Raw genomic sequence first — 217500 nt, 5'->3', positions numbered from 1 at the left:
TTTAACGTGTCATAGACGCCAAAATGTGTCATACATGTAGTGGTGGTTACCAACAAGAGGAAACCAACAAATATGTCATTAGGACCAAATTTGTGTTTCAATGTATATATATGGATGGATGGAGTGATGGGTGGATGATTGATGGACGAACAGACAGATGGATGGACAGATGAGAAAGATAGATAGATAGATAGATAGATAGATAGATAGATAGATAGATAGATAGATAGATAGATAGATAGATAGATAGATAGATAGATAGATAGATAGATAGATAGATAGATAGATAGATAGATAGATAGATAGATAGATAGATAGATGGACAGATAGATAGATCCCAGACAGCCGGGGTTGATGGACATATGTTGCACAGATCACGTCTGGTGTCTGTGTTCTTTTTTGGTCGTCTGCAGGAAACTCAGACGACCTGAACACACTCCCCCATCATCTGCACTCTGATCTTCTGAACGCTCTAATCCTCTGTCTGGTAAACTGGATATCAATATTTCAACAGGTGGATGACAGGCTGAACGCAGCCTGCGACTCCCATGTGTTCCCTTCAGTCAAGCACCTTCTGGTGAACACCCACAGGAAGTCATCATCAGAGCCGTCGGACTTTAATCTGGAGGTAAAGTGTTGGGGAGCGGAGCAGGTTTTTTTGGGCTGGGGGGTGTTCGGGTGTGACTCATGCCTTCAGCCAGTGAAACTCCTGGTGGGTGGCCACCGCGAGGAGCGAGTGTGAGAGAAAGTCGTGGAGAACAAAGGCCGTTATTTAGCTTTCATCTCAGCTTGAGGTAATTATTTGGTCTGAGGTTGACCCAGTCACACTTTGAAAGTGACCCGGTGGCCTTGTAAAACAGTGAGTTTTCCACTGTTTTGACATTTCGTATGATGAAGAGCATACAGGACCAGAGTGGCAGCCGAGATTAGAGAAAGGAAAACCTGCCGCCATGTGACAGAAGTCACGAGTAGCACGAGAAGTTCATGGTTTGTGCCCAGAGACTGAGTCAGAAGCCTTTGATATGGCTCTGATCTCTCGGCATGACGTGGAGATATGTGGAAATGTGAGACGGAAAACAACATTGGTTACACAAATTTGTCGAACGTGCACACACACACACACACACACAACCACACTCCCAATGCACACAAACTGCTAATCACTCATCTTTACTCACTAATTCGATAACAAGCCTAAACAGTTGAAACATGTTTTAGCGTTTGACTTTTGGCCTCAAGTGAAAAAAAGAAAGCGAGAGAACGAAACGAGGCTCCCGTCAGTATCTGTGCAGCCTTGGGAGAGAGCTGCCCCCCCCATCCCGCCGCAGTGAGGGGTTGCTGGTCCTCTGACCCCGGTAATGACGGCGGGTCAGGAGTCAGGTTGTGTGAAGCAACCGTCTACGTCTGCGGAGCGCGTGAGGAGTGCCTGGGAACCAGAGCTGGCTGTGTGATCCTGTGAAATTGATCTCTGCAGGACCAGTGGTGTGTGTTTATGTGTGTGGCGGTTGTCTGTGTGTAGGAGTGGAGCGACCGCGACAGGAGACACACCAGCGGAAATGGTAGATCCCAGTGGTCGGGCCCGACGTGCCGTGACCAGGGCGCCCTGTCTGCCTGTCTGTCTGCAGTGGGGATGCTGGTGGAGGGAAAGATCCAGCTGAGACGACTTTACGCTGCACTGTCTCCTGAGGAAGAAAGAAAAGCATATGTAAACCCCAGATTAACAGTTCTCATACTCTAAATAGCTTAACGCAGCACAAGTATAGCTCTTGTACTTTACATTTCAGTGGGAACTGATCTTTTCAAGAGCAAAAAAGTTTGTTTGACAACCAAACAATTGAAGCAGATGTGTCTGGTCCGTAAAAGCAACTTTCAGCATCTGCTGCTCGAAGGTCATGTGTTTTTATTTAACCTTTCCAAAACCAAAAACACAAATTAAAAAGAGGGGAAATGTGCTTATCTGCCGTAAACTAACATGTCGGCACGTTTCGCTGTTTAATCAAGAATAACTTTGAATGAAAAAAAGGGGCAACAACATAGTCCGTTTTTTTTTCTACTTTTATTGGTGTAACTTAAAAGTGTGTGTCTAGTAATGCAGTCCATGTACACATCCACTATATGTGGCAACGTGTATTGTCGTCTTCATACTGTAAAGATTTAAATGCTTTGCCTAAAAAAGTCAAATTTAATCAAATTTCCAATGAATCTAAACAGGGAAGAGTGTACGTTTAAGAGAACAAGAATCGGTAGGTTTACACCTACAAGGAATTTGTTCTGTTTATTGGTGCTAACAATGAACATAGAAACATAAAACGCAATAAATACAACATACATAAGAAAAGCAATAAAAAATCGAAAACCAGTATATATTTACTCACTGTTTACCTCTTATTTACTCACTTTTTTCCAATATTTATACAAAGTAGCATTTATTTTGACATAAACATTTCTGAATAAAAATATATCAAAGATAAAAGATAAAAAGTAAAAAGTGAAATGCAAAATGCAAAACAGTAAACAGTGTACGATTGCAATATGCAATGTAATACAGTATAATATAATATGAGATAAAGTGTTAATTTAACACATCCTTGAGGTGTGGGGGTGGAATAGAAGTCAGAGTCAGGTGGGGGTCCCGGGCACATGAGAGGAGGTTGTGTGTGTTTGTGTGCGTGTGTGTGTGTGCGTGGGTGTGTGTGTGTGTGTGTGTGTGAGAGAGAGAGAGAGACAGACCCCTCCAGTGAAGGTCTGGCCGCTCTTTCATCTCAAGCATCTGCTATTCTTCTTAAATCGCTATTCTCTCTCTCTCTCTCTCTCTCTCTCTCTCTCTCTCTCTCTCTCTCTCTCTCTCTCTCTCTCTCTCTCTCTCCTCTCTTTGCGGGCCGCTGTCTGTCTGCTGCTCGACCACTTCAGTCATATCTGCAGGCTCGTTATGGCAGCTACAAAACCGATCCCTCCTTGTGCTTATTCAATCACAGAGGGATCTCGGGAGCTTTCTCGTCTGTCTCTTCCCTCCCAGAGGCTTTGTGCAGACATTTTCAGAACAATCAGATGAATTACAGTCGTTGGGACGTTGTGATGTCTGATCCCTTCACTGTGCATGGGGCCTGCTTGGCAATGCGGCACACCCCGCTCGGAAATTCTTTGAGGTCTGCTTTAAAAAAAATCAAAAAGAATCCAGTCAAATATGTACAAAAGCTTTTAAAGTAATGACAAGAGGAATACATGTGTGCTGCATTGTGATGTGAAGGTTAGTGATGGGAACGGAAGGTTTCCCATCAAAAAGACCACAAAGGAAACATTTGCACATTGCTTCTACAATAATCAATGAAATGTACAATGTTGTTCTATACAATAAAATATACTGTACACAAAGTGTCATACTGTACAAAACAGTAACATGCAAAGGGGCTCAACAATACTGTGACATTAATTATAATTTTATTGTGTTGACATAACTCTACAGAGTGCCACTCTCTTTATGGTTTTACTGATGTATGTCTTAATGTTTCCTAGTCAGCAGCACAGGATGACAGAATTGTCATTTCCCTGATTTATAAGGTGAACTGTGAAATTCTCACATCAGTAATAACGCTGTAATACACTGTCAATCACCTCCAGATATTCAAATTCATTGCCTCATGAAACAATGTAACACAACCGAAAAAAAACTGTGTGTGTTTACACAACACAACGTCACGTATGAAAGAGTGAAAGCTTTGCAGATGAGACGTTTGTGCTTCGGGCTTCAAATCCAGGTTTGTGAGAAGTCACACACTCGTGCGTGACTTACGTGTTGTCATGACATCACTCGGAGGCCTGATTCAAAACATTAATTAGACAGACTTCCCCGGCTTGTTTGCTTTTGGACTTGTGAGTGACGTGTGTGTGCATTTGTGAGCATGCATGTGTGTGGATCGGTGCGAGCATACACACACACATGCATGCTGCTCCTCTGTGCTTTGTGTGAGGCTGCATGTGATTCAAGTTTTGGTTCACTCAATAAGCCGTGGGTGTGGGCGTGTGTGTGTGTGTGTGTGTGAGTGTGTGTGTGTGTGTGTGTGAGTGGTTAGTGCAGCACTGATTGCTGTTTATTTGGTCTGTGGGTCGACACAGAGCCGAGCAGTCAGGAGTCCCACACTGACAGCTCTGTTTTTATTGGGTCCCCGTGGCCGTACCAGTACTAACAGTGGGGTCGCGCTCTTCCCTCTGTCCCCCGCACCCCGACTCTCCCACACCCAGCTTCCTGTCTGACCAAGGCGGAGAAATACAGAGGGAAATTAAAGTACACAAGATTGAATCACCTCACAGTAACACATGCGAGGTGCGAGGACAGAATGTGTCAGTGCTTTCTTAGAAAAATAACTCATCGACCTGCAATAGATGAAAACTCCACATTAATAAAGTCCACACTTCACCTCCTCTGTGCGTCTGTATGGAACTGGATGGAAGGATGTGGTGCGAGTCAGGGAGGAACCCATTCCTTTTCAGAAATGTTACCGATTTCTCAGAGAAGAGTTTATGGATCCTGATGAATTAAATACACATTTAAAAAACTGTTTTTTCTGAGGGTGTGAAAGGTAAACGTTTCGGGGATGATGCTCTAAATGTGTCTTTTAAAAGTGTGTAGATTTAGCAGGGCAGCATCCTGAACTCACCTCCTAATATCTGACTGAGGTTAGTGATGAGATTGCATGAAATCTTTACTTACACAGAGGACAGATTCTGGTTCTAGTCACACACTGCAAATCAATAATACAGCTAAACATTCGATTTTAAAAGGAGAGAAGCTACATGACAACCAACTTATAAATTACAAATTTATAACTTCCATTTAACTGGAAGATTTGTTTTGACTGTTTTGTGCAACTTCTCTGCACAGTCTGAATTGAACGAATCAATTCCTTGATTATTCCTGCTAAACCGTCTGTCTGCACTGAAACATTTTTTTCTCATGACTTGTCACAGTTCAGCCCCTACACATAGATGTAAGATAAACACACAAACAGACACACACCCACCCACACACTGACACGCTCAAGACGGTCTATGGTACATGAACACTTAGTCAACCATGAAATGTGCCCCCGTCTCAGCCAACACACACAGCACTGGTAAAGAGGTCACTGCTACCGCTTCACCGTCTGGTGGTGGTCAGGCCCCCCCCCCCCCTCTCTCTCTCTGTCCCTCACACACACACACACACACACACACACACACACACACACACACACACACACACACACACATACACACAAACACACTCGCACACACACAAGGGCACACATCACTATAATGATATAATAACCTGTATTGTCTGTAACACTCTAACCACATAATGAGAAACAGTTTCTGTCCCTTCACCTATCCTAACCAGACACACACGCACACACACACACACACACACACACACACACACACACACATACACACACACACAAACACACACACAGCTGACGTCTTCCTTTTACTGAGAAGAAGAAAGTGATTAGAGCATTGGGGGAAGAAGGACAGGGTGGGGTGGGATGCTCAGATTGGACGGCTACGTGTGTGTGTTGTTTGTGTGTCCCTGCTGTAACGGCTGCTCCCGGCCGTCCACACAGCTGTCTGCGAGACACACTCACACACACAAGCGCACACACACTGAGCGGCTGTGAGACATCCCCCCCACGACTGCTTCCCAGGCCTGCGACTGAGAGAGAGAGAGAGAGAGGAAAGGAGGGGAAACGGCTGGAATGGATTACACACAAACAAAAACACGCACACACACAAACACGCACACACACGCAAACACGCACACTAACTCTGTACTCCACCTGTATCTCTATGATCATGTGGGGAAAAGTTAGATGTTAAACCCAATCAGCTACAGTATAGCCACATCTTCTATTCACATGACTTGATTATTAAGAAGATTCTCAGATTTGACATGAATATATTTTAATGTCTTTGTCCTCTCCGCTTGAAACAACAACATTCTACATATACTTTTTGGCAGTGATTGTATCAGTTGTCTTATCATGGTACTGACAAAAGTACCCTGAGATCTGGGAACACGGTGACATTGATAAGAGCTTTTAACGGCGCAAGAAAAACCAGCAGTCAGAAAATCAGGCTGGTTATAAACACAACAGCGGAGCCTCATTATCTAAACCACCTGAGGTGCAAAGTTAACGTGAGCGCACATGAAGTGTACTAATCCCCCCCCCACGCAGGAAAACTGCTGTCAACACCCCTGCTGGTATCGTAGCTGCGACTTGAACCCTGAAGTGAGTGTGTAAACTGTGATGGATGTTTAGTTTGGGTAATAATCGAACTGTTTGCCTTCGTTTTCTCTTCCAAATAAAGCTGGACAACCTCGGGGGTGACCTCATTAGACAGATTGTGTTTCCTGATTTTCTCAGATCTCAGGCGACTACAGTGTTTTTATTACAGGGAAGGTTCTGCAACACCGAAACGAAAGTAAGAGTAGTTTCAAAGTCCAACTTCAGTAGATCTAATTTTGATCTCCGACGAGAAGCTTTTGTTTTTCGCTCCAGTTGTAAACAAAAATGATTCAATTTCTATGAGGATCATCTGGAGGAGGATTTGTTCCCGACTGTTAGAACATTTTCATTGGTTCCCCAAGGAATGGATCATGGATCTTGATGAAACTAATCAGGTACATACAGGGGCCTGATATTAATGAGTCTATATAATCCAGTGCAGCTTGAGTAATTCAAAGTGACTGTTGGTCCTTGGCAAAGGTACACATATCCATTCTACTTTCCTAGGAAATTGGCAAAAAATGTGAAAGTGATAAAAGAAATGTGCCAACATCTGATTACTTCTTTCTTGGCCCATGTTCTATACTTCCACCAAGTATCGTGGAAATCCGTTCAGGAGTTTTCACACAATCCTCCCAATAAACAACTAAACAAACCAACAGACAGAGGCAAAAACATAACCTCTTTGGTGATGACAATGATCCAACCTCATGTGGAAAATCATCCTCTGTCAAATAATTAACAGAAGAGATTGTTTATTATCATATTTATCTTCAATAACAAAAGTGGAAGCAGTGAGAGGATTTTATATATTGTGCAAAAGCCTTCTGAAGGAGGAAGAGGAGGATGAAGAGGAAGAAGAGGATGTCCGGGTGCTACATGTAGCACAGGTCACGCAGATCTCAATTTATCCACAAAATGTCTGAGCACAGTGACAAAAACACACATCCTTTGTTTAGTTATGAGGAAATAATGGTGTTGAAATCTTTTCTGCTTCGATCAAACGCTCAAAAAGGAAACATGCCACAATCCTTCAGTAACACTGCAATAATCTACAGAATCTGTAGATTTCTGTCACCAGGAAGTTGTCCATGGCGAACAGGAAACTGGAGCTCAGACTCAACAGGAAGCAATGAGCAGCCACTTTGGCGAGAGCGAACCTCGTGGCGAGCAGGTAAACGTTTACAGAGGACGTGTCGATTTAACACATCTTCAATCCAGCGAATATAGAAACACGTCGAATGTCGACATCATGTTGTGTTAACCTGTAGAGTTGTTCACAAGTGTGTGTTGTCCTTGTGAACACAAACAGCTTCGGATACGTCCTTCCCAGGAGTGAAAAGTTTTGCTTCTGGAAATGTTTTGATTGCAGAAAACGTCTATTTTAGTTATTTGTCGAGGGCCTCGTGGTATTCTGGACATGCCGTATGAAAACACACTGTTTACGTTCGCGTCGGGCACTTTACGCTGTGTTTGTTGACCCTGCAGATGGAAATAGACAAGAGGCTGGAGTTTCACAGGCACAGGAAAAAGCTTTGTTGGCAACCGCAAGCGCTCGGAGCTGTCAGTGCGGGCGTCAGGATCTGGAAATCTGCAGTGATATACCGAGGCCCTCGATCGCGATCAGCTTCGGTGAGGAGGGATTCTTCAGGTTTTAATGAGAGACTACTGTAAGAAACAAAAGGGCCAAAGACAGAGGGAAGGAATCAAAGTCATTTGACAGAATGAGGCTCCATGAAAATCAAAGTTGTGACATCCAGACCTCAGATTTTAATGTCCGCCGCTCACCACACATATTTGCTTTGTAGCTTTTCAGTGATTCTCATGAATATTTGGGAGCATGTTTGGGCGACAGCGGGTTCCTCATCGTGTATGTTTGCATGTGTGTGGCGTGTGTGTGTGTGTGTGTGTGTGTGTGTGTGTGTGTGTGTGTGTGAGAGGGAGAGAGCACTGTTGCGGTTATCGATGCATATTTTGTACGAGGCACGGCATTATGAGCTGGGCAGAAGTTGAGAGGGTGGTGGTGTGTTTGTTGTGTGTGTGAGAGTGTGGGAGCGAGACAGAGAGGAGAGACACGAAGACACAGAGACGAGGGGGGTGAAGGGGGGGGGGGGGGCAATAAAGCCAGAGATATACTTCAAGCAGAGTTGAAGGGGAAAACACAGAAACATAAAGAGAGGGGCACTGATGGCAAAGCATAACGTTTGCATGGGTTTGATTTAGATTTAGAAGAGAGAAGGACATGATGTGTGTGAGGAGAGGGGGAAAAAACAAGAAAGAGTGGTAGTGTGTGTGTGTGTGTGTTTGTGTGTGTGTGCGTGTGTGTGTGTGTGATACAGGGGCAACCTGATCCAGTGCGAACATGAGCCATTACAAAACAACAGAAATCCCTGAGCACACACACACAAACGCACACACACGCACACACACACACACACACACACACACACACACACACACACACACATTGAATAAAGATGCATCTATACACATGCAGATATACTGTACAGGATCATTACATGGTATAACGGGTTCTGTCACCTCAACCGTTCACCGCAAGAAGGTTTCAGGTTCGAATCCTGCCTTCGCCAGGGTCTATGTGTCTGGGGGGGGGTTGTCTGTGCAGTCCAGCTTCCTCCCACAGTCCAAACACATGGACATTGGGGTTAGCTTAATTGAAGGGATGTGAGACGGAACGTTTGTTGGTCTCTGTTCATATTGTTCATACTGTCTGCCCAATGTTGACCCTCAGAGGGATGCAGTGGTAGAGATAAGCGGTGGATGGATATAATCCTGCCTGAATGACATTTTTTATTAACAGATGAGGAATTATGCTACGAAAAATTAAAAAAGGTTGGTAAAGTTAATTTTCAAGGTAACTTAGGCTAAGTTATCTCTTAAGTTTAGAAAAACCTTAACCAGAGTTTTGTCAACTCATTATCTTTTGATCTGTTCATTTATCTTTCATGATGATGAAACATGTAGATGTGAAATTTGACTCTCACCAATTACCATTGCCAAACAGAACCTTTTGGACATTTTAGAATAAACAAGGAATAAACAAACTATAGAATCTGACACCGCCCTGTTCTCCCATTGGGGATGAAACAAACACAACAATCCCATACTCTTCCTGACCACAAACAACCATTTGAATCACTGGAAGATATACTTAGAATTAATTTAAAACTTTTGTTAAATTCGTTATTTTAAGACAGAGGAAAGTGTCGAAGTTTAATTTGGATCTCATGCTGGGTTGCAGTAATTGCAGTGTGTGTGTGTGTCGGTGTGTGTATGTGTGTGTGTGTTCTTGGGTGTGGGATCTGCTGCAGCAGCTGTTGGATTATACAGAGTCGATGTGTCCCTCATGTTCTTCGGAAGCTGTCGTCATGCTTCCTGTGTTTTGGCCTGTAGTGCATGATGTCACTTCCTGCGCTGGGATGGCCTATGTGTCTGTTGTGTGTTTCTGAGGGTGTGGACCGCACAGGATCCAGCTGCAATGGGCTCCCTGATGTCTGATGCACGTGAATGTAACTAACACACTCCCACAAGGACAAACGACAGGGCAGGCTGGAGATCGCAGCAGGTAGATTATATTGTGTCTGTTCAGTCTGCACATACTGAGTCACAGTCTCTCCAGCTTCTCCTTGGAGATAAGTGCAATCACTGGTGCTGACCGATATGCTTCCTGTCTCTAATATATTTAGCCTGTGACAGAAGGTGGAGGATGAAAGTTAATGGAGCCTCATTAGTGATCAGGCTTTTTCTCACATCAGTTGTTTCACATCCTAAATGGAAGACTTGTTCCGGGCTTATATTTGATTTGGCCTTTTCAGGAACTCTTTTCTGACAGCTCTGTATAGTGTATATGTATTTTCTCCATATGTTCCATGTACCTATTTATATTATAATCATGACGACCGGTAGATGTTCATCGGCAGCTGGTGAAGGTCACTAAACATGAAAAATGTGGAGTCATTCTGTTTTACAGTTCAGGGCGTTTTCACATTCTATTCAAAATTTGAATTTCAAACAAAGTTGTGAAAATGATGTAAAAAGTCCAGTCATTCACAAAGTGTAATTGTTTCTGGATCTTTATCACCAACTGTCCATCCATCCATTCAACAAATTCATTCCCTCAATCCACCTCTCTATCAGGTCTTCCATCTGTCCATCCCTCCATCTCCCTGATCACTCCCCTCATTCATCTTCCCTCCACTTCTCCACCTCGTCTATTCGTTCTTGTTAGCGTGACCCCGTTTCAGAGTGTATGGTTGGCAGCCGCGCTGCCGGGACACGTGGTTCATAGACTGGGGAGGTCTGGCATCACACTCTGTCTTTCCTCTCACACCATTTATTATCTGGACTGAGAGACTCCCAGGACCCAGAGGCCTGTGCTCACATGAACAAGTGATACACACATGCACACAAACACACGTACACATGCTGCCTGAGACACGCAACAGGCAGGATCACGCACATCACACAAAGGAATATAAGCAGCACTCTTCCTCTCAGTGTGAGAACATCAGCGAGGTCTCTTCACCGGAGTCACACAGATGTTCCTCTTGGCACCTCAGCAGGTTGTGGTGTGGCGGCTCAGGGGGCCTTTCTGGAGTCTGGGGGGCCACATAGGGCCAAACAGGGCCCCAGAGCCTGGATGAGAGCTTCCTTTGTGGGACACAAAGCATTGTCTGTGCTGGGAAAGGCCATGGCGATGGGAACACCGCCCAGAGCCGGACACTGAGTAGGGGTTCTAGCCTTCCGTGTGTGGGTGTGTGTGTGTTTGTGTGTGTTGTAAAACTGTGAGACTAGGAGAGTGGGTCCGAGTGTGGGAGAGAGAAAGTGTGTCCTCTCTTATGACACAGATAGATGGGTGATACAGTGGTATGCACGTCTGTGTGAGTGCGAGCCAGCATGTGTGTGTGTGTGTGTGTGTGTGTGTGTGTGTGTGTGTGTGTGTGTGTGTTTGTGTGTGTGTGTGTGTGTGTGTGTGTGTGTGTGTGTGAGATGAGCAGGGAAGTTGTGTGAAAATCCGTGTGTGAGAGTGTGAGAGAGCAGCTGGAAGGACAACGTCAGAGCAGCCCACTGGTTCTCTCTTCGGTCTCATCAGTGTGAGCTCAGTGTTGGAGCCGGGTCACACCTGACAGTGCTGCAGCCCGGTTCATACGATGTGTGAACCTGTATGACACCAGTACCACGGCAGATCAATGACGTTCACTCAAGAGACATGGACGAATTATAGGCACAATTTTCCAAATAAAAAAAGGCATCGGCGTCAAATGAAGCCTGTGATAAAGCAGTTACCATAGAGTCAGACCAGCACCGCACCCAGCTTCTCTGTTGAATATGATAAGATACGATGCTGAGGAGGGACCAGGAAGCACGGCGGCTATTTTAAGACTTTGGGAACTGTCGCTTGCGAAGCTCTAAGGAGCTGGCATGAGCCAGAGGAGCGAGCTTGCATGTGTGCATGAGCGTGAGTAACAGGGTGGAGTGGGGGTTTCTGGGACGGTGGGAATGGACGAGGAATGTCAGAAAGCCAAAGAAGGGGAAAGAATGAAAACAAAAAAGCAAAGAAGTGGTTTATGCCCACAGAACAAAGATGGAGAGAGTTTTTTTTTTTTATAATTGGCCTTTTCCTTCGGGTCCCAGACTTACTGGCTGAGAGGAGGAGACGGGGGGACAGAGGAGAGTATGTAGTCTCCCTCCAACACACACGTATACAAACACACAAACACACACATGCTCACAAACCACATAGACAGTCCAAACTCCAGGGAGATATTAGAAGAGCTTAAAACTGAGGTGATGTGGGAAGTCGACAAACCACCACCATCTAATTCCTCTTGCCACAACTCCTTTACTGGCCAAGCACACACACACACACACACACACACACACACACACACACACACACACACACACACACTCTAGCCATTACAAAGAACTTGTGAAAACACGCATACCACACTTTACTCCAGCACATGTGAACATCAGAGCAGGCCCTGAAGTCCTCTGTGGCCTCTGTGTTTTACATAAGGCAAGCGTGACCCTAATGCACCATTGGAGAATCTGTGTGTGTGTGTGTGTGAGTGCATGTGTACGTGCGTGTGTGTGTGTCTACTCTTCAAACCACCCTGGAAAGCCCCGCTCCTTAAAAGCCATGTGGGTCTACAAACCCTGCAGAGCTGCCGTCTCATAGTTTATTCAGCTATTCCTGGGAGCCGCGGTGGTTTCGGCGGCGTTTGAGAAAGGAAGAAAGCTGAGAGCGTTTCTGTCAGAGGTCTGCTCTCTCCCTGGGAGGTTCAGGGAAAATTGGATGTTGGTGTTTTTATGGTATTGTTCTTCGAATTGTTGTCGGAGACATGTCATATACAGCCAAGATTTAAGAGAGACAGAGAGAGAGAAGGCCTCCATTATTTATTTTATGATGTATTTACAGACATCTGAGTACTTTCATCCACCATACTGATGATTGAACGTACGTTAATTTAGAGATTGTTAGTGGTTTCGTGCTACTTGTCCAAGACATTTGCATCATACTAACTTTCTGTAATTTAAACAAGACAACACACCCGACCACTCTCTGTCTCTCAGTCCTCATTCTGCAGGTATCTCTGACTCCGGATCTGACACCATGTGACTATTATGATTATGATTATTGTAATTGGTAGTAGTAGCAGTAGTATTAGTATTATAAAAATGGTGGTGTTGGATTTCTCTATAATTTTCAAAGGTCTCAACCCTGCTATGTGTCAGCCTTGAGATAACGTGTTTTGTGATTCTATACAAATAAAATGGAGTAGAAATGAAAATCTAATCTATATGATCAATAGATTTGCTGCTCCAGTGAACACAGACGCGAACTCGATGTTTAGGATATTTGAGCAGGACTCAGATGAAACTACAGTGGCCATGTTCATCACAATGAAGAAACTTGTCACTCGAGGCCATGAGCACAGAGAAGTGAGCTGCAGGCCCTTCTCACAGCAGACGTTATGTCATGTCATTGTGTGGAGAAGCACAGGTGCCGTACTGATAACAGCAACAATGGCCCTGTTTGGGAAAAGGCCCGTGAGACTTTGAATAATGCTTGTTGGTAGCTGGTATTTTGTTTGGTGTTGCAAAGTATTGTTTTACACTATCAAGAGTAAAAAATACAAATTGAAGTTTCTCTGCTGATTTGATTTCCCTGCAACACAAATAAATACAGAGTGCATTTTGCATTGACTTCCATTCATTGAGAACTCAAACCTTAACCTAAGCACATCTCCACTTTGGTCCCTATGAGGTCTACTGATCCTCAAGAGGTAACAAAATACACACACACACACACACACACACACACCAGACACACAGTAGCAGACACACAGTGGATGTTGTCAGTGAGCCGGCTGCAGGAGCTCCGGTTGCGGGTTGCGGTGTCTCGTTTCCACACGATGAGAGTGTAATCCTTGCAGGTTCCTGCCTGCTACTTTGTTTCCCTCACTGTCTGACTCATCCCTCCAACCTGTGGGAAGGAGGGAGAGATGGACTGTGTCACTGTCATAACATGGGATTACTGTCTACAATACACTTTCTCACAGGGATGGGAAAGATGCCCTGGAGTTTCATGTCTTCCCCTCTGTTATTGTCCTCTCAGTTTTCTCAGATTGCACTTGTTTTGTTTATCGGCCATTATCTGCTTTCCCTTTTCTCCTTCCTCTGTCTCCTCTTGTCTCTTCCAGAGCTTCCCCATTTGGATTCATATTTTCAATTCCTCTGAGAATAATGGCTTCAAAATCGTTCAGCTTTTATTCTAATAGCCTTTGAGGGAAGCCTTTCAGTGCATCCAGTTTCAGCAATTTTTTCATGCGTAATCACAACAACGAGTACTTTCAACGAGTGCCGATTATCACATCCTCGAATGAGAGATCATATCTCTACATTCTTTGTGGTGTGTTTGAGTGAGTAAGAGACTCGAGTCTGTATGAATATTCTGAGCTGTGTTTATAAATGTAGCCGGTTTCACACATTGACTTTCCTGGATCTCACTCCGACTCTGCTTTGGGTTTCTGCCTCCAGGGCAGTTTCTGTCAGGACCTTTAGCCTTTTGAGGAAATCAGATAACAAGGCTCCCACTGAAGAAAGTTCCTGGAAGCTGACCATCATTTTCACGAGCAATATAAATACAGTTATACAAACAGTATTTTCATTATCAAAATTAAGTTTATTTAAAAGGAAAATGAATTGCAACTGTATTATGTTTTTCATGGCCTCTAATGAGGAAATCCTGTTGATGAGAGGTTGCAAATACATATCGTTTAAATGTATCAATAAAATGTTACACGATCAATACTGTGTCGACTCTGGCTCCATGTAACATCACAAGCGTAACTTGACAGGTCGTCCATCTTTATCTTTATTTCATTTCTAATACAGGGGAAAGCTTGTTTGCATTTAACCATCTTTCATCAACCTCAACCAAGTCTTAATGCTTCCCTCACCACGGACAGGACCCTAGATGGTTAATAAATATATTGCTTTACTCTTTCATTGAAGACATTTTGCTGTTAAACATATTTAACCGGCAGTTATATGGCTACCACAATGTAACTGAGAAAAATAGTTTGGTAGTATTTTATTAGAGACAGTCTGAGCAGCAAAAGCCAATCGGACGTAAATAGAACATCTGCCATGTTCTTCATCCCTCTTAAAAAATATCTATCATAATCTTCTTTTTTTATATAGAAAAAAACGTTTTGGTGAAATCCCTAATGTTTCCAACAACATAAAAAATGCTCGTTTGGATCTTATCTCTCCAAGTGAGCATCTGTACAAAGTTTTGCTCACTCGGACCGGCCTGTTCTCTCTGCCCCTCTCCTTCATTCTCATCCTCCGTGTGAATCCCATTTCTTATCAGCCGGCACCTGCGCCGCTGCTCAGCTTCAGCAGACTAAATCCAGCCGGATCAGAGCTAAACACTGTGGGATTACAACCCAGTTTAACACAGAGGCATTGAGACTCAGCCTGAATGTCTTTCTGCAGCCGCCTTCCAACACACGAACAATCAACCTGTTTTGCAGCCGTCCCGTTTGACGTGCCGTGTGGTGGAGCTGCCGAAAGCCACCTGTCCCTCAACGTCAGCTTTCGATATCGTGATGAACCAACACCCACATTTTATCAAAGGGCGCTCCATCTGAGGGTAATAAAGCATATTAAGTTTAATGATCCTAATGCCGCCTGCAGCCACACATACGTGTTCATTAGAGCCCTGGCTCAAGTTTCAAGGTATTGGCACTTCCGAGAGAACAATTTCAACCGGATTCAAGCTCCTACATGCAGTCCACAGTGGGGTTGAGGTGAGGGAGCTTCAGGTCTTAATGGTTTTGCCCTTTGGGTGGATGGCAACATCAAAAGCTCCGCACGCACACTGCTCTCCTAGGTGCCAAAAGAGCTTTACAAGTTACACAGAATAGTGAACAACTTGTCCAATATACTGCATCAACACGCTGCCATCCACCTGGCAGGAAACCCAGAGCCAATAAACCTGCACCTGCACCTGCGCTGACTGTCCGCCCTCCATGTTTGTTTCCAAATCTTCCCTCGGCAGGACGGAAGGAGAAGTGAAAAGAGTTCAAGTGCTTCATGTCAAGACCGAGGCTGACGTGTGTTTTGAACTGTGGGGTCTGAAATTGTTTTGTCGCCCCGGGACTGGAGATGTGGCCGGCTAAACACGGCTGGTAAGGAAAACAAATAGTGCTTGACGTATTTTGATGTAGAAGAAAAGGAGGAAGCTTTGGATTCTGAATGCCAACGGTTCAAAGGGCTGCAATGAGGGCACGCACACACACACACACACACACACACATACACATGCATACATATACACACAGTAAGTCATTCAATTTAAACAAACAGGAGGCCTCCAGGACCCTCACAAGGCCATGCTCATGGTAACTGGGGTTACCATTTGCCTTACACACACACACACAGGCACACACATACATGTTCGAACAAAAATAAGAGGCCATTGCGAGGCCTGGTTTCAGCAAGTCATTGTTGTGTTACGTTCACACACGCAGACACACACACACATAAGCCCCCCATTGCCTATCCTGTTTCAACTCCACGCAACCACTAATGCGTACAGCCACACAGGAGAGGCCTTGTGTGCGAGGGGTCGTAACAACTGCGGCAGTAGCTGTGACGTGACCTTTCACCCCTGACAGCATGGGAAAGTGGGGACACTCAGCTGTCAGGACCCCGGTGGGCTGGTTACCCCCATCGGTAATGGTTAAACGATGATTAGACATCAGTGGGAAGACACCCACAACGCTCGGCAAGGAATGTGGAAAATGCATGCAAATGGACAAAGTTTACACAAACACACATAAAAGGGAAATCTGAGCAGTACACACACACACATACACGCACACACACGCACACACACATCATAAGATCACTGTCCTGGCCTCTGCAGTAATGATGAGCAACTACATTGTGCAATCATAGCTCGGCAACCGCAATCGTCAGAAGGTGGCGTTAGTTAGTGAGTCTGATGAGTCTCAGGCTCGACCTCAAGACTAAAAATACAAGACGTCTTGTCACCATTACCTCTTTGAAAAACAGTTTGACACTGAAGCTCGATGATTCCTGGGGTAGTTTGGGCCAAAATGGATCCATCCTCTGGAGCCTTTGTTTCTCTGGGATGAAAGATCGCATTTGTCAGCCAAATCTGGAGAGGCCTTCGAAATGGGACAGCCTAGTCACGCCGCTGTGCTGCAGTCAATTTCTTCTAATCGACCCTCCGGAGGATGCGACCCCTGAATTGAGACACAGCTATTGCTTTTGAACATCTCGCAGAGCTAGCTTAAGCTTGATTAGCTATCTCGCTATAGCTGTGTATAGAAATTCGTAGTTTTGTGTATTCCACAAAGGGTATTCAGCAAATCTGCCCTATGTGGAGCGCAGAATGTGCTGTGCAAGCAGAGAAAGTGTGACAGGTGCAACAGTTAGCAGGCAGGTCAGGATCTTTGACACATGAACACATGCATGTGCACACGCTAGACTGTGTGCAAAAAGACACACACGCATGCCAGCAGTCAGCTGAATGCTTGTGGAAAAGTTCACACAACCGTAGTGCTACACAAAAACTGTCAAACATACACTCACCATATGTAAATGTGTGCGCGAACAGATATAAAGTCAGCATGTACACCCCCCCCACACACACACAGACACACACACACACATTGTTTTATTCTGCCCTTTAAGACCTACGAATATTTCTGCCCGTGTCGTTTGGTTCTCACAGTCCTCAGTCAGTGAAGGAATGCCAAGTATCCAGGAACCCCCCACCCGCTGAGCAGACCAGTGGTTAGGCCCGTGATTTGAAACAGCCCTGGTTGTTCCCATGTCACACGTTGTGACAGGGGGCATGTGGAGGTACAATATGTGCCAAAGCTCCCGGCAGTCAACTCTCCAAGTGGCTTCGCAGACTCCAGTCTTTTCCTTTTTTGAGGTGGAGCAGAGCCGTTCACAGAGCAGCTCAACACCACTTCACACAAAGATCATAACGTCGTGTTTCATGTTTTAGCCCATTAACTACAAACTGTGAACATTACTGCTCATAAGTTTCTAAATCACAGTCTAGGTTTTTGAGGTTTTTCCTGCTTTCCTGGCAGCCGCAGACTCCAGTTCATGTCGGAACTATTTTAAAACCATATTTCAGGAGTTTCCAACTTGAGATAACGCAGCTGAAAACCACCAATTCCATTATTTATGTATGAAAGCTAAGTTAACCGCAGCTCAAACCTATTGTCAGAGAAGAACTTGTGCATGTGCATTATGTTCAGTAAAATCATTCAATACTAACAAAATATGCACATGACGACTACATTATACATAAAGATAGAAGAAGTTGGCAATTGAAAAATATCTAAATTCAAGGAAATATCATGGATGCACTTTATTTCTTTACAGGATGACCTGGTGAGTGAGGTTATCTATACACACATCCACCATCATGACCTCCACACCCTTGAGTTGAACTTTGGTTAAGTTTGCTACCAATATGTATTACTTTAAAATCTTAGTGTCTTTGAAGGCAAAAACACACAAAACCTGTTGTGTTTGGAAAACATAATCCGTATTGACTGGTATGTCAGCAGTGCTTTGTAACAGTGAAGAGGTAATTGTGTATTTACTCTCATCGGGTTTCTTATAATGGGTCAATGAACGCACTGCCCTCACGGATCATCCTTCAATTGTCATAATCCCTCAGACAGCTGGGACCCTCAGAGCCACAGATGCCCAGGCGAGAGGGACCAAGACAGAGTTCAGGCCAATAAAGAATGGGGGGGGGGGGGGGGGGCAGAGTGTGTATGCAAGTGTGTTTGTGTGTGTGTGGTGATAACCTGTTACTTATATGCATGTGAACGTGTACATGTCTGTGGGACGCAGGTTCATGTGTGTGGCGTGGAAGGTTTTGTGCTCTGCCTCCTTTCCTTGTCAGGTCGGCAGCTGACTCTGATTAATATTTCACAGCTAACAAATGGAGAGCAGAGGCAGGCTTATGTGTGTGTGTGTGTGTGTGTGTGTGTGTGTATGTGTGTTTGTGTGTATTTGTGTGTGTGTGAGTGTGTCTGTGACCTTGCCATGACAGCATTATAATTGACATAATTACCCGCTCTCTTTAAACTTTAAACATCACACACACCCTTTCACACACAGACACACACAAACACACAAACACACACACACACACACACACACACACACATGCATACACACCTTTCACTGTGTAGGTTCACATGTCTAAATTGATATATGTTCAACAGTCACATGTAGAGGAGTGACTAAATTATCATGCTGCAGTGCCCAGACCAAACACACACAGACACACACACACACACACACACACACACACACACACACGTTTGATCATCTAGTCTTATTAGGACTCTGCATTGACTTCCATTCATTGTGGACAGCCTAACCAAAAAGTTAATCCTGACTTTAACCAGGAGCTCAGAAATGACATTTTGCCTCATTAGGACCAGATTTCGGTCCCCATGAGGTCTGCTGGTCCTGACAAGGTCAGTGTTTACACCAGAGAGGGTCCTACACACACACAGAGACTTGTTTTCATATGTCACCTATGGGTGACATTCACTTCCTGAAGATTTAACCTAACCCTAATCACTAATTCTAAATAATCTGCGTTTTCCCAGTTAGGCACACAAGGCGTTCCCAACCGACAGGCTTTTAGTCTGAAATGTTTATCCGCTCTATGAATAATAAATTGAACAACTGTAATTAACTGGGAACATTGGTGGCATGCTGTATGTTATTGACATTTCTCTCTATTTCACGTGCTCTCACTTTTTCTGAGTTGGATGTCTTGGTTTTGAACTTGTTGCCATGCAGTTTTTATAAACACACATTCTTGTCTCCATCAGGCTTAATTCTAATTACTTCCCTGGCTGATTAACTTTTCTTCTGTGGATATCAGAACGTCAAAGATTTAATTAATTTCATAACTGGATTTATGACTAAATATATGCAAAACAAACAACGCTGCTTAATGTTTTCCAAATCAAATAAAAATACTGTCATCAATTTAGCTAAATTGCAATTTATAAAGTATTCAAATGTGATCAAGTACAAGTAAACAAGTCTGTAATATCACAGGTATAATTGGTTATTCTATGGTCTGTTATACATACACATTTCTGTTGGTATCTAAAAGCACTAAGGAACTGACACAAGACAGCACTATGAATACATAATGAAATTCTTCACTTAAAGTGGATAACACAAGGTTTTCTACAGCTAATCTCACATTAAATAGTTATTAAGGTGACTATACATACTTTGCAAAGTAAAAAAAAAAACCCTCAGTCTACTTCTATCGGCTTTTGACCTTAAGGTTAACTCTCAGCTCTCTTTCTTCTTGCGTGAGTAATCTCTTTACAGGGGCCGGGGCGTCACATGCTTCAAACAGCAGATAACTCATTTTGGAATGAAAATGAATGTTAAAGTTAAAACAGATATCTTTGTTGTTTGCTGTTTTTGTCAGTGAAAACATCAAAATAGAAATCTTTATCTCATGTGAAAGTTCTCCCCGATGAGGCCGCTTTGATGAGGCCTTTGATGTGGAGGAGTCATGGTAATACCGGCGATGATGGTAATTGATAACGGTGAGCCGAACAGTAAATGGCTGTTCATCAGGGATAGGAAGGGCTGAATGGAAGCCAGACTGGATGCTGCCGAGCCTCGGGCTGTGTGATAATAAAAGGGAGGGGTTGTCCTGGCAATGATAAGAAAAAAAAAAAATGGAAATCTTGTGGTTGTGTGTGCGTGGAGCTGTCACCATGTCTACGTGAGAGAGTGTGTGTCTGCGTATGGCCAGAGAAGTGTGTGTGTGTGTGTGTTTTGTGCACGTGGTGTGTGCTGGTGGGTGTGCAGGCCTTGTTGGGGTTGTAAAGGTCAGAGAGTGTGTGTGTGTGCAGCAGGTGGCGGAGTGGCAGGAAACCAACAAACACTGTCACTCCAATTAGGGGGGAAAGTGGGGAGACAGAAATTAGGCTGAGAAGAGAAGAAGCGAGTGGGAGAGAGGAATCAAGGGCGCCCGGTTGGACAAGAGACGTTAGACTGTTCGGATGCCACAGAAACACACACGGTGCAGCTTTTTCTGATCGACAACATCGTCTCTCGGCCGTCACAAAATCTGTGTCGTGCTGTGAAAACTCTATGAATGAGGTTTGGTGAAGGTTTGGCACAAAAATCAACTTTTCTGTAAGAGAAACGTTGTCGCTGTAATGGTTGTGGAGGCTTTTTCTTCCTTCTTACAACGTTACAGTCTTCAGAATGTTTGTATATACAGAAAGCCTATCCATCTAAAATCGATCATTTTATCAATGAGCTGATTTCACCTGACGTGACTTATCTTTACGCTGGTGAGATTGTGAAGGAGGGGGAGGAATGAGAGGCATTGAGCGGAGGGATTCCAAACATTCATATTTATAAATGTCCTTTTATCGGTTAAATTGGTATTTTCAATAAAAAAAATGTTGTGACGACGAACAAAGACAAATTTGATTCAGTCTGAAAACAAAAAAGGAGAAGAAGCATGACGAATAGGAGGAGAGCACGTCCTGTCTGGCCAGCTTTTATCTCACCCTGTGTGTGTGTGTGTGTGTGTCTGCGACTGTGCTGTAAACTAATGGAGCTGGCAGGGCGGAATCAATTACTGACCAGCAAGGATTTTCCCACAAGCTTGAGCTGGTGGGAAAACAGGAGCTCCATGCATCTGTACGTGTGTGTGTGTGTGTGTGTGTCTGTGTGTGAGTATGTGAAGGTGTTTGTGGACAGGCATGAGCGCGTAATCATCTTGGCTGTTATCAGTGCTTATCTGTATATGCAAATTTATAGGTGTGTTAATGTTTACTTCTGTGTGTGTGTGTGTGTGTGTGTGTGTGTGTTTGTGTGTTTGCAGACAGCTGGCACAGAGCAGACACTGGGAAAAGAGCCCACAGGCCTCCGGTGGAGAAACGTGTTGACTTACAGGGGAGTGACTCAGTTAGCACAAACCGAGTTTGTCTGGTTTTCTCGCTCTTCTGTCGCTCCCAGGAAAAAAGGAAAGAGAAAAAGAATTTCTATCACACGTGGCTTCTGATTTCACCACAAAGATTTTTCTCCATAAATCCTCCCGTCGGTTTTAATAGTCCGGCAAACTGAAACACGTGAAGCTGCAGATGCGCGTCGGGCGGTTCTGTCCAAAACGGCACGTACCATGTCAACATAAATGGGTGGATTGTGTGAGAAAACAGGGATCACACTTCAGCAGACGGTTCCCCTTGAAGACTGCCCTTGTGAAGTGATCACTGCCCTGGGGGGGGGACCCAGTGACGTCACACCTCCAGCTGCCTGACCGGAGTTTACTTTCAAACACGGAAGATGTTTGTGTCTTAGCCCTTGCCACAGGTTTTTTGTTAATAGTCTCTTTTCAGGAGCTGAAATCCTGAACTGATTCCCAGAAATGTGTCTTCCCTCAACACGACCACAGCTGACGTGTGAAGATTTTTGTCCGGCGCTCGTCTATTCAAGACCAGATCACACACAGCTCTGCACATGGCTTATTTAATACCGTACACTGTGTTCAACATGTTTCATCTGTGTTCGGGTTACTTTGTCCTGAAATTCCCTTAATTTTGACCACAGACTGAAAAAAGATGGATGACACATCGCCACCTCCTCCCACTTTGAACCTACCTAAAATGACCATCTTTAAGAAATATAAATTTGATGTATAAGTATTTGAATTTTCAGTCCATGTCCCATCCACTAACATAGTGGAGGCGGGGTTTCATGTTTATGTTGTTCCTTCAAAGCTGAATCAGGACTCTCAGACAAACAACAATAGCTGTCATGTTGTTTGTACTTGCTTTGCATCTCTTTGTAGTTGTTGTGTGTCTCCTTGTGGTCATTTGGCATCTTTGTGGTAACGTTGTGACTGTGTTTTTCAGTAATCATCACGTGTCTATCAGAGTAGAGAGCTGGTTCTTTCTGGGCTTGCTCAGAGAAAGAGGGTTGGAGCAAAAGTTTCACATTATTGTTTATGCATGCTTCTCAAGTGTGTGTGTGTCTGTGTCTGTGTTTGTGTGTGTGTGTGTGTGTGTGTGCGTCAGCCCTGTGCGTGCTTGCTGCCGGCCTTTCATGTCTGTGATTGTTCTGTTCAATGATCGACTCTGTATTGAGTCTCTGCCACTCTATAGTGAACAACTGCAGCAGGAAGTGGTGCCATGCAGGATAACATTGGCCTGAATATAGGGCTTGGTGACCTTGGGGATACTGAGACCGGTGACTCAAACACACACACAAACACACACGCACACACACAGTTGGAAGCCAATGGAGCTGGGCAACAGTCCCTTGGGTGGGTCTTTTAAAAACCAATCAAGCAGACATCTTGGCTCTTGTCATTGTTAGGTGCTACAGTGAGGCCGGCCCAGTGACCATACACAACAGCCTCTGAGACAGATCGTAAAACAAGTTACAGAGAAATACAGAAAAACATCTCATGACAGCAAATTATTTATTTCCGCATGAAAGGAAAGTGTGGTCGCAGTCGGAATGAATGAAACACAAACATGGCTGTGACGCGTTGAAGCCGATGGGGAATGCAAGGCGGACGTGGGCTGAATGAAAATCTCGAGCATCATCATTTCACAAACACAGCAAGAGACGGACAGTTTGCTCTTCAGGCTACTTTTTTTATTCTTAAACACCGCACGCGTGATAGCAAACATAAACTCAACAAAACTCAAGGACACATAACCTTCTCAGGTCTCTCGGCTCTGTCTCTTATGAGTCTCTTGTGTGTCTCTTGTTTTCCTCCATGTGTCCCTCAGTGTCTTTCCCAAGCTAAAGGCCCTCGGCTGCTCGGATGAATCCTCTGGTACAGGTGGAGCTGCTCTCTGAGCCTCTGTGCCAACATCCCTTCATCCCTTTACATCTACAGCAAGCAAATAATGATCATACACACAAATGATATTCATGTTGGTGCAAAGGGAGCTTTTCTTTGATAACATTTCTATTCAGCATTTTCTCTTGTTGTAGAGAAAACGATCTTGTGAGAAAACTTCCTTGGGAATGATTAGGAACCTGTGTCCCACATAATTTGTGGTGTTTTTGTGAAACTTTGAGGATTGTTTTAGAGGAATTGGAATTTAGAGTATTTGTTTCCAAGAAGCTTTAACCAGGAAGGAAAGTGAAGGTGAGGCCAGCAGGGCAAAGTCTGACTGTTTGATGTCACAGTTCACTGATCTGTGAGAGTGTGTAAATGTGTCAGCAGGCATCGCTTGTAAGAAATGTAACCTTGTGTGTTTGCGTGTGTGTGTGTGTGAGAACAAGATGATCACACAAACAGACACACACTCACACACACACAGTCGACGAGCATTCCTCCTGCCAGGTCTACCACATGCTGTTCAGTCAGTAAATAATAAACACACACTTTCATGAATACAACAATAACAAAGTGCAGATCGCACACCAGCGACTGATCAAACACTCAAACATGAAAACTTAACGGGCACCAGAATTTGCATGAACAATTGTGTGCACACACACACACACACACACACACACACAGACACACAGACGTTTATTTTCACACAAACATGCTCTCGACCGCTCTCACCAGCCTTCCCTGCCTGCCTGATCCCTCATGATGTTATTTTTTTTTCTGTCCTCCCAACGCACACAAACACACACACACTAACACACAGCGCTCCCACACTCACTCACATCTGTTTGGATTTGTTTTTGTCTGCAGCCGCCACCCCCCCCCTCCATTCTTCGCGCTCTCCTTGCCTCCTCACGTCCTCTCCTCTGTAGCCACAGCAGGCCGAGGGAAACATTAGACGAGCCTCTCTCCCTCTGCTGTTGGGCAGCGGGCACAGTTCCATCCTGTTTCACCGTCTCTCCTGCATCTTACTGCACCATACACGTGTACATAAAGATGGACGGCATGACAGGTCCCCAAAAGTGAAGCCGAAGCGTCTCAATCGCCACCTGGTGGCTGGCTGTAGAACATGATAGTGGAAATCACACGTCCAATATTTGTCAAAGATGGTTCCTGCCATTTTAAGAAGTTCTGAGCTTGATGTTTGTTAAAGTTAAAGTTGTTAAGTTTGGTTTTAATTATTATTTGAGGCCATAAAAAGTGGGTTAAATGTCATGATTGACAGCTCACACTGACTCGTGATTGGTCGAGCATAAGATGGCAAGCGAAACCTTCCTATAGCTTGGTGGTTGGAGTAAAGGAATTCAAAATGTTTGGTGTCAACAGAATGTGACGCGTGACTTGATTGCAAGTTATTACCATTCACAAATAATGTATAACTAGGACTTGTCGATATAAAGTCAAATATTCTTTACAAAACATTGGTTGATTATTAATACATTTAAAGTTTATACATCTAAAAATCACATTCCTCTGTCTCATCAATATTCAATAAGAATAATATATCATATCTGGCTGTGGTCTATTGATTTTGTGTCACGTCTCTTCCCCTCCAGAAAAACCACACACACGCATTCACACTCAATCAAACAAACACACACCACCAGTGTCCCATAACCTCCCACATGGCTGAATGGCAGGTATAGGGTGTCCGGGTTGTATATACGTGTGTTTGTGTGTGTGTGTGTGTGTGTGTGCGTGCGTGTGGGTGTGTGTACGTAAATGTGGCTGCTGTCGTCAAGCTCCTGCCGTTGACACAGTAAACTGATCCTAAGGGGTCTGAGAGGGGAAATGTCTCCCTGCCACACACATAAAACACACACATGCAAACACACACACACACACACCTACACATTCACACACACGTATATAAACTCGTACACACACTCCAGTGGGAGAGGAGAGCAGTGGAGGAGCGGCACTCACACGGAGATTGAGTTACAGCTGAATTAGATCTGAGCTGTGGGAACCAGCACCTTCCCTTAGACACACACACACACACACACACAGGCATGCACACACACTCATGCACACAAACGTGCTGTGTGTGTGCATATACACATCTGCGGTGTCACTTCTTGACACCGTAGATGTGCTGGGACACACGCTGAGATGATATGGTATGTGTGCACATTCTCACACACACAGGCTCTCTCACACACGCACCGACAGATGCATATAAACAAACACACGGTCATGAACAGATGCAGGCCGACCCTCAGGAACACACACACACACACACAGACACACAAGGAAGTATGTCATCAAAGAAAAACTGAGATCCTAGAAATAAAAAGTAAGAAAATTACAGTGTGTGTGTGTGTGTGTGTGTGTTGTCTGTGTGTGTTTGTTTGTGCGTGTGCGTGTGTGTATGTTGACAGACATAATCATAAACACTCATCTGTAAACACAGGATTAAAAATACACACACACATTCCTGTCACCCTTGGACACGAGAGAGATGCCTCAGGCGGGAAGTTTTATTTCCAGCACACACACACACACACACACACACAAACACATACACACACACACACACACACACACACACACACACACACACACTCCCATATTGTGTGTGTGTGTTTGTGTGTTGGCCCTTACTTTGACATGGTGGTTCTAAATAACGAAAAGCAGAAAATAAAAGCACAGAAGAAGAGGCCACCACCACAAGCCGGTAAACTCTTTACATTTTAATTGCCCTTTCGTTTTCATATGGTAATGCCTGTGAGTGTGTATGTGTGAGTGCGTGGGTGCATACATATGCACACACACACAAACACACTTGGTGAAAGCCCGTCAGCCGAACAGTGTGTGGGTCTCAACCTGCAGTAAACACCCCCCCACCCACCCGGAGCTCTGTACATTGAACACAGAGTCGGAAGAAAGGACGTTTGAAACACTTCCGCCCACACATCCACCTGTTTCATTCCTTCAACCAGTGTTTCCAGTCTGCCTCGGCTCAGCCCATCACTCATGCTGCTGAAAGTCCCTGTTTCCTCCACTGATGAAGAATATCTGTCACACAGCCTGATAGTTTGATTGATGAACTGTAGAAGAGCAACGGTCAACTGCACTTTTACTTTTGATACCAAGACATGGGTTGCTTTTACTTTTAAAATAGAAAAAATACTGATGTTAATTTTTCAACCACTCTAAAAACATTCCTTACACATCCAGTGTTTTTACTTCTGTCATTTTCCTCAGTGATTTCTTCCCTTTCTTATTTTCTTATTTAATACATACTATCCCAAGTCATGTGTACAGAAAAAATTGAATCCTACGAAAGTTGAAAAACTTTAATACACAATTTTTTGTCATATTCAATAGGTTAAATACTGTTTGTGTTGAACTGCAATACTTTCCACAGGCTAACTGTCCTCAACATAACATTGATGAAGAGGAAAACTTGTCAGAAAGACGTGAATATGTAAAGTTTAGTTTCCTTTAATGAGTTTACTTAGTAAAGTTTTGCAGAATTTAGTGTTTTTAGTATTATTACAAGGGGCATGGTGGCCAAGTGGTAAGGCATTGGTCTTGTAAACCAAAAATCATGGGTTCAACCCCCATCCATGCCTTAATGTTCTTGATCTTTTTTTGTGATTTCTTCTTTGTAAATTATATTCAAGTAAGTACTTAACAATTTAGAGGTCCTTGAACAATAATATTTCCAAATAGCTTTTTTTCTGCTACCTCTCAATCCTGTGTACTCATTATGATGGCTGTTTGTTTTGATTTTATAAGGGCATGGTGGCCAAGTGGTAAGGCGTTGGTCTCGTAAACCAAAAATCATGGGTTCAATCCCCATCCATGCCTCAATCATCTTCAAATTCACACACCAACAGAACTGAAGTTTGGAATTTCACAAATTCATATAGAAAATATTATGAGCCACTTTTTCACACAAACAGTCAAACTGTCCACGACATGACATGAATGGAATTGGCCTCTAAAGGTGGAAGCATGAGTAAGATGAGTGTGAAAGACGTAAATGTGGGAAGCTCTGTCGTCGATCAATGACAGAGCAGTTGTCTTATTGAACTGCTGCAGCATCACAACATGGGGTGTCAGCTTTAAAGCAGCCGTGTAAACGCAGGCCTTGTGCTGCCGGTTATTAAGCCTTCCTGCTGGGATCACTTTGCACATGGGAACAAGATTTGTCTCAGCACCAGTGCCGGGTCACGGCAGGTCACATGGGAGATAATAGCGATCAGAGAATAATCTTCTCCATTAATGTTTCACCGCTCTTTGACCTCGGGGCGCCTCGCTGTGCAGCATCTTACAAACGACAGGAACAGTACTCTGTGAAGGTCAGCATCACATACACTCACACACACACACACACACACACACACACTTCATACCCTAACAGTTGGGGACACTGGGGTTCTCCTCTCAGCAGCTGCGACTACATGACTACCTGTTTTTCTTAAATTTAACACACACACACTCACAAACACTCACACACACACACACAGATAAACTTCCCCTCACCACAGTCCACACACTTGCATGGTGCCGCCATCCGCTTAGCCCGGTCCCTGAGGAACCGAGTTCTAGCAGCGAGCACCAAGGGAGAGAAAGGGGAGTGCAAACAAACTCTCCCCAGGTCCGGGGCTCCGGTTTCAGCCTTCCGTCCGCTGCGGCCGGGGGGCCATGGGAACACCAAGTGCCAGGGGCCCTGTGTCAATAAGGAGCAGTGGTTCAACACAATGGGGGCCTGCCTGCAGACAACACCGCTGACAGACACCCACACAAAAGGCCCTGTGAATGGGAAGGAGGCTTGTGCACACACACATGTACGTCAACACACACACACATACACACACACACACACGTTGAGAAAAGAATAGAGCAGTGTGTGGCTGCCCACAAGGCCAGTGTTTGATGACTGCTTCTGTGTGTGTACAAATACACTCCAACACCCGGCAGCGCTCAGGCCCACGAAGACATAAACACACAATAATAAGCAGTTACAGTACAACGTGTACCATAGATAATCGGTGTGACAAACACATGTCAGTGGAGTGTACTTTTACTGCATTCTTCATTTGCGTCACGCTGTTTTTCTGTCTAAGAGCCAAACTGGATTACACTTGATAAAAGAAGAAAACTGTAGCATCAGTTCATCTGACGCACGTGTGGTGAGACCCACACTTTTAATTCTGCTCACCGTGCAAATATAAAATATAAAAAGAGAATTTACACTATATGCATGGAATGTTGCGTACATATCAAAATGCAACATACAAATGAAACAACACAATAAATATGTAAACTAAATCCTGCAGTCTACATCACCCATTCATCAGCCAAAAGGTTTTAACCTACATTTATGCGTGAGGCATCTGATATCGAAGCATTGACGTCATTTAGCACTTGTTGCTGTGAGTATATGTGCAGCACAGCCACTGCACCGCTGCAGGCAAGAGCAGTTACTGTGCATTTTACTGGTGAAAACCTGCAACCTCAGTGTTAGACCCATAATGCATCAGTGCGTCAATCAATTTCAATCCATCACTGGCCTCGCTGAGTATCTGGGGCAGTGCAGGAGCCGAGCGGACTGTGAGTGTGCCGCGAGGACATGTGAAGAGATCTACTGCCACCTGGTGTCCGCTGAGAGAAAAAACAGACGATGGGTTAGGATAGGTTCCAACAGCAGGTGGCAGCACTGCGGCTTTTAAAGAGGGAGAGGATCAGTTCATGATTCAAAACTTCTCATTGGATTATAACAGAATTTAAAAAACAATCTTTTCTGCCTTGACTTGAAGGTTCGATGCTTCTCAGTGAAGCTCTGATAATCTCAGTTCCTCACCAGACCTGTGACTCCCTGCTGCACGTCACCCTGCTGCTGCTGTGTCCGCCCGACCACAGGTGTGTCCCTAGGGAAATGTTTTGAGCAGGAGGGTTGAGCTCCAGAGTGAATGTGTGGGTTCAGCAGACATGTTGGTGGTTGGGAGACTCTGCCCGGCGTCATCATGGGAAATGTAAATGTGAGCGTATCTGAAGCTGCAGTTCTTTCATCCTCTACTTCAGTATTAACCATCATTCTTTTAATAATTTGCTTTGCGAGTTTTCTTATGGAGAAAGGTAATGAAGTATATGGACTACAGTGATGTACAGTTAAAGTTCTGAGGAACTTGAATATTTGCATTTTCTGCCATATTTTTTTTTAAACATATTTACATAATGAAGTTCACATTGTTTCCATCTCACACTGATCCATCAGTAACTAGGATGTCATGAAATAATAAATCCTTCATAGGATAACTAATATTCTTATTCTTGGTACTTCAGTCACATTTCATTAATGTAATTTGACTAAAATTTCATTTATTTTTGACATGCTGTATATCTTCAATTAAAGTGCTGGAATGACCCAGCTACAGTATATGTGGGTACTATGCACCTGCCACCAAAGAGATGAATACAATCCAATAGCATCCCTTTAACTGGATCAATAAAGTTATCCAGATAATTAACAAGTGTATGATAGTAATTAAAAGCAATTGTTTTCAGAGAATGTGGAATAGGTCAAGAAAGCTCCACCTCTGGTGAAACTAAAACTACTGTAGTTATATACTATATATACATGTAGTCTAAGATCTTTGGAAATACACATATTTACATTTATGTATTTAACTGCATCAATCTTTTCGGGACATTGTTTGGGGCTCTGGGTTTTGAAAGGATTCATCTTGAAACCATTATTCACAAACATAAATAAGTTTGCTTCTGTATAAACATATAAGAAGAACTGTATCAACACAGTAGATTGAGTGGACAAAAAGGTTAAAGCAATATCAAAGTTTTATTCGTAAAATGTAGTAGAGAGAGGAACAGTAGTACAATTCAGAGAGGAAAGAGGAAAATGTAATTCCATCTTTGAAAACCTTTGATAAAAACGTAAAAAGAGTAACCTGAATTTGCTTTGTGTTCAGAGGGCACTGAGGCGCGGCCCGAGTTTGCATCACTGTTAAAGTTCGAGAAATTGAAAAATACAACCCTTTGCAACAGCGTAAAAAAATACAGCTGGGGAAAAAAAACCTCTGCTTTACATCTGTAGTGTTTTTGCTTTGTTTTTCGTGTTTTTTTTTTGTCCATATAACAAATACAGCATTAAATCTAAAATGATACATCATAGTTTTTGAGTTTCATTCATTACAGTAAAATCAGTAGGATGGTAAATAGTATAAAAAGAACAAACAAGACAACAGGATGGCGTGATGAACAAGCACACAGCGTGAACAGAGAGAGAGAAAGCGGAAGGTTTAAGTTCATGGAAATAAACCACCACATCAGGAGGTTTGTGGCTGACTGTCAAGGTGTTCCATTAAGTAAATCCACTAGTTAAATAATATTTTCTTCATATATATATATATTTATCTCATATATCTCCACATATATATATATATATGTATATATATATATCCATAATATAACCCCTCCCACAGTGATTTGAAGGTAAAAGTGACACCAAGAGGATGAACATCTCTATGACTTAAAATAGCTCTTCTTCCACTAAGAGTAAAGGGAAGTTACACATTGTCTGTATCATTAGCACTTCAGTACATAACTGTATAATAATCCACTGCATATGAACAGATACTGCTGTTCCAAGGTTTTAACCCGCAAACAATCCATGTTTCGTTAGAAAATATGTGCTTAATGAAAAAAACAATTGAGAAGGAAACGTCGTTGGAAAGAACAAATCAAAACAAAATATGTATCTAGGGTAAAGTGAATGATTCTGTCGCATATAAACATTTAAAAATCTCAACAATTACAGACACGAGCAAGGATTTTCTACACTAAGCAAGTTTTCACCTGGCTTTTCTTATACAATATATTTCAACAATAATTAAAAAAAACAATTTTGGTTGGACAAATAGAAATTAACAGTCTTGATTGCATTTTGGAGTCAATATATAATATTAAATAACAAAACAAAATGTCTAATAAAAAAAGTTGCGCATTGGAAGAAAGACACAACAGTTGTTTTTTTATATATATAGTTCCATTCAGACCCGCTTTTTGGGGAAGCAAGAAAACAAAGACAAAAAGAAAAATTATTCTCATGAACGCAAAAGTAAGTGCATGTCTATGAGGTGCCATAGAGCTTCACTTTTTGTGGAACAAAGTGTTTTTCTACCTGGCAGACCTAAGAAATAAAAACAAACTTACATCAAATTAAACAGATGACATCTGGTATGCCTTTTACACATGAAAAATGGAGTTAAAACATCACACATCATGACTTTCTGCACATTTCTCCCTCACAGCCAACGTTCAAGTGATTCAAAATATATATATATTTATATATTGTATTTATTATATAACTCAGTACCAAATATAAACAAACGTATAAAGGTATCGATGTCCACTTAGGTCCTCAGAACGTCAATTACAAGTACTGCCGGTAGTTCTACAAAATGGCATGTGTGTGTGTTTGCATTAAATAAAATACAAAGCTTAAAAATAATGGCAAAGCATTACCTGATAGTCGCCGTAGCACAACAGTGTTCTATAGTTTAAGCTGATTACATATGTATAACTGAGTCAGTTTAAGCTTTATGATTATAAACATCATATATAGCCTGTAGGTCCAGTATTCTGCAACAAGCATTACAGCACCAAACGTTTCGTCATTTGGCAAAATTCAAGCTTTAAGTGAAAGTCAAATGCTTTTAATAAAGTGTTACTGTGACGCCGTGATTTGTATAAAGCTAGCAATAACATTTCCCCTTGTACTTTCGCTTCTTTTCTATTTTTTTTTTTTTTAAATTAATCGCTTTTTCCCGCTTTACAAAAAAACCTTCTCGTCTTTCTTTTTTTTAGCGTATTCAGTAGTTTTTGTATCCTGCTAAATCTTGGTGTGCGGTCTGTTTGGCATCATATCACAGCCCTCTTAAATTAATCATAAATATGGCTGTCATACATTAGAGTCACAAAACAGATTTTTTGGTTCCAAGATCTCTGCAGGGAAAGAAAGAACAAAAGAAAGAGAAATAATAATATAATATTCAGCGCATCTAAACAAGATCTACAGAGCAAGTTAAAAATCTTCCTGTCGGCAATAATGCTCTTCTGCCGAGTACTTCTACAAGCACCAAGCAATATACTCTCAGATTGAGACGAAAGCAGCAGCCATGACTGTGCCTCGGCTGCAGACAAAAACAACAGAAATAAAAATTAGAGCTTTTGATAAGACAATAATAACCTCTCTTCATAAATTAAATAATTAACAGTTCTTTTTTTTCTACGTTTTTTTAGATGATTGGCCTACCCACCCATCCCCCACCCCCCAACACAAAATCTACATCATCACCCTGCCCAACTCTCCCCCGAAATAACAGGAAATAAAAGTACACCACCAAAAACCTGATTTATCATATTATTAGTCGTTAGAATCTTTCTCTTGCGGGCTCTGGGCCCAGAGTTGGACACATTTTAACAATAATAAAATCTGTACATCTTGGAGTTCCCACTCTACCAAAGCTTTTTCTTAACCCATCTCTTCGTCATATACTTGCACAATTAAGTAACCTCAAGGTTTGATAGCACTTTGGAGTTGATTGTTTACCAGCTAGATTTTGAATACATATATATTAAACATCAACTTTTTATTTTGTTTCTCAAGCTTGTTTTTGAAAATTCTTAGTCCTTTTCCTGGGCAGCACCAGCGTTGCCCTCACCCCAATTTGATTGGTCATTGTCGGTAGGCTCGTCCCCCTCCAGGTCGTCCCCTTCCTCGCCTTCGAAGTCTTCGTCGCGAGGGAACTCCATGCCCTCCAGGCCCTCCTGAGTGGCCTGGTGCGAGTCAGCGCAGTCGGCGCACACACCGTAACGCCGTGAACCATGGCGGATTCCAACGCTGGCTGCAAGCATGAAGATCTTCTTGCACACCATGCACTTGTACTTTTTGTCCTTCTTGTGCACCTGAGAGAGAGAGACGGAGAGAGGAGAACAGGAAAGTCAAGGGGATGGAAAAAGTCAGATTAGTCATTTGAAGTTCTGAATTCACCAGTTATTTTTCAATAGGACATTTACAGGTACAGTTTGGGCAAGTTAAAGCTTAGTTCCCGCTACACTATTTTCAGCCCTATTTGCCAATTGAAGACGAGTTTTGCAAGTCGCAGACAAAAGCCTCTGATCTGTGCTCAACCTGCTGTCAGCGGTCTATGTGTGAACTCCTCAACCACAGAGGCTCGCTGGCGCACCACTGTCGCAGACTCTGATCAGATTTCTAAACCTGCTGGAAATCTAGTCTGAGCTTTTACTCCCTTTAGCTCCAGACCATCAGAGTGCAGATGAAGGTGCACGGAGTAGTGAGGTGCCCCCTGACTTTTTACACTGCAAATACCTGTAATTGAGGAAATCAGGCAGCAAGGCTTAAGCCAACTGGCTGCTAGCAGTGGCTTCATCTTTACCTACCTATATACATGCATATTTCAATATCACTCTCTTCCAGCAAAAAAGATAATAAGCACAGTTTTCTCAACGTTGAACTATTCCCTCAAACATAAACGGGGATCATATTTACTTTAGTTCTTTTAACTCCACAGGGAACATGAGCATAAAATACAATTTAGCTGATTCTAACAGTCAATTGACTTTTGCTCTATTTGGTTTGTTTGTGTCAAAATGTGCTGCCAGTAATATTCTACTTATCCTTTATATTAAACATAAGGGATGAAGGACAGTCTCAAATCCATTCATTTTGAACCACTTTGCAAGAGACCCTATGTGCTCCCTGCATTAGATGAGATGTTAAAAATATCTCGTTTCACTCACACGATGAAGATAAATCTGTCATACAAACACGATGAAGGTGAAACAATATAAAAAGTGACCGTGACACAGTAGTGTTTACTAGAAAAAGTTGAATGGATCTTAAAGGTGTTCTGAGAGAAGAGTATATTGTATATAGTGAGTGTACATGTGCGGACTCACCAGGGAATGTCTCTTTACGTGCTCACGGCGGGTGAACAGCTTGCCGCAGATGTCGCAGCTGAATGAGCGAACGCCTGAGTGGATGATCAGGTGCCTCTTGAGCGTGCGCCGGTGCTTGGCGATGTAGTTACAGTGGGGGCACTTGAGCTTATTGAGGGCTAGGTGTGAGGACTCACCTGGGAGCAGAGAGAAAAACAGAAATATAGAAATGCAGCCAGAGGTCAGGTCAGGAATTAGATTTAGCAGCACCAGGATCAGATCTTTACATCTTTGAGTGAAGTTGTAATTTGACTGGATGCGCTCTCAACTAATGAGCTCTAGACGGAGCCAGGCAATTATCATAAAAGCTGCAGCCATCAAATCCGATGAGATGGTGGCGGGTGTGTCAGGAACCAATATCCTGTCTGGATCAAATCACGGAGTCGAGATGCCGTGACCATTAGAGAGAACACAAACCATTGAGTTTAAAGCATCCCAGTCGAAGCTGTGGAAGTTTGTTAAACTGCAGAAATGCAGGTGATTGCCGTGGCGACCGTGTTCCCTTCACAGTCCAGCTCTGTCACTGTTGCTAAGTAACTGGCGCTTGTCTGCAGTTCAATTTAAATGATGCTGGAGGTCTCACCATGGTGATGTTAAGAGAGGATACAGGCTCATAAGCAGAGCATGTAAAGCATAAACATGGATCTGTTGTTATACGACATTTAATAATCATGCAGTTTCAATTATAATGTAAATTGTGGAAATTACGAGTGGAATAGCTTCAATTACAATAGAAATAGTAGAGTAACAACTAATAATCTCATGATTAATAAAAACATCTTGAGGGCATATGGATATATTATGTTCCAATCAAAAGATCTTGGCAACACACAAGCTAAAACATGAATGAGCACAACACTACTATGTTTCATTGATTTTTATACTTATGTTTTATTTATGTACTATGATTGCACTCAGCGTCTCAATTCGATGGAGTAAATGTTCTTAATTTTACTTCTGTCTGTAAAATAAAGACATCAAGACTTCCTCATACAAGCACTTTCTTTCATTATCCCTCCAGGGACAGTTATGCTAACAAGCATCTGAGGAGAGCAGGGCTTAAAAATAAATAAGCAAAGTATTGATTTTGAATAGGCTCCAAACTGAGTATTAGTCTTCACTGGAGAGAGAGAGAGAGAGAGAGAGAGAGAGAGTGCGAGAGAGAGAGAGGTAGAGTGAGCGAGAGAGAGAGTGGGGTAACAGGGTCGGGCCTTTTGTTTGAGACAAGGACTAACAACAGAGGAGTTGTCAGGGGGGGTTGCTAGGGGGAGGAGGGTTGATAAGAAGCAGGTCACCTGTGTATTCACTCTGCATTCATATATGTGTGTGTGCGTGTGTGTGTGTGTGTGTGTGTGTGAGTGTGAGTGTGAGTGTGAGTGTGTGTGAGAGTGTGTGGCAAGGACACTACTTGTCAAAGTGTAATAAGCTGGTAACGTAGGTATTAGAGGCTCAGGACTCACTTTTCACTGTCATTTACACACATGAAGCTGTGAGTAGGTATAAACTGAAATCATAAAGTAAACATGAGCTCCTCTTTTCTCTTTTTGGACAAATAGACTTGTACATATTGCAGGTGAATGGCTATGACCCCATGTCATCTGGTACATCAGGCTCATAATAGAACAATGGAGGTCAGCTCCTCTCAATCGAGATCTACCCCCAAGTTGGTCATTGTGTCGGAGAAAAAAAAGATGAGGTGACATGGAAACAGCATCCATTCATTTTCTATACCCACTTTATGCATGGTCTTTAAGGAACTAATTTAATGTTGGATAATAACAATAGAATTAAATAACTACTAGTCGTGAGCTGCTGTCAATAGCAAGATAGATGTGTAATGCTATAGTTTCGTTTCATCTGGTTTTATTCCAGCTGCTTTATCACCATCCACAATGACTGAACGTATAAAATGAAGCATACTGAATGGACAACCCACACCCACTCAGTCTGCTCTGCAGTTGGTTGCTTGGTTACAGAAATACTATGAACAAGCAATGAAGAAAAGTAAGGGTTGGGATTTTTTCCTTTGACCGACGACAACATATAACGGATACTGAATATAAACTGGTAATCAAGTAGTGACCAATGAGACCCAGTTAGGCAGCAAACGTGGTTTCTATCACAGGATTCGTTAAAGTCTCTGTATCTCTGTGTCTGTGCAGACTGGAACGCGACCCCCAAGTTGAAAAGGGCCAGCGTCCAAAAGGAGTTTTTGGACCTTGAAAACCGCGGTAGTGTGGACGTAGCAACAGTTATTTGATTTAAAACTCAAAACACAGTAGTGTGGACGAATCCTGAATCAAGGTTTTAGTCGTAGTCTTGAGAGTGCGGCATCTTACCATTCTCCCAGGACTCGCCTTGCTGTAAGTCTTGGATGATGCTATACTGGATCTGATTGGCCAGCTCTGGGAAAGGGGAAGGGGGGGCAAGGGAAGTGAGAGGGAGAAAGAGAGATGAGAGGTGGTTGATAGTGTGGGGGGTGCACATACACCTCACAATGCCTTGTGTACAAAACTAACCACCTCCCACCTGGAACAATGGGAGTTTCAGTTAACAACACGGGCAAAGGCAAAGACACACACACACACACACACACACACACACACACTCACACCACACACACACAAACGTCCCTACTATATGTAAAGCAGCGTGAACCTCAGGCCAGAGCAGCAAACTAGTGCTGTAACCAGGGCTCCAGTGGAGAGGGAGGGGGTTAATTAGAGAACGACAGAGTCGAGCCCTCACACCGGCTCAGCTTACACTCAGCTTTTGTGAGCACTTGTGTGAGCACCTGTGTTTGTGTGTGCGTGTCTGGTTCCTCCAGCATCAGCGCTCTGAATCCATTAAAGACACGCCCCTGTGAGAGTGTGTGTATGTCTATTCTCCCTGGGTCAATATTTGGAATAGTGAGGACAACCCCAGGGCATTAGAGTGGATTAGAGAGGGTAGGGAACTGCCCCTGGCAGCTTTGCACCTCACAGGGGATTGGGGGAGGGGTTACTGTGTGTGGGTGTGTGTTTGTGTGCACGCTCCTGCAGAGACTGGTGTGTATGCAAATGCGTTTCACCTGTTCTGTGTGCAGCACCCACCCTTTAAACAATCCAACTGAGCTGTTTGGAGAACACTCAAGAATTTATGGGCCACGAGTGAGTGCTGGCTGCGGGTTCAGTGTTCAGTGTGTAAGTGCAGACAACGATGGCAAAGTACTTAGACATGAAACCACCCTTCACTTTCAACTTTATTTCAACAACTCATTTTCCACAACACTCGCCCTCCCATGACTCTGTAAGTCTCTGGCTGGCTGTGAAGTTGTGTTTGTCACCATTTTTCTTTTCTGGTAAATCATTACCAGAAGTTTTTCAGTCTAACACCAGTTAACACCACTTGGGGGAAGAAAAGGGTGATTGGCTATTGTAAGAGTTGGTTGCATTTTACTGCTAAACTACTTGATCTGCAGCCAAGATATGTTCCACTAAAACGCCAAATATATAACTGTTGCACGTTTGAATATAAAAATTCTAAACTGCTTTTCTAAGAGATGTGGACTGATGGTTGGATAAAAAAAACGTTGCTGTTAATTGGTTGGAGGAAATGAAACATGAAGATGTCACATTGGAATGCAGGGAATAGTGACAGGCTGTTTCCTGGTATTTTAAAGACCAGATTAAAAAGGTTCAGTGTGTAGGACTTAGTAGAATCTAGCAGTGAGGTTGCACATTGCAACCAACTGAATACCCCTCCTATCCACCCATTACTTTCTATTTACCTGGGATTGGCGGTCAGTTAAAATAAAATGAAACGTTTAGTTCTTGGCTGCTGTAGAAACATGTCAGTACATGATGACAGACACTGTGGAAGATGACCTGCTCCAAACTATGAATATTATATTCCATTTTTGCTAATAGATCCCCCAAATCCTACACACCGCTCCTTAAAATCAAGAAAGAAATTTGCAGATCGATTCATAAAAACTAACAGTGAAAGCAGTCTGAGATGTTCAACAACCTCCTAAAGAGAAAAAAAGGACCATAAAAGTGACAATACAAAGAAAGCAACAGGAAGAGCAGCTCCATTTTGGCGACCATGTTTCCGCCGTTGGGGCATGACCACACAGATCAAACAGACGCAAAATGAAAGTCAAGCGTGTGTATTCACAGAGGGAAATTGGGCCAGCCAGTATTCAAACTTAAATATGCAACGACTGAGGGTACAAGAGGGTTGGGTCCAGTTTCAGAGCGCATCTCATCTCAACTTATGATACCTAGTATAAAGCCAAGAGGAAAATGGAAAGCCCCCTTAGTCTCTTCTACATGACTGAATCTCTCTATACCTATATTAAAAGCTTTATTGGATAATTTAATAACCCACAGAAGACATGACTAATAAATACGCAGTCTCATTTTTGCTTTGGATTGTAATATATAGTAAAGCGTAAACTTCATGTGACACACATCCAGAGCAAGTCCCAACAATTGAGCACTGTATGTGATACAAGAATGATCAAGTGTGGACGGCAGGGAGGGATTGTGGGAAACGCCGTCACAAGCTGAAATCTTCTGCAATAATCTGTTCATAATCTGTACTGGACTATCATTATATGCACTGTACACAAATATTGTTCTGTGAGTGCTCTGACTACATTACTACAACTAAACCTAAATAAATGCAAAAGTACAAATGCAGAATATTGCATACACCAAGGTAAACATAAGATCAGCTCAAACCTCAAATGAATTCATTAGCTAGTCCACAGTATTTTTATGGCATTAGTGATACACCTAGATCAACTTCAATTTTGCATGACCTGAGGATTAGCATCTACATAAGGGAACTGAGAAAATGTTAAGAAAACCATCCTTTTACAGCAGGAAGTGAAAAACGCTGCGTTCGTCACATGTGAAAGGCAAACTTTCTTGAAACGGTCATTTACAGCTTATTCAAAGCTTTATTTGAAAGAAATAGTATGAAGCAGAGACATCGGGCTTAACAACCGCACACAAAAGAGGAAAAGGCTGTAGAGTCCGCAGCACACATGAAGATAAACTCAGTCTCTAAGTGAGGGTCTGCCCAGGCTACTACAACACCCAGATCCACTTTGTGCACACATTAAAAAGAACCCTAGGAGGAGTCAGAGGCACTAAGAGCATTGAAGTGCATTTAGGGAGGCCTGGGGGAAGAAATCTTTCCCCTGCATTCTTCATTATCCTGCATTAGGGAGGGCTTCTCGTTCTCTCACACACAGACAAAATTCTCTCCCTTTTGCCACACACACTTTCAGCCCCTCACTTCGCCTCCACAAAGTCCATACCACTCCCCTCGATACGTGATATCATTATAGTTACAGTGCCATGCTTAATGCGGCCGACAGAAGGAGCAGGCTTGAGCTCAGAGAAGAGATTATTGCAAGCAGTACCCTGTACGTGGACAGGAAGGATGGAGCGATGGATGGATTAAGAGATATAGAGCAGAAGGTGTCAAAGGGTAAACGGACCGAGAGAGAAAATGGAAAGGAGAGCAAAAGTAAGAATGAGAGAATGCCACTTAAAAAGGTCGAAGGGATCAGTCTTTTTTTCAAACCACGACATACAGTTATGATTTAAATGAATGCAGGACAAATTATGCTTTTAACCATCTCCACCTCTTTAAATATTTACTATGGAACATGACAATCTAAATCACCCTTTGTTTCAAAATGTCTTATCTGATCCTTGAAACGAGTCTCAGCAGTGATGTGGCAACATGTTCCTGTGCTGAAACACCCCCCCACCCCCACTGGAGTGATTAGTGGAGCTCACGGCTGGGAGTGAGTAACTGGTGAAAAGCTTGACAACCAAATGTCCACATTGTTCGTTGCAACAGCGGGACGTTGATTGAAGGCTTGAAAATCCATTATTTTCGTGCAGTCATCAATAATTTGATTGGTCACATCAGTGTCATCCCCTGCAGGCAGTCCGCTGTTTACCTTATTGGTGCCTGTGACACGATTAGATAGGTCACAAAATAGTGACAGCTAATTCATATAAATGAGTCAATATTTCACAAGTAAAAAACTAATTTTAGAGGCAGATCGTACCTTTATTTTAGATGCTAGTCCATCATTACAAAGACAATAAATGTGACATTTATGGGGGATATGCATCACATTCTGTAAATCATTCTATAATACTTTAACTTGACGTAATAGGGCAGACTTAAAACTTGGCATCATTTTAGGGTGACAGTACTTTTTTCAGACTATACTGAAGCCAATGATTGAGTTGATTGGACATAGTGCAGACAGAGCTAATGCTGCCTGCTTGTTTACTCTGTCTCCTACTAGCAGCAGTTTTATGCCAAGTTTCAGACAGTGAGCAGGGGAAACCACAGACCCTTAGATGCACTCATAATGCTACTTTTCAGACAAAGGGGCCACCGATATGGTGAGCTAAGAATCTATGCCACTGTACTTCTTTCTCAGCATTTCCTCTATTCCTTTCTCAACTCTTTGCTTAACAAGGTTTGGAAGGATTGGTTATCACAGAGAGTTACCACCACCACCTCCTATAATGATACTGCTCTTTGACCCTGGCCAAGTCGTTAAGCTTTATGCTCTATAGGCTACTTAAACCATGTTAAGCTGAACGTTAACTGAATGTTCTACATGGTGTATAAGATGCAGGCCAGAGATGTAAACTATTAAGACTATTTTGTCTTAGTTTTCCAGTAGGAAAAATGTGTATTTTTAGACTGTACAAGCAGAACTTAAAGTCAAGTCTTGTGTGTAGACCTCCGCACTGTAAAAAGGAGCCTCTACATTTCACTTTGATAGAGTGTGTTATGAATGTAATAGGAATAAGAAATTCATGAGTTAACTACGAAGCTAAACATGCAATATTTTACAGGGGAAGGGACTGGGAGTGGAGTGTGTGTGAGGGGTGTGGTTAAAGTGCAAAGGAGCCTCTTACCAGCATTTTCAGAGAGGGAGGAGAAGTCCTCTCTGGGGTAGGAGGCCGAAGGCTGGATGAACATCCCCTCATCGAATCCCTCTTCAGGCTCTGGTGGGAAGTTGTAGACAAAACGGCGTGTGGTGGTCTGTTTTTTCCTCCGCCCGCTTCCGGCCGCCGCATCTGGTGCCTCACGTTTCATTCTTGCAGGTGTTGCTGCAGCGCCACCTGTGGCAGGCTCGTTCCAGACGAAGACCTGGTCACTCGCCGACTGTGTGTCATTGGTCTCTGCTGAATCAGAAGAGTTTTCATTTTGGTGGGTCCAGTTACCAGAGGCTCCATGGGTCACCAGGGCACAGCCCTCATTTCCGATCACTGTCACCTCTATGTCGCTGGTCTCTTCCTTCACCCTGCCATTGTCATCTTCTTCTTCCAATGTATCTTTTACTTGGTTGTTGCTGGCCTTGATTGACAGCTTTGATAGGATGCTTGTGGCCCAGAAGTTGCTCGGCTTCCGGTCCAGCTTTCTCTGTCCCTCTTTGGAAACCATCTGCCGCTTATTGTAATCCACCACCACTGAATCTGGAGCCTCCTGCTTGATGCTGATATTCAGGGCATCCTTTATAAAAGCCCTACACGACTGTACAACTTCTGTCATCTGGAGGTAACTAGCAACAGACATCACCTCAATGGCATTTTGGCTTGTAAGCAGCAGGTTCCCGGAATAGAGAAAGTCGAGGAGAACTGAGAAGCCCTGCAGAGCAGCAACATCCAGGTGCGTGACCGTGGCCTGGTCCTGGTCTTCGCTCTTGGTCAGACAGTAGAGGGTTTTGAAGTAGCGGCTGCCAGCCACCAGGATGTTTTTATGTGCGCGGAATACCTGGCCCGAGACAACAATGTTGACGTCACAGAGTATGCCACTTTTGCGTTGCTTGTCCAGCTCCTGGAGAAGCTGGTAACAGTAGGAGTTCTCATTGGTCTTGCTGCGGTAGTCTTCCTCTGAGCAGTTAGTGGAAGGACTGGCGTTGTCTGAGGGCCTTGCCGTCTCCTTTTAGGTGAAAGAGAGGTAGAGAGAAACACTATTAGAGAAGCCTTTGAATGCTCGAGAAAGTTATTTGCAAAAGCAAGCATAAATACATGTATAACCTGTCTGTAACTCTGTCTATACAAAGACACACGGGGTTCCCTGCATGAAACCAAAGCACCTGCCGTAGGGGTCAAACAAGTTTGACAGGCTTCTGCTATGTGAGGGTAAGAAAGAGGTGTATGTGGAGTAGTGAAAGGTGTAGTTTTACACAGAACTATGATCAAATTGTTTTCTTCATCCAACTTGCAGTACACAACAACTAGACAAACAAGTATCATAGAATTACAAATAAAGTAGACCACTTTATTCAGTGTTTTTTTATTAATTTACCTTAAAATCTCTGATCAGGTGTAACTCTAGTCAGAGAGGGCACAGCCCTAGTTATCTTAGGAAAAACATTTACGATCAATTGAGTTTTTTAAATAACCTGTAATTGGGAAGACAACTGGGGCTGCGAAATTTGCATCACTGGCTATTTGATCGACTCTCGTTTGTATGATAAAAACGACACTGAAAGAAACTTTTACTCGCTGTGGCTGGCAGGAAAATGTTATGATAACTGCGTTGGTTATAAACTAATATAATGAAATATTCTATCTATTTATGCTGGAGAAGTATTAAGCTTCAAATCTTTGGTAACTCAAGCTCAACCAAAATTTCAAGTTTCAAGTTTGGTAATTACCTCCAAAGCTGAATTTGAAAGTAGTTTTTCAAGATTTTAAACCCATTTAGCGTCTGTAATGTCAAATGTCCCATCCCTTTAACTTATTGAGTAGATGTAAAACAGGCCAAAATGAGGCCTGGAGGAGGGCGGACGAGTTTCCAAAACAGGGTACAACCTGACTGTAGGATGGGAGGGGAACTGGCAGTAGTAAAGAGCTACCCTGTAACAGCCCCATTCTTCCTCCCCTGCTCCACCTTGCCAGGGCAAAGGGCCAGCCTGGTACAAAGCAGATGAGAGGGGAGTATACACATATGTGCATGTATAAGCTTGCACAGCACATATAACCCACATAGTTCGGGTTGAGGTAAATGTATACATGCTTTCAGACAAAATACACCGCCCAGTAAAATGTTTAAAACCAAAATGCATATAAACCAAGAAATGCGAAGTGGTCTATATTGTAGTGTTTCCAGAAATGGCACAAATGCAGTGGCATACATCTCCGGCTCATTTTAAAATTGCACAGCAGATGTCCTAATCCAGAATAATTCACATTGCTCGAGCCCTGCATTTTTACCCCACATGCATGTGCAACACACACACACACAGAGAAACCAAGCTGCCTACACACACACACACACACACACACACACACAGCTGGGGTTTCAGCTCGAGTAATTCAGATTAAATCCATTTCTCTGAGGTCCCCACCCAGCCCCCACCCATATTCCCTCCACACTGCAGCTCTTGTCCAGGGCAGCCTGGGCACACAGTGTAGTATAGGGGGGCTTATCATCCTCTGCCACAGCTGGAGGGGGAGAGATGGGATGAAATGAAAGGCCGAATGAGGGAGAGATAGAGATAGATGGGATGAAATGAAAGGCAGAATGAGGGAGAGGGCAGAAGTGGGAGTGCTTTGCAGGCTAAGAGAACTAAAAGGAGGATAGAAAGACAGAAACTGGAAGAGAGCTGAAGTGCAGAGTTATGATGGATAAACTAAAAACAGAGCTGATAAAATGAAGTGTGAAAAGATGTGAAATAGTTGGAGCATAAAAGGAGAAAAGCTTGATAAGACATGCACAAAGAAATGATTGAGAGCATGAGGCAGAGAGTGAGACCTTGAGCCTCGAGAAAAAGGGCGGAGAAGAAAATGTGGAGCAGAGGGGGCACGAAAAGCAAGTGCTGCGGAGAGAAGGAGATGGGTCACCCCATTTTAGCCTTCACAATGGCCCATGTTCTCCCTGAGGCTCATTGTCCACTCACTGTGGGCCTTTGTGAAAGGGCTCAGCACTCACTCTCTTATTACACAGCAGCTCCCACTCGCAAGCATAGAAAGGAGCCAGGGTACATGTGGGTGAGGCGGAGAGGATGAGGAGTGGGAGGAAAAAAATTATTCCATGATATACACATCAAAGGTTCTGGAGAGGCATGGTCATCGTGTTGAGTACACTGGTGGAATATATTGGTGTGGTGAAGGGCATGAGTGCTATCGCGACAAAACTAATAAGATGCGCTTTCAGTTTTTCCTGTTTTGCCTTCGTCCGCTACGGATAATTTTACACCGAATAAGCTTTAAACAATGCAGTGCTAATGGAAGATGAATAACATTTAGCTTACTAAAACAATAGCTTCAATCACACATTTATAGTCGGAAGAAAGTGTGGGTTAAACTGAATAAAAACAGCCAACACATTTGAAAAACCTTGAGTATTCATAGACTTCTTCACCGGAGAATTTGAACATCCTTTTATCATTTCAACTCGCCATCCCACCCCCAAACCCCATGACTCCCCACAGCTTTTATCCATTACGCACATAGCAAGGCAACAGGCCAGAGAGGTAAGACTTTGCCTGGCAGTTCTGATATGACTTTTTCGTGCGAGTGTGTTGTATGTACACACTTATTGGAGTCAAGCTAGGACAGCCTGGTACTGGATAAGTTGCTCCATACTGGCCTCATCAGCAGCAGCAGCATCCTTTCTCCAGATGTGCCACGTGTGAGCTTTAAGGAACCAGCACACCAACCCTGCACAACAGATGCTGGAGGCAAAACCAGCCTGAGCCAACAGGGAATGTGGGGACAATATCAACCTCCCCCAGTTATGACGTTGCTGGTTTTCTTTATTTGAGCCGGAGTTGTAAGGCTGGAAGACTGACGGACAGCAAGGGAATCCAAGAGGAAAAGAGGAGAGGAAGAATCTGAATAAAACATGGATGCTATAGGGAACCAGCAATCACAATTGATTTACAGGTGGATTAACCAGGACATAGATTCAAGCCTTCTGGTCGACGGACTAAAGGGTCAAGTCATGCTGCCAATTAGAGAATAGTGCCCTTCAACAGAACTTAACCACAAACCCAAACAAACCACAAAGCCCAAAGGCCAACAGATCCATGACAAACACTCAGACACACCTCTACCAGATCATGTGATACAGCACTGTACCCATGCAACATAATGACCCACTGGAGCCAGTTTTTGTTTACCTTTTACACACACATTTGCCTCCATCCCTTCCCTCGTCTATCCCCACCCAGCATCAATCCAGTCTCATGGCCAACCCAGCCCCGAGGCCGACTCCACAAGTCTTTCCAAAACTCCCTATATCTACTGTACCTCCCTCCCCCCTCCTCACCCAACCCGTCTGTCCCAAGATGATAGAACAATACCGCAGTGTGCGTTTGGCCCAAGGTGTGGGAGGGCTGCACCGAGTGTCTCCCGGCCTCCTAACAATGCCTCAACAGAAGAGGCAGGGTTAGGGGAAAAAACTGGGGAGGGTAGAGTCACTGATGGATTCAACAAGAAGAATTCTCCCTCTGGCTCCACCCCACCCCATTCCCCTGACCTGTGGCCCCCAATAAACATCCCATCTCTCTGGCAGACACCAGGCTGCAATGGGTGGATCCCCTTCCCTACGCGGGGAGACTTACTGTTAACAATGGGTGTGGTGTTTGTCTTAACTGGAATCACGGGGTGAAAATATCTCAATAGCCCCCTCGTATTTGAATTTCTCATAAGGGGTGTTATCTTATCATTAAGCCCATTTAGATTAATACTGTGATGCAGATGAAACATTTTTGGTTCTTAAACCACATGGGTCTATGCCAATTATCAAACCTGACTACACAATCCTTCTCCTGTCCTGGGTTGAACGTACATACTATACTGCTGGACTGTCATGAGCAGGTGTCTCTGTTAGGAGATGGGAATTTTATTTGCTGTAGATGCTCAAACAAAGAACAAAAAGAGAGAGAAAAGAGAACACAGGAGTGGGTGAGACAAAGAGAGAGTGTATGAAGAGGAAAGCTGTGGAGAGCTCAAATGAAACTAGCTTAATGCAATAATTATGCAGTGTAGCTCTGTGTCATGATGTGTGTGGAACTACAGTTGTAGAATAGTCTCTCTGTACATTGTGATGAAAAGGAATTAGTCTGAGGCAACGAATGTGGGTGTACCATGTTTTTCCCTCCATGTCATCAACCGATCCTCTGAATTACATAGAAACTGGGAATCCTACTCTAATCTCATCATTCCTGTTAACTCATTTTTGAACATAAGGAAAAAAATGTCTCTAGAGAATGAACTGATGTGCAGGTTCCAGATATGTGGTCTGATCTCATATCTAACTGCAGAGACACAATGGTCTGATTTTGCCTCATCTTAACCTTTAACCAGAGAGCATAAGGAACAATCTGAGCACAAGACAGTTTCTAGAGAATTAAGGACAACGGCCCCCTTCTCCAAAGAGACCCACATTTACCACAGCTGCCCTGGTGTGCTAAGGCTAATCGAGTTAGCTTTAACGAATGCAGCAGAGGCCTGACTAACGTCAGGAATGGGTGAATAGGACAAGACGTTGCCTCGTTCCACCATAATTCCCCTTTAATGTACTGCTCACAATGCAGCCTAGCTTAACATACAGTGCTGCTCATTATTTCCACAAGACTCCATTTATGAAAAGGATTACAGTTTTATTCAAAAGGCTTACAAAATAAACTGATGAATTTTCAAATAAGAATACCAAAACAGCAAGAAATGATTTAATAGAAATTGTTTTCAGTTACGCAGCAATGGGACGTTATCTCTCCAGCTCTATCCTCCATGACACAATGCCCTGGATAACCTCTGAGTACAGTGTACGGGGTCCTTGTTGCTAGGGAAAAACCACACCAAGCTCCTAATCCACTCCTACTGCTCTCCTCTCCAATTAGAGATGTGTACAAGTTAGCAGATCACTTTAAGTCATTCTGATTAGTGATTGCGTGTACAAAGGAAGGAAACTAAATGTAGTAGTGCAATCCTCTTCCCTCACAAATTAGAGTCAAATAGCACCGAGCCCCTAATTCCCCTGACAGCTCAGAACACTGTTAGGATATGAAGCTGGATGTGGCAATGTACAAATAACACTGAGTAACCGTATTCCTTTTTTCTAATATAGGACTGATGGGAGAAATGTTCGACACTCTCTGGTTTTTATGAGGGTATTGAAAAATAGTAAATAATTGTTGCTGACACTGCAATAAAAATAAGGAACCAATAAAAACCACCGCATGCACATCAATAAAGACAGAGTTCACCAAATATAAAGCTGGCCTAGTTGCTTTCGATTAAAAGCAGTCAATCAAAAAACACTTAATAAACCAACCATCGATGATTTCACCTCAAGAGCAGGCTTGACATGTTGTCTTTATGTGCCAATCAAATAAATGAGGAATAAATTCCAATTAGTGAGACATAAGACTCCAATCTTGAGTATGCAAGATGGGGCCCTAATCATAAGATCTGCCCCAATGGTACAACACTGGAGCCCATTAATCCCAAAATATGTGGATGGCAGGGTCAGGTGATGCCATGTCAATATATTAACTGGCATCAATTCCCCTCATTTAAGGCCATTCATAAGGTTTCACAGCCTATGGGCCAGGCAAGCTGTCAGCCTCTGGGCGACATGATTTACTCTGCTCCTCTTGTCCGGCCCTGCAAGTGACACCATCTATGGATTTTGGGGGGTCATTCTAGCACAATGCCTCTAATTTAGCTCCCCGAAGGGAGGAGAAGAAGGAGGAGGAGGAAGAAGAAATGCGCCAGAGGTCACCCGGGACCTGGAGCCAGCAGAACTGAATGAGAGGCCAAAGGCAAGGGGGGGTTGGGGTAGGGGTGCGGTTCCCCAAAGGCTTTTAGGGTCGAGCCCTTGCCATTGTGTGACCTTTAGCGAGCTAGCAATCAAGACAGCTGCTGACACAACAAAAGGCTCTGTACAGTGAGCATGTACAATAAAAAGTGCTCCAGACCACCGATGGGAGATGCTAACCCCGTGTAGGAGGCTGACATGACTCACAGTTATCCGTGACATGCAGTCCATTCCTCGGTATGAGAGGCAGCCTCCGGTGTGACAGCGGCTAGCAGGTGTCACACTGGGGCAGGTTGGTGCGTCTTCCACAACTGATGTGGGGACAAGACACTCGAAGCAGAGGTTGCACATCTCTCACGCTGAGAAGTGGCCGCGTGTGTGTTTTTATTTTTGCCATTCATAACCCAGTTAGTCGACATTAGCCTCACTAGGGGCTTTCCACAGACCTCTACCTCCGACAAGACAGCCAGAGCTGCAGGCAGCTAGTGCGTTAAGCTAGTTGCTAGCTCGGGTTAGCAGGTAGATGCTAGCTAATTAGCCGCGAGACGGGATTGGGAATCTTCGGCAACAGCCTTGTTTCGGCTTCCGCGTGTTTTAGAAGTTGTTAAAATGGTCATTACGAGTGTCAAACAAAACAGACAGTGACATGTGTAGAGAGACAAGTGTGTGTCAGGTTTTTAATGCGACGCAGGTAACTAAGCGAAAGCGTCATGGACGTGCACTAACGTTACCTGTTTGGTGGGGTCATTCCTCCCGTGCTCCGAAGACAGGTGATGTCTCAGCAACAAGGCCCGCTTGTAGTTGCGACTCCCCTTCACCAGCTCGTCGCTGTTTTTAGTGGCAATGTTGTGACACCAGGAGCAGGACATGAGTCCCGTCTTCTGGCTAAATTTGAGCCATGGAAATTCTTGCAGCCACGGAGCGTGGAACACGGAGTGTTTCTGAAGCAGCGTCTGCGGTCTCATCTCTACCCCAGATTTCCTGGATCCCGTCTCGCCTCCCGTCGCGCCGCTTCCCGACTCCTGGCTTTCGGCGTTGTTGGGACCGTTCCCCGCTGTCCAGCTGCTCCCCTCCCTGGACCCGTTCTCCGCTTCCACCGAGCCGACACGATCGTCGCCGTCCGCGGCTGTCCAGCTGCCCCCTTCCGGGTCCTCTTCTTCCTCCGCCTCGGGTTCCGTGCTATCGCTGACAGACCCAGCGCCCTCCACACTCTCCTGCGATGGTCCTTTCGCCCCCAGATCCCTGTCCTCCTCTTGATCTGGCCTGTTCCCGTTAAAATGTCGGTCTTGACAGGCCAGGGCCTCCCAGCTGTTACAGTTCCCCCCTCCGATACCGCTGGAACCCGTTAACCCGGCCAGTCCACCCCCTCGGAAAGCCAGCGACCTGCGGTTTCTCTCACCGGACATTTTTTTTCCTAATATGTATTAGAATCTTCACTTTCTCAACAGTATCCACCTCCGACGAAAAAACAACGTCTGTGCATACGATGTGTTTCCCGAAAGAGATGAACCGTCGTCGTTGCTTTTCTCCGCCGCTGGCCCTCCCGGTGAGAGTATGTAGGTTATGCGGAAATAAATAGAGGTTTTGAAGGCATAATGAATTTCAGGGTTCTCACTGCGTCCGCGCAGGCCCCGCAGAGGTCGAATGGCAACGGCTTTCCTCCCCACAATGCACCTCGAGCAGAGAAGGGGGGCTGGAGAGGGAGGGGACGGCTTTAAAGGAAGATGGGGGTGCTGTTGATCGGCCTGCACCCATCTTCCGCATGTTTCTGCTCCTTTGGCTCCACTGCTCCTCTCAGATCCACAAATACTGACAAGTGCTCCCCCCCCGACACGCTTCTGGTCCCAGGGGATATAATATAGTCCTTATTTCACTCTTACCAGAACACTATAGCAACTTGTAAATAACATGTCTCTTTTAAAGAAACATGTTTAAAGTGATGAGATTATTATTCATTTGTTAAATTATATTCACAAACATATATATAAAACTGCTTCTGTACAATATAACCTAAAAATATGTGGATATGTGAATTTATTATTTAAGGAATTCAATCAAAACTTAAATTGCATGAATTTTACATCAGTATATGTCACCATTATGACATACTTAAAAGTATATTTGTCCTATATATCAAGGATTTTAGTAAATAAACGACAATAGATAATACAGGTTTTCTGAGATTAAACTTAAAAAAAAAGCCATATGAGTTTAACAAAGTCACGTGGTTTGGGATCATTCAGCTGTTAAACTGGAATCCTCCACAGACCAGTGACATGTTAGTAGCCCAGAGTAAAGTATTCTAACGTATCACCATGTATCACTGGTCTGTATCTGTTCCTTAAGACCAGCAGGTGGCACTCTTTCATGTGAACTCCTCCCTCTCTCTCTCTCCCTCTCTCTTCCTCTCTCTCCCTCTCTCTTTATCCCTCTCTCTATGTGTGTGTGTGGTGTATGTGTGTGCATGTGTGTGAAGCCTGACATAGTTAGGTGTATAGTTTCAATGCTGTCCAATTAAGGGCTTTGCACTCAGCTTGTGAACAGGAAGGTTTTGATTACTACGAGGTGGGGGGGTCACATGTCCCCACTGTAATGGTTAAATTCCCTGGAGGGCAATAAGGTATACCATGAATGATTAGTTCATCTATTTATTGCTCCGGCTTATAGAGGCATTTGCTTCCAACTTGACATTAGACACCAACTGTGTTTGGCAAATTTAATTTCCCAGTTGCTGAATGATGTATATCAAACTGTTCTGTCAGGTATGAAATAAACAAGTGTGCATTGCACTCACTGTGATTGAAAATATTTTCAAACCTTAACTTGTTTGAATATCTGGTGTAGATTTCTCAATAGTTCACCTCATATGAACCTTCCAGCTGTTTTTCAAGTTCCACTGTTTTGATTGTGAAATTGTTAAAACATTTTTCAGATATTTTATTGGCAACTCTCAAAGGGGAAAATAGCATAGAACAGAAACAGATTTGAGAAGCAAGTATGGAGATGTGAAATGAGCAGAATAATGCATCAAGAACAACCACTCATCTGATGCTATTTTTAATTGTATTAAAACTTCGTTCTAAACGTTCTTTATGCTTTTACTGAATCTTTTGCCCACAATTACATACACCATTATTTTCATTTTAGAAATTTCCTCTTTTGATTATGATAGGAAACCTTTTTCTTCATGTGATGTGTTAACTCAGAATCTAACTTAACAAGGATCTTTGGAGTTAATCACACTATCCCCCTTAATCGCTTAATTTGAATTATTACATTCTAATGTAATAATTACATGAAGCACTGGAAGATCAGATCTATAAATTACAGTATCTCCTAAGATAGTTAAAATCACAAGACTAGTATATACATGCATTTACAATGTTAATGTCAAACATGACTCCAAAATTATTTAAAATCATCAATCATTCATCAAAATGCATAGATCCTACATAAATTGAAAACAACAGAATGAGGGGAGCTACAATAAAAAGTGTAGTTTATGTAAATATTTTGTGTAGATCAAGTATGTGCTAATATTTATTTTATCTTGTGCTACAATATAGTATTTCATTTAAATTTGTACTACAGTGCTATATTTTATTGTTGGTTCGTGCCACAGTATTTTATTAAATTTAGTTTGTGATTTTTATCTTTACTTTACTTTACTTTACTTTACTTTACTTTACTTTACTTCACTTTACTTTACTTTCTTTATCTAGTAACGTGGAGCGGTTGCCCGGCAGCTACAGTGTTGACGGCTCCAAACTCGATCCACGTGCTCGCCTCTGTTTACACTGCTACGCGCTGACGTCACCGCGGAGCCCCACCCCTCACGGCGAGCTGCCTGGCAACATGAGCGAGGGAACAGGAAGAGCCGCAGCAGCCGAGTGAGGAACCTGCGCCGCCTGGACCCCAAACCACCAGCAACTACACCCAGCCGCACCATGGAGGAGGCAGCCAAAGGTAAACCACTCACTGGGACGTGTCACTGGGGCGCTGTGGGAACCCGAGAGTGTGTGTGAAACCCTACTTTAGTGTCACATGAAAGTTAGGCATCTAAGCTAACTGACACAAGTTTGGAAACATATGCTAGTTTTCCAACTCTTGAAAATAGCTGCGTTCTTTTTTATGATGGATGCGTCAACGAGATTTCTTGTTGGTAGAAAAAAAATGGTTGAAGACATCAATTGATTTTGACGTACATATATTAAAAAACAAAATAACACGGAAGTACATTGCTGTACAGCTTTTTGTCCCAACATGTTGAGACCCGAGGAGCTGCTGGTCACACATAAACGAGGAAGTCGTCAGTTAAGTTTTAAACGTGGGCTAAAAAACACACTCTGAGGTAACTGTGATACATGTGGTGTGTGTGATGTGTTTGAACACGATCTGATGAGCTGTTTTTGATGCTGTTTATAGATTTAGCTTTAAAAAATGTTTAGTAACCGAAGCTGCACAAACAGGTTCCACCCATTTGACAGCTCACTACGTGTTCTGTCAATGTTGATCTGTGCTCGTCAGGCCACACTGTCTACATCACCTGCCTCTTTTTCCATCAGAGCAATGAGTCAACAAGTTGAGTGTAGCACAGTCCTCCTCTTCGTCAGCCCCTGTTGGACGGCTCTCAGGCCAAACAGGCCCGAGCACATGTGTGGCACCTCAGAGCAGTTTAATGTAAAGTACATGTAGAGGAGGTGAGACTTCCTTGACATTTCCATTTCTGCCAGTCAGCCATCTGCTCTCTCACGCCTCCACACCACTGTCTACGTGCACTTGCCTTAAGTGGGAGCTGCCCCTCAGTGAAGTGCATGTGTTTTGCAAGAAAACTGGACATTTGCATCGAGATTCAAAGCTTGTATGTTCGACTCCGTTCAGTTGATTACAAACACGGGGATTTATTTGTTCACCTTAAAGGGAAGTCAGGGGAAAAGTGCTCAGCTCTGACCTCAATTCCAGGCTTCACCCTCCTGGTTTGAGAAATATCATTTCCTGATGTCTGCACGCTAAGCCCCAAGGTAGAACATTTTTTTTTTGGAAGAACCAGCATATTTTGTATATTGACACAGGGTCAAAATATGTGACCTGTTACTGGTTGATAATTCATGCCTACAGGTGTCAGTCCAAATGAAGTAGTCGGACAGTTCTGTCTGTCTCTATGTATGTGCCCGGGGGCAGACACAATAATAGAAATACCTAACACAGTTGTCTTGCAAAAAATGCAAAGTTGGTGAAGCTCTGTCTGCAGAAGTAACTCAAAGTCAAAATAAGTGTATATCCTTTATTGTGTCCATTTAAATGTCATCATAGGAGTAGTTCAGTTCTCTTTTTCTTTTTTACTGGTCCTGTGTCATGACATGACAGGGAAGTTGTCATTACAAGACATTTCTGTGTCACACTTTGATGCAGGTAGCTGTGTGTCTTGCCCCCCCCCCACCTGCCTCCTTCTTAATCTTTGTCCCTGTCACTCTCAGCAGTTGAGCTTCAGCCTGCACAGTCACCAGTATTTGAAACAGAAAAGTTACTTCACTCAGAATTAAGGGGTTTCTCCGCAATAATCTTTCAATATTTCTGGTGAAACTTCACCCATAAAAAGATAGAGAGGAGCTTGGTTTTAGCGGGAGGGCGTCAGCGTACACACTGAGTGTTTCGACTCCCTCAGGCAGCTGTCAGAGGAGTACGTTCTCCTCTGGTTGTGTCTGTGTGTAGACAACCTTTGTAATAATAAACATTTATTTCTGTGCACTTGATTTCCCCTGCATTTGAATGGATATCCCAGTAACCACATTAAATCATATGGGTCCCTATGGGAATTTGTTTCACCTCAGCAGCTGTGGAGATTTTATCTGTATTCAGAGAAGATACAATGTTCTATTATAATACTTTACTTACCATTCAAATGTCTGAATGTACCGTGTTTTTGCAAGTTCCCCTAAACTTCTCAAGAATGTCTCAAATAAGTTACAAAAAGAAAGTCAAGCCTATTCTGTAACTTTTTTTGTTTCTGGAACTCTCTGATCCCCTGATAGAAGTTTGTGCTGTTGGCCGAAATCAGATTTTTGGAAATGTGACAGTCTGGCTGACCAGTCCATCTTGTTTTTCAAACTAGGCCGTCTAATGAGATTGATCATGAGTCGTTGCCAACATTTTTTGGCTTATTAGATTTAAATGAGACACAACCAGACGCTTTCTGCTGTCACGGGCAACTTTCCCAAGCCCTGAATTTACAGCCGACTGGTTCAAGTCTGAAATTTGTTGTACTAGAACAAGATGAGACTTGTGATCCAAAGTATCTTGATATCAGAATATTATCTCTAATACAGTTGAATAAGTGAGTTATCATGTAGCCCTGTTTAAGGTTTATAAATAGTGCAATATTTGGTTACTATTGTACCTGTGATGTGGTTTGCTTCACATTGTTAAATCTTCTTGCATTAAAATAAACAAAAGCACAATTATGTAAATGTAGGTTCGATGTAAAGTACAGCGCCAGCCATGCACATACTTGTGTGTCCTGATTTGTCACACATGTTAGATCACATCAGTATTATACACACACAGCAATGGTCTTTGTCTTGTGTAAATGTTGGTGGGAGGGGAGTTCACCTAGAAACACATGTTTGTTAGCAGTCATAGCCGTCACAAGTCATTGTGAAAGGAGCTCTACATAGACGGTTAACAGTTCGATATGGACCATTACTGAGCTGAAAACACAAGAATCTTAAGCCTTTCTGGAAAAGGCCGGCCTCCTACAGACAGTGGCTGCAGACAATTGCATTTTCTATCACAATACAATCCCCCCACGGTCTTTGTTACTAAACGTTTGAGTCTAAAGAAACTGCAGTATATTTCCGTTGCCGTTTAATCCTTCTGGTTTCAGTACTTCGTTTTTGGAGAATTCTGCATTAACCTGTGAGATTTGGCCAAGCTGAGTTCTCACCTGTCTGGGAGCTCTGGCATCACACACGCACACACACACAAGCATGTTTGCACAGCTATCCTTATTAGGACTTTGCACTGACTTCCATTCATTTTGCACAGCCTAACCGAAACCATATCCCTGACCTTAACCAGGACCAGTAAATGCCTAACCCTAACAACAATTCACATCTTATGCCTAACCTTAACCAGAAATTACATTTTGACCCATTAGGAACAGGCTTTCGTCCCGATGAAGACTACTGGTCCTAACAAGGTCGGTGTATATGCTGAAAAAAAAATGAATAGACACACATGCACAGTATCCTCATGACACTGTAGAGAGAAACCTTGGGCGTCAGTGTCAAATGGAAATCACTTCTTTTTTTTCCGTAGATGCACTAGATGTTGATAAATGAGTCACACAAGTATTGTTTATTGTGTCAGATATGACTCATATGCATATAGATAATAATGTATGTAACAGTATGTCGTTTTATATTTATGAGCCAATACAAAAGATCCTTGCATCAATTTCTATCTTTAACTGAGAGAAAACCATGTGCTCCCACATGGTGTGACAGTAGGAGGACTGTGCATGATTGTAAATCGGAAAAGGAAATTGATATCACCAGGAAACAGTCTGCTTCTTTTGGGGTAAGACTGCAGATGTCAAACCTTTTGTCTGGAGTTTATCTTTAACCTAAGATTAGTTAACCGACATTTTGTCTATTGAGACATTGAAAAATTATGAATCCTCTCATTTAACCGTCAACAATGAAACCAAATAGTATATTTGTAACTTTTACTTTGATGTAATTACTATTACAGCTTTTACTCGTCCATAAGGGATCAGAAAACTGAGGTGGAGAAGTAACATGAGGACACGTCTTTGGTTTTGCTCCATCTGAGGTGAAGCCGCTCTATGCCCTTCGCCTCACAGTTTTCCCATGATGCACGTCTAATGGCAACTTTGTGGGCACGCTCACTGCATTCACAGTCAGCCACATCTCATGACTCTTGTTTCAGGCTAATCATGTGACAGGGTATGTAATGAATAGTAAGATAATTGATCTCATGCTGTGCAGCATTAACCACTTGGAAATTTCTTGTTTGTTCCTGTTGATGGGGCCACGATGACTTGGTTTTGGTGTCTGCTATGTTTTATAAATCAAATGCATGAAACTATTCAAGTCATAGAGCACACTCTAATTTGAGTCAGTGATTATTTTAAAAGGAAATTGTGAGATTTAAGGATTTTATCATTGAAGCTTACGAGCCATTTTTATAAGGGTCACATGAATCCAGTTTCTGATGAATCAGGAGCCCCTGTTGTTCAGAGTGTTCAAGGAGGAAATGTCATGCCTATTTTCCACCTCACAGTTCTGGAACACCCGGAACAGGAGGTGGGGTGGAGGCATTATTGTGGCAGAGGTGGTAACAGAGCCTTTTTCCACAGCTTTGTAGAAGAAAGAGCCAGCTTGGCAGGACAGGACGCAGATGCTGTTAGAAGAAAGTAGTGGCCTGATTGTTCAGGACTACAGCAGAGTAAAATACCTCTTATACACCAAACTAGCCGCGAAACGCAGGTTTTTTTAAAGGTAAAAACGGCTCATTTCCACTTAGCAGTAGAGGAGTGTGGCCCTCTGTTTTTTCCCCTCCTACACAGAAACCAATGCTGACCCATTTACATTGCAGACAATAGCCAGAAGTTAGTGGGTGTTAATTCAGCAGAAAGTGACATACATACAGTCACTCATTGCAAATAATCACGTACCGACTTACAAAACAACAGGCTTAAATCGGGAGCCAATAATAGTGGGTGTTAATGGGTTTTTGACAAGTGGAAAAGGATCTTAAGCTTCTATAGTCCAGTTTAGAGAAGTAACCAGCTTTAACTCGCATGTGACAAACACCCTCCAAATGAATATTTGGCCACCATATTATTCTATCCTTGAATCGCTGAATCTGAAGAGAAGAATAGATTTAGCATGTGAAGAAACCCTCACGCAAATGGGGTATGATGAAATAATATTGGAGGGGTGTGGATTATTGGCTCCCGATTTAAGCCTGTTGTTTTGTAAGTCGGTACGTGATTGTTTGCAATGAGTGACTGTATGTGTGTCTCTTTCTGCTGAATGACAACACAGTGCAGTCCAGCCTGACTTTACAGATCAGGGCATAATGCAGTGACATCAGGGGCTGCTGTGGCTGAGGGGTAGAGTGGTCGTCCTCCAACCTGAAGGTCGGCGGTTCGATCCCCAGTCTTACCCATCTGCATGCCGAAGTGTCCTTGGGCAAGATGCTGAACCCTGAATGGCCCCCCCATAGAATAACAAAGTGCTGCGATTAAATGCACTGTATGAATGTGTGTTTGAATGGGTGAATTTAAAACTGTACTGTAAAGCGCTTTGAGTGGTCATCAAGACTAGAAAAGCGTTATATAAATACAAAACCATTTACTATTTACCATCACTTGACATGCACCATCCAACTTTTATAGGACTGTAACACACATAGTAGGGCTTAGCATAATCATCATTAATCCTCTGTCTGTCACTACCATCATAATGTCACTGATATTATATAAATATATATATATATATATATTTATATAACATAATATCAGTGAAAAGCTGCACAATAGCTTTATTGAATGCTGTGTTGATGTATTAAGTGAACTTTCATTCTGCAGAAAATAATGATTAACTGATTAGCATATATTTTAAAGCACACGTTGCTACAGCAGAAAGTTGAAAAACTCCATTCTTTTCACTTTAACATGGTAGATTGTGGAATTTGTCCTCCAGTGCTTCATTGCCTCAGGGATCGTGTCCCGTCTGTCTCTCTTGGTGAGAGGTATTTCCTAGAGAAGATCACATAAACAAGCTCTTCTGGATCCTAACAACAGAGGAATGTGGCAAGGAGGCCTGAACATAGCCTGTCTGCGATTGTCTGCAGTTGTATGTACTGATGTGTACTAGTCTACTCATTTGTTATCATTAATCAAGCTTTTTGAAAGCATCTAGTCATGAAAATTACTGCAGGAATGTCGCCAGGCTGGACTGCAGCCTTTAGTGATGCTACTATCTATAGTCACTGATTGTGCATGACTTATTCTAACAGTCATCCTCTGACTCTGTGCCTCGTATCTCCTGTGACATGACATAAGGCTGAGTGACATTAACTATTTCAAACTTTTACCTCGATTATGATCAATGAACCATTATTTATGCCATCTTTGATTTTTCAGTTAAATGCCCAGTCCTTGCAACATGGCATGAATATCACTTTCAAGATTTAAAGAAAAAGATATTTGATTACTTGATATAGATCACACATGCCCCTACTACATCTAAGTGAAGGTCTATGCAGACCAAGTATGTGTTTTGAGTTGAAAGAAATAATCTGTCATCCATTAAAAGTAAAAGTCAGAAACCTTGCACATTGAGTCCGATGCGCTGAGATAAAATGGAGATGAGCAGTGTGGAGGATTTTGTGATGCTATCAGTCCCTGAAAGGAAAATCTTGGCTCCATCCAATCTTGAGAAGCCGTCAGGGTCGAGGAGACAAGTCCAGAGATCGCATTTTCAAAACAAGGAAACACATTTTTGTGACCTATTCGATCACACAATTCTCTGGAACACCTCTTGACATACGTGAAAAAGCAGCAAATTAAACCAAACTTCTATGGCGGCGTAAAGTCGGTGTTGGGGTTTGATACAAAGTTAGGTCACTGTTATTTTTAAATATGGGACAATTTCAGATAAAAAATATGGACTTTCTGTGTAAAATCCTTAAATCTGTGTTCTTTTATACAAGAGATGATGTCAATACTATTCATAGAGGTGAGGTTATAGGTGGAAATCCAAAACCAACTCTTTACTCATAATATAATCATTCGTTGCAGCCTCTGTATGAGTACACAGTTGAACGACTACATGTTCTCTTCACCACATAGACAACGGCCCCTCATCTACACAATACCTAGTTTAGCCTCTGGCATCCTGTCCACTCCGTTCTAGCCCACTAGCATTACTGCTGCTCCAAGATGGAAAGGCTGCCCTGGATTAGCGCTTGGCTGTAATCTGGGACACAGCAGATTATGCTTTTCATCACATGCCCCTCCACCACACTCACTCGCACCACGTGACCAGCCCACACAAATGGGACCTCTATTCTTTCCTCCTTGGATGACAGGAAAGTGAGGGATGGATAGATGGAGGGAGGGGACTGACGGAGAGACCTTGGAGTTTTTAAAATGGAGTGTCAGGCAATGTCCCTGCGCTGCTACCAGGGGCTAGCTCCTGGAAACCGCACAGAATGGACGCAAATGGATGTTTGAAGGATGGACTGAGATTTTTGGGATAATAGTAGAGAAGAAGAGGGTGTGTGTGCGATTGCAGAGAAAGAGTGTGTGTCTGCCGCAACAGCTGACTGAAGAGACGGGTAACTTCTTATCACTAGGACAGAAACCGAGGGTTCACAGCTCTTCTGCCTGAAACAAATGGAAAATTGGAAACCATCTCCGCTGTACTCTCACTCTGACCTACTGAACACCTGAAAGACAACACAAAACCTCCTCCCTCACACACACTTGGACGCAGAGTGTGTGTCTGAGTCCAGGATGCTGTAAACAAGGAGACACATAGACAGCCAGCACGCGCCCGGATCACATGCAGACAATCAGCGCTTGGCTTATTTTGCTTAGGTATTGGTGGTGGCAGGGAGGCGTTAGTCGCTCCGACCTGCTGCACAACACGAGCTGTGAACATGGAGCCTCTGGAGGAATACCACTCTCCATTTGACTTTGAGCAGGGAGTCAACACCAGGTACCTCTACCTCTCCCCGACCTGCGGTGACACGCCGCCGAGCTCGCCTGCTGTCAGAACCAGAGGTATCACATGGAGGAAAGGGAAAGCTGGGTAGAGGGTGTGTGCGTGTGTGTGCGTGTGTGTGTTGGTTCTTTGGATGGGAAGAATTTGAGGGGGACACAAACTGTAAGGGGGAGGGGACAAGTGATAATTAGTAGCAGTGTGTGTGTGACGGCAACTTTTGCTGATTAGCGATTCACTTACATTTCTCAATCTTTTTATTGATGCAGAATATGATGATACTTCAACTCATTTTGCCATGGTTATTATTTCTTTATTACTTAATCAGATGTTCCAGCTGTTTTGCCGTGATTCTGATTTCCAAGTTCCAGGTTCTGTTTGATTCAGGTGAAGATAGTTTACCAATAATAACAGTGTTGTCTGGAGATTCTCAAGTCCTCATAGTGATTATTTTTATTTGCTGACACAGACATTCACTGATGTCACGGTTGCTGCTCTCCGACACAACAACTTTCATGGAATTACTTCCTCTTAGGCAAATTGTCCAAAAATACCAGTTAAATACATTAGTCACATTTGTATATAAACCACACATCTGAGCAGCAAAAAGACTAATTCAGTTTCATTTTATAAAATTATTAACTATTCAATCAATCAATGCAAAAAACAGAATCTGGTCGAGCATAGGCCACAGTTACAGTTTCAGGAAGAAAGCTGCTGCCAGGATTATTAGGCACATTACCACATTGACAAGATCCTTATTGTCCTCATAGTGTTTAAATACAACCAGGAGGTGATCATTTGAACCGTAATGTGATCGTATTCACACAACTTCTGCAAGCTTACAGACTAAAAAAAGGGATATGTCAGTTCCACTTTTCTTTCTTCTGCTTCTAGATAATAAAACTGGCCCGGTCACAATATCAGAGCAGTGAATATAATACAGTTACTAAATAATTAGGCTACATGAGTTCAGTGGACCTTAACAGAGGCAGAAAGAGGCATACAGTACATTCCCTCCTGCAGAGCTGCCTCCACACTCAGACACACAGCTCTCGTATCACTGCCTGCAGAAATTCATTACAGAATGTTACATCGCAGATAACTGAGCCGAGGAGCCCACCTACAAAACCTGTTCTCCTCGACTCGCGGTGGTGCCGGACGTTGACTGTTTTTTTTTAAGCAAATCAAATAGAAACTTGGTTCCCTGAGCAGAAGATCATTAAAATGAGAGTATCGGGCTCTCTTATAAGAGAAGAATTGTCTTGTTTGTGAGACACGAGTGTCACGAAGGGAAGTATCCATTACACAATTCAGTCTCTGTAAGCAGGTGTGTATATACCCTTCCTGTGTGTGTGTCAGTCATTGCTGTGTCACCAGTAATGGGTAGAGGAGAGGTCAATGTAATACAAGAAAGGGGGGGGGGGGGACTTATGGAGGGCAGATGAAGTGCGATGCTTCAGATGAACATTGTGGTGGTTTCAGGGCAGTGGCATGAAAATAGAATTTCCGCTGTATTACTTCTCGTCTAATTTCTGCAACACCACCCACATCTATTTCCTCTGTATTTCTCTATTGGATAAGTTACTGTAGCGGCTGCCTCTATTTCCTCTGAAAAACGTTATCACTGATTTCCAGTTGGATGGCCTGCTCCACATTTTTTCCCCAGCATATTTTGACACTTACGTATTCTCCCTTGAGGAGCATCCACACTGCTTATTCCTTTGGCATTAATTCAATCTAAAAAAACAGTATTGTCTCAAAGCAGATTATAAAAAAAAAATGTTTGATGGGAAGGCTGAGAAATGTTATTTTACCAGTAGCTCTTTGGTGTCTCTGTCCTCAGCAAACATCCGTCCCTGTCTCAGATCAAATGTTTTAAGGGTTTGGGGAGTATTGGTGTGTGACGAGAAAGAGAGGAATGCTGTGTGGAATGAGGTGGGAGGAGATGATTTGGGGTTTGTTGAGTGGAAACAAGATATTCAAGGGAAGCAGCTCATACTAGTAAGTCAAAATAGATGTGAGTTGAAATCATAAAAAAACAACTGCATACAGTTACTTTTGAAATAATACAAGTCTCTTTTAAGAACATCTTAACACCCGCAGTGATGTAGAAGTGCATCCCTGGGCGTGTCAGTACACTGTGACCACTGATTGGTGTGGTTACAAGTGCATTGTTAAGTTACTTTTCCATTATTGTAAATCTGATCGAAATATCGATTAATTAATAACTAGTCAATAGATAAAGTTTGGAAACTCCTGTTTCACATTTGAAGCTAAGCTAAGCTAACCCTCTTTCTGTGTCTTTTGTAATAGACAAATAGTCCTTTAAGCCATTTTATTTAGTAACCTACAGGGGGCACTGTGCCAGACTGACCCAACTCTCTGACTCGCACTATGACGGGAGTGGGCAAGGGAGTAGGTTTGATTTGGACATTGGTGGGGTCCGTGGGATATGAAAGTGCTTCCTAAAGTTGATAGGTTTTTTTTGTATTCGCAATGATAATTGAAAAAAAAATCAATAAATCGGCTTAATTAACATGTTTATAATGCATATCTGAATATCAAAAGAGAATATGCATTCTGTAATGTTATAGGTTAAAGCAACTAATGAAAGAAAATGAGTCAACTTAGAAGAGTTTTCAACTTTACTCTGGTGCAACTGTAAACAACATCAACAACATTGTAAATAAATATTTTTGAAATAATACAACAACAGGTGTATCACTAAATGTACAGGTCAGTATAATTTCCTGCTGGGCATTTCTTCCTCCAGTGCCCATGAGCCAGCTGCAGGGTCATCAGCCAGGAATCACTAATACTAACATATACACAGATTAGTGTCCATTGTGCTCTTCCTATTTGAAAGAACCAAACACATGCCTACGTCTTTCTGTAACAGAAATGAACTGCTGATAGATTTCTTTAAGGTCAATGTTGTCCAGTGTCTCCTGATGGACATGGCACACTGCAAGATTGTTCAATCTGACTTGAGTCATGGTGGTTCTCAGCCATGTTTTAAGCCTCCTGAGAGCACTGAAACTTCTTTCAGCCTCAGCTGATGCAACTGGTATAACTAAAAGCAGCCTGATAAGGGACTCAACCTGATCAAACAGACCTCTCACTTCAACTGTCAATCCTCTCATTATTTCTGCCACTTCAACACTAGATTTGACAGTGTATTTGGACCTAAACATGGCTAGTTGGACCTTTAGTATGTCCCTGTTCAGCTCTGGGTACTGATTTACAATGTCATTCACTTCTCCAGTAAGGAGAGTTTCCTCCAGCTTTTGCAAGACATTTAGATCTGGTTGGTTGAACCTCTCCTCAAACTGAATGTGCACACTATCAAGCATTTTATAGAACTCTGTTCTATAATGCTCCTCTGCTGACTTGGGGATGTGCTGGCTTGCTTCACTCGTGAATCGTTTTGGTGGCTTTCTTTGGTGAGGAATCTGAATGGGCTCAATCCCAAGGGAGTCAACCATAGCCACTGCTTTCTCAAAAACCTCATGAAAGCTCTCCTTATTTCTTTTGGCATGTACAGTAGATTTCACACACTGTATGGCACTTCTCATACCTGCAACAGTTTCAGTCCTTTTTTGAAGGGATGTGTTCAGACACTCCAGCTCCTCTATCACTTCTAATGCCAGACAAAGACCAAGTACCGTTTTCCCTTTCTCAAACCTCTCACGCAGACCATTTGCTCTCATGCCTGTGTTTGACCCACTTGATGCCATCTCCTCCAAGCTAGACAAAACACGTTCATACTGAGACAGCACCGCTCTGATAGCTTTGCCCCGCACTGTCCACCTGGTTGGACAAAGTGGTCTGAGTGATTTTAATGGTACCTCTGAACTTATGGCTTTGGAAAATATGTTCTTGAATTTTCCTGATTGCTTGTTTAATGTGCCAAGCTCATGCACCCACTGTAAGGAATCATTGATCAAGGGACTGGCTCTGCATGCAGACTGCGTAATCAGGTTAAGACAGTGTGCCCCACAATGCACATACAACGCTAACGGTTGCTGTCTCTTCAGTTCTGCTTGTGCTCCAGAATATTTGCCTGACATATTAGCAGCACCATCATATGTCTGGCCTCTTAACCCGGAAATGGGAATATTGAGCCTCAAGAGGACATCCTCAGCCATTCTTGCAATCTCCACTCCAGTATTACCAGGGACCTCATACAAACCAATGAAAACCTCCCGTGGTACCAGGTCATGGTCCACATATCTAAAACAAATAGCCTCTTGTTCTGTTCCTGTGACATCTTGTGTGCCATCAATGATGAGTGAATACTGCAAAACTGGTAGCATCTGGATGGATTGTGCAATACTCCTGACAATACAGTTTCCTAGCATCTGCAAAACCTCGTTTTGCACTTGAGGAGAGGTATAGTCATGACAGCGATCTAACCAAGTACTGAGACGTACATCATCCTCTTGTTGCTGTGCCCATGCACTTGAGAGCTGCGAATCTATTGGGCTTCCCTCTTGAGCACTAACTGTCATGGCATGATGGTGGGATTTGGTATTTTGATGCCGCTGAAAACTGGCAAGTGCATTCTTCCAATTATTAAATCCCTTTGACGAAAAGGCAGGGTCTACCTTTTTATATAGTGTGCTTTTCTTTATAGTGTATGTTTTCACACAGTGAAAACAGAGAACCCCTTTGATGGAGGGGCTATAGTGCAGCCATGGATACTGCTTGAACCAACTCTCTTGAAAATGGAGGAGCTTGTGTGGCAGCTGTTGAACTGGAATGTAATTTGGGTGAGGTTGGTTTGGTTTGTCCAGAATATCTTCTTGAATGCTGACACTCTCCCTGACCCTATCCTTGGCACTCTCCCTGCTGCTCTCTCCATTTGGATCAGTTTCCTAACAAATCACAGTATACATTTGACCACGCTGTAGCAACTACTGCAAACACACTATTAATATAGGCCTATTGTTATTCAGGTCATAATCAGACTATTATTTGACACAATGCTGAATCTCATGACTAACATATTAATCATTATTGAACCTCACCTGTGATTTTCCAGCCTCTCTTCCATCTCCTCCAGCCTCTCCTTCTCTAGCCTCTCCTTCATCTTCTACAGCATCTCCTCCTCTGTCTCCTTCTCTATCCTCTCCTCCAGTCTCTCCTTCTCTATCCTCTCCTCTATCCTCTCCTCCTCTATCTCCTCCAGTCTCTCCTCCTCTATCTCCTCCAGTCTCTCCACTGTCTGTCACCTGACAGAAGTATGTTGATGCATGACATATGAACAGATATATTAGGGTACATACATGGGTAGACAAAATGTTCACACAATTATTATGTTTTATTCCCCCAAAATATATATGTATAAAATCACATGAGCATCTGCAATGTGCTTGTTGTACTGTAAATGAGAGGGAAACCTTGAAGGAAAATAAAGGTTATTAAATTTAATTGTTTATTTATCCCACACAAATAAAACATGAAAATAATGATAGGCCTATACCTTAAAATGCGGATCTCTTTGGCATTATAGCCAAATGCTGACTAATAATCAATATCAGTATTGTTATGGCTCTAAAATATATTGTGGCAAGACAAGGAAAGGCAGAGACGCAGGTACTGTTTACTGTCGTTTATTCAGTAGCAAGTAAGAACTAGCACATGTTCCCCATACGGGAAGTATATATAGCTACTGCCTCTAACATTACCCATCAACCCACTGGGTGAGAGGACACACCCATGAGTGCACGCCACAATATAAACTTTTAATTCACTTACACGTTGACTTCTAAAGAAGTCTCTTATGTCCAGTTTTCGTTTCTTCGACATCCTACACACACACACACACGCACACATGCACGCACAGCGCGCGCACGCACAAGCATAAAACACACACAAATATAAGTGTTACTGCAAATGACATCACTGATATTAAAATCCGTCTCGCTGACGTGACCGAAGGCAGAACTTACACTCGCAGATGCAGATATTAGCTATGCACTGAGGCGTCCTGTTGCTCCTCCTGTCTGGGACTAGCAAGTTGCCGGAAGCTTTTTTTTTTTTTAACAAGCAGATGGAGTGACAGCGGGGACGGCCAATCAGGTTGAATATAGGTTTGCTACAGCCAATCAAAGCGCGATAGTTGTTTAGAGGCGGGACTTCTATCAGAGACTGATTTTTAACCCTTTGTGTACTATAATTATTGCCTAAACAATACGGACAGCGGGTGTATTATTGGTAGTGACTACACAGTAGAGGCTGGATTTTGGTAGGGTCGGGACCCTACCGTCCCTATATAATCCTACGCCCTTGGGAGTGGGGTCAGAATATAAATCACCTTTACAAAGATCAATCATGGAATCTACTCTCAGGTCTAGTTTGTCTCTGCTCAATTTAAATCACAGTTCTGGCTCCTGCTGAGATGACAGTGTACATCACAAATTTATTCCCCACCAGTTTCTGTTACCTCCCCCCTCACACTGTATCATTCAGCTCTTGGGTTTTTCTTTTTTTATGAAACAGTAGGAGAGAATAGATAAAAATAAAATCAACCTCAGAGACGGTTCGGGGTTCCAGATTCCCTCTCAGTTCTGGCTCAGAACATCCTCACCCGCTGTCGTCCTTTTGGCTGACGGATCCTGACAACCCCCCCTGCTCCTGTGTTCTCTCATGCTGTCTGAGCCCAGGACGTCTCCATCTAGAAAGTTCTTTGTATTATTGATGCACTGCTGCTCTTGCTGGGCACAGCTCTGTCAGAGACTGCAACATCAAAGCTGAGTGTGTACAGTGTACACTGTAAATGTGTGTTGAGGGAAAATATGACGTGGGTTTGTGAGAGAGAGGGTTGTTCTGCTGCTGTACAGTCACAACCCTTCCTAACGTACCTCAGGCAAAAGGACAGAGCCAATAACATTGTCCAATCATACCACGAGTGGTGAAGCATAAAGCGGGAACATGAGAGGATCACTTCTTATTTTATGCCGCTTCTAACTTCATCCTCTGTTAATGTGTTAAATCATTCAGCTAGCACCTATCTACCATCCATCCATTGTCTATAAAGCTTCGCCTTAAAAAGCCAATCCTATCTGACATTGGTCAAGAGGCGGGCAGACTTTGGACAACATAAGACAAACAACCATTCAGACACAGAAAGCCCACGCATGCATGACGGGGAGATCATGCAAACTCCACACAGATTCAAACCAAGAACCTTGCTGTGAGACGGGTCCTAGCTGCTTCCCCACCTCTCGCTGGCACGCCCACATCCATCATCAAAGGGCATCCTACATATTTATTTTCCAACTCTCTGATATCTTTAACTCATTCGTCCTTTCCTCTCCTCGTCCTCCAGAGGAACAGCTTGAGTTTGACAACCAACATCAGGCTCCCCTCTCATGTCACATGTTCGCTGTCACAAAGCAAACACAGACTCACACATGTGAACATATCTTAAAAAACGATCATACACATGAAATGCAAATTAAGAAGCTTTGATTAAAATAGATTTTTCTTATTTGCCTCACAGGTATCCAGCAGCATCCGGACTCGGTCCCAGAGCTGGGAGAAGATGCGGTGACGTCTGTCGGGCCCGCCCCTCCTCCGCCCGCCATTACAGAGGAGGAGCGACAGGAGCTGCAGGAAGAGTTGTTCAAGGTCAGGGATTAAAGAGGCCTCGATTCAAAGAGCCATGACCTGCTGCACTTAAGCAAAGCTGGACATGCTAATGGTGGAAAATGGCTAGAATTATTTCTACAGTGTGTATAAACCAGTCTGTAGTTTTTCTGCCTGGCTGTAACTTGCCATATATACTTTGAACAGGCCATAGTGCTTTTATTTTAATGTGGTGAATTACTGCTGAGACTGACTCACGATTGGTCGACACCTTGTGTCAGCGGCACAACGATCACTACTTCACAGTCTCTAGCTACTTATGATGTTATCAGTTCAAGATGGCCGCACTTGAATCTGTGATATTTTGGCTTCATATCACAGAGATGCGTCGTCCGTTTTCTATACGGCCCATGATTTATCCTTTAACTGAAAAAAGAAAGTGCTTGATGTTCACATGGCTAATGTCTGTGTCTGTGTCCAGGTGGAGGATGAGATCCTGACCCTGTCCCAGGTCCTTGCAGCCAAGGAGAGGCAGTTGGCCGACCTGAAGAGAAAGCTGGGCATCACACCTCTGAATGAGCTGAAACAGAACATCACCAAAACCTGGCAGGATGTCACCACCTCCAACGCGTAAGTACTCTACCTCTTTCTGGGTCTGAGATACACAATAATTAGTTCCGTATGCCGCTACTTAAATCTAAATACATCCTTTATGTCGCTTGCCCTTTTGAAGGAAAAAAAAAAGGGAACCCTCGTGACTAACAGCTTCCATATCCAACAACATATGCATCATTGTTCTCTGCTTGTCTGATCATGAGAGCTTTCTCTGTATCTGAATGCCCTGAAAGCCTGGTTTACTGCCAGCACCTTCGCATCGGAGCGAGGAAGAAGATGTCTGTGGCGCTGACAGCTCGTCTGTGGTCTGAGTGAAACGGTTTGGTTACTCGTTTGACGCCACAGGAAATGAGCAGCATTCTGATGCTCGCTGGCTTTTTAAAATGAAAAAGTCCCAGAGGTTTAGTTCTGACCTTTTTGCCTCCCTGCGTTCTGTGATCTCTCTGTCTCGTTTCATCACACTCATATCCTCCCTTTTTTCTGCCCATCATTCCTCCCCCTCCCCCCCTCTCTCCACCTCCCCTACTTTATTCCAGCTATCGGAGGACGTCTGAAACGCTCTCCCAGGCGAGTCTGAAGGCCGGAGCAGCTATCTCCAACGTGGGCTCAGTCTTTAGCCGGAAACTGGAGGATGTCAGGTGAGACTGAGAGGAGACATCGGAGGGAGGGGCCATAAATTCAGCAACATTAAAGTTGTCTTTTTTTGTTGAAGCACCAGGTCCATGAGAAAGAAAAGTATCTGTTGTTCATGTGTTCTCTGATTTATTCCTAAGGAATCTTTCAAAGAGGGATCTTTCCGTTTTAGCTTCCGTCGGCCATGTCTCTAGCATAACATTACATTATGTTACATATTACCAATTTGGGACAAAGAAGTTTTCAAACTGGAACCACAGCTTTATACAGTGTATTGCTCAACATCCGGTTTATTTGATTTTCTACTGGGTCTTGGTTCACACCACAGGCTCAGCAAGGTGTGTGTGCGTGTCCGTGTGTGCTCCAGGTATTACGAATTTTGTGGGGACCTAAATGTGTTTACACAGTTACATTATGGGAACTTCCTCATGGTGTCCTATTAATGTAAATCATTAAAAGGTACAAATATGTTTTAAGGTTAGGGGGAGAGTTCGGGTTGGCAAGTAGTAATTAGTCTCTGAAGTTGTGTGTGTGTGTGTGTGTGTGTTAAAGAACTATAAACCTATTTCTTTTTTGAGGGGAAATTAAAATAATTTTTCTGTAAAGCCTGTCCTTATAACAGTTCATGTCTCTCGCCTTTATCTTTTCCTTTCTAATAAAAGCACACACTGTATGTTGGCAGCCACGTTTCTACTGAATCGATGCCAGATGTCCTGGAATTATGCTTCAAAGTACCAAAGACCATGCGACGGCACATCACTGTTCATAATTCCCGGTCGATTGAGGCTTAAAACCCAACAGCTGATTGTTCCATTTGAGATATTGCTCCTGTTGAGCCCCGCCACCTCCCTCCCCCCTCCCCGAGCGGATCCTAATCTGTCTTCTCTCCTGTCATCCTTCTTCTCTCTGGATTACTGAGCTGCAAACACGATTATTAGGCCCTTCAAAGCCGCAGTGTGCTGAGAATTGCAGCCTCACGGTTGAGCTACCACACTGAGGCAGTTTTGACGGGTGGAGGGGGGGGGGGGGGGGGTGTCGCTGGTAGTGAAGAGCAACCTGACAGGGGTCAAAGGGGCAGGGTGTGCTTAAGTGTATGCAGTTGTTTTGCATATGTGCGTGTGTGTGCGTGTGCTCGGTGACAAGATCTCCCCCCTTAATACACAGGATTAGCACCTACCCACTGTGTTAATACACAATAGATCTTAATAGGATAGAACAGGATTTATAGGATTTATCCACTCGCTCTTTGAAGGTATAGTGGAATAATTGAGGGTTTGTTCTCTATGGTTTGTTTGCATACGTGTGCCTTGTTCTGTCTTTGTGAATCTGTCTTTACTCCTCTGAGACCCCCACTAACGCCTCCTCTCTTCTCTAATGCTGTCGGATAGCGCGCGCTCTTTACAACACTCGGCTAGTATGCCTGTCATGAGGTAAGGGGGGGGGACTGTAGGTAGTTCACTTACCCTAACTCTAACCCTGTACTGCACAATGTTTGTTTTCTACTCGTAGGAAGGAAGAACCTGGATTCTACAACAAGCATTGCATGAAAAAGAGCGTGTGCAGGTCGAGGACTGCTGAGGGCCACGTTATCAGACAATCAGTGAAGCTGCAGCTTTATTATTCTTACACAGCCAGACCTTAGTTTGCATCAGAGGTCCAGAAAAATCTAAGTCAGAGTTTGGAAACACCCACGTCCAGATACAAGTCTAAATAAGTTCTTGGGTTCAACAGGTTATTTTCTTAATTTCTAGAACCACTGAATTGGGAGTTATTTTTTATATCCATCAGTGTTTCTCGGTAACTAAAAGTTGTTTTACTTCTTTGTAAATCGATCTTTTGAAGAAACGTGTCGACTGTTTTCTCGTCTCATTGGTTTTTCCTGCTGCGTTTGCTAGATTCTGTTTTCATTAAATCAACACCTCTCAGCACCTTTTCACTAGAAAATAATAGACCGGGGTCAGATTAGAAAGTGCTGTGTTGTCCGTGCTGAGTGTCAGATAACCTGGCCCCTATTAAAGATGTGATCCCTGTGGATGTCCTGCTCCTCCTCCTTTTTGAGGAGGAGACTTGTTGTCTGCATGTTCAATTTACAAACAGTCAGTGTGAGCGTGTGAGTATGACGGAATTTTTTTTTCCTTGCCTTTCACAGGAATGCACCAACTTTCAAGTCATTTGAGGGGAAAGTGGATAATTTGAAGGTAACAGATTCAAACAGTGCGACAGCTCTGTGGTTAGACCTTTGCCATTAAACCTATAGTAAATGTGGTATTTACTTCCATAGTATTTGTGTAATAGTGTGAATTACTCTGATGTTGCCTTTTATTTTTTGAGCATTAATTTAATTCAATAATAAGCATGTTTCCAGTTTTGTAATTCCAATCACTTTGTTGTTATTTAAAACTAGATTCTACTCTTATCGAATTTTCATCAACACATAAATGAGACTTTAAAAGTTCTTTTGAGTGGCGACCCCTGTGGCCCCAAGCAGCCATTACAGGTCATAGACTGTATATAAAGATGGATGACATGTCAGCTCCAAAAAGAGAAGCCAAACCTTCTCAATCGCCCCCTGGCTGATGGCTGTGGTATTTAAAGGTTTTTGCAGGTGTTCATTTTTCTTTTAACTTTGTTTTTGACGACTGATGCTGTAAACAACGGGCTGAGACATCGTGATTGACAGCTTAGGCACAGTTGGTCGAGAACATGTATCGGCAGGACCTCACCTCAGTCGCTGTCATGATATTCTTTTGTATTTCTAAGTTGCTTTTTTTTAACTGTTTTGGTGAATGACCTAATGGTCCTGATCGAAGCGTCTCCCGGGTCGTCGTGTCCCCCCCCCAATCTAAAGGATCTACTGTTTGCTAACATTTGCCACAATTAGCTACTGATCACACCAGACCTCATTAGGCTGTTGCAGCAGAGTTCCTCAGGATACTCATTGGAGGGATGCTGTGTTAACTTATAATCACAAGAGGAAGATTATATTAATTTCTCTTGGAAAAGTTAATTTTATAAAAGCTATATTTAAATAGATCCCATTATAAGCTGAAGGCTGAAGACTTATCATGCTGCTCTTTTAATTGACATGTTATTTCCTGGCTCCAGAAAAAACAACAACTGATGTTTAACTTTAGAATAAAAAAAGGTTGACTTAAATATCTTTAATTTGTATTTTCTGTCCGGTTTGCTCCTTCCTCCGCTTCAGACTAAAATGACTCCATCAGCATCCGCCACTGACCCCAGTGACCCCGGCGACCAGGAGAGCAGCGGGCCGACCTCCGGGACTTTCCTCAATCAGCCGGGGGGCCCACCCACTCCGGAGCCACTGATGCAATGAGACCCCGGTTAACTCCCCCCTCCCTGATCCCCATCCACCCTCTCCCTCCCTCCCTCCCTCCTCACTTGACTCCCTAACCCCTGGACCCTCACACTCGCCCCTTCAACTCCTTGTGCCAGTCTTCTTTTGTTGAAAACAAATGACCTGCCCCGGCCGTCGTTTGTGTTCTAATCGTCTGTTCTTTTTGTCTGACACGTGCGCTTCCTAGTTCACTAGTGTGGAAACTGAGAGCTAAGAGGGGAGTGTGTGTGTAAGTGTGCGGGCGGGTGGGCAGACGGGTTGTGTGTGTGTGTGTGGGGGTGTGTGCAGGCATGTGGTCTTGTGTCAGTCGCATGTTCTTGAGTCTGTTCTCGACTCGCTGTGGGAGAGATCCTGTCACTTTCCTTCTTCTGCTCTCCTCGCTTTCTGCCTCTGCCTAACCAGAAAAGCTGTGATGCCAAATGTGTTCCTGCCTTTTTCTTTGAGTGACAGTTTTTCACAGTTTATGTTCATTTGCATGAAGTAAAACCTCAAAAAAATTGAAACATTTACACTTAAGCGCTTGATTAGAGAAGAGTTTACACTTAAGAACTTGCTGTGTCAACCAGACAGTTGTCGGCTTACTGCTTCTGCACGGCCCTTTTTATTATATGCTGGATTGACTATTAGCCACCGTTTGGGGCTTTTCTGGGTTTACTCTGTTTCTGGATTCTGTTTGAATTCAGTTTCCTGTTCACTGTATTAATTGACACCTTGCAATCATAAAGTAGTCTAACACTGTTCAGTGATTTTGTGCCTCTTTTGTCACATAGGACCAAGGGTTTGTTTAAAGTAACCCACAGTACTGATCTGCTCTGAGCTACCAGCGCTGGAATTTCAAGCAACATTCAAGAATAAATAGAATTAGATCATTAAGAGGGAAACGAGATCATGAGAACACAGGCCGAGCAAACACACAGGGACGGTTCAGCCTTGACCCGACGTGGGAGTGAAATAAATGAGCCTGTATCAATATTTAAACACTTGTCCATTGTTTATGTCAGTGAGGTAACACCCAGTCTCCCCCAAAACCAACACAGTCCTCCACTTTATACACGGACACAGGATAATAATATACTAGAGGTGTTGAGGCCTGAAGTTGACCAATCAAGTATTTTCACTTTTCCCAGCTGTTTATTGGTTGGGGAAGTATCTGTAAAAGTGCTTAAAATGATAAAAAAAAACGCTCCTCTTCAGAGAAAAGGAAAATGTGCAGGATAACATACGGTGTTTGCTAAATAAAAATAAAAAAAGCTTTTGTTAACACAAAACATATTTTTTAAATGTTTTATATATGAATTAAATGTTCTACAGGTTCTAAAGTTTTATCTCGGCCAAGGACCCTCTGTACGTTGAGGCTCAGTTATGTTGGATTAATGTGTAAAAAGAGATGCATTAAAATGTTCAGCCATTGTTGAAATTGCTACATTGATCTTATTTGAGGTATTAGGCTGAACTACATTTTTCAAGTTGACCTGTATTCAATAAAACTAAACAAACAGAGGACACCTCCCCTCTGCTGTGGCCCCATCGGACAAGTCTTCCCCTGCTGGTGGACAACACGGATCAGCTCTCCCCAACAGCGGTCTTAAACCTGAGTGATTTAAATCGCCACACACTGACTGTGGATCAGTGCTGCCGGGTGAAAGTCACATAAGAAGACAGACAGAGGGGATCACAGCCTTGCCAGAAGTTGGAGTTTAACTGTATCATGTTCCCATGTTCCCCAACAAATGTTTACATCTCAGTTGAAAGAATTACATTTTTAATAAATCATTCATACATGATTGAAATTAATATTTAACAATGACTTGTTTGGTTCTTAATTGAAATAGTAAATTAAATAAATATACTTTAAATTAAAAGAAACTCTGTGAAGTAATAGGACACATTATCAGTCTTTATGTTTGAGTGAGGAGGTGAAATCGCTTTTTACTGCAAGAGGAGTTTCCTCAGGTGCATAGACCGTATGTGTGGCTCATTATGTAGCAGGATGTGTCGTTTTTAACACGTCAGTGTGTGAAACATGGGAAAATATATATTTGTGTTTCCCTTCAGGGGTTCAAGACGTGATACACGTGCTGTTAAAACTAAACCTCACTCTACTGCATGTTCTTATATGAACACAAGAGGGCAGCCAAGATCAGAAGCTGCACATGATGACTATTAGTCTCTGAATCAAAAGTGAACAGACTGAGTTATGAGCTGGTGGCTGCTCTGTTATATTTAGAAGATTCCTCTAGAAGGCGACTACTACTATTACTAAAGAGGAACTCAGAGTTAAGTCCAGTTAGAGTCCAACATAAACACAGCTTCTTCCAGAGTTCAGACAGTTAGGGTTATTTCACATGAGGAATTTCTCTATGTGTGTGCGTTTGTGTTTGTGTGTCTGTGTGCTATCTCTGTGTGGACTCTCTGAAGTGGGCAGGAGAAAAGCGACATGTCATGTTTCCGTGCTCTAATCAGGATTTAAATCTGGACCTGATGATTGTTTGTGCGGCTTCTTATCACGTGTGATCTCACCACACCCAAACCGAGCGGATGAAGCACATTAACTGAGGTTTGTTTACTCTGTTTGTTGCTCATTTAATCATGAACAATCCATGTCAACAACAGACAAACACACTATAAAAGAAGAGGGTGTGGAGGCAGCATGTTTCAGTTTAGATTCACTGTGTTTGGGTGGGAAGAATTGGATTTGTTGATCTAGCATGAGAAAAATACGTTTTTGAAATAAAGAGGGGCGGGACTGAAGGCCTTTGACCCATAACTACATGTGAGAAGCTTTTTAATGTTCCCATGAATTACATCCTTATTAGGACCACACTCTACTGTTTAACTCAAACTGGTTTTCCTTCATCTTTAATATAGAACAGACTGAGTTGGCGAGAGCATTCAAATTAGAAATACTATATTTAGAGTAAAATACTCTACAACTTAAGGTCTTGCAATAAAAATATGTAAGACATATTTAGTTAAGTTTGATCAGGATACATAGCTCTGAGCTCCAAGTGATATATTCATAAATGTTATGTTATTCGTTTATTATTAATTATGCATTAGTGCGTCAACAGCGTTTAAACGCTTAAGTTTACTTTAGATTTAGAGTCTCATTTGTAATATTAAATTTAATGTAAAGTCTGAATTTGAAAAGTTATGCTCATGTTGATGTAGTGCATTAAATACGCCGAGGTGACGAGGTACAACATAGATAATAAAGTAAAAGTCAAATTTGTCCTCCAGTACTTGAGTAAATGTATTTGTTCTCATTTACACAATTTTCCTTTCAGTATTTGTTTCGTTCTTCGGCCTCATCAGAGATTAAAAAGAAAAAAGACACATTGACAGCATCTAACAAACAGCTGCCAAAAAAATCTTTATTCAACCAGTTGCTCCAGTGGCACAGATCACTGGGGAGCCGGTCTGAACCGTAACACACCGAGTCAAACAACAACAGCACCAGGACGCAGTTTGTCAGAAAACACCTTTTACAACAGGAACGATGGCAGCTTCTACACACAGAGACCGGTTCAGAAAAGAAACTGGAGTTAACAGTCAGTGGGCATCGATTTTTCCTCCTGGAGAAAAATCCTCATATATTTATAGAATTCATTTGATAATACTGTGAACAACTTCATTGGTGCAGTAGTTTACAGTGACAGAGCAGATACATGTTGCAGGTGCTTTTTGTGGTGTGTCGAGATAAAAGATACAAGAGGCCTGTACAGGATATAAACTCTGCTCTGTTAGGATGAAGCAGGTTTTAAATGTGCAGAGAAAGAACATTCAGTTCAAAGATGGCTTCATAGGTGTGAGAGCAGGTGGTTAAAGAAAAAAAGAAAAAACTTCAAGGAAATGTCCCAAACCTGATTGACCATCCTCCTTTTCATGTTTTAAATAAACTATTGACAGTTTGGGAAAAACGCTCATGGCTTTTATTTTGTTCGCGTTTGTATGTTGAAAATGTGAAGCTGCTTACAAAAAGCATCCTGTTAGCTTAGCTTAGCATAAAAACAATGGAGAAACTGTTAGCTCTGTCCTAATAAGTCCCAATAAAACACGGTAAATCAGTATAAAAAGTGTAAAAACATGCTGTAGATTCACGGGGAGACTATTTATTGGCTGGTTACAGCAACTTCCTGTCTTTTTGCTAAGCCAAACTAAGCTAAGTTGACTTGTTTGTATTGGTGTCAATCTCAAAAGCAGAAGAGAGATTTGTGAACTTTGAACAGTATTTTGGCTTTCTCTAAGCCGACCAAAATCTCTCTGTCCGGAGTAAGAATCCATTTTACTGATATAGAGCTGATCCATACGAGCCCCTTTCCTCCCTCCCCTCCCCACCCCCCTCACTTTGAACCTCCGGCGCCCTCACAGCGAGGGGAAGCTGCTGATTTCATTGCCCTGAAAACGATGGTTATCAAGCGAGGTCACCGATGGAGCCTGAGCACATACGCTGTTCCTGATCGGCCTCATCAATTATTCAGGGACCGGGACACGTCCGTGCACATAAACGGCTCCGTGCGCTCCGCTGAGATGCCATACATCTTCCTGTGAGTTTGACTCACCGGAGCCTCGAATCATCGGCAGCTCAACTCGACTGCTCGACCACGTGTCCACGGCCTGGAGGTCGTCAGCGGGCCTACGCCACCTGTAACGTGACCTCGTGTTTAGCATCGTGAACGTTTGAAATCCCTTCACTTAACGTTTCATTTGGTTGAAGCGATGGAGAACGACGCTCCACAGGTTCCAGTGTTTATGATAATGAAGCAGGCAGGAGGCGGCACAGGGAGATTTATTATGGTATGTCAATTAACTAGCTGGTAATGTTCAAGGTATGACAGCTGGATCATTGTAAGGTGTGCAGGAATGACTTGAGAGGCTTTGTAGGGAGTAGAGGAGCAAATGCACACACACACACTAACAAACACACATACACACACTTTGTGCTAAGACTTCTCTCACACAAACAGACAACCAGGAGGTGTACATGCTACATGGAGCAGATGGGACATACCTTGGGTGGTCAGTGGAAACACACACTCTACGGTCTCATATTGTGCACTAACACACACACACACACACGCACACACACATATGCTCACATTTGGTGTGAACAACTCCTTGGCGGAGCTGTCCATTAGCACCAGCGGCCTGGCGAGATGCGAGCGGCTTCCACCGGAAAACTTGTTGCATCATCGCAAGATGAGACCGGAAGCCGCGGGGACATATGTCGAGCAGCACTGAGCAACACAACATCCCGATGAGAGGATTTTCTTCCACTCATACTGTGTGTGCGTGTGTGTGTGTTGTGTGTGTTGTGTAATATCAGCTCCTGCCCAAAAGGTACAGATGAAAGATTAAAACAAATGTTTTCAGCCGAGATTTTTTGTTGCATATTCAACTGCTTTCCTAATAAATTCCACTTGATAAATGATGCAGACTGATATAAATGTTGCAGCCGCTTTTGCTTAAAGGTGGACTGGAAAAAAATAGCCTGGTGGAGTGTTTTTTGTGTGTGTGTGTGGGGGGGGGGGGGGGGGGGGGCGCTTTCCAATTTAGAAATAGCTTGCTCCTCCCAAAAGTGTCTGACCTAATTTCATTTCCTCCATCAGCCGTATCCTATCCTCCATCCTTTCAGTACAGAGGGATAAACGTCATCTCATTCGTCCCCGGGCCACGAAAACATTTCCGTTACTCCCGATGACCCAGAGGAAGGAAGCCTGCGGGACTCGTGCTGGAGCTCATGGCGCGTTTTTTAAAGCCCCACGCAGACGTATCTTCTCCGCGTTAATATGAAACAGGCGGCGCGTTTCATGGAGAGGCTCGGGGAGACAAGGCTCCCTATTGGAGCTGACAGTGTTTGAGATGAATAATTCCTCAACCTTCCGCGGACTGAGACGCTCTCCTCTGCAGGGATGATGTTTGTGGATCAGCACTGTGATGTAAACGATGCTGATTGAAGGAGACAATTCATTTCAGGGGATTATGGAACTGTTTTGGAATATTAGGTTTGGCCTTAGTGAGGAAACGGAGAACATCTGTTTGTCATCCCTACTGTCAAGAAAAGGGATTTGACTGACATTTGACGAACTTTCTGATTTATTCTGATCCGACATGTGTAATGATGTAATTTGAACAGCTCAAAAGAGACATGTGATGCTTTTTTAAATTTATGTCGGTCTTTTTGTGCATGTAAAAGTTCTTAAAAGTTAAGAAGCCTAAAGTCTGGGTGAAACACTCTGCTGCTGAAATGACCCATCAGTCGTCCGGCCCATTGTGACCTCACAGTGCCCCCAATTTACATAATGCACGGCTAGCGCCTACTCTGGTTCCTCTTCTAACGAAGTGGTAAGCTAATGGTCACAATAGAGTGGTCAAGTGGGCCAATCGGGAGCAGATGGGAGTTTATCGGGAGGTGGGGCCTTGTAGAGACAAAAAAAAAAAAAAAGTGTTTCCGAAAGAGGCTGAAAAGAGGAGCTACAGCAATGGATTGAGTTAGGAAATGTATGCTTTCTGAACATTTGAGAATATAAATAGCCCAAATTTAAAAATATTCAACCATAATATGAGCAAATCCTGAAAAGAAAGCAAGAGCATCTTTCCCAAAATGCCAGAGTATTCCTTGAACACACGAATGGATGAATTGACCCTGTTCATGAAATTAACCTCAGGAGAGCGACAGTAACCCCCCCGCCCTGCCCCTGAAATCATCATCCCTCTTCAAGACATTTCACAACCCAGCTGTGTCTCCGATCTGAGCAGATCTTACAATTTAGTTCACAGTCTGGAATTAAAAACACACAAGACACATTTACATTTAGAGGCTTCAAGAGATAGAAAACTTAAAATACCGTGGGGCCCACACGACTCATCCGGGTGGAGAGCAGCCACAGCCGAGGAAAAGAAGCAAATGCTGCCAATTGATTTAAATGTGTTTTTAGGAATAATCACTTATGTTTGACTAGAGCTACGTGAATCCAACTTCCTCCAATCACCTCTCAGAATGTCTTCAGTAGAGCTATCACGGGGTCATTGATGCAGGAGGAGGGAGAATAAATCCCACTTTACACTCCTTCAGACTTCTCCCTATCTCCCGCTAGGCACCGCTCGCTGGGAAGCGCACAGCCTCTAATGATCCGTCTTCCACAGGCCCAGCGCCAGACTCTCCCAGGACCAGCGAACTGCTCACACACACACAACAAGGAGTGAGAGAGCGCCACTCGACAATGTGACAGATTGGTGTGTGGCAGCGGGGAGTCACAGGTACTTTGAAACCTCTTGTGCAGCGCTGGAAAACAAGAGAGACCAGGATTTCTTCTCTGGCACCAATCTTAAGTTTCGAACAGCACAATGTCCTGAGTAGCTGCTCTGACTCCTCGATGTCTCACAGATCCTTTGTCCTCATACGACCCTGCTCGCACTCGAGATCCTCAGGCAGGAAACCTTTAACGGCTCCAGATTCTTAATTGAAGACTAACGTCTGGATCCTGCTGGCAGATTGCTTGAATAAATTCTCGTCTCCCACGTATGTTGTACTTGTATCGTTGCAAAATGCAGAAACAAACTGCACAACAGGGTCAGTAACACTTGTATTTGATTATCCACGTTGTGCTCTGCACTGGTACCCAAGGCTGATGCTGGTAATTTACCACTGGAAGAGGATGATGTGATAGGAGCCTGAATCAGCGAGGGCTAAGTCACGTCCGAAAAGAACCAATCAGCGGGCGGTTGTGTTTGAATCAAAGCCTATTCTAGTTTTATTTATTTATGTTGTTTTTTCGTGTGTTTTGTATTTGAGAATGTAACTTTGAGAAGTGATATTATTATAAGTTTGAGCGTTTGAAGGAAACTAAATAGAGGCCGATCCCGGCTGCTGTCAACCCCCCCCCCCACCCCCACCCGTCGTGGCCCCCACAGCACAAATAGAGCACATTTATATAAAGTCATGTATTCCATCATTTCCTTATTTGCATGCACATGCAGTATTACAAAATACAGTTAGACCAGAGCATATAGTTTAGTACTGTGTATATATACCGTTTGAAAGAAGTGTAAAAATCCAGTGCGACAGTCATTGAGTTCTTGAGGTCTATATGATTGTAATCACATTATAAAACAGCCAATGAGATGATCCAGTTCAGAGAGAGGGCGGGTCAACGCTCTCTCTCTCTGTTGCATATTCAAGTTAAACTGAAGGAACCGCGGGAAACCAACACCCTGAAATAATAATTTCCTCTTAATGGTTTAGTTAATGATCAAATCCAATAATAGAATTCAGGCATACAAGAGTGTTTTTCTTCTTCTCTCCCTCCGCCTATTGACACATTCTTATTCTTATTGTTATTATCACACAGAAAGCGGGTGATGCCTTTTTCAGGTTCCCAGTTGGTGGCTCCGCACTAAAAAAAAAGAGGATCGTCTCACCGACTGTTTCACATGCGGTGAACTGAACGAGGCCTTCTTGATTTCCCAAACATTTCTAGACAAAGGGGATTTCTTCACATGGACGTTCATTTATTTACAAGCCCTTGTACAGAAGGGAGAGAGGAGCCATGTTTGGGAAAACAAAGAAGCGACAGAAAACAAAAAAGAACACAGAGACACAGTATCTTCATGAGTTTGGCTCAACAATAAAGGTTTACAGCAAAGGGTGGAAAAGTCACCCTTGATATAAACAACATCTGTAGAACCAAGACAAGGGCCAAAGGGGCCAAAGGGGCCTCGGAGCACAGAGCACAGGACATGTCTTTGCATCGCCCGTCTTTGAAATGAATAAAAAAGCTGAACTCAGACTAGCCAGCACCAGAGACATTCATCCATGGTCGCTGTGGCCCTACACGTCACAGCAACACACCTCCACACAGCAGAGTGAGGTCCACTCCAGAAACTCTCATAAAGGCACATTCACGACTCCTGCTTCCTCCAGAGAAAAACCACAACGGGGGCGAAGCGGATCCTGGAAACACGGACTGAGGACGTCACCTCAGAGGCCATTTCACCCCGCTCTCCCCCTCTTTCACATTCCTGAATGAATTGACAACTGCTCCCCCCCTTGCAGCGGATTGGAGCAGAGACCCATAAACCTGCCCTTCAGCCCGGTTGCCACGGGAACTGGCTCCACGGTTGGCTGGGACCTGGACATTTCACAGACACACTGATAACACGGTGACACTCACGGTCATGCAAGGCAATGCTATGATTAATCTGGTTGTACTCGACGGTGCACGGTTGTTTATTATTTTTGCACGATTTGAAATATGTCTAATTACATGTCTGGCTCTGCAGAGCGCCCCCTGCTGTCAGCCCCGTGTCACTGCAGAGCCCAGGAAGGGGGCTACAGGTCAGCGGGGAGGAAAACAACCCTGTGGTTATCTGCTCACATGTTTCCTCGCCTCTGAGAAGAAGTGTGAGGGCCTCCTGACTAAAGGCACAACCCGTCACTTTAACTTCCCCCCCCTGGAGTTGACAGAGCGGAGCGAAGAGGGAAATAAGAAGGGATTCTGAGAATATTAAAGTGAGGGACGTCACATGGATAAACTGATACACTGGAACCATAGCTTGGATACACTGTACTGCAGCTTAATCTGAACATACTGTAGCATATATGGAGCTCTACTCAGATGATCTAAGGGTGGATATAATGAGCCTCTTGTCACAAACAAGACTTGTCATGTGTGAGATATTGATTTCGGCGAGGATCGGGGACATAAAGCAGAAAGCCATCACTGCTCGGTAGCTGCGTTGGACAAGCGTGCACGGGCATAAAATGTGTGTGTGTGTGTGTGTGTGTGTGTGTTTGTGTCAGGAGGTACATGTCAAGGATCCCTCATAACTCACTTTTATGCCATCCGTAAGCAGAACAATGCTATCTCTTATTTTATTCCACTTATAAATCACGGCTGAACGCTTGGCCCTCTAATAGGAGGCAGCGGTTGGGGGGGGGGGGGTCAACACACCAGGGAACAGAAGCCCCACCAGTTACTGCTCCTCCATCTGAAAACAAAACAGGCCTCGCGCACTAAATATTCATATCAGCCTCAGTGGAGCAACAAGGCCGCCTGTTGTGATTCTTTGATGCCAGTTTTAATTCTGGGGCGCGAACATGTTCATCACGCCAGCCCGTTTTCCGCGTTCGTGTTTAGCTGCTGGCTCCCTGCAGGTTTCAGCTCGGCTCAGATATGAATAAGTTATAGACAATCAGATCTTGCAGGGGGATACCATATGGCATGTTTGGGTAATTTGGGAGAAATGATTTTGAAAGTGTCGTGATCCGTCTTTAGCTGCCAGTTCGGGGCTGAATAAACCAACACTTCTGGAGGGTTCATCTGCTGGTTGAAGTTTAAGACCTGCAGGACTCTGGGACATTGATTTAACGACCTAATGTTTAATCTCTGGAAACTTTTGAGGACAACCAACTAAAACTAAAACTTTACTAAAATACTAAGTGTATAAAATAATGTGGATTTAAGTCGACAAAAGAAAGCTCAGGACCCATTTATCACTTGTTTCCTTTGGAGCTTTCGACTGAACTACATTCTTCATCACCAAAAGTCTCACACAGGTTTTGAGTGTTTCCATTTAACACAAATTTCTGTTTGTCATCCAATACATTTGGCAGGTTGCTTCTCAGGAAGTGAAAATTAAATCCAGGTTTACTAGTTCATGTGCAAACTATGATAACTAGAATCTGGTAATAATCCAGTTAATCCAATACAGTGACATTTGTTGCTCTGCAGAACAAGTCCTGTAGCTTTAGGTCTATTTTGCTAATACTTGAGTAGATTAAATCTGCTCGGTTGCTATTACCTGACACTCCTCCATAGAAAGCTCATCATCTTAAATTGGATGACAACTGATAAACTCAATCTACCGATGAAGACTGTGTAAAACGGTCAAAAGCTGCAGGACAAGCAGATAAAACCACTCGACCAATGATTCTCAATTCATGAATGATCTGTCGTTGTGTGGGATTTTTGAATTTCTAAATAAAAAATCTGCAGATCATGATTATCTACAGATGTGAACCCTACATGAGGAAAGAGTGCAACAAGTCACCGAAACAAAAACCATGAGAACAGATGAGGAAGCAGGAGAAAGGACAGAGGGGGCTCGGGGCGATTGCCCTGAACTAACTCGTGCCGGGACAGCAGGTTTTAGGCAGGGTGTTTTTTATTTTCATGTTCTACAGCATAACATATAATGTGTACAAAATGGAGTTAGTATGATCAGACGACACACGGGGAGAAACAGCACTGCATGGGACTATAGCACCTCCATTTCTCCCCCCTGCCGAGGCCGCAGCACCAGTGTGTACAAGAACAGGGACGGAGCCGGGTGGAGCGTCTCTGAAAGCACCGTCATGCTAAGGCCATCTTTGTGCCACTGGCAGTGAATGTTTTCAGTACAACAACAGCAACCAGGCGGGGTCACCGTCCACGAACAAATCCAAGAGCTCCTCACCGATCTATGAGGACATGGACGGGGTTTAAGGAAAATGGCAGCGAATGTCCCTTTGAGGTAATTTGGATTCATCTCATGTCAAAGTGGAAGTTGAGCTTATTTTGGTCACATTTTATTTGATCGACGCGACAATGAGCTTTTGAATTTAGCTGCCTGAACCTCTGGACGGTCGGTGACTTGTTCCTGGACAGAACCCCCCGGCAGGATCTGATTGGCTGCCCCGATGTTCCCAAGCACCAATGGAGGAGATGGTCTGAACACAGACATGGAGCAGTGGGAAGTGCATGGAGAAACAAAGAAAAAAGAAATCAAACATGAGCTGCATGTGGCCGCTGAGGCCTCTACCCACAATAACATCCTTGAGCTCGTAAGCGTTGGTTTGCCGGGAGCGTCGTGGTGGACTCGACCTGCCACACACCCAGACAGGGAAAGTGCCACCGGCCAGTTGATAAAGGTGTGTAACTCGGTGGGAGGAGAGCACCGGGGCTCAGTGGCAGCCCGCGTGCTTCGCCCTGAGGCTCCTGCACGTTCACAACTCGTGTGTGAGCTCTCACACACACGTGGGCGCGAAAAACAAAACCACACACCGAGGTGTCAATCCAACTAATTCTCCGACTCCAGGTGGGAGCACACTCGCTGAAAAGAGCACAACAAGCTCGCTCTGAAAACATGTCCCTCCAAAAGTCAGCAGAACATGAGAAATAAAAATGAATAAACTGTTTATATATTCATATATATATGGAAAAATAATAATAAAAACAACCAAATCAACCTCTTTTTTTTGCTTTGAGTTAAATTCCAACATGTTATTTTCTTATATATATATAGATTTGTCTTTTCTTAAACAATAATACGGTCACATAATACAATGGGAAATTCGTTTTTGAGATCATCTAAATATTTCTTACCGAAACATCAATGCAAGGACAAAGAAGAAGCACAATAATTTGTTTTGACTTTAAGGCCTATCCCTTCCCTCAGGTTGAACGGTACATTATTGAACCTGTATTGTTCGTAAAGAAATGACCGAGGTACTGGAGCGTAGAGAGAACACACATATATATATATATATATACACACACACGGACAGACTACAAAGAAAAATAGACAAAAACAGAACGAGTTGAGCAAACGTAACAGAGCTACGATTCTCAGGTGCAGAATCACTGTAGGTGAAAACGGGCGAAAACGTGTGTGGGTGAGTTTATTAGCTGGTGTTGGTTTGGAATAATTCTGGTGTAAAATGATTGCGTGTGACAGAAATCCTGATAACGAGATCAGTGTGCGCTCAAACTCATTTCACGTAATGCGAGAACATAAAAAAAGTCACCACGGTCCTGTTGCTGGGTCCGTTTCAGGCTCACGTTCACTGCGTTGTATTAAGTATAGAGCGGCTCCCGGTGATAAGAGATGGTCCGTCTATCGCTGCAAAGTGAATATCTGTAAACTAATCGGCTTCGTGGGTTCATTTCCCGCCATTTAGCCAGAAATCAAATGAACAGATTCAAATGAAAAACATTCTGATGACGACCATTTCTTTCCACCAATCCCATCTCGTGACCTCTTCCAGTAACAGGTTACCAGGACTCGGACGCCAAGCGCAGGAGAAAAGGTGCAGTGCACATTACACAACATATAATCAAGTGCTTATAACTTTTCTTTCTGCAAAGAATTGTTCAAGAAAGGGGGAGAAGCCATATTGGCCTCTTTTCTTTTTTTTTGCCGTGACATCCTTGTACAAGCGGTCACTTTAGAAATAGAGAGTCCAGTGGAAGATATCTGAACTCTCTAAAAGTAACCACGGGTTTTAAGCAAAGATACCAAGTGCTCCGTTATGCACGTACAGTGCAAATGCCTCACTTTTGGTTTGCAGCCCTCCCCCCTCTGGTTAACAGAAGATCAGAGCGCCCCTCTGTGGTGAAATGTAAACACAAGAGTTATTTTGTTCCCTTTTTGGGAAGGTGTCAAAGTTTGGGCAAGGAGGAGGAGGAGGAGGAGGAGGAGGGCACTGCGTCTTTCTGGATCTGGTGAGAGATGCTGATCTTTTCCTTTCGCCTCCGATTTCTTTTTGCTTCCACTGATCTCAGGAAAGTCCTTTAACTCCGCCAGCTGGTAGGTCAACAGTCTCGGTTAGAAAAAATGAAAAAAAAAAAAAAACGACATCGACAATAGTAAACATGGCACCGTATCAGGACTCAAAAAACAGGATGAAGAGTTTTTGGTTGTAAAGTTGTGATGAAGGAGAGGAGCTGTTTACAGTAGAAACCCCAAGTTGTAGCTGCTGGATTTTGGCTTTCTTTAGAATCACGTCCCTGATAACAACAAAGAAAACGAATCAATCCGGGTAAAAAAGTGACGTAAAAAACAATTTCCGTCTTGTTTTTGTGTGTGTGTGTGAGTCTGCTGCGGATCATGTCGTAAATCATTTGCATCGATATCTCAATATCCCTGTCTCTCCACCTGTTGATCAGGCCCCCCCCCCCAGTGTTCTGCTGTGAATTCCCCTCCAGGGCCTTGTCAGGAGAGCGGGCGTCAGGGAGAAAAAATGTCCCCCCCCCCCTGAAATATTACGCCGGAAATGAAACAAGAGATGAACACGTTAAGGAAGAACAAAAAAACGGCGAGCTTCACCTCCACGCTGTTTCGTTTCAAGGATTTTTCCAAAAACTGTAGCAAAGAGACTCATTCTTCTTTTGGATAAAAAACGTTTTTCTTTCTTTCAACGAAACACACCAAAAAAGCTCTCGGCCGTTATTCTGGACCTCTGACAAGTCTTTCCAGTTACAAACCAGAATTTTACAAAACATAGAAAGATGCAACACTGAACCCGACAAAAACAAAAAAATCTTTAGATACATTTTTTTCTTTACACTGTTTAGCTGCACTGGGGTTTTCCCCCCAAACTGGGAGCGATGGAAATGGCGAGGCAGTGCTGGGAATCATGGACGGCAATGTGAAAGTTTGACTCCTGCGCCGTCCTGCGGTTGCTTCCCCAGCTGGGATGGACAGGTGGAGCTGAGTGGGAGAGGGGGGGGGGGGGGTCGAGTACAGGGGCGGGGCCGGTGTGCTGACGGACGGTTGAGATCTGAAGAAAAACCAAATGCATGCAAGATGACGCCCCCACTCCCCCCCCCAACGTTTTCTCTGGCGAAAGGCAGCAGTGCCCGGTGGCGTGGCGGCGGCTGGGCTACGCTCAGTCGGTGAATCTCTGGCAGGCCTTTTTCCAGCGGCAGGCGGTGCACCACATGTCGCGGTTCTCCATCCCGTACACCTTGCGGCACTTCTTCCCCTCGCCGCGCACCTTCCGACTGCCGAGAGGAGACACGGAGAACAACGGCTGTTTGTAAAAATCAACTAAAACATATTTCCCAAAATGTTGTACTATTCCTTTAATGGGCCTATATTTTTTATTTCTAATTTTAAACAACTATCAGTAGAGAACAATGCACTGACGCTCTGGTTGACTTTAGCTCTGATAGGGTCAAACGTGGTCATTTGTGTCGTGACGTATTAAATAAGACACAAAACATAAATCATACAATTTGAAAAAACGTATAAAGTGGATTAAGTAAATCAGAGGTTCAGGCTCAGCTTCCTAATCAGGACTTCTTTTTATAATTAGAATCAATGACCTAATTTGTAAGATTCAATATTTACATTTGACCTCTTTTACCCAATAGGACGTTTTAATATCTCGTGGTCTGATCATAGCAACGTATCATATTAGCTGCTTGAGCTCTTTGACTTATTGTTTCTTTTGTTATTAACTAAGCTCCAGTACCTGAGGGCGGTGGTGGCTCTGGGAGGGGAGGAGAGGACGGCGATGGTCTGGGAGCGCTGTTCACCAAACACCTGGCTTTTACTGGGAGACACCTGCAGAGTGGGACAGATCACGATGATCATGAGAATCTCGACACAGAAACATGGATGTCATCTTTAATGGGCTGGAATACATCCTGTGGCCTCGCAGTTGCATTCAAGATTCCTCACCATGTTCCCGGTGAAAGTGACGGGCGGTGACTGCCAGGAGATGCTGAAGCTGGAGCTGTTGGTGGGGGTGAAGCTGGTGGAGCCCAAGCCGGCCGAGTTACTGTTGCTGGACGGGATGGACACTGGAGCGGTGGCCTGGAGGCAAAGGTCAAAGGTCAAAATGGACTTATTTTCAGCTTCTGGTGGCAAATGCTCACTAGCGTCTGAATTTGTGTGAAAGCCTTTCATTTATAAGAATGAACAATTATTAGTATTTGTCTTTAACTGAACATGAGTCAAGTCCCAAACGAATTCAAAAATAAATGTACTCTTTAAATCATCAGATTTTCAAGAGCAGTCCTTAGATTAGTTAACAATGTGAAAAAAACCTCTTCAGATCTGCACTACACGACAACAGAACAGTGTGTTGCAGGTTACGACACCTGTTGTCAGGCTATTATCAGACTCACTGATGGATCGTGTCCTCATTCCACCTGCGATAACTTGTTCCAACCTGTTGCTGTGTGTTGTTAAACCACATCTGTCAGCACAGCTTCTAACAGCAACCAGGGACCACAAATAATCAGGATAATCAGGAACCTGGCAGAAGTGTGTGAGAGACAATATGTGCCATTTGTGTGTAGACGAGTGAGCTGCGGTGCGTGTACTGATCCACGGCGCATTCATTTCTTCCCTTCGGTTGTGCACTGACCATAATACGTGCAAAGTGTGTTTTACGTGTGCCCACGCTCACCTGGTAGGCGTGGTCCGTGTGGATGAGGTAGAGAGCGCTGGGCGCCGAGCGGCTGAGCGGGGTGGTGCCGCCTGCGTGAGGCTCCTTGGTGTCAGTGGGCTGCTGGGGCCAGTGGGCGTCGGGCGGCTGGCCGATGGGAGGGAGAGGAGACGGGGGAGGAGGAGGAGGGGGACAGAGGACGGAGGGCGACACCGGGGACAGGCTGCTGAGCCCGTCGGCCACCGAGTCCGTGTTGAGCTTGATCTCCGTGTAGTAGAAGTCCTCCTCGCCATCGCTGCAGTCCGAGTCACAGCTGCGTCTGGAGACAGAGGAAACGGGTTGGGTTTTCCTGGGGATTTGAGTGGATGGTGTGTGTGTGTGTGTGTGTGTGTGTGTGTGTCTGTTGGTGTCTCACCCCAGGTGGATGGTGCGGATGTGTCTCTGGATCCCGGCGGCAGTGCTCAGCACCTTGCCACAGTTCTTCCACAGGCACTTGAACATCACCTTCATTGAGTTCTGAAAGGAAAAAACCACAGCAGCTCACAGATGTGTCTTTGTTGACAGAAAGAGGAAATCAAGGAAATCCGCCCAGTCTTTGTTTGTTTTAACTTACATACAAACAAACAAACAAACAAACAAACAAACAAACAGAAAGGACTAAGTCATGGCGTCCTTGGCGGGGTTAATAAGTACAATGGAGTGACATTGATTAAAGTGGTCAATCTTCTACTGATAAATATTGATAATGTCACATGGTCAATGTCAGTTGTGTCAAACTCCATCACTTCCGTACAGAATTTATTCATGGTCACAGTTTTGTTGCTGATTTCGATGCACGTTGACAACAACTCAAAGAACTTCCCACTGTATCCTCACACTTCCAGCTTTTAGATTGAATGTGACTAATGAATCCACTTTTCTTTACTGTATAATGTATCTATGGAGCCATGTACTTTTAATTACAAGGCCACAGTGAGTCTCTTTGTGGTTGTGAGCCGGCGATGCTCTTGTGTCTTTTATCTCTCGCCTGTAATTACACCATCGGCCTCCTAGTGAGATTATACATTGTTTTTCATGGAGCGACAACAAGCTCCGTGTCCCCTCTCCTGCTCCGAGCCGTCAGACGCGGGGGGGGGGGGGGGGGGGGGCCCGTCTGTCAAACTATTGTTGAGGGGGCTGGTTTCGTTTTGACAAGATATTTTTTTGAATTTTCAGAAACGCACACACACAGAACAATCATCTGTCCCCTGTGTGTTGTTTTGTCTTTGGGTAACAAAAGCATATTTTGTGTGAGAGAAGCACGAGTGGGGCATACAGATCATGTGAGACCTTGGCATTGCTGTGTGTGTGTGCCTGTGTGTAGGCAAGACAACAACACTGTAATCAAAGCATTTATAGAAACTTTTTAGTCTCCGTCCACATTTCATTCTCTATTTTCTCTTGTTTGTTTCCGTAATTCCTGCTAGTCCCTCTTTTTATTCTTCATCCACATCCCTCAATTTCTCTTTGCCTAACAATGTCTCCTTTTCCCTTTGTGATAACTCCCCAATTAACACAGATACAGAGTGCTGAAGCGCAGCTCACCCAAGAGTCTTTATTGATTTTTGTTTTAGAGGAGCCATGGAGCCACGGCCAGATCTTTATGTTTGCTGTAGCGGGTATTAAAATCATTACGGCAGTTGTGCAGCGGGTGCATGTGGAGGATGAGGAGTAATTATGAAGGGCAAACATCTGGGGACACACACACACACACACACACACAGACACACACACACACACACACACACGAGAGCGAGGGGGAGGAAAACACAGGAGAGTGCTGGAAAAATAAAATAGGCGCGAGAGATGGATGATACTGACAGCGAAACCACAAACTAGTGTGATAAAGAGACAGGGAGACAAAGAAGGAGAGCAAAGCAATATACATGTGAAAAAATTATGAGTGACACTGCGCAGTGGATGTGATGAGCTGTCAGTGGCGTGTAGAAATGAGACCAGGCAGAGCGATGAGTGGGGAGAGTCGAGTGAGTCTTCATGTGTGTGCTTATAACGTCTGGAAGACAGAAGCACGAGAGGCTGCGTGTCCCTTCCTGTCCCATTTTCATCTCTGCCTCTCACCCGGTCAGAGTCGAAACTACCTCTATAACTTCTCGGGTTAATCGAGCAGCCCTGTGTGCATCTGACAGCGTCTCAAACACGTGCTCCTCATCTCTCTCTCATCCACAGAATCGCCTGCTATCAGGAGAACTGCTGCCACTCTCCTTTAAACCCCTCTTTAACATGTGACTCTGGACAGCTCCGCACTCACAAAATTAAATTCCTGCCCCCCTGCTGCAACTATTTCAAGGGTACGTGTGGTCAACAACAATTTAGATTTCCTAGAAACTGCGAGATTGGACGTGGTAACTGGGCAATTTCACAGGAACTTGCAGCCCGAGGGGAAAATAGCTTTTTAAAATAACTCCTCAGAGGTTTATTATTCTTGAGAGCTGCTCAGACTTTGTCCATAAAAACCTGGTTGAATGTGTTTTCTCCACTTTGGCCCTCCGATCCACACGGAGCAATTATTCCCAGAGCATTTTATAGATCTAAAATCTAATCTCTTCCCAACCAAGGCAAAGTGAAGTAACTATGAAAACTGAGAAAGATGTTTTTACAATTTCCAGCCAAATGTGCTAAAGGTAGATGAGTGGTAATGCACTCATGTTACATCTGCATAGGAAAACAGTTTTATAGAGAACTCGGACCGTTGATTTGAACAGATAAAGAAAGTCAATTTTGACCAAATATGTAGTTGTTACTGCACTTTGCATAAATGTCAGCTCCAAATTTTAATACAGAAAATTGTAATTCTGGTTGATTATAACATCAACTCTGAACAGAGTTGATGTTATAATCAAATTTGTATTACACATTTGTGTAGCTCATTAATTAAAGAATTTAGGAAAAACTCAAGCATGACTGTATAGTTGTATTACAAATGCAACACACATGAGCTTTGAGAGGAATGACTGTTTAACCAGGGGTCTGCACATGAGCGATTGAGGGAGTGTTGTCCGTTCCCCTCTGTGCCAGGTAACGGCTGTCATGAAATGTTTTTACAGTTCTTCAGAGGATGAAGAAGTGATTGTTTCTGTTTTCTTATCGTTTTGTGTTTCAGTTTGGATGGAGTCATTATCTCCGCCCAGGAGGTTACGTTTTCTGTCAGTTGGTTTGTTTGTTGAACTTTCAAGAAACTTGTTGGAAGGACACAAAATGGGCAACGAAAGAAGCAACTGGGCAAAAGGGGCCGATCCAGGAGTTCTTTCACTTTCTTTAGCATTTTGAGAGAAGGCGTTTATTGACTTTTTCACTGGCTTGAATCTCAGGGGAGAGTTGGACCTCGTGCAAATTACAGTAATGAATGTTTCTGAGTACCTATTTATTTTTCAATCACAGACATTCCTTCATCTGCTGATTCACCATGGTTTGTTTTCAGCGAATCATTTAAGCTATCTGGCTCACAGATGCTCTAAAGTATTCACCTTGCGCTTGCGAGGGATGGGCTCATCGAAGAGCAGACTGCTGCCGTCCTGGTCATCCAGGCTCGGGTCTTCGGGTCCTGCGGGGCCGGGCCCCACGCCGCCTAGGCTGGGTACTCTGAAGGGCTTGAAGCTGTCGGCAGAGAGCGGCGGGGAAGGTGTGGAAGGGTTGGACTGGTCACTGGGGGCAGACCAGCTCCAGTAGCCCCCTGAAGAGCTGTTGCTTGACGGGGTAAAAGGTCCCACTGAGCCGTTGTCCTTCCACGAACCACTTAGACCGTCTGAGAGGATGAAGGCAAACAGAGAAGACAGGAATGGGAACAGAGGGGAGGCAGATTATAAGAAAACTGTATTTAACTGGGTAAATTCCATGGTTTCAGACAGAATAAAAAACGTCAAATACACAAATTAAAGAAGTGAGGAGGAAGAACACTGAGTCACAATCACCCGCGACGAAACATGTGGGCGTTCCTCTGTCAATGACGGGAGATCAAGACTTTCAATTAAGATCACACAGCTTTATTTGCACCTCACACAGAAGAGCCTCGCAGCTCGACTGTTGACTGTGACACAAGAAAAGAAAGGTTACTTCCTTGTTCTGTGATTCCTCCGAGACGTTTCCAAGGCCTTGTTTTTCCTTTTTTCAGATCAAAGAAATACTTCTTTTGAAAATCAGCTACAAAAGCTATTTCACCTCGCAAAGCGGGAGGCTGGGGAAAACTTTAGGCTGAGTGTGTGTGTGTAAAAGAGTGTGTGACAGTGTGTGTGAGTCAGGGGGAGTGAGGAGCAGATGCAGTTTGTTTGGTTTAACGGGACTCCATCTTGGCGGGGTGTCTCTCGTCTCAGACTTGCTTCTTTCTTTCCTTCAGCAGGGTTTTACATAAAAGAACAAAAAGGAAACATCTCATATGCAATTGATTCTGTGGCATAGAAAAGTAAATAATTTTTTTTACAGCGTCCTTAGATCTGTGTCGTTGAGGAGGAACTGCAGCCACACAGAGACATTACATAACTATTCATGCCAACCAACATTTCTCTAAGAAAATGAGAGATGTAGCATTGAATGTACGCTAACATTAGTACGATGCATCTGAATGCATTTAAGACCTAGTATGTAATATCTGAACATGTTGTCATCTCTTTACGACCCTGTAGAAACCCTAATACACTATTCAATTTAATTAAAATGTAATATGGTCTCAGAAAGCAATCAACCATGACACTGAGCTTGGCTTCCAACTGTGTGCATTGCGCTTGAGAACCTACTGTGTCCACTCATGTTAATGCACATTGTATGATCTCCGACAACTGCACGTGGGTGTGACATCTGTATGACTGCATTAAAATGAAACCGTCGGTATTTAAAATCTACTCTGTGCATGTGTGCATGATGTATGTGACGTTCATTTAACATATGACCGGCTGTGAGAGCCTGTGCATGGTGGTTGGAGAGTTGGCTACACGTCTGCTCGGTTGAATGGACAGCCGGTTGGTTGGGGCGCAGGCTATCAAAGCAGTTGCATGTGATTGCAGCTACAGCGCCACCGTGAGAGGGTGAAATTCAGACTTTGTGCTTTGAGCAGAATCCTAAAGCACAGCAGGTGGTGGCAATTTTTCAACCTCAGCTTCCACACTCATTCACAAGATAACAGGCATGAGGGAATGAGAAGCTTGTGTGCAGCAAAACACACTAACGACAGGCTTCGGCTCAGATTAGCTTTTTTTGTCTGGTGATGGAGATGGAAATGAAAGAATACATCAAAGGCAAAGATTCATTTTAATCTGTGGAATTCAGAGTATGTGGTTTGGGGCTATTTCTCATTCAGCAGATGTGTCACTCACCGCTGACTTTGACAGGTGGACTCCTGACCAGTGGGCTGGTGGAGAGGCTGGTCAGCACCATGGCGGCTGTCACCTTGTCCATGTCCGCTTCCTCCGCCGGCCGCCTGTAAAGACAAACACACAGAAGAAAATGTTGAGAACTGCAGTCATATACAGAGAAAGACTAAAACCCATCATGACAGTAGCGAATTTTCTAATGTAGCACCTGTACAATACAGAGAGTTTGAAATAGAGCCACTTGTTCCAGTGGGCTATGAGGGGTTGTGTACTTGCTTGTATGTGAGGTCATTGATATTCTACTTGGATCCCTAAGCGAGCCGAGCAGGAAAGATCAAACAGAGACTATACAGCTTGATACATGTCCTAAATCAAACCCTCAGTGGAATTTGTATGCAACACCTCACACACCCGTTTAAGTGATGAGCTGCAGGACAAGTGATCGTTTTCAGAGATGGCAACAGATGCTATGAAACTATCAAACTCTGTGTACAAAGAAGAAGGTGTGTGTAATGTGAGTGGGCCCGAGAACACAATGGGTCTTCACCTTGCCAGATGTTTTCAGAGAGAAGCCCGAGCTTGTGAGTTTAAACCCTCTCAGCTTTACATACTGCTGCACAGTCTACAACATAAGCTGCTAATTACACTGAAGTTAAAGCGTTTGGTGTTTTCTTGGTCCTTTGTGGGAAACTGGTGCGATCAACCAGACACTACAGCGGAAATGCTTCTGTCTGAAAAACGTCAGACCAAATTAGACTGATGTGGGTATTTTATCTGCAGTGCAGCTGCACAGTACACACGCTGGCTGATCCATACGACAGACTGTAACTACACACACACACACACACACGCATGTATTTGTCTCTCCTAATTGGCGCAGATAAAAAGCACAGAGGAAGACAGGCATCCTAATCCCCTCACATGTATTCCTCAGAGAGAAGCAAACCCTGTGATCACAGGGATGTCAATAGCTTCACTACTGACAGTACCTACTGAACATGCTCACTATTAACACAACAAGCAATGTGTGTGTGCTTTGTTCCTGAGTGCCCCAGACTTTGATGGTGTGTGCGGCTTCTAATACAATGATGAAATCTCCTGCTACCTTGAAAAAAATTCATGACATCCGCCATCACCAGGTTTCCCAGTCACTGAGACCTAATGGTAAGTTATACTGCATCTTAATCTTAAACAAACAGTGCAGGCAGCAAACTTCACTTTCCTTGATAGTAGTGAGACAGCAAAAGGACAGAGGGACTTTCTGTATGCATCTGTGCGAGTGTGGTGAAGGAAGTGGCTACATGCTTTCACCATGTCAACAATTTAAACTCCAACAGGACACGACTCAAAACACACAACACAAACACACTACACAACTAAAACCAACAGTGGAGAGGCTTCAGAACAGCGGAGGGAAACTCTCTGAGTGGCCCAGGCGAAGCCCAGATGTGACTCCCCATATTTATTTTTCAAATGGCTTTCAGGCGTAGATGCTCCACATCCAAGAGGACTGGCTCGAGCTGTTTGCTACACTTGCGGGTTGGTGTTGCACGCTGACAACTAAAACTAAACAACAAAGAACAAACATAAGTAGAAAAAAATTCACTTTGTAATAAAAAATGTTTTCAGTGAAGTTGTTCATTGTTTGAACTGAGATGTGATGAGGAGTTGAAATGTTCAGCCAGCATCCTGTCAGGAAATGAACTTACTAAAAGGTTAGGGGATAATCTGACTTTGCTCTGGGCTGATCAGTCTTATAAAGCTGACTAAGGTTACAGGGTTAAATATGATTACTTTGATAAAGAGACGTAAATCCCCCCCCCCCACCACCACCACCCCCCCCGTTTGACCTTTTTAGTTAAATTTGTTAACTTGAGTATTTATATAGAAGCCGTTACAACTGATCACGGGACACGCTGTATTAAAAAACATATATATTCAAGTTAATATCATTTTACATGATTTTGACCTAATCTGAAGCAGAACATTCATTGGGGAGTACAAGGGAATATTATCTTTTCACTACAGTTAAAATTGTAGACGGACTCTTGTGCTTCAGCGATTGTTTCTAAAAATGAATGTGGAAGCCATTAAAAGTTGAGAGTAGAGAAGCGAGCGTTAGCTAACAAAGAGCCTCGTCCTCCATTAGCTGATGTCTAATTTATTAGCCTTTCCACTGTTGAATATGATGTCATTAGGACCTCCACATTAATCAAGCAATGAAGCCGCGCACACACACACACATCTGACACTAATAACACCCCCCCCCCCCCCATCTTTCGTTGCCGTAAAAACGACTTCCTGGTCACCTTGGGATGCCATCATGTGACTGTAGATATTATTTCCGTGGCAACAGTGGCAGACAATAATTACCAGGAGCTTTGTCTGTCTTGAAATATGAGAAAGTAAATCTGAGTGGTTGTGTTGGGATGGTTCATGGATTGGTAAGTGAAATCTAATGAATTAGCTTCATATGTATGTATGTATGTGTGTGTGTGTGTGTGTGTGTGTGTGTTTGTGGTATACGCAACAGAGTGTGTTTGTGTTTTAATATTCTTACTTCACTAACTGGCGATACAAATATTTCCCCGTATCTGACCCCTGAGGCGTCTTAAAGCAAAACATTATCGTGGACGTATTACCTCATCAGCAGCGAGCCGGAGGGAAAGTGAAGAGCTTGTTTACTAATGCAGATTGCATATAATGGATTCACATAATTTCATCTCGCTGGTGGCTTTTCATAAATAGAAAATGAGTTTATCTCAAGGGTTCAAACAAACATATTACTGTGGTTCTTTATGATATTTATTCTTGTTTAGGTAGCATCACCATACACAATTTTCAAACATGGACTCACTTGCATATTTAAATATTGTTATTGGTAATTAGGGAAAAGGGTTTTTAACTACAAACAGAAAGACAAATACAAGAGATGAGATACTTGTGACTAACAATTATTTTGATTGCTGATTATGGTGTCTAATCCTGCCTCCACATGCAGCTTTGGCTAACAGCAGACTATACATTTCCTTCAGGTGGGAAAGTGAGTGTGAATGGTTGTCTCTGAATGTCGGCCCTGTGATGGACTGGCGACCTGTCAGGGTCTCCTGATGGATTGGCTCCAGTTCCCTCAAGACCCTCAAAGATTAAGCTGATATAGATGATGGATGAATGGATGAATGGGTGAATGGATGGATTTATATTCCCTATACACCCACAGATGTTTTCACAGATTCTGGGTGATTAGACCTCTACTCAAATTAGGCCTGGGCAACGTTATCTTAAAATTATTATTGGGTACAAAAAAAGGATACATTAGATTAGCTAATAGTGCACGCTTAGGTTGGTGACATTAACCTGAGGGCAGCAAAACACGGCAGGTATTGAGCAAGAAGAAAGAAAAAAATATTTGTATTTGATTATTTCTCATTTGTTATTCAATTATTCGTGAGCTACCTGATTTCCCAAAGATAAAACAAAGAAACAAAGACATGTAAATCCTCAGCAATGAAGAAAATCATGAGAACATCTTGAAAATGACAAAGAATGACAAACTATGAGAGTCAAAATTAGAAGCAGCGATTTGGAATTCACCACATGAGAGTTTGGAGAGAAACAATAAGCCCCGGTTCAGGGGTTTCAATGAGTTTGGTAGTGATATGGCTGTTTGCCAATCTGCCAGCAGGCTGTGTGTGCGTGCATGCACATGTGTGTGTGTGTGTGTGTGTGTGTGTGTGTGTGCGCGTGCGTGCTTACGTGTGTGTGTGTGTGTGTGGCATTTGCTGAAACTTGTTGGACTTCCCTGGACAGATGTGCCAACTCATTTATTTTAGGAATCTCAGGTGAATTGAACAAAACAAAGGGCCTGCATGGGAAAAAGAAAGGGGCTTCAGAATGTGTGTGTGTGTGTGTGTGTGTGTGTGTGCATCAGGCCAAGTAGCCATCATTGTGGAGAACAGGCGGTGTCCAATTTCTAGCAAAACACTGGCCAGGGAGAGAGCGACAATAACAGTGGTTAAGGTTACTGTGGCCCATCTTTGTTTGACAGGTAGATAGGAACTGCTGAAGCGTGAGCCTGGCTTTTGAAAAAATATATAGAAGGTAAATTAATCTTTTCTTCATTGTTTATTCCGTAAAAGAAGAGCTTTCACATCAGTGAATATCAACAATAATAAACAAATGCCTGATATGTCTGTGAAAGATTAAGCCTGGCAGATTTTCAGTGGCCAATCGATAAACGTGTCTGGCTCTAAAAATGACCCTCATTCACAACAGTCATGACGTCACTGTGGCTGCTGACACAACTGAACATCTGTCCACATAAAGCCAGTGAGAGAAACTTCTGTTCTGAGTCGACTAAATTAATTCTGGTCATGTTCTACTTTCCACATGCAGCCACAGTGCAATCCACTACTCAACACCTGTTAACTTGTTTTGAACAAACTGGGCCAAGGTCGGTCTTCACACACACACAAACAGGCACAAACCTCTGGTAGATTCTACATGTGTGTCACAGATAAAAACGATCCATCAGTTCTCCTCAAGGCAGCTGGAAGGTGTGGAGGCTAACAGGAATTCCCCTGAAACGCAGGCCAGCGCTTCCAAACACACGCCCCTCACTCCCACACTCCCACACTCCTCTGTCCTCTCTCTCCTCTTCCTCCCTTCACCCCTGCTGGACTCACTCACGGAACTCTCTCCGCCGCTCTCTCCCTGTCTCGCTCTACCCTCCCACACTCACGGCCTCTTCGATGTTTGCAGCTGCATATCACACTGTGAGCAAAGCGAGTGGGTAAGAAAGACGGCAAGAAGTTGTTGGTGTGTGTGTGTGTGTGTGTTCGGGTTGGCCTGTCTCTTTGATGCTGGGCGGTGCAGCACGGTCTTCTCGTTTATTACAGCCACTGGACTATGACGCCCATTTCCTCCTCAATAAGCTCCTATAAATCAGAAAGCTCCTCTTCAGCCATATCTGATCTATGTCCCACACACACACACACACACACACACACACACACACACACACACACACACACACACACACACACACACACACACACACACACACACACACACACACACACACACACACACACACACACACACACACACACACACACACACACACACACACACACACACACACACACACACACACACACACACACACACACACACATACACACATACACACAAACATACACAAATTTACTTTGACATGCTCTTGTGCATCCTTCAGGCTCTGGAGACATTATAGATAACAGTCCTTTGTTGGAAAACACACGTCCTCAAAAAACGGCATTTATATAAATCCTGACACATACAAAGGAGCATGTATTGTGCTGCCCATTCAATTTCCTGTGCAGAGAGCTGCTGTACATTCGGAGTGTGTACGTGTGAAGTGCGGTGCTACAAATATGACACACATGAAGGGTAGATGTGAGGCTTGGACAGGTGCTGCCAACAGCTGCACGCTCGGCTTATTGTAAAAAAAAAGCCAATCACATGGTTTATGGGAAGGATCCGTTTTTTATGGATTGCAGTCGGTCTTTTACGGCACAACGAGGGGACGTTCAAAATACATAATCCGGCTTCGGTGTCGCCCGCTGCTTGTATAACCTTAGAATCAAGATCGTCTCTTCATCTGGTGCAAGGTTTCAAAACTGACTCCAGGATACAGTTACAGTGAATCTAACTAACAGCTTCATTTCAGCAGAGCAACCTTCGTCAGGCTTCATCTGCACAGTGCAGATGTCAACAAATATTTATCTACAACCAAACACTGGCACTGTCTATGTTGGATTGGACGCGGTGAAATGGCTCCAACATTTTTACGGGTTTGTTGATGGATCCCAGATGATGCTCTCTGAAGACTTTGATCCACCAGCCTTTCCCTTCAGCTTCAAACGGATTTGTGTTGATACAAAACTTTGGTTTATGAGTAATGGAAATCATATCCTTGATGATGTTATTCTGTGTGTTTTGCTATTTTAATTTTATTTTAAAGTCTGGTTAGCTACGAGTCTGTTAAATAAACTGTAGAATTTCCGATGGAACAGGTATTTATATCCTGATCTGTTCACACAATCGAGAGTGCTGTCTCTATTTCTCACATCTGCTCTGGAAGCAACACACACACACACATACACACACAATCCAGGGACCAGGCCATCTTCCTAGCCATAACAACATATGCACTGGTCTGGCAGCCAGCGCCTTGAAATAGGAGCCACGGGCATCTTTCCCTTAACACAGCCCCTGCTTCATCTCTCATAAGCAGCGGAGCCAAACCAACTTCTTATTCACTGTAAGTCGAGCTTTCCCAAGAACTGTAGCCTCCACTGCAGAAAACTCTCCCTCATTTCTCAGAAAATAATCTAAGACACCTGTGGGAACTAAAAGATTGAGCGTTCTCTTACCAGAAAACAAAGTTATCCATCGCGTGGAGAATCGATTTTACAATAATTTAATAACAGTCTTGTTTCTAAAAATGGAGACACATGATGATAATGAAAAGCGATTGTCAGACACAACTGGTACAGGATTAGTTTTCTTTTAGGTGGAAATTGCCCTTTAAAGATTCAGCATCGTGGAAAGTGAGATTTGTGATCGAGAAGCAAGTTTAGGTGCCATATAAATACTGGGAGAGTATCTAAGCACTCAATGCCCACAGCCTTTATTCAGAAACTCTCTTGAAATAGCTGTCAGGACATTTGTAGCTTTGTGATGTCACAACAAAACAGTTACTGGCCTAGGGCATGACCCCAGCGTGACCCCAGCGTGACCCCTCCTGACCCAGCGTTCAACCTTGAAGGATTTATGTTCTCTTCTCTTCCTGTTAAGCTGAAGTCTGCTATGTAATGACCTCTCCAGTGATCTTTTTTGCCTTTTAATCTTTTCCACTGATTGTTGGATTACATTTATCTTGGTTTTAACCGTTTTTTCAAGAGTTTATCTTGGACTGAAATCAACTACTATCATTATAGCTGTGTGTTTGTGTGGACTGCAAACTTAAGCTGCTGAAAGTTTTGTCTCTGTAGCAGCTGCCGGAACAAAGTGTATTTCCAACTCAACTTTTCCCCCTGCCTCCACGCTGCTGCTGATAGATATTCTGCCTTAACGTTCCCACCAGTGTGTCGTCTGCAGTCCCATTCAAACCTCGACATTTTCCAGCAGCGAGTGAACGGTGAACTGCTCTTTCTCCTCCAGTGAATCCACTCATAATATTCCAGTCTCGCTGTCCCAGCTGCCTGATGGTCGTGCATTCTGCAGACGCTCACTGTCGTGGCTGGCACACTACCACGCTACTGGTCCGGCTGAGGAGAGTGAGCTGGAGGTCGGGGCAGTGGGCTCTGCCACTCATGCATTAACTCTGAATGCTGAAACAAGGTTGAAGGTCACCCGCTAGATAACAGGGCCTTGAACTAGAAAAACTAGAACATTTAATGAGCTGGATTCTTTGTCGCTTTAGTGCTTTAGAAAAAGAAAGACAGCTTAATCGAGCCTCAAGGGGCAGAGAAAACTGTAGTTTTTATATTCAACAGGGTTTGGGGGCCTTTTCTGAACCGATTTGTTATACCTGTTAAATCTACCTGTGACCCCCCTCACCCCTACCCCCACTAATCAATATGTCTTTAAATGCCATTAAAATCCCACACTCAATCTACTTTAAAGCACTCGGCAGAAAATGATTAATCATATGTATAAGGTTAGTCACGTATAGATTAAAGTAGATGATGAAGTCATTAAGACTCAACACTATTAGTGCTTAGAGCCACACCGTGTCTAATCATCAGCATTTGCTTGCAGCTAATTAGCTGATTAGGTATTAGCTCGCTGCCTCTCTCGCTGTCTCTCTCTGTCATCCAAACATAAACACAGAAAAAATAGAGACACACCCACACACAGAAAGTATTTGGCTCCAAGCCTGGATAATGTGCACCACACCCTGTTTTCCTCTAACAGAGCATGATCACCACTTTGTGTGTGTGTGTGTGTGTGTTGTTTAAAAAAGGGGGAACTACCAATCTGTGTGTGTCTGTTTCCATGTGCACGTACTGTCACTTACTCATGTGTAAAAGGTTCCTGTATTAAGCTATGCATTCTTTGTGTGTGTTAGTGTGTGTCCGCAGACAGCTGTGCAGTGTGTGCACTGTGATATTTGCCTATCAGCAGAGGATGTTTTTATATTACACATCCATCCATTTTTTTGCTTTGACTTTTATCCTTTCTTCCTCTTATGCACTAAGAGTCCAAGAGATATGTTCTACGCCGTAAATGGATAAATAAGTCGACACTAACCTGAGGACAAGCACACACTCTCTTGCTGTTTATTTTGTTTTTTACTACATAAAACATCACATATTATCATCAGGACTAAACTGTCTATGGGAGCTGCACTGAAATAAATACACATAAGCCTTTGTCATGAAATCGGTGGGGCTTAAAAAAGGATGGATGTTCATTTAAAAAAAACTGTAAAAATTGCTAAAAATGCTAAGCAACAGGCAAAAGTATTTGTCTCTCATGAATCGTCATTTCAGGTGAAGCACCCATTTGTCTGAAATAGTAATTACTCTTTCTAAATTCACTCTGGACTATTCCGATCATCTAAAACTAGAATTAGACTTGTGTCCAATGCACAATAAAAAAAAGATTTAAAACCTGTTTCTTAACTATATCTATTAACCCAGGTGGCCTAAAATGAAATATTTTTGCTTTCCAGGTACAAAACAAAGAATATAATACATGTTTCAAGGTTGATTCACTCTGAATAAATTAACCAAAGATGTATGTGATCAACTGTTGATTTGGATTTGAAAAGATATTCACACCTTGAAAAAAGGGGTTAAAATCCTTTTATGGGGAGTCAGGAAGTACTGGACTTTGAGTCCTTGAGGAGTCGGAAAACACCTTCAGAAAAGCCTTTTGGGTTTTTAAAGCATTACTGGGTATTTATTCTTCCGAGGAAATGATATTTACCTCCGTAACAAAATGTACTGGTAGCACATTAGAGACAAAGACTCAGGTTAGGCAGCAGAATGTCTTTAATGAATTCATGCTTGTGAACAATGACCAAAGTGCCATAAAATCCGTCAATATTTCTTTTCTAATAAAAATGAAGGGCATGAATAGACGAATGCACCACTGTATTGTGTCTATTTTGTGTGAATGGATGACCTTTGAACTTGAAGGTAAACACGTCAGAACAAAAGCAAGCCAGACAGAGCATAAACGTCTCTGATGCAGCCATGTTGAGGTGCAGTCTTCAGGTAGCGTCTGTGTATGTGTTCATATAGGAGAAGTGCCACAGGCAAGAGAACCAGGTCTTCAATACGTGTGTGTGTCAGATTGATGTATACATGTCCTGATTTCTTCACATTTCACATCCACAAAGACAGAGTTAACCCCTTGGGGGACAGAGTTAAGGGTAAATAATCATCAACTCTCTCTGCTACGACTACCTTTTTATGTGCCTTTTGATTGACACACACGCCCACACCCACCCGCACATGCTTCAGTAGCATGCCCTACATTTGCACTATAGGTTTCGGTTCTCGCATATATAGTATGCTACTCTATTGGCTTGGGATGAACACAAACATACACACACACACACTTAGTTGCTGTGCCCTAGATTGGTGCTATTGGTTGGAGGTCCAACTGACGTACCAGACTCTAGGCCATGTATACACACGCACACACATACACACACACACACCACTAACAGGGTTCCCCTTTATCAAATATTGCTTCAGCAGATGTGGAGAACAGCGAGGGGTGAGCAGACTTGAGGGGCTGCTAAACAAAAACATCTCCCAGCGTGATTGATGCAGAGGCGTGATGGGCAGTGAGGTAGGCGAGGGAGAGAGGGTTTAACAAATTTCATTACAATTTCATTACCTCCAATTTTAAACTGTCAGTATGAATTGTTTTTGGTATATTTCTCCATCCCTCCCAGTGCTGAGGCCAGTGTCAACTGTACCTCAACAAAACACGCCCTATGTTTGCCACACTTACACATGTATTTTAATATCTACAGGCATGATCTCTGTTTGCAGGTAAGACAGAGGCCCTGTTGTTTTTGCATTTTTTGTATTTACCTATTGTTGATGCAGTGAACTAATCCCATGTGACGGCCCCATCGATGCATATCTTTGACAAGGAATTAAGAGGATTCTGTGAGAAATGAACATTAAAAACAGCCTTGCCTCCTCTTTCAAGACATAACTGTACAACATAAATGTACATCTGTGGCTTTAAGAGGCAGTGATTTGGATCCATTCTATTTGAACTTTAGCACTTATGTAAATCATGCAAACTGTGGTCAGATAAGAGCACACAATATGGTTTTAATTACCAACCATCTGCTAAAGTGTCCCACTGATCTCCTGTCTCCTTGATCAGGGCACCATAACACACAAGATGACAAACTAAAGAAACCAACCCAACTCCTGATACCAAGGGTTTAAACATGTTGACAATGTCACCAATGTTACAAAAATAAGATTAATGGTCAAAACCCTTAGGAACTCTAAAAAAATAGGCCGGTATGTTCTAAAAATGGGGACAATGAAATGAATGACAGATGTAATGATGGAGACACATTTAAAATGCAAAGCATGATGATGATGGTGATCGAAGAAGAAAGAGGGGTAGGATGTGGAAGCAGGGATAACCCTGCTTGACACACACACACACACACACACACACACACACACACACACACACACACACACACACACACACACACACACACACACACACACACACACACACACACACACACACACACACACACACACACACACACACACACACACACACACACACACACACACACACACACACACACACACACACACACACACACACACACACACACACACACACACACAATGATGGGTTTTCCCTGAATTGATGTCGCTGTATGCCCTAATGAGCAGAGGGAATACACAGGATCTCGCTGCTCCAAGCAACTCATTTGGCTTTATACGTGCGCGTGACTTCCAGTGTGTGTGTGTTTGTGTGTGTGTGTGTGTGTGTGGGTAAATGTGTCACTTTCTGTGAGATGTTTATGTTTATGCTTGCAAGTACCTGCATGGATGCCTGGACGCATGCCAGTATATATTGCAGAGGAGTTATGAATGTTTGTGTATGTGTGTGAGAGAGAGGGAGAGAGACAGAGAGAGAGAGAGTTTGTGTAGTGAGGGGGTCAACCACTGACGTGAACAAAGGCAGCAGCCATGAGAGTCATGACGACCTTTTGAGCGACTAGCTGGTAAATATTCTCTCTTTCGCTCTCCCCCACCCATCCTTTAATATCTTCATCTTTCTTCTTCCCTACATCCCTTCACCCCTCATCTCTTTGACCTGTCTCTCTCCTTATCCCCTATACCTCCTTTTCCCTCTCTCAGGCTATCTCCGAGCTGTCCATCCATATAATGCGCCGTCGGAGTAAACAAACGGAAGGGGCACTATGAATGAAGTATCTGCGCTTTGTGTCAGTAATGGAGTAAATGGAAAGCATGTAAGTGTGTAGCTGGGAAAGACGATGCCTTTCTGTCTCTTTGTTCTGCTCTTTTTCGGGCGTGGTGTAGTATTATGTAGCATCACAGGCTTAATGCAGGATCTCATTCCTGCATCATAGTTCTGAGTCTGAGTGCTTACTGACCTCGGTCACAAAAGTATGAGACAGGTGTGGTTCAAATGGAACTAGAGATTTAAAGAAAACTAAGTAAACCTGAATTTGTAATTTTGTTTTAAATGGTATTAAATAATCTCTAAGCTCTATCAATGGATATTCACAATGCATACTTATTGCATCATGGGATTTAATAAACCACTGGTGCCCTGGTATCTTAATTGATTAAACTAATAGTTTATGATGCATAATAGATAGATGATAGGACCAGGTTAGCTTAGCTTAGCAGAAAGACAGTAAACAGTAAACAGCTAGAGTGTCTCTGTCCAAAGGTAAATCATCCAACTAGCACCTCTCACCTTTGGGTCCATTTCTGGATAGTGAGAGGAAGTGGAGACATGGTGTCCATCTTGATGTAGAGTCTATGGTGTTACATTTTATATTCTAAGCAGTTGTAATGAACTTTACTCTTGGTAAAATGTTCCTGTATGTTATGAATGAATCTTCTAACTGAATGCAGGATCATAAAACGCCACCAGGCCTGAGTTGGAGTGACTGACCCTAATCAAAGTTCTCCTCCCCCTTTATCAGTTCATCCTTCAAGGGTCGGGAGAACCTGCTCCCCCAGCTACCTTTCACCTCACCAGACCAGAGTGTGTGTTGGTTCGTCACAGTGTTTAGTGGCGAGTGCAGTTGTGATAATTGAGGTCGTAAGAGCAGCGTGATACCCCCCGGATGATCCTTTCTCCCCACCTGCCCTCTAGACACACATACACAACCTGCCAATAAGTGCCATAAACAACAAAGACATAAACACACACACATGCACCTTTTTATTACAGCTGAGCTTGATTATAAACACCTACGGTGGCTGTAACCACAGTAGATGATGGCACACGGACACCGACAGACACACAATCCCATACACACCTAGAGCCCCTCAGCTCCCCGGAGAGCGATACACACGCACACTGGAGGAGGGGGGCCTCTTTCCCAATTACACCTCCAAGGAGGGGGTGGCTGTGTGTGTCAGCGTGCATGTGTGTGTGTGTGTCAGCGTGCATGTGTGTGTGTGTGTTTGCTGAAGGTGCTCATAAATGCCCTGGAGATTGAGCTGATGGAGGGCATAATAAAAGGCCTATCAGCTGGTCCAATCGCCTCACACAGCCTCCAGGCAGGACAAAGGATCTGTCCGCCACTTCAACATTTACCTAAAGGCCTTTTACTCATACCCCTCCCCCTTTATTCTCTCCCCCTCTCTCCCCTTCTGAGTCTCCGTCCCTCGCTCCCCCGTTTCCTCACTAGTTGTGCCTTGTTAACCTTTACTTACCCAGGAAACGCTACCTGACATGTTGTTTTTGCCATTCTCGCCCTTGTTGACATCTTCACACCTTCAGTAACAGTCTTCAAATGTTGTTGTCACCGTATCTCTCGCTCTCCAGAAGCAGAAAAACTGTCTTGCCCATTAGCAACTTAATAGTTGTCGGTAAAAGGACAGAAAAAAATCCCTCATTAGTCGTCAAATAATCAATATGATAAGTCACAAACGTGTGTGGATGACCTTTCTGTTGAGTCTTGGAAATGGTGTTTGAGAGGGAGGAAGACAGACAGAGAGGGGAAGGGAACATTTTTGTTGATGTTTTCCTTAATGGGGGGGTGGGGGGGGATTCTCCATCAGGCGAGAATCATTTCTGATTAATTTTCTGCTGTGTGGTATGAGGACGTGACACCAAGCGTAGAAGAGACAGCCATGATAAAAAAAAGAGCACCCACAGAGCCCGCCCCTTTCCTCTCAACCATGTCAACAAGTCCACACAAAGAATCCTCAGCTCCGTTATCCCACATAGATGCAGCCATAGGAGACAAATGCTCGTATTTATAATGACAACCATCTAAAAGCAATTCCTCTACAGTAATATGAACTTTAAAAGTAAATCAAGCTCTATAATTATCCTTTCGTATTACGAAATAACAAACCGCTGTTATACTTACGACCACTGTAATCCTAGTCCTGCTAAACATTCAGTCTAGTGTCATGGAATGAAACAGGCAGATGTTGGTGTATCTATCATTTGAATTATAAGAAAAGCATTTGAATTAATCACACAGAAGAAATACAGTCACTGTCTTTAACTGTCTAAGCTTTTGTTTGTCAGGACTCTAACAAGTCTCATATGAAGCAAGCCTTGTACAGATTTGTCTGCCTACACGCTGCCTAGCAGGATGTACAGCATCAAATGTGAAACTAAGGGCAAAGAGAAACAAAGCCCCACGCTGCTTTTCGTGTTTTTGTTTTTTCTCAAACATTCATTTTTTTCAACTTCAGCATGTGGTAGTGAAACCAAGTCAAGCATTTCACTCTAGCTGTTAATGTAGGTGGGCAAACTGTTAGTCTAAGTCTGAATCTGCAGTGGAAATAACCCAGATTTTCATAAAAGTGTTGGGCTGCTAAAGAAAGAGAAAAAATGCACCATCTTGTAAAAAATATATTTATATATACACACACACACACACACAAACGTGTGATGAAATATATTGAAACACAAAATAATAGAGGCACTGGATGCTGACAGAAACAGCAGGTATTGTAGGAATCAATAAGCCCCTCAAACAAATACAAATGCATCACATTATAGTTGCATTATTGATTATTCCTTCTCATGGAGGACATCAGCATGTGCAACAGTATAGCATGCGCCTTGGTGTGCAGAGTGATCTTAAACCCACAAAAGGATTTTCTAAATGTGTCTCCAATTAATGAACACAGCAACAAAACAGGAAACTACACAGAGTCAAACCCTCAAGCAACACAAATGAGTCTGGACTCCTGAGTTGCACTCTCGCCACCTGTGTGTGTGTGGGTATGTGTGTCAGTATGTCGTGCACGTCTCCACTGAGCAGCAACAAATGAGGCAACAAAGTGATGGGACACTTTCAGCCTCCCAACTGCCGATTGTCACTCTGCGTTAGGGTCAGTGCCGCGGGCTTTTCATTTGCTGCCTGCAATCCAAGGTAAACAAAAACAAAACAAACTGACAAAATAAAACATCAACATAACAACATGAAACTCAAGCGAGTCAAGGATGGCTCTTTGCTGTCCATCAGCCTGTGATATCATAATCAGGGACTGTGACTGTGCACCAATCATTAATCATTAACCCTTCCTGTGGGGGTTAACTGCAAATGATTGGCACATTTGCATACATAATTAGAAATGTGCATATAGGGGTGTTTTTGTTGGTAGCTAATCCGTATGGATTTTTTATATAAATAACAGTTCCCTTGTGCAAACAGCCAACTGGAAGCAATTAGATAGTAGTGAAATTTGTGGAGTGGAGAGGCAGATTTCCAATTCGGTAAAAGCCTCTGTGTCAAATTAGGACAGCAAACACTCAAACAAACAACTTCGCACCGCTGTGGTTGTTGCTATAGATTTCACATGCTGGAGTAACATAACCACTGTGGCTTTTCTACAACGCCAGCACACAGCTCAGCAGTGGGCTAACATCTCTCTCTGTCAGTCAGAGGAAAAACATAGTCGCACACACACATGCACAGGGCAGCCAGTGCAGAGAGGAGACAAAGGAAGAGAGGGAGGGCTAGAGTGTGCGAGGGCAGGAGAAATATGGGGGAACGGAGGGGGAAATGAGCGGGAAAGCAGAGATGGAGAAGGGGAGTTGGGATTGAGCGAGTCAGGAGGGGTGATGGCAGGAGGAGGAGAGAGGGGGAGACAGAGGAGCAACAATGGAAATGTCATCCAGCCATCCGGGTAAAAGGGTGCGATGAAAGAGAGACAGAGGGAATAAAAAAGAAAGTGTGAGAGATGCACAGTTAGAGGGGAAAGTGCACTGTACAAGGGATAAACTGAGATAATAGGGAGAGGAAAGAAAGGGGAGAGGGAGAAAGAGGAGGGGGGGGGGTACAGTTAGTTCTTTGTTTTGGTAACATTCAGTAGAATTGTTCTCTTGCACCAGCAAGGCACAGTTTACCACTAATCCAACATAGCACTGTGTCTAACGTGTGTGTTTTTGTGTCTGTGCGTGTGTGTGTGTGTGTGTGTAGTTGAGTAAAGGAGTATTTTACTCAACTCGCTCACAAAGACCCACTACAGAGGAGCTGAGGGAAGCACCCATGTTTACATAGATGTTAAAGGGAGGTCATGAATTATGCACGCTATATTTAGGAGTATTGCTGTGTAACATGGTTTGTGTTTGTGTGTGTGTGTGTGTTTGGGTGTGTGGGTGTGTTTGTGTGTGTGTGTGTGTGTGTGCATTTAATGTTTGCAGACCTAAACTCCAGAAAGTGCTTTGTGCGTGAGAGTGTGTGTGAGTGTGGTTGTGCGTCTAATGAGCTGTTATGTTTCCCTCCATCAAGGCTGTGAGCCTCAAACGTTTGCAAGAGAGGAAAATGAGAGGGATCTTTAAGAGAGTGAGAGAGCGAGAGAGGGAGGGAGGGAGAGAGAAGCCCCTGGTAAACACATCCATTTCCAGCTCGCAGTGAGGTAATGCTGCCAAAGCCAACACAATTCACATTCACATACAAATACACACTCAGGCACACATGCAAACACACACACAAGTTCTGCAGGCGTCCCTCTAGTTTGGCAGAACATCGGAGTCCCACCCGCCGCTAACCACTAAAACAATTGCACATACACACACACACACACACGCACACACACTTATACACATACACACGGGAGTAGAGTTCAGCATGTGGAACCCAAATCAAAACAATAACAACCTCCTCTGCAGATGCTGGTGGGTCATGTGACCACAGCCACTGGATCCCATTGTTTACAGGGAGGGACGGGAGGGAGGAAGGGAGGGCGGGAGGTGATGAGTCTGGACTTTTGAGGCCAAACTGCTGCCTTGTTCATATCAAGTGCTTTATGATGGTGGGGGTGGAGTGTGTATGTTGAGGAAAACAGGAGATGGTCTGAACAACATCTCTCAATGGGGGTTGGGGGTGCACCAGCTGTCTTTTGAATTCCAACGGCACTCTGGATGTGATCACTCACATACACCCACTCACTGTATTAACCCCAAAGCTAAAAGTGCCGCTGATGACCATTTAGTCCCTCACAAGCTGTTCTGAGCAATGACAGGGGACCACCTGAAGATAGGCAGAGCAGTGAAAAACAAACCTTTACCTTTAGGGGGTTGTGTGTGTGTGCATTTGTGTGTGTGTGTGTGTGTGTGTGTGCGTAATCTAACCATACCACTGCCTGCCAGCTTGCAGGTGAAGCTAGTGAAGCTACTGACGAATGTCTTTGAAGAACAAAGACTGGCAGAGAGAGAGAGCAAGAGACAAAGAGAGAGTGAGTGTTGGTCAAAGCCAGAGAGAGAGAGAGCACATTACAGAGAACCCCTACAGAGAAAAGATACAATAACTGAGGCTTTATCATATTTGAAAGGTTGGGTGGATGAGTGGCAAGGACCAATTATGATCTGGAACGTGTGTGAAGCAGCTGGGGCCCAACATTTAAAGTTGGCAGATTTTTGCACAACAAAAGGAGGTGGTGTTATATTCCGAGGCTTTCAATGTTGATTTTTGAGGAAAGGTCAAAGGGATCAATGCAACAATAATGGAGAATAAATGCAAAGTTGATTACAGTATGCAGGAAACTGGAAAAATGCAAAAAAGAGAAGTTTTGGGATGAAGAGGATAATGCAGGAAAAAGTTTAAAACATAAAAGGTATTTATGTACGAAAAGAGATACATCCATTTCAAACGATGTAACCATCAATCCCAACATACCTCTGTGCTTCCTTTACGTTTACATAGTGGTTAAGTAATACATCCACCAGGGGGAAGCCCAGACTGGAGAGATTCGGACAACAACAATCATGGCAACTAGAGGAGGATGTTTTGATGTACTTCTTAAAAAAAGAGGCCAAATTGGACTGTTGTACAGCTCTGTTTCATCCATATTGGAAAGCTTTGAGAAAACATGTGTCTTCTGCCTTTTGCAGGTATAAAATCTTATTAGAAACAGCCAAAACCAGGGAGGCCCCTTAATGGATTATGAAGTAAAAGGATATTCTACTGTTGTCGCATTCTGGAATAATTTCCGTACATCGGCCGTAGCAGATGGACGTCAGATGTTGGACTAAGAAATGGATAACTTTCAATTAACTTCATCGCTCTCTCCTGCTATAACATAAGGTCTCTCTCTTTGTTGAAGAAGATATCTGTGGGATGGCTTTGAATTGTCTGGCTAATTCAACTATGTATTTTGATTCAATGCTGTTGAGCCGGATTCAAAGGAGGCCAACTGCCGAGATGCTGCAAATGATTTGCAGATGATGATTGATAGAAGTTGATTAAAGATGATTCCGCTATAAATCAAGCCAGTCTGTGAGGAAATTCGACATAACATTTGTACATTTGCTTATGTGAAAGTGCTTATCTATTTGCTAATATAGAGGTGGAATTACATGCCACCACGCTGAGAACATTACAGCTCCTCCCATGGTGTTAATATCTTCTTTACATCTGTTAGTCCAGAAGGTGGATCCATACTACATCTGGGAATTAACAGCGCAGGCATAGTCTTCATTCAGTATAAATCATATAAAGGCACAGTCTTGTGTACAAATATATTACAGCAACGCTTTGTAGCCTGGCTAGGATCCGGATTAACGTTTTTTGTTGACTTTCAACATGTGTTCTTTTAATCACATTGAAAGGCACTTTGAGGATTCAAGGTCAGTTAACTGTCAGGATGGTGTTATGTCTTGTCCTTTCTAACTGCTAATTAGTAGGTAATTGGTGTCTTATCATTGTAGATGACTCGCCTGCGACTGCACTTGGAACAGACACTATTGATGGTATTGACAGATTGTGGTGGTCAAGACATTGCCTTGGTGACTTAAAGGACACGTGGCAAGATGTGAGATTAATCTCATCATTTGTTAGGAAAGGAGAGAACACCTGTGTCCTGAACTGATATGACTCAGAGGGTGTTCAAGGGAGATGCCACTTGTGAGTAATGTGGCACAGCTGACAGATTAATCCATTCTGCAGGCGTGCCAACATCTCTACGGTTGCATGAGAGTCAAACTGTGGTATTGTAAAGGAACCGTAATAAACAGATGAACAGAGCAGTAAAAAAGCCATACTGTTTGGCATTCACTGTGCTTCACTGCATTTTTCCACATTTAATTCCAAGTCCAAAAAGATAGCATCTCATCTGGCGGTCCAGTGGGAGGAATAATATTGTTCCCTTTTAAAAAGTGGGTCTGCATGAGACTAAGGCAAGTTACTGACGCACATAAAACCTGTTCTTCATTTCACTCCCTAGCTAATCTCCTGCATATCAATCGATTAAACAAACATTTAGGAAATCCACATTTTAAAACAGCAGATATGCTTTGTTGTTGGATGGGCCTGGCAAAGAATAAATAATGTTCTCATGCAAAATGTCACAAACAATGAAAGGAAGTCATAACATCTGGTCTTAACAGCAGACGGCGCTGACAATCTGGAAAGTGGTAAGTGGAGTGGTATATACAGTATGATATATGATGTCTAGCTCACAGGCATATATTCAAAAACATGCGCACTAACACCATAACTTTGGTCACCCCTCTATCATGCCGCACCCACTCCGCTAAACTGCAATACAAATTGATAATCAACACTCAAATTAAACACGGCTACAATCATGACACCACTGTGCCATGCTCTTAATTAATACATCTCAATTAATAAAGCCTGTCAGCATGACTGATATCAATAATTGACAACAGACAGGTCAGTGGAGCGTCGAAATAGATGGTCATAATTAGAAATAACGCAGAGAGGGGGTTCTTCTGTGTGGCTGGGTTTGTTTTTAATAGGTTACACTTGAGAAACATGTCGCCTCCCTGTTGTGTCACAATGTCTTTGCCCCAAACCAAAACTCTGCCAGGGTCAGTCCAGTATTATTAATACAACTAATATGAGGGAGTGCACAATAATTTAACTCGTTATCCCTTGACTGTTCCTTTCTTACTCATTATTTTTCAGATGTAGTTTTGTTTCATTTGTTATTCTTAATATTTATTGTGCAAGAAAAAAGGTACACCTCGTAATCTTACAAAATGTGTTGTTAGGTAACAAATACAAAGAACAGCTTTTTACCTGCTCGTAACAAAATGGTTAGTATGTTGCTGGTTTATCAAATAACAAGTTAAAAGACTTGACAGCATTAGCTTTTGATGTGCGAGATAAAAGTTTGAGACTGCACCTATAAAAAGTAAATGTACCTGCTTTAAATTGGGCCGTCTTCCACTTCAAAGTATCCACTTTTTTCAGCAATACACTAGACAGCACTCCTACAACACTAGAAATGCTCCCTGGAAGTCCTGCTCTGTAAGCAGGTCACCGCTACAATCCCATCCATTGTTGAGATTGCAACTCTGAAGTTTGATTTTCATTTGGAGAATGACTAAGTCACACAGGGCGCCGATCCACAATTTTGTTGGCACGGCAAAAAACCTTCAGCAAGTTCTTCAGCACTAGTAGTACATTGTCATTATGAAGTGCCACAGTTCAGCTAATTTGAGACAAATGTCCTCACCAAGACACCCTGGAACCATGCACAAGTGCTTGATGTTGATAGTCTGACCATGGGGAATTCACAATGCATAACCCAGTGAATGTTGAAGAAAACAATGAGCATACCCCTGACCTAACATGCTTTTTAATGTGGCCCATTCCACGGGGAAGACTGCTGTGTGACCTAAAGGTCAAAGACATATACCATGCATGTCTGCTAATGATCCAGGAAATAAGGAGATCCTGGAGGACTTCAACTTATTTGAAAATGTACTATTGTTGTGGATTTTTTGTACGAATTAGGAACTGACATTTACAGAGTAAGCATATACTGAACTGCCCAGAGAGTGAGGTTCACTCAGTTTACCTGCTAATTAGGGCCTCTGATTGGACACTTGACACATCTGTCAATTAGTACCACCATATATACCTTAGATAACCATAATGCACATTTGTCAATAGAATCAATTGGAGCCTTTCTCTCTTCTCCAGCACTCTGGGCCATCAATCCATTCAAACTGGGGACTATGGATTATTCTGAAGCCACAGAGCCTTCTGTCACAAAAACACTGGATTTGAGGCCCTGCACTATGTATTATGGATAGTAGGCAGGAAATGATTGAACACAATTCTACCTTGCAGATAAAATAACTACGATGTTGGACAAATTAGCATATTAGTGACTACTTCTAGGACACCTTCGATTGAATCAGGCCAGCACATTTAGTCGCTCCCTTGACAGCTATAAAGGGTGTTCAAACTCAGAAGAAACTTTATTATGTTTATTTACGACATCAATAAATGCAAATAGATCTTAGCTGATGGCTTCAAAATGAATGTTACACATGATGTATTATTTTCACTAATGGCATCAAAGTGAGCATAGGACTTTCATTTAAACCGCAGATAGTAAACAATGGCAAAAATTTAATTATTTCCTTTCAAAGGGTTAGGGGTTAGCTTGACAACCCTTGACAACTGCTGTTGTAATTAGCATGTCAGATGTACGTCAATGAACTTAAAGCTACTTGAGCAAGTAGCTCTGAAGTCTTTCACTGTTCAAGTGATTGTAAAGCCTGGACTGAGATCACAACAACACACACATTGCCTTCACATGTTTGCCATGGCCCAGTGCTTTGGCAAAAGATCACAGTGAATTAGGCTACCAATCTACTAATCCGTGGTTAGCCATTCCTCCACTCACACTCACTGATATTCAGCGCGCTTAATTAAAGAGCCAATTTGCATATACATTTAAACTCAGAATTCAACTCCCGTGGCATCACAGGTGGTAATGTTCTCAGGAGCCAGAAACCTGTCCAACGAGCCAGTGGAGACCAACTCAATGTGGCCCCCGCTAGTCTGCCATTGGATTTGACAGAGTGACAAGAGTGAGAGCTTTGCCTTTGAGTAGTCTATATGCAATCTAATGCTGAGGGAACAACTGAGGTGGTTTTCAAGCCTTGAACAAAGAAAACTCCAGTGATCCTGTGAGTCTATATCTACAAGGCACTTGTCATTGGTTCTTGCTTGAGAGATAAAACGATCCAATAAACACTGATATGATATTCAGTAATCCATGTAGGCCGTTGTTTAATAAGATTTGTTCCTTCAAGAAAATCCCTCATGCTAGAAAATCTCAGTAATGACCTAAGGCCACAAGGTGCTTTTGTCTTATCTCCTGTGCGTTTATTCTTTTCCAAAGTGTAACATCTCATGTTGTCCTATTAAACAAAGTTATATTACGCAGAGACAGTAAAGATGGAAAGTAGGATGTTACAGAATCAATCGGATATTACAACAGGTGCACATCATGGTTTATGTGTAATCCAGACACAGATTAGATCATATCTACTATTTGCCCTGGTTAGCTGATACTGTCAGAATTGATTTTAAGATTTGGCTGATCCCTTGAAAACATGAATGCACCTGGTACCAAGATATAATCACAGAGCTTTTAACCCCCATGTGAGCAGCACTTGGGACCTTGGGCGGGTCCCAACAGGATTTTATAAAGCCAAGACTAAAAATATCACATCGACTGAACCATAACAAAAATAATGGTTTTGATGAGCTCATGCTGGCTACAATTCTAATACATTTTTTATTTAATGTATTTCTGAAATCTACTCTAAGAAATGTACATAGCATGTTAGTTTTAAAATGTTATTGCTTAATTTATCTACTATTCTGGGAAGCGTTTTGTAGAATTATTTCAATACATTTACACAGTATCTGGTCATTATTGTTTTTTTTTCACTCTATACCACAAATGGCCTTTTTATAAGGCCCAATTATTACAAAATGAATCTAACCCACAAACAACGCAGCCAAATGTTGTATTTCCATATTATGATGTTTGACATTTTGGGGGCTATTATCATAACTCAAAAGCAAGAACCCTCTGTTGGTCAATGACCTTTTATATAAATACAAGCAAATTTCTGTTTGATATTTTTAGCTGTGTGTAGTTCGGTGTTTCTGATAAAGTTAAACAGATTACATAACCCAACACACTTGGTTGTTCAATTAAATTGTTGCGGGAAACCTCAACTGTCAATCAGATAACAAGTACATGGAGACTGGGAGATCGAGGCACAGAACTGAAAGGAGAGCGAGAGGACAACAGAGATTATGAGTTCTGTCATTTCATATGGTTATCACATGCTTTCTGAACTCCACCGGCATTTATACCAGGGAAACAGTTTTATTTGGCAAATGCAGACTATCTTTCTATGTCACTCTCTCATTGGAAAACCAACCCTGCTCTTGTGCGCACACTTAGTCCTCCCCTCCTTTCTCTTGTTTCGAAACGCAAACACCCGCTTTCACCACAAACATAAACATGTTGTGCAAAAGGAGTACGAGCAGTGACAGTTCTCCAAAAAGGTAAGAAGGAAAAAAAATAAACAAAGCCATGAGCAGAGAGAAAAGAGACTGTTTTGCAGAGCCATGCCACTTTATCAAAAGAGTTGTCTGATGCTCCGGGCTCAGTGTGGAACACATGATTTGCTCAGCAATGTAACAAAGACATTACTTTTCATCAACAGAATGCACAAAATTAACCACTCACTCCACCAGCCTCCTAGTTAACAAAGACAAGAAATTGAGATCAGTTAAATTTTCAACATCAATGAGGGCCAGCAGTGGATCCTGTTATTTTCAGAAACGTGAGTAAACTTGGTTAACACTACAAAGGGAGGGATAACTGTTGGCGGTCAGAGGAGAAAAAGGTTTGAAGCCCCCAGACATGTTGTTTTGGGGTTTTGCAATAATAAGCAGAGCTCTCTACTGATTTCCCCTTCAACTAAGATTATACTTCACTTCCCCTGATAGCAATTAGTCTCCAGAACACTATTTGTCAAAAGCCAAGCCTTTCGTCTCCACTGGTCTGCCCCCGCGAGCTCTTGTTACAATTGACTGTTTCCTGCATAGAAAAAAAAACATAAGCCCTTGGAAGAAGGAGCGGACCCAGCAGCCTGACAGTGTGTAGAGATGTCTGACCATTAAGTAAAGACCGAATCAGACTATAAGTATGGTATCAACTAATCTGGAAAATCTGCCACAGCGACCAATTCCTGCCTCTAAATCTTTAGCGACAGCACATTTAAGAAACTTTCATAAAAAGGAACCATTTGGGAAAATAGGTCAATCATCGAATGACACCTATTGATTTTTGGCGCAAGATCTCAGAAAATGCAGGAGTAGAAAATGTGCTGTAAACAAATACAATGAGCAAAGCTACTCAATAAAGTAATGGGAGGTGGGCTGCCCGACAGACCCGTGATATGTAGCCACACAAAATCCCCCGAGGTCTAGCATCTATACGTCACACTGTCATTTTCCCTCTATTTTCCAAATGATTGCAGAGGCATTAGGGTACTTCAGCGTCTCCGGGTGAGGTGAGAAACCTATTGTATCTGGGTTACAAGGGAGCCGGAGAGCCATCAAACAGTCAGACATTTTCCTGGCAGATCACCTGCAGAGAGGGAACTTTTCAAGAGTGCAATTAACCACCTCAAGGTCAGACTTCTCCGGAGAGTTATCTGAAAAAAGAATCCTCAGGCATTCTCTCTCCCTCCTCTCTCTTTAGCTGTTATCTACACTCTTACAAATGCGCTCTCCATCTCCTTTACCCTCCTGCCCATCTCTACATTTCCTTCACTCCAGGTTACTCCCCTGTCCCCTTTTTCACCATCCCTTCAAGCATCCTTCCTCCCTCCTTCCCTCCCCCTTGTCGCCATTAAAGATAAACGTTACTATGTGGTCGGGGGGGGTGACACCATTTCTTCTCTGGTGCCGGAGCTGGGCTGAAAATCGGTCACAGGTGTGCAGAGGATAAGAGCCATGGATCTTAATCTTGAGGCAATATCGGGCTGTGCTCTGAAGAGGTCACTGTGGGGATATCTGAAAAAAAGGCCTTTGCTTCTTTCATGCTCCTGAACTGTGGCAAGAATGAACTTTCCATGATTTTTTTTTCTGAAGTCCGGTTCTGCAGAGAGTTTGATGTAGCACTTGACGTCGCACAATAGATCTTTGGATTTTGAGGACCAAACTTTGAAGTGTTCTATATATGGAGAGGCAGTGGTCTAGTGGCAGAAACTTGGACTATGGGAAGAGAAGGTCTCTGGTTCGTCTCTGGTTGGACTCCACGGAGAGACAACAAAAAGACGAACCTGGATTGATCTGTCCAAAAATCCAAGAGTCTCCCTACCCTGTCTAGTGCCCCTGAGCAAGGCACCTTACTCCCCCAACATCTGTTCCCCGAGCGCCGTACATGGTTGCTCACTGCTCTGTGTGTCCTGCACCAGATGGGTCAAAAGCAGAGATTACATTTCCCTACCTGCATGAGTGTGCCTTTGCATGTATGTGTCTGGGATTAATAAATGCATCTTAATCTCTTAATCTTAAATTTACACAAAGTAAGAAGATGTCAAGTCTTTGCCGTTGACAAAGAATTTGGATTTTTATTAAAAACAACAAAAAAAAACAACTCATGTGACATAAAGAAGGGGTGACTAAATGGACTCTGACTATAAAGATATTTCAAAGTAGGACATGTGTAAGACCAGGATTTGAATCCTGGTGCTTGCGTTTGAGGTGCTAAGATGAATTTGTATAGTTTCCTCCTTTTATTTAAAATGCTCTGTGGTACTATTTTCATAAAGGCTTTCGGTTCTCTATAATTTGTCCCTGATGATCCGCTCCACAGGCATCATTTCTCCATACGCCAGTCTTGGCAAGTTTTTAGTCGAAGATAAAAACCTGTTGCTCCACCCACACATGCTGCTGCCATTCCATGTGTTTCTGTTATTGATTATAGTCTTATTCTATCTCTCTTCAAGCTTGACATCAGAACCTGTGGCAGCTTTTACTGCTGCCATTAGCAGTCCACAAGGAATCATCTCTTGAATCTAGGAAAACAAGTGTCATGAGAATTTTGGCACCAACCAAAGTATTGTGGCATCGTTATAGTCGATGGGCGTTTTAATACTTAATGGTTTAGGCGTAACCTACGTACAGTAACTCCTAAATCAAAGGATAGATTCCAACGATGGGACATTTGTTGCACGTCATACCCTTCTCCTTCTGTTAAAGAGGGGCAAAAACTTAAATGAGACTAGTTTTAATAAAAAAATAATAATGAACGCTGTAAGATTTGCTGACATTACACAGAGCACAATACCTAAAACACACACGCACGCACACGCACACACACACACACAAAGGGTATGCAAAGCGTTTTCTTCACTTACCTGGCAGTAGACAACAAAATTACTGAGGTAGAGTTACACCCATGCAGTAACAACCAATAAAACTTTAAATACCAAACTGGAAAATACCAGTAGCATCTTAGAAATAGTAAATTAAACTTCTATTTTTAGTTTTTCTACTTATGGGAGGACAAATAGAACCTGGGTATTGGGATTTTGGCGACAGACACATCATGACACATTTTGTGTGGTTATAACAATAATTGGAAACATGTGAAGCTTTTAATAATGAAATGTAAATTCTAATTTATAAAAGGCATTTGAGACAAGTGGTCGTGCCTGAGCCGAGGCAACAAGCTGAACTTGTGGAAGGCCAGTGATAATCAATAAGCTATTCCACAATAACCATATAAATATCAATATGATTGCATTCCCTATGCAAAGAGGTAATTATAGTCGGGCAATAGTAAAACTTCTGTCTAATCCATGTGATAGATTCAATTTAAAGGGAGTTTTTACCTCTTAATGGACGACAAAAGAGAAACTAATCTATATTTCATCAGCAATAACTATTATGTTTACAGCACGGCTCAGGATGCAGTGATAAAGCTGCTCGATTGGGAGACTTTTACTGTACTTTTCAGCAAGTTGCCATCGATTGGATTAATCCATCAGTAAAGGGGAGTGATGTTCGATAACAGTGCCGTGCTTTAAGACCCATTAGTGTTCGCATTTGAAAGTAAGCGTAAGTTGTTTCTTTATTAAACTGCTCTTCACCGCTGCCTATTACAGTGTAATTGACCTGTTGCAGACGAGCTTCAGTTTGTGATTGTGTTGACTTTCTTAAAATAATATTTGCCTGTGTGCGGGTGTTCCTGTAGTTATATATTTCTGAGGACCGTTTAAAGCATAGAATAGATGATACAGAGTGAGGACATTTTAACTCACTTTTTTAATGCGCTGTGTCAGAGTTATGACTTGGTTTTAGGGTAAGAGTTAGAATTAGGTCTAGGTAGGTTGGGCATTAAGTTTGGATGGTTACGTTCAGAGTAAGGGGCTAGGGAAAGTATATGTAAAGTAGTGTCCTCACTAAGACAGAAATACAAATGTGTGCGTGTCTCTGTGTGTGTATATAATTACCGGTGTGTGTGTGTGTGTGTGTATTTTTGTCTATGTGCATGCGGGTGTGTCTGTTTTCATACGTATATGGTTGCCTGTAAGTATGGGTTAGGGTTAGTATGTGTGTCCCAGGCTTTTGTCAGTGAGAGACTGATTCCTGTCCTCGAGGAGTTTGGCCTGAGTTCATACATGCAGAGGTCATTGCAGGTTAGTGACACTGATGTTTCATCTCATAAAGACGAGTGACTTTATGTTGGCTCACATCCTTGAAGCCATTTTTGAAGCTGCCGACTGGAAACAATGTAATTTGACTGGAATCCACTTTTACTCCATTACACATAGACTGATTTTATCATCTGCCATCAATACATTTTTAATCCCATGCCAAAGTGTAGCTGGTGTAATAGTGTATTCATGTCCTGAATATTGAAGGATTGCTGCAAAATGTCACTTTTGGATGAATCCCATGTTATTGCTAAAACTTTCTCGAGCAATTAGGTTTAAATGACATGCCTCTGGTGGTTTCCAAATTTGTGGTGCAACAAGGACTCAAGGCCATGAGAGTCAATTAATATAGTAAATTGCATCAGTAACCCTCTTGTATGTGTTTCCTGCTCCATAGCAAAGATAAAACAGACAATAACTGTTGCCTTAAAGCCAAGAAACACATAAATATGCTTTTTGTGGAAGTACAGCTGTCGCTTTTGTTTTTGTATGTAACACAAATGCTGTTGAGATTGAGCTGATCCCTCACACAGTCAGTGACTCTTTACCACACGTGCATACGCTGCCTTACCTGGCGTGAGGCACATCGATGCTGGAGGAGACCACTTTGCGTTTCTGCTCTAGCAGAGACACTGATCGGGTGTCAGGGTCCCGGCCAACGCGCTTGCTGTCAGCCAACCGATGATCCTCCACGGCCTCTGGGCTGAGGGAGCCGCCGTTCATCTTGTGGCCCTCTGGAACTCCATTGCTGGAGCTCTGCTGGAGAGTGATACAATAAGACATAATTAAATGCTTGGTGAGAAGAACACATACATGAGTTCTCGATAATAATGAATAATGATGGAAAGTTGTGCAGTACACTGCTTAATAAAATATAGTGCTAGGAAAGCTCTAGGAAACAATAACCGAAAAAGTTTTTCAACATAGCATCAGTTAGAGTCTGTGAGTCTGTGCTGCGGCCATCATATCACCCAAATTTAATATTTTTATGTCTGAATTACAAATGAAGGAGTAAATGTTCCAATATGGTTTCAGAAAAATAAAACTAGCCCCTTGCAGTTTCTAAAGCCGATGGATTAAAAAATGCACAATGGTTATAAAAAAGTTTATTTTTCTTAGTTCCTCTAGAAATGTTGTTTTTTAAGCTGAAAAACAAAACTTGTGCTTCTGTAATGTAGCTTCTTAATGGAAGTTCTAAAAAAAGCAATAAACTGAGGCCACGCTAGACAGATGTTTTAGAACAAACATGATCCCCATCCAAATGACAATGTTAGTCCCATGTCAGTATTAATATCCATTCATACAAACAAACCTAAAAAGCGTGTATATCCCTTGACCATTCCTGTTCACTGGTCACACACATGCCAGTCTAAACAGAACCATGTTGTGTACTCTGCAGTTGGTTTCTTATTGCAGAAAATACAATGAAAGAGGAATAGCAATTTAGAAAAGTAAGAGCAGGGGTTTCTTTGCTTGGGCTGACTGTCCGGTAAATGTCAGAGTAGACCCTAGTGAGAACACTGCAGAGTCCCAAACGGACACAAAGCTGGAAACAAAGGGAATACAAATATATCTCGATGAAAGAGTTGTGCAATAACAGAGAAGTTGATAGGTGTTGGTGATAAATAATAATAAATAATCATTTCCACACATTTGTGGAAGGCAAAGTTTGGAAAATGTCTGCACCAATTTCCAAATGTTTATGTCAGAAAACAGCTCATGTTCAAATGTTTGAGCCGTTCATATAAACGTCTCTAGTGACACAATTGATCCACAAAACACAGATGTCTCTGCTGTCCTGAAAATCCCACGCAACAGCGCACACAAATAAAGACTTTCCATACAGCAAGACTGTTGTAAACAGGACAACATATTCCTGCACCACACACCCTAAACAACGTAAACTATTCACTGACACAAAAGAAAAGTATGTTTCCCACAAAAATGCTCTGAGAACGCCTACCTGTAGCAATGTCAAAAAAAAGCAGCCCAACTTCATCTCTTCTCTTACACAACAGAAAAGATGTTACACATGAATACCTGTGTGCACCTACGCATACACCAACACACACACATACACACACACACACACATCTCTGTAGGTAACTAAAGCCATCAGGCTCTTTAGAAACACACTGAGACAGAGTGACACACACGGCTGCCCATGCCACCGCAGCGTTGACAAGTATGACATGCAGGCTGGTGGGTGTTTCACTGAGTGTGTGTGTGTGTGATATAGATCATTATCTCAAAGCCCTGTAACATGATTAGGCTTGACTGTGGAAAAGGCAAAGGCACCAGAGTCAATAACTTACGCACACGTGCACACAGACGTGCACAGATGTTCAAACACACACACACACACAGAACAATTCACTTAGATTAATGAGGTAAAAAACACAAGAAATTGGTATCGAGTATCGCTCATGAGAGAGGCTGGTCGCACGGACGCCCAGTGGTGCGCCAAAAACGCTCTGTGAAAACACAGACTGGAGTAAAATAACAAGATGGATTGCACCAGCTCCGGGTAGATTAGGTGTGTACTCCTCTGATAAAACCAACGGCAATTCCTTCCTTTCACCGGCCTTATGAATGATGGCATTTCACGCAGCCAGGAAATTGTGAAGCATACCGAATCAGTTGTGAAATGTGAGTTGCATGCATCAAAGCTGGTGTAAATGTGTGTGTGTGTGCGTGCACTCATGAACAGCACAAATATAAGTGTCTGATACCCCCTCCCTCCCTCTTTATCTCTCATTTTCACACACGCACACGCACACACACACACACACACCCCTCATAATCTACTTGCTTTGGGCATTGGTTTGTCAAGCGTAAAGATTCTCATACCTTTATGGGTCAAAGGTCACAATAAAGCAAAGCTGGCACGGACCACAGATTGAATTCCATGGACCCAATGTCGTTAAATCCCAACAGACTTCACCTTTCAGCTCGAATGGAGCTGGGTGGATTTCTATTGGAGCATCGAATGGATGTGATCACGATTGGAGATATTCAGGACGCAAACTGCAATCTTTAATAAGATGGTAACTTTTTTTTTAATCACTCGGATACATAAACTGCAGAACACGGAATAAGGGCTTAAACTGCAGTCTTGGATGAGTTGATTTGTAAACACTGCATCAATACAGGGTAACACAACAATTTCCAGAATAAAATGTGATTTGATTTAAAATAAAAAAATGCAAACTGAGTGCCACTTTCAAATTGTGAGAGAGTAAATAAATATCTAAATAACAGTAATTCCTTGAATAACCCAAACTGACTTAAACTCATGTCGCCGTGTTTCAATAACACTGAGATATCTCATGTTTAATGTTGATGTTATATCTTAATTAATGTGAGCTCAATTGATCGAGATGTTTACAAAAAATTGCTAATATATATTTTTGAATAAAAAAACTTTGACAGACATCAACACCAAGCAGCACAGTAACATTTTATCCAATCTGTTTGTCATGAAAAATAAGATAAATTTGGAATCATGCTAATTACAAATATTTCTAATTCAAACCTCTGCCCAGGCCTGGAGGTTAGTGTCAGGAATTATGATTAAAATTGTAAGAGCAATCCTGGATCACAACTTAATGTTTTCCCCCAAATCGGTCAGCCGGAACATTCTCTCTTCTTGTTGTAATAAAGGACGTAGTTCTGCAGAAGCAAATTACTTTTTGACACATATGCAATAAGAAAAGGGGATTCAAATTTTGAGTGTGTCAAACTGTGATATATTTTTATAACACACATAACACATAGAGGAGACAGACACATCAGCCATAGAAAATTACTCGTATCAATGCAGGGCCAGCAGCACTCAGACTTGACCCCGTGCTCACCGCGCTTCACGCTGATGCTGCTCACTGGACCAATGAGGACGGCCGGCCCCTGCCTGGGACCAACACTCCAGAACAAAGAGTCACACAGCTCCTGTCAACAAGCTTGCCTCATGGACTCCCACGATCAACAGACGACAACAACAAAAGCCCCAGCAAGACAAAACAAGTAATGGCTCTTTGTTAGCAGTGAGAAATCGGTGCAACACGGCTCACAGCACACACATCAACAAGTCAACAAGTGGCATCGTGGCGACCCCCCCTCTCTCTCGCCGCCCCAAAATGGGAGGCATTCGTTAGCCATACCAGGCAATGAGCCAAGCATCCAGCTTCTCAGGAGAACGCCACCCGTTGCCAACCTGGGGGAGCCGGCTTTGTTGGCCGGGCAGCTGCAACTCAAATGGGGCAGTATGCCCTCCGAACAACCCCCTCCACTCCAAAGATTTAAGTAGTCAGCTCTAACTCGTTAAAACGTACAAATGTGCATGTGGGGGAAGGCACATCCAAGATATCACACACTCCAGCAATGCACATGTGAATCCACATACACACAAACACACGCACTCACACACACAACAGACCCCTCCTCCTCATTTTATTGCTTGTTTTCGTCCTCAATCGGAATTGAGTCGTGGCTGAAAGAGACTTGACCATTGTGGTGACAGGACTGCGCCCTCAGCCTCAGCTGCACCACTCCAGCGTGCACCGCAGGCTGCAACAATACTGTGCAACAGCTTTTGTGAGCGCGCTGGTGCATAGACGTGCAAATGAAAAACAAGAGAGGCAAAGTTTACTCTGCATTCCCCATCACACAAAGCTCTGACAAATCTCCATGCAGAGACGCTGCATTCCTCCAGGTTGAGATCTGGCATGTTTGCGTGAAAGTTTTAAATAAACAGTTTACAACTTTATTTAAGATTTACAAGCTTTCCAGGCCAGGGGGTGGAGTTTGGGTGGTGCTGCTGTATCTGCGAATTCACACTGATCTCACGTCTACATTTGCATAAAAGGAAATGTGAGCAGTCCTGCATGACAAACAGCGGCCAAACATTTCCCCTTTTGGTTATGAAAGTAATACTTTGGCAATTACAGCCCTGTTAAGCTACTTCATCAGAAATGTATCAAAGCACAATACACACACATGCACATGCACACACACACACACATGCAAGGGGGAGCAAACCACACCAATCAAAATAAATCAAGGACTGTAAACAAGTCTCTTTTTTTCAGTCTCAGGCATTCCTCAGTCACTCCCACACTATAAAAAAAGGACGCACACACACACACAGACACACAAACACACTGTGCCAGAAAATGTGCTTTTATCCAAGGGCTGGATTGACCTCTTGTCCTCACATGGTCTTTAACTGAGGCCATGCACAAGGTGGACGTGAAGACAATTTATCCGGTGCTAATTAGGCCCACATCAGTCAATTCATTTGGACATGATTGAAACTTTATATTCTGCCTGTGATGCCAGGAGAAAAACCACCTCACCAGCTCCTTTAACCCTGGTTAACCTTGTTGTGCATGACAACAGAAACAGTGTGTGGCAAGCTTGCATCACCTTTGAATGAAAATGTGCAAAAAATAGCCCCTCTGTGCAAATGTGCAACTCCAGGCAGGATGCACAAAATGACATGTGACAAATGTGATGCAAAAAAAATTGAAAATACAAATCATAATTTAGACAATGTGCAAAATGCCGGGGGAGCGAGATCTCTCCATATCCGAAAAAAAACAAAACGCTGCAGTCCCAGTGTGTTTGTTTGCCTCGGCTTACCCACCCACTAGCCCACGTAAACATTGCGCAGGCCCCGTCAAGCCCTTTGTCCCGTTTATCTGATTGTCGCCAAATGTCATGACAGCTCGCGATTTCATGCAATATGCAACCGAATCGGTGCTGCAGCTATTCTGGGCGACGCAGGGTTTGTCCCCGCCGGTTAGATCTGTTGTCATCAGCCGCAGAAGCTGCAGCAGCGGCGGCGGCGGTCGCACCGTTAAACCCGCTCTGCGCAGGAAGCGGTTAAACGTGGCAAAACACCGCACGACACAAACAGTGAAGCTCTGCCGGGCGGCCGGAGCTCTGCCCGCGCTCTAACCCACCTTCAGGCTGGATCGGAGCGGTGCCTTGGCCGCCGTGTGGTTGATCCCGGCCGCCAGCTCCTCCTCGGAGAACTCCTTGAGGCTGCCGTCCTGCATGAGCACCGTGTAGACGCTGCGCCGGAGTCCCGCGGCCGACACGTCCCGGTTTTCCTGCTTGACAGCCTGGACCACTCCTGTCACCGGAGCCCCGTCCCCGGTCGGACTCGGCGCATAAACGCGGCTGCCGAGGATCGACCGCTTGACCAAGCGCCTCGTGTGCATGTCGAGAGGAGGTAAATAACAAAAAGGGACAAGCGTCTCGCTGAATTCAGAGCGGGGTCCGAACCATTCACCGTCGAATTATAGCCGGTAAACAACGTCGAGAAAAACACAAAACCGCAGCGGGTAGACTACGCGCCCCGACAGCCCTGACAGAATGTTAGGAAGCGGCAACATGCTCGGAGCAGCGCCGCGTTCAGAAGCACCGGAGCACCGCCGTGGAGCTGGGACTGAGCACCGGACAGAAGCCTTTCGCCGCCAAAACAATTCATTCGCCGCTAGAGAAGCTCCACGACCAGCCGGTTACCTCTCCTGCTCCGTCCGACCTGTTTGTTTTCCCCACTGCTCCCTTCGAGCCGAGGGGGAGGCGGCAAAACACGGAGCGCCTGACACCTCCGGGAGCCGAAGTGACATTTGTACACGATTTGACAAAATGGCGGTTTGTGTGCCAGAAAACCAGCCGGATTTGGAGGAATCAAAACAAACACGTCGAGTACTTTCACTTGACTGGACCCGTTCTGTCGCGATCCCTCTCTAGGGGCTGGAAACGCAATAAACCGCGACAGTGCAGGGGACTCCAGCTCCGGCTTCTGCGGCGTCCAGTCCGGGTGCGGCTCCCACCGAGCAGGGGCTCTACCGGCGGAATGCTGCCTGTAAACATGTGCGGTCCGGCGGCGTCGGCGGCCCGCGATTGGTCGTGGAAGCACACGCCTCCACAAGCCCCCCCCTGCTCCCCCTTCTCCTCCGACTGAAGGTAATGCAAGTCGGGAGGATGCTCCATTCAAAACAATGACGCAAGGATGGAGAGCCAGCCAGCGGGAGGGGGAATTCAGGTTAAGGGAGAGGAAAAGTTCGACCAGACACTCAGGCTTTATGCTTGTAACCCACTTCCAGGTGTCATTGGACTCCTAGTTCCCTATGATCCAGGTGTAAAGTGAAAGTGAAGTTCTGCAGTGGTGTGATTGTGAGAATGTAAACGCAACATCATATTTGGATTTCATGCAAGGTGTTTTTCATTACTTATCAGGCGTATTGTATCACATGGGAGTTTCATGCAACCTGCAGCAGTGAGACCGTACAACCAGCTCTGCTCCCATTAGAAATGCATGCAACATCATGGACTGCACTTTAACATATAACAAATTAACAATATGGTCGAAGAATAACAAATTAAGACAAAGAATTCCAGAGAGGAGAATCATGTGCAAATACTATATGTATACTAAAAATGCTAGTTTACATTCATCAACCTATAGGTCATCCTTGTCAGAAATGCATTGATATATTTATTGAATGTCACATGGCAATTACAAGGATAGCAGTAGAGCGAAAACCTTTCTTTAAGGACAGACAGAAAATGGTGAAGTTATAGAAAAATCGTGAAGAAAGTGAAAAAATAACAAAAAATCCTGGTTCTGCCCCCTGATCCAGATCCACAACCAAATTGAACACGTTCTCCTGCAACCCACATTCTAACAATCCGCCGAGTTTTGAAGAAATCTGTTCAGTTGTTTGTGTAATCTCGCTTCCAAACAATCATAAAAACCAACCAACAAACAAAGGGACAGGGGAGAAAACATAAGCCTCCTGGCAGAGGTAATAACAGTGTCATGCTCTTTTCTCTGCAAGCACTGCACTCACAGGTGGCTGAGCTACACCCTGTGCTAAATAAGAAACCTGAAGTGTGATCGCACAATGTGACTGAAGCTGTGAAGGTACCCGATAAAGACTTTCACTTGATTAAAACCTTCAACAAATGAAATTTACCAGCGGTCTAATTCATTCATCGTGATTATCGCCGCAGCTTGGCAGATTGAATCTAGAAAAATAATGTGATCGCAGTAACAAATGGCCTAATTCATGTCAGATGTAATCTTTTTGGGAAAATCAGGTGCGGCCAGAAATTTATGTGACAGTCCCCCCAGTGAATTAAAACAAAAATAATTCAATGACACAATTTATTATATATATATTTTAATAGAACAATTCATGTCATAAAATATTTACATGCTGAGAATGGAAACTGGACAGAGCGGGAGTGACAGATGTGGCCATAACTGCCAGAACAGGCTTTGCCCTGTGATCAAAGACGGGTGTCACCATAGAGTTGTCTCCTTGTTGTAGGCCGGAACAAATGGTCTCATTAAGGGACTGGTGGAGCCGAGAGGAGACGCGGCGGAGGAGCATCTCAGGCGACACCCCCACCCCCCGAAGGGAGAGGACATGTGTGTGTGTGTGTTTTTATGACCGAAACAGACAGCTCGACAGAATAAGTGATTTTAGGTAAGTATCTATTAACAATGTGTATGCGCTGTCCTGATTAGATTTGGCACTAAAGCATCCCCCCCCCCCCCCTTTTGGTAGATCATTTCCTTAAAGGTCATACATAGCGATCTGTGAACACCATTATATCTAAATGATGCCAGTACCCTGACACACAACCATGACACTTGGCTTAGGAACCATTTGCTCAAAGGGGTTGTGTTCTTTGGGAGGGAAATAACACTGATAATTACCCCTCTGCAGAAATGAATGTGATATTTCTGAGGGTTTCGCTTATACTTAAAAAATATACTGGTATTGGATTGCATCCTCAATAGTCTCTGGCCTGTAGGATTGCTGGGCTATGTGACTGCATTTCCAATGTCTGATATCATTTATGAATCTAATACCAGGCGGCGGGGGCCGTCTTTGTTTTTCTGAAGCGCGGACAAGCTCCTGCATGCCTGGTGGAACACGAACGGGTGCCGGAGATGCTGTTATGTTTTGATGTGGTGGAAGTAGACGCCAACAACAATTCTGCTAAAGTGGGGAAAATACTGTTCGAGGGAAAAGACATATTTACAGCAACGAAAAAACAAACAACATTGGCCTTTCGAAAAGAAACACCAAACAACAGTATTCAGACAATAATTCAGTTATTTTAAATAATAGTACCACAATTAATGTTTCTGCAAATGTACGTACCAAAAACACTGTACCATATTCCCGACCTGTGACTGGTTACTACTTCTCAAAAAAGCAACTCTGAGTTACGTTACAAGGCAAAAGGCGTCGGACACGAGGGCTTCAGGTTTACTTCAAAAACAAGTCAGACATATTATCAGTGCTCTTATTCTAAAAAAAAATCATATCACTCTGAACATTGTACAAACGAGTAAAAGCTTACATAAAACTTCCAGCGAGTTACAGTCAGAATAGTGCTCCTACTACTGTATATACAAGCCTCGGTTGGCATGTCGTCATCACAAGCTACAAACAGACAGATATGTGTTGTTGTTTTTTTCTAACAAGTCAACAAACATTGGCTATTTAAATTGTGCAGAGGTGTAACTGATCTGTAATAATGACCTGTGTATAAATGCAGTACCGTTGTAGTATAATAAACCTTGTGCTTAGAAATAATCCACGATGCCAACGGAAGATGATACGGTACCAAGAGTCGGCTCGAAGAAGCATGATAACAACAACAACAAAATATATTTCATCGATAACATTTGCATTCGTAATACAAGGCTGCGTCATTTCATCACATTACAAGTCTTTTTTCTGAATTTGTTTTGATCCCTGTGCAATATGACAAAAAAGGAAAATATGGTGTCATCACATGTATTCTTCTTTCTAAACAAAGTGGAGGCAGTGCGTACCCTTACAACTGCCTCACAACTCACTTTCTTCTAGTATGTATCTCGATCAAAATGCTAGAAACGTCTATAAAACCCGACTTGCTTTCCTCTCATAGACACATTTCACAATTTTGTAATAATATGCATCCTAAAATAAATACGAATTTCAATACAAAATGCTGACAGGGGCTGAAAAACATGTAAAAAATACATTTTTAGATGCATTGTGAAATGGCAAGCTCATGTGACGCTGACCTCCTTCCTCAAGCTCTGGCTTCCATTTTGGTTCCTGCGGATGACTAGTTTCATTTCCCCCCTGACCTGTAACGACTTTGACCTAAAGTTTGAGAGTCCACATTTACATTTGATGGCGTATAATCTATCAGATGTTGATTTCGGTCAGGGATAAGACAGGCGTTTTCCTCCCAATGCCCATATCTCATTCACTGGGATTTCACGCAGAGGATGCACAGTGGAGGAATAACCTAGAATCACACCTCAATAAAACATGATGAAGAGTCACCTGGAGGAAGCTAGAAAGCAACTAGCAGCTGTCCATGTGGAGTAAAAATAACATGGTGTTCGGTAAGGAACAGTAAGTGCATGAATTCCATGAGTGTATGGCACTGAAACCTTTTTTTTCTTCTTCTTTTTTTTTTTTTTACGTTGCAGGAACAGATCGTGTCCTCAGCCAACCCCTTCAAATGCTGCATGTGTGTTGTGTGTGTTTCTTTTCGTTCAACACAACCCAGCGTTCATGATATGCACTGTCAGCAGAGACGAGCTATTCAATTGCAATCCAAAGTGCAATCTTCCGAAAGATGAAATGCCCAGTGACTGAGGTACAGTCATTGACTACCAGGCCTACGAGTACCGATGACGCTGACCCCGTGTGATAAATTAAAAGTTCCGATGTGATTAACCGTACCCGAGCTGCAAAGAGGACACTCGTGTGTTGATACCGGATGCGTTGTGGTGAGCCGTGTTCTGCCGTTTTGCCCAAGTCATGCACCAAAAGCATGCTCGGTAGCAGGTTCAGAGCACCACAAAGACGTATCACACAGGAGGCTTCGTCCCAAGCAGATGAAGAAGACGAGGAGGGGACTCAGAGACGGGACATTTCCGGGCCGAGACCCATCTCCCCGACGCTCTCATAGTCAGGCTCCGGCGACCTGCCGTGGTCTGACCCCTCCGCTCCCGGTCTGTCCCTGCGGTCGTCATCCGAGCTCCTAGTCTTTGGGATGCGGATGGAATCGTAGCCGGGATCTGTGCTGTCCAAGATGGGGTCCTCCCCCGCCTGTGGCTCGCCGGGCTGGGGGTAGATGTCTCGGACGGTGGCGTAGAGGTCGCTGGAGGAAGAGGACGGGACCAGGCCTTTGAGTTCCGCGATGCTGCTGTAGTCGTGCTCCTTGTCCTCCTCGGTCACAGCTTCGTCACAGTTTGTTTGGTTGACTGTGGAATACACAGCGGACTGCGGGACAAGCAAGAGACACGTTGGTCATGTGATTTGCGTAAAACTGTGGTGCACATGACTACGTTTATTGAGATAACAGGAACGCAAGCACTAAAAGAAACAGTCACTGGTGCATTTATATTAAAAGACCCCTGCTGGGTTTTCCCCTTGTAGCACATTGTCTGATGTTCTATCACTATTTTACCAGTTTCCACGTTTTCTCTTTCTTTTTCATGTTTCTGGTGCTCGGAGCGTCGGCATTCGAAGCGCAAAGTGCTGCTGTCTCGGGACTTGAGCAGGCAGTTTGGGGAATGAGGGGGTTTCAGCAGACACTTACCTCATTGTCTGACAGAGCGTGGTTGTCGAACCCGGTTGCAGGAGACAGGGGGGAGTGTAACTGGAGGAGAGAAAGAGCGAGAAGAGAGATTCAGAAAAGGCCGAGGGCTCGATCACATTTTAACTAAAAGTGGCTGTTCTGTACATTTGGTCGACACACATTTGTATTTTCTTGAAGAAGCTGGTGACTTCATCTTGTTAAAAATGTTACAGTTTCTCTTATAATCAAAAGCAGAAAGCTGCAGCTCTTATTGATCTGCATTACTCTGCATTACAAAAACACGCTGGTGCACGACTGAACAAACAAACACTGTGAACGTCACGGGAGAATGTTCGGTAACGCGATCAATAAAGCGAACTTCTAAACTATTCCAAGCAGTGGGAGAAAAACAACTGCTCCCCGTCGCCACATATAAAGCTAATGTTGTTAATAACTACCCATTCATTAAGTAAAGTATTGAGTGAAAGTCAATGGGCAGTGACAGAGAATGTGATGTTTCTGCGCACATGCCTCCGTCCACTTCGTCTTTTGATCGATGGGGAAGCCATTAATCATCAAAGCACATCTGGCAGCGGCGCCAAACACCTCAGGAGTCTAACGAGAACCTCAATATCTAAGACAGCATCGACCCGGAGCGTTCATGTGATAGGAACATTTTATGCCCATTTCTAAGAGGAAGACATTCTGTACAAGTGAACTCAGTCTTATGATTTAACTTCAGAGTATTTGTAAAGCAGTTGTGTGCCTCCGCCAACCAGCGCAGGTTGAGTTCACATACAAACATTTATTAGAGACTCATATAATATTGTTCAGTTATAAAGGAATTTAACAAACGCTAATGAGACATTATCGAAGGCAGACTTGAGAAAACATGTCTAATGAAGCCACCAAGACGTTCTCTCTTATGGTGCTCTGAAGACAATGTGTTCAAAGGGCAAAAAAGGGTTTGTGAGGTCACTTTAACCTTGACCTTTGACCTCCAACATGTAATCAGTTCAACTTTGAGACCATGTGAACGTTTGTGCCAAATTTAAAGAAATTCCCTCAAGGGGATCCCGATATGTTGACTTTATCAAAATGATTCCCTGCAGCAGTTCCTGGGATATCAAGTTCAAAAAGCTCAAATGTGTTTGTGAGGTCACAGCAACCTTTGACCTTTGACCAGTAAAATCCAATCATTTTATCCTTGAGTCAAGCATTTATAACAAATTCGAAGAAATTCCCAAATGGTGTTGTCGCAATATTGTGGTGAAAAGAAGGGGATGGACGGAGGGGCGTGAACAACCCCCAAACATAATGCCTCTGGCCAATGGCTGCTGCTGAGCACGTCTCCACAAAAGCGTCACATGTACAAATACAAAAACTGCACACAGTCAAAGTAACATCCGGCAGATCCACGTTTCTCTGACATTTTTAATCAAAGCGCGTAAGTGAATGTCATTAATTTATGGATCACACGCGTTTGGAGACATCATTACTTTTATAGATCTGTCAAACGCCAATTAAAGTTGAATTTTCCTTTAGTCAGTCACACAGTCAGAAATTCGCATATTTAACCGAGGTTTGAAGCATATTCAATAAATTCTAATCTTAGGAACTAAATTGAACGTATTATATTACATATTACATATCATATATTAGATTAACACCTAGATTGGTATGTGGACTGGGTGTTTGGTGTCACCGGAGATTAATATTCCAATGTTACAATGCTTTGTTTGCGTGCATGTGAGAGAGAAGATTATAGGAATGTGTTTATGTAGGAGATACAATGCCATGCAGAACATGTGAGTACAACAGTAAGCTGATTACAATCACCTCATGGAGACGCACAACTCAGGTGTCAGTGTGTCAGTCATGCTCACACGCGACATCAGTATTAAGGCCTCAACTCAGATTATCTGCGTTCTCTGTCTTGTACGTGCTCATTGAAGTATTTAAAAAAAAAAATCTAAGCAAACCACAAAAACAATATCAACACACCTCAAAGTGTAACCGTAACACAAAGACTCTACTCACATTCACTTCTTCTACCTAACAATAGTGATTCCTGGTTGCGACCGACAGCTCAACACTGCTGACACGCTGGATATCGCAGTTTGCCTTCTCCGTGTCCCCAGAGTGTTTCCCAGCAGCCCCCCCCCCCCCCCCCTCCCGGTTGGGTCACATTCATTTCCTGCACCTCATATGAGAGGCCCACAGGCGACACGCAGCCAAATGACTGCAAACAAGTGTTATTGCTGTGTATGACGGTTCAATAACTCCACAACTGCACAGGATCGGAGATGATGTGAATGTGTCACAATAAGACTCTGAGTGTGTGTGTGTGTGTGTGTGTCTGTGTGTATCTGCAGAGAAATGTTAAGCTAGAAACCAGGTGTGTGAATGGAAATATGTGTTTAAATGAGAAAAACCTGCCCCTTTGTGCATATGTGTGAGAGCAGCATTAACCGAGCCGCCACTGGGGGGGATCCTCCTCCGACATTTACATACAGGCACCACAGCGTATATGCACAGAGTGTGTGTGTGTGTGTGTGCGTCTGTGAGTGTGTGTGTGTGTGTATGAGACACAGAGATGGAGAGTGAGTATCTATAGCCCATATCATCCATCATGAAGCCAGACTAACTGTCATAGTTATGGTGGCCAGCTGGCGCTTACTGGCGCTTACACACAAACACACACACAGACACTCACACACACACACACACTTGATCTGACAAGACAAATCGTCTACGACTCCTGGTCATACACGGGCAAAAACCACGGGGAGTCAGGAACATTCAGGGTCAAACTTAAATCAGCCCCAGGGAGTCTATATGTAAACACACAGACATGTTTGGGTATATGTGTGTGTGTGTGTAATAAGGGGGGTGGGGAGAAATAACAGAATTAATGCTGACTAGACACACCTACAAGGTACATGAGGGGGTGAATGTATTTTGTGTGTACATGTATGTATGTATGTATCTATGTGTGTGTGTGTGTGCGAGTGGTTTTGAGATATTTCACAGCTCAGCAGATCCAGATTTCCTCGTGGGTCCAGGGGTCAGATCAGGCTCGACTCGCCTGCTGTCCACATGAGCTCCAGTAATTAACTAATTGGCTGCCACACCGGGGACAAAGGAACAGAGAGAGTGACGAAAAAAAAGAGAAGGTAAATGAACAGAGGAAAAGAGAAACAAAAAGACTGAGGACATACTAAAGGAAAATTAGGCTTTTTTTTACAACGCGGGTGTCATTTTGATTATTTCTTTAATCGTTTATGGTAACGGCATTAACTTGCTACGGCGAACAAGGAGCCATCAGCCAAAGGTAAAAGCAGAAGTGATCTGATCTGTAATCTTTGTAAAAAAAACACTCATTGCGCAACATAGCTCAACACACACACACACACACACACACTAAAATGGTCAGCGTGGGCCCCAGTTTTACTGCTGCTCTCTGATTTCTCCGATGAATAAGTTTGGCGAACTCCTCAACTACATCTGGGAAAAGGGCCAACGTGAGCTCTGTGAGGCTACTTGAGCAGAGCAGCACTTTGAGCCAAATGTTTCCATCGGCGCACACTAACACACACACAGCGCAACATGCTGCTGTTTCTGGCCCGACACCAGCAAAGTGAGGAGATCGCAGAGGTTGGTTGCAATTCATCCCTGAGAGGGTCGTGATCGTCTGTGCCAACCTGAGGATAGTCCGTCCAGCAGTTGTGCAAAAACTTCAAAAACTTTAGAGAGAGAAAAAAATCAGGTTATCAACTTATCAAGTTATTGGCTTTTCACCCTCAGAGCCCCATGGATACCGGTGGCAAACTTAAGAGCAATGCATGACTGGCTGCTGAAGTGCCTATGATACTCCCAAAGATGGCGGCTTGCAGGCATCGGCGAGCACACACATCTATAAACCTTTCTGAGGGTGGGGGAAGATCTGACTGGTTACACACGGGTTGTTCAGTGGTCTTAACCAGCTGAAGAAATCAAGTCAATCGCTTTTTCCTAACCTGAGTCAGGTTATAATAAAGCATCATTATCTTTTAGAATAGAAGAAGGGAAAGTAAAGTAAAGGAAAGATCAGAGCAAGTATGAACAGAACAAAAAGAGAGGAGTGGAGAGAAGAAGTTGCCACTCCACGCAGCTTCGTGAGGAATTGACAATGTGGTGTTTGTGCACTTGTCAACAGTCTGATGCAATTCTTTCTGAGCTTTGTGTGTGTGTGTGTGTGTGTGTGTGTGTCGCTGATGGATCTCTGCGTGTGGAAGACATCCTGCTGAGAGCATCAGCGGCGGCTCTTCTCCGCTCAGTGCTCGACACCGAACCCCTTTTCTTCCCTCCTTTTCACCTCCTCACTCGTTTATCTCAACCTTCTTCATTTCACTCGTCTTCCCTCTCTTCTCCTTTGCACATCCACCTCTCACCCTTCCTCCTATCCTCAATACTGTGTCTCATTTGTCATCCTTACTTTTCCCTCCACTCTTCTCTCCTCTGCTACAGATGGCTTCATTTGTATGCTGCTGGGTTTTGTCTTTTTTGTCTTCCTCCCTTCCTTCTCTCTTTATCTCACTGTCTCTCACTCCTGATTCTCGTCTCCCTCACCCTTCATGCCTCCCGGTCCTTTCGGCAATTTGTTTTCTTGACTCAATCTCCCGTCACTCCGTCACTATCTCTGTTATATCTATTACTCTCTCCTGCACTTCCCACACCAGCCCCCATTTTCAGTCTCCTCTCTTCACTCATACACTGTTTTCTGTCTCTCCCTCTCGTTCATTCTCTCGAATTTCTCCCCTCGGTCTGTCACTCTCCCTAAAGCAGCACTGAGCAGGGAGCTCAACATGTGGGAGATGTATCTGCCTTTTCCTTTGTTCTCATTGTCTCTTTCTCAACCAGCCACATTGACTCTGTTGCACAGGGTCGAAGAGCTGATCACCCACTTCAGGTTTATATGGTAATAAACTGGATTATGAAGATATTAATATTTCAGCTCACTCTAGTGACATTGGAATGACTATCTAACTTTTTGGGTTAGAAATTAGTTGGCAATATGTTCTCTTACAAGTTATTTATAGTAGGCAGCTGTGGCTCAGGAGGTATAGAGGGTCATCAACTAACCACAACTTGGGTGGTTCGATCCCTGGTCCCTCCAATCGGCAAGTATTTACCTGACAGTTTAGTGATAGATATGTGATGCATGTACAAGAGCTGTATGAATGAGATGGTACTGTAAAACCCTTTAAGTAATGGATAGGACAGGAGGAGTGTTATGTAAATACAGTCAATTTATAATGAATATATTTACTATATTCATTTTTTATTTTTTTGTAAGAAAATAGTTTCGTTCTCATTGAAATAAAATGAATTAATATTTTGTTGTAACGGAATCAATGCACTGTGCACAGCTCTACCGAGAAATACGATTTTTCATAATTGAAATATCAGGAAAAAATCAATTTGTTTTGCGCTCAAAGTTTATATTGAAAGATTTAAAATGCTAAACGGTTGCGGGTCAGAGAGCTTCAGCTGAGTAGGCGGCCGTTCAATGTGGCCCAGGGCGCAGTCAACCATCAGACCACCTGAGAAGGAGGTTCGAGTGATTGGATTTGCCTCAAAAAGTCGATCTGGTCGTCCATTGACTAGAGGTTCGGTGGTTCGATTCCCAGATCCTCCATTCCGAGTCCCGCAGTGTCCTTGGGCAAGAAACTAAACCCAAAACTTCCCCGGCTGGCAGTGTGTTTGAATGCTCATCAAGACTACAGAAATACACACACAAACAGACACACAATCCTCACCTCTCCATTGTGTAGCCCAGCCCCCTCCAGCCCATTCATCACCAACGGCTGGTTGTCGTTTTCATCCAGAACCTTCTCCGGTACCGGCGGAGGTAAGTCCTCCTCTGGTTCCTCCAGAGGCTTGAGAGAAGGCTTGGCAGCATTATCAGAGCGCCTTTTGGTCTCCATGTCGGCACTGTGACGGCTCTTCTTATTCCAGTCGACCGAGGCGTACTCCGCCCCGTCACACAGGGGAACCCGCTCAGGTGTGCAGGGGCTGAGGTTGCCGTTGAGGAGGGCAGGGGGATGGTGGGCCGGTTTGTCGGGGCTCAGCTGACTGGTACCGTTGGGGAGGCCGAGCTTGGCAGGGGCGTCTTTGAGCTCCTTGACCGTCTCGTAAAGTGAGTCTTCAACGCTGACGTCACGTGACGCCGCTGCGATCTCCTTCACCACCTGGGTAACAGATACATATATCAGATTATTTAATATGCTTAAAATAAGCTATGCACATTACCTGCTTCGGTTTCTCACTGGCAAACCCATCAACCCCTGGGAAATTCAGATATACTCTCTGTAGTTTGACCCTAAAAGCCATCGATCAACCAATCAATCAGTCAGTCAAGCAACCAGGAAATCAAAGCTTTAATCTCCTCCACTGGCACCTTCCAGCTAAGTGCAAGTCACAACGTGTTTGTGCTGTTGCGAGGTGACTTTAAACACTGACCTCATAGGTGCTGTCCCCTGAGGCTGGGGGTCCGTCCCCGATAAGGGCAGTGTTGGGAGGGATGCTGGGAAGCTCGCGGTCCTGAGGACACTTGGAGGACCTGAGCTCTGATTGGCTGGAGAGCATCTCCTCAGACGGATGGGGGCTGGTGTCCTGTGTGTCTGTGAGGACTGGTGGGTCAGAGACAGAAAGGGAGAGTCAGGGTGAGTAAACAGACTCGCTTCATGACCGTTTCACTGTTTCTCATGAGAAACAAGATGATTTTTGACCATTTATTTTGAGGTCGTTTTAGTTTGTGAGTCACCACTTCCCTCTTTCTTGCCTGCAGAATACATTATTTACTGTTTCAAGCCTCTTGCTACGAATGAGAAGTACCCATCTAGGTAAAATGACGAATGACTATGACTAAGAACGTTACATAGATGTTATTCAAAATGTTGAATAACATCATGAAAACTGAATATATAAACCTGTGGGACAACAGAACATGTTGCACTTAGCTAGAAATGACTCTAGCATTACATAGCTTATATCTAAAGGAGGGATATGATGCTTTTTCACCGTTTACCATACCTTTAGTTTGTTATACAAGTATTTAAAAGTAGTTAAAAAGCCCAAAAGTCTGCAATAAAGGGAGCTCCTCTCCTGAAGTTACTTCCAAGCCATTGTGATATCATGTGAAATATTTGCATAATACCGGCCAATGAGAGCAGACTTGGTTTTATCGAGAAGGGGGGCCTTAAAGAGATGGGAGCTAAAACCAAGTATTTGCAGGCAGAGGCTGAAAAGAGGAGCTGCAGCAGCAATTGACAGGAAGAGGAAAGTGATGTTTTCTGAGCATTAGAGCATTCCAAACTTTTCAAGCAAAATTGTGAACCTGGATATGTCTCATTTAAAATAGTTAACAGTGAGGGCCTGACTAAGCTAAACTAACTATCCTTACTTACTTGTACCGCTGGTTAGAGGACCATTGTGAGAGCTGCTGACACCCACGTCCGTCACTGGACTCTCTGCTGATTGGCTGATCGTCTCTCTCTCTGACACCTGCAGAACAAAGCGCAAGACGTTAGTCACTGCTGGCTCGTGACTCACCGGCTGTGCCTGACAAATCTAAGGCATTACGTAAAGAAGTCACACAAAAAAGTGTTGCAAAGTTTAATGAGTGAAAGGAGCAGGAATCTGTGTGGATGAGTTTCACACCTCTGTGCAGCCGGATGGAGGAACATTATTCTCTGGATCTTCAGGATTTTCTGTAAACTCACATTTGCACCACTGATGCAGTTTTGTCACTCTTTTCTTATCCTCTCATATCATAATACTGTTCAGTTAATGCCCATCATCAGCACATCATGCATGTGTTATTAAATGCTGTGTGTTTTTACACACTGGGCAAAAACATCTAAAGATAGGTTGCAATTTCTTCACGTCTAAAAATCGAAACCAACTTGTGCCTAAGACGATACGCTGCTGCTGTTCAGTCGTATCTCGGTTGGTTGTAGTCGGGTTCATGAGAGGCTGAGTTGATCTGACATCCATCTTTTTTTCTCCTCACCTACAGATACATCTCCTTTAGATGTCTCGTTGAATCATTAATAATTAGATGCACTGACGCTAAGATTGAAATAGTTGCACAGTTTTGGCAGAAGAGAGTAAAACGGCTGAAATAGGAGTAACAACAAATATCGATTTTACTTCCCCTCCATCTACAGGAAAATCAGATAACCCTGCAGCTGCCAGGGGTTCACTGCTGCTCAAGGACACTTCAGCAGAGCCCATGTCCTCCACTTGAAGGCTGTTTGCCCGTTCGCTACATCTCACCTCAAACTCTGCAGCTCTAATTAAACTAATGCAAGAATCCACTGCCCCGGTTTCATCAGCCTCCACGGAGTACTCTCATCGACGGCTGGTAACTGTCACTGAAAATAAACTGGGCTTAATAACACAGCTGAGCACCTGTCGGATTTGTGAGCGTGCACTTTAATCATAAACTCTCTCGTTTCCACAGGCAGAGGTACGACTCCGTCAGCCGATGCCGACAACATACAAGCACAGTGTCAGTTCACTGACTGCTGTAAGTCATGACTCCCTTTGTCCAAGGTTTGTTGTTTTGATTCTGTCTCTGCGGCACTGAGGGTGTGCATCAGAAGCTCCACACCTCTACCTAGTGGCCATCTGCTGTCATAGCTGTTGGTGTCTATGATGTAATCTTTAACTGTTTTATTACCCAAGCATCTGTTATGATGTTTTTCTTTTGTTTCAGTTTCAAGAGCAAAGTGGGAGATGGCTTCTTAACTTAATCTGGACCTTGAAGTCTTTTTTGACTGGAGAAGATATAATGTGTGTTGCTTTGTGGGTAAGGACTGAATGAGACGCTGAATTTGGACTCTTTGTATCCTCAAAGTCAAAAAGGTGAACAACGGTCTCATATTTTGTGTGAATGAAGAGAACGAATGAGATGTGTTGGATGGATTTTATCTTTATTGTCAGGACGTGGCCACGGAGACAGCCAGGCCGATTGCGGGCGAGTGAGGACGAGCCAAACTGATCATCTGCGCAGACAAAGACCCGACATTAACCTGTCAGCCCGTGGCGTGGTCTGTCATTTGCTGAAACTGTGCGACTACCCCACAATTGTGCTGCTGCATGAACGTTACGGTGAAGGTATCCATCAAATGCTCACAAAAAAAGGCCCCTGGGAATGAACGTGCACGTGCAAGGAGAACCATGTAGCCTGATGCGTGCGCACACACATACACACACACATACACAGACAAAGACACATAGACACATGCAGGAAAGAACCCAGAGGGAGTGACAGAGTAAGAGACTAAGTGGATGTCACTTAGTGTGTGGAAGCCAAGCGTTTGCCTCATTTAAATGTTTCTTTCGGACTGAATCATCGGAATTATGGGTGAAATAACTACGTCTGTGAGGCGATGTTCAATCAGACACTGACATTATAATGAGAGTTAGATACTCAGCGAGAGCAAAGGTCAACTCTAATAACACTGAATATTCATGGCTTTTCACGTTGTTTTGCATAATGACTTTTTGTAAAAACTGGATTTAATTAAAAAAATGTTGACATAAGATAAAGGAACACAGCTTGCTGGAGCAGTTTTTAGGTTAATTTATCTAAAATTATTCATTCTTTATACTTCTAAATTTGTATTATTTTAATTTTGCTGTTCAAATTTTAGAGACAACCTTTCTAACAACTGCGGGCTGTCTCTGTTTGAGGGTGTGTGTATGTGTGTCTGTGTGTGTGTCTGTGTGTGTGTGCATGCTTCTACATGTAAAGCTACATATTTGAACAAGAGAACACGCTCAAACATGTTTTCGAAGCTAGAATTAACATAGTTTCTTGTTTTTTTGAGTTTCTAACCTCATCTTTAATAAACTCCTGAAAACATCCACGGTTACGCATCATTGTTTACCTAGAGACCGTGTAAGAGAACAATTGTGTGTTTGTAAAGAATGTATGGACACAGTGTATTCACTGGTCTGCACATGCACACACATAAAACGCAAAACTAGCAGGACCAGAAACCTACTTTGTGTAAATACATTTCAGAGACAGACTTTGCATCATCCACCAGGTGTTTCACTATCGCTTTTTAAAACTGCGGTTTAAACTTGCTCTAGTATTTTGTAGGTCAAGAGTCAGACTCACTCCATTAATGAGGTTGTCTTGGTCTCCTGCTTGATGTCCATTGGCTGCTTTCTTCTGCCTAGAAGACGAGTGGAGAAATTAGAGAAGACAGAAAACAGGAATATAAGATGTGAATGTTCCTTTTTTTGCTTGTTTTCTGTCACACATTGGATTTTAAATAAAACTATGATGCTATCGAAAATATTGTTTAAGGTTCTTAATGTTTTAAGCTACCATAAGTTCTATTTTTATGATGCCAATTGTCCGAATTGAGTCTGAAATCGGCTTTGTGAGTTATGGTATTATGTTGCTCACCCCTGGCAGCTAGCACAGAGCAGCAGCAGCATGGACACCAGCAGCAGGACAGTGAGGGTGCTGAGAGTGAAGACCAGTATCAGCTGCTCACTGCCGAGCCACGACGCCACCCCGGTGGCAGCGGCCGCCCCCGACCCGACGACGCCCGCCTCTGGCCCCCACCACACTCCACTCAGCACCGGAGCCATGACGCATCACACTGTTGGAGGAGAGGTCATCGGACAGGGACCTGCTGAGGGGACGAGAGGGAGGAGATAAGAAAACATTTAATTAATCGATTCAACAAAAAGGAAACTTTGGGAGCAGCTTAAACATCTTTGAAACACATTCAATAAATCACATTACCTTACAATAAGAGGAAAATATGTACCACATGATTATTTCAGCCTGACACCAATAAAACCTATACATCAGTTATTCATACAGAACAACTTCTCATTGAATGGAACCTGTGCAAAAGAAATATTAGCTGTAGTAGGCTTTGGCTTAAAAGGCAATACTAATAAGGATCCTTTAACATCAAATCTTAAATGCGTTGTTCACCAGCAGCTCAACTGCATCCTGTGAGCACACATGGCCAGCAGGTGGCAGCATAAAGCAGCGTCAGACTGCACTGCAGCCAGAGCTCTGCCTCAGTCTGGTGCAGTGGAACTGAACCTCACACCAAACCAGAGCCACCACCACCGGCACCTGGCCTCAGCAACCTCATCACGTCCCCCCCTGCTAACCCGAGTTGGGTTTCGCCTCACTGATGGAACTGCCAATGTTATGACCTACGAGGCTGTGTGGTGAGCCACGGCAGGCGCAGACGAGGTTGTGTGCTTCTCTGAGCCCCCCCCCAAACAAATAAAGGTGGAGTGGCTGGTTTGCATCCCACCATGTGTGTGTGTGTGTAGAAAAGAGGGATATTGAGAAAGAAAGAAAAGGGGATCGGACAGAAAAGGAGATGTACCAGGTGACTGACAATGAGAACTGAGGAGAGGAACATTTATGACCATGTATCTTCACGTCCTGCTCCTTTCAATCAGCAGAGGAGACAGTTATAGCCGACCTCCCAGTGATCGCTGACAAAAACACGACAATCCATCTTCCCCTGTCTGCTTTCTCCTGGTCTACGTGCATGAGCCAAACTGTCTGGACTAATACGTGTGTGTGAGTGTACAGAGTTTGTGTGTTTTGTGCCGGTGGTGTCTCTCTCTGCTCGTCTATGGTAATGAGAATTGGGGATGTGGGAGTTGGGGGGGAAACGTCTTTGAGCAGCGATGAATTTTCGAGGCGAACCTGCACTAGCCAAATTGAACCGCTCCCTGCAATGGGCTTCGGAGGGATTCCTGTTTTTTAAGTTGGAAACGGCGGTTGTGTTTGAAAAGTGCACCAGTGCTCAGGCCGCATGGATGGTAAGAGGCAACCACAAGCTTACCTTCACACCGTGGATGATTAGTCAGGTCGGCCTCGTCTGGAAGGGAGCAGATAATACAAAACGAGAGGGGGGAGGATTTCTGCTTAATGAAAATAAACTGCACCGAGCTGAATATAAAAATGTCGGTGGTGGTGTTCTCTCTGCGTGTGTGTGTGTGTGTCTACACAGGGACTACAGGTGTGTGTACGCCCTAAAGTGGGAGCTGTGAACATGTGAGAAAGAGTGTTTTGTTATTCTAATATCAAGAAAATACTGGATAACAGGCTGCCTGCAACCTGTCTCTCTCTATCACACACTCTCTCACCCACACACACACACATTTAGGTATTATCACTATGCATTGACTTCCATTAAAGCTACAAAGCGGTAACAACATGAGCAAACATGCTTGTAATACTATCTTAACCATCAAAACTAAATACCTAATGCAACCCCTTACTCTAATTCTAAACCTATACCAATAAAATCAAGTCTTACAGCAAGGGTTGGCAATCCTGGAAAAGCTACACTTTAAAAATACAACTATTACGTGTCACAAAAGTTTGTAGCAAAAATGTCATCGCTCCGTAAAGGGGGAAGTCACAAAGAAATAAGAACACATACACACACACACACACACAAACACACACACTATATCCATTTTATTGACCATGTAACCGAGAGGATAACAACCAGGTGACATCATCCATGTAACAGATGATACAACATATGATATCTCCTGTATCCATCGACTGTTCAGTGTCATGGACCCACAAGTTGTGACTCTTACTACCACTCCTCTGAATCCACAGAGGTGAACACGGACACTTCTGTGTGTTCTCATCCTGACCCCTCACAGGTAAGTTTGTCCTGTGTGGTCGAAACACTGTCTGATTTTTTTCCCACCATGACTAACGTCTCAAAGATTCCTCATCTGGTTTCGTCTGAGTGGTTCGTGTCCAGGTGTCACTATGTGCCACGGTGTGCCAGCTCGTGTGTGTCTCCGCTGGCACCCACATCAGAATAATCACCGGCTGCCACAGCACCGTGTCGCCATGGCAACGTTCCCTTCTAGCCACCAGCGCTATTTAACGGCGGAAGAGAGCGAAACAATCTAATAAAAGAGGAAAACATTTTTGGAATGCAAACGTGCAGAGGACTGTCCACGGGATGATAACGAAGATGACGACGTTAAACGGCTGAATTTCAATATTATTTACATTTCACTGGTGTTTCCAGAGCTTTCAACCACGTCCTGCGGTTTCCCCTCAGGTGATCGTGTAACTCAGCTGTCATGGAGACGGTTAAGTTGTCATCAAAACGTTATCATATGTTAATTTCATCCCAGGATAATAAGTGCCTGTGTATGGATGTGTGGCTGCATCTGTCTCTGTTTTGACAACTGTGCAATCCAACCTCTGAGGAAGAGTGTGGGGCGAAAGCTTTGGAAACAACACATTTTTTAAATGACAAATAATATTAATGTATAATCAGCCGACAATAAGAATCATGTTTTCCTATCATATCCACAAAAGGAGTCCTCTTTCGCTGAGCCCACCATGTTGCACCGCCATGTTTCAAAACCCTGCATAAGTGAAACCAAAGCATCTTGATTGCAATCTAAATCCAGTCTCCTCCATGTTAGTGGAGGGGACATGTTCCAAAGTATAAAGTCCAAGTACAGATAAATATCACACCGATATGTGTTCAAGTGCTCATTATTCCATTAAGTTTGCTTTCAATGACTTGTCTGTACTGCACAGACTCCGGCTCCAAATACCGAGGGCGGCGTTTGTATATTTTGGCTTCGTTTAATCGAATGGTATGAGGAACCTTGGAAGTACAGACACAGATCCAGCTCCGGATTACATTTCTGACATACTTCCCTGCCGAGTAGAAAATATGCGTGGAGCAGAAACATCTATATTTTCTCCCTGAGAAGACACCCTTCATTCCTCAAGACCACATATAAAAGCTTGGAGATTTTCCACTGCGGAAAACTCCTCGCGGGCCACCACCACGCCGCCATGTGATACAACACAGCGAGCCAAGCACTACAACTGGGCCCTCCTTTGCTGTCATCCACTATCTCACGGCACTTTCAGACTTTGATGAGAGAAAACCGACGCCTTGGAGGGAGAGACAATCGGTGTGGCTGTCTTCTGATTCATGCCGCAAGAACGGGCTGGAAAATCCATTTGGAGAGGAATGTGTTTTGGGGAGTTAAAGGAAGAAATCCAAATTCTGCCCTCACCCAGCTGTAGACACAACACACACACAGACACACACCCACACACTCACACATAGGGCCAATACTAACCACAAGCCTCACTCAGGCACAATCTACCAAGCAAGAAACCGGAGCCAAAGAGGAAAGAGTCCAGTGTGAGCCCTTCTGCTCTACAAGCGGAGACCCTACCTGACACTGCAATGAAGCGTACGAGCCAGGCAGAGCAGTGTGTGTGTGGGTGTGTTTGTGTGTGTGTGTGTGTGTTTCGTCTGTTGGACAAGCTGTTAGACAGCAATGAAAGACAGTGGGGGGAGAAAAAAAAAAGAGAATGAACATCCACGGGTAAAGCAGCGCTCCAGCTTCTGCAGATGCCCGTGTGGCGTTGTGACTTCTCCCTCGGCTGGGTCCTCCGGGCGCTCTGCACGCAGGCGGAGGGAGGGCTTACAGCTGGATGGCTGCTGAGAAATGAGCCCCGGGAAGCTTCTCATCGCGGAGCCAGAGGCATTTCCACAATAATAAATAATCCAGTTTTTTAGGAGGAGGGGGAGAAGCCTCAACTTTTCTTTCAGAAGTCTTGCTCGTGTTGTTTGGAGAACCACAGGAGGCTCAAAGAAGCGTTTTCTAAAATTATAAAAGGAGTTTGGGGAGAAGAAAGTGATGACTGGAGTTTTTTCCAGACAACGAGAATTTCTGCTTCTTTCGCAGAGACAACCTTTTGTGCGATTGTTCGGGCCACGGAAATGCATTGTATGCAAAAGTGCTACTTGAAATAGTTTTCTGTTATTTATTTTGACTAGGCTGCAAAAATATGAATACAGGCAATCACAGGCGGCACATTCAGTGACCTGCACAGACACACACACTTTCCAGTCCCGCACTTTGTGGTTCTGCAAGGATGTGCACGACCCAAAGTCCGTTGTCTCCATAACAACAACACAGAACTGTGCAGGGTCTCTGTGTTGATGTTATTTTGGCAGGAATACACACTTTGTACCAGACTGAGCATGAATCATTGACAGTAGATGGACTTTGTTTATATAGAGCTTGAATCTTCACGACTCAACGCATTATAAGCTACAAGTCACACACACACACACACACACACATTAATACAGCGCTCTGTATGCATCTCTTTTCAAGCATGCAGACCAGAGGATATGGGGATCAAACGGCCGACATTCTGTTAAGTTGACGACCCACTTTACCTCCTGAGCCACAGCTGCCCGGATGTGGGGATCAGTGGTTGTTGTGCAATGGGGTTCAAATGTGTAATAACCAGTCATTTGTTTAATAAAACATGAAAATAAATTAATATTTAATTGTCATAGCTGATTGGTTATTTCTGTATAACATCTTTTAATGCTTTTTTTAAAGAAATGGTTTGGTCTCCATCAATATTGCTCATCTGTGACAACAAAACGGTCAACACAAAGACAATGAACATGGATGCTTCACATAACACACACACACACACCACTGACCATCTTGTGTCTTGACCGGAGGGCCATTTGGATGGTGGGGGGTGGGAGGAATGGGGGAGGGGTGAAGACAGATAGGGGACTGCTGCCAGGAGCAGAGAAAATGGAAAAATAAAAAAAAGAGGAAAGAAACAACAAAAAGGGAAAAACTCAACTAGAAGGATGAGTAGAGAGAAAAAGAAGCAGGAAAGGCAATACAGAAAAAGAAAAGAAAACCACTGAGCGCACACACACACACACACAGAGACCGACAACGCCATAGTGAAACATCCATCTTTGCACACACACCCATCCCTATGGAGGAAGAATGAAATACAACTCCCCACACACTGCAGTTAGTGGGACCCTGAGAGTGTGTGATGAGAAACACACAGAGGCATATCTCTTGATTTAAACACATTAATGCAAAAATAAACCTAGATGTGTCAGGTCATACATTTAGAAAGAGAGAGAGAGGGCGAGAGAGAGAAAGAGAGAGAGAGAGAGAGAATGAGAGAGAGACACAGAGAGAGAGGGGGGGGAGTCTGTGTGTGTGTCTGTGTGTGTGTCTGTGTGTGCGTGTGCGTGTGCGTGTGTGTGTGTGTCTGTGTGTGTGTGTGTGCACTGATCAGTCCACGCACGTCTCTATAACTAATCACCATCTCTGCATGTGCGCCCGTGTCCGGTTGTGTCCACGCACATTGAAACAGGTGCTTCTGAACGAGGGACATAATTCGTGTTGCCGTGGCAACACTGCCCATCCGAGGGGTTGATGGTTTTAGAATGAGAAATTGATCCATCGTCCCTAAATGGGGAAGTTGAGACTGCATAATTCAGCAAGGCTCCCTGCGTTCTAACCTGCCCTCGCTCGTATTACATATCTGTGTTACATTTTCATCCGTGTATGAAGGAATCAGTAGAAGCAGCTTCTGTATCAAACTCCCTCTGGGGACATTAAAACGAAACATGAAGCATTTTCTCTTCCCGAACCGTCGAAAGAGAGACGGCCGCCATGCAACCAAAAGTCGTATCTTTCATAAAAACTAAATAGAAGAAAATGCGTGTCAATTATCTGTTATTTCTTTTTCACTGCATGTATATTCTCAGAACATCAAACCCAAAAATGTCCAAAATGTTCACAGCCACGTTTCTCTGCGATCTACAGGACGGACCAGTGGTCGAACGGAGGAAAGAATTCAACCTTCCCTTCTCTCTCGAATCTCAACCAGCCGAAGAGCCACAGAAACAGCAACATGTGTCTTCTGGCTTCACCGTAAATGACAGAGCCTCCCCTCTCCATAAGTATCCCGTCCGGGACAGAGCCATTATATGCTCCGCCGAGACTGTGTGTGTGTGTGTGACTGTGTAAACATGTGTGCATCTGTAAAAAATCTGCCTGTAGTTAATGCTGCAGAGCCCCATGGGAAAGATACATTTCCGGTCTTCCTCTCGTGGTTTTACGAGGACACTGCTGCCCAGGACGTCGTCAGATGTTTCTCTTCAATGCAACACAACCAGAAATGTTTGTGTTTAAACTGAATGAACAAAAATCTGTAACTCCCCTTCAGGCTTTTTGCTTACAGAATGTAATTTTGGGACAAAAACAAGATCAGTACCTCACTTTAAAAACAAATAAACTCATAATTGTGTCATTATTTCTCCAAATCATGTTTTTGCACCTTTTCTTACTTTCTCCCAGTTCAACAACCCCGTTTATTGTCTATGAGGCCATTACTTTGCATTTAGATCATCTGACTTGACTCTGCGTGTGTGTGTGTGCGCTTGTGTGTGCGCGTGTGTCTGCAAAGAAACAAACCTCTAACCCTCTAAGAATGGAAACCTTTTCGATTTCAGTTCCTCTTCTCTGCTTCCCTCCTTTTCACATTTGATGAATCTATTTATATTTCAGCTCGACTGCACACACCCTCTGCTCAGCGAAAGGGGAAGTGTGGCTCAGTGTTAAGAACTTCTCCCACAGGGCTACATAAAGTCGTGTTGAGAATATTTTTATTTGGAACATAATAAACAAGTGGTATTTTGAGTGTGAGTACTTGGCTATTCATGAAAATGTAAAGATTGCTTATCATTTTCAAAGTATAATTCTTGAACATGCTTACCGATACAACTCATAAACTTGCAAAACAAATACTACAATTGCACTGGCAAACCGTGCGACTGCAATAAGATAGATTTATTTGAACATAACTTCCATCAACTACCAGGAATCCCAGCTGCTGCTACGACTGCCCTCTGAATATGAAATGCAGGCACCATGTTAACAGCTGCCCGTGGTTTTTGCTCATCTAATAAGTTCAACTGAAGTTTAGAGAACTGAGAAAAAATAAGCTAACACCTTTTTTTCACTCCCCTGACAAAGCACTTTTATGCCCCTTGCTTCAGCACGTGTCCCGACATTGTCTCGAGCTGATTGGCTTTGCGACGGCGCTGCCGCTCGGCTAATAATGAGAACGCTAAAACAAAAGCGGCTTCAGTGTTTGTGCACCGGAGCAATTTACAGCGATTAAACAAACCAGCCAAGCGTGTCATCCATATATGTAAATGGGAGCGTGGAGCGTGAAAAAAACAGAGCGATGGATTGTTGTAATGATTTGAGGGATTGTCACTCACAGTCTAAGTGACCTTCTTGGTGAATACTAATGAAGGGACGGAGGGCAGCTTTGAACTGTTGAACTATGGGAATTTGGGGAGGAGGAGGGTGGACGGGGGCTTCTGTGAGTGTGTCTTTCTGACGCCTGATCTCTGGCCTAATTGAAACTAAGCTCGTCTTCCGAAAGTAAATTCAATTATTATCTAAACTCCTACGAACAGATCCTCTCCCCTCCCCTCCCGCCTATGATTAGATTTATAAAACCGAGCATCTGCATTAAACGTCTCTGCCATTGTCACCTTGAGATGAAGATTGGAATGAAAGTGAATGAGCAGTAGATACGACCAGATCATTATTCAGTGGCACTGGCCTTTACGTGGTGAATAGCCACCAAGATAAAGGGATTATTGGGGTGGATGGAAAAGGATGAAGGATGAAGGACGTTGTGTGTGTGTGTGTGTGTGTGTGTGTGTGTGTGTGTGAGAGAGAGATAGAGAGAAATCTATTGAGGTAATTCATTCTAAAAGCCCTTAATGACATGCAACTGATGCCTGGATAGTCATGATCCCTTCTCCGGCATATAAACCAAATGTGGCGACACGTGGACGACGTAAAAACAAACCATCTCTACCAAGGATCCGTTAATATAAACCAATACAAGTCTTTCCTCCTCAGAAGCCTGGAAGACCCACCCCTGAGTTGTTGCTCTGAAAATTGCCATGCAGCACTTCATTTATCTCCTCGTTTGACAACAGCCTCATGGACAAAAGCCACAGGGCTATAGAGGGGGATAATGGAGGTGTGTGTGTGTGTGTGTGCATCTGTGTGTGAGGAGATGAGCAACTGAAATGGAAATGTGATCTGTCTTTACAAGCCTCTGACCACAGCAGGGGTGGGTTTATCAGACAACCCAGACGGAGGGAGTGGCAGGGGGTCGCCCCCCAAAAGCCCTCGATATCATTTGGACTGTGACACAATGTGACTGAAGCCGAAGAGGAAACACACGACTGGTTTGCTACTGGTTGATGTGTGCATGAGTGTGTAAATGAGTGTGTTCATGAGTGTGTGCATAATTGAAGAGAGGTTAGACGTAGGATAAACGAGAGTGAGGAACGAAAAAGTGAAGGAGTGGATGGAGGCTGACTCGGCTTCGGACCTCTCAGTGTGAGGCATTTTGCACAGATGCTTCTACTGGCTGGGTTTAATATCACACCACACACACACACACACGTGCATCCCCCTTGTTGCTTTTGTCTTTCCTATTATTTCCCTCCCTGACCTGTCCCCTCCTTCATTCGTCTCTGTCTCCATCCCTCACCTCAGTCCTCCCCCGCGGAGCCTCATCCCTCTCCAGACCAAAGCATATTCAACACGTCTGCTGCCCCATAAATATATGGTAAAATATGGGAGCCTGCAGGAACTCAAAGGCCACATCTAGAATAAGTAGCAGCTAGTTGCTGGGGGGTTGGGGTGGATGGCCATGGTGTCTGTTGGGGTAGGGGAGGGGGGAAGAGTAACAGCAAAACATACACGGCAACCTCCATACGAGCAAGGAAGGGGAGAGGGGGGAGGCTGCTGCAAGACATGGCAACCTTCAGGAAGCGCTCTTGAGATGTCTGTTCAAACTCTGTCTGAGTAACCCCGGGTGGTTTCACAAGACTGATACTGCGCCTGCCTCCACCTTTTTTTAAATTCCATTTGATTCCTCATTTCACAAGCTGAAGCTTAATCCATATTTCTTGGCGGTAACAAAAACCAAAAAAAGGCACTCCGGGTTAGAGAGGAAGAATTCAAACCAGCTGAGAATATGGATGTGATATTCTTTATTTTCATTCCTGCTTTACAGGAAGGGTTTGGGAAATGGACTTAATAGTTTCCTCGCAGAGAGTTGGATGAGATGCTCAATAGCACTTTCACATCTGTACAGTGAATTTGAAACTACAGCCAGCAGCTGTTTAGCTTCGCTTAGCATAAAGACAGGAAACAATAGGGGAACTGTTAGTCTCGCTTTCCATTTCCAAAGGCAACCAAATCTGTAGACAGACCATAGGCTGTAAATAAAAAATGGACCATGTGTCCAACCACGCAACCAATCATAAGTCAGTGTCAGCTGCCAATAAAAACAATTCACTGTGTTTTTATAGCAACAAATATCTAATTAAAGCAAAACTTACCTGAAGATCAACACTTGAACACACGTTAAGAAATAACGAATACGTCAGAATCAATTTCTCTGACAAATAAGTTTGACGTGTACACTGTTTTTTTTAGCTTTAGTCCCATCCACTGACATGGAGGAGGCAGGGCTCATACTGCAGTGCGCCACCAGGTGGTGATCAAGACAGTTTGGCTTCTCTCAAGGACAATTTCTTTGCCACTGGACATGATTGTGGTATCAATTCATAATAATATTAGAGAATAATTTTAGCTTGTAAGTGCAGAGAGTAGAGAGTGATAAAGACTTATAAAGATAACGGTTTACACATCTGCGGTAGATCAGTTGAGTTTGCACAATACATAATAATGTCGAAATATATATCAGACTTTTGTTATTATAGCTGTTGATGAAATTTACATAACAATAATGATTGATATCGTTTGATCACTCAAAATCAACCCCCTCGTCGAACTCTTTGAAAGAAAGTGAGTTAAGTATCCTTTTAGCAACGTTACCTATATATTCAACAGCTACATGAACCAGAGGGATAAATCATGTATAATAAATGTATAACACGGCAGAATAGTTATTTACAAAGCGGCAGACACAGCCATTCTCAAATCAGTTAATGGGGAGCGGGGGGGTGCTCAGCGTGTCCCCAGGGAGAGCTGGAAAACCAAATGGACCAAGTGAACGTGCATCAGAGCAGCAAACAGAACGCCTGCTGGTGCCGGAGAAAATCCACTGTCACTCAAACACAAACACAAACACACACACACACACACACACACACACACACACACACACACACACACATCTTTACAAGTGTTTAAACACACTCACGGGCACACTCTGGGATTTAGACACAGTAATGCAGCGAGAAATGGCCACACACGCACTCACAGATCCATCTGAATAGAGATGAACCAATTAGCAGGCGACAGACATCAGCGCGACAGAGGGAGGGATGGAGGAGTGGGAGGACACATTAAAGCCCCCGGTGTGCAGGCAGCAGCCGCCTGAGAGGAAGAAACGCCACCGAGACACCTTCGAGCCGACACTTTCAGGGAAGCCGCGGTGGCCAGAGGCAAACCCATTCTGACACAGCGGGTGGGTAATGTGGCGAGATGTGCGGATGGCAGCGAGGCAGGCAGGGGTGACACTCGCTGAAATTACTCACAGACGGATACAGAGGGAGCGAGAGGGGGTGGAAACAGTGCTAGGCAAAAATAATGAGTCAATGAGATGGGTGACAATTTAAAGAAAAGTGTCTTCGGTGTCCAAAAGGCCGGATATCCTCAAACATCATGCACAGGAACTGCAGGGGCTCTGATTCTCGGTGCGCCTGGACGTACACGTGACCCTCACTTGCATGAGCTGATACTAAAATTTACTCACGCAGACTCTTGGAGCTATTTTGATGACACACGTATAAATTCAGCTTAATGCATCAGCCCCACATCTACCATCGGCGTTTGGGCTGGAGTGAAGCCTGGTGTCAGCTAATGAAAGTTGACATATGCAGCTGAGCAGGACGACACTGAAGCTGAAGCTGCTGCACCAACCCTTTGACTCTGCGTTATTTTGTGTTAGGCGGAGGAATGATTGATGGGAAGACTGCATCAATTCCTCTGCCGCGGATTGCTCAGTCAGACAGTTGAGTATATTTCTCAAGAACTGGCAACGGTGTCCAGAAATTATATATAAAGGGCTATGTACCTGGATAAGAAAACCTAGATGGACATCATGTTGTTTAACCCATTTAGCACAGTAAAGTGTGTCACATCCACTCCCTACAGAGAACAAACCATAAAACGTGTGTGTGTGTGTGTTGCTCTGTTCTGATTCACTCGCATCTGTGCACAACTACACACACAGACACACAGGTCTGAAACCAACCCAGCACACACTCGTAACAAGTGCCCCTCGATACCAAGAGCCATTACATTGCAGCATTTGTAAATTACCTCTCAATTCTCCTGACCTCAGACTCATATTAGACCATTAGCAAAGCCCTGGACTCAACTCACACAAACACATGCGCACACACACACTCCTCGCTGCTCTGACCCCTCAAGTGCCGCTGATGGTGATTTATTTCCTGTTGCCTACACCTGGGGGAAATGTAAAAATATAATAACGTACAAGATTTTTCACATAAAATGAAAACTAATGAAATATTTGAATGAATGTACATCTTTTCTGCATTGTTTATTCTGATAATAAAAGTTTTTCATATCTGCAAACATATGCAACCATAACCAATATGTCTGTAAAGGCCTAAATCTATCTTCTTTTTTTTTCAAATCGGCCAATCGATGAATTGACCAGGCTCTGGTAGACAGTGAATGAGATTTACGCCCTCTTGATCTTAGTAATGTGTAATTTGTAATCTGGCATCTTCTCTATCAACTGTCGCTCTGGGTCTTTCTCCTCAGTTTATAATACAACAAAGCATTAATACTGTGATAAAACGAGCACAAATCCAGACTCTGTGATTGTTGCGTCTGAGGATTAAGAGGGAAATAGAAAAGGCAACTAGCTCATCGGAGGCTGACACAGCAAGGAGCATGAAATCATCTCTTGAGGAGGAATTAACAGTGTGAACGGAGCCAGAGAGGAGATTGCAGATTTTGCCTGTTAAGCTGCTTAAGAACAAAAATGACAGTTGCAATCTTAGCACGGTAGCCAATGACAAATTGTGTCGAATAAGAGTTTCCTAGAAACTGGGATTGGAGGACCGGGTTGGACGAGAGGCTCTGCAGGGAGCAGCTGCACAGTCAGGGAGCAGGATGTCCACAGCATCCCTGCAGGAGAGGGATTTCAATGAATCAGCTCAGATCACACATCACTGAGCTGCTGCAGCATCGGACGCCACACAGAACACATTTAAAGCACGATTCCCCGAGCCACATATTGTATGAAATAACCCAGGGCAGGGAGGAACATTTTACAATATGATTTTGTTTTTATTTCAAACTATCCAGTGGCTCCAGCTGCAAGTGTTTATGTAGCATGGACGCACTTAAGGCTAACATATTTAGCTTTCTGGTTCTGCATGGGTAACACAGCAAATCACTATGTATGTTTCAAAAGCTATTTGCCGTATATCAACATAAACACAGTTTTCCTCGTCACGTCTACAAAATCTCAACCCCAAGTATAAAAGGTGGAAGACATGACTGCTTCATTAAAGTGAACCCAAAGCATCTCCCTGCATCCTCCATGTTATTGGATGGGATATGGCCTCATGGCTTTAATTTGTTATTTATTGATATACAAATGGGGTAAAACGTTATGATTGATATACACAGGAGATTAACAGGAGGATGAATTCAGATTCACAGGAACAACACATTCCTACTTTTAACTTACATCAGATGTCCTTCTTGGGTTAAAGAGTCCATAAAGAAGTGTGTATTTGTGAAGGAATGAAATTTGACCAGGAGTGAGTCCTGGTCCACAGACAGTTACAAATTGTGTCCCAGAAAAGTCTAAAAATATCCTAAAAAGCACAAACACCTTCACCAGAAAATAGGCGAGAGAGCAGAGGACAGAGAGCAGGATTCCCCTGAGGAATCAGTGGAATGTAAACAGGCCTGCCCCCCCCCCCCCCCCCCCCCAACACACACACAGGCACACTATCAGAGTGCTTCATCAGAGGCCGTGAGACAAGGTCTTCATCTGGATAGAGGACGTCCCAGAGGACAGTGCTGTTGGTTTGGATTGTCCTCTTGGTTTGACCCCTGTATCCTCACTGTCCTGAGAAACATGTCGCCCTCCCCCTTTGGTTCTTATCCAAAACTTAAAACATACGTGAAACTCTCTAAATTCTTCTTCTTCCAGGGTTTGGCAATCTAGATGCTATCGATAAACCTTTTCTTGGGCAACGTTATGACACATATTGAACCTCCGGGCGTTGGCACATAAATTAGCTTTTGTGTACGAAAGGGAATCTCCTCTACTCGCAATTGGAAAAGAGTTAATCTCCTTTTTAGGCTAAAAACAAAACAAAAGACGTAATCCCAATAATGCCGGTGTAAAAGGGCTATAAACCTTTGGTGCTACGATTTCCTCACAAATACACACATACAAAAGGAGCACTTCAATGAATGGAGTGACATCACCCATTCTCTTTGTAAAACCCCCTTAATTTCTATGATTGTGTGTGTATGTGTTACATTCAGTAAAAGATGCACTTTAGCAGCTTTTGATAAGCACACACACTTCTCGCACATTAAGCTCACACATCACGGCTGGTGCAATGATCAGGTATTAATGTGGCGCTGTGGTGGTGGTGGTGGTGGTGGTGCTTTCAATAATGTACCCTGTGATGCCAAACCCCTGCTGTGTTTAACACTTTCTCAGCCATATGCCGCCATTGTTTTGTTATTAGACCTATGTCCCACATAACCACCTGCTCTACAAATGACTTTCTGGGTCACTGAGGGATTATATTGTGAGGCAAGCGCCACCAGCTCAGTGCTGGGGGCCACAAATGGGTCAAAGACTGCGTCATTTCAAAAAAGTTGCACTAACAATGAAACACGCAGCAGTAACCTTGAGAGTTCATTCCTCACAGTCCAGAAATCCACGAGGGGCTCTTCGTCCTTAATTAGTAGGAACAAGTCTAGACAGGAGAAAGTAAACAGAAGCTAATTTCCTGTGTTTTGGCCTCGTCCTGGGGTTAGCATTGCCACTGAGCTTACAGAGCTAGCCCTCCTTCAGCGTGTGGCTGCTGCAGCTATTGTTCTGCTGACAGGCCTCTAATAAACAGCTGGTCGAGGCCCGTGTTACTGGAGCTGAACAAGCCACAACCGCTGCAAATCACAGGCCCATGGCCGTTTGAACTTGTTCCCATTGTTTTAAGAGGGAGATCCTTTCTTCAACAGCTGCTTTCAAGTCCTTTTATAGGAGTGTTTTGTCTGCAAGTGACAGGCGCTGACACCATTCTGTAAGAACAACTCATGTATGCAGGAAAAAATATACAGTGGGGTTCAGGGGAAAGTGGTCTAAGAGTTTTGGACCCTACTGTATGAAAGCCACAAAAACTTCCTCCTTCTTTGTGGTTTCTAGAAAGAGAAGTTCAACTAGCGTAACTTAGAAAATTGAAATCAAGGTTGGAACACGAGTGACTCTCAGGAATTTAAAACCCAGGGAAATGTGATGGACCAAAGAGTTCGGGACTCAGAGAAATAAGTCCTGAACAACTAGACTTACCACACTGCACTTGAATGCCTCCACCAACCTGAGCAGTTTATCTTTGAACCAGGTGACAACTGGTCAGAATTTGAAGAGATTCCATAAAGACAGACTATAAGCCGCTATATTTTGTGAGGCCACTACTACCTTCGACAATTCAAACCTAATCAAGTTCATCCATGATTCCTAGCAACCTTTCTAGACTACTGTGTGTAACGTATATAACCATCCATCCTCCTTGCTTCAGTAATTAAAAGGAGAGAACAGACACATTCGATATAATAACACAACACTCGCAGATTCTAGTTCTCTGGTTATGACAGGTATACATTTCTCTGCATGCTAATTGAATTAGATCGAAATACCAAAATCAAAATAGCCTGTAGCTGAGATCCATAAACGTAGAGGAAGTTATATGAACCATCTGGAGTGAGTCCAACCCCCCCCCCCCCCCCCCCCCCCCCCACACACACACATCTCATCCTGCAGTATTTCTTCAGGAAATGAAAAGAAGACTGTGAGAAAGGGAAGTAGAAGAAGACATGAATTGACTGCTGGAGAACGACAAGACGCTGGAGGACTCAGCGTAGCCCCCAGAGAATACTCCGGAATCTCAGCCCCTCTGGGAGAAAGTAAAAATGTTCTCAGACCGGTGTTCACACAGGTATTTAATCCTCACTGAGCACAGAATGTATTCATCTGAAATACCTGATCAATGCATGAAACCACATGATGGTTCAATAATGAGCTGCACTTCTGAGGGGACATATAGGTTTTATTGGTTGCAAAGTTAGAAGGAGCAACCTTTAAAGACTGGATGTGCGATATGTTATAGCCTGGACTCAAACCTGCAGCACACATGGTGTTCATTAGTGCACTGACCCATGAAGAGGAGCAGCTTCAGGCTCATGGTCTTTGAACACAGCTTCATGGTGCTGAAATGACGGGCGATGAATCTGGCTAGTTTGCCGTCAGCTTCTTACAAGCAACAATAAAATAATCAAGTACACTTTTTTTTGTACCATAGTTTTTAAAGCATTTTGCCTTTTTATGAATAATCTTGATCATAGATACTGATAAGATATATCGGGAGAGAGAATTGTTGTTTTCAGGTGATCAGGTTGTTTGAGCAACTTTAAGTATGACAAATATTTATTAGAGATGTAACGAAACCATTTGTCCCACTGCGTTACCCAGTGCCGATCTGATACCAGTGCAGTTTACAAAATCGCCAGAATAAATATAATTTGCATAGATTTGGGTCATTTTCACATCCATGACTTTGACTGAGGAGCGGTGGTGAAGCAGGATATTAAAAGTTTTCGAACACCTCTTATATCGTCCCAGTTTGATCGTCTCCATGTGACAAGTGCTTGTGTGCTAGTACACATCTGCATGAGTGTGTGTTGTGTGACACTACAGTCGAGGGGAATCAAAAAAGAGCTTGTTGACATCTCTCCTGATGCTCGGAGGTCGAACGTCCTCCCCGGGCCTCGTTACAGCTCTGGAGACCATGTCGCACTAAAGGCGGCTTGTCCCAGTAACAGGCTGTAAAAATGACAATGCATATCGCTGGCACTCAGACGCTCAGCAATGCTCTGGCAGATGTAAAAAATAACCTTCAAGTGTATTTGCATATAAGAGCATATGAAAGATATATATACATACGAGTGTCAGCCGTGTTTGTGTGTGTCTGTGTGTGTGTGTGTGTGTGTGTGGTTTACATGGTCAGAAGTCACTTACTTTGTAATATAGCATTCTTAGAATAACAATAAAGTAGTCCTATATTCATTTTCATTCTTTTCTTTCTCACATACATGTTATGTCATGAGCAGTTTAAGGGCTCAACGTCCGACAGGCTCATGTGAGGTGAATACACTAATTCCAAGTGAATTAACCAAAGAAATGTAATTTTGAAACTCGCGCACACATCCAGTGTGATGTGTCTTCATGTCGTTGTCGTGTATTTGCAGAAAATGACTAAAGCAGTGTCAGCTGCTGTGAATGCCACAGCCGGGGGTCACTGCGGCAACTGAGCGCCGAGCACACGCTACGCGCTACACGCTGTTTTAAACACACAAACACATTGTGGAGGGAAAGTTGTGTGCCTGTGTGTGTGTGTGGGTCCTCCTGCTCATTCGCTGTAATACTCCCATAAGCCTTTACTCTGCGAAATGACACAGCTGCCAGACATATCCTCTCTGCTGGCGCCTCGGACCTCCACTCCTTTCCTCTCTCGCTCACACACACACACGCGCAAGCACACATACACACAAACACACACACACACACACTTAAACCACAGCATATTTTAAAAGAAAATCAATCCCGATAGAGACTCATGATATATTTATGCACTTTACAGTCTTAATAAATGACTTGTATATTAAAAGCATTCAATCAACTGAGTGCGCATTCATGACCATGAAAGTCGATAATTGGAAACAAACAGGAACTCAAGTCATAATGTACAATCTGTCAGCTCCTAATTCGGATGTGTTGGTGCGTCAGCTTTAGACTGGAGGAGGAGGAGGAGGAAAGAGGAAGATGAAACAGCATGCTCACTTCCTGTTTATAATAACAGGACACACCCTGGTTATGCAGCACTTTTATTTCACAGAAGGTCAAAAATTCACGTAAACACTTTAAATATGTGCATGTCACAATAAAGTTCCTGTTTGAAAACGGAAGAGACCAACGTTTGCGTGTGAACCTCACGACTCAACAGTTCTAAAACAGAAATGTGATCCATAAGAAACTAAAAACTAAACTCCATCCTCTCCAGGTACAGCAGGAAGAGGAGGCTGGCGAGGGAAAAGAGCAAGGAATCAGAATGCAGAGAGCCCCCCCCCCCCCCCCCGCGCTCTGGTGATGCCAGTCTGTCCATCCATCCCCCTAGCAACCCTGTAACCCGGGGCGACGGGACCTTGACGATGAACAGACACAACAGAACGCTGGTTCTCCATTTGCTCGTTGCCAAGAGGCTGATCATGCAGACCTCTCAGATGTGCACACACTCACACACTGACAGACTCGCACGGGCATAAACACACTTGGGTATGTATGCACGAAAACACAATTCCAACACATGGACTGACACCTCCTGCAAACACATACATGTGCTCCAGTACATTCAATGAAACATGTGTGTGTACACTTGTGTACATAGACACAGTCTCTCCTCTGAGCCGTTATTGAAGTGATCACCTTACAGTCGATGCGCTGCCTCAAAGTGAGGGAAGAGAAATTGATGCTGTTACTGAATCCATGCAAATCATCATCGGCCAATCCAAGAAGAGACAGAACAAGAGCATCAACGTGAAACCCAACTTTGTGACACACATCCTGTTGAGAATAATTATGTCCAAAAATATGACTCTAGCCTGTTTCTAGGCCCTGCACGTTTATTTGTGGAGAGCTCAGAGAAGGAGGAGATTGCGGGTTTGCAAACAGGCTCACAATGCTTGGATTCTGCCGCTGTGTGATTTGCTCTCTTGCAAATCTTTGTTGATATAAATATGTGCGTGCTCGCCTGAGGAAGCCAGGTTCGGGGGGGGGGGGGGGAGGCGCACGTCGTCTCGAATACGCTCGCAAACATCCGCGGATGCACGATGACAGCGCGGAGACGGAGTGCTAAAAAAGCTCGGGAGCGACGACATCACGACAAATGGGATGTGAAGTTTCTGGAACAGAGACTTCACGTGGGGGGGGGGGGGGGGGGGCAGGGGGGGTTATGTTACAGTGTGTGCATAGCTTCTGCTTATTGATGGATTTCCGGGAAAGCACAGAATCCGTCCACATGAGCTGACGGCTTCTTCGCTGCTAGTCGGCTCAGGCCGGACGTCACACAACTCTCCAGGACGCGTTCCCTCTTAATTCACTAAACAGCTGGAGCTGCAGTTACCAGGGCACTAAGCCTGAGATATTGTACGTGTAACAGGCGATGCAGAGTCATTAGCCATGTTGCTTTCAGTGTACAGCACGTTTAATGAGAGGGCACGGCCGCGCTGTCCAAGTGATTAGTTACCGCGGAGGCTGAGGGCCAACACTGTTTTCTGTGTGTATGTGCACGAGGCAGGGGGTTCATACGTTCGAATGTGTGGAGGGGAAAAGGGGACACGTCCTTAAGTGTGTGTAAAACAAAGATGTAATAAAGTAGGGACTCATTTTAGATCATCTAATCTCAGTTTTAAGACAACGGTTCATGGCCATGGCAGAAAAAGAAAAAGAGATTACAAGAAATTTAACGTCTTGGTGCAATGACAAAATTAAGCAGCCTTTCCCACTGAATCCATTCCTCTATTTGCGGTAGCAGGGGTGCACATGCCCGTGCACAAAAGTCCTGATACTTATGATAATGTGGTGCTGATGAACAAAAAGATTATGTTATCTGTGAAATCTATAAAAAGGTGTAAGTTAAAAGGATGCTGATCAATCCTCATGTTAACACAGGCGACAGACTCACTTTCTGGGATCCCCCCTCTAAAACAGCACATTGCCTAAAATTATCACTTTATTATTGTAATATCGTGACTCTATTCTCAAAATCTCCTTTTTGTTTCCCTTTAAGTGACCATAATCCTCCATTGTATAGGTTCGAGTCTATAACAATTCATGTCATAAGTCACAAGAAACTCCCTTTCTCATCACACTCTTTGTTAAAAAGCAACATTTACTGGCAGTTAAATCTCAAGTATCAATGTCAACCCCCAGCCCACTGAAACCTCAGCCAGACACAGATCTGAACTCAGATCTGAGCTCTACCCCCATTGTTGTCTTTTTTTTTTTTTTGTGGCATTGTGTGCCAGGGAGGAGACTAAAAATAACTTTCATAGCACGGTTGAAAAGCAGCTAATCCCCGCAGCCTCATTTGTCGCTGTGACTCAGGCTTTTAATTTAACGGTTTATGAGCGGATGTGTGTTTATTGCCTTAGGTCCCTGTGAGTGTGTGTGTACGTGTGTGAGTGTGTGTGTGTGTGTAGCGCCAGGAGAGGAGAAACACGACAAACAATGTAAAGAGGTGAGGCTTCTGTGGAATCCCCCAGCCCCCCCCTCCCATCCTGCGCCTCCTCCTCTAGCACTGCAGCAGCCACTGCAGCCCGCTCTTTATCACACCATTTTTTACTGCTCCTGACAGCTGGGGAGAACAATTCTCCCAAACGTTTATTCAAATCAGGGAAACAATGCAGCCGCAGAGCACAGAGCGAAAACCAGAAACACCTCCATCAGTCATGTGTGGGCACGGATTCATAATCAGCTCATATTAATAACTGTGACCATCTGCCAGGATTCTTTCTACTGCAGGTGACGCTCAACGCATCACGAAGCTGATCAACAGAAAAGAAAAGAGCAGAATGGAATATGGTTAAGATAAAAATTAGAGCCTTTCACTAGAGTAGTACAGTGATAGTTTGCCAATATGAACCAATTGCAAGCTGTCTTAGTTTAAATTGTTCTCTCTGTTGGTTTAGCTGTGTGACCTCCCTCCATCCCTGCAACACCTCAATTCTGGATACCCTTCAACCTGTCCAATCAGAAGCCCTTCCTCAGTCCCCCACATGATGCAAACCTCCTTCTCATCCCCTAAACCAGTTTCCTTCATATCCGAATCACCTAATCCGAACAACTGCTTCCATTATCTTGTATTTCCCCATAGGGTCTAAGCATAAAAATCCGTTCCTCTGTTCAAATTCAATTCAATTTCAGTCTTATTTACTCACTCATCTGTTGCCCTGAGTCTCTCTTGACTGAAATAAATGTGAGTTGCAGCCCAAACAGAATAAAGATGGAACCCAATCTTCTGCTCAGACACTCGTTCAAATTTCATTGATGCTCTAAAGTGTTTTGAGATGATGCAATTTCTTTCACAAAATTGCATCGGATTACATAATCCTTGTGGAGTTGAGAATCTGACGAGAGGTACAGCCCGATATTGCAAAGTTTAAATTGTTATTTCTGCTCATAAAAAAAACTTGTTCTAGTATTTTTCAAGTCAGGATCAAAAAGCTCAGATTCAAACTTGGATTTCCTGCTTTCACCGTCTGCTCTTTTGCCATTGGCTCATTTCCCCGAAATTCCTCCTCCTCCTTCTCCTTTTCTTTCCCAGTCCCCTGTGCCATCTGTCCATTCCTACATTCCTCCGCATTCAGGGACGCTCCTGAAATAATTTCTAAAAGGAGTCATGTCCAAACCTCCACCCAAAGCGAGAGCCTTTAATTCAATCAATCCTCATAACTTCTCCTGGTGTTTGCTTTTCTGCATCACGTCTCCTCCTCTGCACAAAGACTGTTTGCACTTGCTTATAAAAGAAAGCCGTCTCCCAGAGAGTTAAATCCCTGCATTCGAAATCTGTCGGCTCCTCCGAGGTTCACCCTAAACTCTGTCGACTTAATAGAAGACACTTTACTTCACTTGACTACCCAAGGCTCCATTTTTCCTCCTCGTTTCATCTTCAGCCCTCCCCGCTAATCCTCCATTTTCTTTACCTTTTCTCTCCTCTCATCGTTTCCTGTCTTTTCCCCTCAGTATTCGTAGAGAGCTCAGGGGGTTGGCTGCGGCTCAAAACCTTTTATGTCGCAGTTCAGTGCAGCTCAGCCCTGCACCCTGCTGCGCTGGCTCTCTCGGTTTTTCACGCTCAGGCCTCTCTCTTTCTACAAATGTTCCTCTCTCCCTCTCTCCGGCACTGAGATCACATCCTTCACCGGGGGAGCTGAGAGGTAAACCACTTTCATCTTCACCTCCTTCTTTTTGCTCCCTCTTGTCAAAACTCCCACTCGCGCTATCTGAAGAAAAGGAGCAACTTCCGCAACTCAACCCGGGCGTTAAGGCTTTGTCTGCATTTTTCAAACGCGCTGTCCTGTGCTCCCTGGGCTGCACCTGAACTCATCACAGCCGCTTCACTGAGCTGTGAAGAAGAGATTATACCAGTGAAAGATAAGCATTCTGACAAAACTCAAGGAAGATGCAAGGGTCAGCTGCCGCACATGACCGGAACTTTTCCCACATCCTCTCATACAGTAGATTCCTTAGATCCCACACTGTATTTCAGGGCTGCAACCAAAGAACACATCTTGTTTTCTTTATTCACTTACCAACAAAACTTCAGAAAGTAGAAAAATGACCAGAGGTGAAATCATCTGACCAATTGACTGATTTCAACTCTTCTCTAAGACTTGGTATTGTTTTATTCTTGTACAGATATACCCCATAGTCACTGCCTTAGTATAATCAGTTGCATGTTTTATTTGTCCAAATTTAAACTTGCGCTGTCGTCCCGTTTGATCGGTTGGTCTCTCTACTCTCGTCTGACCAAATTCTCAATGATTAAACAAAAGCAGTGTTAAATATTAAAAGGAGACCAAACACCACAGCTTTCAAAATCCATTATTTTCCACCCAACGTTTCCCAAACACTCAGCCAACCTTTGGTGTGTGGCTGCGTTATGTTAAAACAGATGAATCAAAAAGTCGACTGTAGACATTGTAGAATATTTAAAGATGGTGAGATGACTGTTCTGCTCCATCAGCCATGTGTTTAGAGCATAGAGGCTTTGAGTGGGATTAATCAGCATTAGTATTTCTGTATGTTTGGTTATGATTTGAATAATTAAATAGGTCAAAGAATAAGAATAAACATTATGATTTCAAGACGCACCATATCATGGGTTTGTGATTTGTAATTCAATGCTTTGTTAAAAGTTATTGAATCATTTCATTAAGTTATGATTACGGCAAATAGGGTTTTGCCAAATCATGGAAAATCCCTTTGACTTTTTACACATATAAAACAATTATTACGAAATAACTGTAGGTCATTTTTTACAAGACCTGGCAACCAATACACTCTTGTTAACGTTTTGACGTTGACTGCATTAGTGAATGATTTAATATTAACTGTTAAAGCCCATGGTTACAACATAATGAACCTCTTACAAAAGATATTGAAGAGGTGAGCAATAACACAAGGCCAGACTTTGGAATATGGTGCAGATGCATTTTCCCAAAAAAGTATTGAGGCCTCCAACTCTTATTACTCAGATAAATAATAGCTCTTATTGAAAAAATCACATTTTAACTAGTCCAACAAATAAAGTTTTCGTCTGGGAATCTTAGAAAAACATCAGGGACAAACTGGCCAGGAACTGAGAGGTCCCTCATTTCCCTCAACAATCACATCTTTGTCCTTCCACTTGGCTCAAACATCTTTTCTCTTATTCTATTTACTTATTCATTCAAGACTCTTTCTTATTCTCGGCCTGTGCCACTCTCTCTGCTCTGTAAGTCTTTCTTTTCTCTCCGTCTTCCTCCCTTTATATTCTGTTATTGCCACTGTCTAGTCCTACATAGTGAGGCATATTTACCCAACGCCAGCGCAGGCAAACAAGCAGCCTATTCAAAGAGCTCGGCACTGACAGAGATGGAGAGAGGAAGGAGGAGGCGGAGGACAGAGTAGGAAAACAGAAGGAGACAGAGTAAATTCCCTGGATGACTTGCAGTTACCACTGAGCGATCAATCCCCTCGGTTCAAAGAAACAGTACATGTGCAAACAGTCCTAATAGCTTTAATTGCAGCTTGTTGCAGGTTGTTGCAGTCTGACTCTCGCCCTCCCAGACACACATCACGCTCTCTGGTGACATTAGGGCCCTGCAGTCCATTAAAGAATATACTCCCCGCTGTAAACAGTCATTTGCAATCAGGCTTGAGGCTTCTCTCTGGAGAAAAATTGATAATATCAGGCAGTCATTTCCTCTGCGCCGGCTGGATAATGGCTTCAAACAATCACGCAGTGAGGCAAGACAGAAATCAAAACTGATCACTTCCTTTATTGCCAATTTCAAAGTTAGGGCAGAGTCGCTTAGTGATCAAAGAAATGAAGTTTCTTAGTTGTTTTTTTAGAATTGTGTGTTCAACGCAAAGACAAATCATTTTGTAAATGTGTCATTTTATATATAAGTGTTGCCAACAGACAATAAAAAAATTTCTGACATGACCATGCTTTTGTCTTTTGTCTTACACACACACACACATGCGCGCGCACAGGGAACTGGAGGTGTTCCACTCTCACTGTTGACCCTGCCCTGACCGCAGCCTCTACAGCCCACATTTTCTGGTAATATGATCAGATTTAATGTTGTTGATGCAGTGAGACAGCGGCAGCAGTACAATACATCACAGGCAGTACAACTGAGTGTGTAGAACTGGCACTCCAAAATGAAGGCCCGACATTAAACAGTTTACAGCACAAGACATATTGGATCCATAAATGTCCACCATTGGCCAGGGAAAGCTGCCTTGGCCCTTTGAGGGGACCTGGAGGTAGAGAGCCTAGTGAGCTAGTGTGATGCATGGCTTTTTTATTTAACCTCTGTTCGTCTGTGAACTGCTTCCCAAGTGAGAAGTGAGTGAGTAATGATGCAGGGCTAGATAATACAAATGTGTCTTTCAATGAACTGTGTGAAGTTGAGACATAACAAGGGAGGAGACAATTAACCACTAACGGAATAGAACAGTGTCGGTGGTTGCATGACACATGTCCCACCCCTCCCCCGAAACAGCCAAACGTCTGCTGAACTAGGAACACACAAAGCCAGTTGTTATGTTACACTGACACTTGAGGTCCACAACTGTTTCAACTGAAGTTGGCAGTGAGAGAATATCAGAACAAGAACTTGAGGGACGCACCAATTGAATTTAAAGATCGAACACATAGTTGTTATGGCCTGGTGTCCATTGAAAGTCCAGTTATGGCCCTCAAACCATTCATTTAAGGTCCTGGTCATGTAATGTCGTTAATGAGTGCCTAGGTTGACCTATATTCTCATGGAAAGCCAACAAGCTTGCTAACGGGAAGTTTGCAAGATCAGAGAAAGTATCAAAGGAATGACTGAAAATACAAAATGGCTCTAGGAAGTTTCTTCGGGGGATTGCTAATGAGCAGTAAGCAAGTTTGATTGCACTATTTTACCTCAGGGAGTTTTCTGCTTCTTCAATTCAACTCTTTATCAAACTAAATGATGCACAATACAATAATGAAGAGGTGGAAATGACCCAGAATAGAGAAACTAGCAAAAAGCATGGAGAGCTGTTGAGATTAGTGGTAGCATAATGCCAGCTGGGTAGCATGTTAGTAGTTAGCTCACCAGCTAAGGAGCTCGACAAGTTTCTATCCTACAGACCCATATTTCTGATGCCACCTTGCTTCCACATTTTTAATTTTTTTAAACTGCTAATGGTGTGTGCCATTAATCAAGCACAATAGCAAATCAGAAGCTGGTATGATGCGAGAACAAAAAAAGCAATTAACCAACCAAACAAACATGACAAATAATTAAAATGAAAATAATCATTAGTCCCAGCGAAGCATTACATCGGGGTTTTATTTCCCATTACAATGATGCATTTACAACAACATGAGACTGACTCTGGCTGCAGATTCCTTTCCCATCCACTCAACATTCAGTTCTCCCACCCTCTACATAAAAAAGGCTGATGTTTGACCCTGGAGATCTCCATCTTTCACTTCCCTCATTTCCCCTCTTCCCCCCACACCTGTCTGTTGTTCACCTGCTCTCGCCCCAGCTCGACACAGATGAGTGCAGCAACCTTGGGGAAAACTGTTTGAAAGGCCTGTCCGTGTAATATCAGCCTCATACCAGAGTGCAGGCATAGCAGAGCATGTACCCACACCTTGTTTGTCTACGGCTTATATTAATACGCCGGTGCCTGTAGAGATAACGGGGGCATTTCCTATTATGAGCCAGCCCAGGGAGAAGGGAAGAGGGAGGTACTCTTTAATTATAAGCAGGGCAGACTACATTTGTGTGTGAGTGTTTTTGCATGACTGCCTTCTGGTCAAGATTAATGCAAATGGTAGAGTTAGTTTTCATGTTTTCATGTTTCGTATTACTGCTGCCAAGTTGAGGATTTGAGATAGGATGATACATGATGACAGAAGTAACCGATTTCTGATCTTTTAATCGCTCGAACTCTAATGCTGGCATCGTCAGCTGGTTCCAGGTGTTTGTGCAATGGTTTCCACAGACAATAAAAACATGATAAAGCTAAAGAAGCACTCATACTGTTACCACAATTACACATGTTTGTCCACCTGCCAAAGGAAACGAGACTCCAATGTACGCTGTAGGCAGCTTCGGTTATAAACACAAGTATGCGACACGCAGCTGGTGACACCTCCCTGTCAGCTCGCTCTCATTGTCTCTGGAAGTTATTGCTGTTCCTGTTTAGAGCTTCTCCAATTCTCCATTTTCACAGGATCATTTGCTCAGATAATTGGTTTAGATCAGCCTAAAATCACCACTGCTTTCGTTGAGAGGGCAGAAACAGAGCGGAAATCAACCTTATCTAGCATGTGGAGTGAAAATAGAGACTGCAAGGGAGAGTGATTAAAAATATAGAAAGAGGAATCGAGAGGAGACAAACTGAAGGCGAAATGTGAATAAGTGAGAAATGGTGACAGAAGTTCAGAGGAGGAGGATGAAGAGGAATGGAATGCAAGTAGACATGAGGAGGAAGGACAGGTGAAGAAAGAAAAGGGTCAGGAGAGAAGCAGAGGAAAACAAGGCGGCGGGAATTAGAAGGAGAGAAATCGAACAAACTGACCAACAGGGAGAGTGACCGACAGAGACAGATGGAGAGGAAAGGTGTAAAATGGTGTCAGCCAGTCCAGGGTCCTTAGTGATGTATGGCAGCCAATCCTGTGGCCGAGCCATCCTTCATCTGACGGAGCATACAACCACCCTGCAGAGCCTGAATCCTAATCCCTATTAAGTTTACATGAAATAAACACATGTGGTTCAACTGCATGCATGACAACTACTAAATATATACACACAGAGACGTCAAAGAGTTCAACAACAATCATCTCTTTGTGTTTTATCTTTTCATTATCTGTCCAATAAGCCTCATTCAGCTGCGGCTACCAAACGCCCAAACACATGATGCTGAACCCCCGACCACATGAACACATGATGACTGCAGCACTGACAGAACACTGCCTTATTGTATTATTCCAAACACGGCTATAAAAACACAAAAAAGCACAAGATGAAATTATCACTTGTTCAGAAAAAACGTGATGCCGCGAGAGAAAATCCACAGACGGAAGAAAACGACCAACAGATGTCACACAAAGAAACAATATATTGTTCTCACAATGACAAAACACAAGCAGAACACAGACACGGCTCGGTATGTGCATGCAGACCTTTGTGTGTCTGTGTGTCCAATCTACATGTACACAATGTGTGCATGCATGTGTGCGCCCACGCTGCAGCGTTTTAGTTAACAGTTTGAGTTGAGGATCATCCCCTTGGGCGACATTGTAGCCATCAACCCCTGCAGTGTGTGTGTGTTCGTGTGTGTGTGTGTGTGTGTGTGTGTGTTAGTGTGTGTGTGTGTGCTGCTTCAGCAAAATCTCAAACCAAGGACAGTTTATACACACCCTGTTCACTGAACCACAGCTACTGTTCTTTACAGCTCTCCTCCCAATGGCTCTTAATCATTTGTTCACTTTGTACCTCAAGGTATTTTACGTGACGTATGTTTATCAAAAGTAGAACCACACTTCCCACTAACCCTAGAGCTTCTGCCACAGAGAGGATGTTTCCACTTGTTCCCTCCCAGGCCTTGGCGTCACTCCATTCACACGAGAGAAACCAACGTGAAACTGGAATTATTTACATCAGTGGCACAAGTAGAGCAGAAGCACTGTCAGCGGCTGCAACTCTACTCAGAATTATGATGTTTGCACCTAAGCAAGAAAGATTTGGAGGCATTTTTTTGTTGGAAATACACTCAGGAGCACCAAGGTACTATTGCTGTGTCTATTTCTCCAACAGACTTCTGAGAAGTAAAAAACCTGTTCTCCTTATGACAGTACTTGGTTATCTGGACTAATCTGGACATTCTAAAAAACACGTTCCCCTGTTGTGTTTCTAAAATGCGCCTCAAGAAAAATGACTTCCATTCAAAAGAGTTGGCGACAGAAATCTTAGAGACAGATCTAAAAATCGTATCAGATTTGAAATGAAGCAATCGACATAGCTGAAAAACCAACCTGGGTTCCAACAAGCTCGTCAGGTGCTGGGAGGTCGACTGTGATTCCTTTGGTTAGAGTTCATTCCAAGAGTGGCTTCCAAGAGAAACAAGCCTTTTAATTCTAAGATCCATCTTCATGACCTCTGAGCCACCTTCATGAACTGACGATAGCTACATCCACAGTACCACGTTTTAGTCTTAACGGTTACACCTGGCAGAAAAATAGACATGTGGAAACGATAACACTGTCACCCTCAGTCACATCTGCTTCCTTGTCGTCTGTCCAAGAGAAGAAATCCATGCTCTTACTTTTCACTATTGCTGTTTCTCGTTCTTTTTCTGGAACTACGCAACCAATTGCAGAGTCGACAAACTGCCTCCTGTTTAGACCAGCGGGCAAATGCCAAGCGTATGAGAATGGTCACCTGATATGGGTTTTCAAGTGTGTTAGTAAGGACGGAGATTATTCCTGAAACAGAGCTAAACACTCGTCTGGAAGGAGATAAACAAAGACGTATTAGCACGGATGCAGCTCACGTCTGTGTCATGTGACTGACAGCTCCAGATAGAGCTTTAATCTCTCCAAACATTACACAGCAATGACACCAGAATGTAAATAATTTGAGATACCTCCACCCAGCGTGTGCTTTCCAACACCGGGGGGATGAATACAGAGCGGCCTGAGTTTCCCACAATTCTTGAGAGGAGGGACTCTGATTTCCCATCAGAGCTGTCCCGAGGCGAGCTCAGCTAATCGCATCCACACCCCCTCTTCCTCTGTGTCGAGCTCGGCCTCGCAGCAGCACCGAGGTGAGGTGGGTTTCAGAGCTGCAGCAGAGAGCACACAACACAAACACAGCCGCAGAACAGGTGAATACAAACTGAAACACAATGTTATCCTTGAGAAAATTGCTTCGGGCTGCACTGATAAAAGTGTGTGTGCACGCTCTTGTACAGATATCTTTGTGAGGACCATTTTAAGACTGTGTCCTACAGAGTAAGGACATTTTGACAGGTCCTCACTTTCTGACCCACCTTTGATGGACTCTTCTGGGGATAAAGACTTGGTGTTAGGGTAAGAATTAGGTGTGTGAGTGTGTGTGTGTGTGTGGGGGGGGGGGGGGGGGGGGGGGGGGGGCTAGTCTCAGAATGAACAGGCAGGATTCCAACAACTGTACAACAGGACAAACAAGTCAGGCTTTTGTTGCAGTGTTCCATTTTACAGTGTTCGCACACACACACAAAACAAACACACACACACAAACAAAACAACTACATGTGACATCAGGTATTTCTAAGGTTGGCATGCCTACATAATGAGAGCAGCTGCTTCTTCTCTCAAAAGGTGTTGCTACTTGCTATGGGTGACGCATGTACTGTTTAAAAAAAGACACACAAACACAAACACACACACACACACACACACACATACACTAACTAACTAACTAACTAACTAAACAACTATGTCTGAAACTCCACATTTAGCTAAAGAAAAGATTCCTCATGGTGCGATGACCCGATCCATCATTGATTAACTGGAGCAACGTTTAACATTTTAACTCAGCAGAGTACTCGGGTAGTTTCCCCACTTTGAATATGCGGACAGATGAATTTCCTGGTTTCACTGAGGTGTGGTGAAAAGCTGTTATAATTCGAGCGCCTCTCATCTCTCCTGATTTTGCATATCTGAGGCGAACGCGGCTCTAAACCTGTTGAAGATGCAGAAACTCTGTCAAGTGCAGCCTTTGAAGATAGCGTGCTCGTGTCCCTTCAGAAGAAGAAGAAAAAGAAAAAGAGGAAGAAGAAGCTGTGCAGCTGCTCTAACAACTCTCACAAATGCAATTTCAAAAAGCGTAACAAGTGCCCTTCAAGCTGCACAGAACAAATGAAAAATCAATTCTGCAAGAGTCAATCGTGCTGAGGAGACCGAGGGGAGCAGCAGTGATAACCCGACTGACGCACGAGAATCGCTCCCTCATTTCGTATTCTGCTTATCTGTCATGGCCTCCATCGCATGACTTTATTCTTGCCCAGTCCCCGACTATAATTGAAACGGTTTCATTTGATCTGCATCGTTTGATCTGAACAAGCAGAGGAGACAAGGCACCTCTAATCCAGCTGGAGTGAACAAGTGCAAAGATAAAGAGAAGGATACTTGAAGAGTGTGTACATCCGCCAAGGCCAATGCTCATGCAACACGCAACTTCACCACTAGATGTCACTCAATCCTACACACTGAACCTTTAAGTTCACAAGCAAAATACCAACATTTTGTCTGTCTTGTAGCTTTCATCACCAGAATCCTCTCCTGGAAACACGAGGGGGAATAATTCCATTTAGCTCCTCTGCCTCCAGATCCATGAGAGAACATTTTCTACTTTCATAACAGAAACCTGCTCCTGACGTTTAACAAACAAGTCAGAGCTCTGGTAGTCACAGCAACACACTCTTCCTCCAAACTGGATTGTCCGTCTAATTCCTTGAGATGTGTGTGTGTGTGTGTATGTGTGTGTGTGTGTGTGTGTGTGTGTGTGTGTGTGTGTGTGTGTGTGTGTGTAACAGATGGACGGGGGAGTCAAACAGGGCCGGGTAAATGCAAAAACCTGGGATGCAGAGTCTCACACTCCACTGTTTGCCTACAAATGATGGGGATGGGGTCCTCGCTTGTTGAGGCTTAAGTGAGTGTGAAATGTGTGTCGTCTCCTAAACGACGTCCTATGATGGAACTCTACTTTCACAGCAATCGGACAGAGGGCGATTATACCGTGTCCTCGCAGCAGCAGGACCTCCAGGCCCAGTACAGCAGCATCACTGTGTTCTCGCTCAGCCCACCACACACATCAAGCCCTGATTGATTGAGTCAAATCACAGGCAGCTGTTCGGCCGCCTAAACAGAGAACAGCTAAGGTCAAGATGAAAATGACTTTCCGGAAAGTTATTTTACCACAAGGTCAGAAAACAATGAGCGTTACAGCGTCCTGTGGAGGTTAAATTGTACTGTTTCTAAATTGTTTCCTGAAAGCGATCGACCAGTTTTAGCTGCGTTAATAAACAAAAATCAACATTACAGAGATAGAAATACACGCCAGTGAAGAGGATTGTTCGGAATGCTCATGCAGCCTCTTATCTACTGTCTGAGTGGATACAATAATTAACCAGGTCTAGTGTGGGCATGTCGTTTTTACACATAAACTTTCAGATTAAGTGCATTTTCAGCCCATCTGACTCTTCAGTTTAGTCCGAACCAAATTACCAGACCAATGGATCAAACCTCTGTCCGACCAAAAGAGGTGAACTCGGTCTGGATCAAACCGAACCATGATTTGTTTCACTTGAAATATTACAAAAAAACACTTTTATGGATGGTATAGAGTTTTGGACAAATTGCAGGAAGTTGATACAGCATTAACAGGACGTACCAATGTCATAATAAAGTCTTCAGTGTGCTCCATGCATTACAATCAAATGTAACAAGGACACCAACCTTTGTTTTGGATGTCCAGGGGGAAAAAGTCTCTTTATCAGCTTCATGTGTAGGATCTTAGGAAAGCGGTGGCACACTTCCTGAAACGTATTATTACTTATTCCTATCATCCCCGTATAAGTCAATGGCGGGCGTACCAGACCTTTATTGTCCCGGTACCGACAGTATGAGTGTTAAGGTGGCTTGGTTAATTTTGGGATGAAACTACTGTCTGTTCTTTTAGTTTGGGGAACCATGAACAAGAGGATCCTCATATTAACTCATTTGTTTTGCTCCTCACTCTCCGGCCACACTGGCAACAGCTGCAAGTTAACCCGACCTCATCTCTATCCAAATACCTGCATTAGCAGCGTGATATGAATAACCCGGAGTTCACCCTTTCACAAACATTTGCCGTGTTGCTGTTACTTTAACCTCCACAGGGTCAATCGCTCACAGAGTGACCTGGATTCAGACATTCGTAGACAATCCAGCTTTAAACACTGAACGTGTTGTATCAGCCATGTGATGTTCGAAAAGGGGGGCTTGTTTTCTCTTAGTCATGGTGTCAAGATGTCAGGGAAAAACCAATTTCATTCAATGTTTAACACACAACACAAGGAAGTGAAGTGAATAAACCGGGAAGCAAATTGTATTTGACAAAGTGGATGTCAACTTTCTGTGAGAGCTGCTGCGGGGGAGATGTGCTGCCAATAGCTCCTATTCAACCACTGAGCGAGAGGCTTTCTATTGCTGGCGTTTTGCTCTATGTGCCTGTGCATGTGTGTGTGTGTGTGTGTGTGTGTGTGTGTGTATAAAAAGAGAGAGAGAGAGAATTGCAGGGGGGAAAAGGAGAAAACTCGAGTAGAACTGACAGACTGTGAAAAAGGGTGTTTATTTTTTTGGCAGGTCAGCAGAGAGGAAATTCTTTTTTACAATTAAAGAGAGGGATGTGCGGAGAATCATGTACGTCTGTGTGTGTGTTGGTGTGTGTGTCTCAGCACGTGCGTACAGACATGGCATATGTACGTACGGCATGTGCGTTTATCCATGCATGCAAGACTGTGAGCTGGGCTGTACATGAGGGGAGGCCGTGTACTTGTCAGTGTCAATGAGGACAGTGCTGTTTGTGCACATCTGAAAATGCCCTGGGGGGTCAGCGGCATATACACATGACCATCCATTTACAGTGCACAGAGATAGTGTGTGTGTGTGTGTGTGTGTGTGTGTGTGTGTGTGTGTGTGTGTGTGTGTGTGTGTGTGTGTGACTTGTGCACTCTACTTGACACCAAGGGCTGGGAACTTGATTTGCATCTCAAAAACCAGTGCAGCTGTTTCTCACACTAACGAAAGACCTTATAGTTTTTCATAACTGTTCTGAGCCAAGCCTTAAATGAACCAATCACATGGAGCGGAAAGCAAAGTCATATCTGATTTCCTGGAGGGAATGCGTACGCACTGCAAACTGGGAGGAAATAAAGAAGAAATAAAGACAAATTTAGATAGAATGTGATGGGAATGTTGAGGTCTGTGGTGGTGGAGAACCTGAAGGTAACAGCAAGGTTACATGGTTGTGTTTTATATCCAGTAAAACACAAGGATGGGCCACTGCAGCAGATGATGGGAAAAATAAGCAGGAGACTATCAAGCTCTAAATAAGGAATGTGCAGAGGATTATCAGCTGCAGATGCATTCGGACGAGAACATCATCTTTGCATTTCAATGCATCTGCAGCAGGAACAACAGGGGAACGTGATATGAGGCTTAATTTGGTTTTGCAAAGGCAACAAGTCCCTGCTCAGGCTCCACAGTCACCGCCGCAGGTTTCACTGCGACCGCTGAGGCTGCCGCAGTCACAACTACTGTCAGGGAAGTTTTCCCTCCACACAGACACACACACCCTCACACTCTGATGAATACACAACCACAAGAAAACAGAACTTTAACACACACACACACAAACGTGAAGATCTGGAGGGACTCACCAGTCAGACAGGGGGGAGAGACGGAGGAGGACTCGTCCAGAAACCAGCATTCAGCGGCTGCTTGAAGGAGAAAGTGGTTTTCGGTTCTGTTCACCGGGTGTTTATCTGTCCTCCTCCCGGGGCTGCACCTGAAGAGGAGCGGCTCATGTGTTCGTCGGCGGCGGCTACAGGGAGCGATGAGTCCCGCTGCTCCTTCTCCGGCGCTGGTGTGGACACACCGAGATGTTCAGTTCACTCTGCTCCGCTCCGAGCTCCGCCAGTCTGCAGGAGGAGGAGGAGGAGGAGGAGGGCCAGCAGAGAGTCATGGGAAGTGTAGTCCGCAGCTTCGATGACAGTACTGCATCATGCTGCATCTGTACTGTGGAACGCTCCTCTGCAGCCACTGGAACTCTGGTGTATTTCTCCTCATTCACAAACATATAATCAGTCAATCAATCAAACTGTATCTGTACAGCACATAAAAGGCAAATCAATATATACCAAATAAAAAATATCAAACATATAAAGAAGATAAAAAACATCGATATATAAAATAAAAACGAATGAATGAAACAAAAATTCAATAATAAATCTTTGAAAGGGAATACACACTAAAAGAAATACAAACCGGTCAAAGGATGATGGGAAATGCTATCAAACTGGATCTGGTATTTGATAGCTTCACATCAAATTTCATTACAACATAAAGTAGCTTAAAGACACACCACATAAAAAGAGAAGAGGCCGTGTCTCCTTACTGAGAAGTTTCACATAATGAACATATGTCATATACTGATGAAATAAACTGAATAAGGATATATTATGTGATTGACTGAAGGTTTATTCACTTTTAGGAAATTAAAAAAAAATCTCATTTGATTTATTTCTCTCCAAAATGATGAAAACAATCTATTAATATCCATTACCAACACATTATTACTAGATATAGTAAATAAGAGTATACATGAAATAAACTTTCTCCAAATTTAATAAGAAAACGGTGGCTGATACATTTCCTTGTTTACATCAGAGACAGTTTGAAAGACAGTTTGAGCTCCATGATTTATGACCTTCATTATGCATGTTCCTGACAATCTGTTCAGTTGTAAGAGTAGTAGCATGGACTAACAGCAGTAGTAGTTTGGAAAAGACACGTTAAACAGCCTAAACACGCTATTTCGTTATGAAAACTATTTATATTAAATAACTTGTTGTCATGCTCAGGCCTTAAGGGATGAGACCCTGCCACAAGACAGTACTGTTTTTCTTCTTTGGGGTCAACTGTCCCCTTGAGCATTCATTGTTTCTCAGCGCCCTCTCACCCACTTTCTTATTACTGTAGTACAACTACACTTGTGTACAAGTATGTGTGTGTGTGTGTGTGTGTGTGTGTGTGTGGTAAGGTGGGTGGATGTCGGGTGTGTATAGGAAATGCTTCTGCCTCTCAGTAGCCGTGTGCTTCTAAATTTAGACCCCCAAGCCTCTACTGTCTAACTGTCACAGGCTGGGGTCGGATTGTCGGCCTTTCAGGAAAGAGATTTGCAGCGTGTTGAAGTCAGGATAAATTGTGCGAGCTGGGGCGTGCTGGACATTTTGTGTTCGTCAAACACCCTCGAAAACAGCGAGGCTATAAATAAAAAGCTAAACTGCACAGAAAAAAAAGGAAGTGCAAATATAGAAGAGTTTTACACAATGTGTACATGGGTTGGTTAGTGTGTAATGTTCACTCTCTCTTCCCTCAAGATGTTTCCTGTCTTGGAACTTAATTGTCAGTTCACTGAGAATTCATAACAAACTCACATTTACTTCAAAGTGAGAAGAAATGGCAGGAGTATGAATCCGCCACCAATTGCTTTCAGTTTCCAGCTCATACACTTCCACAGAAGATCAAATTTGACAAGCTTCCCTTCGCAAGAATTGCAAAATGCCTGTTTTGATTTGAGGCTTCAAACCTCTCCTCTTATACGCAGACGCTTGCTCATTTTGCAGATACAATTCAAGCCATTATTGGATTTGACTCAAGTGCTAACTCAGTCAACATTTGAAATGAATTTCCATTACAGACCTTTTATATCTTCTAAAACCTTGATAGGCTTTTGACCTTTTTCATGTGCAGAGAGCAGGAAGTGACAGCGGCTGGGGACCATTTTGTCTATTTGATTATGAGATATGTCGGTTTGATTGTCTATTTGGAGAGCAGCACCTCCTTTATTGACTTAGGGCCTGACCGACCCACCATCCCAATTCTCTTCTTTGACACTGCTTGTCTGATGGTCGCAGGGAGGTGCCACAGTCAGTTTATTTCAGATTCCATAAATGAACTTTGTCTCTTTGTGAAGAGTTTGCTGCTGCGTTCACACCTTTAACTGTGTTCCAGTTAAAAACCACAATATGGTAGTTAATGACGCTTGTAGTCACTCTAATCTACTACTGTGAGTTTCATAGACGACTAATATAACAGGAGAGAGCTGGAACCTGGTCAGTGATGGTTGCAGAAATCCCAAAACTAAAGTCTGATATTATACAAGCAAAAACACCTCATCGCCCTGTGTTGGAAATATGTTTACACACAAGACTCACAACACCCTTTCCATCTATCATCTGTACCGCTTTTCCTTTGAGGGTCACAGAGCTGGAGCCAATCCCAGCTTGGGAATTAGGCAGGAGGCCGGATACAACCTGGACAAGTCGCCAGCAGAACACTGGGAGACACAAAGAAGCTGGGATTCAAACTGGGAACGTCACAACATCACAGCTAATAGATGTAATACCTCACCTCAAAAATACAAGATGCGCCAGGAGAAAGTGTTATTGCATGGACATGAAATATTTATATTTATTTAAATTGATCAGATATGAAGATACCTAAGTGTTTGTTTTGTTTTGTTGGATATTGAGCTTTGGGGGTTTGAGTTTGACGGATGTTTTTAATGTCAAGAAATTAAAACGATGGAACGATTTTCAAGTATGTATAAATAATATATAATAATAACACTGTGGAGGTGGAAATAACCAAACTTATGGTTATGTTACAAATACTCAAATAAACCCCATTGATAACTGATCCCCTTCACCTGTTTACCTGTTTTCTTCTTCTGCCACTCGAACACCTGATTTACTTTAATCCTCTTGCGCCCCCTCGTGGTCTTTACTGAGCAGCACCTGTCTCCTTCGGGGTCAGAGGTCAGCGCAGTAAAGATGGCGGCTCCCACTAAAGCATCAGTGCTGCTGAAGGCTGTGAGGACAATAACGGTCCGGTTCTGTCCGTTCGAGTCCAACGTCCGGTCCACGCGGTAAGAAACGTGTGTGTGATGTGACGGGTCGTGGGGCGGCGCCATCTTGTTTCCGCTGGACCGTGAATCGAAGCAGAATCACGGTCATTAGGGAAACATCAGTGTTTCCAAACAGCAGCGGACACAGGCTGGTTTCATCTGAACGCTGCTGGAGGTCACTGCTAGTTTAACTAAAGTGATTATTACCTGTTTAGTTGAACCTGAAGAGACGCTGGTTCCATCTGCTTGTCTTTACTTTGTGTATGAGCAGCTGGGAGTCTCACGTGTTGTTATGAACTTTATGTTTATATCTCCTTCTCTGTTAAAGCTAATTCCTTATCAATCTATTCGTCTTTCTATCTGTCTATCTATCCATCTATCTGCCTGTCTGTCATTCTGTCTACTGGGTCTATCTATCTATCTATTTAACTATCTATCTATCCATCTATCCACCTATCTGTCTGTCTGTCTACTGGTTATATCTATCGATCTATCTATCTGTCTGTCTGTCTGTCTACTGGTTCTATCTAGCTAACTATCTATATCTGTCTGTCTATCTATCTATCCATCTATCTATCTGTCTGTCTGTCTGTCTACTGGGTCTATCTATCCATCTAACGGTCTATCTGTTAACTGGGTCTATATATCTATATATCTATCATATATACTGTATCTATCTATCAAGGTGAAACATGTTTATAGTTGTGTGATGCCATTAAGCTCCTATATACAAATTAGTTTATAGTCCTGGTGTAATGGTTTTAGAGTATTTGATTTGTCTTGTCAGGGAAATTCAATTTAAGTGTCTGAATGTAAAAAGCTTGTTGTGTAGAAATGTATGTTATTGCAAAGAGTACAACCTCTCCAGTCTATGAGTAAAACGAGATTGACTAACAATCCCTTCGGTACATTCACAGAAATATAAAGACTAAACACTTTACTTGATGAAAAGTCTTATAATATACCATGAAATGTGTGAGGTGCTGTTGGATGTAAACATGACTATTCTGTTCATATAAGATACTGTAAGGTAAAGAGTTAGTGTTGATGGTCACTGAGGTCCAGACAGTCAGTGTTTAACAAAGTGTTTCTTTTATGGGCTCTGGGATTGAAGGTGCTGTTATTGATTCTGTTTTTAAGAAAAACGTAAAATAAAAGTACCTCAAACGGATACTGAAGTGCAGTACTTAGTAACTTTACTTCTGCCCCTCAGGGAGTTTCTGGCTGCGGTGAGCTCAGAGAAAGTCCGGTCGACCAACATGAACTGTGAGGTGACATCCATGGTAAAACATGACCGGTCCGAGCCAATAGTGGATATCACTTATGGTAAGTATTATCTGACCAAGCTACACTGTGTAGGAGTATTTACATGAGCCGGTGTTTGTAATAATTCAAACTGAAGGAATTGAGAAAAACTTGTGAGACGTTTTCGTTGAAAATTTGAAATGACACAAGCAGAATAACAGAAATAGATGTCCACGTGTTTGAATACAATTTTTTACATGAAATTACAAAATTATTTATTGAGAAGAAAATCGTTAGTTTAGTTTTTACATACATTTAAAATGGCAAGAGAAGCCTGTAGATCCCTTTTTAATGTTTTAGCCTGATAAACACCCAGAGCTTGAAGACATCATTGTAACTTGCGACATAGACATGTCTCTTTCAGCATAGACATGTATCTTTGAGACATGTCTATGCTGAAAGACAATATTTCAAAGCAAACAAAGCTGATGTAAACTTGCTTCATAGCTTATGACTTACTCCACATTAACCATCACTCTCCCACACATCGTGAGTCAAGCGCTCACCAAAAGCAGGAATATCTGCCACAGGTCAGCAGAGCTTTGTACGGAAGGAAGAGTGTGTGACTTGACTGTTGCTCGGGGTTAACTGAAGCACTTCTTACACACAGATGTGTCCCTGTGGCTGTGTGAGTCATGTCTCTTTGTCTTGGTCCACCACAGCAGATGGAGAGCGGCTGGTGATGAAGGGGGCACAGTTGACCAGCAGAGAGATGCTGGAGGCGTTTCAGTCCCGCTGCATCGCCAAGGACACGCAGGGAAAAGCTGCAGCAAAGAAGTGACGACCCGTGTGGTCAACTCATCTGTATTTATCTGTGTACATTTATAATAAATATTCATTTATAATAAACTTATCTTGATTTAAATGTGGGGTTTCTGGTGGGAATTGACCTTTGATTCACTGAAGCTACCTAGAAGTTACTTTAGGGTTTTCTGTGTCCTCTTCCTATTAATCACTTGATCTACATTTCGCAACTGTCAACATGAACTTTACTACACTCACACTAAAAATACCAGAATACTGCGAACTCGTACTAAGGGGAAATGGTTTGGACATTCCTGTGTGTTGGGAGAGGCATCAATTGAAATGCGTTATAGTCAGTGCAGGGTCGTGGGGGTGTTTTTGTATGATAGGTCATTTTGCTGATACTAAAAAAAGACCGTTCCAGCATTTTAGAGAACGTTAAGCAAGCTTCAGTAAGCTTATGTGTCATTTGGCAGAATTTTAGATGCAGCTTCCCTGAAAAGAAAGAAAAACACCTTTCACACAGAAATCGGAAATCCTGTCCTCTCCTACTCAATCAGGATTTTAAATACCGGTTATAGCTTCCACATAGATATCCCTTTATCTGATTAGCTGACCATGTTCATATAGGAGGGTTGCTAATTCATGTTTTAAACTTAATAGCTACTATCATTCTCTATAGAGGCAAGTAAAACCGGTACCACCTACCAATAATGTGTTGTTTTATTAGTAAATGGTATATTCATGCAAATAGATATTTTATTTATGAATAAAATGATTCATAAATGGAATAAGTGTTCGGATTATGACATTTGCAGATGATATGAAGATGTTAATGTTTTTTTCTTTTAGCACATGAACAGAAACAACTGATAGAACAACCAGTCTTAGGGATTTTGTGCAATCTTGTCAAACCCAAAAGCGTTTAAAGACTTTGAATAAATTGTATTTGAACAAGTTCTAAATTCTATTAACGATTCGCAACCCAGGGGAATCCTCTCACTGCTCTTCCCATGAAGCTTCACCAGTGGGCCTCTGGTTTATGACTTGTGGGACATGCTGATGAAGCATTCCAACATTTTTTTAGTTCTTTTTCCTTTCAAATGACCATGTGATGAACTTCTCGTAACAAGAAGTTGAGCTTTTCACATTTTGCTTGTAATATAATCCAAAAAAACTGACTGTTCCAACATTTGTGGGGGGAAAATATAATTAAACCAGAGAAACCAGAAATAACATGTGTACATATAATATGTTGAGGGTTAAGGGCAGAGGATGTCACACGTTGTTAGAGCAATTTGTGAATATGGCTCTTTACCAATAAAATGTGATTGATTGATATAGAATAGAAACTAGAGAACAGATCAACAATATATGCCTCTAGAGGAAAATGACAAAAACAAAAACAATACTTATAGTAATAATAATAACACACACACCAACATACAGTAGTCTAAATATAGCCGGGTTACTTGGTGGTTTCAGGGGAAATAGTAGTTGCAGAAAACAGATGATTACAGATGCTGCGTTGCCACCGTGTGACGTCTCAGGCGGTGATTGGCCGCTGCCGTGTGGGTCCGTGTCGGGCTGCTCCTTTAAAGAAAGCCAGTGATCCTGTTCCCACACTGGAGCAGAGTTGAATCAGGAGTCAAACCACGAAGTCTGAGGAGAACACATCAACCAGAGACTGCAAACATGGTCGAGAGTTTTGTTGGGACGTGGAAGATGATTTCCAGCGAGAACTTCGATGACTACATGAAAGCCATCGGTAGGAGAGAGTTACACTTGTTATTAACTTTGGAAATAAAGGATTAAAAATAGTTGGATTTGCAAAATGTGCAAATCCTGCATGTGAATTACACAGAATGCATTTGTTTTAATGTGTTTTGCTCCTTCTTCTCTGCAGGTGTGGGGTTCGCAACCCGGCAGGTGGGGAACAGGACCAAACCCAATCTGATCGTGAGCGTGGACGAGCAGGGGTTGATCTGCATGAAGTCTCAAAGCACCTTCAAGACCACCGAGATCAAGTTCAAGCTCAACGAGCCCTTTGAGGAGACCACCGCCGACGACAGGAAGACCACGGTTAGTGATGGAGCAAAGAGAACTCATCCTGATACAGCCACTGAGTGTTTTCTGTGTCCGTGCATGAGGGTGACAGTTTGTCTCATGATGGTTTCCGCCCCGCAGACCGTGGTGACTCTGGAAAACGGCAAACTAGTGCAGAAACAGAGCTGGGATGGAAAAGACACGAATATCGAGAGGGAGATCACAGATGGGAAATTGATAGCGGTAAGAAAATGATTAATTCACTCAGTTATTCATTTGACTTTGCACATGAAACAAGGAAACTCTGTGAAAACTCCACAGTAACTTTTTACTAGTTCAATTCGTTAATACAGGAGTCTGTAATCAACCAGTTAACATAACCATAACCATTCGATTGATAATAACTTATATTCTACCAGTTTGTCCTTTTTAAATATGTGCTCATTCATATTTTTCCAATACAAAAAAATGCAATTTGATATAAAGTATTTTATATCACATTATAATTAATATGGTGCAAAAAGGACACATTATTCTGTGTCACATTTGATTTTTAACACACTGTGAAAGTATTGCAAAAAATTTTAACATAAAAAAAGACACATTATTATGGACATACGATGAAAATAATGCAATATGTTCACAACCATTTACTGCTAATGTGTATACTGTAATGCCCACATATGTCTAAGAATGAGTAAACATGAAGGAATAATTCATTTTAATGTTACTTTAATACTGTAGCTCCTAATTAAACAAGAGGAAACACTTCATTGTTGTAAATTCCCGAATCTAAAATTTAAGTAAGTGAAGTTATATCATAAAAGTTTTTTTTTTTTTAAAGGACCATAGACATTCCTGTAGGATTACTGCAGGATTAACTCTACACAAATTCTTCAGCCCCAATTCTTCCCTAAATCCAAAGCACGCGCAGGAATTCATCTCCACCTCTTTTTTACAGAAATGCGTAATGGGCGACGTGATCGCGGTGAGGACGTACGTGAAGGAGGCGTGACGGAGGTCGTCCCCCGGCCCTCGGCCCGCTCCGTCGGATGCTACTGCTGGATGACAGGCTCAGTTCAATGAGCGTAGCACCAAGCTAACATCCACGGCGTGTGTTCTGCCCCTCTCACTCTCTCTCTCTCTTCACTGTGTTGCCAAGAAAAAAAGAAGAAGAAAAAAAAAAATCACATTTCTGTGCCTCTGTCTTCCAACTTGACACATTTGGGTTCATTTTGGAATTGTTGTGGTGATTTGAATAAAAGACCTTTGGGAAATTGTTTCTGTCGAGAATGGTGTGTGTGTTTGTTTGTGTGTGTGTGTGTGGTTTGAATCAATGTCAAAGCAATGTCAGCAGTTCATTAGGTCACGCTGAGGAATGTGTAGAGAAAAGATAGGCCCTAATGGGAACATACCAACCGAATCTGACGAGCTGGTTCCTGACTTTAATGGTTTATTCCCAGGCTCCTAATTACTCCACTTGCGATCACATTTTCCAGCTGCTTTGCTTTTTTTTTACTCTTCCAGAAGACATAAAGGGTCCGAACATACCCCCCACACACACACACGCACACACACACACTCAAAGGTCAAGAAGCCGACAGTGGTGATGGATGATGAGCGCTGGCAGGAGCTCTCAGAGGAATGTGAACTCGGATTTAGAAGAGAACGGCATCATGCAGAGAGTTCAGCGAGGTAACGGGTTCCCTCTTCCTTTTTAGGGAGGTCGAACATTTCCCATCGCACATGTATTGGCAGCTGCACGTACAGTACACGAGCAATCCAAAAGCAATATGGCTCGTCCCCGTAGAGGTTGACGCCTTTGGCTGCCGCTCAAATGTGTGTCAATGTGTTTGTGTGTGTGTGAGTTGTGAGTGTGGGATTGTTCCAGAGACCACTGCTACTTTCCCATGACAGGAAAAAAGGAGACGATAGCGCTGATTGGACGTAATGGCCAAAGCAGCTGAAAACAGGTGGCGGCTGTGGGCTCCTGTCCCCCCCCAGTGCGGACAATGGTACCAGCAACGGTGGAGGACGCACAGTGTTTGAACCTTTGGAGAGACGCCAAGTGGATGAGAACATCACTCTGGATGGTTAGAAAAAGGTCACGGAAGCCGTGTTAGTTCATCATCGGCTGTGTTTTTACATTTCACCTCTCTGGGGCCATTTGTATTGTTGATAACAGGAACGACAACAGTAGTGGGTTACAGGGACCTTTGCACCAGCCTGACACAGTGACAGGAGGAACCGTTTCCTCTATACACTGAGCATTTAACCTTTTCCCATTAGTTACCAAAGATAAAAAACTTGGCAGTGAAAGTTCACAGCCTCAGTTGGTTTGATGACTTGTTTTTTCTACCATGAAAGTACAGTAGCGATCGGATCTTATAACTTGGGAAAACATCTGTGTCTTTCCCTATGTGTCTAATTCTAGCACCTTTATGAGATATCGTCCATTGCATTCATTAGCTTGTCCTGTTAGGGTCACAAGGGGAGCCGGAGCCAATCCCAGTTGACATTGTCCAAGTCGCTGTGACACACAGGACAGACAGGGACAAGAAATCCTCCAAGCTCTCTTTCGATGGGCTTTTTGCTTCTTTTTTGTTTTTCCATTGAACCTTAGTCTTTGGACTGTGGGAGGAAGATCTCCCCGGATGTACCACTCAGACACGGGGAGATCGTCTAAACTCCAAAGTCCAAGGACGATCCTCATGATCCAACCCAGAGCATTCTGACTTTGAATAAGAAAAAAATGTGTTTCAGGACATTATAAACTAACAGACATAAGAAAACCTGGGCCCAGGGAGAGTTTCACTATATGAATTCTGATACAATAAAAATGCAATGCAGACATGTCACCAACTGTCATAAATAAGGGATTTGTTTTTGTCCTTATTGGACATAATAAAATAATAAACTGGTAAAAGGTATTAAAAGACATTAAAACCGAGCTTTGACTGAAGTCCTGTGTGTGTGGTCTGAACAAGGAATCAAATTCATCTGATAATTCAATGATCGCTCAAAGGTCTTTGCTGTACAGTTTATATTCACACACATTCATATTGTGTATCTATGTGCAGCACTTTCTCTACCACACATCAGCCACACTGCCGTCAGGGGTAATCTGAGGTCCAGTGTCTTGCACGCAGAACTTGGGAGACTGGGATCGACCCACTGACCTTCTGGTTGGTGTACGACCCACTCCACCACCTGAGCCACAGCCGCCCTTTGCTTTGTCTCTCTGGTTCTGTGTATTCACTCGGCACATTGTAGAAGTGCTCTGAAAACACTGGGATTTTCTCACAGCCAGAGAGAAAAGATCACATCTGCTCCGGATTGACTTACAGGTGCAGTGCTTGTGATCCACAGGCATCGCCGTCACTTTGTTTGGAGAGCGGCGGGGGAGCGGGGCCGAGCGCCACCTCCCCGTTTTATCTCAGACATCTTGATTTGATGCTCCGTGGTGTTTGCTAACGATGGGAAATGGATCTTGGAAGCAGGAGCTCGAAAACAGAACACGAGTCACATGCTGGAACTGCCTGTCAGTGATGACTTTGAAATGAGCTGCAGCCTCACTCTGTGAATAGGAGCTGCACACTATCAAACACATTACGGCGCAGAGGTTCCCTCCGAGCATCTGAAATAATATTTTCCAGCCACGGGCCAGGCAGGATACAGAGGGAGGTATTCCCCCGCAGAGGAGAGGTCCTGATCTTCCTCCGCTGCCCACGGTCAACAGAGGTCACATCAGCACAGAGGTTTCAGAGAGCGAACCAGGAAACTGTCAGCGAGGAGGAAGGTAGTGAGAGGCCTGCTGAGAGTTCAGTGTTAACGTCCTCAGGTTAGGATACTTTTTACAATGTCGTGTAAGGTACATGAGTAATGTGACTCATAGTGTAGAGTACACAATGCAAACCGCTGATCCCCCCCCCCCCCCCCCCCCCCGTCGTTGCATGCTGCTTTTTCCATATGTTGGAGTGTATGTGTGTCTGTGTTCTCATGCCTGATAGACAAAGGTATCTTGTTGACACTGGGGGATGTTGTGTGTCGAGGAACGATTATCTCGGGCTGAAGAATGAACTCACATCCTTTGCACAACATCTGGAAAGCTGCACTTGAGCGGTGGAGTGGACTCCCTTCCTCTGCTTGTCCTCCTGTCGCCGTCGTCTTAGAGCTGTCAAACAAAAAGCGTCTTTCATGTACGAGTGGTTCGACGCGGCTTAAGACACGCTGATGAATGAGCCATAACTTCTCACGAAGCGCAGGATGTATCTAATTTTACTTTTATTTATCGTGCGCTGCCAAAACGCATTCAAAGGTTGCTGTAGTAAGAAAATAGCTCAACACAGGTAAACTTCTATTTAAATGATCACTTTATGTTCTGCCTTGGTCTTGAACCATGTGAATAGGTTTTGGGCTTGTTCTTAATCATTTAAGTCTCAATTTTTTTTTGTCCCAAAAACAAACTCTTTTCTTTAACTGTAATCTGTTTTCAGACATTAACTCTAGAGTGGACGGCTGTATATAAGGAGTGGAGTTGGAGATTGTGTAAATAAGAAGTGTTCACTACGGTTGAGCCTGGGTGCATGAAGGAAGCAGAACATAACACGTCCCTTGGTTACCCTGCCACTTGTTTGAGAATTTTAGCGTCGGCCTTAATCCCCAAAAGCTCTCAAATCACATTGCTTTTCCAAGTTGACATCTTCTTCAGCATCTTGTGTATTTGTTGTTATCAACACGTTCACTCACACGCTGTGAGTCTTCCACAAATGTTCCTGCTTAATTCAGGGGCTCGCTCTGACAGTTTCCAGAGCAACTGACTTGGGATAATTTGAGGAAAACTTCTGGACCTCAGTGCATGTCTGAAAGTAGCTACAGACACCAGGTTGAAATGGCACGACTGCAACTCTATATCTCAGTGTTAAAAGATGACACAAAAACTTTGCAACAACTCGATAACTTTTTTTGCAGTTGCATCTGAATGAACTTGGCCTCAGGAAGGTGAACAAGCAAAAAACAAGAATGAGTTTTCTTTCTGTGCCTACAGCTCGAATCCCTCTTCCACTCTGTGTTCATCAACTTGAATGTCAGCTTGTGGGTGGGGGTGGCCTTGAGATCAGCCTCCGACTCGACACATCTCACCAGGTGTAGGAGGGTCGCTGTGAACTCGATGCCTCAGCGTTCACTCGTGCTGTTGTGCGTTCATCGGGTTTTACCTCGATCCTCTCCGCAGGGCGCCGAGCAGCCAGGATCAGTCTCCAAGGGCAACCAAACAGCTGGGCAGAGCTATGTGGGATGAACTGTGGGGGGGGAGACAGGTTGCCACGCAACAGGCTTTCTCTCCACTGAACCTCGCCATCCAGTTCTACATAACAGGGAACTCGGATTTCTTCAACAAGCGTCTGAGAGTTATGCAACCTGTCTGGACCCTCTATCCATCCATCCATCCATCCATCCATCCATCCATCTATCTATCCATCCATCCATCCATCCATCCATCCATCCATCCATCTATCCATCTATCTATCTATCTATCTATCTATCTATCTATCTATCTATCTATCTATCTATCTATCTATCTATCTATCTATCTATCTATCTATCCATTGAACTAGCTAGTGAACTAACCCTCTTGCCATGTTCACCATGTTTAATCAATCCACACACCAGTTCCCACTTCTCCAATCAGCCTTGAAGTCACCTGACCTGTCCCCAGCGGTTCCTCATCCCCGATCATCCCGTCACTACCTGTTCAGCCCTTTGTCCTAACACTTTATCACTGTGTTTGTCTTCGTTCCTGCTCGTCGACCCCAGTGTTCCTTGCGTGATGTATCCTGTTTTTTTCCCGTGTATTTTTCCGCATGCAAGGTCATTCATTCCCCCGCCTGCTTGTTCTTCTGTTCAACTGAGGTATGACCATTATGGCCTGATTTATATCGATGAATGTATTGTACATGCCAGTAAGGGAATGGACAATACATCAAACTGCAACAATCATTAAATCAGCATCACTCTAAACACAAACTGAAGATGATTAAAGTAGGTCTGCTTAGTTTGAGCTGTTTCAGAGAGAGAGAACCGAGCATAGGTTGCTGATGTGTGGTTGGAGCATATGGAAATAAACCTCTATAGGAGAATTTCTTTACCATTTCTTTCAATATTTTCTGAGCTGTGAAACAAAGGTCTGGAGTTGGGCGACTCCATGGGGATGTCAGAGGTCGGAGTCAGTTCAAGAATGCAGACAGAAAGCCCAGCAGTGTGAAACGCATTAATATGTCTGACCAACTGGATGGTTAGTGGTTTGCCTTTATGCTGTGCAAGCAGGTCCCAGTCATTCAGCAGTAAGAGAATCGATCTTCAACGTGTCTTTAGTGTTTTCAAACTTCTCAATTGTGGAGTGAGCTCAAAAATATAACTTCTAAACGCAGCTGCATGGTATATGAGGAAATGCAATTTAACCTTTTGAAGGGACCACAAAGAAGCACTGCTTTTCATGTCCCTCCACCAGGAGTTCCTGTCAAAGTTTAGCTTGGAGCGAGGCCCAAGGGAGCGTTTGCATAGCGCAGAGGAAGGAGGCTGGAAATCTTTCAGGGGAAGCTATACAAACCCGATCCTACACAATGGGTTCCCCCCCGAGAGCAATCCAACCCTGAGCTCTGCACCAGAGCTTTTATGGATCTATACATATATACAAACACTGTTTACCTGCCTGTTCTTTTGTCCGTGTGTTTGTGCTCAGACGTTTCTTATCGTGAACAGAAAATAATGTCCAGCTAGGCATTAAAGAAAACAAAACCTGCCAGTGTCATCTGAGTTCACCACGAGTCGCCACTGGGTTGTGCAGCCTTATCCATCCCTCTTCCTCCTCCTCCTCCTCCTCCTTTCCTCCTCCTCCTCCTCCTCTGTGGGACAGGACATGTGATCTGTAATCTGGAGGTGTGGTAGTCGGTGGAGTGAGGAATGAGGTGATCTTTGAAATGTGTGCGGTTGAGTCTCTGCTTGCATGTGTGTGTGTCCGATTGTGTTGAATCAAACCATTTCATACAGTAAATGGTTTGAACTTATGGGGACAACACAAGCACCTTTGATGCAAATTTAGCGAGAGAAAACAAGGGAAAGAGTGCGAATAATGTACTTTTATTAATCCTTATGAATAATTCAAAACGTTACATGATTCAGATTTTAAATCACTACCAATAAGTTACGCATAATTACACATTATTAAAGCAGAAGAAAGCTAAAAGAAAATCACAATTCAAGTAAAATCAGGAATAGCTTAAGTCTTGTTGAGGGAAATTAGTGAGTCAGCTGACCTGATTTCCTCGGACAGATCGTTCCACAGCCTCCGGGTCCTGATTGCAGATGCGCCTGTCGCCTTCAGTTTCAGTCAGGTCTCTGGGACGGGTTGCAGGCCTCTGCACAGAAAAAACTCAAGGCTTGAGCAGTGCACCAAAAAGGTCCAAGAAAGAGAGGTGACAAAGAGAATCAGTAAAATTTTTTTTTGGCATGTAAACAAAGGCTAAAAATGCAAAACTCTCACAATAAAGGTAACATTGGCTGGAGTATTTTGGTTTTTAGATTTATTCAGGCCTCTAAATGGCTGTGAAATTCTCCAAGAATAAAGTATTTGTGTCATTTCTTTGGAAATCTTGAATTCAAAGCCAAACAGGCCATATATATATATATATATGTATATATATATAAAGTGAATGTTACATGTCATCACTGGCTCGGTACAGACAGTTCGGACTTGACACAGGAAACTTTTGTCAAATAAACAATAGGCCATCAGGAAATTTGGCTCGATGGTAACTTTGAGACGTGCTGCAGGCAACAGGCACTTCCCCACAATGCACTGGAGAGATAACCGCAGCCCGTGATAGGCGGTAAAAGCACGGAAGCCATTAGTCACTGGCTGACCTTTTCTCTGAGAGGCGTACGAACAGGCCTCTCAGTGGCATGAGCCCGAACAACAAACGTGTCTAAGGCCAGAGGCATTTTGGGTGAGATTTATGAAACCACCACACTTTTCTCTTCATAGGTTTACTGTAGCGTCTGTTGCCAAGGAGACAATCGATGGGTGGCCATGGCACTGTAAGCCTTTCGTTGATGTACAGTGAGACTAGTACAGCTCATCAACAGTCCATAAAAACTGCCAAAGTTATTTGCTCTTATATTTATAAGACAGCCACGTTGCTCTATTAAGCTGAACGTATGAACATAAATCGGAGGTCTACGGGTTTAGAGCCGCTGGAGTCGAGGCCTTGAGAAACTCGCAGACACAAGAACTCAGCTGCCTCCCTCTGCAATGCACAGCTGCACGTTGAACCAACAAGCAGCCTCTGGGGGTCGGCTCCCACGTCGGCTCTTTGTCTCGTCAGGAACGTCTGATGGCCAAAAAGCAGAAGGGAGAGTAAAGCATGTGACTAAAATCAAGACCCTGACCCCGCAGTAGGTGACAGTGGAGGTTAGAGGGAAACGTTCAGAGAGAGCTGCTGCCCTGATTTGAGACAATAGAGTTGGTTATCTCTCGGACTAAAGGTGTCAGCCCGTGACCCCCGGAATAACAGTGCCTGAGATTTAGGAACCCAAATATCTCCCCCAGGATAATAATTTGAACTAGTTCATGGAAGATTCTCCTTTTTTGCACGTCTATAAGTTTATTTGCTGCAACTGATGTTATAAGACTGATCTGTCGTATCGCCTTAGAGTTCACGTGGGGACAATCAGAAGGAAATTGTAAATAAAATAATATAACTATAAGCAGCTAAATTCACTTTCTTCCACCACAGTAGAGTAGTAGGGAAGAAGAAGAAGAAGTTGTAGCTTTGGTCGAATTAGCTCACCATTCAATATTCCAACCAAGATCACCAAATTTGTGTGTGTCACCTGTAAAAATCAAGATTTTAACCTTTTTATTATTGTTTCAAACAAACCCGCAATATGTTTTTCAACAAGCTGTAAACACATCACTGATGTATCATCCATTTGTTCTGATCTTGTAGCTCCGCTTTGGTCTCCACCAGCCCCTGAAACAAACAAATAGTTAAGTTCATGCCTTTATTTAAGTTGCAAATGTTCTTTGGTGCCGGGCACATATGGCACAGTACATTAAAACAGTACAAGTTTTTTGTTTGATCAAAACTGCCTGAAGCTCTGGGAAACACATTGATGAAAGACATGAGATGGAACTAAAACTGTCAAATTGTGAGCAGTACAACCCAAACACTGAGATAAGGATTTCTGAGCTGTTCTGTGTATGATTATGAAGAGGAAGGCGAAAACCAACATGAAAAAAAATTGAGAAACAAGAAAGAGGGGAACTGAAAGGAGCTTGCTTTTAAGGACTGAGGAGGGTCGGCCGTGTTAAATGATAGACCCCCTCACCACAGTGTACCAGCAGCAGGGGAAAGGTGAGTCTGGGCCAGGATATTAAAGGAGGCAGGAAATAAAGAGAATTAGGTGAGGGTTAAAGCAATGAGGGGGAACAAGATGAGGGGGATTTTCTGGAAGAAGGAGCCAGTGGTGGTGGTGGTGGTGGGGGCCGTCGTCCTCTCGCTCTCCCCCTGGGTGTTCCTGTCGCGGCTCCAGGGAAGCAGACATAATTCACTTAATTGGTTCTTACTGTTACATGTATCAGACAAAAGCAACAGAGTCTCAGAGGGACTTTTCTCCTCTCTGGGACAAAGGGAGCGAGGACTTCCAATCTGCAGAAACCTAAATATTGAAGACTGCGGCATTTCCCGCTGAGTTTCCTGATGAACTAGAGTGTTGGATTGGAAAATCCAAGAGTCACTGCTTAATGTAAACTGTCTTTTCTCCCTCACAAATCACTATAACCAGCGATAGGCTGTTATCTATAGAGCCTTCATATAAACTCTGGTTGGCTTCAACATAACTTATTGTAAACATTATAGGCTCTGACAGTTGGCCTGCTAAAAAGCAAATGCCACTTTCAACTTTCCAAGACTTTGTGTTTCCTATCTGTATTAGTCAAGATAATTAAACAGTACTCATGAATTCTCTTTGAAAGTTTTGACCTTGGTTTGAAAAACAACAATTGTATGATGGGGGACCAGACATTAAAAGCCAAAACACAATATTTTCAAGGATTTGTGTTGACCTTGGTCACTGAGTGTGTGTCTAGGAGGATGATGCACACCCTATACGTGTAACGCATACTTCAGATAGATAGATAGATAGATAGATGGATACTTTATTAATCCCGAGGGAAATTCAGATCACACTCAGTGGTGTGTTACTGAAAAGCAAAATTAAATGAATGGAATGTGGGGGCATGTCCTCCATGTACAGTAGGGCTGCATGTGTGATCATCGGCACTTAGGGTGCAGCCACGATAAAGACGATTATTTTTTCTTCAGGAAAATGTAGCATGCAAACTTCCAATCGTGAGGCTACAACAGATGAAAAATGCGAGGCTAACTCTACAGTAAGCTTGACCCTGATTGGTCAAAGGGCTCCTCACAACATCATCCCACTAGGATCATATGTAGTATTTGATATATAATACTTGCTTAATATTTTGCTTCAATGATCAGTGCGTTTTTCTGTTCAATAAAGCATTATTTTGTGGGTTCATCATAGATCTTTCATATAATATCTGACTAAACAATTCACACAAGAGATAAAGTGATTCCTTCCCATGTTAAATTAAATGGTGCAAACATAACAAATCTAATAACCTAAAAACACTGGCCACCTCCGTCCTTTGAGTGAATGTTCTTAGTTACTTTATAACTCTGATACAATGCCCAGGCGCCGCCAGTATAGTCACCAGTCTCCCCCATTCACTCATCCCACTTCCAGTGATCACACGCACACAGACACAAACACACACACACCTCCATGCCAGTAATCCCAACAGGTTGTTGGGTTTCTATGGGGGTCAGCGTTTGCCGGCGACAGCTTTTATCTGGGCCCGATTACTTTTGGGCACAGTCATCGTATGGCCTCTGTCGACAGGGATCACGCCCATTGGGGTCGGATTGGCGTTCGCCTCACTGGCTCCATTCAGTGGGCCCGGCACAATCTTTTAGGCAGACCTGACTCGTAGCCCGCAGAGTGGGGCCAGCCCAGTCAGCAAATATGACCACCACCCCCCTCCCCCTCACCCTTTGAATCAGAATAGGGGTGAAGAATAAAATGAGAGAAAAGGGGGAGAAGGAGATAGACACGAGTGACTCCTGTATATTAAGGGGTCATAGGGAAAGAGCCTGTGTGTGCCTGTGTGTGTGCATGTGTGGTCCTGTACTTGTTGCTTTGTGAGGAGCATTTTAAGCATAGACCCTTTTGAGGACATTTTTGGAAAGTGAGGCCATTGTGGCCAGTTCTCACTTCTTCAAAGGGCTGTTTGAGGGTGAAGACTTGGTTTAAGGGTTAGGGTTAGAATTAGAATTAGGTTTAGGTTAGGCAATTATTTTGGAAGGTTATGGTTAGGGAAAGCAGCTAGGGAATGCATTATGCCGGTGAGTGTCCTCAGAGAGAGAGAGAGAGAGAGAGAGAGAGAGAGAGAGAAAGAGAGAGAGAGAGAGAGAGAGAGAGAGAGAGAGAGAGAGAGAGAGAGAGAGCTTTTTATCAGCTGACCGATCAGCAGGTCTTTTGAATCAAAGCCACTTCCACAAGAGCACAGTTTTGAGTTTTTGACCCCACATGACCTTTGTGGCAGACAATTGTCAGCAAACTCAGATGTTTGAGATTCCTAAAGGCTGCCAACCAAAACTTTCATCTCAGCCCCTGGATGTATGTGTTCATCACATGGTCAAAAATTCTTGACAGAAAAATCCAAAGTATCATTTTATGTTAAAGTCAAAACACAGCCAGTGTAAAGAGGATAAAAGTTTAACATAATAACAAATACAGTGTGGATTAGTTAGAACAATATGTGGACATTATTCTGCAGTTTGTGTTTTATGTTTTCAATCTGACTCAATAGGCCTCTGCTGCCCTCTTGTGGTGTAATTAAAAGGTTGTAGTATTTCAGTTTGGGGGGCATGGGTGAAGAGTTATTTACTGTAGTATATATAAATAAATAAATATGTGAGTAAGTAGTCACGCAATGAAAAAAATGAAATGTGATTGTGTTGTGGTATTGTGTGTGTAAAACCTTCTTATTTTCAGACTTTTAAAAAGGATATTTAATTTTATTCCAATGGATTGCATCACTGTCATATTTAAAATGACCAACAAGATATCTAACTCAACACAAATAGTTACTAGTCTCTATTTTTTCACTTGCTTGTTTGTTATTATGTCCATGACATCAAATCCCTTTTCATATTTGTGGTGCAGTATTACTTGTAAGCCTGATGAGGGCGCTCTTACTGAACATAAGGAGAAATACAGAGGCGGCTCCTTTAAATGGGCTCATACCATTAATGGCGGAAGAGGGGTGGTGGTAATGTAAGTGTTTCAACAACATGTTGGCTTTATCTTCGGATACCTGCTGCACATAGGAGAATATGCGATGTATTAATATCTGACACGTTACACACATTATGTTAACGTGGAAACAAACACATGTGTTAGTGTTGTGCTTGTGAGCAGCGGGGATCTGAGGAGTAGAGGAGCAGAGGAGCGGAGGGGGATTAACAGAAGAAGAAACTCTCATGTCAAACAGCCCGAGTCGGTGAAGAGGCGCAGACATGTCGGCTCACAGCCGAGCTAACGGCCCCGGACCCGGCGGCAAACCGCCGCAGCCCACGGTGACAGCGGAATACTGCGCTCAGCTGCAGCAGTGGATGTGGGGCTACTACTGGAGCTACACCGGCTGGCAGAGCTGGCTCTCCCTGTCCGCCCTCTCCTTCCCCCCGCCGCCAGGGACCAGCGCCCGGACACCGGCTGCCGGTGGTGGTGTAGGTGTTGCACCGTGGCTCAACTGGAACCCTTATCTCCCCGGCCTCCCCCCGCCCCCGGGGTCCTTCCCTCATCCCGGGGGTGCACACATCCAGCACAGCGCACCCCCTGAACCCCGGGCAGCCCAGGAGCACGACCCCCCTCTGGCAGGTGAGTCAATGCTGCGGTCCAGGGGTCCCCCACAGCCCCTGACCCCCTGACCCCAGGGACTCCAGACCCTTGTATCACAAGATATTGAGTCGAAAATAATAATAACAACAACAATAATAATCAGCACATGCTCCACTGTTTCCTTTGTTGCTATAAATCCACCTTCATACAACAGATGCTGTCACTTATTTGATAACATTCATTTGGAACAACTTGTGCAAAAGACATTCACAGACATGTTCAAGTTACAAGGGAGTAAAATGAGGGTTAATAAGAATAAATAATAAAGTGACAATGACAATAAAAACAGTTGAGAAAGTGGATCAGAAGATCAGCCACTAAGAAGGCGAGGATCTAAGAAGAAGAAGAAACAACTTTGAGAAGGAATTTGGAGATTTCACTAGCAGGTAAACACAAAGACTTCTTAGAGACAACAAGGACAATCTCATATAACATCCTCATTGTATATAAACATGAAATATACATCTCAGAAAACAAGGAAGTCTCACAACATGTTCAGGAGACCAAGAACTTGCATCTCTTTTGTTTTACGCCTGTGACCTCAGAACAGTTTTTAGCAGATGATGTTCACAAAGTATTCTTTGGGATCCGCTGCATGTTGCAGACAATGTTCTGCCTCATCCTCCACTGCTGTGCTAGGGTTATTGTGTCTAAGCTCGGTCATGGGTCTGTTAGGAAGCAGGCTTAAGTGAGGAAACAAGCTTATATGCTTAGAGTCGGTGTAAGAGCTCTCTGAAGCTTTGTTAGCTCTGATCAGACCTATTGTACCTGGTCAGTGATTCAAGTTTATACATTAAGTTAAGGCAGAATTATAAACTGTATTCATTTAGCACCTTTCAGCCAAGCTCCAAGTTCAAAATGAATAATTGAAGGCAAACAATTGGAAGCAATTCAAAAGCAATTTGAAGATCAATCAGGAACTTTGCACAAATACAGCAATAAAAAAATTGGTATTGATACTGGTAGTAAGATAGTAAGGCAGAAGAAAGCACACCTATAGAAATGTGTCTTTAAGGAGTTTGCCAGATGGATCTTGTCCTTGTCCTGAGCCGGGACTGGGGAAAGCTGAGCAGGGCCTCAGGTTCTGACCGGGAGAATGGTGTCAAAAGATCTGTACTTAGGTGCAAGTGCTGAATGGGGCCTTTAAACGTCAGCTATAAAATCTTAAAATCAATTCTAAAATGTACTGGGAGCTAATAAAGAGCAGCTAAAGAGTAATATGCTCTCTTTTAGCAGAGGGAGTCTGGTTGCTGTGTTTCGGTTGATCAGTAGTTTATGTCGACTCTGTTGCTTAAGGCAATTGAAGAAATATCTGCAGTGATCCAAACAAGAGGAAACGAATGATCATCTCTGAGTTTCTTCTGGAATAAAAAAAACAATCTTGATCGTTTGCTCGACAGGACGGGAGTACACCATCCCCTCTCCTCTGCAGAGGTTCCTGGCAGAGACGGTGGACTTCTTCATCCTGTTCTGTGTGAAGGCCACCATCGTGCTGTGGATCATGCACCTGAGTGGGATGAAGTGAGTGAGTGAGGCTCGGGCAAACAGAGCAGATGGAATGATGGTGACAGTTGCTGTGACCACGTGATTTGAAATATTCCTCAAGTTTTTCAAGTTGCATATTCTCTCTCTCTCTCTCCCTCTCTCGCTCTCTTGCTCTCTTTCCCTCCTTTTTAAAGGGACATCACCGTACTGATCACCCAGTTCATCGTGGAGGAGATCGACGAGAACACGTCCATGGAGGACCTGCAGAAGATGATGGCTGTGGCTCTGGTCTACAGGGTGTTGGTGTGCTTCTACGAGGTGGGTCACACTTTAATGACTGGGTGTATAAAATAACACATATATTATAGAGATATGTGCAGAATTGATCTCATATGATCACATATGATTCTCAAATGACAGGAAATAATCAATCTTATTTGATTAATTAAACATTATTAAGTTGTAAGGAACAGGACTGAACAACTGTCCTAAAAGCAGTTGAAATAAATGTAGTTCAGGAGGTGTCAATCAGAAGGTTGGTAGTTTGATTCCCTCCACTCAAAGAGTAAGAAACACAGTTTGTCCCTCACGCCGGGATCGAGCCGCCTTGTTGCCACGTGCTCTCGTGAAAAGAGACGAGTCATTTCCTCTACAACACAACATTGTTTCCCAGGACACTGATGCAACGCTGCATTCACAGTTGCCTGAGATGAAGTCATGCATCATGTCTCCTGTTTGGCTCCTGAGTCAGTGGCTGGTTTTCCCAGGTGGGAACCAGTACTGGGACATTCGGGCACCTCCGCTCAGACCAATGACATCACGCTGTAAACCTGAAAAATGAATTCCATCCTTTTCTAACTGCTGTGTTGTAAAGAACTTTTTAAAGAAGACATTGTCTGGCGTCTCCTTGGTTGTTGTTTGATTCCCGTCCTTGTTGTCCAATCAGACGATCTGTATTTGGGGAGCCGGTGGTGCCACTCCGGGGAAGTTCCTGCTCGGCCTGCGGGTTGTGACGTGCGACACATCCACTCTGGTGCGACCCAACCGAGTCTTCGTCGTCCCGGCGTCTAACGTCTCGCTCTCTGCGTGAGTGATTACATTCTGAATAAGCTCCTGTTTAATGCCATTCACTTTAATGTCATATAATTGCTCAGTGTTTAGATGCAGCTACTGCGAGTGTAACTTTTAATAATACGCTTTACTTGATATTATTAACATATCTTTTAATACCTGCTTATACTGCTGCAGTACAGTTTAAATCCTTGTGAAATCATCCTGATCTTTACTAAAATACATTTCTGGACAAGCAATATTTCTGTAGTGAAAGGTGTATATTATGTACACCTTTCCTATGCCCTTATACCTTTATTATGTCCTTATCTTATCCTGTTTGTTTTGTCTCGTCTCTTGTGTCATGATGTTCTCAGATCTACGGTGCGGGCGTTGAACAAGAACTTCTCCATCGCCTTCCTCTTTCCGGTCTTCATCACCCTCCTCTTCTTCCAGCACAACAGGACTGTGTACGACATCGTGGCCGGCACCATAGTCGTGCAGAGACGAGGCGGCAGATAGCCTCTCCTTCGGCAGCGGACTCTATTGGGGTAATGATAAAGTGCGATGGCCCTGAAAATGCAATCAATCAGTCACCAACGGCACCAACGGCAGGAAAAGAGATTGGCCCATTTCTGCAATAGATCAAACATGGACATGAGTGCCCTTAAAATGGGGGGGGGGGGGGGGGGCATGCTGATGGAACTAAAAAGAAAATCCATACTGACTTCTTTTGTTGTAAGGTATTCATTTAGCTACAAAGAAAGTATTGTGACTTTTAATGATGTTAATATAGGTGTAGGAGAAATTGCTGTCCAATGTTTCCAGAAAATCCTGTGACTCATGACATTTGAATTAGTTTGTGTAATTTTATTTTATATTATTTTTCCAAAATAGCTCATCTGTGTATGATTTTAAACCTTTGGTGACACCTAGTGGCTGCACCGAAAACTACTCCCGAGATGCCTGTTAATATTCATAGTGATAATTTTATTTTTCTACAGAGGGAAACTAATAATACTTAAAGATTGATTAAACATCAGGAGGTTGTGAATCTCTTCAAACTATAATCAGCCAATATAACCCTAAAGTAACATTTTTATATATATATATATATACACAACTTAAAAAGCTGCAGATGAATGAAACTTCATGCACGAACTTGTTTGCTTTGCTTATGGTTTTTATGTTTGTGAATGTGATTATTATTTTATTGTTCCCAGGCTTATTTGTGTCAGTGGATTTTTTGATGAAGCACTGTTTAGATGTATCTGCTGAAAAGCGACAATAACTCAACAAAACGAGGCGCTGTTTGTCTCGGCTGCATCGCTGAAATAATGATTGTCCACATGGATGTTATTGTATTGGTCTGGTATTGTCCACATACTACTGCATCATACAAACTGATGCCGATGTTGATGTATAGTTAATATCTTCACAATTAAAAACACATTTGAAAATGATCATAGTGCAGTCAATCAATAAGTACTGTATGACTTTACAATATCACACCTGTATAAACAACAGGAATGAGGGGTGACTGTTTAATTAACAGTAAATATAATTGACAGAGGATTTTCAGAATGAATTAAGAAAACCAATTCTCTTTGTGTCATGCCTGAGAATGTGGTTGAGTCAGCAGCTGTACAGTAAATATGCAGAATTAAGTAAGGATGAGTCTTAACTGAAAGAGCTGTGAAGATAATCATGTGTCATGAGACACCAAGCATGTTGTGTTTAAACTGAAGATAATCTAATTATGTATAATGCCGGTTGTTGACACTGATTTTATTACTTGTGTGTTTTTTTTTGTAAATTCCCCTAAATCGCATTTTCATCTTTATGATAATTTCATCCAGAGTCTTTATTTTGTCATCTTTTAACTTTTCCCTCCACTTACTACAACACTTGTTGCCACATGGGGGCGACAGTAGTCAGCACAGATTAATTTGTAGTCTAAATCCAGTGAGAGGAAATAGACTCTAGTTACTTGATGTTGACATTTTTATGAAGATATTTGTTCTCATAATCTTAATGGAATGCTGAAAAGCATGTATCTTTTTAAGTGACCAGATTTATTATAGATAATTAAAGTAAGGTAAGAACACAAGCTGTCTTCCTGTCGTTGCACACTATCCCAGCTCCTGTATTTTTCCTCTCTCTTCAGATGTACCCTGCCCAGCTAATGATGTGGACACACATCACACACGTACACACTTTTCGTGACACACTTCCCTTTTTAATCCGCAGATAATATTATCTTTGCTGCGTGATACCTGAGGCCGCCTTTTTTTTTTTTGTCAGCTGACGTCTGCAAACTCCCGACTGGAGCAGAGATATCAGTGTGTGAGGAATCATTAGGCCACAGGTCACACCAGGCAATGTTTTACTAGGAGATAAAAAAAAGAGAGACTGCAGCTGTTTACAAAGCCTGTAACTGGTGAGAAAAAACGGTTTCTTTCACACAGGGTTGTTATGTTCTCGGTCAGGTGCAGATAATGAGTATTTTACGATCATGTGTGAGTGTGTAAATTTAAATATATATATCCCAAGAGCCAGTATTGAGCTGTGAGATCAAAGTAAACGCAGTTCTTTAGTTCAATATACTTTGGCTTCCTTTTTTTGCTGTTGAAAGCTTTTTCCAGCTTTTAAACTATTAAATCTGTATTTCTCAGTCACATCAGATATTTATCACCGGCGATAAAGTTGAAAAAAATCCACATCCTCAGTTTTTTCTTATTTAGAGTCTTTACACTCAAGTTGTGAGATCAGATATTATTTTTGGACCAAAACAAATCACCAACTGTCAGCAGACCTAACTAGTTGCTGATTCACAAGAATGTGATGTCATGTGATGAAAAAATAAAATCTCTTGTGAAATAATGGGAAATTATTTGACCGTTGGCTAAAAAAGGTGAGTTGACGCAATAAGTGCATTTACTTTGTTACTTTAGTACTTTTTACGTGTATCTGCACTTTGTTGAAGTAGAGTTATTTTCAGAATACTACTTGTATCAGCAAATATCTGTACTTTCTTATCGATGGATCACTAACGAGAGGAGATTTGATGCACTGATCCAATCCGAGCGAGCAGTATTAGATGATGAGGTCACCACTGAGCTGATTTTAAGTGATGTGTTGTTTTTATGCATATTATTGTGCAGTTTACAGCTATTTTTCCTCATGCTGCTACAATGTCTGAGCCTATTTGAGCTCTGCAGTGATAGTACAGTTTCAAGGTCTTGTGTGTGTGTGTCCGTGTGAGAGAGAGAGATTCGCCTGTAACTCATAACTAAACTACCTGATTGGATAAGATACAAAAATTAACAATCTACAGGAAGTCCAGTTATTGATAATTCAGCTCATCTAGATCTTATTGTATTGATGAAGCAAACCCCAATAAATTACCTTTTTGTTCTTCTGATTAATTTAATTTAATCCCACATAATCAACAAATATTTAAAATGGCAGACAAGATGCGTTCACCAGAGACGGTTCATTTATGTAACATGATTTCATTTTTTGTGATTTCCAGTGCTAAATCGCTGCCGAGTTGAATTTTGAAGTGCTGCGTTCATGTTAAAATTAGCCTGGGGCGTATCTTGTCTCAGGGTCCCAGTAGGAAGTGCGTTTGCTCGGCTCTTCTCAGAATGGCGAGGTTTTTAAATAGCAACCATTAATCCTTATGAATTGGTAATCATCAGCGGCCTCATGCCAACTTTCTCAATCCAACACGCGCACAAAACACAAATCACAGCCAATAATCAGGGCTTTTGATGAGTCAACATGTTTCTACATTCATTTCTGCCTATGCATCAGTAGATCAACTTGCACCCAAATGTGGCCTAATGCATGAACCTATGTAAATGCACTGCCTGAATTATAAATGTAACATCTCATATAAATTTTAAGCTTGTAGAACTTAGATATAAGTATTAAAGTCCTTGAAGGGGCTGTGAGGGAGTGAGAAAATGAGCTTTCTGTTGTATAATCTCTGTGCATGGGGGAAAAAAGAGAAAAAATAAACCCAACATTTTGTCAGCCATTGTGCGCGATTTTAAAAAGTTCATCACAGCATTTTGTCCTTCAGTGGCAAGTGTTTTTTTTTTTTTAAACGCTGGGAGTCATGAGTTGTTCTCTGTGCCGGGGAGCTGAGAGAAGCTTAGCAATAATTACGCCTCAAGTGGCTCTAATACAAATATCACAGGGAGCCGGAGTGGCAGAGAGAAAGCTACAGAAAGTGTGAGACACAGAGAGAGGGATTAAGAGAGAGAATGAGAGAGACAAAAAGCCCAAAAGGAAGGGAAGGTTTGGAAACGGGAGTTCAAAATCAGTAAGGAGGGAGTGTGCAAAAGATGGGAAGAGAATTTGAAGGGAAAAGGGAGGAGGAGGAGAGAGAATGAGAGAGAGAGAGTGAGTGTAAGCGGCTGAGGGACACCATGCTTGGAAATTCTCTCTGATCTTTGAGCCGTGGGACCAGAGGCGATGGAATACCCCGCAGAACTCCATTAAAATTCAACCAGCCACACTAAAGCGCTCACTTATTATACAAGAAATGCACTGCACAGCTCAGCTCTCTGTGTTGGCTCTCTGTCGCATGTACTCACAGTGCATGAACACGCATGCAGAAGGCAAACACACACACACACGCACACACACACACACGCACACACACCATAGCCAACGTTTTCATTACTGGGAGACAGACAGAGACACTTGAGGATGTCGGTTGCAATTCTTGTGAACTGAACTCAAGCAAAGAACATGACATTTGCAAAAACATCCGGAGCTTTGAAGGAAAGTTGTTCTACAAAATGATACATGTGTTGCTTTATGCCTCCTCTTTGAGTCTCTCAGTGGATTTGCATTGGCAGAGCGGCTTGTGATAGTCTGAACCAACTTCAGATGTTTACTTCACTGAAACCGTTTCAAATGGAAAACATTGGCAGTTTCGGGACATAGACATATCCTAGCCACCATAAAAATGGACACCACATTTAATATACTTTTGTCCAATTTTGCCAGTTTGTGAATAATCAACATTTCTGCTGATTCACTATTATTTTACTTCTATAGCACCAAATCATCACATGCATTATCTCAAGGCACTTTATATCACATGGTCGAGAAATCGTATCTCCCTCCCAGACCCGAACTGTCAGCTGGTTTCACAGGAGAAGAACCTGACTGCTGGAGGCTCAATCTCCCATTCTCCATCCTCTTAGAGATTCTGTGAACCACAAGGAAGCCCACGAACAGATCTATGGGGATACATGCAGACTAAAAGCTCTTCAAGATACTTTGGAGCTTGTTCTTAAAAGTCTTAGTATAAGGACAGGTGTTTTTTTTTCTCTTGTTCAGACAGCCAATGCAGAGGAAGCTTTAAGCTTTTTCTACTTCTTATCAGTACTTGCACTGCAGAATATTGTATCAGCTGGAGGATTTTCACAGACTCATTGGGGGCATCCTTATAATAAAGAGATATTATATTGCATAAAGGAAGCATATATAATGTGAAAAGTATCAGTCCCAGCACAGAGCCTTGTGGAACTCCATGACTAACTTTAATGTGCATGGAAGAGTCATTGTGAACTTGAACAAACTAAAATCTATCAGATCAAAACGACGTAAAGCAGAATATTGTTTTGTATTAAGATAAAGGCTGCTGTTTGACACTTAAGCACTGACATCTTATCATCTTGATAACTTAATACCGTAAATATGTTAGCAAACAGTTATCTTAGTACAGACAGACACAAAGCAACAATTTCATTTATTTGAAGTCATCTCTTAGGAAAACTGTCAAGTCCTGGGGGAATAATCTGTGTCCCTACCTCAGACAAGTAGACAAACACACACCACGAGAGAGAGAGTTACACAATGTGATCCACCTCCGACAATTCTGTCACAACTGGTCTTTTCCACTGACTCAGCAGACTGATATTTTCATCACTCCACCCTCAGATACCTCACAGAAACACCTTCCAGGCCTTTGAACGCTCTCAAACACTGCATGGTTTCAGCAGCAGGTCGTTGTGCTTGAACTCGTGACTCTGCTGCGTCTGCATGACTCTTTGCAAATCATGTGGATCATGTGAAGTAATAAAGAAACCCTTAGAGTGTATGTGCTTGAAAGGCTCAGCTTACTTCCACCCACGGCCTAGGGGCATGGCTGCAGCAGGCTTGACTGCAGGTCCACTCTCTAATGAAGGTGTATGAGGAAGAATGAATCTAGGGATTTGGGAGGAAAAAGAGAAAATTGTAAATAGTAAAATGTCAGAGGAGGTAGAGTGTGGGAAAGAGAGCAAATACAACATAACAATGAGTGTGAGTAAATGTTATAACACATACGTAACCTCTAATGTGGAGCATTACATTACACTCCATGAACACACAGTTGCGTTTGTCCAGAAAAAAACAGGCATTCTCCCTTTTGCCCAGTAGAGGGCGTCCTCCTTGAGTTTACAGTCTTGTGTCTTCAGTCCACGTAGCAGGCTCCTCATTGGTTCTCAGCAGCCTCCTTGCCTGGCCGCTCGGCCAATCAGCGAGCCTCTGGGCCACAAACATCTGAAGTAGTAATAATGTGGAATGTGCTGGCTCGGCATGAGCTGTCAGCCAGAGCATGTAGTACTACACTATAAACGGATGGAGGGAGGAGAGACTAGAGAGGAGGAGGAGGAGGAAGTGGCAAGCAGCTGACGACAGAGCAGTAGTCTCATTGTGCAGTGGGATAATGCCAGTGTGTGTGTATGTGTGTATGTGAATGTGTGTGTGCGTGTGTGTGTGTGTCTGTGTGTACAAATCAGCTGCTCTGCATTGCCCAACATCCACGAGCGCCCCACCCTCTGCCTCACCCTCTTGAGAGTTCACACTCACACAAACACATCACATCATTTCGCCTCACGTGCACACCCTTACACAACTTAAGCTCATGCTACGTGAACAATAACACCAAACCTTCAGTGTCACTCTTTAAATAAACACAAAGAGTCAACTCCTCAGAGAGTTTATTGTTCTTACGTCCAAAGACAAATCCCTCAGGGCCTCTCAGAGGATGTCAGTGTGTGTGTGCATGTGTGGTCATCATCAACATACTGAACATACAGTACAGAGTCGTGAATTTAATCCCTCGCCCGACAATGACTGTGGAGCGTGTGCGTCATCTGTGAGGCTGCATGGACGCTCGGCAGCAGGTTGTGTTTTTACGAACAGAAGTTTTTTACGATCCAGGCCACAACAGCCAGCAGTGAACCCAGGATTAGTGGCTCTTCCCTGGGGCCTCAGCAGACCCACCACATGCCCCCCCCCCCCCCCCCCTGGTGGAGGTATGTACTGTATATGCCAGGGGTCCCACAGACTGTCAGAGCTAAAAAAGAAATGTGTAGGCGCACTGTATGTCCTTAAGTGTAGATGGGCATGTCTGTTTAGGCAGACGATGAATGCATATGATTGGATGTTTTTATTGAATGGCTTGAAAAGTAGAGGGACCTACAGAGGACCTGAATGGAAGGTTAGAAAGTGGGAATACAAATCCATTACACTCAATGGTGATGTGTACAAAGCTGTTGTTTGTCCTACAAAACGGGATATTTAATCATCCAATTTTGTTCATATCCACCATGTTGGCATAAGTTGCAGAAAAACTAACTTTATAATGTGCAGGACTGAACTCTCCTCCATACATATTTGATGATAGTGAAGTACAGTATGTACAGTGAGCATGTAGAGTGGGTTTTAATGTCCATACGTTTGTGTGTGTGTGTGTGTGTGTGTTTGTGTGTGTGTGTCTGTGTGTGTGTGTGTGGTGCATCTGAGAAATCCTATCCCAGATGGCAGAGCGACAATCTGATGGGTCATAATCTGGCCTGCTGACTGACAACATGTGTTAATGCTCGGTCAGCTACTGGAGGTCTGCTATTTATAGCAGGGCAAGCACTCATGAACACAAGCACACACGGTCATATCACACGCATGAATATCCCTGCAGAAAGTGCACAGATCTAGAAATGATATTGTGATGTTCACAATTATTAGTTTCTTATATTAGCTTTATTAGTATCTTAGCTTTATTGATCTGTGTACAGAAGAGATGTACATGAAATGGTCTCACCATAAAGGTCAAAACTTAGATTCTGTAACATAGATTCTGGTTTTTAGATCCTGAATAAGCAGTTGTATGGATGCAGGTTTTTTAAGGTTTTTTGAGTTGTAGTTTCACCTCTTTACTCGGATGGCAGCATATCTGAACCATAGACTGATGGTAAAGATGGACAACATGACTGAATCCAAAACATCTCAATCGCCACCTAGTGACTGGCTGCAGTGTAAGTTATGAAACCACCTCCACCATGTTCAGGGATGGGACATGGACCAAACTAAAAAGTCAAAGTACATGTCAGGTACATTCTTCTCAAAGATAGTTTCGGTCGTTTTAGATAGTTCTTATCACGCAGATGTTTGTCCAAGTCTTCATTTGCCCATTAGTTTGTTTTTTTATGTGTCAAATGCTTGCTATGCCCATCCTGTTGCAACAGCAGACACACATACCATTCATTTCCTGTAGGACATAGAAAGCAAACTTCACATTCTATGAATAAATCATTTCATAATCAGCTGCTGTCGGAAATGTGTCTTTGTTCCGCTTGTGTTCTAGGTAGAACTTTTCGGAGTGTTGAGTGCATATTTCTGGGAACCAGGAAACCCCTAGTTTTCCACTGTAAATGAGCTGTGCATTCTGTCCACACACATACGCATACACAGACACACATACAAACTCACACAAAGAAAAGAGACCATGAGTTGCAGTATATGACTCAGATACACACACTTTGGAGAGGGGGGTGATTGTAAGCTTGTGTCGCACTCTGGGGGCATTTATAGGACAAAGTGTTCCCTGTATTTTATGCTGCCTAAACAGCTTTATATTGAATACAGCCCGCTGTGGATACTGAGCCAGCTAATGATCCATGGTCAGGCCTGAGTTATGTTATGCTATTCCAGCTAATATACTTAAAAGAATCTGCATAATTGAAAGTCCAGGGTACTGAGAATTGAAAGAGGAAGTGAACTATAAATAGAGACTAAGGGTTGTTTGAATAGGGAGGAGAGAGCCGAGTGAAAACACTGCAGGCCTTGCAATAAAACTAGGCAGCTTTTATTTGAATCAAAATATTCTGAAACTCTTTTCACTGTATTTCTTTGCATTAATATTCTACAGGCGCAGGATGTGCAATCATCTCTATGTCCCTATCTGATGAGTTCATCTATAGTTTATAACATTAATCCGTTCATTTTAGAGTTCAAACATTGACGTGCTCTCCCTGTTGACAACACGTTTGAGGGTGACCATCAGCTGATGTGAACATCAGGAGGTTGCAGAGGAAGCCTGCCAACAGAAGCTACGCTTGTCTAACTTGATTTCAGATGAAAATGAGAGGCTGAGCAGCAGTGTGACGTCGATAGAGTGAACACACGATGAGGCGGTGAGGTGTTGAGGCACACAGTCAACAATCACATGCAAGTTGTGGAGCATGACATGGGCCAAAATGATGAATATACACACATCTGTGCAGTGGCTTTCTGCCTTTTTAAAGATAAACCGCTGCTTCATTTAGTCTTTATGATGTAAGTGATTTTTCCCAAACCTCAAAAACCTTAATTCACAGGCAGACACTGCCTCATTTACAGTAATAATTGAATCCATTGTACCCCCCACGCAGAGACAACACTTAATCCCACATAATCACATGCAAACATTAAGGTTTGACTCTCGTCCAGTGTAAAGAACGTGTAACACACTCAGCAACTTCGAACTGGGAGTCTCTCAATTAGAGAGCTTTTCTCCACTTACGCGAGCACGCAAGAAGAAGCACAGTGATAAAGATTAATCGATGATGTTGAAGAGTTTTCAGGCCTCTTGTGGCGTGTGTGTGTGGGAAGCAGGGGACTGGGGGGGAGCTTGGTGTTGATAACTACTTTATTGATTCAAGTTTTTAGAAAAAAAGGCTTTTAAAATCGAGTATCCTTCTACACGTCCGATTTGTTTGAAGATGGCGCGCTCTTCGGTCAAATAACTTTAGTGGCAGAATCAAAGGATGAGTGAGATTACAGATAGAGATGCAGTGACCGAAGTCTAAATATTGAACTAGAACGACACTCATTAGAGCGCATGCCTCCACCAAGCCTCAACAGTCCCCTTAAATTCAATCAAGCTGCACCGCTAGCAGACGATTGCAGTTCCTTAAACAGGCCTGATTTATTTATCAGTGAAAACGTCAAAAACAACTACTCACAATGTTAAAGAGAGTGAAAACAGATTCCTGTATCTGCCCCCTCATCCGGATCCGCAACAAAATAATAAGACATGCAAAGATACAAATACAGATGAAAACATAACCCCCTTGGCGAATGTTACTGCATGGTTCATACTCAGATAGGGAGAAGTAGCAAATCACTTTTACCTGCACAGACTAGAGTGAAATGACTGTGCTTCAAATATAACCATAGTTTGATGGAGGAAAATCAGAGAAAACCGAGGAAGAGATAACATGAAATGTGTGGTAAGACTCGGTCCTTTAAAGAAAAATGTGTCATATTTCTTGGGGGAAACTCTCACTCACCTTCTTGCCATTACTGAGATGACAAGAATGACTCCACTCTCAAGCTGGTGCAGCAACTACTTAGCATAGCATTAGACTGTAAACGGCAGATTAACTTTTCAGTTCTCTCCGAAAGTTACAAAATCCGCCCATCAGCACCTTTAAAGCTCGATAAAAGTGCCTGTAACTCCTCCCCGCAAAGAAAGAGAAGCTGCTGAGACAGGTGGCTGATGGCATCGGGGGGGGGGGGGGCACGGAGGTGGGACGCGATGGAAGGTGCTAATGATGGCGGTCAGCAGGTAAGCTGCAGACCAGTATTGATCGATAGCCGTGACGCATTGTGATCAATGCCCGGGGCAAGACGGGGCATCTGCAGTAGTCTGCTGTCTTCTCGCTTCACTTGTCCTTTTACAACCTTTACAATAATGCAGGCCTGAAAGAAACAGTTGCTTCAGGACAATTCATCTGCTGTTAATTCAGCATAAAGATACTGAGAAATAACCATAGTGCAGAGATATCTTCAAATAGGTTTCAAACAGCAGTTCCACATCCAGTTCAGTTCACAGTTGTGTAAAATCCTTGACTGTTTCCGGAGGTGATCCTTGTGAAATAAATGAAATAATTGTTTAAAATTCTATCATTAGCTTTCTTGCTACATTTCCTTATCGGTCGTTATTGATAATTATCACGATAAATATCAAAAATGGACTGAGTGAAAACATCTTATGATCCTGAGGTGGAACCATTGTGTATTGTAGCTCCTCATTGTGCTTTCACTATCCACAAGGACTACATTGATTTATATTTTTGACCTTTCCCATATTGCTATTGATGAAAACAATATTGCAATAATTATAAATATTGTTTTCTGGCCCAGCCCTATGTCCAACACATAGTGCTGCATATGAAATTTTTCTAATTTATATGCTAAGCTAAGCAAACTGACTGCTGGCTAGCATCACACTGATGAAACAACGCTAATATGAGAGTATAATATCGATCTCGTCCAGTTTTTCTATTTCCTAAAATGTCAAACAATAAGCTCTCATCGATTGTCAGAGTTGTTGAAATATTTGTCATCGCCGCTCTCTCGCCGACTTCGCGATAGATCAAAAGGGAGATTCTGCTCCATTTTCCCTCCTTCGCCGCTCGCTCGCCGGCTCCTAGCGCTGTCAGTGTCTCTCTTTGTTCAAACACAGTCGCACTGTCTCTCACAAACAAGGGGGTGTGGGGGGGGGGGGGGGGTATCAGACAGGCCGGGGTGTACGAGGCGAGCGCTGCAGATTTGTGAGAGGCCTCTTCCAAGCTCATGTATTATCCAGCTGACTCCTCGCTGACCCCGGAGTTTGTGGCTGTGCACTGCAGAGACCTGTCCTGATATCCCTGCTGTTTGCACAGGGGTGTGCCTACAGGGTGTTTGTGTGGGCGTGTGTGTGTAGTGTAGTGTAGAGTGTCCCTCGCCAGGTCAATAATTAAAGTCACTGCTCAGTTGGAGGAGTGTGGCTCAGATATGACAGTGTTATCCATGTACAGCCCTTATTAAACCAACACAAGCATGATTTACAAAGCATTCTCTTTATACCTCGGCCAAGAAGGAGGATTGTTTATTTCTTTGCAGCACTGCATACAACTACTTAATGGCTCCCTATAAAACTCGGTGGAAGGATGTTACGGTTGAGGGGAGACCCGTTGGTGCCGATTCAAGGATTTAATTTTACTTGGGTGTTTATTTGGGGCATTTTCACCAATTTCCCAGATTAATCTATGAATCTTGAAGAGAAAATCAGTGTTTACAGGACTGATATTTATTCGCACAAGTCAAATTTTAAATGCTGTTTATAAGAGAACTTTATAGAACTGACGCCCTCAGCAAAGTCAATTACTATAAAGGTTAACGCGGCATTAAATAATAGCACCTACCTGATTAGAGATTCAAACAGGGACTAAAAAGGGTAAAACAACACTCCAGAGTCTGTGTAATAAGTAAAAAAACAAAACATGATGTGTTTCTGTGATATTGCAGTCTCATCTACAAAGGCAGCAGTCTAATAATAAGTTCCTGGTCTACAACTGAGAGACAATTATTTTCCATACAGAAGGAGCTCAGCTGAAACACACCATACCCTCCTCTGCTCTGCGCCTCCCTTGCCAGTCTTCTTCATGTTTTATGAAGGGCGAAAAAAAAGGATAATGTCACTTCTGATCTCCTGCACGACAACATTCAGATGTCACGTTTCTCCGTGAGCGTGCAGGAGCAGAGTGAGCAAACTATGTCTATGTTCCTCGATTCCAATTAGCTCTGGGATTCTTTGACACGGCTCACACTGAGGTTCTCCAGATTAGTTCCCAAAATCTGCCGGCCCAGGTCGGCCAGATTCAATTGGCTGCTGTTAATTCACAGATTAGGGAACTCTCTTTGCATTCTAATCCTCGCTGCTTGTTCTCCCTCCTCGCAGAATGGGGAAGGTGTGTGAGAACAGGTTGGCCAATAGCAGGCGTTTGCTGTAGGATTACACTTGCAAGGGCAACTTTAAGCCTGTGTAATTTGGTTTATAGAAAAGTGGTGTGAAAAATTCGGTATTTTAGAGAGTTTGTGAAAGTTAATTACTGATTCAGATGCTACAGAAACTCTTTTAACATTTAGAATTCAACATGAATATCACAAGTGACACCGGCATTATAGGAGAGGACTGGGAAACAAGATTTAAGACGTGAAGTGATGAAGCAGTCGTACGAAAGCAGAAAGAATCAAATTAAGACTAGATCACAAACCATACAGACATGCCTTTGTTGGCAGGTGTCAATTATTAATTATGATCTGAATCTTAAAGATAACATTGAATAATTGAGTTAGCAGAAACCTGAACCCAATTTCTTAGAGAATACAAGTGTTAGCAAGTGAAACCGTCAGCTCACCATATGAACTCATGGAAAAACAGTTCTAACATTTAACGTTGTCTATAAATGGAAATCTGGTAAAACAATGGAATTATTTATTTAGTAGTTAAAGTTAATGGATAAACAAACTCTTGGCTTATGAAATGGTCAAATGAATGAAAATAAACAGCTGAAACAGCTGAAGGAAATGAGGTGATGTGATATGGAAAAAATCACATCAGTCCATATTCATATTGATTAAATTATACTGTGATAATTATTAGCCCTAGCTAATGCTTATGTAGGAGTATGTATTACACAACTGTTAGCTACAATATTTATTATCTATTAAATGTGTAGGTTTAGAAATAAAGTAGATTATAATGAATGAAAAGGGTTTGAGGACAATATATACATGCATAGTGTTTGATAGGACGCTGTCTAGCATATGACCCTGAAACGTGGTAAACACTTCCATATTTGAGCAAAAGGGGGAGCAGTGAGCAGCTGCGAGACACTGTGGGGAGAGAACCTCAGCCGACATTGGCCTTGAAATCTGAAGTGACATTTGCTTTCAAAGCACACTGCACCAGCGGTACTCTTCCACAAACAAAGTCCTTATTGGATATCGCTGAGAATGTGAAGAGCTAACATGTCAGCGCTCTGGCTCACCCTTCCTCCCTGATCATATTTCACACCGGCCGGGCGGGTAAATCATAAAACACTCACACACACACACACACACACATGGAGAAAATGAAATCATCTGAAGAGAGCCCAGGGTGCTCAGTAACTGAGTGTGTCATGCTAAGTGGCGTGCACTTTAGACACTGTCGGTCGGTCCTCCAATAAAGTCGACATGTCCATGACCATTAAAATCTCTGAAAATCCCGTAAGAGCAGCTTCCAAAGGCTGATGATGATGAATTATTTATCGATCTCGGTGCATGTTTTAAGTTCGGTGGGTTATTTATTCATATCCCAGGTGAAGTGTCCAATCCCTTGTTTGTGTTGACTTGTTGGTGAAGTGGATAACTCTGATTAGCTGAACATCTATGGTTGAGTAGACTTGTGCAAGTTTAAACCAATCTCTAATAGTCTGGCATTCGCTTTTCTGCTTTTATTTTCATTGACTGGTTTAACTGCTTGATAATCTGTCTCTAATAATAAATTAAGAAGCCTTTTCCAAGAAATATATTTTGAATCGCTAGGATTTAAAAAACTTTACATTTCAAATGTTAGTCATGTCACCTTACAAAATAGTCTTAGAGGGAGGGTTTAAACAGCCACTCTCCGTATCTGCGGGCTCGTCCCATTCAGGCCACACCTTGTACACTTTGGTTGTCCCTGGCGGTGTACGGTTCACACCTTCTACCTAGAACACAGGGACATCTCCAGGGAGTAACCCAACCCTCTTAGAATCTGCTCTTCCTCTGAGAGTACTTCTTTATTATTCCTCAGACACGCCATGGCCCTGCACACGCCCACATACAACCATAGAATGCATTCCCATTGTGCTCAGAATGGTGCAAGGCATTGGAAGTAAGACTTTAACAGATTTCCTCTGCCTGCGTTGCTTTAATTGTGGATCCAAATAGCATACGGATGTGGGCCACTTCAGGCGATGATGCAGCACCCTCTCTGTGGCCAGCACAAAATGGATGTGAGCCCAAAGTGGCTCACTTCTAACATAGCAAACGATAGCCCCAAATAGGCTGATACAAGTGTGGGCTGTTTTGGGCATATGTGTGGAGTTTTAGGCACGGTGTAATCTGGATGTGAACCTAAAGCGGCCCATGTGGTAAATGGAGAATATGGCCCAAATAGCACAAAACAAATCCGGGCCACCTTTGGTTGACATCTGGCAAACAGGAGTGGGCCGCGCGCAGTGCCATCCTTCCATGCCGCATGTGGGCCGAATGTCAGTTTGACAGCGTGGGCCAAATCTGGGCCAACACAATTTTGCTATAGTAGTATCAAGCCTTCTATATGTAAAGCCTTGCATCAATCTACAGTGAGAGTAAGAGGGTGTATACCTGTAGGCTAACATAGAGTGGGACTGCTGCAAGTACATGCTCGTGTGAATGCAAATGTGTACATGCAGGCAGCTATGTGAGCAAGCAAGACACTAAGCAGCCCTGTAATTAAATCACTAATCCGGTAACTCTGTGATTTATCCAGAAACAAGTTGTTCTGTGGGTTCTTCTTTTTCTCAAGGTAACTCAAACACAGAGCGACAGGGAGCTTCACAGGGACGTCAGGTATCAAACAACAGCAAGTTACATAGTCTGCAGGATAAATGGTTGTGAACTGAGACATTTCCATTCAAATATCAAAGTCCATTCACCCGCCAGACTGTACCCCTTCATTTCTATGCATCCAGGCCATGAATGTAATGCTAGCCTCCTGGCACACAGGGCAGTCTACCTCTCCGGCCCTTTGTTTGGCGTACATGTGACAGGGGCACAATGGAGTACTGCACAATAGGCCACTTATTGAGTGACTGGCAGGGAGTGGAATACATCCTGATCGTCTGTCACTCTCCGCGGCCTCGTGCACCCTGGAGCTCATGGTCAGTGTCAGGTTGCACTCTCCCGTGACGAAGAGGCGAAGACGCTCGCTGCCATATTGGAAATCTGGACGAGGTCACTGAGGTCAACATTATAAAAAGATATGCTCAAAACAGAGGGAGGGGTTAAATGGACTGACTTTGCCAGCTGATTCAACTCTTTCCTGTGTGTTTGCCAATTTTGTGTTTGATTTGAACGTGTGTATTTTAAAATACTTGTTCCTTAGTGTACTAACAGATCATGTCTAGGAAACTGCTGAACCTGGCAAGCTTATTGAAATGGCCAAGTATGTAAAGTCAATTGAATTCAGCATCTTAGAGTGAAATATAATAAACTGAATCATGAGAACACATATTTCTTTCAACAAACTGAATTCCAGTAAAACTCCATCATGGTTTATGTGTCTTTATGGGTATTTGTATGCATGTGTGTTTGTGTGCCTATGTGTTTGTGTGCTACGTGTGCTTGTGTGTATGAGATTTTCCACCTTGTCACGGTCAGCTGACTGTCAGTCGTTGCCTCCGGCTGAGAGCTGAGTCTCAACACGATCCCAAACTCTGCACCTCAGACGGCTGCCAGGACCTTCTGGCCTGAAATCGGCATTCTGAGAAAGGCCAAAGGTTTAGGGTGCAATCACATGTAAACATGGCAAACATGTGATATCACGTACAGGCCTGAGCTCAAGATGTACTCAATAGCAACCAGTGTTTCGCAAAAAATCAGATACATCCTCAACATGTCTGTGGTGACCTAATTAGAGCAGCGAATGTAGCTCAATGATGTAATGATTTGTTTTATACATATTTTATATTACTGATGCTGATTGTGTTGATAGAAAGTATATTGTATACATTCAAAATGTGCCTCTGATTATTCAGAAAAATGCTAGTGCAAGGTAAACAGAAGATACAGGTGCTTACAATCCAATGATGTACTTTTTAGGTTTTTTAACATGACAAAAATATCTGATTATTTTATTCCTCTTTTGCATGTTAACACTGTTAAATTAATTGATGGTAATGAGAAAAGATGGCGGCTAAGATGACTGCCTTGGGGTACTCCTGTGCAGTAACTCAAAATGCAGTAAAGTTTGTAAACCACTTGAGCTAATGAGCTATTTTATTGTATAAAAACTAGTGCTCTAATGATATTTTCTCACTTTTATTTACTGGCTTTTGTTATTTGTATTGTACACACTTACATTAACAACAAATTCATCTATCTTATGCAGTATTGGCATATAAATAATCACATCTATTACTTTTATTTACCTATAAAAGTTAGTAACACTAGAATATACCTGTATAATCAAGACAGAAAAATTACTTTTAGAATTTGGAATAGATATTTTAAAATACATTGAAACATGAAAACATCAATTCAAATGTAAAATATTTTACCTCTTCCTCTTTTTATCCTTCTCCTCTCTCACACATGTGCAGCTACATTATAATCCACTCTTCTTCTGTATCGCAAAACAAATCGACCTATGAAAAATATGGTGGTAAATTAGCAGAGAATAGTTCATCAAAGCTGCACTGAGGTTTGCAGCTTTTAAAGTTCATTATCAGTGGGTAAAGAAACTGG

At 43.3% G+C, this 217500-nt stretch overlaps 7 protein-coding genes and 2 non-coding genes across 15 annotated transcripts; 6 read left to right on the top strand and 3 right to left on the bottom strand.

The window, feature by feature from the left end:
• Positions 1-27284: 27284 nt before the first annotated feature.
• Positions 27285-27356, top strand: trnat-ugu (transfer RNA threonine (anticodon UGU)). The gene has a single exon. It is a non-coding gene; the product is annotated as a tRNA-Thr (tRNA).
• A 166-nt stretch (positions 27357-27522) lies between these two features.
• trnat-cgu (transfer RNA threonine (anticodon CGU)) lies at positions 27523-27594 on the top strand. Its single transcript has one exon. It is a non-coding gene; the product is annotated as a tRNA-Thr (tRNA).
• A 2976-nt stretch (positions 27595-30570) lies between these two features.
• Positions 30571-50466, bottom strand: zbtb10 (zinc finger and BTB domain containing 10). Of its 2 annotated transcripts, XM_062409911.1 has the most exons (5): positions 49311-50466; positions 41718-42744; positions 37110-37175; positions 34732-34907; positions 30571-33717 (listed from the first exon to the last, which is right to left on the bottom strand). In XM_062409911.1, exons 1-5 carry the CDS (start codon positions 49983-49985, stop codon positions 33436-33438), a joined length of 2226 nt encoding a protein of 741 aa, XP_062265895.1. In that variant the 5' UTR covers positions 49986-50466; the 3' UTR covers positions 30571-33435. The 2 variants fall into 2 exon arrangements, with proteins under 2 accessions (XP_062265895.1, XP_062265896.1); XM_062409912.1 differs by lacking the exon at positions 37110-37175.
• Positions 50467-52421: 1955 nt separating this feature from the next.
• tpd52 (tumor protein D52) lies at positions 52422-73275 on the top strand. Of its 4 annotated transcripts, none has more exons than XM_062409999.1 (7): positions 52422-52545; positions 67846-67973; positions 68413-68561; positions 69083-69184; positions 70568-70609; positions 71329-71377; positions 72385-73275. In XM_062409999.1, exons 1-7 carry the CDS (start codon positions 52527-52529, stop codon positions 72514-72516), a joined length of 621 nt encoding a protein of 206 aa, XP_062265983.1. In that variant the 5' UTR covers positions 52422-52526; the 3' UTR covers positions 72517-73275. The 4 variants fall into 4 exon arrangements, with proteins under 4 accessions (XP_062265983.1, XP_062265980.1, XP_062265984.1 ...); XM_062409996.1 differs by lacking the exon at positions 52422-52545 and adding an exon at positions 59765-60397; XM_062409998.1 differs by lacking the exons at positions 52422-52545; positions 70568-70609 and adding an exon at positions 59782-60397.
• A 10410-nt stretch (positions 73276-83685) lies between these two features.
• znf704 (zinc finger protein 704) lies at positions 83686-127888 on the bottom strand. 2 transcript variants are annotated; one of them, XM_062410126.1, is made up of 9 exons: positions 127263-127888; positions 121871-122058; positions 94060-94163; positions 92221-92498; positions 89112-89212; positions 88718-89015; positions 87985-88119; positions 87776-87867; positions 83686-87302 (listed from the first exon to the last, which is right to left on the bottom strand). In XM_062410126.1, the coding sequence occupies exons 1-9, from the start codon at positions 127521-127523 to the stop codon at positions 87188-87190; spliced, it is 1572 nt and encodes a 523-aa protein (XP_062266110.1). In that variant the 5' UTR covers positions 127524-127888; the 3' UTR covers positions 83686-87187. The 2 variants fall into 2 exon arrangements, with proteins under 2 accessions (XP_062266110.1, XP_062266111.1); XM_062410127.1 differs by having other exon boundaries at positions 121871-122055.
• A 1589-nt stretch (positions 127889-129477) lies between these two features.
• On the bottom strand, positions 129478-177202 carry pag1 (phosphoprotein membrane anchor with glycosphingolipid microdomains 1). Of its 2 annotated transcripts, none has more exons than XM_062409525.1 (8): positions 176945-177202; positions 143387-143618; positions 143093-143150; positions 140367-140463; positions 139420-139589; positions 138717-139148; positions 132937-132996; positions 129478-132617 (listed from the first exon to the last, which is right to left on the bottom strand). In XM_062409525.1, exons 2-8 carry the CDS (start codon positions 143572-143574, stop codon positions 132252-132254), a joined length of 1371 nt encoding a protein of 456 aa, XP_062265509.1. In that variant the 5' UTR covers positions 143575-143618; positions 176945-177202; the 3' UTR covers positions 129478-132251. The 2 variants fall into 2 exon arrangements, with proteins under 2 accessions (XP_062265509.1, XP_062265510.1); XM_062409526.1 differs by having other exon boundaries at positions 143387-143615.
• A 2865-nt stretch (positions 177203-180067) lies between these two features.
• mrpl53 (mitochondrial ribosomal protein L53) lies at positions 180068-182365 on the top strand. The gene is made up of 3 exons (XM_062409524.1): positions 180068-180216; positions 181409-181521; positions 182163-182365. Exons 1-3 carry the CDS (start codon positions 180122-180124, stop codon positions 182279-182281), a joined length of 327 nt encoding a protein of 108 aa, XP_062265508.1. The 5' UTR covers positions 180068-180121; the 3' UTR covers positions 182282-182365.
• Positions 182366-183853: 1488 nt separating this feature from the next.
• Positions 183854-185583, top strand: fabp4a (fatty acid binding protein 4a). The gene is made up of 4 exons (XM_062409523.1): positions 183854-184012; positions 184151-184326; positions 184432-184533; positions 185252-185583. The coding sequence occupies exons 1-4, from the start codon at positions 183940-183942 to the stop codon at positions 185303-185305; spliced, it is 405 nt and encodes a 134-aa protein (XP_062265507.1). The 5' UTR covers positions 183854-183939; the 3' UTR covers positions 185306-185583.
• An 11106-nt stretch (positions 185584-196689) lies between these two features.
• fam8a1a (family with sequence similarity 8 member A1a) lies at positions 196690-201332 on the top strand. The gene is made up of 6 exons (XM_062410386.1): positions 196690-196710; positions 196837-197313; positions 198735-198855; positions 199014-199137; positions 199766-199905; positions 200247-201332. Exons 2-6 carry the CDS (start codon positions 196953-196955, stop codon positions 200389-200391), a joined length of 891 nt encoding a protein of 296 aa, XP_062266370.1. The 5' UTR covers positions 196690-196710; positions 196837-196952; the 3' UTR covers positions 200392-201332.
• Positions 201333-217500: the final 16168 nt, after the last annotated feature.

This window comes from Platichthys flesus, chromosome 17 (assembly GCF_949316205.1).
Source record: "Platichthys flesus chromosome 17, fPlaFle2.1, whole genome shotgun sequence".
Taxonomy (NCBI): Eukaryota; Metazoa; Chordata; class Actinopteri; order Pleuronectiformes; family Pleuronectidae; genus Platichthys; species Platichthys flesus.
This window is presented reverse-complemented; position numbering and strand designations above follow the sequence as displayed.

Bases quoted from the DNA above. Each gene is read 5' to 3' on its own strand.
- zbtb10 (XM_062409911.1), bottom strand. From the start codon at position 49,985: ATGTCCGGTGAGAGAAACCGCAGGTCGCTGGCTTTCCGAGGGGGTGGA. The intron at 42,745-49,310 runs GTAACGTTAGTG...TTCACCTAAAAG, and splicing joins GGAATGACCCCACCAAACAG to GAGACGGCAAGGCCCTCAGA. The intron at 34,908-37,109 runs GTAAGATGCCGC...CTCTGCTCCCAG, and splicing joins AGGCGAGTCCTGGGAGAATG to GTGAGTCCTCACACCTAGCC.
- tpd52 (XM_062409996.1), top strand. From the start codon at position 60,274: ATGGAGCCTCTGGAGGAATACCACTCTCCATTTGACTTTGAGCAGGGA. The intron at 60,398-67,845 runs GTATCACATGGA...TTTGCCTCACAG, and splicing joins GCCTGCTGTCAGAACCAGAG to GTATCCAGCAGCATCCGGAC. The intron at 71,378-72,384 runs GTAACAGATTCA...CCTCCGCTTCAG, and splicing joins GGAAAGTGGATAATTTGAAG to ACTAAAATGACTCCATCAGC.
- znf704 (XM_062410126.1), bottom strand. From the start codon at position 127,523: ATGCACACGAGGCGCTTGGTCAAGCGGTCGATCCTCGGCAGCCGCGTT. The intron at 87,868-87,984 runs GTGAGGAATCTT...CCCACTCTGCAG, and splicing joins TCACTTTCACCGGGAACATG to GTGTCTCCCAGTAAAAGCCA. The intron at 87,303-87,775 runs GTACTGGAGCTT...TCCTCTCGGCAG, and splicing joins AGAGCCACCACCGCCCTCAG to TCGGAAGGTGCGCGGCGAGG.
- pag1 (XM_062409525.1), bottom strand. From the start codon at position 143,574: ATGGCTCCGGTGCTGAGTGGAGTGTGGTGGGGGCCAGAGGCGGGCGTC. The intron at 139,590-140,366 runs GTAAGTAAGGAT...CTGACCCACCAG, and splicing joins TCCTCTAACCAGCGGTACAA to TCCTCACAGACACACAGGAC. The intron at 132,997-138,716 runs GTGAGGATTGTG...TCTCTCCTCCAG, and splicing joins CTGGGCTACACAATGGAGAG to TTACACTCCCCCCTGTCTCC.
- mrpl53 (XM_062409524.1), top strand. From the start codon at position 180,122: ATGGCGGCTCCCACTAAAGCATCAGTGCTGCTGAAGGCTGTGAGGACA. The intron at 180,217-181,408 runs GTAAGAAACGTG...TCTGCCCCTCAG, and splicing joins TCCAACGTCCGGTCCACGCG to GGAGTTTCTGGCTGCGGTGA. The intron at 181,522-182,162 runs GTAAGTATTATC...GGTCCACCACAG, and splicing joins AATAGTGGATATCACTTATG to CAGATGGAGAGCGGCTGGTG.
- fabp4a (XM_062409523.1), top strand. From the start codon at position 183,940: ATGGTCGAGAGTTTTGTTGGGACGTGGAAGATGATTTCCAGCGAGAAC. The intron at 184,327-184,431 runs GTTAGTGATGGA...TCCGCCCCGCAG, and splicing joins CCGACGACAGGAAGACCACG to ACCGTGGTGACTCTGGAAAA. The intron at 184,534-185,251 runs GTAAGAAAATGA...TCTTTTTTACAG, and splicing joins CAGATGGGAAATTGATAGCG to AAATGCGTAATGGGCGACGT.
- fam8a1a (XM_062410386.1), top strand. From the start codon at position 196,953: ATGTCGGCTCACAGCCGAGCTAACGGCCCCGGACCCGGCGGCAAACCG. The intron at 197,314-198,734 runs GTGAGTCAATGC...TTTGCTCGACAG, and splicing joins GCACGACCCCCCTCTGGCAG to GACGGGAGTACACCATCCCC. The intron at 199,138-199,765 runs GTGGGTCACACT...TTGTCCAATCAG, and splicing joins TGTTGGTGTGCTTCTACGAG to ACGATCTGTATTTGGGGAGC.